Source organism: Camellia sinensis, chromosome 15 (assembly GCF_055761805.1).
Source record: "Camellia sinensis isolate YWXY chromosome 15, ASM5576180v1, whole genome shotgun sequence".
In the NCBI taxonomy this organism is placed as follows: Eukaryota; Viridiplantae; Streptophyta; class Magnoliopsida; order Ericales; family Theaceae; genus Camellia; species Camellia sinensis.
In genome coordinates, this window is record NC_138975.1 from 105298642 (window position 1) to 105586999 (window position 288358).

The window sequence follows — 288358 nt, forward strand, 5'->3', positions numbered from 1 at the left end:
CTCTCACATTCAAGGTATGAGACGAACCATACTACGAGAGACAAGTCGTGTCACTACCTTAGTTTAGAGTGAACGATTTGTACTACTTGACATGGTTCATGCTCGTACATTGAACGTGATGATTTTCTTGTTAAATGCTTTGAACTTGTAGTTGCGATGCATTATTCCATTTGAACCATAACATATTTGTTTTCAATTTGAAACCCTATTTACGTAACTAGTGGTGGACTCATTGCCCTAGGGTTTTCCCCAAATCAGTAAATCCAATTTTATTTATAATTGATAATTTAATTACTTAGTTTAATTTATTTGTTATTAAATTAGGTTATGAACAATCAATCTTTTCATCAAAATTAATTTAGAAATTTAACAATTAAATTAGTTTAATTTCACAATTGTCCCTATGGATCGATACATGGACTTGCCATTATTCTGAAAGAATTTGGTATGGTTTTGTATTTAATTTTGGTGTATTCAATGACCCATCAGTCATCTCCGTCCATACAAAGGGAGGTAATAAAAAATTAATTTATGATGTTGTTTATGTTTTGGAGCTAACCCAAAATCTATTAAGTGTGGGGCAATAAGTACAAAAAGGTTATGCAGTAAATTTTAATAATAATGGCTGCATAATCTTTGATAAAAAGAAAAATCATACAGTGGCAAAAGTCAAAATGACTCCAAACAAAGTTTTCCCTCTTGTAATGCCACTGAATGATAATTTTACCCTTAAAAGTGAAAACACCAATAATCCATAGCTATGGCATCTTAGATACGGGCATCTAAATTAAAATGGCATGAAATTATTAAAAGAAAAAGATATGGTTATAGGATTGCCTCACATTGGCAAAATCAATAAAATTTGTGAATGATGCATTTATGGAAAAATGCATAGATTGTCATTTCCAAAGACTTCTTGGAGAGCCAAAGCACCTTTAAAGTTGGTGCATGTAGATATTTGTGAGCCTTTCCATACACCATCTCTTGGTGACAAGAGATATTTTCTACTCTTTGTTGATGATTATACTCGAATGATGTGGATTTATTTTTAGAAAATCAAAAGCCTTCTCAGTATTTCTGCAGTTTAAAGCTTTGGTGGAAAAACAAAGTGACAAAGAAACCAAAATGTTGAGGACAGATCGTGGCGGATAATTCATTTATACTCCATTCATGAATTATTGTAAAGAAAATGGGATTAAAAAATAGCTCACAGTTCGACACTCTTCTCAACAAAATGGAGTTGCAGAATGGAAGAACCGGCAATTGTGGGGATGGCACGAAGCATGCTAAAAGGCAAAGGTCTTCCTAACAAAATTTTAGGCTGAAGCTGTCAATACTGCTATTTATATTCTAAACCGATCTCCCACGAAGGCTATCCAAAACAAAACACCATATGAGTCATGGCATAAACAGAAGCCCCAAGTAAATCTTTTCAAAGTATTCGGTTGTCTTGCTTATGCCTTAATTCCTTCCCAAAAAGGGAAAAAATTGATGAGAAAGGGGAGAAATATATATTCATTGGATATAGCGATGAATCAAAAGGATATCGTCTGTTCAATCCAATGAAAAATGAATTGGTAATCTCTAAAGATATCATAGTTAATGAAATGACAGCATGGAAGTGGGATGATAACTCCATCCTACAGCAGAAGGAATTTGAATTTAATGAAGCAATAGAAGGAGAAGGATCTTTAAGTTTGGAAGAAAGCCCAAACCAATGTCCACATAACACTCCAAGGCTAAGGCCAAGAAATGACTCTTTAAGAAGCTCTTCATCTGAAGAATCTGAAACAACACCAAGAAAGGTACGTTCCTCAAGAGAAATATATAAAACTTGTGATGTAGCATTTTTTGCTTGTGAGCCACAAATTTTTGAAGAAGCTGTGAAAGAAGAAATTTGGAGAAAGGCAATGCATGAAGACATTGAAACTATTGAAAAGAATTACACTTGGGATCTTGTTGACCTACCCAAAGACAAAGATGTGATCGAACCTAAATGGGTATACAAGACCAAATACAAAGAAAATGGCTCCATCCAGAAGCATAAGGCTCGTTTAGTTGCAAAAGGCTACTCAAAACAACCTAGAGTGAACTTCAATGAAACATTTGCTCCATTTGCTCGCATGGAGACAATAAGAACCATCCTTTCCTTGGCCGCACAAAATGAGCTACCAGTATATCAGCTAGATTTTAAATCAGCCTTTCTCAATGGAGAGCTTGAAGAAGAAGTTTATGTTGAACAACTGCAAGGGTACATAGTCAAAGGAAAAGAAGACAAGGTTTACTGACTTCGGAAGGCATTGTATGGTTTGAAGCAAGCACCCCGAGCCTGGAATAGCAACATTGACAAGTATTTTTGTCAAAATGGTTTTCAAAGAAGCCAAAGTGAACCATCACTATACATCAAGAAAGAAGATTTAAGCATAAGCCAAGCAAGCTACACTATACAGCAACAAAATGAATTCTTCGGTATCTTCAAGGGACCAAGAATCTCCATATCAGGTTATGTATTTTGTATTGGCTCAAAAATTATCTCTTGGAGTTCCAAGAAACAGAAGACTATAGCTTTATCATCAGTAGAAGCAGAATATATTGCGACTACAGATGCAACTTGTGAAGCAGTTTGGCTTAGAAGAATTCTCTCAGATATGGAGCACAAAATCAAGGTTCCAATACAATTTTTTGTGATAGCATGTCAACCATTACAATGAGCAAAAATCCAGTATTCCATGGCAGGACAAAGCACATTGAACTACGACATCATTTTATTCGAGACAGTGTATAGAAAGGTGAAATCCACTTGGAGTTTGTCAACACAAAAGAGCAATTAGCAGATATCATGACAAAAGTAGTGCCAATAGAAAATTCTTACAGTTTCAGGAATACATGAAGATTACAAATTAAGTGGGGGTGTTAAAATAGAATTTGTAATCTAGATAAATCTAGAATAATTAATTATCAAGAAAAATCTAGAGTAATTATTGAATAATTTATGAAGATATTTATCTAGAAATATCTAGTAGATTGAAATAATCTATCTAGATTTTTAATAATGATAGAAATATCTAGAGATGTATAATAATGATGTTGAAAAATATCAAACCTTTCTAGAACCTTTCTAGAAGAGGTTAAGATGGTGATGTTCTCTATATAAAGCCATGAGCTAATTGTAAATTGAGGTATACAAGAATCTTGACTTGTAATCAACATAATAAGAAGAAGTTTTCTTATATTTGTATTTCTACCTTATCTTTTTCCATGATTTTCTTCCTAGCTTGCCCAAGTTCTTATCAAATATACCTTGTCACCCCAACAGCACATTGGCTTGGCTGACTTGCAATCATTTATAATATGAACAATATCAAGAAAGATTGTTTCTTTAAACCTAATTATCCCTTATACCCATGCAGATTCCTAGCTTGCCCAAGTTCTTATCAAATATACCTTGTCACCCCAACAGCACATTGGCTTGGCTAACTTGCAATCATTTATAATATGAACAATATCAAGAAAGATTGTTTCTTTAAACCTAATTATCCCTTATACCCATGCAGAACAGCATTTCAAGTATGCTAATAATTCTGAACAAAATAATCATATTATAGCTTCAAAGAGTGGGGACTCACCTTGATTTTGTGGTGTTCAAAATGTTCTCCATTAGAGGAGATGAAGACGACTCTTATTGTTAAAAAAAAAAACAAGTGTACTTGTCTCAGCATAGAAGGCTTTGAGTTAGTAGCAGTCTTTGAGTAACGCATCATTTTCCTGTCTTTGTTGTCAGTTTTTGTGCAAGTATTTATTCTTTTCAATACCTTCTTGATTCTTTCTTGAATATGGTGTACTCTTAGAGACAGAAAGAGAGAGGGAGAGAGAATGAGGTGTTCTTCTCCAAGCTTAGAAGCCTCTGCACTAGTAGCAACAACTTTTTGAACATCCGAATAACGCAACATTTTCCCTTCTTTGTCTTCAGTCCTTGTACAGTTTCCTTTTTCTTGAATATATTATGTTCACAGAGAGAGAGGCTTTGTTGTCAAATATTTATAATTGTTGGAGAGAGAGAGAGAGAGAGAGGGCTTAGTTGTCAAATATTTATAGTTGCTGGTTCAAGTTATAGGTTAGGCTGCTGAAAAAGAGTTTCAAGTTGAAAAGGAATTTCACAACTACTTCATTCGTTTTTTATTCTGTCAAGTATACATACATACACATATATTATTATTTTTAATCTTCTCGGGTGCACACATACATTATGCAATAAGCTTTGGCTACATTTGGTTTAGTTTTGGAATCTTGATTTCAATTTTAAGTTTTGAGTTTTTGAAATAAGTTTTGAAAGAAAAAAAAAAAAATTGTTTGGTTACAAATTTGAAAATAGTTTTGAGTTTTGAAAAGTGTTTTTAGTTGTATTTTGAAATTTTTTGGGTTTATTTTTTTTTAATATTTAAAAAATTTCTTAATTTTATTTTTTTAAGGTAAATTTTTTTTTTAATGTGTGTTGTGTTTACTACATTTGTGTGTTGTATCTTTTTAAATATTTAAAATATTAAAAAAATTATTTTAAATATATAATTTTTATTTTAAATATTTTCTAAAATCTTTTTAATTTTTTTTTTACTTTTTTTTAAAATATTGACTTTTTTAAAAATTTGTTTTAAATATTTAAAAATTTTGGGTCGCTCATATAGATCTAAATCATAACAAATTATTTGGCCAATACTTACAAAAATAACAAAATATTTTTTTCGAAAAAATAAAAAATATTTTTCTTCAAAAATAAAAAAAAAATTCAAACAAAATAATTTTTTTTTTTGATTTTTTTTTTTAAAAAAAAAGAGTTTTGAAAAGAGTTTTTGAATTAAGTTTTGAGTTGTGTGTGTGGTTATGAGTTTTGAAAATAATTTTTGAATTGAGTTTTGAGTTATGTATTTGGTTATGAGTTTTGAAATTTTTTTTATCCAAATCACAATTCCAAAACAAAACCAAACGCCACCTTTATTAATCTAGGTATCTACAAATTGAAGGAAAAAAAATAAAAATAAAAATAAAAATGTGTCACAATAAACTTTTTTCATTGTGACTTTACTTACAATTCATTGTGACTATATTATCTCTCACACTCAATGACTCTACTAGCCGCTGTTAGGGAAAATATAATATTTCCTACAAGTAAATCAATCAATGGGAATAAAAACTAATGCGGAAAAATTAAATCAATAACAACACAAGAATTTTACGTGATTCCTTCAATGTGAGGTACGTGCACGGGATCGAAATCCGATTCCACTATCAACCAAAAAAAAGTTTTCAAACGATTACAAACGAGACACAAATGGTCTCACAAACCACCCTTAGGTGAATTCCAAATAATCACAAATAAATAACAGGAAAAACCTCACCAAATAGATAAACAAAAGTCTTCAAAATAGAATTGTAGAAGACCCAAAATAACAACCCAGATCAATCTCCACTGAAACAACCAAATATTCACCAACTTGATTCCACACAAAACCAGAACCCCTGAATATGCACCCAAGAATCAATGTTGGTTGCCGCTCCAGTCAACTTCGAGAAAAACAAATTAATTAGGGCAGCCTTTTTTGTCCATGGAGAAACAAACACAATACCAATATATGTTGTGAACTCTTGGGCTTTTTAACAAAACCCTAGCTACTATCATTGGGCTTTCAAAAATCAGATATAATATATTAAAAATATATTATAACCAACAACAAACCAAACTAAATATTTAATAAACCAATTGGGTCCCATACTCCAATAAGGAGGCATACCCAACAATTCTTCCCGTACCGACTTAGGTGGAGACATCAACCATACCGACCGAAGTTCGACACTTCAAATGTTTGTCCCTTGACGAAGTCTTAGTCAACATATCCGAAATATTAAACCTTTTCGAGTTGCAACAATTTCGAATCTAACACATCATGAATCCAATGGTATCTCATATCAATGTGTTTCAATCTCGAATGAAAAATGGAATTTTTACTCAAATGAATAGCACTTTGACTATCACAATAAAGCACATACCTTTCTTACTTTAAATCTAACTCTTGCAACAATTTCTTCAACCATAACTCTTCTTTGCAAGCTTTCATAATGACAATAAATTCAGCTTCAGTAGTTGAGAGAGCAACACATTTTTGTAATTTAGATTGCCATGCCACAGCTTCCCCTGCAAAAGTCATCAAATATCCCTAAGTAGATTTTCTAGAGTCAACATCACCAGCCATGTCAGAATCCATGAACCCATCAAGCATCAGCTTACCATCCCAAAACTCTAAGATATCTTAGAATCCATTTTACTGTTGCCCAATGTTCTTTACCCGGATTAGAGAGAAACTGACTCACCACACCAACGTTGTGAGCAATATCCAACTTTGTACAAACTATAGCGTACATCAAAGAACCAATCGCTGAAGCATAAGGAATTTTCAGGATCTCTTCCTTGTCTTCCTCACTTATAGGACATTGATTCGAACTAATTTTGAAGTGACCCGCAAGTAGACAATCAACCGACTTTTCTTTATCCATGTTGAACCTCTCAAGAACTTTTTCAATGTTGCTTTCTTGAGACAACCAAATCAACTCCCTTTTGTGATCACGAACAATTTTCATACCAAGTATTTGCTTTGCTGGCCCCAAATCTTTCATAGCAAAAAGCTTACACAACTCAAATTTCAACCTGTTAATCATAGTGTAATCTAGATCCACAATTAACATGTCATCAACATAAAGCGAAAGAATAATAAATTTACCATCCGGGAAATTTTTCACAAACACACAATGGTCCAAAGTGGTTTCAGAAAAACCATTATTTATCATGAAAGAGTCAAATTTTTTTTACCATTGCCGTGGGGCTTGCTTGAGGCCATACAAACTTTTCTTCAATTTGCAAACAAATTTCTTTTTCTCTTTCTCTACAAAACCTTCAGGTTACTCCATGTAAATTTCTTCTTCAAGATCACCATGAAGAAATGTGGTCTTCACATCAAGTTGTTCAACTTCAAGGTTCATACTTGTAGCCATGCCAAGTACAATCCAAATAGAAGACATCTTCACAACCGGCGAGAAAATCTCATCAAAGTCAGTACCTTTCCTTTGTCCAAAGCCTTTCACAACAAGACGTGCTTTGTACCTTAGATTCTTCCTATCATTCTTCAATTTGAAAATCCACTTATTTTTTTAGAATTTTCCTCTCTTTAGGCAACTTCACTAAATCATAAGTGTGATTTTCAAGTAAGGAATTCATCTTCTCTTCCATGGCCTTTTTCCAATCATCTTTCTTTGCATGCTCAATTGCTTCTTGGTAGCTCTCAGGCTCCCCTTGATTGGAAATCAATACAAATTCATTGGGAGGATACTTTCTTGAAGGTTGTCGGTCCCTTGTACATTTCCTCAACTTAAGTTGTGGTGGCGGTTCTTGAGTTGGATGCTCTTCCTCAATTTCTAGCTCAAGTTCATTAGGATTAGTATCATCATATGCATCTTCAATATGTGGTTGCACATCTCCCCCATTTTCATCATCCACCGAAGATGAAGGAGATGGATCTATGTCAATGAGATCACTACTTTTTGGTTCCGGTTGATCACATTTGCCAAAGTCTTCAATTGTTTGGTCTTCAAGAAACACAACATCACGGCTTCGAATGACTTTCTTGTCAACTGGATCCCACAATCTATTCTCAAATTTATCACGCCCATAGCCAAGAAAAATACATTGTCTTGACTTACTATAAAGCTTGGACCTCTCATCCTTTGGAATGTGAACAAAAGCTCGGTAACCAAACACTCTCAAGTGCTCATAAGACACATCTTTGTTGGTCCAAACTCTTTCTGGAACATCACCATTCAAAGGATAGGAAGAAGACAAATTGATCATGTCAACTGCTATCCTCATTTCCTCACACCCCAAAAGGATCTTGGCAATTTAGCATGTGAAAGCATATACCTTGTTCTTTTCACAATAGTGCGGTTCATCCTCTCGGCAACGCCATTTTGTTGAGGAGTCTTCTTAACTGTCTTTTGGTGCTGAATACCTTGACTGTGACAATTCTCATCAACTGGCCCAATGTATTCACCACCATTATCTGATTGGATGCACTTCAATTTTTGCTTTGTTTCTCTTTCAACCATGGCCTGAATGCTTAAATACTTCTAAAACTTGATCTTTAGTTTTTAGTAAAAAGCCCAAACTTTCCTTAAATAATCATCAATGAAAGTAACAAAATAAAGTGCACCACTATGTGTTCTAACTTTCAAAGGACCACAAACATTCAAATGAATCAACCCCAAAACATTTTCTTTTCTAGAAGCAACATTTTTATGAAAAGATACTCTATGTTGTTTACCTGCCAAACAATGAACACAAGTTTTGAAATATGTACCTTTCAAACCGGGTAGAAGCTCTTTCTTGAACAAAACTTGCAGCCCCTTTTCACTCATATGGCCAAGCCGTTTGTGGCACAATTTAGTAGAAGTATCATCTTCAAGTGCATTGACAACACATTTACAAATTTTTTCTTATATCGAATAAAGTGTATGAGTCTTCTTGCACTTAGCCATCACCAAAGAACCCTTTGTGAGCTTCCATATTCCATCACCAAATTTGTTGTTGTAGCCTTTATCATCTAGCTTTCCAGTAAAGATCAAATTGAGGCGAATGTCGGGAACATGCCTCACATCTTTAAGCAATAACTTGTAGCCCAAATTTGTTTCCAAGCAAACATCACCAATGCCAATAATCTTGGAAAAACCTTCATTACCCATTCGAATAGAACCATAATCTCCTTTGGTGTAGGTAATGAAAAAATAGACTCAAGAAGTCACATGAAAAAAATCACCGGAATCAATCACCCAATTGCTCTCTTGGCCTACAAAATTGATACAATCATCTTCACAAACAACTATGAGATCATCGGTAGTAACCGCCGTTGTGTCTTCTTGCTTCTTATCCATACTTTTGTCACGTCTTTTCTCCTTGTTCTTGAACTTTCGACATTCCCGCATCATGTGCCCTTTCTCATGGCAATAATAACACTCAATGTCTTTCTTTGAAAAAGAACCATCTCTTGATTTGTCACGGCTTTAATCCCGATCATGAGAAGTCTTACTCTTCCCCCTTGTTTTGCTTCGACTTCTCACAACAAATGCTTCTGAATGAGAAGAACCCGCTGCTTTTCTTCTAATTTCTTCATTCAACAAGCTACTAGTGACTTGGCTCATTGTCACAACTCTATTGGGCGTCGAATTACTAACTGTCACAACCAAAGTCCCCAAACTTTCGGGTAAAGAACTAAGTGGCATCAAAGCCTGCAACTTATCATCAAAAATAATTTTCATAGAAGCAAGTTGATTAACAATACTCTTTATTTCATTCAAATGTTCCGGAATAGGGTTGCTCTCTTTATATTATAAATTAACCAACTTACGAAATAGAAAAACTTTATTTGTGGCTGATTTCCTGTCATAAAGTCTTTCTAATTTTTTTTCATAAATCATGTGTTGAAGTTTCAGTAGCAACATAATGAAACACGTTGTCATCAATCCATTGACGGATAACACCAACGGCTTTTCGATTAAGCCTCTTCCATTCATAATCTTTCATACCCTCGGGTTTGCTACTATCACCCTCAATGGGTCCATACAAATCTTTACAAAATAATAGATCCTCCATTTTAGTTTTCCAAGTTACCCAATTACTTCTATTGAAGCTAGACTAGTATTCCAAGTTACCCAACTCTCAACCCCAACGACTTATATTCCCTTCTATTGATTTACACAAATAAATAAATCCAAATAAACCTAAGCTTTGATACCAGTTGTTAGGGAAAATATAAGATTTCCTACAAGTAAATCAATTAATGGGAATAAAAACTAATGGGGTAAAATTAAATCAATAGCAATACAAGAATTTTACACGGTTCCCTCAATGTGAGGTACGTCTACAGGATCAAAATCCGATTCCACTATCAACCAAAAAAAGTTTCTAAACGATTACAAACGAGACACGAATGGTCTCACAAACCACCCTTAGGTGAATTTCAAATAATCATAAATAAACAAGAGGAAATATCTCACCAAATAAATGAACAAAAGTTTTCAAAACAGAGTTGTAGAAGACCCAAAATAGCAACCCAAATCAATCTCCATTGAAACAACCAAATATTCACCAACTTGATTCTACACAAAACCAGTACCCTTGAATATGCACCCAAGAATCAATGTTGGATGCCGCTCCACTCAACTTCTGGAAAAATAAATTAATTAGGGCAGCCTTTTTTTTTTCCATGGAGAAACAAACACAATACCAATATATATTGTGAACTCTTAGGCTTTTTAACAAAACCCTAGCTACTACCATTAGGCTTTCAAAAATCAGATATAATATATTAAAAATATATTATAACTAACACCAAACAAAACTAAATATTTTAATAAATCAATTGGGTCCCATACTCCAATAAGGGGTATTCCCAACAATCGCACCATTTAAAAATGATTTTTTTTTGGAAGGGGGCGGTTTCAATCGAAAGTTTCATTAATAGAAGATAGGAAGGTTTGTACAACTAGTTATCCATCAAATTGCAAAGATTCAACAAGTTGGGTATCCGTCAAATTCCAAGATGAACTCTCAACCCCAACAACACACTACCTAACAAACCTGTAAGCCACACCATTACTTCCACACCTCACAAAACAAAATTGTGAACAATATATCTGTCGCCAGAACTGGCAGATATCCTTGACTAAAACCTCAACCTCTTAATGGGACACTATTTTACTGGAGAGCATAGAAATCACTCCTTGCACATCACCTTCAAACATCACAGATTGAAATCCCAGCTCCAACTCCAACTCTAACTCCAACGCCAAATATACAGCCTTGCTCGCAGAAAGACACTTCAAGACATGCATCGAGCTACAACTTATGGCTAGATCCACAATGTTAGCAGCTTGGAATAAGCCTGTTGAATCTCAAGCTACAATTCCTAAGCCACCTTTGGAGGATGGGCCTAGCCAATGGTTCCATCCTTATGTGAAATTTTCATTCCAATGCCGCTAGTATGGCTTGTGCTTGTGGAAACCGCAGTCTGCATCACCTGAAAAAGATTTCCAATAGAGTTCTGAAAAAGAGTGCCATTTCGGCACTTCCATATGTTCCATATGATATAAGCTGCAACTGCCACTCCTGTTCGCCCGTCTTCATTTGTATTCCTAGCATTCATGATATCGCTCCATCAGTAGAAGAATGATTGTTTATCAAAGAAGTCCACATTCAGCCAAGAAAGAGATGAACACCAGACTGCTTGAGCAAGAGGGCAATCTACCAACACGTGCAGGAGCGTTTCAGCCTCATGTTGACACAATGGACAACACATCCTCGACCAACCTTCGTTGCACATGCAGGGATTTAATAAGAACTATTTCTTTGCAACATCTCCATAGAAAGTGTAACTTTGCCTGGCACCAGAATAAGCCACAATCCGTGGCAGAGCCAGAAAAATAGTTTAGAAGGGACACTTGTTAATTAAAATTTTGAAATTTTTTTTCCATAATCAATAACAATAGATAATAATTTTTAAATTAATATTACGCCCAAAAAATATTAAATATTTAATATAAAATTTTTAAAATTTTTGTTTTTACAATTGACCTTGTGAAAAATCAAAATTGGAAATATATAGTGTTACTTGGAACTAGTATATTATAGGCAATGCAAAATAGACTTGTATGTCTTATAATAGATTATTTAATAATATATATATAATAGTGATACCACATTATCATCGATATATAATATCACTAATCAATAGTAAAATAACGCATGAAAGGTCAATCACACTTGTTAAATATAATTAACAATTCAATACTTTTTCATTTTTATAGTGGAGTTAACTATGTTTATATGTAAGTGATGATTTGATATCACTGTTGCACTAATTTTTTTTAATAATGTGGTTTGTTATAATTTTTTCATTTTCAATCAAAACAACTATAATTATTTTCGTAATTTGAAAAATGTCATTAAGAAATCATTCTAAATGTTATTTCTATATAAATTTTTTATTGGTTAATTATTTTCCTCATATGAAAAAAGAAATTTTTTTTGCAAAACTTGAGAGAGGGCACATACCCCCCTAGTCCCTTCATAGTTTCACCACTGGCCACAACGACTTCCAGGGTGTTTTGGAAATGTGGTTAAAAGTTATTTTTTGATTTTTTTTTAACTTTTTTGTGAGAGAATAAAGTAGATTAGGTATCATGAAAAACCTTTCATAAAAATAATCATGAAAGCTTTGTGACCCTTGAATTACACTTAAAATAAAGCACTACACACTAATCAAGGTAATCCAAAAATCATAAATCTTTTATGATCATTTTCATAAAAAAAATTTCATGGTCCCTAACTTTTTCCACTTTCCAAAATGGGCCTTCATAAGGACTTTAGCTCCTCCCCTGCCAATACTATCTCCCTCTCTCCATCTCCCAAGCAAGCCATTCCTCTTAAGCATCATTGCAGTTTCATAACCTGAACCAACTGCGTAATCCCCCGAATCAGTGTAATGCCAAACTAACTTGTCCACCACATCCGAAACAAGAAGTAGCGTATTCATAATTAAACTAGCATCCTCCTCCTGAAACCTTCTCACCACCTCCTCTTCTAACCAACAACAATTTACATGGCCACTTTAGAAATCTGGGAATCACGCTGTATAGCAGTATGGAAAAAGGTATCCAGTTTCTAGGCAGCCATCTCAGTCAGGTTTATTTTCTTGCCATCTCCCACCATCCATCAAACACTAGCTTCCAGTAGGCTTCACCAAATCCAAGATGGACCCCTAGTTTGGAGTCCAGAAAAGATCTGTCTTGGCTCCCAAAACGCGATACAAGAGTAGATCCCCCAGGCAGAATTTTCCAGCCTTGTTTTGCAAGCAAAGTTAGATTATGTGCTTCAAGGTCACAGAAACCCAATCCACTCCTAGTTTTCTTCTCAGCAAGCTTATCCCACTGCAGCTTGTGCATCCTCCGCTCATCTCCCTTTTGACCCCATCAGAAATTCACTATAATTACAGTCGCCGGCTTATATTAAATAACAGGAAGTTAAAGCAACTCATGGCATAGGAGAAATTTACGACGTGTATCTTTCGAGAGATGCACATTATAAAAAAGTTACAAGTTTTTTTTTTATGAACGTTATAATTGTTTATAATGCGTGTTATGATATTTTGTAATAAAGTTATAAATAGTGAATTTATGATGTGCACTCTAAAGTTAAGAATGATAATATTATGACATTTTGTGATTTTTGTTATGACATTTTGAGGTTTTGTTTTGGTTTCAATTTTTTGAATTCAGTTTTTTGAAAATTGAGTTTTTTATTTTTCGTATTTTTTTGTTTTTAGTTAATACTTTTAAAATCTTAAACATCTTTTTTATTTTTTTAGATGCACCTTACTTAGATGTATTTAAGAAGTGAAATATTTGTGAAAAATATTTTAAAAAATAAATAAATACACAAAAATAAAAAAAATATATTGAATTTTCGTATTTTTTTGTATTTTTGGTATTTAGTGAATTTTTCAAATATTTTTTTCATAAAAATTATACTTTTTAAATATATTTATATTAAGTGTGCCTAAAAATTTAAAAAATTGCTTAAAACATTAAAAAAAATTCAATAAAGAAAAAAAATACGAAAAATAAGAAAATAGAATTTTCTGAAAAGTGTCTTCAAAAAAACTGAAAATAATATATGACTTTCGTAATGAAAAAGTTCTAACATTTTGGGTTAAATTATGAAATTTGTAAAAAAATTATGAAAAGTATATTATATGCACTTTTTTAAGGGTGCATATTGTAATATCTCCCACGTAACATAAGATGGTAGCGCAAGGGCTATTATATGCACATTCTGTTAAATTGAAATTTTGTGTTTTAGTGGTTTGCAATGCATGTTCATACTTGAACATTTCATTTTATCTGTATAAATATTCAATAAAATATATAAGTGATATATGCTCTCTAGTGAACTACTTTAAAATTCCAGTTCAATTCATGAATTAACTCACTTTGAGTCTATTGCATCTGTAATTATATTATGTAAAGTGATATATGCTCTCTAGTGAACTACTTTAAAATTCCAGTTCAATTCATGAATTAACTCACTTTGAGTCTATTGCATCTGTAATTATATTATGTAATATATTAATTTAATAATACTATGATGTCATTCGTGCAACTCTGTTGCAATGGGAGTGCTTGACAAGTGTTTTTTTAACAATAATGTTTTAGAGCTCTAAATTGGGAGCACTAGAGCATCACTAATGATGTGGCACAGGGAGCCCCACCAAAGTGATGTGATATTTTGGCTTGAGTTTGTTTTTTTTTTTTTTTTTTTTAGTTCATTAGTGCTATTAGTGGTCAAAAAATTAGTGGGATGAATCACCACCCTTTTTTTAAAGTTTTTTTGAATTAAAATTTATAAAAATAAAAAAAAAATAATTAATAAAATAAAATATTACATTAAATTCATAATTATTTTATTTCTTTTTTAATCAACATTACATCTAATTAAAAAAAAAAAAAACTAAAATAGCGTTTCCAAACATCAAATGGTTGGAATATGAAGGGCATTTATGTGCCTGTGAATTTCTTGCACTAAATGGTTCACAAATTTACAGATTTTTTTTGTTCGTGGTTGGATTTGGGAGTTTTATTCTTAGTTCTCTACTGGGGGCTTTTCAGTTCCGATGTACAAACAGCTTCAAAGATTATTCTTTGTTGGGTTTTCAGTTCCGATTTGCAATTTTGGCTTCCAAGTACCAGTCAGAGCTGTTTATTTGTGCAGTCTTGGTGTTTTGTGTTGCTATTCTTCGGGTAAGAATCGAGGTTTTTTTGGGGGAGATGTGTTTCTTGTATTCTTCCACTTTTGTATTTTCTGATTTTATGATGTGATGAATTATTTTGCTCTGTTATTTAGTACATGGTTTGTCTATATACTTCGTTCTTGATTATGATCCTAATTTGCCTTTCTTTTTCTGTTGTATTGTTTTGGTTTTTATACATGTACATCAACATTGATATGGAGAAGTGAATAGAGAATACGAACTACAGCTTCGAGGTAATTTGCACTTCATTTCACTTTCTGATTTTTTTATTTTCTGATAGGATTTTCATTACAAATTATTTTGGTTTTAATTGCATGTATGCTTTGTTGTTCATTATGATCCTAATTTATTTTTTGTTTGTGTTGCTTGGGTTTTTGTATTCAGCATTGATATGGAGAGATGAGTTTTTCATTTATAGCTATTATTGGGTTTTCTTCTTCTTTTTCTTGTTTTGATCTAACTATATTGAACTTCTTTTTTGTTTGATTTCAACTTTGGGTTGCATTTGTTATTTGCTAATTTGATCTTTGTGTATTTATCATCTTTTTATTCTTCATTTTGATTATATGTTGCTTTGTTTCTGATCTTATAGGTATCTCTTGCTTATTTTTGTTTATTTATTTTAAAATAATGTTTTCATACTCTCTGGTTAGCTTGCCCTTCTTTGCCATTTGCATTTTCATGTTCTTTTTCTTCTATTGATCTAACTATTTTTTGAATTACTTTTTGATTTCAACTTTGGATGTGTTCTCTTCTTTTGTCAAATACTTCTATTTTCAAATAAGGTATTGTTTTGGTTAGGGTTGTGGGAATATTTATCTATTTATGTGGAAATATATATATATATATATATATTGCCAATGCCCTTTGGGAAGTTGTGCGAAATATAATGGCTGGTATGGGAGATTTCATCTTACTTATTTTAGCTCTTTTTTTTTTTGGATAAAAAATCAAACATTATAGAAAAGCATCAAGGCGATGCAAAGAATACAAAAAAGCAACCCACATAGGGCTGAACACCTGACTACTCAAATTCTCCATGAAATCTACAAAAGCCAATACATTAGGATCAATTGAACCAGTAACCCAACTATGCAAAATCAACAAAAGCCTACTCTCTAATGACACACATATTGGAAAACATGCCTATTCACTCCAACCAGACCAACCAAAGCAAGCAATGAGAAGCAAGAAGCCAAGCCTTCCGTCGCCTTTTAGCTCTTTTTAAGTTAAACACTATTGTGTTTGTTATTTGCTAATGCGGTCTTTAAATGTTGCTCTTCTTTTTATTTTGTATTTGGATTATGTTTTTCTTGGTTTGGTTCAGAGTTAATGGTTATCTCAATATCTATTGCTTGAGTTTTAACTTCAGATCCATCGAGTTCTTGTATGTAATATATCTTGTTTTTACTCAGGTATAAATTGAGGGCTTTGTTTTTTTGGATTCGATTTTATGTCGTATTTTTAAAAATAAATTAATCAAGGTTTTTGGTGTTCAGATGGTCATGCAGAAATTAATTGGTGACATGCGTGAAATGCCGATGACCTCTGGATTAATTGGTGACATGCATCATATTTTTTGTTTATTTCTATCAAAGCCATTATATAGTCTCATGTTCAAATTTATGGATGTGCTGTGAACAAGAATGTAGTTAGTTTTTTCTTTTTATTGTTGTCTATCTGTTTTATTTATTTATTTTCACGTCATAATCGTCTAAATGCTTTCTTCATACGTCATATTCAACTTTACAAAAAAATGGAACTGAAACTGAAATTACCTGTAATAAGCACTAGGGTGCATGTCTGCATGCTTCCATCTCACTAGCACTCTATTTAAAGCGTGGATGTAATTTCAGCCCCATGAAATGTCTTTTATGCCATTCTTCTTTGTTCTGTTTCTTTCTTATGCTTGGGGGCAATAACCAAAATCCTGGAAAAATATCTTCTCTCGTGGTTTAAAAACAAGAAATCTAGTCAATGTGGGATTTAGATAGAATGATTCAGATGAAAGATTTCTTATTTTCAAGGGACTTCTTGGTGCACACTATTGTGACCTAAGCTTAATCAGTGAATTAGTTTTTGGAGAGGGAAAACTTGGTACTAAAAGGATCAGCCCAATATTAATTTGGAGGTGGTTCTTCACAAGGCCCAATTGGTGGAACCGTTTGGTGACCCAAATCTGACTGCTGTTGTAGCCCAAAGGGCTATTGAGCTAGGAAGTGATCATGTGGTTACTAATGAGTCAAAAAGAAAGGGTACATATGGAAAAGATAAGGCAGTAGTAAAAGGGAAAGGAGACCAGCAGCAACGAAAGTGGTGAAGAAGAAAGGAATGCTTTTGGGTTCAGTTCCTGTAAGAAGCTTCTCGAGGGGGGCCATTTGTAGAGCTGCAGTGTCAGCTTTATCCCTCTCATTACCGCAGAAAAATGGGGCAAGTAGAAGGGAGCTGATTCGGAATGAAGCTCGGGCAATGGTGCATATTGGAAATCTGTTGGGTATGAATTGCAAAGGCAACGAGCTTGAGGTCATTAATCGAATTATGGAAATGGAAGTTAATGATCAAGGCAAGTTTGGGGATTGGGAGATGGTTGCTCCATCTTGAGTAATCGTTAAAAAGGGTTCCAGGTATAGATTGTTTGTTGATATGAAGATTATATCGTGGAATATTAGGGGGTTGGGTCGGAAACAAAAGAGGGGCAAAATTAAGAAGCTGGTCAGAAGTAGAAGTGTAGATGTGCTGTTATTACAAGAGACAAAAGGAAGTAATGTTGATGAAATGTTCGTGAAATCAGTGTGGCCTTTTGAATTGATGCAGTTTATGGCAGTGGATTCGGAAGGTAGTGCTGGAGGTTTGTTTTGTGTTTGGAACCCAGTTGCCTTCAAGTTGGTTGAGTGTTGTAGCTCAAGGAATTTCTTACTGCTATCAGGTACATTTAATCACTCTTTTGACTATGTAGTTGTTAATAATTATGCACTCAACGATGGGAGTAGTAGAGGCATGTTGTGGGACTCTCTGGTTAGGTCGAAGCCATCTTTTGGGAACCCTTGGTGTATTGGGGGGGATTATAATGAAATAAGATATTTGAGTGAAAGACGGGGTTGTTTGCGAAGAGACAAAGAAATGTTCAAATTTAATGAGTTTATTGAAAAGATAGAGTTGTCGGACTTGCCATTGCTTGGTAGGGAGTTCATTTGGCGTAATTTAGTGGATGGTGAGAGGTGGAGCAGGATAGATAGATTCTTACTGGAGTTTGAATGGTTGGAAGTATTTCGGTTGAAGCAATGGGGTCTTCCAAGGAGTGTCTCTGACCATTGCCCGTTGCTGCTCATGGAAGATGCTAGGAATTGGGGCCCTAGGCCATTCAGATTCATAAATGTTTGGCTTCTTCATTCAAATTTCAAGGTTATGGTCAATAAATCTTGGGAGGTGGCTGATGTATAAGGGTGGGCCGGGTATAGACTGAAGGGTAAATTATCGAAGCTCAAGATGGATCTCGGAAAATGGAATGTGGAGGTCTTTGGAAATGTTGAGAATCAATTAAAAGCTGCAGAGGAGGAGCTTCATGAAATTGACCTAAAAGCTGAAGGTGGGCCTCTTCAGACCTTGGGGACTACTAGAAGGAGAACTTTGAGAAGCTTAGTCTGGAAGTTCAGTAGGAGATTAGAATGGACGTGGCATCAAAAGTCTAGACTAAAGTGGGCTCAAGATGGGGATAAGAATACACGATATTTCCATGTGATGGTGAGTAGAAGGCAAAGTAAAAGTGTGCTGGATTCAGTCAAGGAGAATGGGGTGATCATTGAGGATCTAGTTAGGGTAAAACAAGTTGTGTTTAGACATTTCAGAAAAGTATACTCAGAGGGATGGAGAGGTAGACCAGAGTTGGAGGGGCTTTTTGTTACTACAGGAGTTGATGGGGCAGCAAGGGAGCTGGTAACTGATTTCTCGGAGGAGGAAGTGTGGGCTGCTATGAAAGATTGTGATGGGAATAAAGCTCCAGGGCCAGATGGGTTCAATCTAGCATGCGTTCAGAAGAATTGGAAAGTAATGAAGGGTGATATTCTTCAGTTTATGGATGAGTTCCATGAGAATGGGAGATTGGCTAAAGGGCTGAATAGCTCATTCATCACTCTTGTTCCCAAAAAAGACAACCTAGTGGATTTGGTGGATTACAGGCCAATTAGCTTGGTAAATTCGATGTACAAAATTATGGCAAAGGTTTTGTCTCAAAGATTGAAGAAGGTTATGCCTGGGTTAATAAGTGAGGTGCAGACTGCTTTTATAGGTGGAAGGTGTATTCTTGATGGTGTCATGATTGCAAATGAAGTTATAGAATGGTGGAAATCTACAAAACATAGAGGACTGATTTTGAAGCTTGATTTTGAGAAGGCCTATGACTTAATAAACTGGGATTTTTTTTTTCTCAATGTTGTCTAATTTTGGATTTGGGGAGAAATGGCTTGGCTGGATTAAGGAGTGTTTATCTTCAGCTAGGATTTCAGATCTGGTAAATGGATCACCCACTGATGAGTTTTCACCTCAAAAAGGGTTAAGGCAAGGGTACCCACTATCACCATTCTTGTTTAATCTAGTGGCTGAGGGCTTGAACTTGTTATTGAGAAGGGCTCAGCAATTGGGGCTATTCAAGGGAGCTACTGTGTGGTCTAATGGTATGAGTGTCTCCCATTTCCAGTTCGCCGATGACACAATCATTTTCTGTGAAGCTGATTCAGAGGAGATAGTTTCAATTAAAAGGGTGCTTAGATGCTTTGAAGTGATGTCTGGCCTAAAGATAAACTTCCATAAAAGTGTTGTGTGTGGGGTAGGTGTTTCAGATAGGGAAGTGTCAGATTTCGCAGCAGTTCTGAATTGTAGAATTCACAAGCTGCCTATTGTGTACTTGGGTATACCCTTGGAGGCTAATCCAAGAAGACAGTCAACTTGGCAACCAGTAATTGATAAAGTAAGGAAAAAGTTGTCTTTGTGGAAAAGGAAGTTGTCTTTCGCAGGTAGGCTAACACTGATAAAATCGGTGGTGTCTTGTTTACCTTCTTACTACATCTCTATTTTTAAGATGCCTAAGGGAGTGGTGAAAAAACAATTGAGAAGCTGCAGGCTCTGTTTCTGTTGGGGGGGGGGGGGGGGGGGGGGGGGGGGTGATTAGGGGGAAAGTGCATTTAGTAGAGTGGATGGAGGTTTTGAAGTCTAAGAGTCAAGGTGGTTTAGGGGTGAGAAGCATCGGTGATATGAATGCTAGTTTACTCTTGAAATGGTGGTGGAGATATGGTGTTGAGGATGATGCATTGTGGAAGACAGTAGTGTGCAGCATCTATGGAGAGGAGGGTGGCCTGTGACAAGGGTTGAGGGTAGAGTTTCTCCAATTTGACAAGGTATATTGAGTATTGCTAAAGATAACCCACTGCTGGTAGAGTTTTATTTGGAAAATGCAAGAGTGAGGATTAGGAATGGGGAAAGAACCAAATTTTGGTTTGATAAGTGGTGCAACAATAGAGTGCTAAGTGAGGAATTCCCAAGATTGTTCCAGTTATCAGAGGACAAGGAGGATTCCGTCATGCAGTATAGGCAGAGAAGAGCAGGGTCAGGACTGTGGATTTTGAGGTTCCGAAGACAATTAAGAGCCTGGGAAGAAGAAGAAGAAGAGGTAAGCAGATTGTGTGAATGGTTGAATGATGGCCCTTCTGAGAGAGGGAATTTGGTTGATTGTTTGCATTGGGAGGTGAATTCTTCAGGACAGTTCACAGTGGCATCTGTATGGAAATGGCTTCAAGCTGATAGGGGGCCTGATCTGTGTATTGCTAAAAGGTTGTGGAAGTCTGTGGCACCACCAAAAGTGCAGTTCTTCGGGTGGCTAGCCTGGAGGGGAAGAGTAATGACAGCTGAGTTTTTACATAGGATTGGTGTGTTGGATGATCAGTTGAATCTGTTAGTCATGTTTTACTTCATTGCCCACGGTTGTGGAGGGTTTGGTCTGCATTAGTAAGCTGGTGGGATATGTGTTGGGTGGTACCATGTTCAATTGAAGCTTTGTTACAATGGTGGGTTGGGGAGAAACTCAAGAAGAAGGAGAGGACAATCTGGAATTTGGTGCCACTAGTAATGCTGTGGTCAGTGTGGAAGTTGAGGAATGATAAGGTGTTCAATGGGGGACATCCTAATTTTGCTGATCTGGTGGATATAGTGAAGTCAAGGATAGCTTTTTGGGCAAAGAGCAACATTACAGGGGTGCAGTACCCAGTTCATGATCTAGTCATAAACTTGAATCAGGTTAGACAGCGTTTGGGGTGAGGGTGCTGTTGGGTCCTGTTGTGGGTGTGTTACTGGTGGGGCTTGTGTGCTGATTCTGGTTGAGCAGCAGGAGTAGCAGTGAGATTAGGAGCTCTGCTTCTGCTGTTGCTGAGGCTGTGATGCTGAGTTGCTGCTGTTTATGTTGCTGTTAGTGTTGTGGAGCAGCTGTTCCTGCTGTTTGTTCATGATTAGCAGTTGTTTGCATGGAATCGTTTGTTGGACTTTGCTGTTGTTGTTGAGTGCCTGCTGTTTGCTTGTTTGTTTTTGCTCTGTATGTTGGCTACTCACCAACTTGGAGCTTGGTGTTGGTGCTTGCAGATGATTGGGTGTGCATCTTGGTGCGAACCTGGTTGGGATCTTGATGTTTCACTGTAATGCTTTTTGCACCTTCCTCTTTATTGATGTATTTTATCATACATTGTATGTTTTTTTCCATCAATAAAGCTTTCTTTTTGCTGATCAAAAAATGTATGCATTCAGGTGGTACGTGATCAGCTGGTATATCTTTAGTTCTTGGACATTATGTGGTCGCAATACAATAAACTTATTAAATCCACCTTCATAAGGATTGTGTTGGTTCATCAAGAGATGCCAAACCCCAACCAGCCATTTTCCTTTAGTAATTAACACACAAGAGTAGCGTAGTTAAAGTTCTGCATGATGATTAAGATATACACATTTTGCTTTAGTAATTAACACATGCTATTTGCAGTTAAAATTCTACATGATTATTACTATCATGTTTCAATATGTACATGTTGCTTTAATAATAATGGCCCCATTTGGTAGAGCTGTGGGAAAGTGATTATAACTTATAGCTTATAACTGTGAACATAAGCTGATTTTTGACTTATAAATTAAGCTTCTCCTCCCCCACTCAAAGAATAAGTTGATTTTTGACTTATAAAAAGCTATAAGCTGTATTGTTAAGTCGAACCAAACATATCAAAATAGCTTAAATTAAGCTAAAAGCTGGAATAAGCTGGAAATAAGCCCTACCAAATAGGGCCAATACCTCCTCAAAAAAGTTGTAGTTAAAATTATGTTTGTGACAGTAACTATCCCTGTATGGTAATGTGGAATCTGAATCTTTCCTTTACGAAAGTTATTGTGCATATGGTTTATCAACAGATATGCATACATGAACACACTAGATATTGTTATTACCATTCTATTATTCTGTTTAAAAATTTGAAGAGAGAATGCTCCATAGACAAACTTTTTTTTGTCACACCATAAATGCCACAATGCCTTCAATATTGTCCTTAATTTGCAATTGTAACATTCTGCATCTTATAGTGATTGATGAATTTGTGTGTCTATGTTCACTGAGGCTTGTCATGTTGCAGGATTCACCAATGTATATATAAACTGTGCAGTTCCTTGCCTTGAGTGCCTTTGGTGCTCCACAACTTGTAATTGAACTTGTTGCACGAAGAACTTTTTGAGGACTTAAAGGTACAAAACCCCCCTGCATGTCATGGGCAAGTGTTACAGCATGTTAATAATCTACTTGTTAGTGTGCTTCTTAACCATTAGTTAGTTACATCAGAGGTTTTATATATCGGATATCCTAACCATTGCCATGTGAATCATGAATTGCGTATAATATCATCAGTTAGCAGTCAACCTTTACAAGTAAATTTATTTTAGATGTATTTCTCGTCACACGTATGCTTATTATCTTATGGAAAAACATGTACTTGATGTACGCTATTGATCTGCACTCAATTTATTTTTGAATAAGATGCATTGAATATGCTGTGTCACTTTGTTGCCAACGTAGTTTTTCTTTTACTTTATTTTATTTTTATTTTTATTTTTATTTTTATTTTATTTTTATTTTTATTTTTTAAATTAAAATTTTTAACTACTCTTTAATAGCACAAAAAATTGCGATCGAATCAATCATAACCATCATGTTCAATATGCTTCATATCATTTTGTTTTCAAAATTTTTTGAACAAATTCTTTAGTAGCACAGTTCACACTAATCGCTGGGATGGATTATAATTTGGATTAGTTATTGACTAAATTTAGGAGCCAGTCCTTAGAAATTATTAGTTTTGTTTACCACTAAACTTTTGCTTCCGTTATGCAGATAAAAGGTATAAATAATAGTTCAATGGGCAAGTGTCCTCCAGTTTGAATCTCATTGGTTGGTCTGGCTTTGAAGATAGTATCAGATGATGATCCAATGAGGAAAAATCTCCTTTTGGAAATGGGACTTTCTCGAGAGACTGAGAAATTAATTTTACACCTCTACTTATTAATAGGGAAATAATTTAAGTTGATTTTATTTTCCTGAATTCTAAAATGGATTTGATTTGATGAATTAGAAAACAACTTTATTAGGAATTGTTTGGGTCAGGCACTAGGTCGCGTGCAAGGCAGCCACCTCATTAGTATATATATAATAAGCATGGATTGCTGCTGAACAGTAAATTTTTGTCCCTTGTCAAATTATTTATTTGCCCTTTTTGCTTTTAGTCTCAAATGCTTTACACGGTATAAAAGGAATAATATGAGGATTGTAAGTGCAATTTCGTTGTGTGGGTGGGTTGAAAAGCAGGTATTTTTTAGGGGTGACCATTGGTTTAATGGTCAAGACTTGGCCTAATAACCTTGAGGTTATGGGTTCAAGTCTTTGGACCACCACTTTACGCTTTATGCTAAAGATTAGGTGTGTACTGAATCTTTCCCCTCCCAAACACACATTAATGTGTACTTATTGGGCGTTCTTACTTTCCTTCTTTCTTGTGTGCGTTTGCATATTGTCCACCTCGTGCAGGGTAGTTTCAGAAAATACAAAATCACAGGAGATCTCATCTTTAGGTGATTTTATTTGCACATCACATTTTGTCACAGTACATATTATGTGTGTAGTTTGAGTGTCGACTTCTGAACAAATATAAATGTTTGGATATCTACTTTCTAACAAAATATAATATTTAGATATCAATTATTGAATAAGATTTTTGTTTAAACAATTAATTTTTGTTCAAAAGTTGATATTCTAAGATTTTGTTTTTGATCGAAAATTGATATTCAAACCACACAAATGATGTTTACTAAGATAAAGCATGGTGTGTGAATAGAATTACCCCTCACCTTCATCTCAGAATCACAAACAGCTGGCCTTTCCTCCGTCTCTTCTTTTCTCTTTTCCTCTTCCCTCTCTTTCTTCCGTCTCTTCTTTCTCTTTTCCTCTTCCCTCACTCTCTTCTATAATCTAGGTTAAATCTTTTCCGGAAATTTTTTGGATCATTCAACTGGAACGACGGAAAAGATTCATTTTGGCTACCCACTCAGGTCGCTGGGTTTGAAACCAAGTCCCGATCATCAGCATCAGCTCCTCAACATCAGTTCTTGGGTTTCCCTCATCGCTCTTGATTGCTACTTAAATCGGTATCATTCTGATTGATGGTTGCTTTGCCAGGTAATGATGCCTATGTTGTTTTATTTGGTTTCTCTTTCTGGTATTATTCATTTGAGATAGGATTTCTTGGTAACCATGGCTTCATTGCAGATATCTGGTTTGTGATGTGCTCTTCTTGAATGCTTAACTTTTCCTTGTATTTTTTTCTCCTGCTTTAGACTTTCTGGTTAGACTATAGATCTACTGAAGTTAATTGTACTGTTGTTTATAAAGTCCAACCCTGATTGGTCTATGTAAATATACATTCAAGATATTTGCTTAATACAAAAAATGGTTTTCTATTTTATTTATACTGATAATGACTATTTATTATAATGATATTAAAATAAATCTTGTAAATTCTGTTCGATTCTATACCACATTTGTACATTTATTTTCATTCATTTTTTACTTTAATTATTTGGATTCCATAAACGCTGGTCTTCTGCTTGCAAAAATTGCATAGACAATGGTATGATTTTGTCGTTTCTCGCTATTTTTTATGACCTTGTCTCATTTTGATCTTTTCATCCTGCTGTGTTCAGTAGTGAGATCAGGATTACAGCTGGATATATTTGGTGTTTTCTGTAGTATCCAGTATACATTGATGCATATATTTATGTGCAGACCAGTTCAGTTATCGATCGTTTGCTTCTATAGCAGTATATGATTTTTTTTATTTTTTTATTTTTTTCAATTGGTTACATACTACCTCTGCTAGCTGATTACAAGTTTGGTCAAATATTATATTAAGGCCTCCTTTGAGAACAGGCTTTTTTAGTAACTTCGTTTGGGAACAGGCTTTTTTAGTAACTTTTTGGCTTTTTGCCTAAAATACGACGTAAAAAAAAAAAGGATGTTTGGGATGACTTTTTGGTTTTTTACAAAAAGATGTGCAAAAAGTAGAGAGAAAAGGGAATCTTTGACTTTTTAGTATAGATTGTTAGCTTTTTGATTTTTTTATTGATTTTTTGACTTTTTGGCTAAAATCACCACTTGCCAAACGAGGCCTTAGTTTTCTGGTGATTTATGTTAACTTGAGGTAATTTGAGAATTAAAAGCACTGTTCTTGCTTTGTTATGTGAAACATTGCTCTTGGATTCTTTTTTGATTACTTCTAAAGCAAGAGTAATTAGAGAGATCATGAAGAGCCTCGGTGGAGTTAGTAAGCAATGTTATGATGAAGGTAGGACAGAACCAGAGGCTGCTCAGTCTCTTTAAATGATTTTTACATTGTAAGTTTTTTATTGAAAATTGATTTTTCAGAAATTTCAAGAAGCAAAATTACTAACTAATTTTTTGGACTTGAGATTTCTAACATTATTTTTAATTGATATTAATACCTAATTCCCCCTTTTGTGTGTCTGTGTGTCTGTGTGTGTCTGTGTGTGTGATATAATCAATCTTAAGTTGGTTTTATCAATTTTAATTATATATATATATATATTTTGCAGAAGTTATTGTTATAACTATTGTCAATAAAATTCTAAGAATGAACAATACAAGAAACAAGTTTATCTTTTATATATGTCAATACATCAACTATATTATTTACTTCTGTTTGTAGTTCATTTACTCATTTATTTTTAAATTTCTAATTCTGACAAGATATCACGTCAACCAAGCAATTCCTCCCTTTTTATTTTCCTTCGACAAATCACTCCTTAAATCCTTAATCCAAACATAACTATAATATATTAAATTATTCATTGGCCTGTTCCTATGTTTGGGCCTTAGGCCAAAAACAGAGTCGGTTTTGGACAGAACGTGAACTAATCAATCATTTATTTTATATTCCATTGCATTTTTTGACTGGAAAAAAACTACACACATGCAATTCCAATTCTACAAAATTATACTTATTTGATCCATTTTCTCATTTTTGTGTTTCATCATTTTGCTCGTTTATTGATGGTTTACTTAGTTTTGGGCTATTACATTTTTCCTCCCACATTTATTGAAATACCTGTTCATAATTGTCTTTATGCATATGATTTTTTCTTCCCTGAGGTTTTAATGTGTTCATTTTTCCTATTCTAAATCCTATTTGTACATATTCTGTATAAATCAACTTACAACTCAATAAAATTCAAGATATCAAAATTGAATGAGCTCTTTTGCTTACCCCTATCTCTAACGCTGTGTTTGGTTAGGGTATTTGAGAAGAGATTTTGAAAGGAAAAGAAAAAAGGGATGTGAAATTAGGTGAAATGTATATATATTTTACTTATATTTCACCTACCTTTTTCCTTTTCCTTTCCAAATCCCTTCCCAAACGTAAAAGGGTGCAAGCACTTCACTTGCACTTCTCCTTATGTTTGAGTGTCTTAGATTGCACTATTTGTATCTCTAGAAACATTGTTATGTCACCACCTTCATATTCATAAATAAGCATTTTTACTCCCAAATAAACAAAGCAGTTTTATTTTATTTATTTAACTAAATGTTCTGTTTAAAAATTTAGAAATTTCCACAGATCTGTGAATGGTCTTGCTTTTTCATATACTAAGATCTTATAACAATGAATGAGTGTATTACGAGATTCAACAAATTCTCTTGGGTTGTGTTTGAATCATGGATTTGGGTAGAGATTTAAACAAACCATTCCTAAAATGCATGCATACTTAGCTTTTAAAGGTCATGATTGCTATCAATAGAAACAACCATGTCCGAAATTTTAGGAAAATGCTATCTACCCATAAATTTTACACCGAAAAGTATCCCAAAAGTGAGGTGTATGGTGCAGATTCAAAGTTAGTGTGATGTGAGTACACCCGGAATGAATGTGGTCTATCCTGCATATGTATTTTTTTGGTCAATCCTACATATGTATTTTTCTGGATGATTTTCCTAGGTATGTAGTATTGTTGAAAATTTTAACAAGTTTTGTTCTATGTTACAATAAATTTCTATAAATCTAACCATTCCTATAGGATTGGCTGGGACCTTTGTGGCTATTCTTCAACCTGATCTCAAATGAGTAACTTTATCTTAAAAAATTAGTTTCAAATTAATAATTAACAAACTGAGGGATGCATAGTTCATTATATCTGAAAGTGTGCGCAAGCTGTTGCAAGGAAACTCTAGGGTAGACTTGACAACACAATGTTGGTAGGTACATTTCCCACTTTCTACTTTGTGTTCCTAAAAGGCCATTCATTTGGCTTCTAAGGATTTCAAAATGTTCATTTTTGGGACTCAATACTTCTGTTGTGCTACTGTAACAGGTTGAAGGATTCAAAACGAACTTAATTTACTTTGATTCATACCAAGCCACCTGCCTCGGAAAGTTTGTCACAGGTATGTCTAGATCATTTCACTCTATGTTGATACTAACTTTCCTTGTTGCAGCTTATGTTGATTCTAATTTGCCTTTGTTTGCAGTTCATTCATATCACTTTCTCAAAATGTGAATTCTGATGTCAGGTTAGTCTTCAAAACTAATTTTTGTTTATATCTATCAAAGTTATTGAATGGTCTCATCATGTTCAAAATTTTGGATGCGTATGTTTTGTTGCCTAGAAATCTAGTGAACCATAATGTAGGTAATTTCTTTTTGGTTGTTGTCTATGTGTTTTATTAGTTTATTTTCATGTCATACTCATCTAAGTGCATTGTTGCATTGTTTATACTTCATATTCAACTTCACCAAAAATTGGAACTAAAACCAAAACTGAAATTACTTGTAATGGGCACTAGGTTAGCACTCTATATAATATAAAGTGTGGATATAATGTCAGCCCCCTGAAATGTCGTTTACCATTCTTCTATGTTCTGTTTTCTTATGCTAGGGCATAATAAAAAAAATCATTATGTATGTTTCTATTGTGGTTTTTAAGCAGGAAATCTGTGAAGTAGAGTTCTAGAATTGGGTTTTTCTCTTCAATGTGGGGTTTTTTTTTTTTTTTTTTTTTGGGGGGGGGGGGGGGTGTAAGTAAGTCATAAAATAAATGCGAAGAGTATACACATTTACGAGGGGCATACCCCAAGTAATACAACACATCTAACACAGCCCCCCAATGAGGGGGACACTAATAAAAAAACACAAACAACTCCTAGCTTAATCAGTGAAGTAGTTTTGGGAGAGAGAAAACTTGGTACTTATTTTGATCATAGCTTAACTTCTTATTAGACAAGGAAGATCCGAGAAATAATAGGGATATGAATGCATTTAGGTGGTAGGTGATGAGCTGGTATATTTTTATTTCTTGGACATTATGTGGTTGCAAATTGCAATACAGTAAAGTTATTAAATCTACCTTCATAGGAATTGTGTTGGTTCATCAAGAGATGCCAAACCCCAGCCAACCATTTTGATTTAGTAATGCAAGAGAATAGTAGGTGAAGTTCTGCATGATGATTAAGACATGCACATTTTGCTTTAGTAATTAACACATGAGATTTGCAATTAAAATTCTACATGGTTATTTCTATCGTTTTTCAATATGCACATTTTTCTTTAATAATAAATTTTAAAAAAAAAAAAAGAAAAAAAATTGTGATTAAATTTATGTTAGTTACATCAACTATTCCTGTAATGTAGAATCAGGCTGTGTTTGGTGGAGCTTTGAAAACGTGATTTCACACCTTGGTTTGAGTGCTGTGTTTGGTTAAAATTTTCAAAAATTGATAGCTAGTTGACCAGAATAGTATTTGTTTGTTTGTTTTTTTTTTTGGCAATTGGCACCTGTTATTTTTTATATTTTAAATAAAAAATATTTTCGAAAATTTTTAAAATTTTTTATGAGCTTTGAATAGAATTTTGAGTTGTGTGTTTGGTTATGAGTTGTAAGTTTTTGAATCAAACAACTTTTCTAATTTCAAAAATTCAAAACTCATAACCAAACAAATTTTCTTTGTTCAAATCATAATTCCAAAACTCACAAACTCAAAATACAACTCTATTTTCAAATCATAATTCTAAAATTCTACCAAACGATACCTAAATCTTCCCTTTACAGAAGTTATTGTGCATATGTTATATCAACAGATGCACACAAAATGCAAACATGAACACACTAGATATTTCCATTCATTATATTATTCTGTCTATAAATTTAAAGAGAGAACGCTCCAAGAGAAATTTTTTTTTGTCATACTGTGAATGCCACAATGCCTTCAATATTGTCCTTAATTTGCAATCGTACTATTCTACATCTTACAGAGATTGAAAAATCTGTGCGTCTATGTACACTCAGGCTTGTCGTGTTGTAGGATTCACCACAGTATATACAAACTGTGCGGTTCCTTACCTTGAGTGTCTTTTGTGCTCCACAACTTGTAATTGAAATTGCTGCACACAAAAGAACTTTTGGGGGATAAAAGGTACAAAAACACCTCTGCTTGTCATTGGCAAGTATTACCACATGTTAAAAGTGTAGAAGTTGTTTTGTATCCTAACCATTTTCATGTTGTTCATCAATCGTGTATAATATCATCAAGCTTCACGAGTAAATTTACATTTTAGACATATTTCTTGTCACGTGTATGCTTATTATCTCATGGAAAAGCAAGCGCTTGATGTACCCTGTCGATCTGAACTCATTGATTTATTTTGCATAAGATACATTCAAATTAGTCATAAGAATCATGATTAGAATCTGTGTACTGTTCTTATTTTAAAGAATGTTATTTTTATATTATCCATGAGATACAGTTCAATTTTAATGTCAACAAAATAAGCATTGTTATTATTTTTAATTTTGGTAATAAATAAAATAAAAATAATAATAATTGAAATAGATTTTCATTTATCATAAGGTGTGTGGGAAAAATTATTTTATTAATTTCATAAATGAGTATTGATGTTATGCATTTGTCTAATCTCGTTTATGTTGAAAAACACACTGATAAAGTTTTTAAAATTATTAATTGAAGATCGATATTATAGTGAACATGATAATTTTTGTTAATATGCATAACCTCTTATTAATTTTTTTTTATAAAATTGTGGAATCAATTTAAACATATCATGCTTGTAACTTCAAAAGAAAGTTGAGTACTTGCGTGTCGTAATTGGATTCCAATAAAATGATGAGGCGTATGTTAACATGTTTAAATTATACAAGTTTTTGTGATAAAATATTTTTAATTGCTATGTATACTTATGTATACTTTATATATGGTACTAAGTTAAAAATATTTTTTAAAACACTTTTGAATTACGAACTAATATAAAATTTAGTTAGAATAACTTTTGAGTTTGGGATTGTACAGAAGTAAAAAAATAAAATAAAATAAAATAAAATAAAATTATGATATATTTTTTAAATCAAAATGGGACCTATAGTTATTTGTTGTTACTTTTGTAAGTTGTCAATGGTTTTATTATCTTGGTTTTGACATAAAAAAATCTTTTAAGCTTAAAATGTGTAGTTTTTAGATTGATGAACAATTTAAAGCTCAAATATATAAATCTTCCTGTGTACTTGTGCCTATTGTAATAAATTGGTCCGTTCATTCTCATATAGAAAAAGTGAGAGTGTAAGTAGAACCTGAAGTGTCTATTCAATCTATTGACATAACTTGAACATGCATAACACGTACAACTCCTAAACATTCTCATAAAGTTAAAAGATCATTGTGATCATATTATTTTTCTAAATGAGCAATATCAAGAGATTGAAGAGATGATTGTTACGTATGATGAAGATATTGGCGATTTGTAATATGGTAAATGAATTGATACAAATTATTAATTAGATATGAGATCATGTTATACCTTTTTAAAAAAAAAAAAAAAGTTTGAAATCTAATAAGTAAAATTCCATCGCTATAAAGGATCAAGAAAAATAAATTACTCCCACTGACCTTGAGATGTATGCATAAATTAATAGTATTATCCATAAAGTCAAGTAATAATATTTGGTGAACCTTTAAATATCATTACTTAGAAATTCGTTTAAAACCATAGATAAATTTGTTTAACTTACAAATCAAATTTATTTTGTTTGGCGAAGCAAAAGATAAAAATGTCACAATACCACCATAATAATTATAAACCTATATTTATGACATTGGTAAGAACGATACTCTTTTCAAAACACAACCTCTTGCAATAGCATTGTATTTATTTATTTAAAAAATAAATAAGGAGATTCCGAAGGTGGGAAGAGCGTCATAGCTCACAAAAAATTCTAAAGAATTTTTCTTACTTGAGTTAATAATATATAAAGAGATTTGCGGAATATTCTGAAAAGAAAAACATAAAATACTGAAGAGAGATAACGATTTGTAAAAGTCGAAGGTATTATATAGAGTATTGTAGAGTATAATTTAGATTTTCTTATAAGAATCACCTAGTGAATATTTTAAAATTCCACTTTCTTAAATAGTTAACATTGAATATAATTTCAATCTTTCACACTATATTGAGGTCTTAATATAAATGGTTAAGAAGATACATTCTCGAGTATGTCAATGTCTAAATCAGTTAGTCTTAAAGCTAACTCAATATCTTTTATCCGATTCATAATCAAAACTTTAATGGAATAAATTTGATTTTCATAAAAATATCTCTCTTCATTGCTTTCAATTCAATATAATATCATTCAATTATATATAGACAATAATAATCTCATAATCACAATTAATATTCTCAAATATTTAAAATATATCACTCTTAAACTGAATATATAGAAAGCATGTTCACAACTCCAACTTTCAATTATACATAGGCAATTAGTATAATCTCACAAGAATATGCTGCGAATAAACTTTAGCAATATTCTCAGATGTGCCAAAATATATCACTATATAAACACCTTTGGGTTGAATATATAGAATACAATCAACATCTTTAAACTTTAATATAATCTTAATTAATTATACATGGGCAATAATTATAATCTCACAACAATGGGCTGCAAATAAACTTTAACAATCTTGTTAGATGTTTCAGAATGTATCATCATATAAATACCTTTGGGCTAAATATATAAGACACATTCTAACACCTATAAACAAGTCAACTAGCAAGAATGATTTATCAAGAAATTATCTCCTTTGGGTAGATAAATTCTTTCAAAATCAATAAAATTTCCCTTACTAGCGGCTCACACTACCTCTAAAATTAATACACTCAATTAACCCCCTTTGGGTAGGTAATTGAGTGATATAATATTAAAAGAGCTTCCCAGAATCCTTATTGGTAAATCACTTTAAATCTCAATAAGTTAACCACTTCGGCAGTAACACCCATATTGATTCAAAAAAAATCTTCCAACTGAGACTACAAAATAAATATTTGTCCACCTTTAAAACTTTATTTATTTATTAACAATAATGCAATCTGTAACCCATCAAAGCATATGTAATATCATATTACGAATCACTACTAAACAGTTACTCAAAAATAATAGCTCACGGCCAACCAAAATTCGCATATCAATTTACAAAAAATACACCAAAGTGATATACATGATATAGAACTCTTAAACAATCTTAATGTTTATGTAAAAGTCATAAAACGAATGTTTCATATGTTTTGCAAATATTTGATTAGGTAAGATTTGAAATATATATATATATATATATATATCAATACAGATTCAATATATACATGTCCATACTTCACAATTTTCGTAAAACTACCAGATCTAAATTACCTTTTTTTTTTATTTTATATAATACAATTGGAAGCAAACTATCAATACTCAAACAGTATGTACTCGTTACATTGAAAAAGTTTGCTTGAAATTACTAAAGCACAATTTTGAGATGCAAAAAACATCATTCAGTAAAAGAAATATTAATTTATTCCTTATCATTATATTAAATAATTTTACTGAAATAATCTGCCATGATTTTGATTCTAGTATAAACTTGCTCTGATACCACATGTAAGATTTTAGGATCTATATACTAGAAATCAAAACACTATGAATATAATTAACTACTAAAATATAAACTTGGATACATACCGTTTGATTATATTATTGTCTTGAGTTTTGCTTCTTTGAAAGATGATGGTATTCACAATCGGAAAACCTTAGCACCAGCTCTTCCCCTCCTTCTCCTAATCTTTTTGTTGTCTTTCAATGGGGCTGACAACCCTTTGATCTACATATATATAGATATATGTAAACCCTAATAAGGATAGGAGAGGGGACTGGGCCTAAATAAAACAATTACTGGGCCCTCCCATTAAGGAACCCAAATAACTTAAAACAGGCCTTACACCTCCATATCACATATCCACATATAAAATAATATATACACTAAGATGACCATGGCCCAAACTTTATGGAACACAATAATAATTTTGGGCTCATACCAGTCAATCTATCTGAATCACGTTCAACCCGTTTTTCACAAACCAAACAAAATGTAGTCAATGATAGCCTAATTAAGAATAAATTCTTACATCTGTTCCATATCACTTTGTTGCCAACACATATATGTGTATATATATTAACTACACTTTAATAGCACAAAAAATTGCATTCTAATCAACATATCACTTTGTCACCAACAATTACAGTTTAGACTAATCACTGGGATGGATTGTAAATTAGATTAATTATTGGCTAAATTTAGGAGCAAATCCTAAGAAATTAGTTTTGTTTCCCACTAAACGTTTGCTTTCGTTATGTAGATATTTCAATGTGCAACGGCCATCCAATTTGAATCTCATCGGTTGCTCAGCCTTTGAAGATGGTATCAGGTGGATGATTTTAATGAGAGAAAAGCTCCTTTCAGAAATGAGAATCTTCTCAAGAGAATGAGAAATTAATTTTTTATTTGGAGTTTATTTTTTATACAAACATATACAACTCAACTTACTTTATTTGGAACTATTTATACCGGTCTTTGTGGTAATATTTTTGCACACAAGATCTTGGTCAATTTTCTGTTAACCCTAAAATAAGTTCAATTTCATGGTGAAATTATTTAGAGTTGGTTACACTGATATCTCTTAACAATCTCTTAAATATCATTTTATTCTCTTTATCTTTAATTTTAAAACTGTACATTTAGAAACCAATCACTTAAAAAGAATGAGTTGATTGACGAGAGTTTGCTAATCTCTTAACTGTTTGACAATACATTTGTCATGATATTTATTAGTGCACAGCAAGGTAGTAACGTTAATTCTAATCTGAATAGTCTTCAAACATATCGTGTATGTTTTTATTTGAGAAGCAATCGCACATGGTTGAACTAAACATGAATCTTTAGGAGTCATTTTCTCCAATGTTTCAATGGATGATTTTGTGGTTGGCAGCAAAATGAAACGATTCTGTTCTCTCGTAATCCTGGCAACCGCTTCTTCCATGCTCTCGTCGGGTCTTTGCAATGTTCTAACCACAACATTTAGAACAATCGGCAATATTTTTGGGTTTCGGTCCAAATTCACCATTATACGAGCAATTCTGTGCACCTCATTTATTATTGACTCTTTAATACTCGAGGGTAAACTTTTACAACTTAAATGGCCAGACAAAATAACTTTCATGTTCTTGTTCTCTAGAAAATTGTTGCGACTTAAAAAAAAATACCCATCGATATGAGTCTAGCACTATAACATCACTATTGTGCTTCCTACCAATATTTTTGCTGCCACAAGTAGGTTTCTTGAGTTCATTTGAAAATCGTATTTGGACAAAAATGCCATCATCAATCTGCCTATGGGAGGTTGTGGTAAGAATTCTCTCGTCTTCCCAACAATTGTAGACATAGCTATGATCCGTGTCTATGGTATTGTATGATCTGATGATACCAAAATAAAAAATATCAAATATGAATATGATATGAAACAGACAAAAGAAAATATAATGTATATAAAAGGGGGAGATAGATACTAAAATTTGCTAAACAAAATCTAAAGGAAGCATATATTTAAAATAACATTCTGTACCCAATTTGATTTGGATATTTAATTTCCGAGTTTTGAGGAGATTTATAGTCTGATTGTTTCTTGTTTGGGATTTATTTATTCATTTAGTTTTATTTTTATTTTTTTTATGCTCAAGATTGTTGTGCAGATAGTATCTAGAACACCCAACTACATCAAAGTTGATGATAGTTATTAATAATTAGAATAAAAACTAGAATTAGAATTAAAACAAATGCAAATATAGAGAATAGAGAGAAAATTAAACACATACAACACTAAGATTTTATGTAGTTTAGCAAAACCTACCTCCATGAGCAGTAATTTTCACTAACCATGGGCAATCGTATAAATAATAATTTTTAATATCAAACAGGAATGATTGTGTACCTCTCAATCGCTCACAAAAACACAAAATATTTCAACATGAGAAATCACCCATATTTATATTTATAATAGAAAAATCTTAAGATTAAACCCAACCCCACAAAGAATAGAATTCTAGTTATTAAATAAATTTAGTTTCTTATAATCCAATCGAAAACTAATAAGAATACACTAAGAACCAAGTCTTACAAAAATTCTCTCCCACAATCCTAATCCATAAAATAAAAGAATAACAATAAATATAAATAATCATAATAATAATAATAAAAGGAAGAAGAAAGAAGTATAGTCAAATGCAAACTGATTTGAGAGTGGATAATGAGTAAAAAACAATCAATAAATAAGAGTTTTTCACACTCACTCGCCAAAACTTGGTTGTGGTGGATGCTGTGTTTGGGGTTTACTTACTGATCTGGCCCATCCAATTGCTCTCCCAATTGGGCTTGCCCAAGGTCGAAAATCTACAATACTTCGAAAATTAATTTACTTTTTAAAAAGGACGTGGAGCTCTTCCTGTTCTTAATTCGAATTGGAAGGCATTGTTTGGGCACGTGGAGTTCAATACGAGTTTTGTTTCGATAATTTAAGTTGTTCATTTTGTTGAACACTTCGTATATCAATCACAAAAAAAATTAGATCGATCCGATGATCGTAATCTTTCAATTTGTTGTGTTTGTCACTAAAAATATAGACGACAATTATATTTTTAAAAATATACCATTTATTTTTTATTTGACAAATGCGATAAATTGAATAGGTTGTGATTATCGGATCGATCTAATTTTTTTTGTGTGATTGATAGACATGAAGTGCTCGACAAAATGAACGATTCAGATTATTAAAACAGGACTTGTGGTAGAATCCATAAACCTTAATAGCGCCCTCCAATCTAGATTAAGGACGGAAGGGGATCCACCTTCTTTTTAAAAATAAAAAATAAATTACTCACATCTAGGAGTGTTCGCGGTTCAGTTACAATTAGGGAACCTCCAAATCCACCGGATTGGCAGATTAGAAAAAATCAATCCGCATCCGTCTGTCGGATTGACTGATGCGAATTGAACAAATTGGCAGATGGATTCGGATCGGTTTGGCAGTTTAAACTTTTACAAATTTTGAACATTATACAACTTGTCAATATTTTTTTTAAGATAACAATCTAACTCAACATAACCAAAAGATTATCAAATAATTATCAAATACCAATAATAAATACATATAACAAAACCATGCATTATCAAAACTATTTAATTACTTTTTTTTATTCAAAAACTATTTAATTTGATTTTTTTTAAAAAAAGACAAAATTAACCTTATATTTTCCACACAAAAATACCAAATATCAACACTTGCCATTTGATAAAAAGATTTTCAACTTGAAAACAAATTGAAAAGACAATTGAATATCTAAACTTTTTTTTCAATTGAAAATACAAACAGAATATCTAAACAAATTGAAAACATAAAGTCTTACTAAATTTTAGGGGTGCTCACGGTTTGGCGGTTCGGTTGCGGCCAAAAAAATCTCAAATCCACTATCCGTTCAAAATTGGGTGGATTAGAAAAAATCAATCCGCAACCATCCGCTCATCATCACACATCCATCCAAAATGCGGCGGGTTGGTTCGGTTTGGTTAGTTTGGATCGGAATATCCACTGCTCACCCTTACTCACACCCATCAATTATAGGATAAATTACACTAACCTCCCCTGATGTTTTGTATAATTATAAGGGCCTTCCCTGTAGTTTTAATAATAACACTAATCTCCCTTACTTTTGAAATTATTATAAAGATTCTCCCTTTTGCTAACTTTATTCCAAACAGTGTAAAAAATAACATTAAATGACTAAAATACCCCAACTACATCTTTCTCTCTCTATTAACCCAACTACTCCAACATTGCCGCATCTAACCCACCAAATCCTAGAGAAAGATAAATTAGTGACTTACTATCTAAGGCTATCGTCAACTTCTATCTCCAAGTGAGCTTACATTTAAATTTAAGGAAATATTACACATTCATAAAAAAATAAAAAAAATAAAAATTAATTTTTTAATTATTAATATTTATAAAATTTATTGTTTTTTAATAACTAATTTTCAAAATCACTCCTGAAATGAAATTTTTTCTAAATTTAAAGTAAGCATAACTAAACTTTTATATCCCACCATGCAAGGCTATTGAAAAAAAAAAAAAAAATCTCACTGAATTTGGGAATATAGTCACCATGACTAAACTTTTAAATCCTATTAGATTTTTTATTTTTATTTCTCTTTTGTTTCCTATTAGCATTCTTATTTTTATTTCTCTTTTTGTTTTTTATTTTATTTTTTGTTTGTTTGTTTTAATTTTTATATACTATCATAACCAACCTTTCTCGTACAAAGCAATTCAAAACATATAAACATATATACACACTATATTGGGAAAGCGAATCATAACACTTGTTGTTTAGTTTAATTTTCGTAATCAATTTTCCAAAAACATTATGAAAAAACTAAAGATTAATTTGGTGTAAAAAATTAAAATAAAAAAAAATGCTCATCATTTTCACATATTTTTTTCTATTTTGGGTGCAGAATTAATTTTAAAATAAGCAACATTCCTAGTACAAGGCAATTCAAAAAATATACATATATAAACACATATAGGGATGGTGTGAATCATAACACTCTTCGTTTGGTTTAATTTTCATAATTAATTTTCTAAAGAAGTTATGAAAAACTTAAAAATTAATTTGGTGTAAAAATACTCATCATTTTCACATTTTTTTGGGTGCATAATTAATTTTTAAATATTTAAAAATATTTTTTTGGTGTTTATTTTTTAAATTAATTTCTATTTTTCAAAAAAAAATTCATAAAATATAATTTGAAAATGTAACTTAAGAGATACATTTTGTTTTTGAAAAACAGCATTTGATTGACGTTTCTATATATTAAGGGAAATGCTAGAGAGCTCTAAATCTAGAGCTCTAATTTGAGCTCTAGTGATGTGTCAAAGCAAAAAAAAAAAAAAAAAACAAAACAAAACAAGGCACAAACATCACATCAGGATGGGTCCCACCTTCCCATTAGAGCTATTAGAGCTCTTATATTAGAGCTCTAAAGCATTTTTGATATATTAATGATGGTACTGTTTGGCTGGGGGTAGTGTTTTGTTGTAAGCTTGTTGGGTCTTTGGAGGTAGAAGACACTCAAGGGTATTACTTAATATGTTTGGTTTTAATTTTTTGGATTTAATTTTTTAAAAATTGAGTTTTTTTTATTTTTTTAAATTTTTTTGTTTTTAGTGAATATTTTTAAAATTCAAAGCAATTTTTTTTTTTTTTTTTAAGATACACCTTACTTAGATGTATCTAAAAGTAAAATAGTTATAAAAAAATATTTTAAAAAATTAATAAATATACAAGAATACGAAAATATACTAAATTCACATAATTTTTTTTTTTTGTATTTTTGATATTTTGTGAACTTTCTAAAAAAAAATTTCACAAATATTATATTTTTTAAGTATATTCATGTTAGGTGTATCTAAAAATTAAAAACAATTCTTAGAATATTAAAAAAAAAATTAGTGAAAGCAAAAAAATACAAAAAATAAAAAATTTCAATTTTCTAAGAAGTAAAATTTGAAAATCCAAACCAAACAAGTTGAATTGCATTTAAAGTCTTAAAACATGTGACATCAGCATATTTTGATAAGAGTTGATTGACGAGAATAGTAAAAATCAGTTTACAGTGAATTTGACATTAAAAAAAGAATCAAAACAAAACAAATTTAAAATGCAGTATATATATATATGGGGTGTAATATTATGCACACACATAATGGGTGCTACACTTCTAGTAACATAACAAATAACCAAAATACATACTAATAAATTAGAATGCCATGCGGCACACAGGACACGTCTTGCTAATCTTGAACCGTTTAACAATACACTTGTCATGATATTTATGAGAGCACGGTAACGTAGTAACGTTAATTCTAATTGGAAGAGTTTTCGAACATAACGCGCATGTTTTTTTTTGAGAAGCAATCGCACATGGTTGAACTAAACATGAATCTTTAGGAGTCCTTTTCTTCAATGCTTCAATGGATGATTTTGTGGTTGGCAACGAAATGAAATGATTGGGTTCTCTCATAATATCTCTCATAATCCTGGCAACTGCCTCTTCCACGGTCAAATCAGGTCTTTGAAATGTTCTAACCACAACATCTAGAACAATCGGCAATACTTTTGGCTTTGGGTACAAATTCACCATTACACGAGCAAATTTGCGCACCGCATTTATTATTGACTCTTCAATACTCGAGGGTAAATTCCTACAACGTAAATGACCAAACAAAAATACTTTCATGTTCTCGCTCTCTAGAAAATCGTTGCGACTGAAAAAAAATACCCAACGATATGAGTCTAGCAGTATAACATCACTATCGTGGTTCTTGCCAATACTATCGCTGCCACGAGTAGATTTCTTGAGTTCATTAGAAAATTGTAGTTGAACATAAATGCCATCATCAATCGGCCCACAAGAGGGTGTGGCAAGAATTTTCTCGTCCTCCCAACAACAGTAGGCATAGCTATGATCCATGTCTATGGTATTGTATGATCTGATGATACCAAAATAAAAAATATCAAATATGAAACAAACAAATATATATATACATATATAATGATATAAAAGGGAGATAGATCAAGAAGATGGGTACTAAAATTTGCTAAACAAAATCTAAAGGAAGCATACATTTATAATAACATTCTATATCCAGTTTGATTTGGATATTAAATTTCCAAGTAACACTATACAAACAGAATTTGTATTTAAAAAATTCATGGATAATAATGTGTTACATTTATAGTCATTCATCAATCTAATTCATAATTGCAAGACTATCATTACCACATTATTCGTGTCTTAAATTTTGTATGAAAATTATGTGTGCACGATTTTGCTAGTGATATGAAAGAGTGGTGACAAGAGTGGCCATGAAAATTGCAACCACAACATTTTTCTTTGAACAGTTACTCCAAAAAAAAAAAATTTGAGTATGATCTTTCTAATAAAATAAACTATGAGTTTTTAATTTTGTTAATTTAAATTTAAAATTTTTGATTTATTTTCAGTTTAAACTATTTACTTATTTTCAGTAAGTAGAACCAATGTAGGTGTATATAAAACATCTAAAATATTATTTTTTATTGAGTTTAATGACTAAAATATATATATATTTTTTCCAATGATTTTACTTATCAAATATAGACAAACAAAATCAAAAAATTAAAATACAATTTGATAAAAGAAAAAAATTATTTTCTTATAAGGATTAAACCCTGAAGTATTTTTTGTAATTTCTTTTTTTTTTTTAATAATTAAAATAATGGTGTACGTCCCACTGCTCTCTTGTATTCGTGAGCAATTTATTAGTCATTATTGTTTGTATCATTGCTCTAAATCCTGTGTGGATTTTTAGTTTGAGAAGTTTTATGGTCTGATTGTTTCTTGTTTGAGATTTATTTATTCATTTAGTTTAATTTTTTTTTATTTTTTTGTTATGCTTGAGATTGTTGTGCTTATCTAGAACACCCAACTACATCAAAGTTGATGATTATTATGAATAATTAGGATAAAAACTAGAATTAGAATTAAAACAAATACAAATATAGAGAATGGAAAGGAAACACACGGCACCAAGATTTTATGTGGTTCAGCAAAACCTACCTCCACGAGCAATAATTTTCACTAATCAAGAGCAATCGTACAAATAATAATTTTTAATATCAAACAAGAATGAATGCATACCTTGCAATCTCTCACAAAAACCTGAAATATTTCAACATGAGAAATCATCCATATTTATAATAAAAAAATTGTACCCAAGTATTAAACCCAAACCCACAAGGAATAGAATTCTAGTTATTAAATTAATTTAGTTTCTTATAATCCAATCGAAAACTAATAAGAAAACACTTACAACCAAGTCAAATAAGGATTCTCTCCCACAATCCTAATCCATAAAATAAAAGAATAACAATAAATAATAATAAAAAATGAAGAAGAAAGAAGTATATTCAAATACAAACTGATTTGAGAGTGGGTAATAATCACACGCAAGTTAAAATAAAAGAATAACAATAAATAATAATAAAAAAGGAAGAAGAAAGAAGTATATTCAAATACAAACTTATTTGAGAGTGGATAATAATCACACGCAAGTTAAAATAAAAGACTAACAATAAATAATAATAAAAAAGGAAGAAGAAAGAAGTATATTCAAATACAAACTGATTTGAGAGTGGATAACAATCACACGCAAGTTGTCTCCTTCCTTTGCTGTAGAACAACATTTAGGTTCATTTTGACTTTAGGAAAAGCTTAAAAAATAAATAAATAAATAAAAAGTCTGTGACCACGTTTTTCTATTTAGCATAAAATTATAATTTTAGATTTGGGGTTCACTTTAGGAAAAAAGAAGAACTTAACATCTATGAAGACGGTTTTTTTACCATTGTCACATTGATTCATCATCATCCTCTATCGTCAATCCTCACTCACAACACCATCTCGTGCTCAATCACTGGGCCGGCCCTGAGGTGAGGCAACTAAGGTGTTTGTCTCGGGCTCCCAATTTTGAACAAAATTTAGGGCCCCCAACTAGGGGAGTGTATCATGTCGTACTATTTCATAATTACTTCAATATTAGCTCAATTCATTTATTTTCATGTCATCATATAGCGTTATTTTGATTCGCGTCCGATTGATATTTAATGCGAAAACTTTCACTTTTAGTGTAAAATAACTTAGCAAGTGTATGGAGATTTTTCCCATAAGTTGAATTTTATAAAATTTATTTATACTAAATGAAATTATTCATAGAATGTTTGATTTTAATTCAATTGCATTTTTCTAATTAAGAAAATTGTACCTTATTACTACATATTTTTTACTAGATTGACTCTAAAATAGGTAACAAAAAAAATACATGTCTTAAACGAAAAAAAGATATTAGCCTTAATTATTATTTTACATACTTTTTTATTCAATTAGATAGAGTTAAATAAAAGATTAAAAAATGTCATGGCATCCCTTAGTGAACATTAAAATATATAATTAATAATTCACGTTATTGAGTCGTATCATACTTAGATTCATGTTGAAAAATAGTCAACCCTAACTTGCTAATTTTATATATTACCTGAGTTGTGTCAAAAATTATCATCCATATCCCCAATTAATTTTAGTTATTACAACATTGATAAGCTAAAACAACAGATTAGGTAGTGTGCCGCCGGTGATCTTAAGTCATTGAAGTGCCTACCATCTTCCCAGAGGTCAACGACCGATCATCTCTAATCTCTATTACCCACAAATGCCTTTGGTTCATTAACATTGAACATATGTTGTCACCCTTCAATTCATGCTTCTTCAATCTAGTGTTCTGTAATGTAAAGAATTTTTTTTTTTTTTTTTGTCATTTTGTTTTATTTTTCTTCATAGTAATTTTACTGATATCTAGTAAAAGTTGCTAAAAACACTTTTTAATATATATATATTAGAGTATACTTCGTTATCATAGCCCACCCTACTTGAGTGGGATATAAGGCTTAGTTTGGTTTGGTTTGAGCATGCTTTGTTATGAAAATTTCTTTGTCTATGAACTGCAATATTTTTTTTTTGGGTTGATAAATCTATGAACTGCAATATTATTTATCTCTCTCTCCCAACCCACCTGTAAGAAGGAGCAGTGCACTGGGAAAGATAGATTGGTTCTACTACCAAAACTACTCTATTTTTGAAAACTTGAACTTCCAATGAATTGCCTGGTTGTAAATGCTTGTAAAAACAAATTTTCTTTGAATATCAAGGAAAAGACTTGTCCACTCCCTATTTCCATAGCTTGTTTAACGTCTTCAAACTTGACTTTGAGAAAGAAGTTGCTTGATGTGAGTTGAATTGGGTAACAGAACTGTTTGGTTATTAATGACAACTTTTGTTGGTTTAATGGCCAAAATCATATGATGATGTTGTCCTTTTGTATAAATTATCAACATCAACAATTTGAAGGACAAACAAATAAGTTTATGGGAGTAGAATAATATCTTTTCAATTCATAAGCTCTATAATGTAACCCATTGTTGGTTTGGTATTCACAAACTGCTCTAAAAGCTTAACTTGTTACAAAGGGTGTAGCTTAAAGAATATATATTGTCAACATGCCCCCTCATGTGTGCCAAACTCCAGATAAGAACCAAATTCTCAAGGTTTTAAGCAATCGGAAAGGATTTGAAGTTTTTTTTTATATTGTCAACAGGCTGCCTCTGGTATGGCCAAATTTATTTTATTGAGTTGGCAAACTCATGCATACCTTAAATTTTATTAGGTGAGCTTGAGACTTGAATACAAGACCTTCCCATTTTGATGCCATGTTAACCAACAATGGCTCTTAAAAGATTTTAGAGGAGTTGAGCAAATGGTTTTTAACATGGCATTAAAGCAAACAAGTCTTGAGCTTGTATTGCACAGTTACCTTATAGATGTCATACACAATTGTCATTGGCTCGCTCATGGACGGGATTTTGGCCACACGAGGAAGTGCATTGATGATGTAAATACAATTACACTTTCTAATAGCTTCAATTTTTAGATGTTGGTTGTTAAGTTTATAGGATATAATATTTCATGTATTGTCAAATAGCTTGCATGAGTATATTGTACTCAATGTTTTAAATTCTTCTTAAAATTTTGAACTGTTAACTATATTTATGAATATTCTTTTGCAGGAAATTTCAAAATTAAGATATGAATTATGCCCGTGCGTGATGAAAGAAAGGAAGTTCTGGAAGATATACTTTATTCTAGTTAATAGTCATGTGGCTCCGTGAGTAACTTGTCCTGCGTAAATTCTTTTATTTTTGTGTACTGACTAAGGCTTACATTGCTTTCACAACCTAAATCAGTCTTTGACCCATCAGCAGATATTCTTGCATCATTTGCATTCATAGACAGTGCCATTTTCTTATAGGCTTAATATGACATATAATAAATATATAAAATTATATGTTTTGCAATTAGGTGGTGTGCTTTTCACCCAAGCTTGTTCCTCAAGTCGTGAGATATTAAGAGGTGTAAATTTTTCAATTTCTTTGCTGCAAATTACTCTCTAGTTTATCAAAAAAATTGTTCAATTTCTTACAATGAATGTTCGTTTGAGTGTTGTATCTTCTTTATTCTGCAGTTTGCATTGGGCTGAACTCTGTATGCATTTTTTTTTCACAAACCAGTTGCAAATCCAAACAATCTGGTATGTAATTGTTTGGTTTGCTGTTTCTTTGTCTTCTATGGAGATGTCATTACTTGATTTCTATGCTTCTATATTAGATTGATGCTTGTTATTGCCCCAATTCTATTTAATATTTGGCTCGGCCTATGTATTGTCTTTGTTTTGTTGTTTTGCTACAATTTTATCTTTTGCTCACCATGTGTTTGATAATATGCCCAAACCAATAATAACATACTTTCATTGATCACTTACTGTTGTTGATTAGGAAAAACAACTTAATTTTTATTAGTTTGTTTTCCTTGCCTGCAATATTTCGTACCACTCTTAATCAACAATATGATTTCATTGGATTTTCCCTTTTGGTTCAAAATAAACCTTTATTAATTACTTAATCTAATCAATACAATGGCCACGTTTAGTGTTTCTTGTAGAGATGGGCCTGCTTTAAATGCCTAGGCCAAGTCTAACAAAATTGTGCACGTACTCACTACTTTTGGCATGTAGTTTGACTATTTGCATAGGGCTCGCTTGTTACTTGATCTTGTGATATACAAGCACAATTCAGCTCCTATTGTTGGTGATATCGCGCAATATAAAGCTGGTGACGCTCTATTCTTTTTTATTTTTCATAATTTCGTACAATTGATGACATTATCGCATTTCTTAAACTGGTGAACTTTGAGTTTATAACTCAACCTTTGATATAAAATTATATTCTCAAGTGTGTTATCTTGTGCAGAACTTAAAGCTAGGGGTGAATTGAAACGGAAGTAGAGGCTATAGACTTTCGTCATCTTGAAAGAAGGAAAGATAGTGGATAAGGTTGTGGGAGAACAAAGACGAGTTGCTACCATTGCCAAGTGTGTCAATGCCGCCTGATTAATACTATTATGTTTCGATTTTTACTTTTCATGGTGTCTGTGGACCTTTGTCATATGATACATATTGATTTGGCTTTGCTTCATAATGGAAACACACTACTATTCATGTCTGGGAAACTTAGACAGAGCTTTATAATTAACAAGATTCTTTGCTACATTCTAGCTACGCATCATCGTTTATTTTCTTGGGATTTGTTTGATGTTGGCTTAAAATCTGTCTTTTGTTGGTTTTTTGGTCTATAGCGGCATTTTTTTCTCTTTTCTTTTTTTTTCTTTTTTTTAATAAAAAAAAGAAGATTTTCATCGACTCAGTATTAAAAAAAAAAACAGAACGTATATTATTGGTATCATGTTAAATGAAAAAACAGATTTTCTTTTTTTGTTGGTATCATTATTGATATTATTATCATTTGGTTTCAGAAATTGGTTTTCACTTTCCTTCCATCACACTTCATAAGTTCAATTTTCGATTTTTTTTCTCTTTCTTTTAACATTTGAATTCCTACTAGACCCCCTTCCAATTAAAAATAAAAACTAGAAAATGAAGAAATAGAAAAGTAGACTGCCCTGCTGGATATTGATAGTAACAAAGTTACCAACTTAGTTGATCAGTTCATGGCAAAATGAAAAGGGAACAATGAAAACAGAGAGAGGAACCATGCTTAAATGGATCGGTCAAGACCCTTGACAGATTCAAATGGGCTATAAAATAGGGAAACAAATGAGGAATCAAAGTGCCAATTGGATGACACCACCAGAACTGGACTACTATTGATTTTGTTCAATGGATTCCACAGTGGACAACCAGAGGAAATTTCATTAATTGCAATACAATCTTCATAAAAATAATTTGCAAAACCAGTTCCGAATACCTACTATTTAACTTCTCAAACAAAAACATTGGCTTTTGCATTGGTTGGTTCTAGGTTACATACAATTGAGCAGCGGATGATTTTAACAGTCCTCAAAAAATCAGTGTAATTGCATAGAACAAATGAATGGTGATTAAGGACCAATACCATGTACCAGCAAAATAATTGCCACCACTTATATCTGCACTAGCAGGGCCAAATCCCACTGTTGCTGATGACCCTGTAAAGCTTCCATTGTTTACTGCAAAACTGGATTGCCAATCACCACAAATTATACAAATATTTAAAACAATATGTTCAAAGGAAAGCAAAAAACATTGAAAAATAATCTGAATTCTTATATGGATATTGAATAGTCTGCATGATATAAAATGAATTAAACGTAAATTAAACTAACATATTTTTTTTCTAGAAGAACACATCGTGTCGCAATAGAGTGTGACCACTACACAAATTTTGTGGTCCAGCACCACCACACTAGCAAGAGATGTTGGAAAGCAAAAATATTAAAACACTTCTTGTTTAGCTATGTAGCAAAACCGACCAAACCAATAAAACCAACCAAGAAAAACCGCAAAACTGACCAAACTAAGAAAACCAACCAAGCTAGACCAAATTGACAGAAACCGATCAGTTTCCCCATAAGCTTCAGTCAGTTCAGTTTTGATACTTTCAGTTCAATCTCCATTTGTATTGTTTTGTAAACCAAAAGAACAACAATCGACCATTTAGCAACAGCAACCATATCACAGATCTGCACTCTAAAATTATTTGTTTATCAGACTATAATTGACATTAAGGATTAAATCGAAGCCAATTAAAATATCAAATAACACAACAACCAGACCCCAAATCTCATCTGATTCAAGCCACCATTAGCATTTACAAGAAGAAAGCCATTTGTCTTTGCATCCAGCTCTGTCAATAGCAGTAAAATCAAGTGAATAGAAATTGACATACGCCCACAAACACAAACAAATTAGAGAAAATTTGTTCAATTGTAAAGAATTCTTACTTTTTTTTATCAGAACCTAAACTAGTGAATGTTTTTGCAATATAAATTTGAAACTTACATCAACCATAAAATACAAAATACTATCAAATTTATACAAAATACTAACAAATTTAAGTCCTCAAAAAATATCCATCAACCATCGTTTAAGAGTATTTATACAAAATACTAACAAATTTAAGTCCTCAAAAATTTTTTTAAAAAAAAAATCTTAGTTTAGCTCCTAATATCATCCGCTCGATCATATCAACTATTAACCACAGCAACACCTGCAAAAACAAATTATATTGTCGTTAAGGTTTGTTCACTTGAAATCTATGGTTCAAATCATAACAAATTGAAATTTGATATATTGGTCATTACACACTCTTTTGTCATTTTGTGTTCGTAAATTATTTATTTTCATAATCAAGTTGTAAACATCATAATTAGTTATGACATCTAAATGTTCTAGCTAAAATCTATCTTGGCATATCAGGAAATTGGAATTAAGCAATCACACATAAAATTTGCAAAGCAAATGTAAGCAAAATGAACATAATTTGAACTGAAAAGATGCCATAAAAGTAATCACCTAGAGACGGGCCAAGTGTTGCTTTGCTCTTTGGCCTTGCCTTGAGCATACCCATTTTCCACTAAGAACCTCTGTTGCCTGCATTGTTCGCGTGTCTTTCCTAATGCTAAATCCCATAACTTTAGCATATTGATTATAGAAATCATTGGCATCCTCTTCTCAATTGAATTGCATTTCGAGAACATCATTCTTGGTTAAACTTTGAATAGGGTCATTTGCATGGGAATCTAACTCTTCTTTATCTTCAAGCTTACGCTCAAATTTAGCACATCCAAAAGGATCCATGATAACTACATCAAAAACAATATGAAAAGAATAAATTAATGACATAGTTATTGAAAATCAAAATAAATAGAGAATGACTTTGTAATCAACAATCAAAATATTGGTTGATCAATAGAAGCACAATAAAATAGAAACAGACAAGTTTGTAAGATTTGGTTCTTTGGTTTGCGTTCTTTGGGTTGTAATCAACAATCAAAATATTTTTAGGTATTTGGATTGATCTAAAACACACAAGTTTGTAAGATTTGGTTTAGTGATTCTTAACCAAGGAGAATCATTCCTTGATATGTGTATCTGTTTCCTAACCAATGCTCTGCTATCAATTATACGCAAATAATAAAAAAACACACTTGTACGTACCCTACTATCAATTAAAATAAAATAAATAAATAAACACACCCGCAAGTATAACTTTATACACGGAACGTCTTTTTTTCTTAAGACTTCAATAAAAGATTATTTTGGAAACAAGGAATAATTCATTATGAATTAAGACATAAGAAACTTCGGAATTCTGGACTAAATCAATGGAAAAACTGGTTAAGAGGTCATTATCAATACCATTTATCTCAGATTAGATGGTCTAGATTAATAGCAGCAAAATGGAAAAATAGAATCAATCAATGTCGTATAATTCAAAATCAAGATTTAAACAAAGAGAATTCATATGAAAAAGACCTATTAATTCATTACAAAAAACAAAACGATTACGAAGTATATTCATTACCAAATCAAAATGAGAATTTTCATAATACTATAGATATAATCTTTTATCTTATAGATCTATTAATTATGAAAATAAGAGGGACCCATATATTTATGGATCACCATTCCAAGTAAATAAGAATCTAGAGAGTTCTTATAATTACAACACACATAAACATAGGGGCAAATTTTTTGATATACTAGGGGATATCCCTATCAAAAATTATTCAGGAAAAAGTGATATTATGTATATGGAAATCCGGATCGAAAATATTTTGATTGGAAAATTCTCCATTTTTGTCTTAAAAATAAAATCAATATTGAGGCCTAGAAGCAATTATTATTTATGTAGAATCACTTGAAAATAAAATAAAATAAACACTCTAGAGGATTCATGCTTCATCTGTGATGGGTGGGTGAAGGCAAAAATCTCAGTATAGAATTTTCAAATGTTTATGTAATTTAATGAATTTACTTGAACCAGCCTCTCTTGTGATGTTTTTTTCCCTCTAGAGTTCTTTCTTTTCAAACATGTACATTTCTTCTCTACTCCCTCAAAATTATGTTTATTTTTCTCGTGGGTGTGAAGCAAAAGTATCAATTCAGAATTTCCAGACATTTACATGTCATTCAACAAATTTGACTTCAACCAAAAATGAATTCAATCTTTCTCTTGTGACGTCATCTCCCTCTTAAAAAAAGACAGTATACCGGCAAGTATCCTACTATCAATGAAAATAAACAAACAAAATAAAAGCACACCTGCCAGTGCCCTGCTATCAATTCAAAGCAAATAAATTCAAAAAAAATAGAAGCAAGGCTACTATCAATTAACATGAAACAAATAAATAAAATAACACACTCGCCAGCGCCCTGCTATTAATTGCAAACAAACAAACAAAAAAAGATAGCACACCTGCAAGTATCCTACTATCAATTAAAATAAACAAATAAATAAAAAAAACACACCCGCCAGTGCCCTGCTATCAATTCAAAGCAAATAAATTCAAAAACACAAAACCAATTACCCTACTATCAATTAACATGAAACAAATAAATAAAATAGCACACCCACCAGTGCCCTGCTATCAATTAAAATAAACAAATAAATAAAAAAAAAACACACCCACCAGTGCCCTGCTATTAATTGCAAAAAAAAAAAAAAAAAAAAAAAAGACAGCACACCCACAAGTATCCTACTATAAATTAAAATAAACAAATAAAAAAAAGCACACCCGCCAGTGCCCTACTATCAAAAGACAACACACCCGCAAGTAACAAGACAGCACACCCACACTCAACAATATGAGATCTTAGGAAGCTAAAACAATAGCATATAAATTTTACCAAATCATTGCCCCGGTCATTCCTCTTTTGGGAGCCTCATTATAGAGCCAATGTTTTTAATTATATCTGGACATGCTAATCTAAAGCAAGAATGAAGATGACAAGAATAAAGGAAGAAAACTTGAAAAATGATGGTATTGAATAAAAAACGTTAGTCTTGTTACTTACATAACTGAAAAGCTTCATAATTTTTTTTTTAAAAAAATTTTTATAATAAACAAACACTCGTGATTTCCTTTTCCTTTCCTCCTACAATCTCTCTTTTCCAGCTGGCAAAGCAAAAATAGGAGGGGGTTAACAAACCTCTACTTTGGAAGTCCTTTTCAATTGATTTTTCTATTAGATCACAAACCACATATTCAACAACAAATTTTATTCACTCTTGTTTTAAGATGACAATGGAATCCATCCAAGAAAATATTAAAATTTTTGCCCGTAAAAAGACAATTGAGTGACATGCGTAGATATTAGAATCATACACCAAGCAAATTAATTAGCTCAACAGTGTCCAATATGAGGGTCCACTTAGTGAGCTCAACAGCTTACTCCCTTCGCTAAGCTTCTCAAGGATCCTTTCAGATGAATTGATAATACGGGATACATATTTCCGACTTCATTCAGCCTTTTTCTTAACTTTCTTTGTTGGATAAGTAAATATTTTTTAAAACACATCCAAGGAGAAGGTACCCAAAAACATCCACAAGTACATCTAAGCAAAACATAAGTAGCTATACAATCTTTGAGTCCTCAAAATTATCTATGAAGTCTCACAGCATTGGCCAACATCTTGTAAAGAACATTTAATCAGTAATTTTTTCCATTTTCATAACCCCTCCGAACAAGAATATCAGCCACACCTTTATTAAGGTTATAAGACTAGGAGTTTAACGTTATTTTCTGCTGCTAATCAAGGATTCTCTTTTTATAGAATCCATGGAAGTTTTAATAAAAGTAACATAAATAAGGGGCACACACAGCTCTCACCTTCCCCTCTACCACCAAGTATGGAAAATGGAGTATAAGAGTGTACACGAGAAGTGTAGAAATGGAATCACACAACTGATTATATTTTAGCTATAGGTCTTACCTATTGAATTTTTTGAAAATTTCCTAGCATGTGGGAATCCTTGCACTTATCAGGATATCCTTCCACAACAGGGGAATGTCTACACCTTAATAATTGGGTTGTCCCAATGAGACATGCCTGATTTGATGACATTCCACATCATAGAGTTTCAGCTCTCTTAATGGAACAAACAAACAATGTATCATATAATTCAAGGACACTTGTAACACAAATTTATAGCCACGGTAATTGCAACAGAAGTTTGGTTACACAGTCAGTATGATTCCATAATTCACGTATCATATAATTCAAACACAATTCACAGGTATCATATAATTCAAACACACCCACCAATGATAGAATCAAGTTTTCAAAGTTGACTCTTGGTACTGTGGCTCCACAATTCACAGGTTTGCTTGATTTCTGTTGGATCTTTGATGAGACTAAAAAATCCCAAATCACCATTAATAATATGAAAACTTACTAATATAAATTTGACTTAATTTCAAATTTAGTAATTGTTAAAAGTAATTTATCATCTTTTAAGTTTCTAATTAAGTTGAAAGAAAGAATTCCATAAAATGTAAATAAGGAAGTTTAACTAATTTTTATCCCAATGCTTTCATAGATTTTGGAAAGAATTGTACTTCTCAATTTACAATTACATTCTTCTGAGAAAATCAAATGAGAAAAGAATGGCCTATCAGATTGGATTTCGGTGAAAGGGGCAGTTTCGAAGAAGGGGATTTCGGTCTAGGGTTTCATAGAATGGAGATGGAGAAAGGGAGACAAACAAGCTGCAGAGCGAGAGAGAGAGAGAGAGAGAGAGAGACATACATTGAGGCATCTAGCTTACTAAAACTAGGAGGAAAAGAAAAGGGCAGACTCACTCTTCGATGCTTGGCGAGGAGGAGCTCCGGCGAGATCCTATAGAGATCTTCGTCAACAGCTTTGGGAGCTTTTCTCCATGGTGGAGGATGCGGCGGCGAAAGCAAAACAGGTCTCGGCGGTGGCATGGGCAGTGGCAACGACTGAGAGAGAGAGAGAGAGAAAGAGAGAAATTTTTGAAGACGTTTGGGAGTTTGAGGGATTTGCCATGGAAGGATGGAATTTTGATTTTCACAAAATTTGGACGTTTGTTCCAAATTTTTGGAGGAAATTATTTGGGAAAAATTATGTAATAATCATAATAAAAAAATTTAAAACATTTAGAGTCTTATAATAAAATAAATTATTAATTTATAATTTTTATCAATTTACACTCAATTTTTTTTTTAATATAAATCTTCATCTATTTTTATTAAGTAAAATTAATATAAAAAAAATATTTTACTCATCAACTACAAAATGTATAATCACACCATTAATTGACGAAATAAAAATATTTAAAATTTTAGAAACTATAAATATCGTAATCAAGTCACAAAGTTTTGTGATATAAAATAGGAAATACATAACTGCATCACTAATTGACGTAACAAAATTGTTTAAAATTATAGAAACAATTATGCTAGATAGCTCGAAATTTTCAAGCTCGAATTTTGCCCGAATTCAAAATGACGCCGTTTCGTCATTTTGATTTTTTTTTTTTTCAATAACTACGAAGAAGAAAAATCAAAAAAAGAAGAAGAACAAAGAAGAACAAAGAAGAAGAAGAAGAAGAAGAAAGAAGAGGAGAGTAGCAGAGAGAGAGAGAGAGAGAGAGAATCATCATCATCAACCACCCAACATCTTCATCAACACAACAGAGAGAGAGACCAAAAAAAATCATCAACCACCCACCACATCTTCATCAACACAGCAGAGAGAGAGAAAAAAAATGTAAAAATCTGAAACCCAACACATCTTCATCAACGTAGCAATGAGAGAGAGAGACAAAAAAAAAATGTAAAAATCTGAAACCCAACACATCTTCATCAACGTAGCAGAGAGAGAGACCAAAAAAAATGTAAAAATCTGAAGAAAAAAAAAAATTTCAACACATCATCCTCATACACAGATCAGAGGAGGAGATCACAGATCGGAAGCGGAGGCGGAGGCGGCGGTGATCGACCCTCTCTCTCTTTCAATTCCCTCTTCCCCTCTCTTCTCTTCCTCTTTCTCTCTGTCTTTCTCTTCTTCTCTCTTCTTCCTGCTCTCTCTATTTCAGACCAATCGGGATCTCTAATGATACAGATAAACATAGAATGTAATGACAATAATTAAATAATTTAATCCACGACTTATAGCCATGGAACACAAAATGAGAGTTAGAGAAGATTAACCAATAGAGCAAAAGGAAAGGGAATATGAGAAAGAGAGACTGAACAGACTTATCGCCTGTGAAAATAATGTCAAAGATGTTGGTGTTTCCGATAAGGAATATCGGAGATATCTACAGCGACAGTAAGGAATGAGAGAGATGCTTGATGAATGAAGAGAGCTGAGATAGCAGAACAGTACAACAAAATGCGTAATATTCATTTTTCAACAATTCTATAACATATGTACAGGGTTGTTTTGGGAAGATGGTAAAAAGTGGCTTTTTGGCTTTTAACCAAGCTTTTGGCTTTTTTAGACAAATGATTTGGGAAGTTGGTAAAAAGTGATTTTTGACTTTTTTTATTAATATTTGTTTATGATGTCAAATCATAATAAAATGACTAAACTACCCCCATTTATTTAAGATATTTACAACTGAACCTATGTAACACATTGTGACCCATGAGGAGTAAAATTGTAATTTCACCGTTGGCTAAAAACCAACTTGCCAAATGAAAAAAAAGCCAAAAAAGCCAACTTTTGGCTTTTGCTACTAACCAAAAAAAGTGGCTTTTAGCCAAGTTCCCAAAATAGCCCAAATTGATAAAATCATAACTACGCCCAAAGGTTTGTATATGTATGACATATTAATGTGAAAGAGTTAGAGTTTCGAGATAAATGCATTTACTAGATAGAGAAATATCACCAGAATGAATAGTGTTGAAATAGACAAAGAGAATAGTGACGAGTTCAAGGATCTATTGCAGAGACACAAGAGTATAGAGAAGAAGAATCCAGTGAGGAAAAACTATCAATGATGGACGTTCGATGATTTGAGCGAAATAGAGAAGCCTGATTAAGAAATAGAGAGAGCTAAGGCACAACTAGGACAAATCAAGGGAAAGAAAATTGAGTGGAGAAAAAAATGAAGAAAAGTTAGGAAAAAATTTAGGAGAAAAATTACTTAGTACAACAAAATAAAATCACGTCATAGATAATTTTTTCAACATATTTTTTATTAAAATTTAGTTAAATTATATATATATATATATGTCTATAAGTGTATATAGATATTTTAAAAAGTATATCGTTTGTATATTATTATTTCTATTATCTTTAATGAAGATACTATGGCTAAAAATAAATTTAAAATAGAGATAGGTGATCAATTGCAATTGTCACTTAGGGATGATACTTCAAAATTAATTGAGAGAGTTGAGAGTTCAGAGAGAATGAGAGTTTGAGAGACAAATTTGTTTGTGAGAAATAAAATGTGAGAGGGGTGGTATTTATAGGACTTTCAAATTGAAAACAAATTGAAATGACAATTGAAAAGACAATTGAATATCTAAACTTTTTTTTCAATTGAAAATACAAACAGAATATCTAAACAAATTGAAAAAATAAAGTCTTACAAATTTTTAGGGGCACTCACGGTTTGGCGGTTCGGTTGCGGCCAAAGAAATCTCAAATCCACTATCCGTCCAAAATTGGGGGATTGGAAAAAATCAATCCGTAACCATCCGCTCATCATCACACATTCATCCAAAATGCGGCGGGTTGGTTCGGTTTGGTCAGTTTGGATCGGAATATCCACTGCTCACCCTTACTCACACCCATCAATTATAGGGTAAATTACACTAACCTCCCCTGATGTTTAGTATAATTATAAGGGCCTCCCCTGTAGTTTTAATAATAACACTAATCTCCCTTACATTTGAAATTATTATAAAGATTCTCCCTTTTGCTAACTTTATTCCAAACAGTGTAAAAAATAACATTAAATGACTAAAATACCCCAACTCCATCTTTCTCTCTCTATTAACCCAACTACTCCAACATTGCCGCATCTAACCCACCAAATCCTAGAGAAAGATAAATTAGTGACTTACTATCTAAAGCTATCGTCAGCTTCCATCTCCAAGTGAGCTTACATTTAAATTTAAGGAAATATTACACATTCATAAAAAAATAATAAAAAATAAAAATTAGGTTTTTAATTATTAATATTTATAAAATTTATCATTTTTTAATAACTAATTTTCAAAATCACTACTGAAATGAAATTTTTTCTAAATTTAAAGTAAGCATAACTAAACTTTTATATCCCACCATGCAAGGCTATTGAAAAAAAAAAAAAAAAAATCTCACTGAATTTGGGAATATAGTCACCATGACTAAACTTTTAAATCCTATTAGATTTTTTATTTTTATTTCTCTTTTGTTTCCCATTAGAATTTTTATTTTTATTTCTCTTTTTGTTTTTTATTTTATTTTTTGTTTGTTTGTTTTAATTTTTATTTAAAGGTCACAGTATTATGCTATCATAACCAACCTTTCTCGTACAAAGCAATTCAAAACATATAAAAATATATATATACACACTATATAGGGAAAGCGAATCATAACACTTTTTTGTTTAGTTTAATTTTCGTAATCAATTTTCCAAAAACATTATGAAAAAACTAAAGATTAATTTGGTGTAAAAAATTAAAATAAAAAAAAATGCTCATCATTTTCACATATTTTTTTCTATTTTGGGTGCAGAATTAATTTTAAAATAAGCAACATTCCTATTACATGGCAATTCAAAAAATATACATATATAAACAGATATAGGGATGGTGTGAATCATAACACTCTTTGTTTGGTTTAATTTTCATAATTAATTTTCTAAAGAAGTTATGAAAAACTTAAAAATTAATTTGGTGTAAAAATACTCATCATTTTCACATTTTTTTGGGTGCATAATTAATTTTTAAATATTTAAAAATATTTTTTTGGTGTTTATTTTTTAAATTAATTTCTATTTTTCAAAAAAAAAAATCATAAAATATAATTTGAAAATGTAACTTAAGAGATACATTTTGTTTTTGAAAAACAGCATTTGATTGACGTTTCTATATATTAATGATGGTACTGTTTGGCTGAGGGTAGTGTTTTGTTGTAAGCTTGTTGGGTCTTTGGAGGTAGAAGACACCCAAGGGTATTATTTAATATGTTTAGTTTTAATTTTTTGGATTTAATTTTTTAAAAATTGAGTTTTTTTTATTTTTTGTATTTTTTTGTTTTTAGTAAATATTTTTAAAATTCAAAGCAATTTTTTTTTTATTTTTTTTTAAGATGCACCTTACTTAGATGTATCTAAAAGTAAAATAGTTATAAAAAAATATTTAAAAAAATTAATAAATATACAAGAATACGAAAATATACTAAATTCACATAATTTTTTTGTTTGTATTTTTGATATTTTGTGAATTTTCTAAAAAAAAATTTCACAAATATTATATTTTTTTAAGTGTATTTATGTTAGGTGTATCTAAAAATTAAAAACAATTCTTAGAATATTAAAAAAAATTAGTGAAAGCAAAAAAATAAAAAAAAAATAAAAAATTTCAATTTTCTAAAAAGTAAAATTTGAAAATCCAAACCAAACAAGTTGAATGGCATTTAAAGTCTTAAAACATGTGACATCAGCATATTTTGATAAGAGTTGATTGACGAGAATAGTAAAACTCAGTTTACAGTGAATTTGACATTAAAAAAAGAATCAAAACAAAACAAATTTAAAATGCAGTATCTATATATTGGGGGTAATATTATGCACACACATAATGGGTGCTACAGTTCTAGTAACATAACAAATAACCAAAATATATACTAATAAATTAGAATGCCATGCGGCACACAGGACACGTTTGGCTAATCTTGAACCGTTTAAAAATACACTTGTCATGATATTTATGAGAGCACGGTAATGTAGTAACGTTAATTCTAATTGGAAGAGTTTTCGAACATAACGCGCATGTTTTTTTTTGAGAAGCAATCGCACATGGTTGAACTAAACATGAATCTTTAGGAGTCCTTTTCTCCAATGCTTCAATGGATGATTTTGTGGTTGGCAACGAAATGAAATGATTGGGTTCTCTCATAATTTCTCTCATAATCCTGGCAACTGCCTCTTCCACGCTCAAATCAGGTCTTTGAAATGTTCTAACCACAACATCTAGAACAATCGGCAATACTTTTGGCTTTGGGTACAAATTCACCATTACACGAGCAAATTTGCGCACCACATTTATTATTGACTCTTCAATACTCGAGAGTAAATTCCTACAACGTAAATGACCAAACAAAAATACTTTCATGTTCTCGCTCTCTAGAAAATCGTTGCGACTGAAAAAAAATACCCAACGATATGAGTCTAGCAGTATAACATCACTATCGTGGTTCTTGCCAATACTATCGCTGCCACGAGTAGATTTCTTGAGTTCATTAGAAAATTGTAGTTGAACATAAATGCCATCATCAATCGGCCCACAAGAGGGTGTGCCAAGAATTTTCTCGTCCTCCCAACAACAGTAGGCATAGCTATGATCCATGTCTATGGTATTGTATGATCTGATGATACCAAAATAAAAAATATCAAATATGAAACAAACAAATATATATATACATATATAATGATATAAAAGGGAGATAGATCAAGAAGATGGGTACTAAAATTTGCTAAACAAAATCTAAAGGAAGCATACATTTATAATAACATTCTATATCCAGTTTGATTTGGATATTAAATTTCCAAGTAATACTATACAAACAGAATTTGTATTTAAAAAATTCATGGATAATAATGTGTTACATTTATAGTCATTCATCAATCTAATTCATAATTGCAAGACTATCATTACCACATTATTCGTGTCTTAAATTTTGTATGAAAATTATGTGCGCATATCATTTTTCTAAATTTCCTTTCGATTTTGCTAGTGATATGAAAGAGTGGTGACAAGAGTGGCCATGAAAATTGCAACCACAACATTTTTCTTTGAACAGTTACTCCAAAAAAAAAATAATTGAGTATGATCTTTCTAATAAAATAAACTATGAGTTTTTAATTTTGTTAATTTAAATTTAAAATTTTTGATTTATTTTCAGTTTAAACTATTTACTTATTTTCAGTAAGTAGAACCAATGTAGGTGTATATAAAACATCTAAAATATTATTTTTTATTGAGTTTAATGACTAAAATATATATATATTTTTTCCAATGATTTTACTTATCAAATATAGACAAACAAAATCAAAAAATTAAAATACAATTTGATAAAAGAAAAAATTTATTTTCTTATAAGGATTAAACCCTGAAGTATTTTTTGTAATTTCTTTTTTTTTTTAATAATTAAAATAATGGTGTACGTCCCACTGCTCTCTTGTATTCGTGAGCAATTTATTAGTCATTATTGTTTGTACAATTGCTCTAAATCCTGTGTGTATTTTGAGTTTGAGAAGTTTTATGGTCTGATTGTTTCTTGTTTGAGATTTATTTATTCATTTAGTTTAATTTTTTTTTATTTTTTTGTTATGCTTGAGATTGTTGTGCTTATCTAGAACACCCAACTACATCAAAGTTGATGATTATTATGAATAATTAGGATAAAAACTAGAATTAGGATTAAAACAAATACAAATATAGAGAATGGAAAGGAAACACACGGCACCAAGATTTTATGTGGTTCAGCAAAACCTACCTCCACCAGCAATAATTTTCACTAATCAAGAGCAATCGTACAAATAATAATTTTTAATATCAAACAAGAATGAATGCGTACCTTGCAATCTCTCACAAAAACCTGAAATATTTCAACATGAGAAATCATCCATATTTATAATAGAAAAATCGTACCCAAGTATTAAACCCAAACCCACAAGGAATAGAATTCTAGTTATTAAATTAATTTAGTTTCTTATAATCCAATCGAAAACTAATAAGAAAACACTTACAACCAAGTCAAATAAGAATTCTCTCCCACAATCCTAATCCATAAAATAAAAGAATAACAATAAATAATAATAAAAAATGAAGAAGAAAGAAGTATATTCAAATACAAACTGATTTGAGAGTGGATAATAATCACACGCAAGTTAAAATAAAAGAATAACAATAAACAATAATAAAAAAGGAAGAAGAAAGAAGTATATTCAAATACAAACTGAATTCAGAGTGGATAATAATCACACGCAAGTTGTCTCCTTCCTTTGCTGTAGAACAACATTTAGGTTTATTTTGACTTTAGGAAAAGCATAAAAAATAAATAAATAAATAAAATGTCTGTGACCACGTTTTTCTATTTAGCATAAAATTATAATTTTAGATTTAGGGTTCACTTTAGGAAAAAAGAAGAACTTAACATCTATGAAGATGGTTTTTTTACCAATGTCACAGTGATTCATTATCATTCTCTATCGCCAATCCTCACTCACAACACCATCTCGTGCTCAATCACAAGGCCGGCCCTGAGGTGAGGCGACTAAAGCGTTTGCCTTGGACTCCCAATTTTGAACAAAATTTAGGGCCTCCAACTAGGGGAGTGTATCATGTCATACTATTTCATAATTACTTCAATATTAGTTCAATTTATTTATTTTCATGTCGTCATATGGCGTTATTTTGATTCGTGTCCGATTGATATTTAATGTGAAAATTTTCATTTTTAGTGTAAAATAACTTAGCAAGTGTATGGAGATTTTTCCCATAAGTTGAATTTTATAAAATTTATTTCTACTAAATGAAATTATTCATAGAATGTTTGATTTTAATTCAATTACATTTTTCTAATTAAGAAAATTGTACCTTATCACTATATATTTTTTACTAAATTGACTCTACAATAGGTAACAAAAAAATACAAGTCTTAAATGAAAAAAAGATATTAGCCTTAATTATTATTTTACATACTTTTTTATTCAATTAGATAGAGTTAAATAAAAGATTAAAAAAACAGCAGTGATTTAGACCCCCTCAAATTTCAACCCCCACCACCCCCACACACACGTGGCGGGTGGTGATTGGAGGAGGAGAAAAAAAAGAAAAAGAAAAAGAAAAAGTGACCAATCAGAAAAGAAAGGGGGTGGGGGAAAGGGGGTCCCAATCTTTATTCTTAAAAAAAATGCCATGGCATCCCTTAGTGAACATTAAAATATATAATTAGTAATTCATGTTATTGAGTCGTATCATACTTGGATTCATGTTGAAAAATAGTCAACCCTAACTTGCTAATTTAATATATTACTTGAGTTGTGTCGAAAATTATCATCTTTATCCCCAGTTAATTTTAGTTATTACAGCATTGATAAGCTAAAAAATAAAGATTCAATTTAACTAATTGAAGTTCAACTATTATATATATATATGTTATCTAAATTTTGTTAAATTGTAATGCAATAGAAATAAATTTTTGTCTTTTTTGTTTTATCCAAACAATTTTTTTTTTTTTTTTGGATAAATGAAATATGAAGGGTCCAATTTAAAAAATTTGCCTTAGGCCTCTAATAATTCAGGGTCGGCCCTGCTCAATCACTCTCTTATTTCAACTATTATAGACATGGTTATCAGAATCTCGATCCGGATCTTACGATCCATTTGAGTACAATCGATCCGGATCATGTAAAAAACTCTTTGTAGGTAGGATCTTTCAATCCTAGTAGTGGGATCTTATAGGATCGTGGAATCCCGATCCGAATCCGATCTTATCCGATCCAATTTCTAAGTCTTGTTTTGTATTGTATGACATATTTTGTTGTAAATTTTATGTTTGTTATCTAAATACCAATTTATGTCGTCAAAATAAATATTAAAAATTAAGTAGTATTGAATCAAATAAACTAAGAAAAACAAACTAGGAAACAAACATTCAAATATTGTGGTAATTTAAGAAAATTAAATAGTCGGAAAAACAAACTTATCTTTAGCGGAGTCTAAGAAGGGTAAGATGATTGCAACTTTATCTCAATTTCTGGAGAAATTATTTTTGTGACTCGAATCCGCTCCACTAGGGATGCTAACGACAAACCTTATCATTCGACTAAGCTACTCTTTTGAGTTCTTAATCTATTTTCATTTCCAATATTGTTAAATATTTTTTCTTCACTTTTTATGCATTATTGTGCATTGTAAAGTATTTTGTTATAGAATTCTTCTTCTTCTTCACCTTCTTTTTTGATAAAATACAGAACTTTTACCGTCGGATTTTCTATTGCATAATATTATATATACATTTTACATGGAGTATTATATTTTTCACAATATCTTCACTTCTTTTTAATAGAATATAAGTTCATTTTGTGTATACTTTATAAGAAATATTTATTTAAATTAAATTATTATGTAATTTGTCTTTTTCGGTAGGATCTTATGATTCTCGATCCGATTCTACGATCCGATCCTATGAACACCTCCAACGATCCAACATAGGATCCCGATTTTAACAACCTTGATTATAGATTATTTATGCATATATATATGTATGTGATGTAAAGCCCCCATTTCCTATGCCCAAATGATAACACAACTATCATGGCTCCTTAAAAGAAAACAGAAATAATTCTCCACACTTGCATTACATGATACAATTAGTTCCTCAATGCAATTATACGTTTAATCCAAAACCAAATAAATAAACAAATAAATACCCCCAAGGGTTTACAAGTTTCCATGGCTTAGGCATGGTTACACAAAATGGTTATTCAAACCCGCACAAATACAGCCCTTGGCTTACAAACAGAGTTATATCAAAATGAGAGCCTTATACTCTCAACACATATTTCTTCCCCTTTAGTTAGGTGGAATCACCACATCTTTTCCTGCACAAAAATCCCGTAGGATGAGCATAAAGCCTAGTAGGAAATCCTTAACAAAGTATATACATTTTATACAAGTCTCAAGAGATGAAATGCACATGTCACGCTATGCTCCTTTTTTGAAAGTAAATCACATTTTCATCTTTTGAAAACCTTCATGTTCAATGATGTCATGCAATTTCAATTGTTTAAAACTTAACAATTTATCTCAAGGGCGGTAAATATGACTCTGGTAATCTCTAGGCTGGTGTTTGCAAGTAGACTATACAAGTACTACCAATTTATCATTTTTACCAATATTAATTGGAAGGCTTGACACCTGTAATTTGTCATTTTTACCAATATTAATTGGAAGGCTCGACACCTATCATCTACACCACCGTTCAAGACTTACTACCGTATTTATCCCAAAATCATTCCATGAAAACTTATTTCTCAACATTATTTTCTCAATGCAAGTTTTCAAATCAACTTTCAAAGTTTAATATAATCAAATGAATTGATATGCCAATTTCACAAGATGAATATAAATACTTTTACTCCAATTCATCATCCAAGGAATAACACAATTCCTTCTTCTTAAGTATTCTCAACAATTAGTCATTTCAAGACTATTTCAATGTTTTGAACAATAATTTCCAAAATGAATAGCAATTCTCATATTCCAGGAAATTTATCATTTACATAAATATAAATAGGAAATTTTCTAAACATCCATTTGTTTTGACACACAAAATAAATATAACAATATCATTCATGGATTTTCAATCTCTTTTAAAAATCCCCAATTTCTAGGTTTTCTTACCAAAACTGCACAGTTCAAATCATTTGAAAGAAAACTTTCCAAAATCATATTTTCTTCAATCAATGAAGACCAAAACCCAAAAGATCATTTTAAAAGAATAAGAGGCAAACCCACTTTCAAAATTGCTCAACTTTTTGAATCAACAATCAATTTTCAAAGCTATCGAAGGAAGATTTTGAAAATCATCTAGATCTTGCAAAAATATATACACACACACATATATATATATATAACTCTAAGAAAATTCCTACCTCAAATTTTGAAGAAGAAATGAGATGAAACCCCCAAAATCAACGGTGTCGAAACTCGATCTTCACCGCACACAATGAAGCCCTTGAGAAGTTAACCAACTTTGATGAAGAAACTATGACAGAACTCTAATGGATCTTGAGGTTTTGATCCAATTTGGCATAGGGAAATGTAGAGAGAAGGGAGAGAAAAGGGTTTTTAGAGAGAGAGAGACCTAACAAGAGTGAGATACACTCAGCTTAAAGAGAAAAAAAGACTAAAATTTCGGACTCACCTACTACCATACATGCGGCGCTTCTCCCGCACTTGCATTCCCGCACCTGCATTTATTGCAGTGGCCAACACGCCCTCCCCTGTTTTCCTCATGTGTGGCTTAAGCAACTTCGAATGTATTTTGCATTTTTGCTTCGAGGGTGCTGCCTCTCGACCCTGCCAGGGCGCTACCCTCGAACCCGCCAAGGGGCGCTGCCCCGTGGACCCCCACGAATTGACCGGGCAGCTCGACCCCCGATGTACTCAGCGAAGTGGCAAAACGTGAAAGAATTAACTTCCAATACAACTCTGCAAGGCACAATTCGGGTTGGATTTGCATCTAAAGGTTTGGAGACATTACCTGTTCGAAACACACCACTTGTGATTACCCAAAAATGTAAAAAAAATAGAGAATATTTGGTAGGTGTTATGATTTGTTTTTTTTGGGTGGGGGAGATGGAATATAGATTATGATGATGTGTGTGAGTGGACAAATATATTTGGTTTTAGAGAAAAAAATGATTTTGAAAAGAGAGAGAGAGAGAAGTGGGATGTGAAGGTGGAATTTCTCATTGGACCATCCCATGTGTCCTTTACTTTCTATTTGGTTGGACTTAGCTAGCCATTATCTCTCTCTCTCGATAAAAGAAGAGGGAATGAGGGACAGAATTTGTTAAAACTAAAAAAAAGACACACATGGAATGGGCTATTAAAAACAACACTTATCTCTCTCTTCGGGGGTGGAGCATTTTCGAATAATAAAAAAAAGAAGATAAAGAGACACAACATCTCTCTCTCTGAGAAAATGTATTCGTTTCCTCGACCTGGTACGGTCACCATCTGTGAAATCAACAGAGACTTGATTACGGCCGAGAACCTCTCAGACGATCAAGCCAAGGAAACTTATGCCAAAGTTCTCGGAATTGTATTTAGTGCGGTTTCTTTTCGGACTGATCATCTATTACCATCACCGAATCCCGAATAGGGTTTGCAACAACTAGGAAGATTGATGAGAGTGTTTAGAGGAACAGTTGGTCAGCAGCACTGCAGGGTTTTTTTTTTAGCAATTCCCTTAAACGCCTTTTTCATCCGAATGATGTAAAATTGTTGCCAGAGGTTGATCTTCATGGAGTGAGTTAGCATCGACATAAGCATATTTTAGCATTCATTTCTGGGCCAAATCATGTTACAATTCGTGATTATGAGGATTCAGCAGAACGGAAGGAACCATGCAATTTGACCCATGAATCCCAAAGAGATGTTAAGCTCCTTGAGTGGAGGCCAAATGGTGGGATGACACTTTCTGTAGCATGCAAGGGTAGAATTTGTATATGGACTGCTTCTTATCTTTGCAATGCGGCATCTGTGAGATCTGGAGTTACCTCTGGCACTATTGCTAGGGGAACTTGATGGACTCTAGTGGATTTTCTTCGAAGTCACGATGACGAACAAATTAGTGCACTTTTTTGAAGACCAGATGGAAGATATTTGGCATCTGGCTCGTATGAGGGCTCGTCATTCACCATCTGGGATGTTGATCAAGGTCGAGGCACACCCATTCGACAGGGATTAGGCGGCATATCAATGCTAAAGTGGTCTTCCATTGGAGATTATTTTTTTCGCAGCAAAGTTGATGGGACATTTTATCTTTGGGAGACAAACACATGGACATCAGAACCTTGGTCCTCAACCAGTGGCTTGTCACGTTGAAGCTGAGAGGAATTTTGACATCAATGAGGATGAGTGGATTTGACTCACGGAATTTTGAAATGGCAAGAATAAAAGGAAATCTCAATGAGATTGCTAATGCTTGTCAAGAAGGTGGTGAAAGAAGGTGGCATCAAACTGAACTCAATTTTGAACCTAAGGTTTTAGACCATAGTTCTTAAGATCAAAATGAAGAGCTTGGTGAGAGCAACGTTTTGACCGATGGACATCGAAATCCAACAAAGTTGAAAATTGGGATTTTTGCTTGTTTCTCCTTCTAGCTTGAGGTAGGGATTTTTCCTACACTTCTTTATGCACTTTTACTTGATTATATGGAGTTTAGAGTTGCATATATATTGATTAGAATTTTTGGAAAATTTGTAATTTATTTGCTTAAAAGGGAAATTTTGAGAAAAATAAAAAGTTGATGCCCAAATTGCGAAAGTGTAAACTTGGAATATGTTTGTAAGGTTATGAAAGAGCTTTGTTTTAAATTTGAACAAAAACGAATTTCGATTCAATCGGTTTTGAAATTTTTACCGGTTTGTGACCAAAAGAGCATTTTTAAAGAAAACAAAGGAATTATGTTTAACTTTTGGGGCTTTTGATCAAAATAGGATGTCATAGTTGAATAATGCTTGGAGAACAAGTTTGGAAAGAAAATGATGTTTTCTTGGGCATTAACGGTATTATTTTGCTTAATGTATCTGTTGGAATAAAACCGATACGGTTAGAAATGGATCTTGAGAGGTTACCGGATGTGATTGTGATATGAAAACTAGTTTAGTTGTTCACATTTGATGAGATGTGGAATAGATTGTATTTATCAGAATTTTTATGGAATTTAATTGTTTAAATATCCGTTTAGAAATATCTGTTTGGGGCTATCGGTGGAGGATAGTTGTGATTGTTATAGAAATGCATGAGACTTAGGTAAATTGAATCACATTTCTCATTTGTTGCATTGGACATTGCATTACATTCATTTCATTGGAAACGTATCTGTTTTTGAGAAATGTTTGTAAAGATATCTGTTTGCGAAAAGATGAATACTTGGTGAATCTGGGTAAGGGGTGTGGAACCGTGCAGTTAGGTGTCGAGCCTTTCAGTTTGCTGGTAAAAATGATAGTGGTAGTGCATTAGGGCCTACTTGCAGACACTCACCTAGAGATTCACAGGGCCCGTATTCATGTAACAGATATGGTTTAAAATGGAAATGGTTTTATATTTGTTATGCACTTCAGCATTGTATGCTTCATAAAAAGAGAGATAAACTGTTTTATCATCAGCTTCCATCTCCAAGTAAGCTTACATTTAAATTTAAGGAATTATTACACATTCATAAAAAAATAAAAAATAAAAAATAAAAAGTGAAGTCTTTAATTATTAATATTTATAAAATTTATCGTTTTTTAATAATTTTTTTTCAAAATCACTCCTGAAATGATATTTTTTCTAAATTTAAAGTAAGCATATCTAAACTTTTATATCCCACTGTGCAAGGCTATTGAAAAAAAAGAAAAAAAAAATCTCACTGAATTTGGGAATATAGTCAACATGACTAAACTTTTAAATCCTATTAGATTTTTTATTTTTATTTTTCTTTTGTTTCCTATTAGAATTCTTATTTTTATTTCTCTTTTTGTTTTTTTATTTTATTTTTTGTTTGTTTGTCTTAATTGTTATTTAAAGGTCACAGTATTATGTTATCATAACCAACCTTTCTAGTACAAAGCAATTCAAAACATATAAATATATATACACATTATATAGGGAAAGCAAATCATAACACTTTTTGTTTTGTTTAATTTTCATAATCAATTTTCCAAAACATTATGAAAAAACTAAAAATTAATTTGGTGCAAAAAATTAAAAAAAAAAAATGCTCATCATTTTCACATATATATATTTTTTTGGGTGCAAAATTAATTTTAAAATAACCAACATTCCTAGTATAAGGCAATTCAAAAAATATACATATATATACACATATAGGGATAGTGTGAATCATAACACTCTTTGTTTGGTTTAATTTTCATAATTAATTTTCTAAAGAAGTTATGAAAAACTTAAAAATTAATTTGGTGTAAAAATACTCATCATTTTCACATTTTTGGGTGCATAATTAATTTTTAATTCTCTAAAAATATTTATTGGGTGTTTATTTTTGTTAAATTAATTTCTATCTTTCAAAAAAAAAATCAAAAAATATAATTTGAAAATGAAACTTAAGAGATACATTTTGTTTTTGAAAAACAGCATTTGATTGATGTTTCTATATATTAATGATGGTACTGTTTGGCTAAGGGTAGTGTTTTGTTGTAAGCTTGTTGGGTCTTTGGAGGTAGAAGACAACCAAGGGTATTATTTGGTATGTTTGGTTTTAATTTTTTAGATTTAATTTTTTAAAAATTGAGTTTTTTTATTTTTTTGCTTTTAGTGAATATTTTTAAAATTCTAAGCAAATTTTTTTTACCTTTTTTAGATGCATCTTACTTAGATATATCTTAAAAGTAAAATGTTTCTAAAAAAATATTTTTAAAAATTAATAAATATACAAGAATACGAAAAATATATAAATTCACATAATTTTTTTTTTTGCATTTTTGATATTTAGTGAATTTTCTAAAAAAAAAACATTTTACAAATATTATATTTTTTAAGTGTATTTATGTTAGGTGTATCTAAAAATTAAAAACAATTCTTAGAATATTAAAAAAAAATAGTGAAAACAAAAAAATACAAAAAAATAAAAAATTTCAATTTTCTAAAAAGTAAATTTTGAAAATCCAAAACCAAACAAGTTGATTGGCATTTAAAGTCTTAAAACATGTGACATTAGCATATTTTGATAAGAGTTGATTGACGAGAATAGTAAAAATCAGTTTATAGTGAATTTGACATTAAAAAAAGAATCAAGACAAAACAAATTTAAATGCAGTACACATATAGGGTGTAATATTATGCACACACAAAATGTGTGCTACAGTTCTAGTAACATAACAAATAACCAAAATATATACTAATAAATTAGAATGCCATGCGGCACACAGGACACATCTTGCTAATCTTGAACCGTTTAAAAATACACTTGTCATGATATTTATGAGAGCACAACAAGGTAGTAACGTCAATTCTAATTGGAAGAGTCTTCGAACATAACGCGCATGTTTTTTTTATAGAAGCAATCGCATGTGATTATGGAACATGAATCTTTAGGAGTCATTTTGTCCAATGCTTCAATGGATGATTTTGTGGTTGGCAGCGAAATGAAATGATTGGGTTCTTTCATAATTTCTCTCATAAATCCCGGCAGCTGCCTCTTCCATGCTCAAATCAGGTCTTTGAAATGTTCTAACCACAACATTTAGAACAATTGGCAATACTTTTGGGTTTGGGTACAAATTCACCATGACACGAGCAAATCTGCACATCTCATTTATTATTGACTCTTCAATACTCGAGGATAAATTCCTACAACGTAAATGACCAAACAAAATAACTTTCATGTTCTTGCTCTCTAGAAAATCGTTGCGACTGAAAAAAAATACCCAATGATATGAGTCTAGCAGTATAACATCACTATCGTGGTTCCTGCCAATACTATCGTTGCCACGAGTAGGTTTCTTGAGTTCATTAGAAAATTGTAGTTGAACATAAATGCCATCATCAATCGGGCCACAAGAGGGTGTGGTAAGAATTTTCTCGTCCTCCCAACAACTATAGGCATAGCTATGATCCATGTCTATGGTATTGTATGATCTGATGATACCAAAATAAAAAATATCAGCTATGAATATGATATGAAACAAACTAAAAATATATATAAAATGATAAAAAAAGGGAGAGATAGATCAAGAAGATGGGTACTAAAATTTGCTAAACAAAATCTAAAGGAAGCATATATTTATAATAACATTCTATATTCCGCGTATGCGTATTGCTGTGGATGGCTCTTGGGTTGCTGTAGGCGAGCGCACTGGTCTGGCGTGGGTTTGCTTTGATTTTGATGATCACCGAGTCTATGAGGAAGCTATTTTGGGACCTTCAATGTTATCTCCTCAACAAGCAGAAGCAGCTGCTGTTCTCCATGCTCTGCGTTGGGCAGTCCATTCCGGCATCAATCATCTGCTTCTTCAAACAGATTGCCTAGTCCTTCTTCTGCTGCTCCACCACAATGCTCAAGAATCCGATTGGTGTCTCCAACCCATTCTAGCTGACATTTTGTCTTTGTGTAAATCTTTTGATCATGTTGTCTTACAAAAAGTGGACCGTGATGTGGTTTACGCTGCTCACCAACTTGCTACTGATGTAAGACTTTTTGCTTAGTTAATGTTTATATTGCTTAGGGCTGGGCAACAAACCCACCCGCCCGCACAAACCGCCCGACCCTACCCTACCCGCAGTGCTTTGGGCGGTTTCGATGTAGGTAGGCGGGCGGGTGCGGGTCAAGAAATTGGCAAAAGATCGGGTTCGGGTCGAACCCGACCCGCCCGCAACCCGCATCTTTTTTTTTTTTTTTTCTTTTTTTTAAGAAAAAATAACTAGTTATTATTATTATTTTTTGCATTCTGGATGGATGGAGATAACTAGTTATTATTTTTATTTTTACATTTTGGATGAAAATAAAATTTATTATATGGGCACTTATATACATTATCATGATCTAATGATATTTAAATTAGTGTTACTAGTTTGACTTTTATTTATACATATAAAAAAAAAATCATTATATTCCATTAGTCTAGTAGACACAGTTAAATATGATATTTTGAATTGTCATTCTATTATCACATTATTGCATATTAAAAGCTAAACAGTGAAGATTAATCCACTATTAAAATTAGTGTTACTAGTTTGACTTTAAGGGTTTGTTTTTGCATATTTAAATTAGTATTACTAGTTTGACTTTTAAGGGTTTGTTTTTGCAAGCTAAGGAGGAAGATTAATTACTATCCTCAAGCATGGTTCCATATCATAACATGTGGACTATTTATTATGATCATGAATTGTATATCTTGTAATTTAATTTATAACTCTTCTAAAAAAAAAAAAAAAGTGTTTAGAAAGTAACAAAAAATGTCAAATTTGCTTAAGTTAAAAAAAAAAAAAAAAAAAAAAAAACTAAACCGCAAACCGAACCGCACCCGCCCGCACAAATCGCGAACCGCATCGCGGGCGGTTGCGGGTCCATTTTTCCCCAACCGCATAAGTGCGGGTCGGGTCGGTTTTGACCCGCACCCGGCCAAAACCGACCCGTGAGCAGCCCTAATATTGCTGTGTTATCCTCAAAAAAATAAAAATAAAAAATAACATTCTATATCCAATTTGATTTGGATATTAAATTTCCAAGTAATGCTATACAAACAGAATTTGTATTTAAAAAATTCATGGATAATAATGTAGTCATTCATCAATCTGATTTATAATTGCAAGAATAGCATTACCACATTATTCATGCCTTAAATTTTGTATGAAAATTATGTCCGCATATCATTTTTCTAAATTTCCTTTCAATTTTGCAAGTGATACAAAAGAGTGGTGACAAGAGTGGCCACGAAAATTGCAACCACAACATTTTTTTTTGAACAGTAACTCCAAAAAAAAGAAAAAAAAAAGAAAAAGAAAAAGAAAAACCGAGTATGATCTTTTTAATAAACTAAACTGTAAGTTTTTAATTTTGTTAATTTAAATTTAAAATTTTTGATTTATTTTCAATTTAAACTATTTACTTATTTTCAGTAAGTAGAACCAATATAGATGTACATAAAATGTTTACAATATTATTTTTTATTGAGTTTAACGACTAAAATATATATATATTTTTTTCCAATGATTTTACTTATCAAATATAGACAAATAGTATAGATTTAAAACAAAATAAAAAATTAGAATATAATTTGTTAAAAAAAAATTATTTTCTTATAAGGATTAAATCCTAAAGTATTTTTTGTAATTCTTTTTTTTTAATAATTAAAATAATGGTGTACGTTCCACTGCTCTCATATATTCGTGAGCAATTTATAAGTCATTATTGTTTGTACCATTGCTCTAAATCCTGTGTGGATTTTGAGTTTGAGGAGTTTCATGGTCGGATTGTTTCTTGTTTGAGATTTATTTATTCATTTAGTTTAAAATTTTATTTATTTATGCTTGAGATTGTTGTGCTTATAGTATCTACAACACCCAACTATATCAAAGTTGATGATTGTTATGAATAATTAGGATAAAAACTAGAATTAGAATTAAAACAAATACAAATATAGAGAATGAAGAAGAAAGATTTTATATGGTTTAACAAAACCTATCTCTACGAGCAATAATTCTCACTAATCACAAGCAATCGTACAAATAATAATTTTTAATATGAGACAAGAACGAATTCATATCTTTCAATTGCTCACAAAAACCCCAAAACGTTTCAACATGAGAAATCATTCATATTTAGGGGTTGTTTGGGATGATCTAAATAAGTGTACTTTTTATCTTTTTACAAAAAGATGTGTAAAAAAATAAAGAGATAATATAATAAAAAAAAGATAAAACGTGTAGTCAAACTTGACCTTATAATAGAAAAATCTTACCCAAGTATTAAACCCAAACCCACAAAGAATAGAATTCTAGTTATTTAGTTTCTTATAATCCAAACCAAAGCTATACGAAAACACAAACCAAGTCAAATAAGAATTCTCTCCTACAATCCTAATCCATATCCATAATTTCCTCCTAGAAATTTCCCAATCCGGTGCTCTGCTGCTTGAGTAAGGATCCTCTAGAGTTTTTTTTCCCTAAAGTTTCCTAGAGTAATGCATTATGTGGTTGAGATTTAATGACAAGTCACATCAATTTTTCAACATTAAATCTGAATCACACAATTCACTCCTTTAGGAAAAAAATACTTTTAGAGGATCCTTGGTGCTGCTGCTTGGCAATTTCCCAAAGCTTCTCCCTGCAAAATTTTCTTGCAGATTTTGGGTCACCCACGTGGGATTCAAATTTTCCACGCCGACAATGAAGAAGAAAACAAATTTTACCCCTTCGAAGAGCAGGCCTCACCGACCCACAGGTCCAACTCGCACTCATGATGATGGCTGGATTTTGTTTTTCATGCCATGTGTTTCTGCAGCAAACATGGAATTTCTCACACTGTCGGCGTTGTTGCTGCGGTAACGCTCGAAGTTGGGCATCCAAATCTCCGCTCCCGCCGTTGCAAATCCTGGTAACTACATCTGTAATTTGATGCCTACTATTTATATGTGTGTTGCACAATATTTACCTACACTGTTTTGATTCTTGGGTACATGTTAAATAGATGCACACCAGGTGTTTGTCAATATGTATCAATAAATAAAAAGTTTAACAGCCTCATTTTGCCGAAACAGATTACATATTTGTTGTATGCATTTGACCTGGAACCTACCACAAGAAACTTTGTCCAAAAAATATGGCAGTAGAGCAGCAGGGTCAGTGAAAACAAAACTGAAACATAAAAAAAAAAAAATATCGGATTGTTCTGATTAATATAAAAAAAAAAAACCGATTTATGCTTGACAACATGAGTGCACCTCAAAAATAAATTCCTCCAAACAAAAATAAGGCTAATTTGGGAATTGGGCCAATGGTTTGAATTCCAATTTTCTTTTAATCAATTAGTTTGTGTGTGATAATGTTGCTATTGTTGTCGTTGTGTTGCTGTTGTTTAATGTATGCTTTTTATTGTTGTTGCTTTCCACCCTCTTGCTCACCATGTGTTTGACAAAATGTTGAAACGAAATTGGAACAGGCTCACTATTTATTTACTTAGTTGTTTGTTGTTATTCTTTATGTTTTGTTTCGTTAATCCCACGAGATCAATTCTGTGACTTTTTTTTTTGGGTAAATATCAAAGCTGTGGCTTCTTGCATTCTCTCTCCATGTTATCCTATTCTTAGCTTTTTAATCATTTTGTTCGCATATAATCTTGAAAATTCCTTTTCCTAATTGTCAACCTATCATGTGGTCTTGCTTTAGAGTTTCAGCTTTTTAAGTAATTTCCTTCTCCACTCATAATCAAGATGATTTTCACCAAAGAAATTGTTGTTGGTGCATTATCTATGATTTTCCTTCACATAATACAACACAAACATCTTGCCCAAGTGCTGACGAACATCTTGCCCAAGTGCTGGACTAATGTTAGGAGTCTTAGTATGCTACCTTGTGAACTTAAACCAAATAATCTGACATAATGACAATGATACAGATGAAATAAAAAACCAGATATTCAGAAAGTATATGAGGTAAACGCCTAAGAGTCTAAGACAGACACAATTAGCCATATGGCAAGCACCACGTAGAACTCATAAAACTTCGGCTTTTACCAATCCATACCAAGAAAGATGAAACAAATTGGGATTTCTTAGAGAAGAAACCAAAGGAAAACAGAGAATGAAAAGATTCAATCGCTAAAAAAAGATGAGAAGATATCAATGTAGAAACCAAATATTGCATGCAGAACCCAAAAAAAAAAAAAAATAAATAAATAAAATTGTCTATGGTTCCTCAATTTTTATTACATTACATGAAAGTTGTGTGCAGGTTCGTAAAACAAAATCTCTTAAGAGTAACATTATTTTCAAGACCAACATAGAATTCACTAATGACATTCACACCATGTATTTGGGTGTCATAGAATTCACAGAATAACAATAACAACCCAAAGAAGATTTCACCAGGTGCACAAAGTTTGACATGCATTAGGATGCTTTTAATTCAAGTGGGAAAGCTTCTATTCACTATGTGGCCTTCAACTCTAGGAGTGAAAATTTTGTATTTCCATTGGCAATAGCAACAGTCCATGCCTCATTATCCCAAAATGTTTCAGTTTCTTTTCTTAGTACTGCCAAAGGAACTCTCTATGAATCAAAAAGTTTCAAACTTCAGTTATTCCACTTGTATATTCTTATGGTGTGTTTGGTCGAGGGATTTGAAAAGGGAAAGGGAAAGGGAAAAGGTGTATGAAACTAGGTGAAATGTAGGTATATTTTATTTACATTTCACCTACCTTTTCATTTTCCTTTTCCCTTTCCTTTTCCAAATTCCTTCCCGAATCTCCCAACCAAACACAATCTAAGTAAATTGTAATCTTTTTATTCCCAACTTACTAGAGATAAGGAAATTGCATTATAAACATAATGTATTTTCAATAGTTATCAATTGCTTTTTTAAGCGTTAGATGTTCCAGATTTGAAATATATTGTAGGTCCTTAACATACCAATTACCAAACAGTGGAAAAGTATCCACGGAATAGGATTTCATTTCCAGATTTGGTTCCATGCAAACCAACAAGGCTTTGAGGAGTGACTAAAGGAAACTCAAGTTTCAAGCACCACTCTATTGATTCTATTCCACTTCAAATAGTTTGCTGAAATTAAAATCATCTAGAAGCTGGAGCTTAGACATGTGCCTTATGAGATGTACAAGCTTGCAATGTTTGCATCAATTCGATGAACAGAGATGTTATTTAATTTTGATAGATGAGTTAAGGAGACACACACTTGAGTCTATCGGGGGAATACGGCTTAAATCGCTGGGGTGTTCCCTATGGCAATGGAGGTTTTTTTTTTTTTTTTCTTCCTAACTTGTAAAACACTCTAAAGTTATATTCAGGAAAAATACTCAATTTTTAGCCCAAGAATTAGAAACATAGAAAAAGTAAACAACATAGAGTACTTTAGAGTGAAGTTTCTTCAAAGTAAAAGGCTTTGGAAAAAGCATCCATGGAACTGCAATAATTGCCGAAAACAACAATTTGATCTGCAAAAAATCTATTATGAATCAACCAAAAATTTGGAAGTTAAATAATTTGAGCTCACACAAAATACAAGAAGAATGAGACGGCTGAGACAAAGACAATGGTTGTTTCTAAGGGTATGTTTGGTTTTGCAAATTTGGGTTTTCATGGGGGTTTGGTTTCTTCTTTGGCTCACAGCTCTCCCAAAGAGTTATTTACTAAACCAGAGATTTTTCAAAAATTATTTATCAAATGCAACTTGTTTTGAATTTGTAGGCTCTTTGTTCAATTATTTAAATTGTTCATTTAATATATCTCTCTATTTGTAGTTGTATATTTCACATATTTATTTTTAAAAAATAAACAATATATGAGTTTGGAAATAGACTTATTTTTTTGAAACAAATATAATGCAATCATATTAAAAAATTATTTATCAAATGCGAGTTTGGATTATAATTTGGATTAGTTATTGACTAAATTTAGGAGCAAGTCCTTAGATATTGTTAGTTTTGCTTACCACTAAACTTTTGCTTCCATTATGCAGATAAATGGGATAAATAGTAGTTCAATGGGCAAGTGTCCTCCAGTTTGAATCTCATTGGTTGGTTGGTCTGGCTTTGAAGATAGTATCAGATGATGATCCAATGAGGAAAAATCTCCTTTTGGAAATGAGACTTTCTCAAGAGACTGAGAAATTAATTTTATATCTTTACTTATTAATAGAGAAATAATTTAAGTTTATTTATTTTCCTGAATTCTAAAATGGGTTTGAATTGATGGATTTGAAAACAACTTTATTAGGAATTGTTTGGGTCGGGCACTAGGTTGCGTGCAAGGCAGCCACCTCACCAGTATATATGTATAAAGTGTGGATTGCTGATGAACAGTAAATTTTTGTCCCTTACCAAATTACTTATTTGCCCCTTTTGCTTTTAGTCTCAAATGCTTTACACGGTATAAAAGGAATAATATTAGGGTTGTAAGTGCAATTTCGCTGTGTGGGTGGGTTGAAAAGCAGGTATTTTTTTGACTTTTTTACCCTTTCTTTCCTTCGTTCTTGTGTGTGTGCACATTGTCCACATTGTGCAGCGTTTTGGAAAATATAAAATCACAGGAGATCTCATCTTCGGGTGATTTTATTTGCACACCACATTTTGTCTCAGTACACACCATTTGTGTCTTCTGGGTATCAACTTCTGAATAAATAGATATGTTTGGAAATCTACTTTCGAACAAAAATATAAATGTTCGGATATCAACTATTGAATGGGATTTTTGTTCTAACAATTAGTTTTTGTTTAGAAGTCGATATTCTAACATTTTATTTTTGTTCAGAAGTTGATATCCAATTGGCACAATGATGTGTACAAAGATAAAGTATGGTGTGCGAATAGAATTACCCTTCATTTTCATCTCAGAATCACAAAAAGCTGGCCTTTCTTCTGTCTCTTCTTTCTATTTTCCTCTTCCCTCTCTTTCTTCTATAATCTAGGTTAAATCTTCTCTGGAAATTCTTCGGATGATTCAACTGGAACGATGGAAATTCTTCATTTTGGCTACCCACTCAGGTTGCTGGGTTTGAAACCAAGTCCCGATCATCAACATCAGCGCCTCAACATCAGTTCTTGGTTTTCCCTCATCAGTCTCAATTGCTACTTAAATCAGTGTCATTCTGTTTGCTGGTTGCTTTGCCGGGTAATGATGCCTATGTTGTTTTATTTGGTTTATCTTTTTGGTATTATTCATTTGAGATAGGGTTTCTTGGTTACCGTGGCTTCGTTGCAGATATCTGGTTTGTGATGTGCTCTTCTTGAATGCTTAGCTTTTCCTTGCATTTTTTCCCCCTGCTTTAGATTTTCTGGTTAGGCTATAGATCTACTGAAGTTAATTATACTGTTGTTTATAAAGTCCAACTCTGATTGGTCTATGTAAATATACATTCAAGATATTTACTTAATACAAAAAATGGTTTTCTATTTTATTTATACGGATAATAACAATTTATTATAATGATATTAAAATTAATCTTGTAGTTTCTGTTCGATTCTATACCACATGTGTACATTTATTTTCATTCAGTTTTTACTATAATTATTTGGATTCCATAAACACTGGTCTTTTGCTTGCAAAAATTGCATAGACAATGGTATGATTTTGTTGTTTTTCGCTATTTTTTATGACCTTGTCTCATTTTGATCTTTTCATCCTGCTGTGTTCAGTAGTGAGATCAGGATTACAGCTGGATATATTTGGTGTTTTCTGTAGTATCCAGTATACATTGATGCATATATTTATGTGCAGACCAGTTCAGTTATCGATCGTTTGCTTCTATAGCAGTATATGATTTTTTTTTGTCAATTGGTTACATACTACCTCTGCGAGCTGATTACAAGTTTGGTCTAATATTATTTAAGTTTTCTGGTGATTTTTGTCAACTTGAGGTAATTTGAGAATTAAAAGCACTGTTCTTGCTTTGTTATGTGAAACATTGCTCTTGGATTCTTTTTTGACTACTTCTAAAGCAAGAGTAATTGGAGAGATCATGAAGAGCCTCAACGGAGTTAGTAAGCAATGTTATGATGAGGGTTGGACAGAACCAGAGGCCGCTCAATCTCTTTAAATCATTTTTACATTGTAAAATTTTTATTGAAAATTGATTTTTCAGACATTTCAAGAAGCAAAATTACTAATTAATTTTTTGTACTTGAGATTTCTAACATTATTTTTAATTGATATTAATACCTAATTTTCCCTTTTTTTTGGGTGTGTGTGTGTGTGTGAGATATAATCAATCTTAAGTTGGTTTTTATCAATTTTAATTACACATATTTATATTTTGCAGAAGTTATTGCTATAACTGTTGTCAATAAAATTCTAAGAATGAACAATACAAGAAAAAAGTTTTATCTTTTATATAGGTCAATACATCAACTATATTATTTACTTCTGTTTGTAGAGTTCATTTACTTTTTTATTTTTAAATTTCTAATTCTGACAAGATATCACGTCAATCAAGATTCCTCCCTTTTTATTTTCCTTCGACAAATCACTCCTTGAATCCTTAATCCAAACATAACTATAATATATTAAATTATTCATTGGCCTGTTCCTATGTTTGGGCCTTAGGCCAATAACAGAGTCGGTTTTGGACAGAACGTGAACTAATCAATCATTTATTTTATATTCCATTGCGTTTCTTGACTGGAAAAAAACTACACACATGCAATTCCAATTCTAGAAAATTATTCTTATTCGATCCATTTTCTCATTTTTGTGTTTACTCATTTTGCTCGTTTATTGATGGTTTACGAAGTTTTTGGCTATTATATTTTTCCACCCATCATTTATTGAAATACCTATTCATAATTGTCTTTATGCATATGATTTTTTCTTCCCCGAGGTTTTAATGTGTTTGTTTTTCCTATTGTTGGCTCAAATAATTTAAATTTCTTCTAAATCCTATTTGTACATATTCTGTATAAATCAACTTACAGCTCAATCAAATTCAAGATATCAAAATTGAATGAGCTCTTTTGCTTACCTCTATCTCTAACAGTGTGTGTGGTTAGGAGATTTGGGAAGGGATTTAGAAAGGGAAAGGGAAAAGGTGTGCGAAATTAAGTGAAATGTTTCCCAAATCTCCTAGCCAAACACAGTGTAAAGGGGTGCAAGCACTTCACTTGCACTTCTCCTTATGTTTGAGTGTCTTAGATTGCACTATTTGTATCTCTAGAAACATTGTTATGTCACCACCTTCATATTCATAAATAAGCATTTCTACTCACAAATAAACAAAGCAGTTTTATTTTATTTTTTTAAGTAAATGTTCTGTTTAAAAATTTAGAAATTTCCACAGATCTGTGAATGGTCTTGCCTTTTCATATACTAAAATCTTATAACAATGAATGAGTGTATTATGAGATTTACAAATTCTGTGTGTATGAATCATGAATTTGGGTAGAGATTTAAACAAACCATTCCTAAAATGCATGCATACTTAGCTTTTAAAGGTCATGATTGCTATCAATAGAAACAACCATGTCGGAAATTTTAGGAAAATGCTATCTACCCATAAATTTTACACCGAAAAGTATCCCAAAAGTGAGGTGTATGGTGCAGATTCAAAGTTGGTTTGATGTGAGTTCGCCCGGAATGAATGTGGTCTATCCTGCATATGTATTTTTTTGGTCTATCCTACATATGTATTTTTCTAGATGATTGTTCTAAGTATGTAGTATTGTTGAAAATTTTAACAAGTTGTGATCTATATTACAATAAATTTCTATAAATCTAAGCATTCCTATAGGATTGTGATGTAGTGTCATGTGCATAGCATGTGTTAGATAGAGTATCCTACAAATAGAGTACCACATCACTTGTAACGAACTTGGATATATTGAATTTGAATTGAATTGAGAATTTCTCTCTCTAATATCTCTCTAAGTTCCTCTCTCTCTCTAGTTCTTGATTGACATCATATTTTGGTATCAGAGCTTCAGGTTTATTGTTCCTAATTCATGTTCTAAATGCATGAATTGTGGGAGAGATACGTACCTGAAATTTGAAACCCTAATTACGAATCACAATCACGTTCATAGTTGTGTGAGAAGCCATCACGAAGCAGTAGTGGAAATTCCGTCGAACTCAAGACATAGAATCGAAGCTCGTGGTTCGCAAATCTGTCTCAAATCGTGAATCGCAACTTGGGGTTGAATTGATTTCGCGAGTTGTCCTTTGTGATTTATGGGAGCTCGATTGAAGATTTTTAGTACTTTTGTGATCAAGATTCGACTTGCGATTCTTCGAAGTTGGGCTTCTCACAGTCGAATTCAGAGCCAAGATCCGAACTCGAGTCCAAGCCCTAGTCAAGATCTGATTTCGATTTGTCACTGTCGTAAATCGAAGTTGCTGTTCACATTGCGATTTCAGAATCACAGAACACATCGATTCAAAGTTTGTTGGATTTTCGCAATTGCGAATCTGGGTTTTGTACACTTGCGATGAAATCATACTTGGGCTGTTCTTTGATGTTGTTCTGGACTCGATTGACTGAAATCAACATGTGGGTAAGTGATTTTTGGAGTTTTTAATCCATCTGTGTTGAATTTCCTATGTTATATGAAGTCTCGAATTCTTTAAATCTGCGTGCATCAATCTGAGTTCAATTCTTGTCTTCAACATTTTGGGTTTTGCCTCTATTGTGACATTATCTGTTCACTATGCCGAGATTGTATATTGGTTCACTGTTTTATCAATATTCAACTGGGTGAGATTACTGTGTCTCTGCATATTCTGGGGAATTGTTCAATGTCTCAATGAGGTCGAGGTCGAAGGGGTGGTCATGGTAGGGCTTATATCCCAGATTTGGGTGATCATGATGGGGGTAATGGAATTCCGTATCCAAGAGATGAGATGGCCGAGATGAGACGACAAATTGCCGCGTTAACCGAGACGGTGCAACATCTCCTACCTCCTACCGGGGGTAGTGATGGTTCCGATGATACCGAAGGTAATACTCATTATTCTTTTGATAATATCTTCTGGGCCCCACGATGGCGTCGAACGGATGTGGATAGGATGGAACACAAATGGGAGAACAATATCAAAATTGAACTTCCCGAATTTCATGGAAGCCTCAATCCTGATGAGTTCATCAATTGGCTCAACACCATTGAGCAGATTTTTGACTATGGAGAGGTCTCCATTGAAAAGAAAGTTAAGCTTGTGGCTATTCGGTTGAAGGGGAGAGCTTCCACTTGGTGGGAACAACTTCAACTCAACCGTTGCCGATGTGGAAAGGAGAAAATCCATGATTGGGAGAAAATGAAAAAGAAGCTAAAGGGCCATTTTCTACCATTCAACTACCTCCAAAGTGTTTATCTCAAGCAAGATGGTAGTGTGAATGAATACACGAAAGCCTTTTATCAATTCATTACACGGGCTGACTTAAGTGAAAGGGAGGAGCAACGGGTGGCCCGCTATGTGAGCGGCTTGAAATCTTCCATCCAAGATGTTCTTGCCTTGCACACATTACATTGTGTTTCCGAAGCTTCTAATCGGGCCTTAGCCATGGAGAAGCAACAAAGCCGCCATGCTTACCAAATGGGACAACACTCCCAAGGAGGGTTTCGAGATGGTTTTAGGCCGGGTCCTTCCACTCCTAGCTTTGCCAAATCTAATCCTCCTTCCAAGTTTGTGGATAAGGGTGCTTCCTTCTCTCAAGCTCCTCGTCCTAATGGTGCTTTCGGAAACCAAAATACACCACAAGGTGGAACATTCAAATGCTTTAGGTGTGATGAACCAGGGCATAGATCTTCCGATTGCCGCAAGAACATGGGTAATAATCGAAACAAGGCACTTCTCATTGAAGAAGTTGAGGAGCATGGTGACTTTGAAGATGCTCCAATCTTTGATCCTTCGGGTAAAGTGGCAATTGGTGGAGATAGTGATGAAGAAGAGAGTCTTGCTCTTTTGTTGAAGAAGACTCTTCTCCCACCAAAACTAGAAAGCCAAGAAGATTGGTTGCGTACCAATATCTTTTATTCCTCTTGCAACATTGGTGGCCGTGTTTTTAACATGTTCATTGATAGTGGAAGTTGTGAGAATGTAGTTTCTCAAGAAGTGGTGGACAAACTTTTTTGAAAATCAACAAGTTTTATTAAAGAAGAAAGTGTGGAGGACAAAAAGTCCTCGTACAATGAAAAAGAACCCAATCAAAATAAAAACAGCTATCAAAAAGAAAGAGAAAACAAGAAAATCCAATCACTTGGGGTTGCAAACAGCAAACCAATCCCTAGAAATCAAGAAAAGTGGAACTCCTTTAAACGGAGGAGACCCAAAAGCCCAAAATGAAGCCAAAAACCCAGCCCTATCCCACAAAGAGTCTACAGCAGCCCCATTTTCATCAAAGATCCGTGAATTCCTCTCCAGCCAAATAATCCGGAAAATAGCACAAACAATACAAGACCACAAGGTTTTGGCTCTCTTAGAGCCGCCGAACCCGTCAAGCTTAACAAGAAGCATATGTGTGCAATCCTGTGGAGCAGCCCATTTAACATCACACAAACCAAATAGATGCTGCCATAATTGAATAGCCATCGAACAATGAAGAAAGAGATGATCCGCCGATTCCGAACTCCTCTTGTACATCACGCACCATTGAGGGCAAAGATAGTGATTAGGCCTTCTCCTTTGGAATAGGTCATTGGTCATGACACCTCTATGAGCTAAGGACCATATGAAAAACTTCACTTTATGAGGGACACCCGCTTTCCAGATTTTCAAATGAAGAGGAAACAAACGGAGGACTTATCAATGAGATTGTCAAACAAAGATTACAAGAAAAGACCCCTGAAGAGCTGATATTCCACACCCTTTTATTGGGAGATAAAACTAAGGAAACCCCATTAATCAATGTCAATAAAGATGCTAACTCAAGAGACTCCCTATTACTTAGATTCCTACGGAAATTGAAATTCCAAGAGATTGGTGCCACATCAGAACATGCCACTGACGCAATGGACACATTTCGCGCATGAACCAATCGATATAAAAGTGGAAAAGCTTTGTCAAAAGATGTATCCCCCACCCAAACATCCTCCCAAAATCGAATACTAGCCCCATCACCCACTTTCATAGACACAAATCGAGACATAATGGGAAACAAACGAGAGATAGACTTCCACGGAGAACGACAATTGCCTCTGCTAACCACAATAGAATCTCTACCATTAGCCTGAATTCCGTACTTTCTTTTAATAATAGAACACCATAAGGACTCGCTTTCCTCGGGAAATCTCCACAACCATTTGCTCAAGAGGGCAATGTTTCTAGCAACAATGTTCCCAATAGCAAGACCCCCTTTATGCCAAGGAAGAGAGACAATCTCCCATCTGACTAGGTGATCCCTCTTACCCTCATCAAACCCCTCCCATAGAAAATCTCTCAATAATTTCTCAATTTGCCTTGCAAAACGAACTAGGTATCTTGAAAAGGGACAAAAAATAAATAGGAATATAACTCAACACTGATTGTACCAAAGTGTATCTCCCACCCCTAGACAACAATGCTCGCTTCCAACCCTCCAGTGGAGGAATATCCCCATCCTTATTCTCTATCTTGGTTCAAGAAAGGCAATGAGATCAAGGTTACGTAACGGTGCTTGTTTTCATTTTCTATCCGACAAGAATACTTTGATGAGGCATGGTGTGATATAGTGCCTACGGATGCTTGTCACATTCTACTTGGGCGACCTTGGCAATATGACCGGCAATCTTTGCATGATGGCAAACGGAACACCTACACCGTTGTCAAGAATGATATCCGGTTTACCTTGCTTCCAATGAAGGAAAAGGTTACTTCCAAGGATGTTTTCAAGTCATCTCCTAGTGCTACTACGTTGCTTGCTTCCAGGGAGTTTGTGGAAGAGAGTCGAAATTTTGGGATTGTATTGGTGTTGGTTCCGGTTGTACACACGGGTGCTTCTAAACAAAAGGTTGAGGTGGCTACTCTTTTGGAAGAGTATTCTGATGTCGTTCCCCAAGAACTTCCTTCCGATTTGCCTCCTATGCGTGACATTCAACATTGTATTGATTTGGTACCCGGGTCGGCGCTTTCAAACAAACCGGCCTATCACATGTCTCCAAAGGAGAAAGAGAAGTTGCAACAGCAAGTGGAAGAACTTTTGGCTAAAGGGTATATCCGGCCTAGCCGTAGCCCTTGTGGTGTTCCGGTGCTTTTGACACCTAAGAATGATGGCTCTTGGCATATGTGTGTGGATAGCCGTGCAATCAACAAGATTACAATCAAGTACCGCTTTCCAATTCCAGGATTGGATGATATGTTGGATTGCCTTGTCGGATCAAAGGTGTTTTCTAAGATTGATCTTAGAAGCGGGTATCATCAAATCCGCATCAAGCCCGATGATGAGTGGAAAACGGCTTTTAAAACATCTCATGGCCTATTTGAGTGGCATGTGATGCCATTTGGGCTTACCAATGCTCCGAGTACTTTTATGAGAGTGATGACACAAAGTTGCAACCATTTTTGGGGGTGTGTGTAGTGGTCTACTTCGATGATATTTTGAACTATAGTCAAAGTTTGGAAGAGCATTTGTGCCACCTTCGGCAAGTCTTTGAACTTTGGAGGCGAGACAAGTTCTATGGCAACACTAAGAAGTGCACCTTTGCTATGGACCAAGTCATCTTCTTGGGATAAGTTGTGTCTTCTCGTGGGGTGCTTATGGATGTGGAGAAGGTCAAAGCAATTGTGGAATGACCCACTCCTTCTAGTATCCAAGAAGTACGGAGTTTTCATGGTTTGGTTACTTTCTATAGGCGATTTATCCGAAACTTTAGTAGCGTCGCTGCCCTTTTGACCAACATTCTCAAGCTTAAAGTTTTTGAGTGGAGCAAGGAAGCCGCCGATAGCTTCCATCTTTTTAAGAAGTTGCTTACCGAGGCTCCAATTTTGGCATTACCGGATTTTGACAAGACCTTTGAACTTGATTGTGATGCATCGGGATTGGGTATTGGAGGCATCCTTAGCCAAGAAGGGCGGTCCATTGCTTTCTTTAGTGAAAAGTTGAATGGGGCAAAGCTCAAGTATTCCACTTATGACTTGGAATTTTATGCCATTATCCAAGCCATCAAGCATTGGAGCTACTATCTTGCATACAAGGAGTTTGTGCTCCACACCGATCATGAAGCTCTCAAGTACATCAATAGTCAATCCCATCTTAACAAGCGCCATGCCAAATGGGTGGCCTACTTGCAACAATTCATTCTCTTTGTGCCACAAATCGGGGGTTATTAATAAGGTGGCCGATGGGTTGAGTAGGCGAACGGCTCTCTTGATTGAAATGAAAAATGAAGTTGTGGGTTTTGATGAATTTCGCACATTCTATGCAAGTGATCCTTACTTTTCCAAGATCTTTGATGCTTTGCAAAGGGGGGATAGGACGGCTTGTCCAAGTTACATGATAAGGGATGGATTCCTCTTCCATGGCCTTAAGTTGTGTGTTCCTAGTTGTTCCTTGAGGGCACATTTGTTGGTTGAGCGTCATAAGATGGGGCATTTTGGTAAGGACAAGACCCTTGGGTTGCTTCAAGATGCTTATTATTGGCCGGGCATGACCAAGGATGTGCAACGTCATGTGAAGCGTTGTCAAATTTGTCAAAGGAGCAAGGGGACTGCCACTAATGCGGGGCTATATCCCCCTTTACTGGTGCCGAATGCTCCTTGGCAGTGCATTAGTATGGACTTTGTGTTGGGCCTCCCTCCTACTCAAAGGCGGAGTGATTCTATCATGGAAGTGGTGGACCGTTTCTCCAAGATGGCACATTTCATACCTTGCAAGAAGACCATGGATGCTACAAACATTGCTAATCTCTTCTTCAAGGAAGTCTACAAGTTGCATGGGGTGCCTACTTCTATTGTGTCCGATAGAGATGTTAAGTTTCTTGCTCACTTTTAGAGAACTTTGTGGAGGAAAATTGGCACGGACTTGAGTTTTAGTACTACATTCCATCCGCAGACCGATGGTCTAACGCAGGTAGTGAACCGTAGCCTTGGCAACTTCTTGTGGTGCCTTGTGAGGGATCACCCCAAGAGTTGGGATGGCATCCTTCCTTTGGCTAAATTTGCTTACAATTCATCTATCAACCGCACCATAAATACTTCTCCCTTCGAAGTAGTTTATGGAACAAGGCCTTCAAGTGTGGTGGATTTGGTGCTTTTGCCACTCTCAAGGAGAGGAAGCGTTAAGGCGGAGGAAATGGCCACGTTCATGAAGAGCATTCATTCTCAAGTGAGGGCCCAAATTGAAAAGTCTAATACGAAGTATAAGGCGGCCGGTGATGTGCATAGGCGAAGAGTCGTGTTTGAAGTAGGGGATCTTGTGTGGGTGGTATTGAGCAAAGAGAGGTATCCCGTGGCACCTACACTAAGGCCTCGTTTGGGAACAGGCTTTTTTAGTAATTTTTTGGTTTTTTGGCTAAAATATGATGTAAAAAAAGCTAGTATGTTTGGGATGACTTTTTGGTTTTTTATGAAAAGATGTGCAAAAAGTAGAGAGAAAATGGAATCTTTGACTTTTTGGTATAATTTATTGGCTTTTTGATTTTTTTAGTAACTTTTTGGCTTTTAGGCTAAAAGAGACAGTTCCCAAACGAGGCCTAAGTTGAGTGACAAGAAGGTGGGACCTTGTGAGGTGTTGCGCAAGATTAACGACAATGCTTATGAAGTCAAGCTACCGCTCATTTAGGCATATCCAATACCTTTAACGTGCAACACCTTGTACCGTACTTTCTGGATGCCTCTTCCATTGATGATACCTCTATCCTTGCAAAATAGTTCCTTGAAAAGTTGTCATCTTGTACTTTGGGTTTGTGTCTTTCATTTCTAGTATTGGTTATATTTTGTCGTCTTCACTTGAGGACAAGTCTTTTCTTAAGAGGGGGAGTATGATGTAGTGTCGTGTGCATACCATGTGTTAGATAGTGTATCCTATAAATAGAGGAGTACCACATCACTTGTAACTAACTTGGATACATTGAATTTGAATTGAATTGAGAATTTCTCTCTCTAATATCTATCTCTAAGTTCCTCTCTCTCTAGTTCTTGATTGACCCATCAGATTGGCTAGGACCTTTGTGGCTATTCTTCAACCTGATCTCAAATGAGTGACTATATCTTAAAAAATTAGTTTCAAATTAATAATTAACAAACTGAGAGATGCATAGTTCATTATATCTTAAAGTGTGTGCAAGCAGTTGCAAGGAAACTCTAGGTAGACTTGACAACTCAATGTTGGTAGGTACATTTCCCACTACTTTGTGTTCCTAAAAGGCCATTCATTTGGCTTCAAAGGATTTCAAAATGTGCATTTTTGGGACTCAATAATTCTGTTGTGCTACTGTAACAGGTTGAAGGATTCAAAACGAACTTAATTTACTTTGATTCAAACCAAGCCACCTGCCTCGGAAAGTTTGTCACGGGTATGTCTAGATCATTTCACTCTATGTTGATACTAACTTTCCTTGTTGCAGCTTATGTTGATTCTAATTTGCCTTTGTTTGCAGTTCATTCATATCACTTTCTCGAAATGTGAATTCTGATGTCAGGTTAGTCTTCAAAACTAATTTTTGTTTATATCTATCCAAGTTATTGAATGGCCCCATCATGTTCAAATTTTTGGATGCGTATGTTTTGTTGCCTAGAAATCTAGTGAACCATAAAGTAGTTAATTTCTTTTTGGTTGTTGTCTATGTGTTTTATTAGTTTATTTTCATGTCATACTCATCTAAGTGCATTGTTGCATTGTTTATACACCATATTCAACTCCACAAAAAATTGGAAGTAAAACTAAAACTGAAATTAATTGTATTGGGCACTAGGTTAGCACTCTATATAAAGCCTGGATGTAATTTCAGCCCCATGAAATGTCTTTTGCCATTCTTCTATGTTCTGTTTTCTTATGCTTGGGCATAATAACAAAAATCATTATGTATGTTTTCTATTATGGTTTTTAAACTGGAAATCTGTGAAGTAGAGTTCTAGAATTGGGTTTTTCTCTTCAATGTGGGATTTTTTATATTTTATTTTGGGTAAGTTATGAAATACATGCGAAGAATATACACATTATGAGGCGCATACCCCAAGTAATACAACACATCTAACACAGCCCCCCAATGAGGGGGACACTAATGAAAAAACACAAACAACTCCTAGCTTAATCAGTGAAGTAGTTTTGGGAGAGAGAAAACTTGGTACTTATGTTGATCATAGCTTAAGTTCTTATTAGATAAGGAATATCTAAGAAATAATAGGGATATGCATGCATTTAGGTGGTAGGTAATGAGCTGGTATATTTTTAGTTCTTGGATATTATGTGGTTGCAAATTGCAATACAGTAAAGTTATTAAATCAACCTTCATAAGAATTGTGTTGGTTCATCAAGAGATGCCAAACCCCAGCCAACCATTTTGATTTAGTAATGCAAGAGAATAGTAGGTGAAGTTCTGCATGATGATTAAGATATGCACATTTTGCTTTAGTAATTAACACATGAGATTTGAAATTAAAATTCTACATGATTATTTCTATCATTTTTCAATATGCACATTTTTCTTTAATAATAAATTAAAAAAAAGAAAAAAAAATTGTGATTAAATTTATGTTTGTCACAATAACTATTCCTGTAATGTAGAATCAAGCTGTGTTTGGTGGAGCTTTGGAAATGTAATTTCACACCTTGGTTTGAGTTCTGTATTTGGTTAGAATTTTCAAAAATTGATACTCGGACGTCCGGCCGATTGACCGGAATTGTATTTGTTTTTTTTTTTTTGGCAATTGGCACTTGTTATTTTTATATTTTAAATAAAAAATATTTTTGAAATTTTTTATGAGCTTTGAATAGAGTTTTGAGTTGTGTGTTTGGTTATGAGCTGCAAGTTTTTAAATCAAACAACTTTTCTAATTTCAAAAATTTAAAACTCATAACCAAACAAATTTTCTCTTTTCAAATCATAATTCCAAAACTCACAAACTCAAAATACAACTCTATTCTCAAATCTTAATTTTAAAACTCTACCAAACGCTTCCTAAATCTTCCCTTTAGGTCACAATTGCTTTTTTTGGTGGAAAAAAGGTAATAAAGAAAAATTGATGCGCTTGTTAATTATTAAAAAATATTTATTTATTTATTTTTTATGTAGAGAGAGAAAAAGAGTGAAAAAGATAAAGGGGGTAGTGATGGAGGTGCATATCTAGGGTTTTGTGGAAAGAAGAAGATAGAGGAGGAGGGCGGCGAGAAGGGAGGTGTTGTGGGTGACAACAGTTAGAGCTAAAGAAGCTTGTGGTTGGAAGTGGGATAGGGTTTAAGGTTTTGTTATTTTTGATAATTTAACTTAGGGTATAATGGTGTGATATGAAAAGAATTAAAGTTGGGTTGTCCAATAATAGTTGTGGGTGGCATTTAGAGGCTCCCCTTATTGTTAAGATCAAGCGCTTACCATCTCACAAAAACCCATAAGTAGTGGTGAAGGCACAACTTTATTTCTTTAGAAGGTATAATGCCAAGCGCCACAAGTCGATTGTGACTTGGCCTCACGCAGGACCTCCGCCACGGCAGGATGCTTGCCCCAACCCAGGCCAACAACGCCAACTCTTCAATTTCTTTGACGATAGTGAATGGATAATCTTGCCCCACGATTTGTGTTCAATTTCTAAAGGGCATTATCAATAAGACTAAATTGACACGATGTAAAAAGGGCTAAATAGATGCAACTTGAATTACAAGGAACAAATTGATATAAGAGACAAACTGACGAAGAACATAATAGAGGGAAGAGAGGTTGGGAAACACACACAGCCACAACATTTTACTCTCAATAATTATAATTCATAATCTGATCATTACGATGACCAAATCCTAAAGGACCAAACCCTAATCTAATTCGGAAACTTTTCTAATATTATTTGGGAAACAAACATAAAATCATATATTAGTATTAAGACATTAAATTTAACTAAATACTAATAATAATATTCTACCAATTACACTTATGAGACCAAAATGCCTTCGGGCCCATGGGCTTCGCCTGAGGTTTCCAAATCCAATAATGGGCTTCCAAATAGCCAAGAGTTGTTCCGTCAATTTTATTCCATTGAAAAGAACTAGACTCCAGCGAGCTAAGAGCATGACCAAGAATCCCATCGGAAGGAAGAAAACACTGAATCAATAAAGAGGCCTTCAATTTGACGGTGTGCGAGTTGGTGACACAAATGAAAGTGTACTTTGTCTTGCCATCAATGAAAAAGTCACGCCCAGTATGAATGACATTGTGATCCCATGGCTATGTACGACCCAGTAGAATATGACAAAGCTTAAGGGGAAGAACATCACGCATTATTGTCTCTTTGAGGTTGCCCATGCTAGAGGCACTGCTTATCAACCTTTAGTTCCGTGTTGGTTATCCATGCCACATGATAAGGCTTGGGATGTGGCTTAATCTTGTAACCTAGTTTCTTTATAGCTCTTTAGACAACATTAGTGCAACTTCGTATATCAATTACTAGAGAGCACATTTGATCATTACACTTTACACTTGTACGAAAGATTTGTGCTCGCTACAATCTTTTCGGGCAATTTCTTGTTTTCCTTAATAGTAAGCAAGTAATGGCTGAATAATTCCAATCACCCCTTCTTGAAATTCCTCATCATTGCGGTAGGGATCAAGGGGATCAATAACCTGTTTGTCAAGCTTTGCTTTCTTAAACTCTTATGCCTCCACAATGTCCTTATTCTCAATCACAACAACTGGCTTAATTGGTACATTCATCTTGGGAGAAGGGCAGTCTTTTGCTTGATGTCCAAAACCTTGACAATTAAACACTTAGGCTTACTATTACCTCCATACGAAGGCTGGTAAGTACCAGGAATAGAACGAGAAGGCTGATCAGAAAATGTTCTACAGATGGTTTCTACAAAAGTCTTCTCACTCCATGGAAGGGTGTCCACTGGGGAATGCATACGAGACTTCTTCTTCCGTACTTCTTCTTCCATATGAATTGCAACCTGCACAGCGTCTGCCATATGGTAAAGCCTGCTAGTAGTCAATCCACAAGAATTTGCAAATTTAATCCGTGACAGTATATAGAAATCATGACATCTTCATTCCATGGAAACTCAAACCTAGTAACGAAATTGTAGAACAATCAAGTGTATTCATCCAATGATTTTCTCCCTCGTGTTGAGTAAATTGCAAGTGAGCTTGTTGCTTGTAACTCGGTGGAACAAAGAAACAATTCGTTGCAAATTTTTATGTCCTCCTAACTAGGTATAGCTGCATGTGTCCCTGCTCATATTTAGACCACTAAATTTTGGCTGTTTCCTTTAATTTTGCTGAAACAAAAAGTGGTTTTCTTTCCTCTGTCAAGTGGTACCAGCAAAAAAAACTCTCTAAACTATGCAATCAATCAAAAAATACCTCTAGGTCATGGTTCTTATTAAAATTTAGAACTTTTAGCTTGGCACTCCTATTGACATCAGTCAAACAATGATCCTCTAGACTGTGGTGTCAGTACGCCAAAGCATGAGGTGGAGGTGCACGTAAAGGTCCAATAGCTGCAACCTGATCTTTTCCTTTGTCTTCTAAAAATGTGGTAGCTAACTTCTCTAAATTAGCCTGCATCTGGGCCATTGTTTTTGTGCCATCTGGTCTTGTTTCCTCTGCATATGTTGATGTGATTGCTTGAATTCTTGCTGATATTGGCTTAAGGTATCAACTTTGGAGCTTAACTTGGCATTAATCACAATAGCTAAAGGGAAGGATATATATTTTTTTTTGGACTAGGTATGCGCTGGTTCTAAAAACTGGTTAGTGTGCTGGTTAGGTTGGTGTTGTGGATAGGTTGGGGTACTGGATTGGCTAGATTAAAGGGCTGTTGGGCTAGATTTGTTAAGCATATTTGTATTTTGATATTATTATTTATTATTAAGGGTAGTTTAGTCTTTGGCCTTTTTAGGGTTTGGTTAGCTTAGTTATATATATCTCTTTCTATGTAACCTGGTTTTATTATGCTTAATAATACTATTGTTGTTTTCTTTTTATCTCAATTAGCGTGGTATCAGAGCGAGGGGTTAAGCTTCTACCTTAACTATTGATTCTTCATGCCTGACGGCTGTCGTTTTGCTGCTCAGGTTGCTGAAATCTTCCAGTGAAGTTGTCTATGAACTCGTTTGGTCCTGTTTCTCTCCTTCGTAACTTCATTGGTTACTGAAATCCCCGTTCCTCTCCTTCACAACTTCTTTGGTCGCTAACACCCCCCCCCCCCCCCCCCCCCCCCCCTAATGGTCTGATTTTTATATATGTATTTGGGGGTGGTTTGAGTTTTGGGTTGCACTGGCCCTTTGGGCTAGGAACGAAATGGGCTGGATTAGGTAAAAGGTCTAGGGTTTGGCTCGGTTGGCACTTGGGTTACGGTAAGTGGGCTGGCTTGGTATGTTGGTGGGCTATTATTGGACTATAGGGCTGGATTTAGTATTGGGTCTGGTAGGGTTTAATCTAGTCTGTTGGGTGAATTAATATGGGTTGGATGAATTAATGTGGTTGGGTTTAGGGTTATTAACTTTTTCTTTCTCAGTTGTATACTTTATGATGCGAGGAGGCGGAGACGACAGTGGTGGCAAGGTTGACCAGCAGCGAAGGTTGATAACTGGTCATGAGTGAAAGACATAAAGAATCGATGGTGGAGAGCTTCGGTCACAAATAGTGGAATCACAATTGGGTAGGGGTTGGTTTGAAAATATGATGACAGCTATGTTCTCGCAACTTGATTTTGGTAATAAAACGAGAGAGGGAGGAAGAGGAAGAAATAGGGATTTTTTTGCTCTGATACCAAAATGATGAACAAAATAGAGAGAAGAGAGGGAGGGAAACACACATGACTTCAACCTCTTGCTCAATAATTCTAATTCTTACATTGATCATTACAATGACAAAACCCTAAATATGTAGGACTAAACCCTATTCTGATAAGGAAACTTTCCTAATATTATTTGGGAAACAAAATTAAATCATATACTAATATTAAGACATTAAATTTACCTAAATACTAATAATAATACTCTACCAATCACACTTATGAGACCAAAATGCATTTGGGCCTGCGAGTTTCGCCCGAGGCTTCTAAATATAACTATGTGACATTGACAATCATAAGGGTAGTCATATTGGCTAAGCATGCCAAACAAAACCCTCCGGTAAGGGGTAATGTAGAAAGCCTTCTAAATAATAGATGGAATGAGTCCATATGTCACGCTAATAGTTCAGTTCCTTCATAATTATTATGAGAGATTTGAAATTTGTCCTCGTTGATTGTGACATATCTAGTTTGTTATTTTTTTTGTTGCTGTTGATAAGTATGGAGCAACCACATTTGTTGTTAATCAACTACATTTCTCTCCCTAATTCTGTCCCCCTATATATTTTTCTGTTTTTTGTGTGCGCTTATATTTGGGTGCAAGTAAATTGAAAAAAAAAAAGAGAATGCTAATCTGTTTACAAAATGAAATTGCTAAGCTTTGTCGTCAATACTTTCAAGTCTTCTAACAACATCCATGTCATATAATCGAACTAAAATTAAACAGTGATATATTTACATATTTGCACCATTTGAATCTCAGAAAAAATAGTGTCTTAATCTTCGTCATTATCGTCGTCATTGTCGTCATCATCATCATCTTCTTCTACCTGTTCTTGTTGTTGTTGTTGTTCTTCTTCTTCTTTCATCATCATCATCATCATCATCATCTTCTTCTTCTTCTTCTTCATCATCATCCATCATCATCATCATCACCATCATCATCATCATCACCACCACCATCACCCCCACCACCACCACCACCACCGCCATCATCATCATCATCATCATCATCATCATCTCTTCTTCTTCTTCATCGTCGTCACCATCATCATCTTCTTCTTCTTCTTCTACTTCTACTTCTATTCTTGTTATCATTAGTAAAATCTCAAATTTACTTAACTGCATTATATCTGCATCCACGAAAAATAGATTATTAGACAAAAATATAAATAATAGACCAAAAAAATTTTTAAAGAAATTTACATACTATGGATGCCCGCGTTCAACAAATCTGATCGCATCACATTGGAAGTTTCCAAATTATGCCCATGTATTCTAACTAGAAGTTCTGTAACCTGCATGACCACAACCACAAACACCTATATTTGTTGAGATTTTTTGACAGAACATAAACCATCCTCCGATTCTCACCCCTCCCTCTCATTGTCACCACATACTAGTTCTATATTATTGTTCTTACTGTTTCACCATCGTCTAGTAAAAAGAAGGTCCTCCAAAGAATATGATGATCATCATCATAACCTTCATCATCATCATCCTCCTCCTCCTCCTCCTCCTCCTCCCCATCCTTCTCTTCTTGATCTTCGTCTTCTTGGTCCTCCGCCTCCTCCTCCCCCTCCTCCTTTTCTTCTTGCTCCTCCTTCTCTTCCTCTTCTTGATCTGTTTCTGTAGTGATGACCTCCTCCTCCTCCTTTTCTTCTTGCTCCTCCTCCTCTTCCTCTTCTTGATCTGTTTTTGTAGTGATGATGCACATTGGCTTGGCTGACCTGCAGTCATTTATAATATGAACAATATCAAGAAAGATTGTTTCTTTAAACCTGATTATCCCTTATACCCATGCAGAACAGTATTGCAATTATGGTAATAATTCTGAACATAATTATCATATTATAGCTTCAAAGAGTGGGGACTCACCTTGATTCTGTGGTGTTCAGAATGTTCTCCATTGGAGAGAGAGTGAGGTGTTCTTCTCTGGGCTTAGAAGCCTCTGCACTAGTAGCAGTCTCTGCAACTTTTTGAACATCCAAATAACACAGCATTTTCCCTTCTCTGTCTTCAGTTCTTGTACAAGTTTCTTTTTTCTTGAATATAGTATGTTCAGAGAGAGAGAGAGAGAGTCTTTGTTATCAAATATTTATAATTGCTGGAGAGGGGGGGCTTAATAGCAAGTTATAGGTTAGACTCCTGAAAAAAAGTTTCAAGTTGAAAAAGAATTTTTTAACTACTTCATTCTTTTTTCATTCTGTCAAGTATACACACATACATCACACACGATGAACTGTCAGCAAAGGCTCTGTTTGTTTAGTTTTTGAATCATAATTTGAGTTTTAAGTTGTGTTTTGAAAAAAGAAAACTTGTTTGGTTATGAGTTTTAAAAAGAGTTTTGAGTTGTATTTTAAAATTGTTTTGGGTTTATTTTTTTTAAATATTTAAAAATTTTCTTTTTTATATTTTTTTAGGGTAAACGTTTTTTATTGTAAATATTTATTTATTTATTTTAATATGCACTATATTTACTGCATTCGTGCTTTGTATTTTTTTAAATATTTTAAATATTTATTATTTTTTAAATATTTTTATATTTTAAATATATTATTTTACTTTGTAAATATTTTTTTAAATTTTTTTTTAATTTAAAAAAATTTTGGATTGCCCATATATATCTAAATCATAACAAATTATTTGGCCAATATTTTAAAAAATAACAAAATGTTTTTCTTGAAAAAATAAAAAATATTTTTCTTTAAAAAAAATAAAAAAATTATTTTTTGAACGAAATATTTTTTCAAAAAAATAAAAATAAGAAAAAAATATTTAAAAAAACAAAATAAAAAAACCATTTTTTTTGAATTTTTTTCTTGATTAACAAATACGGTTTTGAATTGAGTTTTGAAAGTTTTGTTTGGTTATAAGTTTTGAAATTTTTTTATCCAAATCGTGATTATAAAACATAACCCAACGCGACCTTTATTATTTTTTATCTTGTCGGGTATGCACAGCACACATACATTACGCAATAAGCTTTATTAATCTAGGTATCTACATATTGAAGGGAAAAAAATAAAAATAAAAATCTGTCACAATAAAACTTTATTCATTGTGATTCTAACTCATTGTGACTTTACTTAAAAATTTCATTGTGACTATATTAGCTCTCATACTCAATGACTCTACTAACCGCACCATTTAAAAATGAGTAATTTTTTTTGGGGGGTGGTTTCAATCGAAAGTTTCATTAATAGAGGATAGCAAGGTCATACAATTGGGTATCCATCAAATTGCAAAGCTTCAATAACTAGGTATCTGTCAAATTCCAAGATGAACTCTCAACCCCAACAACACACTGCCTAGCAAACTTGTAAGCTGCACCATTCCTTCTACACCTCACAAAACAGAATTGTGAACAATACATCTGTTGCTAGAGCTAGCAGATATCCTAGACTAAAACCTCAACCTCTTGGTGGGACACTATATCACGGGATAGCATAGAAATCACTCTCTACACATCACCTTCAAACATCACAGATTGAAATCCCAACTCCAACTCCAACTCCAATGCCAACGCCAAACGTACTGCCTCTGTAGCGGCAAGACACTTCAGGACACGCACCGAGCTACGACTTGTGGCTAGATCCACAATGTTAGTAGCTAGGAATATGCCTATTGAATCTCAAGCTGCAATTCCTAAGCCACCTTTTGCCATCCCTTCGCGTAAGCTGTGTCAAGGTTGATTTTAACCTTACCCTTTGGAGGATGGGCCCATCCAATGGTTCCATCCTTATGTGAAATTTTCATTCCAATGCCGCTAGTATGGCTTGTGGTTTTGAAAACTTGTTGGCATACGTCATGGCAGTCTGCATCACTTGCAAAAGATTGCCAACAGAGTTCTAAAAGAGAGTGCCATGTTGGCAAGTCCATATGTTCCATATGGTTGCAACTGCCACTCCTGTCTGCTCGTCTACATCTGTATTCCCAGCGTGCGTGATATTGCTCCATCAGTGGAAGAATGATTGTTTATCAAAGGAGTCCACATTCAACCAAGGAGGAGATAAACACAAGACCGCTTGAGTGAAAGGGCAATCTACCAATACGTGCAGGAGCATTTCAGCCTCATGTTGAGACAATCAGTGTTTTAAAAGGCTCCAGGCGCACCGAGGCAATAAGGTCTCCTATAGCCTAAGCGCGAGGCGAGGCAGGGCAAGGCGCACGCTCGCCTCACCAAAGCGAGGCACACGTAGAAGAAAAGCAAAATTACAAAATAGACAAACTTTTTGACATAACAAATATATGTAGTATATTAAAAATACAATATTCACAAAAGGTATAAAGTATCACATTCACATCCGCCAAAAACCTACTAAGATCATCCACATAAAGTTCAAAACAATTAAGCTTTTAATTTGTGGTTCAAAAAAGAAATTAAAAAAAATTAAGTCCTATGCTTGCATTGTACTCAAAACTTAATAGACATCATCATCATCTTGAAGAACTACATCTCCATCATCATCACTGGATTTGTATCCATCCACATCCTCCTCTTCAGCCTCATCTGAATCTGCATCTTCCCATTCATCTTCCTCATCTACAAGTTGTTGGTGTGGAGCTGATAATCTTGAAGTTGAACTTGAACCCATTTGTGTTGTCTTAGTTGTGCTTGATCTAGTTCTTTGGTTACTCTCCTTAACTCCAGCAGCTACAGCAACATCATTCCACCCCAAAGAACCATCATTAAACACAAGCTCATTCTCCATCCTGCCAATCAACCATTAATTGCTCTCATCAATATCTTTCAACGAGATAGGATCAATATTGGTACGTTTCATGTATCGACGCTTCAATGCTCTGTTATACCTCACAAACACCAAGTCATTGAGACGTTTTTGAGCTAGTGTATTTCTTTTTTTGCTGTGAAGCTACAACAATAAATAAAAAAGCTTTTAAATTCATATATAATTGAATTTGTTTTTGGAATTCACTACTAGATTTGACAACGGGTACTCACATGTTCAAACACACTCCAATTTCTCTCACAGCCAGATGAACTACAAGTAAGACTAAGAACTTTGATGGCAAATTTTTTTCAAATCAGGAGTTTCGTGACCATAAGAACTCCACCAATCAGCTGTTCATGATAATTAGTTAGCACTCAGCATACATTTTGAGGTAGAAGGAATTGGCTATTAGAACAGAACATTGTAAATGATTACCTCGTACCCTTGTACTTATTTGTCTAATTGCCATAGGAATCTGGAAAAGTCCTTTAGCCTTTTCATACTTAGCCAATTCTACACAAATTTATCTTGGACCTCTAGTGTTGGGATCAATCTTGATATACATTGATATAGGCCTGCCATGATTTCTTTGTCCTTGGCAGCATTTGGATCTTTGTAAAACAAACTTGGATTTAAATAAAACCCAACTACATGCAAAGGGCGGTGCAATTGAATGTCCTACCTTTGGTCAATGATTTCAAAGATCTCTTTATACTTCTCTTCCTGTCCATCGAATGTATTTGTAATAGCTTCTTTGGCCCTATCCATAGCCTCGTAAATATATCCCGTTGGAGGCTTTTCTTCACCATCAACCATTCTTAGTACATGAACAAGAGGACAAGAAAATTGAAGGACAAGGTGAACATGATTCCAAAATGAAGGCATTGGCATTATTTGAACTGTCTTCTTACCCTATGGCTCCTTCACCCATTTGCTTTTGGTCGACTCCTTCGAAGTGAACGTCTTCCTCAAATTATCCCTTTGTTGATAAAGCCTTTGCAAAGTTAAGAAAGCTGTTGCAAACCGGGTTTTAGTAGGCTTGACTAACTCCTTCAATTGAGTGAAACTCCTCATCATATTCAACAAAGATGGACAATTATAAATAGAACAGTGAACCCCAATTGCCCTTTCAAATGTCTTCTTAAAATTGGGTAATTTGAAAATGTCTTCCAACATTAAATCCAAGCAATGAGCTGCACAGGGTGTCCAGCACAAATGGGGTCTCTTTGCCTCCAAAAAATTCCCTATAAGATTACAAGTTGCGAGTTTAGAACCATACAAGTTTAAACAATTAGAACCAAAACAAAAGCACACTATTTTTTCTAATCTAGAGGATTTTACCTGCCAATACATTTGCTGCAGCACTGTCACTGACAATTTGGACCACATTAGCTTCTCTAATTTTATCAACAAACTTGTCAAGCAAGTTAAAAATCTTGTTTGCATCCTTTGAGTAACTCGATGCATCAATAGACTCACAAAACATGGTTCCTCTAGGACAATTCACCAAGAAATTAATCAAAGTCTTGTGCTTCCTATCCGTCCGCCCATCACACATTATAGAACAAACTGTGCTCAATCCTCTTTGTGCTCCTTCATCAACTTACGAACATGATTCACTTCTTTCTTGAGATAAGGAATCTGTATCATGTGGTACTTGGTGGTTTCAAACGCGGACCAAATTGCCCTATGGCTTCAATCATTGGTGCAGAACTTTCATTATTGACTACATTAAAAGAAATTCCAGTATCATATATCCATTGTGCAATTCTGACATATGCCCGCTCCATTGTACAATCCATGGGCCCTATCTTCCTATACTTTTTAGGCTTCAATTGAGTAGAAACAGGACTAGTTTTTCGAGTAGAACCTTGAATAGAAACAGGCTGCGTACGATGTTGAGGGATTTCTACAACATCATCCTCATCCTCATCCTCAAATTCTTCTTCGTTGACCAGGTTTAGTTGATCCTTCAATTGCTTTTTTTTTTTTTCCATATAGCCAGCCACCTCATTTCTAACCTCAGTTGGGCATCTAGGACATTTAATTACATTCCTATACCCTCCAACAAGATGTTGTTTAACTCGGCAAACACCCCCATTCATCTTTTTTCACAAAAATTACACTTGAACTTGCTTAGATTTTCAGGATTTACCATCGTTACGTACTTCCATGCTGAATCTTTTTTTCCACCCTCAGGTGTTGTCATTTATTATGTATGTACCTATTAAGATAGTAAGCAATGATTCAGTGCATTCAATCCATCATCATTCAATGTTGATTTTATACTTTTTTTTGACAGGGAAAAAAAACAGAGAGAGAACAGAGGAGAAAAAATATAGAGGAGAATAAAGGAGGGAAAAAAAACAGAGAGAGAACAGAGAGAAATAGAGAAGAAGAATAGAGGAGAAAAAAAACAGAGAGCAGGAGAAGAAGACCAGAGAATAAGAGGAGAAGACAGAAACAGAGAAGAAGAACAGAGGAGAAAAAATAAAATAGAAGCAGAAAAAACGAAGAAAAAAATAGAGAGAAAAAGACTAGAGAAGAGAGACAAGAAGACAAGAGAAGAGAAGAAGACCAGAAAAATAAAGCAAAAAAAAAAATAGAGGCAAAGAAGAACCAGAGAAGAACCAAAGAAGAGGTGAAGAGAGAGAAGAGAAGAGGAGAACTAGAGAAGAACCAGAGAAGAAAAGAAGAGAAGAACCTGACATGCTGTGTGTCGAAAGCCAAAGAAATGTGTCGTTTTCTCTTCCTGTCATGTCGTCTTCTTCTTATCCACCCACTAGGGTTTTTTTTTAATCCCTTTTGCTCTTTTGGACCATGTTTTGGTCATTTTATAATGTAAGAGAGATTTTGTTCCATGTGGGTATCCACACAAAAAACCATATGAGCCTTTGGAGTGGAATACAAGTGAAGCGCAGAAGGTGCTCGCCTCGCGCCTCAGAATAAGGTGCTTGCCTCAGCGCTTCAATTGCACCTAACCCACATCGCCTCGCCTTGCTATGCATGAAGCGCAGCCCTGCACCTTGCCTCGCCTTGCGCTTTGGCGCGCTTTTCAAAGCACTGGACACAATGGACAACATATATCCTCGACCAACCTTCGTTGTACATGCGGGGATTTAATAAGAACTATTTCTTTGCAACATCTCCGTAGAAAGTGTAACTTTGCTTGGCACTGGAACATGCCACAACGACTTCCAGGACTTTAGCTCCTCCCCTGCCGCTACTATCTCCCTCTCCCCATCGCCCAAGCAAGCCATTCCTCTTAAGCATCATTGCAGTTTCATAACCTGAACCAACCGTGTAATCCCCCGAATCAGTGTAATGCCAAACTAACTTGTCCACCACATCTGAAACAGGAAGCAACATGTTCATGATTAAACTAGCAGCCTCCTCCTGAAACCTTCTTACCACCTCTTCTTCTAACCAACAACAATTTACGTGCTTAATTACATGGCCATTTTAGAAATCTAGGAATCACCCTATATAATATAGCTGCATGTGAAAAGGTATTCAGTCTATACGTAGCCAGCTCAGTCAAGTTTATTTTCTTGCCATCCCCCACCGTCCATCAAACACCAGCTTCAAGGACCTTCCTACCTTCCAGTAGGCTTAACCAAATCCAAGATGGGCCCCTAGTTTGGAGTCCAAAAAGGATCCGTCTCAAAAATGCTTGGCTCACAAAACGCCATACAAGAGACTAGAACCCCTAGGCAGAAATTGCCAGCCTTGTTTTGCTAGCAAAGCTAGATTATGTGCTTCAAGGTCTCGGAAACCCAATCCACCCCCAGTTTTCTTCTCAACAAGCTTATCCCACTGCAACTTGTGCATCCTCCGCTCATCTCCCTTTGGACCACAATACAAATTCGCTATAATTGCAGTCACCTGCTTACATTAATTAACAGGCAGTTAAAGCAATAAGATGGTAGCGCAAGGGCTATTATATGCACGTTCTATTAAATTGAAATTTTGTGTTTTAGTGGTTTGCATTCATATTTGAACAATTCATTTTATCTGTATAAATATTCCATAAAATATGTGAGTGATATATGCTCTCTAATGAACTAATTTAAAATTCCAGAGGGACTATTCTCATATGGTTTATTCAATTCATGAATTAACTCACTTTGAGTCTATTGCATTTGCAGATATATATCGTAATATATTAATTTAATAATAATATAATGTCATTTGTGCATCTCTATTACAATATAGAGAAACTAAATGGTTGGAATATGAAGGGCACTTGTTGTGCTTGTGAATTTCTTGCACTAAATGATTCGCAGATTTACAGATTTTTTTTGTTCGTGGTTGGATTTGGGAGTTTTATTCCTAGTTCTCTACTGGGGGCTTTTCAGTTTGGATGTGCAAATGGCTTCAAAGATTATTCTTTGTTGGGTTTTCAGTTCCGATTTGCAATTTTGGCTTCAAAGTACCAGTCAGAGCTGTTCATTTGTGCAATCTTGGTGTTTTGTGTTGCTCTTCTTCAGGTAAGAATGGAGGTTTTCTTGGGGGGGATGTGTTTCTTGTATTCTTTCACATTCTGATTTTCTGATGTGATGAATTATTTTGCTTTGTTATTTAGTATATGTTTGTCTATATACCTTGTCCTTGATTATGATCCTAGTTTGCCTTTCTTTTTCTGTTTTATTATTGGGGTTTTTATACAACATTGATATGGAGAAGTGAATGGAGAATACGAACAACAGCTTCGAGGTAATTTGCACTTTATTCCGCTTTCTGATTTTTTGATTTTCTGATATGATTTTTTCTTGCAAATTATTTTGGTTTTAATTGCATGTATGCTTTTTTGTTCATCATGATCCTAATTTTATTTTTCATTTGTGTTGCTTGGGTTTTTGTACATGAACATCGATATGGAGAGATGAGTTTTTCATTTATAGCTATTATTGGGTTTTCTTCTTCTTTTTCTTGTTTTGATCTAACTATATTGAACTTCTTTTTTGTTTGATTTCAACTTTGGATTGCATTTGTTATTTGCTAATTTGATCTTTGTATATTTATCATCTTTTTATTCTTCATTTTGATTATATGTGTTGCTTTGTTTCGGATCTCATAGGTATCTCTTGCTGATTTTTGTTCATTTATTTTTATATAATGTTTTTGTACTCTTTCGTTAGTTGCCCTTCTTTCCCATTTGCATTTTCATGTTCTTTTTCTTCTATTGATCTAACTATTTTTTGAATTACTTTTTGATTTCAACTTTGGATGTGTTCTGTTCTTCTGTTCGATACTTTATTTTCAAATAAGGTATTGTTTTGGTTAGGGTTATGGGAATATTTATCTATTTCTATGGATATATATATATATATATATATCTATTTTGTGATATAGGACGAGTAGGGGTTACTTTTCTATAAGTAGTGAGCCCAGTTTAAGTATACTAGCAGCAACAATAGTAGACTTGTAGGGCTGGATTTGGGGGGATTTTATGACTGTAGAAGTATTTTAAAAATAGGTGTTTTAAGGGTTTGTAAAAGGGTAGGGTTTTGGGAATGAAAGCACAAGTGTTTAGGAACCGTTGGGTGGTTGTTCTAAGCACTGTGAACAGTGGCGTGAATAGTAACCTTGCTGGATAGAAGGAGGAGGAGAGGGAGAGAGAGAGAGAGAGAGAGAGAGAGAGAGAGAGAGAAGTGCTTCACCCTCACAAGGGATAGGCCAATCATATACAATCTCAAATTTTCATAATATTAACTCAGCTATTGAATCATTGAGATTCCACATATTTATAGGCTAAAGACTCCTAATTCTATAAGGACTATAATTCTAAAAATGTTGCAACTACTAATATTCTAGACCAACTATGACTTCTAATTCTATTTTAATCATAATAGGAAACTTGGGACTTTTGACACTAAGATTATTCTAGATATAATAAAACCCATATATAATGACCCATTTAATAACTTGACCCAAAATAAAACCCATGGGTGACCCCTACAACCTATGTCTAACAATTATTGGAATAACCATTATACCCTTAATTACTAAAACCCTACTATAATGAGATGAAGACTCAAAATTATTACAAATCTTTAATTCTTGACGCCCAAAATGTGCTTGATGTGAAATTCCAGATTTGCTCTTTTTCTTCTTTCCATGATCTGCATCATTCTCCCCTTCATTCGAAAAAACTTGACTTCAAGTATAAGGATTATGGAATCTTGTACTTGCAGCCATTCAAATTGATTGTTTTGAATGAATGATGAGAAAATCAAAAAGTTCAATGTTGTCATCACTCCATTACCACATCGAATTCATCAGGAATAATAAACTCAATGTGAATTTCATTTTTCTTGTGAAGAGCAGAAAGTTCAGTTGCATTCTCATCATTCTCTTTGGCTTCCTTGGCTTCAGAACATTGATCATGATGATCTTTCATGCTTTCTTTACTAAGCAAATTAATTTTTGCCTTCCTTTCTTTAATATCCTCAATATTAGCAGCATGTACATCTTGCTCTTTCTTAGTTTCTTCAAAATCTTCAACACTATCATCCGTTTACTCCTGGATATTAGTCTTCTCTAAAGCAGTAGCCAACAATCCTTTCATGGAAGCTTTCAATCCATTCAAAGTTGTCTTGATAATAGTATGCATATCACTCTTTATTGTTGCAGCATCCTCCTTTAACATCGCAACATCTTTGTTAGTAGCTGTATAATTTGTTGACAAGGTTTCAAACTTCCAATTTAATTCAATGCTTGTCAACATTGTAATAAAGAAAGCAATTTCATCAAAAGATTGGTGAAAAACAAGGAAGGACCTTGAAGCTCTGAAACCAAACTGATGTAGGACGAGTAGGGCTTATTTTCCTACAAGTAGTGAGCGCGGTTTAAGTATACTGGCAGCAGCAATAGTAGACTTGTAGGGCTGGATTTGGTAGGATTTTATGACTGTAGAAGTATTTAAAAATTATGAGTTTTAAGGGTTCGTAAAAGGGTAGGGTTTTGGGAATGAAAACACAAGTGTTTAGGGGCAGTTGGGTGGTTGTTCTAAGCATTGTGAACAGTGACGTGAACAATAACCTTGTTGGATAGAAGAAGAAGAAGGAGAGAGAGAGAGAAGTGCTTCACCCTCACAAGGGATAGGCCAATCACACTAACACAATCTCAAATTTTCATAATATTAACTCTTGTTTTAAATCATTGAGATTACACATATATTTATAGGCTAAAGACTCTTAATTCTATAAGGACTGTAGTTCTAAAAATATTGCAACTACTAATATTCTAGACCAACTATGACTTCTAATTCTATTTTAATCATTATAGGAAACTTAAACTTTTGACCACTAAAATTATTCTAGATATAATAAAACCCATAAATAATGACCCATTTAATAACTTGACCCAAAATAAAACCCATGGGTGACCCTTACAACCCATGTCCAACCGTTGTTGGAATTACCATTATACCCTTAATTACCCATGTCCAACAATTGTTCGAAAATGATTTATTCGAAGTGCTTTTCTTGCGTATTCTTGATAAACCAGCCTTTATTTATAGATGTAGGAGGATCTGTTTGGGAAGTAAGAAGCCCCTTTGACATCTCTTCATCTGCAAATAATTCTCGATGTGAAAACACAGAGACAAAGGGCTGATCTTTGAATAGGAAAAAGAGTGGATCTGTAGGGTTCCAAATGAATTGGCTTATTCGAAAAAGGCCTTGTTCTTTGGAAGATCTATCTCGTGTCTGGTACTGCATAGTTCCACTCTGCAAGAACTCCGAATCATTCTCTTAAAGCTCATCCTCTTCATCATAAATGATCCACTTGCCTCGAAATGACCTGGACCAATAGGGAAATCCCAATTCATTGGGCTTTTCGATCCAATCAAATAGAAAGCCCCAAGGGCGCCAGATTCTAGGAGCCCAAACTATGTGATTGAATAAATCCTCTTCTATCTGTTGCGGGTTAAGGGCTCCTTCCCCTTCTTCAAACTCCAATTCGTATTTTTCATAGAGAAATCTCTGATAAAAGGTAGAATAAGATCCGTTTTGCATCATATCAAAGGGATTCCTTGGTTTGGGCCGACGAAGCAATATCACTCGATCATTATCAAATTGACTACAATCTTTTTCTATTTGTGAGGATCCCACCAGAGCACTTTCTACTTCTAATAGGCCATGACCTAGATCAGAATCATTCTCAACGAGTCCATAAGAAGTGATCCCATTTTTTCCATCGGGTTCGGGTAAAGACCAAAGATATTGAGTAACCGATCCGGCAGAACAACTCAAAAGATGAAGTATCGTTAATTTCTTCATGCTCGTTCCAAGTTCGAAGTACCATTTGTACAAATAAGAATCCCCTTGGTTACATGGTTTCTTCTTCATATAGATAGATAGAGGATCTATTGGGCAATTACTTAGAAGTACATTTTGGGCAACAGCCCTTCCTATTTGATAGAAAAGGATCCCATGATCCTGAACCGATCTTACCTAGGATCGAAAATCCCAAGTTTGTCAATGAAGAGAGGATCTAATTGTATTAGTATCTATAATTGATTTCTTTTGTGTAATACTAATCAATAGGGCCGCATTGGTAAGTGCTACAAGATCTCGTGCATTGGAACCAATGGTTATGGACCCGAATCCATTAGTATGGAACATTTTCTTTTCAAAGTGAAATCCCCTAGTATATGAAAGAGTGAAAAAGTGCTTTCGTTGTTGTGGAATAAGAAGCCTTCGCATCTTAATGCATGTATTTAATTTATTCGGAGTATTAGAGCAGGATCCACTTTTGGGGGAATGAGTTGAAGCAATAACAAGAATATTTCTAGTGGAACATCTTTCACAGTCCCTGGAGAGGTGGTTCACTAATAGACCGAGGGATAAGTAATTCGACTCATTCACGTCCAGATCATGAATGTTTGGAATCCATATTATGCAAGGAGACATTGCTTTTGCTAATTCGAATTGAAAGTTGATATAAAATCGGTATATTTCCGACATCATATCCATAGTTAGCACATTCATCATAGTCAGCAGCTTCGTATCAAGGTCACGATTGATATTGTCACTAGCATCAATGTCGTCACTATCATCAATGTCAATATCATCAATAAGAAAACCTTTAGGCTTGTTATCCAGGAACTTGTTCAGAAATACCGTAATGAAAGGAACATAGGAGTTTGTCGCCAGGTATTTGACCAAATAAGATCGTCCGGTTCTTATAGAACCTATCACTAAAATACCCCTAGAGGGGGAGCGAAAAGGGTTTTTCATGAGATGGGAAATGAAAACTATTAGCCCCACACGAGGTTTGTGAATGAGTGATTGTCTGATAATGAGCAAGGGATATCCTTCTTTCTGCTAAACAGGATGTATTGAACTCATAATTGATTAGATACTTTTTATGAATGTCAACTAAGTATCGTAAGTAAATTGCTCGCTGTTGTTCAATAATTTGTCCAGCAATTGTTGGAATTACCATTATACCCTTAATTACCAAAACCTTCTATAATGACATGAAGACTCGAAATTATTACAAATCTTTAATTCTTGATGCCCAAAATGGGCTTGATGCGAAATTCTAGATTTGCTCTTTCTTTTTTCCATGATCTTCATCATTTTGCCAATGCAGAGATCCATTGGGAAGTTGTGTGAAATATAATGGTTGGTATGGGAGCTTTCATCTTACTTATTTTAGCTCTCTTTTTTATCTTTTTGATAAATAATCAAACTTTATAGAAAAGCATCAAGGCGATGCAAAGAGTACAAAAAAGCAACCCACATAGGGCCCAACAACCTAACTAAAATTCTCCACGAAATCTACAAAAGCCAAAACATTAGAATCAACTGAACCTGTAACCCAACTACGCAAAATCAACAAAAGCCTACTCTCTAACCAAGGCACTGAATGACATACATCCTGGAAAACATGCCTATTACACTTCTACCAAACCAACCAAAGCAAGCAATGAGAAGCAAGAAGCCAAGCTTTCCGTCGCCTTTTAGCTCTTTTTAAGTTAAACACTATCATGTTTGCTATTTGCTAATGCGGTCTTTAAATATTGCTCTTCTTTTTATTTTGTATTTGGATTATGCTGTTCTTGGTTCGGTTCGGACATCATGGTTTTCTCAATATCTATTGCTTGAGTTTTAACTTTGGATCCATCGAGTTCTTGTATGTATTATATCTTGTTTTTACTCAGGTATAGATTGAGGGCTTTGTTTTTTTGGATTCGATTTTATGTCATATTTTTAAAAATAAATTAATCAAGGTTTTTGGTGTTCAGATGGTCATGCAGAAATTAATTGGTGACATGCGTAAAATGCCAATGGCCTCTGGCCTTGTTTAATTCTAGCCTAATTGATAGTACATCATATTTTTTGTTTATTTCTATCGAAGTCATTATATGGTCTCATGTTTCAAATTTATGGATGTGTAACAAACAGGAATGTAGTTAGTTTTTTTTTGGTTGTTGTCTATCTGTTTTATTTATTTATTTTCACATCGTAATCATCTAACTGCTTTTTTTATACATCATATTCAACTTTACAAAAAAATGGAATTGAAACTGAATTACTTGTAATGGACACTAGGTTGCATGTCTGCACACTTCCACCTCACTAGCACTCTGATTACAAGTCAAATAGTTTATTAAGTTTTCTAGTGATTTATGCTAACTTGGGGTAATTTGAGAATTAAAAGCACTGTTCTTGCTTTGTTATGTGAAACATTCCTCTTGGATTCTTTTTTGATTACTTCTAAAGCAAGAGTAATTAGAGAGATCATGAAGAGCCTCAATGGAGTTAGTAAGCAAAGTTATGATGAGGGTAGGACAGAACCAGAGGCTGCTCAATCTCTTTAAATCATTTTTACATGGTAAAATTTTTATTGAAAATTGATTTTTCAGACATTTCAAGAAGCAAAATTACTAACTAATTTTTTGTACTTGATATTTCTAACATTATGTTTAATTGATATTAATACCTAATTCCCCCTTTTTTTTTTGGGTGTGTGTGTGATATATAATCAATCTTAAGTTGGTTTTTATCAATTTTAATTATATATATATATATATATTTTGCAGAAGTTATTGTTATAACTGTTGTCAATAAAATTCTAAGAATGAACAATACAAGAAAAAAGTTTATCTTTTATATCGGTCAATACATCAACTATATTATTTACTTCTGTTTGTAGAGTTCATTTACTTATTTATTTTTAAATTTCTGATTCTGACAAGATATCACGTCAACCAAGCACTTCCTCCCTTTTTATTTTCCTTCGACAAATCACTCCTTAAATCCTTAATCCAAACATAACTATAATATATTAAATTATTCATTGGCCTGTTCCTATGTTTGGGCCTTTGGCCAATAACAGAGTCGGTTTTGGGCAGAACGTGAACTAATCAATCATTTATTTTATATTCCGTTGCATTTCTTGACTGGAAAAAAACTACACAAATGCAATTCCAATTCTAGAAAATTATATTTATTCAATCCATTTTCTCATTTTTGTGTTTACTCATTTTGCTCGTTTATTGATGGTTTACGTAGTTTTTGGCTATTATATTTTTCCTCCCATCATTTATTGAAATACCTATTCATAATTGTCTTTATGCATGTGAGTTTTTCTTCACCGAGGTTTTAATGTGTTTGTTTTTCCTGTTGTTGGCTCAAATAATTTAAATTTCTTTTAAATCCTATTGTACATATTCTGTATAAATCAACTTACAACTCAATAAAATTCAAGATATCAAAATTGAATGAGCTCTTTTGCTTACCCCTATCTCTAACGCTGTGTTTGGTGAGGGGACTTGGGAAGGGATTTGGAAAGGGAAAGGAAAAAGGTGTGTAAAATTAGGTGAAATGTATATATATTTTACTCGCATTTCACCTACCTTTTTCCTTTTCCTTTTCCTTTCCAAATCCCTTCCCAAATCTCCCAACCAGGCATAGCGTAAAGGGGTGCAAGCACTTCACTTGCACTTCTCCTTATGTTTGAGTGTCTTAGATTGCACTATTTGTATCTCTAGAAACATTGTTATGTCACCACCTTCATATTCATAAATAAGCATTCTTACTCACAAATAAACAAAGCAGTTTTATTTTATTTTTTTAAGTAAATGTTCTGTTTAAAAATTTAGAAATTTCCACAGATCTGTGAATGGTCTTGCTTTTTCATATACTAAAATCTTATAACAATGAATGAGTGTATTATGAGATTTAACAAATTCTCTTGGGTTGTGTTTGAATCATGGATTTGGGTAGAGATTTAAACAAACCATTCCTAAAATGCATGCATACTTAGCTTTTAAAGGTCACGATTGCTTATCAATAGAAACAACCATGTCCGAAATTTTAGGAAAATGCTATCTACCCATAAATTTTACACCGAAAAGTATCCCAAAAGTGAGGTGTATGGTGCAGATTCAAAGTTAGTGTGATGTGAGTACGCCGGGAATGAATGTGGTCTATCCTGCATATGTATTTTTTTGGTCTATCCTACGTATGTATTTTTCTGGATGATTTTTCTAGGTATGTAGTATTGTTGAAAATTTTAACAAGTTGTGTTCTATGTTACAATAAATTTCTATAAATCTAAGCATTCCTATAGGATTGACTGGGACCTTTGTGGCTATTCTTCAACCTGATCTCAAATGAGTAACTATATCTTAAAAAATTAGTTTCAAATTAATAATTAACAAACTGAGAGATGCATAGTTCATTATATCTAAAAGTGTGTGCAAGCTGTTGCAAGGAAACTCCAGGGTAGACTCGACAACTCAATGTTGGTAGGTACATTTCCCACTTTCTACTTTGTGTTCCTAAAAGGCCATTCCTTTGGCTTAAAGGATTTCAAAGTGCGCATTTTTGGGACTCAATACTTCTGTTGTGCTTCTGTAACAGGTTGAAGGATTCAAAACAAACTTAATTTACTTTGATTCATTCCAAGCCACCTGCCTTGGAAAGTTTGTCACGGGTATGTCTAGATCATTTCACTCTATGTTGATACTAACTTTCCTTGTTGCAGCTTATGTTGATTCTAATTTGCCTTTGTTTGCAGTTCATTCATATCACTTTCTCAAAATGTGAATTCCGATGTCAGGTTAGTCTTCAAAACTAATTTTTGTTTATATCTATCAAAGTTATTGAATGGTCTCATCATGTTCAAATTTTTGGATGCGTATTTTTTGCTGCCTAGAAATCTAGTGAACCATAATGTAGTTAATTTGTTGAAATATATGTATTATTGATTGCTTTGTTGATTTATTACAAGATTTATTACAACTCCTATATATAGAAGAGAAGGTGGTAGTAGGTGTAGTGTAGTGGAGGTGGTAGGTGAAGTGGGTGCTAGTGGAGATGGTAGGTAGAGGAGTAAATTGGGTGCTAGTGGAGATGGTAGGTGGAGGAGTAAATTGGTAAATTCTAACAGCCCCCCGCAAACTCAAGGAGGAGAGAAACTAACCAACTTGAGTTTGGAGAGAGTAACAAAACAAGAAAATACATAAAAATAAAAAAGGATAGGAGACACTGTATGGTCGTGTCAGACCGTTGGTGAAGACACTGTATGGGGTGTCATAACGTTGTAGAGGACACTGTATGGTGGTGTCAGACCGATGTAGAAGACAGTTTATGGGGTCATGTCGGACCGTTGTAGAAGACAGTTTATGGGGTCATGTCGGACCATTGTAGAAGACAGTTTATGGAGTCTTGCTGGACCCTTGTAGAAACTAACCGGAATCAATGTCGGGACAGTTTACAGAGTCTTGTCGGACCCTTGTAGAAACTAACCGGAATCTATGTCGGGACAGTTTACAGAGTCTTGTCGGACCCATAAAGGAGCTAACCGGAATTAATGTCGGGACAGTTTACAGAGTCTTGTCGGACCCTTAAAAAGTCGCACCCTCAAAAGGTGTGCCCAATTTATCAAAAGGCGTGCCATCAAAAGGCGTGCCCAATCCATAAAAAGTTGTGCCGGACATGATGGCGAGGCACGTGGGCTCCTTGGCTTGCGTGCCCGTTTGTCGGCTGGTGGTAAGAGGCGCGCGATGCGCGTGGCTGCCTCGGCTATAAGACAGAGGCTGAGGCTGAGGCAAAAAACCTGCGAGAGATATTCTGAGAGAAATTTCTGAGAGAGATTCTGTAACACTCTGTTTTCTGAGAGAGAATTCTGAGAGAGATACTGTGTAACACTCTGTTGCCCAGAAAATGGCCTCGTCCTCGTCTTCCCGTCCAGTGACCCAGAACCTGCTCACGCTCTTTCCAGAACTGAACGAGCCCACAAGAGAAATAACTGGTGCGGTGGCCAGTGAACCGCAACCAAACACCTCTGGTTTTGCTCCATTGAACTTTCCGATGCGGTCGGTGGAGCAAAAAATGGCGATGCAAACTGATATTGAGGCTAATCAGTATACGCTGAAGTCATGCGTGGAAACCATGACGGCGGTCACAAATTTGTCGAACCGGCTGCAGAGTAGGACAAATGAGGTGCAGCATTTAAACTCCCAGCTGGCTCTGCTCCAACGCATGTATAAGGATGCGCGAGCAGAGATAAGCGTGCTAAGGACAGAAAACAAGGAGCTGAAGCGGAAGGCCACCGTGATGTTCCGATTTGGAGGACCGCCATATGCGGCAGTGGAGGAGCAGGGAGTAAATGTGCTCGGTGGCGTGGGAAATCCGGAGGCAACACCGGCAAGGGCCGTCCAGGACGGAGGCAAGAAGAAGAGATCGGCGGCAGAGTAGGTCGGTGGGTGGCGGCCTGCAGAAAAGAAAACAAATCTGTTGTTGTTGTGATGGTGATCTTGTGTGGTCTTCTTTTTTTTTTTTTTTTTTTTTTTTTTTTTTGTGTTTGTTTTTGTGGTTGTGGTGGAAAATGTGAACCGGGGTAAATTCCTGAGATGAATAAAATATGATTTGTTGTGCAAATTGGTAAAGGTTTTTTTTTTTTTTTTTTTTTTTTTTTTTTTTTTTTTTGGTGAAATATAAAAAAAAAAATAATAAGATAATGGAAAAAGAAAGATAGAAAAAATAAAATAAATAAAATAAAATAAAAGTAGGGATATGAGAAATATATTATAAAAAATATATATAGAGATATATCTTAAAATAAAAGAAAAGTGTAAAATAAAAGAAGAGTGGTGTTTGGTCAGATATGGGGGTGAGCAAAGAGAATAAAAAAAGAAAGGTTTATATAATATGAGCAAACAGCTTTTGCAGGTGCATCCATTAGTGGTGTCTCCCAAGCCATCATGATAGCCTTGCTATTGGAGTCCATGAGCTTATCCTCACTAAAAAATAATTCTATCTGCCAAGTAGTCACCATCAGTTGTCTTTGGACATCCAATAACCCGAGTTTTCATATTTTTATTCCTAAAGTTTGCAGCAAGGAGGCAAGCATTTGTGGTTGAGTCATCTCCACCAATGACAACAAACCCATCCAAATCAAGCTTCAATGCTGTTTCTTGAGCTTGCTGAAACTGCTCTGGAGTTTCAATCTTGCCTCTGCCACTGCAGATCATATCAAAGCCGCCCTGATTTCTGTACGGGTAAATGAACTCTGGAGTCAACACCACATATTTGCACTTCATGATTCCAGCTGGTCCACCCCTGAAGCCGTACACCGTGCTTCCTTTGCAACGATCCTGAGGGAAACTCGGACGATTCGCCTGGCACCAACATTGCCGATGGCTGCCCAAATAGGCCAGGAAAGAGCTTCGCGATCTCATCTGGATTGCCGGCGGCGGAGCTAGGGGGGCCATGGACGACCTTGAAGGAACTTTTGAGAACAGAAGGTAGAGGAAGAGAGTGATCGAGACGGCTGTTCTGGCAACGCGAGGAAGGAGTGGGTGCCGACGAAGCCGGCGGCGCCTGTGACGAGGATGGAGAAGCCGGTCTGTTTGAGATTTGATTATGTAACAGGTTAGGGTCCGGCGGGCGGTGAAGGCAAGGTTGCCGCCCGCCGGAAGGTGAAGCTCACCAAGAGCTAACCTATTGCTCTGATACCATGTTGAAATATATGTATTATTGATTGCTTTGTTGATTTATTACAAGATTTATTACAACTCCTATATATAGAAGAGAAGGTGGTAGTAGGTGTAGTGTAGTGGAGGTGGTAGGTGAAGTGGGTGCTAGTGGAGATGGTAGGTAGAGGAGTAAATTGGGTGCTAGTGGAGATGGTAGGTGGAGGAGTAAATTGGTAAATTCTAACATAATTTCCTTTTGGTTGTTGTCTATGTGTTTTATTAGTTTATTTTCATGTCATACTCATCTGAGTGCATTGTTGCATTGTTTATACAACATATTCAATTTCACAAAAAAGTGGAACTAAAACTAAAACTGAAATTACTTGTAATGGGCACTAGGTTAGCACACTATATAAAGCGTGGATGTAATTTCAGCCCCATGAAATGTCTTTTACCATTCTTCTATGTTCTGTTTTCTTATGCTTGGGCATAATAACAAAAATCATTATGTATGTTTTCTATTGTGGTTTTTAAACGGGAAATCTGTGAAGTAGAGTTCTAGAATTGGGTTTTTCTCTTCAATATGGGATTTTGTTTTTTTTTTTTTTGTTTTTTGGGTAAGTCATAAAATAAATGCGAAGAATATACACATTTACGAGGGGCATACCCCAAGGAACACAACACATCTAACACAGCCCCCCAATGAGGGGGACACTAATAAAAAAACACAAACAAATCCTAGCTTAATCAGTGAAGTAGTTTTGGGAGAGAGAAAACTATGTATTTGTTTTGATCATAGCTTAACTTATTAGACAAGGAAGATCCAAGAAATAATAGGGATATGCATGCATTTAGGTGGTTGGTGATGGGCTGGTAGTATATTTTTAGTTCTTGGACATTATGTGGTTGCAAATTGCAATACAGTAAAGTTATTAAATCTACCTTTATAAGAATTCTGTTGGTCCATCAAGAGATGCCAAACCCCAGCCAACTATTTTGATTTAGTAATGCAACAGAATAGTAGGTGAAGTTCAGCATGATCATTAAGATGCACATTTTGCTTCAGTAATTAACACATGAGATTTGCAATTAAAATTCTACATGATTATTTCTATCATTTTTCAATATGCACATTTTTCTTTAATAATAAATTAAAAAAAAAAGAAATAAAAATTGTGATTAAATTTTTGTTTGTCAGAGTCTATGAAGCACGGGTACAGGTACGAGTACAGGTACTGGTACGATACGGGTACGTCAATACGGTAAAATCTAAAAAAAGTAGGGTACAGGTACTGTCACGCCCCCAAACCGCCCCTAGTAGTTTGGTGCCGTGATGGCCAGTAATCCGAGATTACCGAAGGCCGACTTACAAGAATCACACACAATCAGAGTATAAAATATGGGGCTTACAAGTGCGGAAGCAACATATATATATATATATATATACAGAGTCTAAATAGTCCATGAGAGCCGTGCTTAAGTCCAATGAAATGACATGCATTTTTACAAAGTCTTACAACTTAGATACAATAAGGAAATGAGATACAAAATACATCTTGACCAAAAGGCTTCTCAAGCCGACATATACAAGTGCACATGAAATATAAGCTAAGAAGCATAATCTTCAAGATGGTACAAAATGCCAATCCAAAACACATCGGCAATGCACCCAAAAACACATCGGCTACATGTCTAGGCCTCATTGCCTTCTTGCTCATCACCTACATATATATAGAGAGGGTGAGCTTGGATACTCAGTGAATGATATTAGAAATAAAGGTTTTGCATGATTGATATCCAAGATTTCTTTCAAAACAATACATAGCATACTTTACAATCAAGGGGGAAATCAAGTTCATTGCCGGCCTTTCAAGTTCCTTGGATGTTATTACATCTACATATTACAAGTGCGATGACATATCAAGACAAGAGTGCAGTTGCATTATAGTCTCCTGCAACTAAGGACTTTCAAGACAAGAGTGCAGTTGCATTATAGTCCCCTGCAGCTAAGGACTTTCAAGACAAGAGTGCAGTTACATTATAGTCCCCTGCAGCTAAGGACTTTCAAGACAAGAGTGCAGTTGCATTATAGTCCCCTGCAGCTAAGGACTTTCAAGAAATGTCATCAAAACAAGATAGTGTTTAATATACAAGTAGGGATAGCCATTCATGCTAGATCAAGTACTTTTCAAAATAAGGCAAGACGAGATTTATGAAAGCAAGTGTAACATAGCTTTATTAAAAATACCACTCACATAGTTTCTTCAAACGTCGGAGTCGAGACAAGCCCAAGTCCTACAAACACATGGCAAAGCCTATTGAATGCACCTTCAACAAGTTTCGTATGTACACAATTGATTTCGGAAAACATGCTGGGCACCAACCAGGTCTAGGCCGAGGTTCCACACCTCCTCGCCGAGGTGTGTTCCCGAGGGCCACATGCAAGGGAAAGAGGTCGGGAAACTCTGGGTTTCCCTCTGCTGATGAACATGAAGAACATGAGTGTGAAAACATGAAAAATATGAATGTTCAATCATAATTTGTCATCACAAATCTGGGATTTTCATGCTATGAGTTTGAAAACATGGACCTGGGTACCCGTACTTGGAATTCTTGCGGAAATAAACACAAAAACATGATTCTTTATGCAAGTTTTCGGATCAAAACAAGACTTTCTTGAAGAACACATGAATGTCATTTTCTCTTTCTAAAATCGAACTTCAAAACAATGCATGGCTTACAAATCATATCCGATCATGCAATGCAATAACAGGAACATAAAGAACGTCATGAGCAGATCAAAAATCTAACCTTAGAACACGGGTCTAACGGTTCGATCTCTAGGAATCAAGCTTGAAGATCTACTTCCTCACTCTAAAACTCCTTCCTCCTCCTAGAGCTTCTCTCTCTACAAGGCAAGGTTATGATACCAAATGATAGTTTTCTTTACCCGGTTCTGGGGTTAACCCTCTGCTGAGACACGTGGCGGCGACTGGTTGGGTTTCCCTGAAAAGGTGACTGACAGACCAGACAAGGCGTGGTGGAAGGGTGTTCAACAAGTAAAGCGGTATGGGCTCTCTGACGAGGCAATGACATCGGCTAATAACAAGGCGTATTCAACAAGCTACACGGAATGGCACTCCGGCAATGGGTGACATCGGCTAACAAAAGGACTTCGGCAACTAAGGTGACAATGACCCCGGCTAGGAAGGACAACACTTGACTAAGCTGTGCCACATCTTGGCCTAGATGCGCCACACCTCAGCCTAGGTCATACCACTCCAGGACGAGATCACTTGGGTGCAAGGTAACATCTCGGCTAATGTGTCAAGGCAAGGACGGAGGTCAACAAGGGGTTCCAAGATACTTCTAGACTGAGGATGACCTCGGCTTGGAATAACATCGGCTAGCATAACTCAGGCAAGGCGTGACCTAAGTTTCACATCAAGGAAGGAACAAGACAAGCATACTACACTTAGACAAATCACAAGGCTTCAAAACAAGGCATGGATCACATCCGCTCAAGCGAAACAAGTCACAAACATACACATGCAAGCTTAACAAGTCATAATCATACCGATGCTCATGAACATGATGAGGACATAAAATGTGGGTTCCTACAGGTACGGCTTGGTACGCTTGTAAAGAAATATTTATTTTTAATTTAGAGTAATGCAAAAATTAATTAAATGGTTTAATTTGTTAAAATTCAACCTATAATTAACATTTAATGTCAGAAGTAAAGGTATAAATCAAAATTAAATGTCAATATATCAAATAACTTACAAACCATAATTTAATTTTAAAATCATGCTAAGCATAAAATTAAAAATAAAAAAGAAGTCTAGTGAAAGGAGTTTTATCTCTGTAGTAGAAGAAAATATTGTTTCAACTGAGGCACAGTACGGCTTGAGTGTATACTAGGTACGTTTCGGTATGCTAAAAATTAAGAAGAAATAATTTAGGTACATGTTTCGTGTAACCGGTACGTATGCAGAAGTACCATACGAGGTACCATACGCCGGTAAATACCCGGTACGGGTATGGCATGATTTTCAAAGTACCCATGCTTCATAGGTCACAGTAACTATTCCTATAATGTAGAATCAGGCTGTGTTTGGTGGAGCTTTGGAAACGTGATTTCACACCTTGGTTTGAGTGTTGTATTTGGTTAGAATTTTCAAAAATTGATACCCGGGCGTCCGACCGGTTGACCGGAATTGTATTTTTTTTTTTTTTTTGTGTGTGGCAATTGGCACCTGTTATTTTTTATATTTTAAATAAAAAAAAATTTTACAATTTTTTATGAGCTTTGAATAGAATTTTGAGTTGTGTGTTTGGTTATGAGTTGTAAGTTTTTGAATCAAACAACTTTTCTAATTTCAAAAATTCAAAACTCATAACCAAACAATTTTTTTTTTTTCAAATCATAATTCCAAAACTCACAAACTCAAAATATAACTCTATTCTCAAATCATAATTCTAAAACTCTAAAGTATTTGAGGCTGGTATATTTTTAGTTCTTTTGCATGCATTTAGGTGGTTGGTGATGAGCTGGTATATTTTTAGTTCTTGGACATTATGTGGTTGCAAATTGCAATACAGTAAAGTTATTAAGTTATACAGTAAAGTTATTGATTCAAGTTTGATTCAAAGAGTGGCTGAGTTACTTGGGTGTGGTATGGAGACATTTCCGATGAAGTATTTGGGGCTTCCGCTGGGAGGTAACCCAAGGGGTGAAGTGTTTTGGAATCCGGTTGTGGAAAAGATAGGCAAAAGGTTAGAAGGATGGAGTAGGGCTTTACTATCCCGTGGGGGTAGGTACACTCTGGTTAAGACAGTGCTAAGTGGAATTCCAATTTATTTCATGTCTGTGTTTAAGATTCCAGTCAAGGTAGCAAAATCTATTGAGAAATTAATGAGGGATTTTCTATGGGAAGGGAAAGATGAGGGTAGGAGGGATCATTTGGTGAATTGGGAAACGGTGTCCTTATCTAAGGAGAAAGGGGGTTTGGCCATTGGTAATATAGTGGCTAGAAACATGGCTCTGCTAGGCAAGTGGTTATGGCGATTTCCCAATGAGTGTGGTTCATTATGGCATGATGTTATTAAAAGTAAATATGGGATTCAAGTTAATGGTAGGGGCTTGCAGGTGGTCTCGAGGGGTAGCGGTCGAGCTCCTTGGAAGTCCATTTCTCAGATTTATCTAGTTTGGTCCCGATTCATTTTTATGAGGGTGGCTAATGGGGAAATGGTCAAATTTTGGGAGGATGTTTGGGTGGGTTCGATGTCCTTGGCTGAGTTATATCCACTTCTATATGGTGTTTCTCAATCTCATAATTGTTCTGTTGCATCTGTGGCGGGTTCTTTGGTGGTTCCTTTATCTTGGAATTTTAATTTCCGCCGAAAATGTTTCTTTTTCTCCAATGTTGAAGGATAGGTTGGTTTGGAATATTCATTCGTCGGAGTCTCTCACTTGTAAGTCCTTTCTTGATAAAATCATTGATAATTCTCATGTTCCATTTCATAACAAGATTTGGAAGGCGTGTGCTCCTTTCAAGGTGAAAGTGTTCATGTGGATTTTGGTTCATGGGGGCACTCTGACCAATGATTCATTTGCAAAAGAGGAGACGCGGTATCTTAATCCGCAATGGTGCATCATGTGTTGTAGAAGTGGAGAATCTTTGGATCATCTCTTTTTGCATTGCTCGGTGGCTAGGTGTTTATGGCTTAGGGTGTGTGGTTTGGGTACTGTGATGTGGGTGGCCCCAAGAGGATGTGCTCAAATGTTATTATTTGATTTTCAAGTTTTTGGAAGATCAAAGAGAGCTAAAGTATTGTGGAGTGGTGTAGTCTTTGCAATTTTCTAGGTTGTTTGGTTGGAAAGAAATGCTCGGATTTTCGATGGAGTGGCCCGGGATATAGATTACTTATGGGATAGGGTGAGATACTTGGCATCTTCTTGGGCCTCGACGAGCTCAGTATTCCGGGAGATTAAGCTTTTTTTGTTTGCTTCGGATTGGGTGTCAGTTTGTTCTATGTAGAAGTTTTTGAATTTGGTATTTTTGTTTTTTTGTATTTTCTTTTCCTATTTTTGGTTTTTCCATTTCTGCTGTAAGTGGATATCTTATTCTTTTTTTTTCTTGGCCTTGAGCCTTAATAAATCTTTGTTTGTTGCTGATCAAAAAAAAAAAAAGGAAAAAAGTTATTAAATCTACCTTCATAAGAATTGTGTTGGTTCATCAAGAGATGCCAAACCCCAACCAACCATTTTGATTTAGTAATGCAAGAGAATAGTAGGTGAAGTTTTGCATGATAATTAAGATATGCACATTTTGCTTTAGTAATTAACACATGAGATTTGCAATTAAAATTATACATGATTATTTCTATCATTTTTCAATATGCACATTTTTCTTTAATAATAAATTAAAAAAATAAATAAATAAAAATTATTATTAAATTTTTCTTTGTCACAGTAACTATTCCTATAATGTAGAATCAGGCTGTGTTTAGTGGAGCTTTGGAAATGTGATTCCACACCTTGGTTTGAGTGCTGTATTCGGTTAGAATTTTCAAAAATTGATACCCGGGCGTCTGGGCAGTTGACCGGAATTGTATTTGTTTTTTTGTTTTGGCAATTGGCACCTGTTGTTTTTTACATTTTAAATAAAAAAAAATTTGAAATTTTTTATGAGTTTTGAATAGAATTTTGAGTTGTGTGTTTGGTTATGAGTTGTAAGTTTTTGAATCAAACAACTTTTCTAATTTCAAAAATTCGAAACTCATAACCAAATAAATTTTCTCTTTTCAAATCATAATTCCAAAACTCACAAACTCAAAATACAATTCTATTATCAAATCATAATTCTAAAACTCTACCAAACGCTACCTAAATCTTCCCTTTACAGAAGTTATTGTGCATATGTTTTATCAACAGACGTACACAAAATGCAAACATGAACACACTAGATATTTCCATTCATTATATTATTCTGTCTATAAATTTAAAGAGAGAACACTCCAAAAGAGAAATTTTTTTGTCATACTGTGAGTGCCACAATGCCTTCAATATTGTCCTTAATTTGCAATCGTACTATTCTACATCTTATAGAGATTGAAGAATCTGTGTGTCTATGTACACTCAGGCTTGCCGTGTTGTAGGATTCACCAAAGTATATGCAAACTGTGCGGTTCCTTACCTTGAGTGTCTTTTGCGCTCCACAACTTGTAATTGAAATTGCTGCACAGAAAACTTTTGGGGGATAAAAAGGTACAAAAACGCCTCTGCTTGTCATTGGCAAGTATTACAACATGTTAAAGGGTAGATGTTTTTTATATTCTAACCATTTTCATGTTGTTCATCAATTGTGTATAATATCATCAAGCTTCACGAGTAAATTTACATTTTAGACATTTCTTGTCACGTGTGTGCTTATTATCTCATGGAAAAGCAAGCGCTTGATGTACGCTGATGATCTGAACTCATTAATTTATTTTGCATAAGATGCATTCGAATTAGTCATACGCATTATGATTAGAATCTGTTCCATATCACTTTGTTGCCAACATATATATGTGTATATATATATATATTAACTACACTTTAATAGCACAAAAAATTGCGTTCTATTCAACATATCACTTTGTCACCAACACTTACAGTTTAGACTAATCACTGGGATGGATTGTAAATTAGATTAATTATTGGCTAAATTTAGGAGCAAATCCTTAGAAATTTGTTTTGTTTCCCACTGAACTTTTGCTTTCGTTGTGTAGATATTTCAATGTGCAAGTGTCATCCAATTTGAATATCATTGGTTGCTCAATCTTTGAAGATGGTATCAGGTGGATGATTTAATGAGAGAAAAACTCCTTTCAGAAATGAGAATCTTCTCAAGAGAATGGGAAATTAATTTTTTATTTGGAGTTTATTTTTTATACAAACATATACAACTCAACTTTCTTTATTGGGAACTATTTATACCTGTCTTTGTGGTAATATTTTTGCACACAAGATCTTGGTCAATTTTCTGTTAACCCTAAAATAAGTTCAATTTCATGGTGACATTATTTAGAGTTGGTTACACTGATATCTCTTAACAATCTCTTAAATATCATTTTATTCTCTTTATCTTTAATTTTAAAACTGTACATTTAGAAACCAATCACTTAAAAAGAATGAGTTGATTGACGAGAGTTTGCTAATCTCTTAACTGTTTGACAATACATTTGTCATGATATTTATTAGTGCACAGCAAGGTTATACGTTAATTCTAATCTGAATGGTCTTCAAACATATTGTGTATGTTTTTATTTGAGAAGCAATCGCACATGGTTGAACTAAACATGAATCTTTAGGAGTCATTTTCTCCAATGTTTCAATGGATGATTTTGTGGTTGGCAGCAAAATGAAACGATTCCGTTCTCTCGTAATCCTGGCAACCGCTTCTTCCATGCTCTCGTCGGGTCTTTGCAATGTTCTAACCACAACATTTAGAACAATCGGCAATATTTTTGGGTTTCGGTCCAAATTCACCATTATACGAGCAATTCTGTGCACCTCATTTATTATTGACTTTTTAATACTCGAGGGTAAACTTTTACAACTTAAATGGCCAGACAAAATAACTTTCATGTTCTTGTTCTCTAGAAAATTGTTGCGACTTAAAAAAATATACCCATCGATATGAGTCTAGCACTATAACATCACTATTGTGCTTCCTACCAATATTGTTGCTGCCACAAGTAGGTTTCTTGAGTTCATTTGAAAATCGTATTTGGACAAAAATGCCTTCATCAATCTGCCTACGGGAGGTTGTGGTAAGAATTCTCTCGTCTTCCCAACAATTGTAGACATAGCTATGATCCGTGTCTATGGTATTGTATGATCTGATGATACCAAAATAAAAAATATCAAATATGAATATGATATGAAACAGACAAAAGAAAATATAATGTATATAAAAGGGAGAGATAGATACTAAAATTTGCTAAACAAAATCTAAAGGAAGCATATATTTAAAATAACATTTTGTACCCAATTTGATTTGGATATTTAATTTCCGAGTTTTGAGGAGATTTATAGTCTGATTGTTTCTTGTTTGGGATTTATTTATTCATTTAGTTTTATTTTTATTTTTTTAATGCTCAAGATTGTTGTGCAGATAAGTATCTAGAACACCCAACTACATCAAAGTTGATGATAGTTATTAATAATTAGAATAAAAACTAGAATTAGAATTAAAACAAATGCAAATATAGAGAATAGAGAGAAAATTAAACACATACAACACTAAGATTTTATGTAGTTTAGCAAAACCTACCTCCATGAGCAGTAATTTTCACTAACCATGGGCAATCGTATAAATAATAATTTTTAATATCAAACAGGAATGATTGTGTACCTCTCAATCGCTCACAAAAATACAAAATATTTCAACATGAGAAATCACCCATATTTATATTTATAATAGAAAAATCTTAAGATTAAACCCAACCCCACAAAGAATAGAATTCTAGTTATTAAATAAATTTAGTTTCTTATAATCCAATCGAAAACTAATAAGAATACACTAAGAACCAAGTCTTACAAAAATTCTCTCCCACAATCCTAATCCATAAAATAAAAGAATAACAATAAATATAAATAATCATAATAATAATAATAAAAGGAAGAAGAAAGAAGTATAGTCAAATGCAAATTGATTTGAGAGTGGATAATGAGTAAAAAACAATCAATAAATAAGAGTTTTTCACACTCACTCGCCAAAACTTGGTTGTGGTGGATGCTGTGTTTGGGGTTTACTTACTGATCTGGCCCATCCAATTGCTCTCCCAATTGGGCTTGCCCAAGGTTGAAAATCTACAATACTTCGAAAATTAATTTACTTTTTAAAAAGGACGTGGAGCTCTTCATGTTCTTAATTCGAATTGGAGGGCATTGTTTGGGCACGTGGAGTTCAATACGAGTTTCGTTTCGATAATTTAAGTCGTTCATTTTGTTGAGCACTTCGTATATCAATCACAAAAAAAATTAGATCGATCCGATGATCGTAATCTATTCAATTTGTTGTGTTTGTCACTAATAATATAGACGACAATTATATTTTTAAAAATATACCATTTATTTTTTATTTGACAAATGCGATAAATTGAATAGGTTGCGATTATCGGATCGATCTAATTTTTTTTGTGTGATTGATATACATGAAGTGCTCGACAAAATGAACGATTCAGATTATTAAAACGGGACTTGTGGTAGAACCCATAAACCTTAATAGCGCCCTCCAATCTAGATTAAGGACGGGAGGGGATCCACCCTCTTTTTAAAAATAAAAAATAAATTACTCACATCTAGGAGTGTTCGCGGTTCAGTTACAATTAGGGAACCTCCAAATCCACCGGATTGGCATATTAGAAAAAATCAATCCGCATCCGTCTGTCGGATTGACTGATGCGAATTGAACAAATTGGCAGATGGATTCGGATCGGTTTGGCAGTTTAAACTTTTACAAATTTTGAACATTATACAACTTGTCAATATTTTTTTTAAGATAACAATCTAACTCAACATAACCAAAAGATTATCAAATAATTATCAAATACCAATAATAAATACATATAACAAAACCATGCATTATCAAAACTATTTAATTACTTTTTTTTATTCAAAAACTATTTAATTTGATTTTTTTTTAAAAAAAGACAAAATTAACCTTATATTTTCCACACAAAAATACCAAATATCAACACTTGCCATTTGATAAAAAGATTTTCAACTTGAAAACAAATTGAAAAGACAATTGAATATCTAAACTTTTTTTTCAATTGAAAATACAAACAGAATATCTAAACAAATTGAAAACATAAAGTCTTACTAATTTTTAGGGGTGCTCACGGTTTGGCGGTTCGGTTGCGGCCAAAAAAATCTCAAATCCACTATCCGTTCAAAATTGGGTGGATTAGAAAAAATCAATCCGCAACCATCCGCTCATCATCACACATCCATCCAAAATGCGGCGGGTTGGTTCGGTTTGGTCAGTTTGGATCGGAATATCCACTGCTCACCCTTACTCACACCCATCAATTATAGGGTAAATTACACTAACCTCCCCTGATGTTTTGTATAATTATAAGGGCCTTCCCTGTAGTTTTAATAATAACACTAATCTCCCTTACTTTTGAAATTATTATATTCTCCCTTTTGCTAACTTTATTCCAAACAGTGTAAAAAATAACATTAAATGACTAAAATACCCCAACTCCATCTTTCTCTCTCTATTAACCCAACTACTCCAACATTGCCGCATCTAACCCACCAAATCCTAGAGAAAGATAAATTAGTGACTTACTATCTAAGGCTATCGTCAACTTCTATCTCCAAGTGAGCTTACATTTAAATTTAAGGAAATATTACACATTCATAAAAAAATAAAAAAAATAAAAATTAATTTTTTAATTATTAATATTTATAAAATTTATTGTTTTTTAATAACTAATTTTCAAAATCACTCCTGAAATGAAATTTTTTCTAAATTTAAAGTAAGCATAACTAAACTTTTATATCCCACCATGCAAGGCTATTGAAAAAAAAAAAAAATCTCACTGAATTTGGGAATATAGTCACCATGACTAAACTTTTAAATCCTATTAGATTTTTTATTTTTATTTCTCTTTTGTTTCCTATTAGCATTCTTATTTTTATTTCTCTTTTTGTTTTTTATTTTATTTTTTGTTTGTTTGTTTTAATTTTTATATACTATCATAACCAACCTTTCTCGTACAAAGCAATTCAAAACATATAAATATATATACACACTATATTGGGAAAGCGAATCATAACACTTGTTGTTTAGTTTAATTTTCGTAATCAATTTTCCAAAAACATTATGAAAAAACTAAAGATTAATTTGGTGTAAAAAATTAAAATAAAAAAAAAATGCTCATCATTTTCACATATTTTTTTTCTATTTTGGGTGCAGAATTAATTTTAAAATAAGCAACATTCCTAGTACAAGGCAATTCAAAAAATATACATATATAAACACATATAGGGATGGTGTGAATCATAACACTCTTCGTTTGGTTTAATTTTCATAATTAATTTTCTAAAGAAGTTATGAAAAACTTAAAAATTAATTTGGTGTAAAAATACTCATCATTTTCACATTTTTTTGGGTGCATAATTAATTTTTAAATATTTAAAAATATTTTTTTGGTGTTTATTTTTTAAATTAATTTCTATTTTTCAAAAAAAAAAATTCATAAAATATAATTTGAAAATGTAACTTAAGAGATACATTTTGTTTTTGAAAAACAGCATTTGATTGACGTTTCTATATATTAATGATGGTACTGTTTGGCTGAGGGTAGTGTTTTGTTGTAAGCTTGTTGGGTCTTTGGAGGTAGAAGACACCCAAGGGTATTATTTAATATGTTTGGTTTTAATTTTTTGGATTTAATTTTTTAAAAATTGAGTTTTTTTTATTTTTTTAAATTTTTTTGTTTTTAGTGAATATTTTTAAAATTCAAAGCAATTTTTTTTTTTTTTTTTTTTTTTTAAGATACACCTTACTTAGATGTATCTAAAAGTAAAATAGTTATAAAAAAATATTTTAAAAAATTAATAAATATACAAGAATACGAAAATATACTAAATTCACATAATTTTTTTTTTTTGTATTTTTGATATTTTGTGAACTTTCTAAAAAAAAATTTCACAAATATTATATTTTTTAAGTATATTCATGTTAGGTGTATCTAAAAATTAAAAACAATTCTTAGAATATTAAAAAAAAAATTAGTGAAAGCAAAAAAATACAAAAAATAAAAAATTTCAATTTTCTAAGAAGTAAAATTTGAAAATCCAAACCAAACAAGTTGAATTGCATTTAAAGTCTTAAAACATGTGACATCAGCATATTTTGATAAGAGTTGATTGACGAGAATAGTTTTACAGTGAATTTGACATTAAAAAAAGAATCAAAACAAAACAAATTTAAAATGCAGTATATATATATATGGGGTGTAATATTATGCACACACATAATGGGTGCTACACTTCTAGTAACATAACAAATAACCAAAATACATACTAATAAATTAGAATGCCATGCGGCACACAGGACACGTCAGGCTAATCTTGAACCATTTAACAATACACTTGTCATGATATTTATGAGAGCACGGTAACGTAGTAACGTTAATTCTAATTGGAAGAGTTTTCGAACATAACGCGCATGTTTTTTTTTGAGAAGCAATCGCACATGGTTGAACTAAACATGAATCTTTAGGAGTCCTTTTCTTCAATGCTTCAATGGATGATTTTGTGGTTGGCAACGAAACGAAATGATTGGGTTCTCTCATAATATCTCTCATAATCCTGGCAACTGCCTCTTCCACGCTCAAATCAGGTCTTTGAAATGTTCTAACCACAACATCTAGAACAATCGGCAATACTTTTGGCTTTGGGTACAAATTCACCATTACACGAGCAAATTTGCGCACCGTATTTATTATTGACTCTTCAATACTCGAGGGTAAATTCCTACAACGTAAATGACCAAACAAAAATACTTTCATGTTCTCGCTCTCTAGAAAATCGTTGCGACTGAAAAAAAATACCCAACGATATGAGTCTAGCAGTATAACATCACTATCGTGGTTCTTGCCAATACTATCGCTGCCACGAGTAGATTTCTTGAGTTCATTAGAAAATTGTAGTTGAACATAAATGCCATCATCAATCGGCCCACAAGAGGGTGTGGCAAGAATTTTCTCGTCCTCCCAACAACAGTAGGCATAGCTATGATCCATGTCTATGGTATTGTATGATCTGATGATACCAAAATAAAAAATATCAAATATGAAACAAACAAATATATATATACATATATAATGATATAAAAGGGAGATAGATCAAGAAGATGGGTACTAAAATTTGCTAAACAAAATCTAAAGGAAGCATACATTTATAATAACATTCTATATCCAGTTTGATTTGGATATTAAATTTCCAAGTAATACTATACAAACAGAATTTGTATTTAAAAAATTCATGGATAATAATGTGTTACATTTATAGTCATTCATCAATCTAATTCATAATTGCAAGACTAGCATTACCACATTATTCGTGTCTTAAATTTTGTATGAAAATTATGTGCGCATATCATTTTTCTAAATTTCCTTTCGATTTTGCTAGTGATATGAAAGAGTGGTGACAAGAGTGGCCATGAAAATTGCAACCACAACATTTTTCTTTGAACAGTTACTCCAAAAAAAAAAAAAAAAAAAATTGAGTATGATCTTTCTAATAAAATAAACTATGAGTTTTTAATTTTGTTAATTTAAATTTAAAATTTTTGATTTATTTTCAGTTTAAACTATTTACTTATTTTCAGTAAGTAGAACCAATGTAGGTGTATATAAAACATCTAAAATATTATTTTTTATTGAGTTTAATGACTAAAATATATATATATTTTTTCCAATGATTTTACTTATCAAATATAGACAAACAAAATCAAAAAATTAAAATACAATTTGATAAAAGAAAAAATTTATTTTCTTATAAGGATTAAACCCTGAAGTATTTTTTGTAATTTCTTTTTTTTTTTTAATAATTAAAATAATGGTGTACGTCCCACTGCTCTCTTGTATTCGTGAGCAATTTATTAGTCATTATTGTTTGTACCATTGCTCTAAATCCTGTGTGGATTTTGAGTTTGAGAAGTTTTATGGTCTGATTGTTTCTTGTTTGAGATTTATTTATTCATTTAGTTTAATTTTTTTTTATTTTTTTGTTATGCTTGAGATTGTTGTGCTTATCTAGAACACCCAACTACATCAAAGTTGATGATTATTATGAATAATTAGGATAAAAACTAGAATTAGAATTAAAACAAATACAAATATAGAGAATGGAAAGGAAACACACGGCACCAAGATTTTATGTGGTTCAGCAAAACCTACCTCCACCAGCAATAATTTTCACTAATCAAGAGCAATCGTACAAATAATAATTTTTAATATCAAACAAGAATGAATGCGTACCTTGCAATCTCTCACAAAAACCTGAAATATTTCAACATGAGAAATCATCCATATTTATAATAGAAAAATTGTACCCAAGTATTAAACCCAAACCCACAAGGAATAGAATTCTAGTTATTAAATTAATTTAGTTTCTTATAATCCAATCGAAAACTAGTAAGAAAACACTTACAACCAAGTCAAATAAGGATTCTCTCCCACAATCCTAATCCATAAAATAAAAGAATAACAATAAATAATAATAAATAATAATAAAAAATGAAGAAGAAAGAAGTATATTCAAATACAAACTGATTTGAGAGTGGGTAATAATCACACGCAAGTTAAAATAAAAGAATAACAATAAATAATAATACAAAAGGAAGAAGAAAGAAGTATATTCAAATACAAACTGATTTGAGAGTGGATAATAATCACACGCAAGTTAAAATAAAAGACTAACAATAAATAATAATAAAAAAGGAAGAAGAAAGAAGTATATTCAAATACAAACTGATTTGAGAGTGGATAACAATCACACGCAAGTTGTCTCCTTCCTTTGCTGTAGAACAACATTTAGGTTCATTTTGACTTTAGGAAAAGCTTAAAAAATAAATAAATAAATAAAAAGTCTGTGACCACGTTTTTCTATTTAGCATAAAATTATAATTTTAGATTTGGGGTTCACTTTAGGAAAAAAGAAGAACTTAAAATCTATGAAGACGGTTTTTTTACCATTGTCACATTGATTCATTATCATCCTCTATCGTCAATCCTCACTCACAACACCATCTCGTGCTCAATCACAGGGCCGGCCCTGAGGTGAGGCGACTAAGGCGTTTGTCTCGGGCTCCCAATTTTGAACAAAATTTAGGGCCCCCAACTAGGGGAGTGTATCATGTCGTACTATTTCATAATTACTTCAATATTAGCTCAATTCATTTATTTTCATGTCATCATATAGCGTTATTTTGATTCGCGTCCGATTGATATTTAATGCGAAAACTTTCACTTTTAGTGTAAAATAACTTAGCAAGTGTATGGAGATTTTTCCCATAAGTTGAATTTTATAAAATTTATTTATACTAAATGAAATTATTCATAGAATGTTTGATTTTAATTCAATTGCATTTTTCTAATTAAGAAAATTGTACCTTATTACTACATATTTTTTACTAGATTGACTCTAAAATAGGTAACAAAAAAAATACATGTCTTAAACGAAAAAAAGATATTAGCCTTAATTATTATTTTACATACTTTTTTATTCAATTAGATAGAGTTAAATAAAAGATTAAAAAATGTCATGGCATCCCTTAGTGAACATTAAAATATATAATTAATAATTCACGTTATTGAGTCGTATCATACTTAGATTCATGTTGAAAAATAGTCAACCCTAACTTGCTAATTTTATATATTACCTGAGTTGTGTCAAAAATTATCATCCATATCCCCAATTAATTTTAGTTATTACAACATTGATAAGCTAAAACAACAGATTAGGTAGTGTGCCGCCGGTGATCTTAAGTCATTGAAGTGCCTACCATCTTCCCAGAGGTCAACGACCGATCATCTCTAATCTCTATTACCCACAAATGCCTTTGGTTCATTAACATTGAACATATGTTGTCACCCTTCAATTCATGCTTCTTCAATCTAGTGTTCTGTAATGTAAAGAATTTTTTTTTTTTTTTTGTCATTTTGTTTTATTTTTCTTCATAGTAATTTTACTGATATCTAGTAAAAGTTGCTAAAAACACTTTTTAATATATATATATTAGAGTATACTTCGTTATCATAGCCCACCCTACTTGAGTGGGATATAAGGCTTAGTTTGGTTTGGTTTGAGCATGCTTTGTTATGAAAATTTCTTTGTCTATGAACTGCAATATTTTTTTTTTGGGTTGATAAATCTATGAACTGCAATATTATTTATCTCTCTCTCCCAACCCACCTGTAAGAAGGAGCAGTGCACTGGGAAAGATAGATTGGTTCTACTACCAAAACTACTCTATTTTTGAAAACTTGAACTTCCAATGAATTGCCTGGTTGTAAATGCTTGTAAAAACAAATTTTCTTTGAATATCAAGGAAAAGACTTGTCCACTCCCTATTTCCATAGCTTGTTTAACGTCTTCAAACTTGACTTTGAGAAAGAAGTTGCTTGATGTGAGTTGAATTGGGTAACAGAACTGTTTGGTTATTAATGACAACTTTTGTTGGTTTAATGGCCAAAATCATATGATGATGTTGTCCTTTTGTATAAATTATCAACATCAACAATTTGAAGGACAAACAAATAAGTTTATGGGAGTAGAATAATATCTTTTCAATTCATAAGCTCTATAATGTAACCCATTGTTGGTTTGGTATTCACAAACTGCTCTAAAAGCTTAACTTGTTACAAAGGGTGTAGCTTAAAGAATATATATTGTCAACATGCCCCCTCATGTGTGCCAAACTCCAGATAAGAACCAAATTCTCAAGGTTTTAAGCAATCGGAAAGGATTTGAAGTTTTTTTTTATATTGTCAACAGGCTGCCTCTGGTATGGCCAAATTTATTTTATTGAGTTGGCAAACTCATGCATACCTTAAATTTTATTAGGTGAGCTTGAGACTTGAATACAAGACCTTCCCATTTTGATGCCATGTTAACCAACAATGGCTCTTAAAAGATTTTAGAGGAGTTGAGCAAATGGTTTTTAACATGGCATTAAAGCAAACAAGTCTTGAGCTTGTATTGCACAGTTACCTTATAGATGTCATACACAATTGTCATTGGCTCGCTCATGGACGGGATTTTGGCCACACGAGGAAGTGCATTGATGATGTAAATACAATTACACTTTCTAATAGCTTCAATTTTTAGATGTTGGTTGTTAAGTTTATAGGATATAATATTTCATGTATTGTCAAATAGCTTGCATGAGTATATTGTACTCAATGTTTTAAATTCTTCTTAAAATTTTGAACTGTTAACTATATTTATGAATATTCTTTTGCAGGAAATTTCAAAATTAAGATATGAATTATGCCCGTGCGTGATGAAAGAAAGGAAGTTCTGGAAGATATACTTTATTCTAGTTAATAGTCATGTGGCTCCGTGAGTAACTTGTCCTGCGTAAATTCTTTTATTTTTGTGTACTGACTAAGGCTTACATTGCTTTCACAACCTAAATCAGTCTTTGACCCATCAGCAGATATTCTTGCATCATTTGCATTCATAGACAGTGCCATTTTCTTATAGGCTTAATATGACATATAATAAATATATAAAATTATATGTTTTGCAATTAGGTGGTGTGCTTTTCACCCAAGCTTGTTCCTCAAGTCGTGAGATATTAAGAGGTGTAAATTTTTCAATTTCTTTGCTGCAAATTACTCTCTAGTTTATCAAAAAAATTGTTCAATTTCTTACAATGAATGTTCGTTTGAGTGTTGTATCTTCTTTATTCTGCAGTTTGCATTGGGCTGAACTCTGTATGCATTTTTTTTTCACAAACCAGTTGCAAATCCAAACAATCTGGTATGTAATTGTTTGGTTTGCTGTTTCTTTGTCTTCTATGGAGATGTCATTACTTGATTTCTATGCTTCTATATTAGATTGATGCTTGTTATTGCCCCAATTCTATTTAATATTTGGCTCGGCCTATGTATTGTCTTTGTTTTGTTGTTTTGCTACAATTTTATCTTTTGCTCACCATGTGTTTGATAATATGCCCAAACCAATAATAACATACTTTCATTGATCACTTACTGTTGTTGATTAGGAAAAACAACTTAATTTTTATTAGTTTGTTTTCCTTGCCTGCAATATTTCGTACCACTCTTAATCAACAATATGATTTCATTGGATTTTCCCTTTTGGTTCAAAATAAACCTTTATTAATTACTTAATCTAATCAATACAATGGCCACGTTTAGTGTTTCTTGTAGAGATGGGCCTGCTTTAAATGCCTAGGCCAAGTCTAACAAAATTGTGCACGTACTCACTACTTTTGGCATGTAGTTTGACTATTTGCATAGGGCTCGCTTGTTACTTGATCTTGTGATATACAAGCACAATTCAGCTCCTATTGTTGGTGATATCGCGCAATATAAAGCTGGTGACGCTCTATTCTTTTTTATTTTTCATAATTTCGTACAATTGATGACATTATCGCATTTCTTAAACTGGTGAACTTTAAGTTTATAACTCAACCTTTGATATAAAATTATATTCTCAAGTGTGTTATCTTGTGCAGAACTTAAAGCTAGGGGTGAATTGAAACGGAAGTAGAGGCTATAGACTTTCGTCATCTTGAAAGAAGGAAAGATAGTGGATAAGGTTGTGGGAGAACAAAGACGAGTTGCTACCATTGCCAAGTGTGTCAATGCCGCCTGATTAATACTATTATGTTTCGATTTTTACTTTTCATGGTGTCTGTGGACCTTTGTCATATGATACATATTGATTTGGCTTTGCTTCATAATGGAAACACACTACTATTCATGTCTGGGAAACTTAGACAGAGCTTTATAATTAACAAGATTCTTTGCTACATTCTAGCTACGCATCATCGTTTATTTTCTTGGGATTTGTTTGATGTTGGCTTAAAATCTGTCTTTTGTTGGTTTTTTGGTCTATAGCGGCATTTTTTTCTCTTTTCTTTTTTTTTCTTTTTTTTAATAAAAAAAAGAAGATTTTCATCGACTCAGTATTAAAAAAAAAAACAGAACGTATATTATTGGTATCATGTTAAATGAAAAAACAGATTTTCTTTTTTTGTTGGTATCATTATTGATATTATTATCATTTGGTTTCAGAAATTGGTTTTCACTTTCCTTCCATCACACTTCATAAGTTCAATTTTCGATTTTTTTTCTCTTTCTTTTAACATTTGAATTCCTACTAGACCCCCTTCCAATTAAAAATAAAAACTAGAAAATGAAGAAATAGAAAAGTAGACTGCCCTGCTGGATATTGATAGTAACAAAGTTACCAACTTAGTTGATCAGTTCATGGCAAAATGAAAAGGGAACAATGAAAACAGAGAGAGGAACCATGCTTAAATGGATCGGTCAAGACCCTTGACAGATTCAAATGGGCTATAAAATAGGGAAACAAATGAGAAATCAAAGTGCCAATTGGATGACACCACCAGAACTGGACTACTATTGATTTTGTTCAATGGATTCCACAGTGGACAACCAGAGGAAATTTCATTAATTGCAATACAATCTTCATAAAAATAATTTGCAAAACCAGTTCCGAATACCTACTATTTAACTTCTCAAACAAAAACATTGGCTTTTGCATCGGTTGGTTCTAGGTTACATACAATTGAGCAGCGGATGATTTTAACAGTCCTCAAAAAATCAGTGTAATTGCATAGAACAAATGAATGGTGATTAAGGACCAATACCATGTACCAGCAAAATAATTGCCACCACTTATATCTGCACTAGCAGGGCCAAATCCCACTGTTGCTGATGACCCTGTAAAGCTTCCATTGTTTACTGCAAAGCTGGATTGCCAATCACCACAAATTATATAAATATTTAAAACAATATGTTCAAAGGAAAGCAAAAAACATTGAAAAATAATCTGAATTCTTATATGGATATTGAATAGTCTGCATGATATAAAATGAATTAAACGTAAATTAAACTAACATATTTTTTTTCTAGAAGAACACATGGTGTCGCAATAGAGTGTGACCACTACACAAATTTTGTGGTCCAGCACCACCACACTAGCAAGAGATGTTGGAAAGCAAAAATATTAAAACACTTCTTGTTTAGCTATGTAGCAAAACCGACCAAACCAATAAAACCAACCAAGAAAAACCTCAAAACTGACCAAACTAAGAAAACCAACCAAGCTAGACCAAATTGACAGAAACCGATCAGTTTCCCCACAAGCTTCAGTCAGTTCAGTTTTGATATTTTCAGTTCAATCTCCATTTGTATTGTTTTATAAACCAAAAGAACAACAATCGACCATTTAGCAACAGCAACCATATCACAGATCTGCACTCTAAAATTATTTGTTTATCAGACTATAATTGACATTAAGGATTAAATCGAAGCCAATTAAAATATCAAATAACACAACAACCAGACCCCAAATCTCATCTGATTCAAGCCACCATTAGCATTTACAAGAAGAAAGCCATTTGTCTTTGCATCCAGCTCTGTCAATAGCAGTAAAATCAAGTGAATAGAAATTGACATACGCCCACAAACACAAACAAATTAGAGAAAATTTGTTCAATTGTAAAGAATTCTTACTTTTTTTTATCAGAACCTAAACTAGTGAATGTTTTTGCAATATAAATTTGAAACTTACATCAACCATAAAATACAAAATACTATCAAATTTATACAAAATACTAACAAATTTAAGTCCTCAAAAAATATCCATCAACCATCGTTTAAGAGTATTTATACAAAATACTAACAAATTTAAGTCCTCAAAAATTTTTTTAAAAAAAAAATCTTAGTTTAGCTCCTAATATCATCCGCTTGATCATATCAACTATTAACCACAGCAACACCTGCAAAAACAAATTATATTGTCGTTAAGGTTTGTTCACTTGAAATCTATGGTTCAAATCATAACAAATTGAAATTTGATATATTGGTCATTACACACTCTTTTGTCATTTTGTGTTCGTAAATTATTTATTTTCATAATCAAGTTGTAAACATCATAATTAGTTATGACATCTAAATGTTCTAGCTAAAATCTATCTTGGCATATCAGGAAATTGGAATTAAGCAATCACAAAGCAAATGTAAGCAAAATGAACATAATTTGAACTGAAAAGATGCCATAAAAGTAATCACCTAGAGACGGGCCAAGTGTTGCTTTGCTCTTTGGCCTTGCCTTGAGCATACCCATTTTCTACTAAGAACCTTTGTTGCCTGCATTGTTCGCGTGTCTTTCCTAATGCTAAATCCCATAACTTTAGCATATTGATTATAGAAATCATTGGCATCCTCTTCTCAATTGAATTGCATTTCGAGAACATCATTCTTGGTTAAACTTTGAATGGGGTCATTTGCATGGGAATCTAACTCTTCTTTATCTTCAAGCTTACGCTCAAATTTAGCACATCCAAAAGGATCCATGATAACTACATCAAAAACAATATGAAAAGAATAAATTAATGACATAGTTATTGAAAATCAAAATAAATAGAGAATGACTTTGTAATCAACAATCAAAATATTGGTTGATCAATAGAAGCACAATAAAATAGAAACAGACAAGTTTGTAAGATTTGGTTCTTTGGTTTGGGTTCTTTGGGTTGTAATCAACAATCAAAATATTTTTAGGTATTTGGATTGATCTAAAACACACAAGTTTGTAAGATTTGGTTTAGTGATTCGTAACCAAGGAGAATCATTCCTTGATATGTGTATCTGTTTCCTAACCAATGCTCTGCTATCAATTATACGCAAATAATAAAAAAACACACTTGTACGTACCCTACTATCAATTAAAATAAAATAAATAAATAAACACACCCGCAAGTATAACTTTATACACGGAACGTCTTTTTTTCTTAAGACTTCAATAAAAGATTATTTTGGAAACAAGGAATAATTCATTATGAATTAAGACATAAGAAACTTCGGAATTCTAGACTAAATCAATGGAAAAACTGGTTAAGAGGTCATTATCAATACCATTTATCTCAGATTAGATGGTCTAGATTAATACCAGCAAAATGGAAAAATAGAATCAGTCAATGTCGTATAATTCAAAATCAAGATTTAAACAAAGAGAATTCATATGAAAAAGACCTATTAATTCATTACAAAAAACAAAACGATTACGAAGTATATTCATCACCAAATCAAAATGAGAATTTTCATAATACTATAGATATAATCTTTTATCTTATAGATCTATTAATTATGAAAATAAGAGGGACCCATATATTTATGGATCAACATTCCAAGTAAATAAGAATCTAGAGAGTTCTTATAATTACAACACACATAAACATAGGGGCAAATTTTTTGATATACTAGGGGATATCCCTATCAAAAATTATTCAGGAAAAAGTGATATTATGTATATGGAAATCCGGATCGAAAATATTTTGATTGGAAAATTCTCCATTTTTGTCTTAAAAATAAAATCAATATTGAGGCCTGGAAGCAATTATTATTTGTTAAAACCTATCACCTACTTCACCCACTTAAACCTACTCCACTAAACCTAACCCACTACACCACTACCACCTCACCTACTCCACTAAACCTAACCCACTACACCACTACCACCTCCACTTCACCTACTCCTTACCTACTACACTCACCCTCTTCTATATATAGGAATCATGAATCATTGTAAAAGATATAACATATCACAACACATCAATCAATAATACATATATTTTTACATGGTATCAGAGCAAGGTTAAGAGTTTAGTATTTTTTTCGCGTCACCGGCGGGCGGCAACCTCGCCTTGGCCGCCCGCCGGACCTCAACCTAGTCCGCCGGACCTCTACACATACCTTGATCACTCTATAAAACCCCTCCGTCTCCGACTGGTGGCGCACCGTCTCCTTCTACACTGCCCAGACCGGCTCTAATATCTCCCGCTCCGTTCCAACAAGAATCAGGAAGAGAGACAATAAATAAATAAAATATGAATCTCGGTGGCGGTTCCGGCGATGATCCGTCGTCGTCGTCGGTGTCGCAGTGGAGCTACGCCGTGTCACGGTGGTACCAACACCTCCTGGACAAGTCGACGCCTCTCGTCTACCACCGTTGGATCGGCTTCGTCTTGGTGGCGTTGATCTACTCTATCCGCGTCTTCCTCCTTCAAGGCTACTACATAATCACCTATGGCCACGGCATCTACATCCTCCAGCTCTTCATCCTCTTCCTCTCCCCTCAGGTCGATCCCGCATCTCTCCGATGGCCCCTCCCCACTCGCGGATCTGACGAGTTTCGTCCCTTCGTTTGCCGCCTTCCTGAGTTCAAGTTCTGGTATTCTGTAACAAAAGCCTTCTGCTTTGCCTTCGTGCTCACATTCTTCAGTGCATTTGATGTGCCTGTATTTTGGCCAATTCTATTGTTCTATTGGGTGGTGCTGTTTGTTTCAACAAAGAAGTGGCAGATAATGCACATGGTCAAATACAAATATGTCCCCTTCTCCTTTGGCAAGCAGCGGTACGTTGGAAAGAAAGTAGCTTCAACTGATGATACTGACAATGTTGCAGCATAAGGCTTCAGAGAATGCGCCTGCAATTATTTTCATTGACGCGGTGATGCTGTTCAGGTGGGGCCCTCCATTAAAGATGAATACACGGGCTGAGAAACAAACTCAAGGACAAAGTTTTCACTTTTTTTGCATACAGCCACAGCATTCCACAAAACCAATTTTTTATTCATTTTATCATCATCTTCATCATCATGTACACCTCATGTACCCCACTCTCTCTCTCTCCCTTTCCAACCCACCAGCGCACATGATTTCTTCATTAATATATTATTTTTATTGTTATTATTATTAAAAAAAAAAAAAAAAAAAAAAAAAAATTAAACAACCAAATCCATTCACACCTATATCAGAATCACATGGGCTCTTTCTCTCTCCACTTTATCACATGGATTGTCCCCTCTCTCTCTCCTTCATTTGATTTCAAAATTTATTATTTTTATTTATTTTCTCCAATTCATTTTTAATCTTTTTTTAAATATTATTATTTTAATCTTATTATTATTATTATTATTTTAAATATTTTTTTTTTTTTTTTTTTGCCACAAAAAAAAAACAAAAAAAACAAAAAAAAACAGGAAGAAGATGAACTGCACACCCAACTCATTTTATTTATGTCGGGGCTCACCCCGATCACCATTTTCCACCACACAACAAAAAAAAAAAAAAAAAAAAAAAAACAACACAAATCGGAACAGTGGTATTTTTCTTCTCTACTCTGCTGCAGGTCTCTTCTTCTTGCCTACGTCCTGGGCGGCCCTTGACGGTGTTGCCTCCATGTTTCCCACTCCACTGGGCACGATCACTCCACCTTGCTCCTCCACTGCAGCATATGGCGGGCCTCCAAATCGGAACATAACGGTGGCCTTCCGCTTCAGCTCCTTATTTTCTGCCTTTAGCACACTTATCTCTGCTCGCGCATCCTTATACATGCGTTGGAGCAGAGCCAACTGGGAGTTTAACTGTTGCACCTTATTTGTCCTGCTCTGCAGCCGGTGCGACAAGTTTGTGACCGCAGTCATGGTTTCCACACATGACTTCAGAGTATACTGATTGGCCTCAATATCAGTTTGCACCGCCATTTTTTGCTCCACCGACCGCATCGGAAAGTTCAACGGAGCAAACACAGAGGTGTTTGGTTGAGGTTCACTGGCCACCGCACCAGTTCTCTCTCTTGTTGACTCATTGAGGTCGGGAAAGAGAGTGAGCAGACCACGGGACGAAGAGGCCATATTCTGGGTAGCTGAACGGGAAGACGAGGCCATGTTATGGGTTGCTGAGTGTTTCAGAGAACGGTTGGTTACAGAATGGCAACAGAGTGTTCCAGAATCTCTTTCTCAGAAACGGAAGAGTTTTTTTCAAAGGAATTTCGGCGGTTTCAGACTGGTTTGCACAGCCTCCGCCTCAACCTTGGTTAAATAGCCGAGGCCGACACGCCACTCTGTCGCTCACGTGCCTCGCCGCGTCTCAGGCTCACCTTTTGATGGCTCGACGCTTTCTGTCAGGCACGCCTTTTGAGGAAGTGGGCGCGCCTTTTGAGGGCGCGACTTTTGAGGGCTCACTATATATATCCCTATATATATATATTTGGGCAGCCTATATACACCATCATACAGTGTATTTTTTAAGGGTCCGACAAAACTCTGTAAACTGTCCCGACATTGATTCCGGTTAGCTCCTTCAAGGGTCCGACAAGACTTTGTCAACTGTCCCGACATTGATTCCGGTTAGCTCCTTCAAGGGTCCGACAAGACTCTGTAAACTGTCCCGACATTGATTCCGGTTAGCTCCTTCAAGGGTCCGACAAGACTCTGTAAACTGTCCCGACATTGATTCCGGTTAGCTCCTTCATGGGTCCGACAAGACTCTGTAAACTGTCCCGACATTGATTTCGGTTAGTTTCTACAAGGGTCCAGCAAGACTCCGTAAACTGTCACAACAACTATCACAACATTGTCTGCTACAACGGTCCGACATGACCCCATAAACTGTCTTCTACATCAGTCTGACACAACCATCCAGTGTCCTCTACAACGTTATGACACCACCATACAGTGTCTTCACCATCGGTCTGACACGACCATACAGTGTCTCCTATCCTTTTTTCTTTTCTGTATTCGTCTATTTTCTTGTTTTGTTACTCTCTCCAAACTCAAGTTGGCTAGTTCCTATCCCCCTTGAGTTTGCAGGGGGCTGTTAAAACCTATCACCTACTTCACCCACTTAAACCTACTCCACTAAACCTAACCCACTACACCACTACCACCTCACCTACTCCACTAAACCTAACCCACTACACCACTACCACCTCCACTTCACCTACTCCTTACCTACTACACACTCACCCTCTTCTATATATAGGAATCATGAATCATTGTAAAAGATATAACATATCACAACACATCAATCAATAATACATATATTTTTACATTATTTATGTAGAATCACTTGAAAATAAAATAAAATAAACACTCTAGAGGATTCATGCTTCATCTGTGATGGGTGGGTGAAGGCAAAAATCTCAGTATAGAATTTTCAAATGTTTATGTAATTTAATGAATTTACTTGAACCAACCTCTCTTGTGATGTTTTTTCCCTCTAGAGTTCTTTCTTTTCAAACATGTACATTTCTTCTCTACTCCCTCAAAATTATGTTTATTTTTCTCGTGGGTGGGAAGCAAAAGTATCAATTCAGAATTTCCAGACATTTACATGTCATTCAACAAATTTGACTTCAACCAAAAATGAATTCCATCTTTCTCTTGTGACGTCATCTCCCTCTTAAAAAAAGACAGTACACCGGCAAGTATCCTACTATCAATTAAAATAAACAAACAAAATAAAAGCACACCTGCCAGTGCCCTGCTATCAATTCAAAGCAAATAAATTCAAAAAAAATAGAAGCAAGTAGCCTACTATCAATTAACATGAAACAAATAAATAAAATAGCACACCCGCCAGTGCCCTGCTATTAATTGCAAACAAACAAACAAAAAAAGACAGCACACCCGCAAGTATCCTACTATCAATTAAAATAAACAAATAAATAAAAAAAACACACCCGCCAGTGTCCTGCTATCAATTCAAAGCAAATAAATTCAAAAACACAAAACCAATTACCCTACTATCAATTAACACGAAACAAATAAATAAAATAGCACACCCACCAGTGCCCTGCTATCAATTAAAATAAACAAATAAATAAAAAAAAAAACACACCCACCAGTGCCCTACTATTAATTGCAAAAAAAAAAAAAAAAAAGACAGCACACCCACAAGTATCCTACTATAAATTAAAATAAACAAATAAAAAAAAACACACCCGCCAGTGCCCTACTATCAAAAGACAACACACCCGCAAGTAACAAGACAGCACACCCACACTCAACAATATGAGATCTTAGGAAGCTAAAACAATAGCATATAAATTTTACCAAATCATTGCCCCGGTCATTCCTCTTTTGGGAGCCTCATTATAGAGCCAATGTTTTTAATTCTATCTGGACATGCTAATCTAAAGCAAGAATGAAGATGACAAGAATAAAGGAAGAAAACTTGAAAAATGATGGTATTGAATAAAAAACGTTAGTCTTGTTACTTACATAACTGAAAAGCTTCATAATTTTTTTTTTTTAAATTTTTTATAATAAACAAACACTCGTGATTTCCTTTTCCTTTCCTCCTGCAATCTCTCTTTTCCAGCTGGCAAAGCAAAAATAGGACGGGGTTAACAAACCTCTACTTTGGAAGTCCTTTTCAATTGATTTTTCTATTAGATCACAAACCACATATTCAACAACAAATTTTATTCACTCTTGTTTTAAGATGACAATGGAATCCATCCAAGAAAATATTAAAATTTTTGCCCGTAAAAAGACAATTGAGTGACATGCGTAGATATTAGAATCATACACCAAGCAAATTAATTAGCTCAACAGTGTCCAATATGAGGGTCCACTTAGTGAGCTCAATAGCTTACTCCCTTCGCTAAGCTTCTCAAGGATCCTTTCAGATGAATTGATAATACGGGATACATATTTCCGACTTCATTCAGCCTTTTTCTTAACTTTCTTTGTTGGATAAGTAAATATTTTTTAAAACGCATCCAAGGAGAAGGTACCCAAAAACATCCACAAGTACATCTAAGCAAAACATAAGTAGCTATACAATCTTTGAGTCCTCAAAATTATCTATGAAGTCCCACAGCATTGGCCAACATCTTGTAAAGAACATTTAATCAATAATTTTTTCCATTTTCATAACCCCTCCGAACAAGAATATCAGCCACACCTTTATTAAGGTTATAAGACTAGGAGTTTAACGTTATTTTCTGCTGCTAATCAAGGATTCTCTTTTTATAGAATCCATGGAAGTTTTAATAAAAGTAACATAAATAAGGGGCACACACAGCTCTCACCTTCCCCTCTACCACCAAGTATGGAAAATGGAGTATAAGAGTGTACACGAGAAGTGTAGAAATGGAATCACACAACTGATTATATTTTAGCTATAGGTCTTGCCTATTGAATTTTTTGAAAATTTCCTAGCATGTGGGAATCCTTGCACTTATCAGGATATCCTTCCACAACAGGGGAATGTCTACACCTTAATAATTGGGTTGTCCCAATGAGACATGCTTGATTTGATGACATTCCACATCATAGAGTTTCAGCTCTCTTAATGGAACAAACAAACAATGTATCATATAATTCAAGGACACTTGTAACACAAATTTATAGCCACGGTAATTGCAACAGAAGTTTGGTTACACAGTCAGTATGATTCCATAATTCACGTATCATATAATTCAAACACAATTCACAGGTATCATATAATTCAAACACACCCGCCAATGACAGAATCAAGTTTTCAAAGTTGACTCTTGGTACTGTGGCTCCACAATTCACAGGTTTGCTTGATTTCTGTTGGATCTTTGATGAGACTAAAAAATCCCAAATCACCATTAATAATATGAAAACTTACTAATATAAATTTGACTAAATTTCAAATTTAGTAATTGTTAAAAGTAATTTATCATCTTTTAAGTTTCTAATTAAGTTGAAAGAAAGAATTCCATAAAATGTAAATAAGGAAGTTTAACTAATTTTTATCCCAATGCTTTCATAGATTTTGGAAAGAATTGTACTTCTCAATTTACAATTACATTCTTCTGAGAAAATCAAATGAGAAAAGAATGGCCTATCAGATTGGATTTCGGTGAAAGGGACAGTTTCGAAGAAGGGGATTTCGGTCTAGGGTTTCATAGAATGGAGATGGAGAAAGGGAGACAAACAAGCTGCAGAGAGAGAGAGAGAGAGAGAGACATACATTGAGGCATGTAGCTTGCTAAAACTAGGAGGAAAAGAAAAGGGCAGACTCACTCTTCGATGCTTGGCGAGGAGGAGCTCCGGCGAGATCCTATAGAGATCTTCGTCAACAGCTTTGGGAGCTTTTCTCCATGGTGGAGGATGCGGCGGCGAAAGCAAAACAGGTCTCGGCGGTGGCATGGGCAGTGGCAACGACTGAGAGAGAGAGAGAGAGAGAGAGAGAGAGAAATTTTTGAAGACGTTTGGGAGTTTTGAGGGATTTGTCATGGAAGGATGGAATTTTGATTTTCACAAAATTTGGACGTTTGTTCCAAATTTTTGGAGGAAATTATTTGGGGAAAATTATGTAATAATCATAATAAAAAAATTTAAAACATTTAGAGTCTTATAATAAAATAAATTATTAATTTATAATTTTTATCAATTTATACTCAATTTTTTTTTAATATAAATCTTCGTCTATTTTTATTAAGTAAAATTAATATAAAAAAAATATTTTACTCATCAACTACAAAATGTATAATCACACCATTAATTGACGTAATAAAAATATTTAAAATTTTAGAAACTATAAATATCGTAATCAAGTCACAAAGTTTTGTGATATAAAATAGGAAATACATAACTGCATCACTAATTGACGTAACAAAATTGTTTAAAATTATAGAAACAATTATGCTAGGTAGCTCGAAATTTTCAAGCTCGAATTCTCCCCGAATTCAAAATGACGCCGTTTCGTCATTTTGAATTTTTTTTTTCAATAACTACGAAGAAGAAAAATCAAAAAAAGAAGAAGAACAAAGAAGAAGAAGAAGAAGAAAGAAGAGAAGAGAAGAGAAGAGGAGAGTAGCAGGGAGAGAGAGAGAGAGAATCATCATCATCAACCACCCAACATCTTCATCAACACAACAGAGAGAGAGACCAAAAAAAATCATCAACCACCCAACACATCTTCATCAACACAGCAGAGAGAGAGAAAAAAAATGTAAAAATCTGAAACCCAACACATCTTCATCAACACAGTAGAGAGAGAGGAAAAAAAATGTAAAAATCTAAAACCCAACACATCTTCATCAACGCAGCAGTGAGAGAGAGAGACAAAAAAAAAATGTAAAAATCTGAAACCCAACACATCTTCATCAACGTAGCAGAGAGAGAGACCAAAAAAAATGTAAAAATCTGAAGAAAAAAAAAAAAAAAAACTTCAACACATCATCCTCATACACAGATCAGAGGAGGAGATCAGAGATCGGAAGCGGAGGCGGAGGCAGCGGTGATCGACCCTCTCTCTCTCTTAATTCCCTCTTTCCCTCTCTTCTCTTCCTCTTTCTCTCTGTCTTTCTCTTCTTCTCTCTTCTCTCTACTCTCTCTATTTCAGACCAAATCAGGATCTCTAATGATACAGATAAACATAGAATGTAATGACAATAATTAAATAATTTAATCCACGACTTATAGCCATGGAACACAAAATGAGAGTTAGAGAAAATTAACCAATAGAGCAAAAGGAAAGGGAATATGAGAAAGAGAGACTGAACAGACTTATCGCCTGTGAAAATAATGTCAAAGATGGTGGTGTTTCCGATAAGGAATATCGGAGATATCTACAGCGACAGTAAGGAATGAGAGAGATGCTTGACGAATGAAGAGAGCTGAGATAGCAGAACAGTACAACAAAATGCGTAATATTCATTTTTCAACAATTCTATAACATATGTACAAATTGATAAAATCATAACTACGGCCAAAGGTTTGTACATGTATGACATATTAATGTGAAAGAGCTAGAGTTTCGAGATAAATGCATTTACTAGATAGAGAAATATCACCAGAATGAATGGTGTTGAAATAGACAAAGAGAATAGTGACGAGTTCAAGGATCTATTGCAGAGACACAAGAGTATAGAGAAGAAGAATCCAGTGAGGAAGAACTATCAATGATGGACGTTCGATGATTTGAGCGAAATAGAGAAGCCTGATTAAGAAATAGAGAGAGCTAAGGCACAACTAGGACAAATCAAGGGAAAGAAAATTGAGTGGAGAAAAAAATGAAGAAAAGTTGGGAAAAAATTTAGGAGAAAAATTACTTAGTACAACAAAATAAAATCACGTCATAGATAATTTTTTCAACATATTTTTTATTAAAATTTAGTTAAATTATATATATATATATATATATATATATATGTCTATAAGTGTATATAGATATTTTAAAAAGTATATCGTTTGTATATTATTATTTCTATTATCTTTAATGAAGATACTATGGCTAAAAATAAATCTAAAATAGAGATAGGTGATCAATTGCAATTGTCACTTAGAGATGACACTTCAAAATTAATTGAGAGAGTTGAGAGTTTGAGAGACAAATTTGTTTGTGAGAAATAAAATGTGAGAGGGGTGGTATTTATAGGACTTTCAAATTGAAATGACAATTGAAAAGACAATTGAATATCTAAACTTTTTTTTCAATTGAAAATACAAACAGAATATCTAAACAAATTGAAAAAATAAAGTCTTACAAATTTTTAGGGGCACTCACGGTTTGGCGGTTCGGTTGCGACCAAAGAAATCTCAAATCCACTATCCGTCCAAAATTGGGCAGATTGGAAAAAATCAATCTGTAACCATCCGCTCATCATCACACATTCATCCAAAATGCGACGGGTTGGTTCGGTTTGGTCAGTTTGGATCGGAATATCCACTGCTCACCCTTACTCACACCCATCAATTATAAGGCAAATTACACTAACCTCCCCTGATGTTTAGTATAATTATAAGGGCCTCCCCTGTAGCTTTAATAATAACACTAATCTCCCTTACTTTTGAAATTATTATAAAGATTCTCCCTTTTGCTAACTTTATTCCAAACAGTGTAAAAAATAACATTAAATGACTAAAATACCCCAACTCCATCTTTCTCTCTCTATTAACCCAACTACTCCAACATTGCCGCATCTAACCCACCAAATCCTAGAGAAAGATAAATTAGTGACTTACTATTTAAGGCTATCGTCAGCTTCCATCTCCAAGTGAGCTTACATTTAAATTTAAGGAAATATTACACATTCATAAAAAAATAAAAAATAAATAAAAATTAGGTTTTTAATTATTAATATTTATAAAATTTATCATTTTTTAATAACTAATTTTCAAAATCACTACTGAAATGAAATTTTTTCTAAATTTAAAGTGAGCATAACTAAACTTTTATATCCCACCATGCAAGGCTATTGAAAAAAAAAAAATCTCACTGAATTTGGGAATATAGTCACCATGACTAAACTTTTAAATCCTATTAGATTTTTTTTTTATTTCTCTTTTGTTTCCCATTAGAATTCTTATTTTTATTTCTCTTTTTGTTTTTTGTTTTATTTTTTGTTTGTTTGTTTTAATTTTTATTTAAAGGTCACAGTATTATGCTATCATAACCAACCTTTCTCGTACAAAGCAATTCAAAACATATAAAAATATATATATACACACTATATAGGGAAAGCGAATCATAACACTTTTTTGTTTAGTTTAATTTTCGCAATCAATTTTCCAAAAACATTATGAAAAAACTAAAGATTAATTTGGTGTAAAAAATTAAAATAAAAAAAAATGCTCATCATTTTCACATATTTTTTTCTATTTTGGGTGCAGAATTAATTTTAAAATAAGCAACATTCCTAGTACATGGCAATTCAAAAAATATACATATATAAACAGATATAGGGATGGTGTGAATCATAACACTCTTTGTTTGGTTTAATTTTCATAATTAATTTTCTAAAGAAGTTATGAAAAACTTAAAAATTAATTTGGTGTAAAAATACTCATCATTTTCACATTTTTTTGGGTGCATAATTAATTTTTAAATATTTAAAAATATTTTTTTGGTGTTTATTTTTTAAATTAATTTCTATTTTTCAAAAAAAAAATCATAAAATATAATTTGAAAATGTAACTTAAGAGATACATTTTGTTTTTGAAAAACAGCATTTGATTGACGTTTCTATATATTAATGATGGTACTGTTTGGCTGAGGGTAGTGTTTTGTTGTAAGCTTGTTGGGTCTTTGGAGGTAGAAGACACCCAAGGGTAATATTTAATATGTTTGGTTTTAATTTTTTGGATTTAATTTTTTAAAAATTGAGTTTTTTTTATTTTTTGTATTTTTTTGTTTTTAGTGAATATTTTTAAAATTCAAAGCAAATTTTTTTTTTTTTTTTAACATTTTTAAGATGCACCTTACTTAGATGTATTTAAAAGTAAAATAGTTATAAAAAAATATTTTAAAAAATTAATAAATATACAAAATACGAAAATATACTAAATTCACATAATTTTTTTTTTGTATTTTTGATATTTTTTGAATTTTCTAAAAAACAATTTCACAAATATTATATTTTTTAAGTGTATTTATGTTAGGTGTATCTAAAAATTAAAAACAATTCTTAGAATATTAAAAAAAAATTAGTGAAAGCAAAAAAATAAAAAAATAAAAAAAAATTTCAATTTTCTAAAAAGTAAAATTTGAAAATCCAAACCAAACAAGTTGAATGGCATTTAAAGTCTTAAAACATGTGACATCAGCATATTTTGATAAGAGTTGATTGACGAGAATAGTAAAACTCAGTTTACAGTGAATTTGACATTAAAAAAAGAATCAAAACAAAACAAATTTAAAATGCAGTATATATATATGGGGGGTAATATTATGCACACACATAATGGGTGCTACAATTCTAGTAACATAACAAATAACCAAAATATATACTAATAAATTAGAATGCCATGCGGCACACAGGACACGTTTGGCTAATCTTGAACCGTTTAAAAATACACTTGTCATGATATTTATGAGAGCACGGTAACGTAGTAACGTTAATTCTAATTAGAAGAGTTTTCGAACATAACGCGCATGTTTTTTTTTGAGAAGCAATCGCACATGGTTGAACTAAACATGAATCTTTAGGAGTCCTTTTCTCCAATGCTTCAATGGATGATTTTGTGGTTGGCAACGAAATGAAATGATTGGGTTCTCTCATAATTTCTCTCATAATCCTGGCAACCGCCTCTTCCACGCTCAAATCAGGTCTTTGAAATGTTCTAACCACAACATCTAGAACAATCGGCAATACTTTTGGGTTTGGGTACAAATTCACCATTACACGAGCAAATCTGCGCACCTCATTTATTATTGACTCTTCAATACTCGAGGGTAAATTCCTACAACGTAAATGACCAAACAAAAATACTTTCATGTTCTCGCTCTCTAGAAAATCGTTGCGACTGAAAAAAAATACCCAACTATATGAGTCTAGCAGTATAACATCACTATCGTGGTTCTTGCCAATACTATCGCTGCCACGAGTAGGTTTCTTGAGTTCATTAGAAAATTGTAGTTGAACATAAATGCCATCATCAATCGGCCCACAAGAGGGTGTGGCAAAAATTTTCTCGTCCTCCCAACAACAGTAGGCATAGCTATGATCCATGTCTATGGTATTGTATGATCTGATGATACCAAAATAAAAAATATCAAATATGAAACAAACAAATATATATATATATATATATACATATATAATGATATAAAAGGGAGATAGATCAAGAAGATGGGTACTAAAATTTGCTAAACAAAATCTAAAGGAAGCATACATTTATAATAACATTCTATATCCAGTTTGATTTGGATATTAAATTTCCAAGTAATACTATACAAACAAAATTTGTATTTAAAAAATTCATGGATAATAATGTGTTACATTTATAGTCATTCATCAATCTAATTCATAATTGCAAGACTAGCATTACCACATTATTCGTGTCTTAAATTTTGTATGAAAATTATGTGTGCATATCATTTTTCTAAATTTCCTTTCGATTTTGCTAGTGATATGAAAGAGTGGTGACAAAAGTGGCCATGAAAATTGCAACCACAACATTTTTCTTTGAACAGTTACTCCAAAAAAAAAAAATTGAGTATGATCTTTCTAATAAAATAAACTATGAGTTTTTAATTTTGTTAATTTAAATTTAAAATTTTTGATTTATTTTCAGTTTAAACTATTTACTTATTTTCAGTAAGTAGAACCAATGTAGGTGTATATAAAACATCTAAAATATTATTTTTTATTGAGTTTAATGACTAAAATATATATATATATATTTTTTCCAATGATTTTACTTATCAAATATAGACAAACAAAATCAAAAAATTAAAATACAATTTGATAAAAGAAAAAATTTATTTTCTTATAAGGATTAAACCCTGAAGTATTTTTTGTAATTTCTTTTTTTTTTTTAATAATTAAAATAATGGTGTACGTCCCACTGCTCTCATGTATTCGTGAGCAATTTATTAGTCATTTTTGTTTGTACCATTGCTCTAAATCCTGTGTGGATTTTGAGTTTGAGAAGTTTTATGGTCTGATTGTTTCTTGTTTGAGATTTATTTATTCATTTAGTTTAATTTTTTTTTATTTTTTTGTTATGCTTGAGATTGTTGTGCTTATCTAGAACACCCAACTACATCAAAGTTGATGATTATTATGAATAATTAGGATAAAAACTAGAATTAGAATTAAAACAAATACAAATATAGAGAATGGAAAGGAAACACACGGCAACAAGATTTTATGTGGTTCAGCAAAACCTACCTCCACCAGCAATAATTTTCACTAATCAAGAGCAATCGTACAAATAATAATTTTTAATATCAAACAAGAACGAATGCGTACCTTGCAATCTCTCACAAAAACATGAAATATTTCAACATGAGAAATCATCCATATTTATAATAGAAAAATCGTACCCAAGTATTAAACCCAAACCCACAAGGAATAGAATTCTAGTTATTAAATTAATTTAGTTTCTTATAATCCAATCGAAAACTAATAAGAAAACACTTACAACCAAGTCAAATAAGAATTCTCTCCCACAATCCTAATCCATAAAATAAAAGAATAACAATAAATAATAATAAAAAATGAAGAAGAAAGAAGTATATTCAAATACAAACTGATTTGAGAGTGGATAATAATCACACGCAAGTTAAAATAAAAGAATAACAATAAACAATAATAAAAAAGGAAGAAGAAAGAAGTATATTCAAATACAAACTGATTTCAGAGTGGATAATAATCACACGCAAGTTGTCTCCTTCCTTTGCTGTAGAACAACATTTAGGTTTATTTTGACTTTAGGAAAAGCATAAAAAAAAAATAAATAAATAAAATGTCTGTGACCACGTTTTTCTATTTAGCATAAAATTATAATTTTAGATTTAGGGTTCACTTTAGGAAAAAAGAAGAACTTAACATCTATGAAGAAGGTTTTTTTACCAATGTCACAGTGATTCATTATCATTCTCTATCGCCAATCCTCACTCACAACACCATCTCGTGCTCAATCACAAGGCCGGCCCTGAGGTGAGGCGACTAAAGCGTTTGCCTTGGACTCCCAATTTTGAACAAAATTTAGGGCCTCCAACTAGGGGAGTGTATCATGTCATACTATTTCATAATTACTTCAATATTAGTTCAATTTATTTATTTTCATGTCGTCATATGGTGTTATTTTGATTCGTGTCCGATTGATATTTAATGTGAAAATTTTCATTTTTAGTGTAAAATAACTTAGCAAGTGTATGGAGATTTTTCCCATAAGTTGAATTTTATAAAATTTATTTCTACTAAATGAAATTATTCATAGAATGTTTGATTTTAATTCAATTACATTTTTCTAATTAAGAAAATTGTACCTTATCACTATATATTTTTTACTAAATTGACTCTACAATAGGTAACAAAAAAATACAAGTCTTAAATGAAAAAAAGATATTAGCCTTAATTATTATTTTACATACTTTTTTATTCAATTAGATAGAGTTAAATAAAAGATTAAAAAAACAGCAGTGATTTAGACCCCCTCAAATTTCAACCCCCACCACCCCCACACACACGTGGCGGGTGGTGATTGGAGGAGGAGAAAAAAAAGAAAAAGAAAAAGAAAAAGTGACCAATCAAAAAAGAAAGGGGGTGGAGGAAAGGGGGTCCCAATCTTTATTCTTAAAAAAATGCCATGGCATCCCTTAGTGAACATTAAAATATATAATTAGTAATTCATGTTATTGAGTCGTATCATACTTGGATTCATGTTGAAAAATAGTCAACCCTAACTTGCTAATTTTATATTTTACTTGAGTTGTGTCGAAAATTATCATCTTTATCCCCAGTTAATTTTAGTTATTACAGCATTGATAAGCTAAAAAATAAAGATTCAATTTAACTAATTGAAGTTCAACTATTATATATATATATATATATATGTTATCTAAATTTTGTTAAATTGTAATGCAATAGAAATAAATTTTTGTCTTTTTTGTTTTATCCAAACAATTTTTTTTTTTTTTTTGGATAAATGAAATATGAAGGGTCCAATTTAAAAAATTTGCCTTAGGCCTCTAATAATTCAGGGTCGGCCCTGCTCAATCACTCTCTTATTTCAACTATTATAGACATGGTTATCAGAATCTCGATCCAGATCTTACGATCCATTTGAGTACAATCGATCCGGATCATGTAAAAAACTCTTTGTAGGTAGGATCTTTCAATCCTAGTAGTGGGATCTTATAGGATCGTGGAATCCCGATCCGAATCCGATCTTATCCGATCCAATTTATAAGTCTTGTTTTGTATTGTATGACATATTTTGTTGTAAATTTTATGTTTGTTATCTAAATACCAATTTATGTCGTCAAAATAAATATTAAAAATTAAGTAGTATTGAATCAAATAAACTAAGAAAAACAAACTAGGAAACAAACATTCAAATATTGCGGTAATTTAAGAAAATTAAATAGTCGGAAAAACAAACTTATCTTTAGCGGAGTCTAAGAAGGGTAAGATAATTGCAACTTTATCTCAATTTCTGGAGAAATTATTTTTGTGACTCGAATCCGCTCCACTAGGGATGCTAACGACAAACCTTATCATTCGACTTAGTTACTCTTTTGAGTTCTTAATCTATTTTCATTTCCAATATTGTTAAATATTTTTTCTTCACTTTTTATGCATTATTGTGCATTGTAAAGTATTTTGTTATAGAATTCTTCTTCTTCTTCACCTTCTTTTTTGATAAAATACAGAACTTTTACCGTCGGATTTTCTATTGCATAATATTATATATACATTTTACATGGAGTATTATATTTTTCACAATATCTTCACTTCTTTTTAATAAAATATAAGTTCATTTTGTGTATACTTTATAAGAAATATTTATTTAAATTAAATTATTATGTAATTTGTCTTTTTCGGTAGGATCTTATGATTCTCGATCCGATTCTACGATCCGATCCTATAAACACCTCTAACGATCCAACATAGGATCCCGATTTTAACAACCTTGATTATAGATTATTTATGCATATATATATGTATGTGTATGTAACGCCCCCATTTCCTATGCCCAAATGATAACACAACTATCATGGCTCCTTAAAAGAAAACAGAAATAATTCTCCACACTTGCATTACATGATACAATTAGTTCCTCAATGCGATTATACGTTTAATCCAAAACCAAATAAATAAACAAATAAATACCCCCAAGGGTTTACAAGTTTCCATGGCTTAGGCATGGTTACACAAAATGGTTATTCAAACCCGCACAAATGCAGCCCTTGGCTTACAAACAGAGTTATATCAAAATGAGAGCCTTATACTCTCAACACATATTTCTTCGCCTTTAGTTAGGTGGAATCACCACATCTTTTCCTGCACAAAAATCCCGTAGGATGAGCATAAAGCCTAGTAGGAAATCCTTAACAAAGTATATACATTTTATACAAGTCTCAAGAGATGAAATGCACATGTCACGCTATGCTCCTTTTTTGAAAGTAAATCACATTTTCATCTTTTGAAAACCATCATGTTCAATGATGTCATGCAATTTCAATTGTTTAAAACTTAACAATTTATCTCAAGGGCGGTAAATATGACTCTGGTAATCTCTAGGCTGGTGTTTGCAAGTAGACTATACAAGTACTACCAATTTATCATTTTTACCAATATTAATTGGAAGGCTTGACACCTGTAATTTGTCATTTTTACCAATATTAATTGGAAGGCTTGACACCTGTAATTTGTCATTTTTACCAATATTAATTGGAAGGCTCGACACCTATCATCTACACCACCTTTCAAGACTTACTACCGTATTTACCCCAAAATCATTCCATGAAAACTTATTTCTCAACATTCTTTTCTCAATGCAAGTTTTCAAATCAACTTTCAAAGTTTAATATAATCAAATGAATTGATACGCCAATTTCACAAGATGAATATAAATACTTTTATTCCAATTCATCATCCAAGGAATAACACAATTCCTTCTTCTTAAGTATTCTCAACAATTAGTCATTTCAAGACTATTTCAATGTTTTGAACAATAATTTCCAAAATGAACAGCAATTCTCATATTCCAGGAAATTTATCATTTACATAAATATAAATAGGAAATTTTCTAAACATCCATTTGTTTTGACACACAAAATAAATATAACAATATCATTCATGGATTTTCAATCTCTTTTAAAAATCCCCAATTTCTAGGTTTTCTTACAAAAACTGCACAGCTCAAATCATTTGAAAGAAAACTTTCCAAAATCATCTTTTCTTCAATCAATGAAGATCAAAACCCAAAAGATCATTTTAAAAGAACAAGAGGCAAACCCACTTTCAAAATTGCTCAACTTTTTGAATCAACAATCAATTTTCAAAGCTATCGAAGGAAGATTTTGAAAATCATCTAGATCTTGCAAAAATATATACACACATATATATATATATAACTCTAAGAAAATTCCTACCTCAAATTTTGAAGAAGAAATGAGATGAAACCCCCAAAATCAACGGTGTCGAAACTCGATCTTCACCGCACACAACAAAGCCCTTGAGAAGTTAACCAACTTTGATGAAGAAACTATGACAGAACTCTAATGGATCTTGAGGTTTTGATCCAATTTGGCATAGGGAAATGTAGAGAGAAGGGAGAGAAAAGGATTTTTAGAGAGAGAGAGACCTAACAAGAGTGAGATACACTCAGCCTAAAGAGAAAAAAAGACTAAAATTTCGGACTCACCTACTACCATACATGCGGCGCTTCTCCCGCACTTGCATTCCCGCACCTGCATTTATTGCAGTAGCCAACACGCCCTCCCTTGTTTTCCTCATGTGTGGCTCAAGCAACTTCGAATGTATTTTGCATTTTTGCTTCGAGGGTGCTGCCCCTCGACCCTGCCAGGGCGCTACCCTCGAACCCGCTAAGGGGCGCTGCCCCGTGGACCCCCACGAGTTGACCGGGCAGCTCGACCCCCGATGTACTCAGCGAAGTGGCAAAACATGAAAGAATTAACTTCCAATACAACTCTGCAAGGTACAATTCGGGTTGGATTTGCATCTAAAGGTTTGGAGACATTACCTGTTCGAAACACACCACTTGTGATTACCCAAAAATGTAAAAAAAATAAAAAAATAAAAAAATAGAGAATATTTGGTAGGTGTTATGATTTGTTTTTTTTGGGTGGGAGAGATGGAATATAGATTATGATGATGTGTGTGAGTGGACAAATATATTTGGTTTTAGAGAAAAAAATGATTTTGAAAAGAGAGAGAGAGAGAAGTGGGATGTGAAGGTGGAATTTCTCATTGGACCATCCCATGTGTCCTTTACTTTCTATTTGGTTGGACTTAGCTAGCCATTATCTCTCTCTCTCGATAAAAGAAGAGGGAATGAGGGACAGAATTTGTTAAAGCTAAAAAAAAGACACACATGGAATGGGCTATTAAAAACAACACTTATCTCTCTCTTCGGGGGTGGAGCATTTTCGAATAATAAAAAAAAGAAGATAAAGAGACACAACATCTCTCTCTCTGAGAAAATGTATTCGTTTCCTCGACCTGGTACGGTCACTGTTAAAATTTACCTACACCTACCACCACCTACTACCACACCTACTACACCTACCACCAATTTACCCTCACCTACTACCCAAATCCTCTTCTATATAATAGGAATCCTTGTAATATCAATAACACAACAACTTACATCAATTAATAATACATCATTTTTAACATGGTATCAGAGCTATAAGATTTAGGCTTGTATTTTTTTCTCACCGGCGGGCAGCCGGCCGGCAACCTTGCCTTCGCTGCCCGCTGGAATTTTTTTTACACATACCTTGCTTGATCACAAGCCTCTCTCACCTTCGGCCACATTTCCGACTGCAACTCCGACAACTCCTGCTCCGACCACCAGCCCCACGGCGGCACCACCTCCTGTGGTGTCCGCTCCACCGGCAACTCCACCACCATCTCCTACGCCTCCCGCCCCGTCGCTTACGCCAGCTGTTCCACCTGCTCTGGTTCCGGCGCCGGCTCCAAGCAAGACGCCGACATCTCCGGCGCTGTCTCCGCTACTGAGTCCTCCGACGCCGCCTACTGGAGCTCCGGCGCCATCTCTCCCGACTACATCGACCTCTGTTCCTATGCTCCTTGGATTCTTTGCTTATTTGGCCATTGCTGGCTCCATTATACCCGGCAAGCTTGTTCCAGGCGTAATTTTCTCTGACGGCACTCGTCTCCATTCCCGCTGCAACGGTTTAGAGAGAGAGAGAGTGAACACACAGACTGGATCTGACCTCTACTCTCTCTCTTTATCGCTCACTCTCTCTCTGCAGTCTGTTCCCTCTTCTCCCTTAAGATCATGGGCCAGATCCCGATCGGCATCAATGGCTTTGGAAGGATTGGCCGGTTGGTGGCCAGATTGGCTCTGCAACGAGACGATGTTGAGCTCGTCGCTGTCCACGATCCCTTCATCCCCACATGTTCCCCATTTCTTTTCTTTTCTTTATTTTCCACTTTCAAACCCTTTATTTATTTTTATTTTTTTATTTTTTTTTCTTCTCTTTGAATTCCGTAATGCATTCTCAGCCGATCTACTTTTTCTTTTTTTTTTATTTATTTTTTTTCTTTTTCTCCCTTTACACCCTTTCTTTTCCTTTCTTTTTCTCCACTAGCCGACATACACCTGCATAAAGAGCCCCTTTTCTTTTTTTTTTATTTAATCAACCCCACTCCACTTTCTCTTATTTTAATCTATCTCTATATCTATATATCTATGTTTCTTTTAATCTATTGCACAGACCATTCTTATTAGTATTATTCTTATTATTATTATTATTCTTTTTATTTTTTTGTTTCTTTTTTTTTTATTTTTGCACAACCACAACAAAAAAAAAAAAAACACAACCAGACAGAAGACGAACTTGCACACCACACTCCTTTTATTCATGTCGGGGCTCCCCCCGTTCACCATTTTACATCCAAAAAAAAAAAAAAAAAAAAAAAAACACACAAACAAAACCACCACACCCACAGTGGGATTTTCCCTTCTCTACTCTGCCGCCGGTCTCTTCTTTTTACCTCCGTCCTGGGCAGTCCTTGACGGTGCTGCCTCTGTGTTTTCCACGCCGCCCAGCACGTTCACTCCCCCATACTCTTCCACTGCAGCATATGGCGGCCCTCCAAATCGGAACATCACGGTGGCCTTCCGCTTCAGCTCCTTATTTTCCGCCTTCAGCACACTTATCTCTGCTCGCGCATCCTTATACATGCGTTGGAGCAGAGCCAGCTGGGAGTTTAACTGTTGCACCTCATTTGTCCTGCTCTGCAGCCGGTGCGACAAGTTTGTGACCGCAGTCATGGTTTCCACACATGACTTCAGAGTATACTGATTGGCCTCAATATCAGTTTGCACCGCCATTTTTTGCTCCACCGACCGCATCGGAAAGTTCAATGGAGCAAAACCAGAGGTGTTTGGTTGAGGTTCACTGGCCACCGCACCAGTTATTTCTCTTGTGGACTCGTTCAGTTCTGGAAAGAGCGTGAGCAGACCACGGGAAGAGGAGGCCATGTTCTGGGTAGCTGGACGGGAAGAAGAGGCCATGTTGCTGAGTGTTTCAGAGACGGGTTGGTTACCGAGTATTACAGAGTTTCTCTCTCAGCAAAGGAAGAGTTTTTTCAGAGGATTTTCAGAAGTTTTTTGTCTGCCTCAGCCTCTGCCTCAACCTTGGTTTAAATAGCCAGGGCCGATCCGCGCATCGCGCGCCACTTGCCGACAGACGACAAAACGAGCGCGCAAGCCAAGGGGCCCACGTGCCTCGCCATCATGTTCGGCACACCTTTTTATGGATTGGGCACGCCTTTTGATGGCACGCCTTTTGAAAAATTGGGCACACCTTTTGAGGGTGCAACTTTTACAACGGTCCGACATGACCCCATAAACTGTCCCGACATTTGATTCCGGTTAGCTTCACCAACGGTCCGACATGACCCCATAAACTGTCCCGACATTTGATTCCGGTTAGCATCTACAACGGTCCGACAAGACCCCATAAACTGTCCCGACATTAATTCCGGTCACCATACAGTGTCCTCTACCACGTTATGACACCACCATCCAGTGTCCTCTACCACGTTATGACACCACCATACAGTGTCCTCTACACCGTTATGACACCACCATCCAGTGTCCTCTACACCGTTATGACACAACCATTCAGTGTCTTCACCAACGGTCTGACACGACCGTACAGTGTCTCCTATCCTTTTTTATTTTTATGTATTTTCTTGTTTTGTTCCTCTCTTCAAACTCAAGTTGGTTAGTTTCTATCCTCCTTGAGTTTGCGGGGGGCTGTTAAAATTTACCTACACCTACCACCACCTACTACCACACCTATTACACCTACCACCAATTTACCCTCACCTACTCCTCACCTACTACCCAAATCCTCTTCTATATAATAGGAATCCTTGTAATATCAATAACACAACAACTTACATCAATTAATAATACATCATTTTTAACAGTCACCATCTGTGAAATCAACAGAGACTTGATTACGGCCGAGAACCTCTCAGACGATCAAGCCAAGGAAACTTATGCCAAAGTTCTCGGAATTGTATTTAGTGCGGTTTCTTTTCGGACTGATCATCTATTACCATCACCGAATCCCGAACAGGGTTTGCAACAACTAGGAAGATTGATGAGAGTGTTTAGAGGAACAGTTGGTCAGCAGCACTGCAAGGTTTTTTTTTTAGCAATTCCCTTAAACGCCTTTTTCATCCGAATGATGTAAAATTGTTGCCAGAGGTTGATCTTCATGGAGTGAGTTGGCATCGACATAAGCATATTTTAGCATTCATTTCTGGGCCAAATCATGTTACAATTCGTGATTATGAGGATTCAGCAGAACGGAAGGAACCATGCAATTTGACCCATGAATCCCAAAGAGATATTAAGCTCCTTGAGTGGAGGCCAAATGGTGGGATGACACTTTCTGTAGCATGCAAGGGTAGAATTTGTATATGGACTGCTTCTTATCTTTGCAATGCGGCATCTGTGAGATCTGGAGTTACCTCTGGCACTATTGCTAGGGGCACCGGAACTCGATGGACTCTAGTGGATTTTCTTCGAAGTCACGATGACGAACAAATTAGTGCACTTTCTTGGAGTCCAGATGGAAGATATTTGGCATCTGGCTCGTATGAGGGCTCGTCATTCACCATCTGGGATGTTGATCAAGGTCGAGGCACACCCATTCGACAGGGATTAGGCGGCATATCAATGCTAAAGTGGTCTTCCATTGGAGATTATTTTTTTCGCAGCAAAGTTGATGGGACATTTTATCTTTGGGATCACATTGTAGACACCCCATTTTTGACCGACCGTAAGACTCAGACGTCACCGATTGAGCGCTTGGTGATGTTGCATAATGTGCTCGTTCAGAAGTTTCAGAGTCGCGGCCGTGAGCCCTGCCTCCGGACTTCCGAACCCTTTTCTGTGCCTTGTCTCGGTTTGCGAACCAGACTCGGTTTTCTCCGTTTCTTTTCCTGAGGGGAGGGAGAGGTCCCGTAGACCATCTCTCAATGTCCGTGGGCTACATTTGGTGGCCGTAGGCCATTTTTCCCATTTCGGAGTCCGGTTCCCGGTTTTCGGAGCCGTCAGGCCGTGTGCCTCGGTTCGGGACCGCTTAACCATCTCCTATTGCTCTGATTTTTGGCATACATCTTATTTTCTCCCTTTTGAGGGACACCGGGGTCTGAGAAACCCACTTCGAGGTCGAATACCATTTTCGGTGCTTAACAGCCCATTTTCGGGACCCCGAACTGCGTGCTTTGGCCCCGGAACGTTCGTTTTGCAACGGTTTTCGCTCATTTTTGGCAGGTACCTCTGTTTTATCCCGAGGAAGGTCACTGAAGGGTGGGAGGCCAGCAATTGTTGCAGCAACCAGTTATCTCTCCTCCGGAGCCTCCCGGCGCCCGTTTTTCGCACTTCCGGGCTAATGTTGAATACCTTAGAGCTAGTGTTGCCAACTTTCAACCACATATCTGTGATCTACACATCTGGGAGGCCACTAAAAGTTGGTGGCCGGCCATTAAGGTCACCTGACCCTTTTGACCCCTTTCTTCCGAGCTAATGTTGAACCCCTTGGACATTTTTTCTTGAACTTTGAACCACATATCTGTGATCTACACATCTGGGAGGCCACTAAAAGTTGGTGGCCGGCCATTAAGGTCACTTGACCCTTTTGACCCCCTCTTTCTGAGCCATTGTTGAACCCCTTGGGCCTACTTTCTTGGAATTTCAATTACATGGTTGTGTTGTACACACATAGGGCTACCTCCCCAATACCTGGCCGGCCAGAGAATATGGTTGACCCTTTTGACCCCTAGCCGGCCGGCTAGGGGGTATGGCCGACCGGCCACCTCCAGCAAAAGTATGAGGCTGGCCAGTTTCCTTGCACTGTACCCTTTCCAGCTGTGGGGCAATATCCCCCAGATATTTTCTGTATCCGGGGGATATTTTGGGAGAGAGTTATGCTCTCCAATTCACCCCCCTTTTACACCCCTTTCTTGACCTTATAGCCAGCTGAGGGTCTTCTTCTTGAGGGTTAGAAAAATTCCTCTCCAAGCACAAACCCTAAACTCCATTGTCATCCTTCTCAATTCTCCAAAAAACCCTAACTTCTTAACCTTCATTCCTTCTACACCACCAAGCTCTACCACCATCATCTCATTTCCAGCAGCAAGGGAGGATTCTTGAAGGCTAAAGAAGCTGCAAATCAACCCAAGAAGCAACAAAATTTCGGATCTTCAAGGGTAAGTTACACTTTTACCCTTTTGACCCTTTTTCTTGATCCATTTCTAAGCCTCACTTCCTTTTGGTTTCAAGCTCCGGCCCTAACTGAAAAGGGCCATATTTTGAGCTCATCTTCACTTCTCATTAAGGGCTCAACCCTGTTTGAGCCCTCCATAATACACTTGCTTCATTGACCATCTTGTATGTCATAGTTTTGCATGCTATTTTTGACCCATGAGCAATTTATTTTCGAGCATGTTGTAAACTGATATAGGGCTTATTTTGAGCCCCTCTTCAACATTGGAGAAGGGCTCAACATTGTTTGGTGTCTCCATGTGTCACTTGTAGTTCAATCCCTTATTTGGCCCCATTTTTGCATAAGTTGATAGCCCTCTTGGCTTCTGTTTTTGGACCTTGGTCTGAACTGAAAGTGGCCTTGTTTTGGCCTATACTTCATGTTTCATTCACACTTTTTTTCTGTTTGGTGATTATTTTATATACTTCATGTTTTAGCACCTTTTGAGCCCTATTTTGCATCATAGTTTTAGCATGTTTGTATATTTATTTTGAGGTTTCCATATACTGTAAAAGTTCATATTTTTGGTCCATCTTCAGTGTTGTAGAAGGAAATTTTTCAGTTTGGGTTTAGCTTATACCACTTGCTTCATTACCCCTATCTTGGCCCCTATTCTTGTATGCTATTTTTGCCATACCTATATTTGCTGTTTGGCCATGTTTATAACTGGAAAAGTGCTTATTTTGGGACTGTCTAGCTTCTGTCTTTGCATTGCATGTCCATGTTGTGCATGTTTGGCATGGCTATAGGCCATTTCGGGTGCCTAATGTTGCATTTCGGGACATTTTCTTACATTTCACATCATTTCGCTTCATTTCGGGACTGTTTTCCCCATATTTTGTTGCTGAAATTCCATTAGCATGCTTGCATATCATTTTTGTCATTGCCATGACCATTTTAGCATCGCCTCGGTTTGCGTGCCCGTGTGCATGCATTTCGAGGCACTCCATTTTTATCCGACGGCATCCGATGTGAGTGTGGCTGAGGCTCACTCATGTTGGTATAAGCCCATTTGTCATTGCCATGTCATTTTAGCATCGCCTCGGTTTGCGTGCCCGTGTGCACGCATTTCGAGGCACTCCATTTTTATCCGACGGCATCCGATGTGAGTGTGGCTGAGGCTCACTCATGTTGGTATAAGCCCATTTGTCATTGCCATGTCATTTTAGCATCGCCTCGGTTTGCGTGCCCGTGTGCACGTACTTCGAGGCATCTCATTTTCATTGTATCTGTCATCGCCTCGGTTTGCGTGCCCGTGTGCACGTACTTCGAGGCATCTCATTTTTATTGTATCTGTCATCGCCTCGGTTTGCGTGCCCGTGTGCACGTACTTCGAGGCACCTCATTTTCATTGTATCTGTCATCGCCTCGGTTTGCGTGCCCGTGTGCACGTACTTCGAGGCATCTCATTTTCATTGTATCTGTCATCGCTTCGGTTTGCGTGCCCGTGTGCACGTACTTCGAGACATCTCATTTTCATTGTATCTGTCATCGCTTCGGTTTGCATGCCCGTGTGCACGTACTTCGAGGCATCTCATTTTCATTGTATCTATCATCGCCTCGGTTTGCGTGCCCGTGTGCACGCATTTCGAGGCATCTCATTTTCAGCATTCCGTCATTTTCTCGGTTCGCGTGCCCGTGTGCACGCATTTCGAGGCATGTCATTCCATAGCATTGTGTATGTTAGGATTGTATATTAGTTGCATTTCATGCATATCATGCATATCGCATCGTGTTCGGAATAGGAGTTAGCCCGGGCACGGGAAACGAGGTACATTTCGTACTCCGAGTGACGGAATGTGTCTCAATTCCCCAGTCACCGACACTCTGGATTGTCCATGATGGAGTTAGGTTTTAGCTTTAGTTTCATGTGCATTCATCCTATATTGAGTTGTGCATTTCGACTCCTCGGCCATCATGCCTCGGTATGCGTGATTGGTGGCACGAGGATCGAGACATGCATATATCTGTGCAAATACATTGCTGTGCCCCTTTCCTGCTCTCTGTTGCAGCAAAATCAGGAATCAGCAATTTTTCGGGATTCGGCACGCATTTCAAGGATAACTGCTAAACAGAGGCTAATTGGGGCATTCCGGTGGATTTCCGCGCAAGACAACCCGGACATGCATCATCCATCAGAAGCGAGACAGTCCCTGGCTTGCATGCCAGTTTTATTTGCTTTCTAGTTAATTCATTAATTAATTAGAAATCTGTAATATTCTTTTATTTCGGGACTGTAATATTTGGACTGTATATTTATTCGGACCCTCCGAGTGGGGGCACAACTGTAATAAGTGTGGGTGAGTGTGATGTATGTCTTCCAACCCCACGTCTTTCTCCCTTTTATTTATCCGCTTTTGATGGTTAGATTAGGGCATATTTAAATTAGCATACAGTATGATAGCATGTTTGCATTCATTCATCTGTTTTGCATGCACCGGGCTCGGCGCATCATACTAACTGCATTTGTATTTCAATTCCAAATTGAATACATGATAGTTGTAGCATTTCACATGTCATCTTAGAATAGCCGAGCCTACCATAATTGCATTTTGCATTAGGCATTTCTGTATATTTAGGATCATGCATGATTTCTAACATAATTTCTATTTTGGCTTGGAGTACTCGGTGAGTTTTTATGCTTTAGCATCCTTGCATGCGTGTGAGTGAATGCCATGATAGCATGCTTACCATGAGGCTATTTGCTTATCTGACATAACTGCCTGAATGCCTGTGGGTGAAGGTTGGGTTGTTTAAATTGGAATAAATCATCAAATGTTTCAAAGCCTACCTGCGGGTAGTAAACCCTTTTCAAAAACTAACAAGAAGTGTTTTGTTCCAATCTAGGCGACCTGGTCTATACTTATATGCTGTATGCATCACATAGTAACCTAGGCTAATAAACCGGAATAAGAACTCGCAATGTTTTCAAAAATCGATATCATGGTTAGTAGAGGCCGGTCTATGACCGGGCGAGCGGGGGTGCTCACGAAGTGACCTTCCCCAATCGTACCCAAGTTCCCGAGCCGAAGCAGCTTTGGTGATGACGGACACGTGGCCTTTTGGCACCGAGTCAAGGTTTCCTAAATTTCCCAAAATAAAATATTTAGGTGGCGACTCTGTATCTGGCAAAGCAGTCCATGTTTGGCACTATTTTTTAAAATCAGTTTTCTCAAAACGATTTGCCAGATTTGGACTCTTTAGTTCAGATTAAGAACCGTGACGAACATTGAGAGTCCGAGCTGTAGCGAGGCCCCCCCGCGGGCTGGTTACACACATGGACATCAAAACCTTGGTCCTCAACCAGTGGCTTGTCACGTTGAAGCTGAGAGGAATTTTGACATCAATGAGGATGTGTGGATTTGACTGACGGAATTTTGAAATGGCAAGAATAAAAGGAAATCTCAATGAGATTGCTAATGCTTGTCAAGAAGGTGGTGAAAGAAGGTGGCATCAAACTGAACTCAATTTTGAACCTAAGGTTTTAGACCATAGTTCTTAAGATCAAAATGAAGAGCTTGGTGAGAGCAACGTTTTGACCGATGGACATCGAAATCCAACAAAGTTGAAAATTGGGGTTTTTGCTTGTTTCTCCTTCTAGCTTGAGGTAGGGATTTTTCCTACACTTTTTTATGCACTTTTACTTGATTATATGGAGTTTAGAGTTGCATATATATTGATTAGAATTTTTGGAAAATTTGTAATTTATTTGCTTAAAAGGGAAATTTTGAGAAAAATAAAAAGTTGATGCCCAAATTGCGAAAGTGTAAACTTGGAATATGTTTGTAAGGTTATGAAAGAGCTTTGTTTTAAATTTGAACAAAAACGAATTTCGATTCAATTGGTTTTGAAATTTTTACCGGTTTGTGACCAAAAGAGCATTTTTAAAGAAAACAAAGGAATTATGTTTAACTTTTGGGGCTTTTGATCAAAATAGGATGTCATAGTTGAATAATGCTTGGAGAACAAGTTTGGAAAGAAAATGATGTTTTCTTGGGCATTAACGGTATTATTTTGCTTAATGTATCTGTTGGAATAAAACCGATACGGTTAGAAATGGATCTTGACAGGTTACCGGATGTGATTGTGATATGAAAACTAGTTTAGTTGTTCACATTTGATGAGATGTGGAATAGATTGTATTTATCAGAATTTTTATGGAATTTAATTGTTTAAATATCCGTTTAGAAATATCTGTTTGGGGCTATCGGTGGAGGATAGTTGTGATTGTTATAGAAATGCATGAGACTTAGGTAAATTGAATCACATTTCTCATTTGTTGCATTGGACATTGCATTACATTCATTTCATTAGAAACGTATCTGTTTTTGAGAAATGTTTGTAAAGATATCTGTTTGCGAAAAGATGAATACTTGGTGAATCTGGGTAAGGGGTGTGGAACCGTGCAGTTAGGTGTCGAGCCTTTCAGTTTGCTGGTAAAAATGATAGTGGTAGTGCATTAGGGCCTACTTGCAGACACTCACCTAGAGATTCACAAGGCCCGTATTCATGTAACAGATATGGTTTAAAATGGAAATGGTTTTATATTTGTTATGCACCTCAGCATTGTATGCTTCATAAAAAGAGAGATAAACTGTTTTATCATCAGCTTCCATCTCCAAGTAAGCTTACATTTAAATTTAAGGAATTATTACACATTCATAAAAAAATAAAAAATAAAAAATAAAAAGTTAAGTCTTTAATTATTAATATTTATAAAATTTATCGTTTTTTAATAATTTTTTTTTCAAAATCACTCCTGAAATGATATTTTTTCTAAATTTAAAGTAAGCATATCTAAACTTTTATATCCCACTGTGCAAGGCTATTGAAAAAAAAGAAAAAAAAAATCTCACTGAATTTGGGAATATAGTCAACATGACTAAACTTTTAAATCCTATTAGATTTTTTATTTTTATTTTTCTTTTGTTTCCTATTAGAATTCTTATTTTTATTTCTCTTTTTGTTTTTTTATTTTATTTTTTGTTTGTTTGTCTTAATTTTTATTTAAAGGTCACAGTATTATGTTATCATAACCAACCTTTCTAGTACAAAGCAATTCAAAACATATAAATATATATACACATTATATAGGGAAAGCAAATCATAACACTTTTTGTTTTGTTTAATTTTCATAATCAATTTTCCAAAAACATTATGAAAAAACTAAAAATTAATTTGGTGCAAAAAATTTAAAAAAAAAAAAAATGCTCATCATTTTCACATATATATTTTTTTTTGGGTGCAAAATTAATTTTAAAATAACCAACATTCCTAGTATAAGGCAATTCAAAAAATATACATATATATACACATATAGGGATAGTGTGAATCATAACACTCTTTGTTTGGTTTAATTTTCATAATTAATTTTCTAAAGAAGTTATGAAAAAATTAAAAATTAATTTGGTGTAAAAATACTCATCATTTTCACATTTTTGGGTGCATAATTAATTTTTAATTCTCTAAAAATATTTATTGGGTGTTTATTTTTGTTAAATTAATTTCTATCTTTCAAAAAAAAAATCAAAAAATATAATTTGAAAATGAAACTTAGGCCTCGTTTGGGAACAGGCTAATTTAGTAACTTTTTGGCTATTTGACTAAAATATGAGCTAAAAAAAACTAGTATGTTTGGGATGACTTTTTGATTTTTTACGAAAAGATGTGCAAAAAGTAGAGAAAAAAGAGAATCTTTGACTTTTTGGTATGGATTGTTGGCTTTTTGGCTAATTTAGTAACTTTTTGGCTAAAATGAAGGCTTCCCAAACGAGGCCTTAAGAGATACATTTTGTTTTTGAAAAACAGCATTTGATTGATGTTTCTATATATTAATGATGGTACTGTTTGGCTGAGGGTAGTGTTTTGTTGTAAGCTTGTTGGGTCTTTGGAGGTAGAAGACGACCAAGGGTATTATTCAGTATGTTTGGTTTTAATTTTTTAGATTTAATTTTTTAAAAATTGAGTTTTTTTATTTTTAGTGAATATTTTTAAAATTCTAAGCAATTTTTTTTTTACCTTTTTTAGATGCATCTTACTTAGATATATCTTAAAAGTAAAATGTTTCTAAAAAAATATTTTTAAAAATTAATAAATATACAAGAATACGAAAAATATACTAAATTCACATAATTTTTTTTTTTTTGCATTTTTGATATTTAGTGAATTTTCTAAAAAAAAAACATTTTACAAATATTATATTTTTTAAGTGTATTTATGTTAGGTGTATCTAAAAATTAAAAACAATTCTTAGAATATTAAAAAAAAAAATAGTGAAAACAAAAAAATACAAAAAAATAAAAAATTTCAATTTTCTAAAAAGTAAATTTTGAAAATCCAAAACCAAACAAGTTGATTGGCATTTAAAGTCTTAAAACATGTGACATTAGCATATTTTGATAAGAGTTGATTGACGAGAATAGTAAAAATCAGTTTATAGTGAATTTGACATTAAAAAAAGAATCAAGACAAAACAAATTTAAATGCAGTACACATATAGGGTGTAATATTATGCACACACAAAATGTGTGCTACAGTTCTAGTAACATAACAAATAACCAAAATATATACTAATAAATTAGAATGCCATGCGGCACACAGGACACATCTTGCTAATCTTGAACCGTTTAAAAATACACTTGTCATGATATTTATGAGAGCACAACAAGGTAGTAACGTCAATTCTAATTGGAAGAGTCTTCGAACATAACGCGCATGTTTTTTTTATAGAAGCAATCGCATGTGATTATGGAACATGAATCTTTAGGAGTCATTTTGTCCAATGCTTCAATGGATGATTTTGTGGTTGGCAGCGAAATGAAATGATTGGGTTCTTTCATAATTTCTCTCATAATCCTGGCAGCTGCCTCTTCCATGCTCAAATCAGGTCTTTGAAATGTTCTAACCACAACATTTAGAACAATTGGCAATACTTTTGGGTTTGGGTACAAATTCACCATGACACGAGCAAATCTGCACATCTCATTTATTATTGACTCTTCAATACTCGAGGATAAATTCCTACAACGTAAATGACCAAACAAAATAACTTTCATGTTCTTGCTCTCTAGAAAATCGTTGCGACTGAAAAAAAATACCCAACGATATGAGTCTAGCAGTATAACATCACTATCGTGGTTCCTGCCAATACTATCGTTGCCACGAGTAGGTTTCTTGAGTTCATTAGAAAATTGTAGTTGAACATAAATGCCATCATCAATCGGGCCACAAGAGGGTGTGGTAAGAATTTTCTCGTCCTCCCAACAACTATAGGCATAGCTATGATCCATGTCTATGGTATTGTATGATCTGATGATACCAAAATAAAAAATATCAGCTATGAATATGATATGAAACAAACTAAAAATATATATAAAATGATAAAAAAAAGGAGAGATAGATCAAGAAGATGGGTACTAAAATTTGCTAAACAAAATCTAAAGGAAGCATATATTTATAATAACATTCTATATTCCGCGTATGCGTATTGCTGTGGATGGCTCTTGGGTTGCTGTAGGTGAGCGCACTGGTCTGGCGTGGGTTTGCTTTGATTTTGATGATCACCGAGTCTATGAGGAAGCTATTTTGGGACCTTCAATGTTATCTCCTCAACAAGCAGAAGCAGCTGCTGTTCTCCATGCTCTGCGTTGGGCAGTCCATTCCGGCATCAATCATCTGCTTCTTCAAACAGATTGCCTAGTCCTTCTTCTGCTGCTCCACCACAATGCTCAAGAATCCGATTGGTGTCTCCAATCCATTCTAGCTGACATTTTGTCTTTGTGTAAATCTTTTGATCATGTTGTCTTACAAAAAGTGGACCGTGATGTGGTTTACGCTGCTCACCAACTTGCTACTGATGTAAGACTTTTTGCTTAGTTAATGTTTATATTGCTGTGTTATCCTCAAAAAAATAAAAATAAAAAATAACATTCTATATCCAATTTGATTTGGATATTAAATTTCCAAGTAATGCTATACAAACAGAATTTGTATTTAAAAAATTCATGGATAATAATGTAGTCATTCATCAATCTGATTTATAATTGCAAGAATAGCATTACCACATTATTCATGCCTTAAATTTTGTATGAAAATTATGTCCGCATATCATTTTTCTAAATTTCCTTTCAATTTTGCAAGTGATACAAAAAGAGTGGTGACAAGAGTGGCCACGAAAATTGCAACCACAACATTTTTTTTTGAACAGTAACTCCAAAAAAAAGAAAAAGAAAAGAAAAAGAAAAAGAAAAACTGAGTATGATCTTTTTAATAAACTAAACTGTAAGTTTTTAATTTTGTTAATTTAAATTTAAAATTTTTGATTTATTTTCAATTTAAACTATTTACTTATTTTCAGTAAGTAGAACCAATATAGATGTACATAAAATGTTTAAAATATTATTTTTTATTGAGTTTAACGACTAAAATATATATATATTTTTTTCCAATGATTTTACTTATCAAATATAGACAAATAGTATAGATTTAAAACAAAATAAAAAATTAGAATATAATTTGTTAAAAAAAAATTATTTTCTTATAAGGATTAAATCCTAAAGTATTTTTTGTAATTCTTTTTTTTTTTAATAATTAAAATAATGGTGTACGTTCCACTGCTCTCATATATTCGTGAGCAATTTATAAGTCATTATTGTTTGTACCATTGCTCTAAATCCTGTGTGGATTTTGAGTTTGAGGAGTTTCATGGTCGGATTGTTTCTTGTTTGAGATTTATTTATTCATTTAGTTTAAAATTTTATTTATTTATGCTTGAGATTGTTGTGCTTATAGTATCTACAACACCCAACTATATCAAAGTTGATGATTGTTATGAATAATTAGGATAAAAACTAGAATTAGAATTAAAACAAATACAAATATAGAGAATGAAGAGGAAAGATTTTATATGGTTCAACAAAACCTATCTCTACGAGCAATAATTCTCACTAATCACAAGCAATCGTACAAATAATAATTTTTAATATGAGACAAGAACGAATGCATACCTTTCAATTGCTCACAAAAAACCCAAAACGTTTCAACATGAGAAATCATCCATATTTAGGGGTTGTTTGAGATGACCTAAATAAGTGTATTTTTTGTCTTTTTACAAAAAAATGTACAAAAAAATAAAGAGATAATATAATAAAAAAAAGATAAAAAGATAAAACGTGTTTACTTCTTTAAGATAGTCAAACTTGACCTTATAATAGAAAAATCTTACCCAAGTATTAAACCCAAACCCACAAAGAATAGAATTCTAGTTATTTAGTTTCTTATAATCCAAACCAAAGCTATACGAAAACACAAACCAAGTCAAATAAGAATTCTCTCCTACAATCCTAATCCATATCCATAATTTCCTCCTAGAAATTTCCCAAACCGGTGCTCTGCTGCTTGGCTATTTCCCAAAGCTTCTCCCTGCAAAATTTTCTTGCAGATTTTGGGTCACCCACGTGGGATTCAAATTTTCCACGCCGACAATGAAGAAGAAAACAAATTTTACCCCTTCGAAGAGCAGGCCTCACCGACCCACAGGTCCAACTCGCACTCATGATGATGGCTGGATTTTGTTTTTCATGCCATGTGTTTCTGCAGCAAACATGGAATTTCTCACACTGTCGGCGTTGTTGCTGCGGTAACGCTCGAAGTTGGGCATCCAAATCTCCGCTCCCGCCGTTGCAAATCCTGGTAACTACATCTGTAATTTGATGCCTACTATTTATATGTGTGTTGCACAATATTTACCTACACTGTTTTGATTCTTGGGTACATGTTAAATAGATGCACACCAGGTGTTTGTCAATATGTATCAATAAATAAAAAGTTTAACAGCCTCATTTTGCCGAAACAGATTACATATTTGTTGTATGCATTTGACCTGGAACCTACCACAAGAAACTTTGTCCAAAAAATATGGCAGGAGAGCAGCAGGGTCAGTGAAAACAAAACTGAAACATAAAAAAAAAAAAATATCGGATTGTTCTGATTAATATAAAAAAAAAAAAAACCGATTTATGCTTGACAACATGAGTGCACCTCAAAAATAAACAGTGAAAACAAAACTGAAACATAAAAAAAAAAAAATATCGTATTGTTCTGATTAATATAAAAAAAAAAAAAACCGATTTATGCTTGACAACATGAGTGCACCTCAAAAATAAACTCCTCCAAACAAAAATAAGGCTAATTTGGGAATTGGGCCAATGGTTTGAATTCCAATTTTCTTTTAATCAATTAGTTTGTGTGTGATAATGTTGCTATTGTTGTCGTTGTGTTGCTGTTGTTTAATGTATGCTTTTTATTGTTGTTGCTTTCCACCCTCTTGCTCACCATGTGTTTGACAAAATGTTGAAACGAAATTGGAACAGGCTCACTATTTATTTACTTAGTTGTTTGTTGTTATTCTTTATGTTTTGTTTCGTTAATCCCATGAGATCAATGCTGTGACTTTTTTTTTTGGGTGAATATCAAAGCTGTGGCTTCTTGCATTCTCTCTCCATGTTATCCTATTCTTAGCTTTTTAATCATTTTGTTCGCATATAATCTTGAAAATTCCTTTTCCTAATTGTCAACCTATCATGTGGTCTTGCTTTAGAGTTTCAGCTTTTTAAGTAATTTCCTTCTCCACTCATAATCAAGATGATTTTCACCAAAGAAATTGTTGTTGGTGCATTATCTATGATTTTCCTTCACATAATACAACATAAACATCCTGCCCAAGTGCTGACGAACATCTTGCCCAAGTGCTGGACTAATGTTAGGAGTCTTAGTATGCTACCTTGTGAACTTAAACCAAATAATCTGACATAATGACAATGATACAGATGAAATAAAAAACCAGATATTCAGAAAGTATATGAGGTAAACGCCTAAGAGTCTAAGACAGACACAATTAGCCATATGGCAAGCACCACGTAGAACTCATAAAACTTCGGCTTTTACCAATCCATACCAAGAAAGATGAAACAAATTGGGATTTCTTAGAGAAGAAACCAAGGGAAAACAGAGAATGAAAAGATTCAATCGCTAAAAAAAGATGAGAAGATATCAATGTAGAAACCAAATATTGCATGCAGAACCCAAAAAAAAAAATAAATAAATAAATAAAATTGTCTATGGTTCCTCAATTTTTATTACATTACATGAAAGTTGTGTGCAGGTTCGTAAAACAAAATCTCTTAAGAGTAACATTATTTTCAAGACCAACATAGAATTCACTAATGACATTCACACCATGTATTTGGGTGTCATAGAATTCATAGAATAACAATAACAACCCAAAGAAGATTTCACCAGGTGCACAAAGTTTGACATGCATTAGGATGCTTTTAATTCAAGTGGGAAAGCTTCTATTCACTATGTGGCCTTCAACTCTAGGAGTGAAAATTTTGTATTTCCATTGGCAATAGCAACAGTCCATGCCTCATTATCCCAAAATGTTTCAGTTTCTTTTCTTAGTACTGCCAAAGGAACTCTCTATGAATCAAAAAGTTTCAAACTTCAGTTATTCCACTTGTATATTCTTATGGTGTGTTTGGTCGAGGGATTTGAAAAGGGAAAGGGAAAGGGAAAAGGTGTATGAAACTAGGTGAAATGTAGGTATATTTTATTTACATTTCACCTACCTTTTCATTTTCCTTTTCCCTTTCCTTTTCCAAATTCCTTCCCGAATCTCCCAACCAAACACAATCTAAGTAAATTGTAATCTTTTTATTCCCAACTTACTAGAGATAAGGAAATTGCATTATAAACATAATGTATTTTCAATAGTTATCAATTGCTTTTTTAAGCGTTAGATGTTCCAGATTTGAAATATATTGTAGGTCCTTAACATACCAATTACCAAACACTGGAAAAGTATCCACGGAATAGGATTTCATTTCCAGATTTGGTTCCATGCAAACCAACAAGGCTTTGAGGAGTGACTAAAGGAAACTCAAGTTTCAAGCACCACTCTATTGATTCTATTCCACTTCAAATAGTTTGCTGAAATTAAAATCATCTAGAAGCTGGAGCTTAGACATGTCCCTTATGAGATGTACAAGCTTGCAGTGTTTGCATCAATTCGATGAACAGAGATGTTATTTAATTTTGATAGATGAGTTAAGGAGACACGCACTTGAGTCTATCGGGGGAATACGGCTTAAATCGCTGGGGTGTTCCCTATGGCAATGGAGGTTTTTTTTTTTTTTTCTTCCTAACTTGTAAAACACTCTAAAGTTATATTCAGGAAAAATACTCAATTTTTAGCCCAAGAATTAGAAACATAGAAAAAGTAAACAACATAGAGTACTTTAGAGTGAAGTTTCTTCAAAGTAAAAGGCTTTGGAAAAAGCATCCATGGAACTGCAATAATTGCCGAAAACAACAATTTGATCTGCAAAAAATCTATTATGAATCAACCAAAAATTTGGAAGTTAAATAATTTGAGCTCACACAAAATACAAGAAGAATGAGACGGCTGAGACAAAGACAATGGTTGTTTCTAAGGGTATGTTTGGTTTTGCAAATTTGGGTTTTCATGGGGGTTTGGTTTCTTCTTTGGCTCACCGCTCTCCCAAAGAGTTATTTACTAAACCAGAGATTTTTCAAAAATTATTTATCAAATGCAACTTGTTTTGAATTTGTAGGCTCTTTGTTCAATTATTTAAATTGTTCATTTAATATATCTCTCTATTTGTAGTTGTATATTTCACATATTTATTTTTAAAAAATAAACAATATATGAGTTTGGAAATAGACTTATTTTTTTGAAACAAATATAATGCAATCATATTCAAAAATTATTTATCAAATGCGAGTTTGGATTATAATTTGGATTAGTTATTGACTAAATTTAGGAGCAAGTCCTTAGATATTGTTAGTTTTGCTTACCACTAAACTTTTGCTTCCATTATGCAGATAAAAGGGATAAATAGTAGTTCAATGGGCAAGTGTCCTCCAGTTTGAATCTCATTGGTTGGTTGGTCTGGCTTTGAAGATAGTATCAGATGATGATCCAATGAGGAAAAATCTCCTTTTGGAAATGAGACTTTCTCAAGAGACTGAGAAATTAATTTTATATCTTTACTTATTAATAGAGAAATAATTTAAGTTTATTTATTTTCCTGAATTCTAAAATGGGTTTGAATTGATGGATTTGAAAACAACTTTATTAGGAATTGTTTGGGTCGGGCACTAGGTTGCGTGCAAGGCAGCCACCTCACCAGTATATATGTATAAAGTGTGGATTGCTGATGAACAGTAAATTTTTGTCCCTTACCAAATTACTTATTTGCCCCTTTTGCTTTTAGTCTCAAATGCTTTACACGGTATAAAAGGAATAATATTAGGGTTGTAAGTGCAATTTCGCTGTGTGGGTGGGTTGAAAAGCGGGTATTTTTTTGACTTTTTTACCCTTTCTTTCCTTCGTTCTTGTGTGTGTGCACATTGTCCACATTGTGCAGCGTTTTGGAAAATATAAAATCACAGGAGATCTCATCTTCGGGTGATTTTATTTGCACACCACATTTTGTCTCAGTACACACCATTTGTGTCTTCTGGGTATCAACTTCTGAATAAATAGATATGTTTGGAAATCTACTTTCGAACAAAAATATAAATGTTCGGATATCAACTATTGAATGGGATTTTTGTTCTAACAATTAGTTTTTGTTTAGAAGTCGATATTCTAACATTTTATTTTTGTTCAGAAGTTGATATCCAATTGGCACAATGATGTGTACAAAGATAAAGTATGGTGTGCGAATAGAATTACCCTTCATTTTCATCTCAGAATCACAAAAAGCTGGCCTTTCTTCTGTCTCTTCTTTCTATTTTCCTCTTCCCTCTCTTTCTTCTATAATCTAGGTTAAATCTTCTCTGGAAATTCTTCGGATGATTCAACTGGAACGATGGAAATTCTTCATTTTGGCTACCCACTCAGGTTGCTGGGTTTGAAACCAAGTCCCGATCATCAACATCAGCGCCTCAACATCAGTTCTTGGTTTTCCCTCATCAGTCTCAATTGCTACTTAAATCAGTGTCATTCTGTTTGCTGGTTGCTTTGCCGGGTAATGATGCCTATGTTGTTTTATTTGGTTTATCTTTTTGGTATTATTCATTTGAGATAGGGTTTCTTGGTTACCGTGGCTTCGTTGCAGATATCTGGTTTGTGATGTGCTCTTCTTGAATGCTTAGCTTTTCCTTGCATTTTTTCCCCCTGCTTTAGATTTTCTGGTTAGGCTATAGATCTACTGAAGTTAATTATACTGTTGTTTATAAAGTCCAACTCTGATTGGTCTATGTAAATTTACATTCAAGATATTTGCTTAATACAAAAAATGGTTTTCTATTTTATTTATACGGATAATAACAATTTATTATAATGATATTAAAATTAATCTTGTAGTTTCTGTTCGATTCTATACCACATGTGTACATTTATTTTCATTCAGTTTTTACTATAATTATTTGGATTCCATAAACACTGGTCTTTTGCTTGCAAAAATTGCATAGACAATGGTATGATTTTGTTGTTTCTCGCTATTTTTTATGACCTTGTCTCATTTTGATCTTTTCATCCTGCTGTGTTCAGTAGTGAGATCAGGATTACAGCTGGATATATTTGGTGTTTTCTGTAGTATCCAGTATACATTGATGCATATATTTATGTGCAGACTAGTTCAGTTACCGATCGTTTGCTTCTATAGCAGTATATGATTTTTTTTTGTCAATTGGTTACATACTACCTCTGCGAGCTGATTACAAGTTTGGTCTAATATTATATTAAGTTTTCTGGTGATTTTTGTCAACTTGAGGTTATTTGAGAATTAAAAGCACTGTTCTTGCTTTGTTATGTGAAACATTGCTCTTGGATTCTTTTTTGACTACTTCTAAAGCAAGAGTAATTGGAGAGATCATGAAGAGCCTCAACGGAGTTAGTAAGCAATGTTATGATGAGGGTTGGACAGAACCAGAGGCCGCTCAATCTCTTTAAATCATTTTTACATTGTAAAATTTTTATTGAAAATTGATTTTTCAGACATTTCAAGAAGCAAAATTACTAATTAATTTTTTGTACTTGAGATTTCTAACATTATTTTTAATTGATATTAATACCTAATTTTCCCTTTTTTTTGGGTGTGTGTGTGTGTGTGAGATATAATCAATCTTAAGTTGGTTTTTATCAATTTTAATTACACATATTTATATTTTGCAGAAGTTATTGCTATAACTGTTGTCAATAAAATTCTAAGAATGAACAATACAAGAAAAAAGTTTTATCTTTTATATAGGTCAATACATCAACTATATTATTTACTTCTGTTTGTAGAGTTCATTTACTTTTTTATTTTTAAATTTCTAATTCTGACAAGATATCACGTCAATCAAGATTCCTCCCTTTTTATTTTCCTTCGACAAATCACTCCTTAAATCCTTAATCCAAACATAACTATAATATATTAAATTATTCATTGGCCTGTTCCTATGTTTGGGCCTTAGGCCAATAACAGAGTCGGTTTTGGACAGAACGTGAACTAATCAATCATTTATTTTATATTCCATTGCGTTTCTTGACTGGAAAAAAACTACACACATGCAATTCCAATTCTAGAAAATTATTCTTATTCGATCCATTTTCTCATTTTTGTGTTTACTCATTTTGCTCGTTTATTGATGGTTTACGAAGTTTTTGGCTATTATATTTTTCCACCCATCATTTATTGAAATACCTATTCATAATTGTCTTTATGCATATGATTTTTTCTTCCCCGAGGTTTTAATGTGTTTGTTTTTCCTATTGTTGGCTCAAATAATTTAAATTTCTTCTAAATCCTATTTGTACATATTCTGTATAAATCAACTTACAGCTCAATCAAATTCAAGATATCAAAATTGAATGAGCTCTTTTGCTTACCTCTATCTCTAACAGTGTGTGTGGTTAGGAGATTTGGGAAGGGATTTAGAAAGGGAAAGGGAAAAGGTGTGCGAAATTAAGTGAAATGTTTCCCAAATCTCCCAGCCAAACACAGTGTAAAGGGGTGCAAGCACTTCACTTGCACTTCTCCTTATGTTTGAGTGTCTTAGATTGCACTATTTGTATCTCTAGAAACATTGTTATGTCACCACCTTCATATTCATAAATAAGCATTTCTACTCACAAATAAACAAAGCAGTTTTATTTTATTTTTTTAACTAAATGTTCTGTTTAAAAATTTAGAAATTTCCACAGATCTGTGAATGGTCTTGCCTTTTCATATACTAAAATCTTATAACAATGAATGAGTGTATTATGAGATTTACAAATTCTCTGTGTATGAATCATGAATTTGGGTAGAGATTTAAACAAACCATTCCTAAAATGCATGCATACTTAGCTTTTAAAGGTCATGATTGCTATCAATAGAAACAACCATGTCGGAAATTTTAGGAAAATGCTATCTACCCATAAATTTTACACCGAAAAGTATCCCAAAAGTGAGGTGTATGGTGCAGATTCAAAGTTGGTTTGATGTGAGTTCGCCCGGAATGAATGTGGTCTATCCTGCATATGTATTTTTTTGGTCTATCCTACATATGTATTTTTCTAGATGATTGTTCTAGGTATGTAGTATTGTTGAAAATTTTAACAAGTTGTGTTCTATATTACAATAAATTTCTATAAATCTAAGCATTCCTATAGGATTGTGATGTAGTGTCATGTGCATAGCATGTGTTAGATAGAGTATCCTACAAATAGAGTACCACATCACTTGTAACGAACTTGGATATATTGAATTTGAATTGAATTGAGAATTTCTCTCTCTAATATCTCTCTAAGTTCCTCTCTCTCTCTAGTTCTTGATTGACATCATATTTTGGTATCAGAGCTTCAGGTTTATTGTTCCTAATTCATGTTCTAAATGCATGAATTGTGGGAGAGATACGTACCTGAAATTTGAAACCCTAATTACGAATCACAATCACGTTCATAGTTGTGTGAGAAGCCATCACGAAGCAGTAGTGGAAATTCCGTCGAACTCAAGACATAGAATCGAAGCTCGTGGTTCGCAAATCTGTCTCAAATCGTGAATCGCAACTTGGGGTTGAATTGATTTCGCGAGTTGTCCTTTGTGATTTATGGGAGCTCGATTGAAGATTTTTAGTACTTTTGTGATCAAGATTCGACTTGCGATTCTTCGAAGTTGGGCTTCTCACAGTCGAATTCAGAGCCAAGATCCGAACTCGAGTCCAAGCCCTAGTCAAGATCTGATTTCGATTTGTCACTGTCGTAAATCGAAGTTGCTGTTCACATTGCGATTTCAGAATCACAGAACACATCGATTCAAAGTTTGTTGGATTTTCGCAATTGCGAATCTGGGTTTTGTACTCTTGCGATGAAATCATACCTGGGCTGTTCTTTGATGTTGTTCTGGACTCGATTGACTGAAATCAACATGTGGGTAAGTGATTTTTGGAGTTTTTAATCCATCTGTGTTGAATTTCCTATGTTATATGAAGTCTCGAATTCTTTAAATCTGCGTGCATCAATCTGAGTTCAATTCTTGTCTTCAACATTTTGGGTTTTGCCTCTATTGTGACATTATCTGTTCACTATGCCGAGATTGTATATTGGTTCACTGTTTTATCAATATTCAACTGGGTGAGATTACTGTGTCTCTGCATATTCTGGGGAATTGTTCAATGTCTCAATGAGGTCGAGGTCGAAGGGGTGGTCGTGGTAGGGCTTATATCCCAGATTTGGGTGATCATGATGGGGGTAATGGAATTCCGTATCCAAGAGATGAGATGGCCGAGATGAGACGACAAATTGCCGCGTTAACCGAGACGGTGCAACATCTCCTACTTCCTACCGGGGGTAGTGATGGTTCCGATGATACCGAAGGTAATACTCATCATTCTTTTGATAATATCTTCTGGGCCCCACGATGGCGTCGAACGGATGTGGATAGGATGGAACACAAATGGGAGAACAATATCAAAATTGAACTTCTCGAATTTCATGGAAGCCTCAATCCTGATGAGTTCATCAATTGGCTCAACACCATTGAGCAGATTTTTGACTATGGAGAGGTCTCCATTGAAAAGAAAGTTAAGCTTGTGGCTATTCGGTTGAAGGGGAGAGCTTCCACTTGGTGGGAACAACTTTAACTCAACCGTTGCCGATGTGGAAAGGAGAAAATCCATGATTGGGAGAAAATGAAAAAGAAGCTAAAGGGCCATTTTCTACCATTCAACTACCTCCAAAGTGTTTATCTCAAGCAAGATGGTAGTGTGAATGAATACACGAAAGCCTTTTATCAATTCATTACACGGGCTGACTTAAGTGAAAGGGAGGAGCAACGGGTGGCCCGCTATGTGAGCGGCTTGAAATCTTCCATCCAAGATGTTCTTGCCTTGCACACATTACATTGTGTTTCCGAAGCTTCTAATCGGGCCTTAGCCGTGGAGAAGCAACAAAGCCGCCATGCTTACCAAATGGGACAACACTCCCAAGGAGGGTTTCGAGATGGTTTTAGGCCGGGTCCTTCCACTCCTAGCTTTGCCAAATCTAATCCTCCTTCCAAGTTTGTGGATAAGGGTGCTTCCTTCTCTCAAGCTCCTCGTCCTAATGGTGCTTTCGGAAACCAAAATACACCACAAGGTGGAACATTCAAATGCTTTAGGTGTGATGAACCAGGGCATAGATCTTCCGATTGCCGCAAGAACATGGGTAATAACCGAAACAAGGCACTTCTCATTGAAGAAGTTGAGGAGCATGGTGACTTTGAAGATGCTCCAATCTTTGATCCTTCGGGTAAAGTGGCAATTGGTGGAGATAGTGATGAAGAAGAGAGTCTTGCTCTTTTGTTGAAGAAGACTCTTCTCCCACCAAAACTAGAAAGCCAAGAAGATTGGTTGCGTACCAATATCTTTTATTCCTCTTGCAACATTGGTGGCCGTGTTTTTAACATGTTCATTGATAGTGGAAGTTGTGAGAATGTAGTTTCTCAAGAAGTGGTGGACAAACTTTTTTGAAAATCAACAAGTTTTATTAAAGAAGAAAGTGTGGAGGACAAAAAGTCCTCGTACAATGAAAAAGAACCCAATCAAAATAAAAACAGCTATCAAAAAGAAAGAGAAAACAAGAAAATCCAATCACTTGGGGTTGCAAACAGCAAACCAATCCCTAGAAATCAAGAAAAGTGGAACTCCTTTAAACGGAGGAGACCCAAAAGCCCAAAATGAAGCCAAAAACCCAGCCCTATCCCACAAAGAGTCTACAGCAGCCCCCTTTCCATCAAAGATCCGTGAATTCCTCTCCAGCCAAATAATCCGGAAAATAGCACAAACAATACAAGACCACAAGGTTTTGGCTCTCTTAGAGCCGCCGAACCCGTCAAGCTTAACAAGAAGCATATGTGTGCAATCCTGTGGAGCAGCCCATTTAACATCACACAAACCAAATAGATGCTGCCATAATTGAATAGCCATCGAACAATGAAGAAAGAGATGATCTGCCGATTCCGAACTCCTCTTGTACATCACGCACCATTGAGGGCAAAGATAGTGATTAGGCCTTCTCCTTTGGAATAGGTCATTGGTCATGACACCTCTATGAGCTAAGGACCATATGAAAAACTTCACTTTATGAGGGACACCCGCTTTCCAGATTTTCAAATGAAGAGGAAACAAACGGAGGACTTATCAATGAGATTGTCAAACAAAGATTACAAGAAAAGACCCCTGAAGAGCTGATATTCCACACCCTTTTATTGGGAGATAAAACTAAGGAAACCCCATTAATCAATGTCAATAAAGATGCTAACTCAAGAGACTCCCTATTACTTAGATTCCTACGGAAATTGAAATTCCAAGAGATTGGTGCCACATCAGAACATGCCACTGACGCAATGGACACATTTCGCGCATGATCCAATCGATATAAAAGTGGAAAAGCTTTGTCAAAAGATGTATCCCCCACCCAAACATCCTCCCAAAATCGAATACTAGCCCCATCACCCACTTTCATAGACACAAATCGAGACATAATGGGAAACAAACGAGAGATAGACTTCCACGGAGAACGACAATTGCCTCTGCTAACCACAATAGAATCTCTACCATTAGCCTGAATTCCGTACTTTCTTTTAATAATAGAACACCATAAGGACTCGCTTTCCTCGGGAAATCTCCACAACCATTTGCTCAAGAGGGCAATGTTTCTAGCAACAATGTTCCCAATAGCAAGACCCCCTTTATGCCAAGGAAGAGAGACAATCTCCCATCTGACTAGGTGATCCCTCTTACCCTCATCAAACCCCTCCCATAGAAAATCTCTCAATAATTTCTCAATTTGCCTTGCAAAACGAACTAGGTATCTTGAAAAGGGACAAAAAATAAATAGGAATATAACTCAACACTGATTGTACCAAAGTGTATCTCCCACCCCTAGACAACAATGCTCGCTTCCAACCCTCCAGTGGAGGAACATCCCCATCCTTATTCTCTATCTTGGTTCAAGAAAGGCAATGAGATCAAGGTTACATAATGGTGCTTGTTTTCATTTTCTATCCGACAAGAATACTTTGATGAGGCATGGTGTGATATAGTGCCTACGGATGCTTGTCACATTCTACTTGGGCGACCTTGGCAATATGACCGGCAATCTTTGCATGATGGCAAACGGAACACCTACACCGTTGTCAAGAATGATATCCGGTTTACCTTGCTTCCAATGAAGGAAAAGGTTACTTCCAAGGATGTTTTCAAGTCATCTCCTAGTGCTGCTACGTTGCTTGCTTCTAGGGAGTTTGTGGAAGAGAGTCGAAATTTTGGGATTGTATTGGTGTTGGTTCCGGTTGTACACACGGGTGCTTCTAAACAAAAGGTTGAGGTGGCTACTCTTTTGGAAGAGTATTCTGATGTCGTTCCCCAAGAACTTCCTTCCGATTTGCCTCCTATGCGTGACATTCAACATTGTATTGATTTGGTACCCGGGTCGGCGCTTTCAAACAAACCGGCCTATCACATGTCTCCAAAGGAGAAAGAGGAGTTGCAACAGCAAGTGGAAGAAATTTTGGCTAAAGGGTATATCCGGCCTAGCCGTAGCCCTTGTGGTGTTCCGGTGCTTTTGACACCTAAGAATGATGGCTCTTGGCGTATGTGTGTGGATAGCCGTGCAATCAACAAGATTACAATCAAGTACCGCTTTCCAATTCCAAGATTGGATGATATGTTGGATTGCCTTGTCGGATCAAAGGTGTTTTCTAAGATTGATCTTAGAAGCGGGTATCATCAAATCCGCATCAAGCCCGATGATGAGTGGAAAACGGCTTTTAAAACGCCTCATGGCCTATTTGAGTGGCATGTGATGCCATTTGGGCTTACCAATGCTCCGAGTACTTTTATGAGAGTGATGACACAAAGTTGCAACCATTTTTGGGGGTGTGTGTAGTGGTCTACTTCGATGATATTTTGAACTATAGTCAAAGTTTGGAAGAGCATTTGTGCCACCTTCGGCAAGTCTTTGAACTTTGGAGGCGAGACAAGTTCTATGGCAACACTAAGAAGTGCACCTTTGCTATGGACCAAGTCATCTTCTTGGGATAAGTTGTGTCTTCTCGTGGGGTGCTTATGGATGTGGAGAAGGTCAAAGCAATTGTGGAATGGCCCACTCCTCCTAGTATCCAAGAAGTACGGAGTTTTCATGGTTTGGTTACTTTCTATAGGCGATTTATCCGAAACTTTAGTAGCGTCGCTGCCCTTTTGACCAACATTCTCAAGCTTAAAGTTTTTGAGTGGAGCAAGGAAGTCGCCGATAGCTTCCATCTTTTTAAGAAGTTGCTTACCGAGGCTCCAATTTTGGCATTACCGGATTTTGACAAGACCTTTGAACTTGATTGTGATGCATCGGGATTGGGTATTGGAGGCATCCTTAGCCAAGAAGGGCGGTCCATTGCTTTCTTTAGTGAAAAGTTGAATGGGGCAAAGCTCAAGTATTCCACTTATGACTTGGAATTTTATGCCATTATCCAAGCCATCAAGCATTGGAGCTACTATCTTGCATACAAGGAGTTTGTGCTCCACACCGATCATGAAGCTCTCAAGTACATCAATAGTCAATCCCATCTTAACAAGCGCCATGCCAAATGGGTGGCCTACTTGCAACAATTCACATTCTCTTTGTGCCACAAATCGGGGGTTATTAATAAGGTGGCCGATGGGTTGAGTAGGCGAACGGCTCTCTTGATTGAAATGAAAAATGAAGTTGTGGGTTTTGATGAATTTCGCACATTCTATGCAAGTGATCCTTACTTTTCCAAGATCTTTGATGCTTTGCAAAGGGGGGATAGGACGGCTTGTCCAAGTTACATGATAAGGGATGGATTCCTCTTCCATGGCCTTAAGTTGTGTGTTCCTAGTTGTTCCTTGAGGGCACATTTGTTGGTTGAGCGTCATAAGATGGGGCATTTTGGTAAGGACAAGACCCTTGGGTTGCTTCAAGATGCTTATTATTGGCCGGGCATGACCAAGGATGTGCAACGTCATGTGAAGCGTTGTCAAATTTGTCAAAGGAGCAAGGGGACTGCCACTAATGCGGGGCTATATCCCCCTTTACTGGTGCCGGATGCTCCTTGGCGGTGCATTAGTATGGACTTTGTGTTGGGCCTCCCTCCTACTCAAAGGCGGAGTGATTCTATCATGGAAGTGGTGGATCGTTTCTCCAAGATGGCACATTTCATACCTTGCAAGAAGACCATGGATGCTACAAACATTGCTAATCTCTTCTTCAAGGAAGTCTACAAGTTGCATGGGGTGCCTACTTCTATTGTGTCCGATAGAGATGTTAAGTTTCTTGCTCACTTTTAGAGAACTTTGTGGAGGAAAATTGGCACGGACTTGAGTTTTAGTACTACATTCCATCCGCAGACCGATGGTCTAACGCAGGTAGTGAACCGTAGCCTTGGCAACTTCTTGTGGTGCCTTGTGAGGGATCACCCCAAGAGTTGGGATGGCATCCTTCCTTTGGCTAAATTTGCTTACAATTCATCTATCAACCGCACCATAAATACTTCTCCCTTCGAAGTAGTTTATGGAACAAGGCCTTCAAGTGTGGTGGATTTGGTGCTTTTGCCACTCTCAAGGAGAGGAAGCGTTAAGGCGGAGGAAATGGCCACGTTCATGAAGAGCATTCATTCTCAAGTGAGGGCCCAAATTGAAAAGTCTAATACGAAGTATAAGGCGGCCGGTGATGTGCATAGGCGAAGAGTGGTGTTTGAAGTAGGGGATCTTGTGTGGGTGGTGTTGAGCAAAGAGAGGTATCCCGTGGCACCTACACTAAGGCCTCGTTTGGGAACAGGCTTTTTTAGTAATTTTTTGGTTTTTTGGCTAAAATATGATGTAAAAAAAGCTAGTATGTTTGGGATGACTTTTTGGTTTTTTATGAAAAGATGTGCAAAAAGTAGAGAGAAAATGGAATCTTTGACTTTTTGGTATAATTTATTGGCTTTTTGATTTTTTTAGTAACTTTTTGGCTTTTAGGCTAAAAGAGACAGTTCCCAAACGAGGCCTAAGTTGAGTGACAAGAAGGTGGGACCTTGTGAGGTGTTGCGCAAGATTAACGACAATGCTTATGAAGTCAAGCTACCGCTCATTTAGGCATATCCAATACCTTTAACGTGCAACACCTTGTACCGTACTTTCTGGATGCCTCTTCCATTGATGATACCTCTATCCTTGCAGAATAGTTCCTTGAAAAGTTGTCATCTTGTACTTTAGGTTTGTGTCTTTCATTTCTAGTATTGGTTATATTTTGTCGTCTTCACTTGAGGACAAGTCTTTTCTTAAGAGGGGGAGTATGATGTAGTGTCATGTGCATACCATGTGTTAGATAGTGTATCCTATAAATAGAGGAGTACCACATCACTTGTAACTAACTTGGATACATTGAATTTGAATTGAATTGAGAATTTCTCTCTCTAATATCTATCTCTAAGTTCCTCTCTCTCTAGTTCTTGATTGACCCATCAGATTGGCTAGGACCTTTGTGGCTATTCTTCAACCTGATCTCAAATGAGTGACTATATCTTAAAAAATTAGTTTCAAATTAATAATTAACAAACTGAGAGATGCATAGTTCATTATATCTTAAAGTGTGTGCAAGCAGTTGCAAGGAAACTCTAGGTAGACTTGACAACTCAATGTTGGTAGGTACATTTCCCACTACTTTGTGTTCCTAAAAGGCCATTCATTTGGCTTCAAAGGATTTCAAAATGTGCATTTTTGGGACTCAATAATTCTGTTGTGCTACTGTAACAGGTTGAAGGATTCAAAACGAACTTAATTTACTTTGATTCAAACCAAGCCACCTGCCTCGGAAAGTTTGTCACGGGTATGTCTAGATCATTTCACTCTATGTTGATACTAACTTTCCTTGTTGCAGCTTATGTTGATTCTAATTTGCCTTTGTTTGCAGTTCATTCATATCACTTTCTCGAAATGTGAATTCTGATGTCAGGTTAGTCTTCAAAACTAATTTTTGTTTATATCTATCCAAGTTATTGAATGGCCCCATCATGTTCAAATTTTTGGATGCGTATGTTTTGTTGCCTAGAAATCTAGTGAACCATAAAGTAGTTAATTTCTTTTTGGTTGTTGTCTATGTGTTTTATTAGTTTATTTTCATGTCATACTCATCTAAGTGCATTGTTGCATTGTTTATACACCATATTCAACTCCACAAAAAATTGGAAGTAAAACTAAAACTGAAATTAATTGTATTGGGCACTAGGTTAGCACTCTATATAAAGCCTGGATGTAATTTCAGCCCCATGAAATGTCTTTTGCCATTCTTCTATGTTCTGTTTTCTTATGCTTGGGCATAATAACAAAAATCATTATGTATGTTTTCTATTATGGTTTTTAAACTGGAAATCTGTGAAGTAGAGTTCTAGAATTGGGTTTTTCTCTTCAATGTGGGATTTTTTATATTTTATTTTGGGTAAGTTATGAAATACATGCGAAGAATATACACATTATGAGGCGCATACCCCAAGTAATACAACACATCTAACACAGCCCCCCAATGAGGGGGACACTAATGAAAAAACACAAACAACTCCTAGCTTAATCAGTGAAGTAGTTTTGGGAGAGAGAAAACTTGGTACTTATGTTGATCATAGCTTAAGTTCTTATTAGATAAGGAATATCTAAGAAATAATAGGGATATGCATGCATTTAGGTGGTAGGTAATGAGCTGGTATATTTTTAGTTCTTGGATATTATGTGGTTGCAAATTGCAATACAGTAAAGTTATTAAATCAACCTTCATAAGAATTGTGTTGGTTTATCAAGAGATGCCAAACCCCAGCCAACCATTTTGATTTAGTAATGCAAGAGAATAGTAGGTGAAGTTCTGCATGATGATTAAGATATGCACATTTTGCTTTAGTAATTAACACATGAGATTTGAAATTAAAATTCTACATGATTATTTCTATCATTTTTCAATATGCACATTTTTCTTTAATAATAAATTAAAAAAAAGAAAAAAAATTGTGATTAAATTTATGTTTGTCACAATAACTATTCCTGTAATGTAGAATCAAGCTGTGTTTGGTGGAGCTTTGGAAATGTAATTTCACACCTTGGTTTGAGTTCTGTATTTGGTTAGAATTTTCAAAAATTGATACTCGGACGTCCGGCCGATTGACCGGAATTGTATTTGTTTTTTTTTTTTGGCAATTGGCACTTGTTATTTTTATATTTTAAATAAAAAATATTTTTGAAATTTTTTATGAGCTTTGAATAGAGTTTTGAGTTGTGTGTTTGGTTATGAGCTGCAAGTTTTTCAATCAAACAACTTTTCTAATTTCAAAAATTCAAAACTCATAACCAAACAAATTTTCTCTTTTCAAATCATAATTCCAAAACTCACAAACTCAAAATACAACTCTATTCTCAAATCTTAATTTTAAAACTCTACCAAACGCTTCCTAAATCTTCCCTTTAGGTCACAATTGCTTTTTTTGGTGGAAAAAAGGTAATAAAGAAAAGTTGATGCGCTTGTTAATTATTAAAAAATATTTATTTATTTATTTTTTATGTAGAGAGAGAAAAAGAGTGAAAAAGATAAGGGGGTAGTGATGGAGGTGCATATCTAGGGTTTTGTGGAAAGAAGAAGATAGAGGAGGAGGGCGGCGATAAGGGAGGTGTTGTGGTTGACAACAGTTAGAGCTAAAGAAGCTTGTGGTTGGAAGTGGGATAGGGTTTAAGGTTTTGTTATTTTTGATAATTTAACTTAGGGTATAATGGTGTGATATGAAAAGAATTAAAGTTGGGTTGTCCAATAATAGTTGTGGGTGGCATTTAGAGGCTCCCCTTATTGTTAAGATCAAGCGCTTACCATCTCACAAAAACCCATAAGTAGTGGTGAAGGCACAACTTTATTTCTTTAGAAGGTATAATGCCAAGCGCCACAAGTCGATTGTGACTTGGCCTCACGCAGGACCTCCGCCACGGCAGGATGCTTGCCCCAACCCAGGCCAACAACGCCAACTCTTCAATTTCTTTGACGATAGTGAATGGATAATCTTGCCCCACGATTTGTGTTCAATTTCTAAAGGGCATTATCACTAAGACTAAATTGACACGATGTAAAAAGGGCTAAATAGATGCAACTTGAATTACAAGGAACAAATTGATATAAGAGACAAACTGACGAAGAACATAATAGAGGGAAGAGAGGTTGGGAAACACACACAGCCACAACATTTTACTCTCAATAATTATAATTCATAATCTGATCATTACGATGACCAAATCCTAAAGGACCAAACCCTAATCTAATTCGGAAACTTTTCTAATATTATTTGGGAAACAAACATAAAATCATATATTAGTATTAAGACATTAAATTTAACTAAATACTAATAATAATATTCTACCAATTACACTTATGAGACCAAAATGCCTTCGGGCCCATGGGCTTCGCCTGAGGTTTCCAAATCCAATAATGGGCTTCCAAATAGCCAAGAGTTGTTCCGTCAATTTTATTCCATTGAAAAGAACTAGACTCCAGCGAGCTAAGAGCATGACCAAGAATCCCATCGGAAGGAAGAAAACACTGAATCAATAAAGAGGCCTTCAATTTGACGGTGTGCGAGTTGGTGACATAAATGAAAGTGTACTTTGTCTTGCCATCAATGAAAAAGTCACGCCCAGTATGAATGACATTGTGATCCCATGGCTATGTACGACCCAGTAGAATATGACAAAGCTTAAGGGGAAGAACATCACGCATTATTGTCTCTTTGAGGTTGCCCATGCTAGAGGCACTGCTTATCAACCTTTAGTTCCGTGTTGGTTATCCATGCCACATGATAAGGCTTGGGATGTGGCTTAATCTTGTAACCTAGTTTCTTTATAGCTCTTTAGACAACATTAGTGCAACTTCGTATATCAATTACTAGAGAGCACATTTGATCATTACACTTTACACTTGTACGAAAGATTTGTGCTCGCTACAATCTTTTCGGGCAATTTCTTGTTTTCCTTAATAGTAAGCAAGTAATGGCTGAATAATTCCAATCACCCCATCTTGAAATTCCTCATCATTGCGGTAGGGATCAAGGGGATCAATAACCTGTTTGTCAAGCTTTGCTTTCTTAAACTCTTATGCCTCCACAATGTCCTTATTCTCAATCACAACAACTGGCTTAATTGGTACATTCATCTTGGGAGAAGGGCAGTCTTTTGCTTGATGTCCAAAACCTTGACAATTAAACACTTAGGCTTACTATTACCTCCATACGAAGGCTGGTAAGTACCAGGAATAGAACGAGAAGGCTGATCAGAAAATGTTCTACAGATGGTTTCTACAAAAGTCTTCTCACTCCATGGAAGGGTGTCCACTGGGGAATGCATACGAGACTTCTTCTTCCGTACTTCTTCTTCCATATGAATTGCAACCTGCACAGCGTCTGCCATATGGTAAAGCCTGCTAGTAGTCAATCCACAAGAATTTGCAAATTTAATCCGTGACAGTATATAGAAATCATGACATCTTCATTCCATGGAAACTCAAACCTAGTAACGAAATTGTAGAACAATCAAGTGTATTCATCCAATGACTTTCTCCCTCGTGTTGAGTAAATTGCAAGTGAGCTTGTTGCTTGTAACTCGGTGGAACAAAGAAACAATTCGTTGCAAATTTTTATGTCCTCCTAACTAGGTATAGCTGCATGTGTCCCTGCTCATATTTAGACCACTAAATTTTGGCTGTTTCCTTTAATTTTGCTGAAACAAAAAGTGGTTTTCTTTCCTCTGTCAAGTGGTACCAGCAAAAAAAACTCTCTAAACTATGCAATCAATCAAAAAATACCTCTAGGTCATGGTTCTTATTAAAATTTAGAACTTTTAGCTTGGCACTCCTATTGACATCAGTCAAACAATGATCCTCTAGACTGTGGTGTCAGTACGCCAAAGCATGAGGTGGAGGTGCACGTAAAGGTCCAATAGCTGCAACCTGATCTTTTCCTTTGTCTTCTAAAAATGTGGTAGCTAACGTCTCTAAATTAGCCTGCATCTGGGCCATTGTTTTTGTGCCATCTGGTCTTGTTTCCTCTGCATATGTTGATGTGATTGCTTGAATTCTTGCTGATATTGGCTTAAGGTATCAACTTTGGAGCTTAACTCGGCGTTAATCACAATAGCTAAAGGGAAGGATATATATATTTTTTTTGACTAGGTATGCGCTGGTTCTAAAAACTGGTTAGTGTGCTGGTTAGGTTGGTGTTGTGGATAGGTTGGGGTACTGGATTGGCTAGATTAAAGGGCTGTTGGGCTAGATTTGTTAAGCATATTTGTATTTTGATATTATTATTTATTATTAAGGGTAGTTTAGTCTTTGGCCTTTTTAGGGTTTGGTTAGCTTAGTTATATATATCTCTTTCTATGTAACCTGGTTTTATTATGCTTAATAATACTATTGTTGTTTTCTTTTTATCTCAATTAGCGTGGTATCAGAGCGAGGGGTTAAGCTTCTACCTTAACTATTGATTCTTCATGCCTGACGGCTGTCGTTTTGCTGCTCAGGTTGCTGAAATCTTCCAGTGAAGTTGTCTATGAACTTGTTTAGTCCTGTTTCTCTCCTTCGTAACTTCATTGGTTACTGAAATCCCCGTTCCTCTCCTTCACAACTTCTTTGGTCGCTAACACCCCCCCCCCCCCCCCCTCTAATGGTCTGATTTTTATATATGTATTTGGGGGTGGTTTGAGTTTTGGGTTGCACTGGCCCTTTGGGCTAGGAACGAAATGGGCTGGATTAGGTAAAAGGTCTAGGGTTTGGCTCGGTTGGCACTTGGGTTACGGTAAGTGGGCTGGCTTGGTATGTTGGTGGGCTATTATTGGACTATAGGGCTGGATTTAGTATTGGGTCTGGTAGGGTTTAATCTAGTCTGTTGGGTGAATTAATATGGGTTGGATGAATTAATGTGGTTGGGTTTAGGGTTATTAACTTTTTCTTTCTCAGTTGTATACTTTATGATGCGAGGAGGCGGAGACGACAGTGGTGGCAAGGTTGACCAGCAGCGAAGGTTGATAACTGGTCATGAGTGAAAGACATAAAGAATCGATGGTGGAGAGCTTCGGTCACAAATAGTGGAATCACAATTGGGTAGGGGTTGGTTTGAAAATATGATGACAGCTATGTTCTCGCAACTTGATTTTGGTAATAAAACGAGAGAGGGAGGAAGAGGAAGAAATAGGGATTTTTTTGCTCTGATACCAAAATGATGAACAAAATAGAGAGAAGAGAGGGAGGGAAACACACATGACTTCAACCTCTTGCTCAATAATTCTAATTCTTACATTGATCATTACAATGATAAAACCCTAAATATGTAGGACTAAACCCTATTCTGATAAGGAAACTTTCCTAATATTATTTGGGAAACAAAATTAAATCATATACTAATATTAAGACATTAAATTTACCTAAATACTAATAATAATACTCTACCAATCACACTTATGAGACCAAAATGCATTTGGGCCTGCGAGTTTCGCCCGAGGCTTCTAAATATAACTATGTGACATTGACAATCATAAGGGTAGTCATATTGGCTAAGCATGCCAAACAAAACCCTTCGGTAAGGGGTAATGTAGAAAGCCTTCTAAATAATAGATGGAATGAGTCCATATGTCACGCTAATAGTTCAGTTCCTTCATAATTATTATGAGAGATTTGAAATTTGTCCTCGTTGATTGTGACATATCTAGTTTGTTATTTTTTTTGTTGCTGTTGATAAGTATGGAGCAACCACATTTGTTGTTAATCAACTACATTTCTCTCCCTAATTCTGTCCCCCTATATATTTTTCTGTTTTTTGTGTGCGCTTATATTTGGGTGCAAGTAAATTGAAAAAAAAAAAGAATGCTAATCTGTTTACAAAATGAAATTGCTAAGCTTTGTCGTCAATACTTTCAAGTCTTCTAACAACATCCATGTCATATAATCGAACTAAAATTAAACAGTGATATATTTACATATTTGCACCATTTGAATCTCAGAAAAAATAGTGTCTTAATCTTCATCATTATCGTCGTCATTGTCGTCATCATCATCATCTTCTTCTACCTGTTCTTGTTGTTCTTCTTCTTCTTCTTCTTCTTTCATCATCATCATCATCGTCATCATCATCATCTTCTTCTTCTTCTTCATCATCATCCATCATCATCGTCATCACCATCATCATCATCATCACCACCACCATCACCCCCACCACCACCACCACCACCGCCATCATCATCATCATCATCATCTCTTCTTCTTCTTCATCGTCGTCACCATCATCATCTTCTTCTTCTTCTTCTTCTTCTACTTCTACTTCTATTCTTGTTATCATTAGTAAAATCTCAAATTTACTTAACTGCATTATATCTGCATCCACGAAAAATAGATTATTAGACAAAAATATAAATAATAGACCAAAAAATTTTTTAAAGAAATTTACATACTATGGATGCCCGCGTTCAACAAATCTGACCGCATCACATTGGAAGTTTCCAAATTATGCCCATGTATTCTAACTAGAAGTTCTGTAACCTGCATGACCACAACCACAAACACCTATATTTGTTGAGATTTTTTGACAGAACATAAACCATCCTCCGATTCTCACCCCTCCCTCTCATTGTCACCACATACTAGTTCTATATTATTGTTCTTACTGTTTCACCATCGTCTAGTAAAAAGAAGGTCCTCCAAAGAATATGATGATCATCATCATAACCTTCATCATCATCATCATCCTCCTCCTCCTCCTCCTCCTCCTCCTCCCCATCCTTCTCTTCTTGATCTTCGTCTTCTTGGTCCTCCGCCTCCTCCTCCCCCTCCTCCTTTTCTTCTTGCTCCTCCTTCTCTTCCTCTTCTTGATCTGTTTCTGTAGTGATGACCTCCTCCTCCTCCTTTTCTTCTTGCTCCTCCTCCTCTTCCTCTTCTTGATCTGTTTTTGTAGTGATGATGCACATTGGCTTGGCTGACCTGCAGTCATTTATAATATGAACAATATCAAGAAAGATTGTTTCTTTAAACCTGATTATCCCTTATACCCATGCAGAACAGTATTGCAATTATGCTAATAATTCTGAACATAATTATCATATTATAGCTTCAAAGAGTGGGGACTCACCTTGATTCTGTGGTGTTCAGAATGTTCTCCATTGGAGAGACAGTGAGGTGTTCTTCTCTGGGCTTAGAAGCCTCTGCACTAGTAGCAGTCTCTGCAACTTTTTGAACATCCAAATAACACAGCATTTTCCCTTCTCTGTCTTCAGTTCTTGTACAAGTTTCTTTTTTCTTGAATATAGTATGTTCAGAGAGAGAGAGAGAGTCTTTGTTATCAAATATTTATAATTGCTGGAGAGGGGGGGCTTAATAGCAAGTTATAGGTTAGACTCCTGAAAAAAAGTTTCAAGTTGAAAAAGAATTTTTTAACTACTTCATTCTTTTTTCATTCTGTCAAGTATACACACATACATCACACACAATGAACTGTCAGCAAAGGCTCTGTTTGTTTAGTTTTTGAATCATAATTTGAGTTTTAAGTTGTGTTTTGAAAAAAGAAAACTTGTTTGGTTATGAGTTTTAAAAAGAGTTTTGAGTTGTATTTTAAAATTGTTTTGGGTTTATTTTTTTAAAATATTTAAAAATTTTCTTTTTTATATTTTTTTAGGGTAAACGTTTTTTATTGTAAATATTTATTTATTTATTTTAATATGCACTATATTTACTGCATTCGTGCTTTGTATTTTTTTAAATATTTTAAATATTTATTATTTTTTTAAATATTTTTATATTTTAAATATATTATTTTACTTTGTAAATATTTTTTTAAATTTTTTTTTAATTTAAAAAAATTTTGGATTGCCCATATATATCTAAATCATAACAAATTATTTGGCCAATATTTTAAAAAATAACAAAATGTTTTTCTTGAAAAAATAAAAAATATTTTTCTTTAAAAAATATAAAAAAATTATTTTTTGAACGAAATATTTTTTCAAAAAAATAAAAATAAGAAAAAAATATTTAAAAAAACAAAATAAAAAAACCATTTTTTTTGAATTTTTTTCTTGAATAACAAATAGGGTTTTGAATTGAGTTTTGAAAGTTTTGTTTGGTTATAAGTTTTGAAATTTTTTTATCCAAATCGTGATTATAAAACATAACCCAACGCGACCTTTATTATTTTTTATCTTGTCGGGTATGCACAGCACACATACATTACGCAATAAGCTTTATTAATCTAGGTATCTACATATTGAAGGGAAAAAAATAAAAATAAAAATCTGTCACAATAAAACTTTATTCATTGTGATTCTAACTCATTGTGACTTTACTTAAAAATTTCATTGTGACTATATTAGCTCTCATACTCAATGACTCTACTAACCGCACCATTTAAAAATGAGTAATTTTTTTTGGGGGGTGGTTTCAATCGAAAGTTTCATTAATAGAGGATAGCAAGGTCATACAATTGGGTATCCATCAAATTGCAAAGCTTCAATAACTAGGTATCTGTCAAATTCCAAGATGAACTCTCAACCCCAACAACACATTGCCTAGCAAACTTGTAAGCTGCACCATTCCTTCTACACCTCACAAAACAGAATTGTGAACAATACATCTGTTGCTAGAGCTAGCAGATATCCTAGACTAAAACCTCAACCTCTTGGTGGGACACTATATCACGGGATAGCATAGAAATCACTCTCTACACATCACCTTCAAACATCACAGATTGAAATCCCAACACCAACTCCAACTCCAATGCCAACGCCAAACGTACTGCCTCTGTAGCGGCAAGACACTTCAGGACACGCACCGAGCTACGACTTGTGGCTAGATCCACAATGTTAGTAGCTAGGAATATGCCTATTGAATCTCAAGCTGCAATTCCTAAGCCACCTTTTGCCATCCCTTCGCGTAAGCTGTGTCAAGGTTGATTTTAACCTTACCCTTTGGAGGATGGGCCCATCCAATGGTTCCATCCTTATGTGAAATTTTCATTCCAATGCCGCTAGTATGGCTTGTGGTTTTGAAAACTTGTTGGCATACGTCATGGCAGTCTGCATCACTTGCAAAAGATTGCCAACAGAGTTCTAAAAGAGAGTGCCATGTTGGCAAGTCCATATGTTCCATATGGTTGCAACTGCCACTCCTGTCCGCTCGTCTACATCTGTATTCCCAGCGTGCGTGATATTGCTCCATCAGTGGAATAATGATTGTTTATCAAAGGAGTCCACATTCAACCAAGGAGGAGATAAACACAAGACCGCTTGAGTGAAAGGGCAATCTACCAATACGTGCAGGAGCATTTCAGCCTCATGTTGAGACAATCAGTGTATTAAAAGGCTCCAGGCGCACCGAGGCAATAAGGTCTCCTATAGCCTAAGCGCGAGGCGAGGCAGGGCAAGGCGCACGCTCGCCTCACCAAAGCGAGGCACACGTAGAAGAAAAGCAAAATTACAAAATAGACAAACTTTTTAACATAACAAATATATGTAGTATATTAAAAATACAATATTCACAAAAGGTATAAAGTATCACATTCACATCCGCCAAAAACCTACTAAGATCATCCACATAAAGTTCAAAACAATTAAGCTTTTAGTTTGTGGTTCAAAAAAGAAATTAAAAAAAATTAAGTCCTATGCTTGCATTGTACTCAAAACTTAATAGACATCATCATCATCTTGAAGAACTACATCTCCATCATCATCACTGGATTTGTATCCATCCACATCCTCCTCTTCAGCCTCATCTGAATCTGCATCTTCCCATTCATCTTCCTCATCTACAAGTTGTTGGTGTGGAGCTGATAATCTTGAAGTTGAACTTGAACCCATTTGTGTTGTCCTAGTTGTGCTTGATCTAGTTCTTTGGTTACTCTCCTTAACTCCAGCAGCTACAGCAACATCATTCCACCCCAAAGAACCATCATTAAACACAAGCTCATTCTCCATCCTGCCAATCAACCATTAATTGCTCTCATCAATATCTTTCAACGAGATAGGATCAATATTGGTACGTTTCATGTATCGACGCTTCAATGCTCTGTTATACTTCACAAACACCAAATCATTGAGACGTTTTTGAGCTAGTGTATTTCTTTTTTTGCTGTGAAGCTACAACAATAAATAAAAAAGCTTTTAAATTCATATATAATTGAATTTGTTTTTGGAATTCACTACTAGATTTGACAACGGGTACTCACATGTTCAAACACACTCCAATTTCTCTCACAGCCAGATGAACTACAAGTAAGACTAAGAACTTTGATGGCAAATTTTTTCAAATCAGGAGTTTCGTGACCATAAGAACTCCACCAATCAGCTGTTCATGATAATTAGTTAGCACTCAGCATACATTTTGAGGTAGAAGGAATTGGCTATTAGAACAGAACATTGTAAATGATTACCTCGTACCCTTGTACTTATTTGTCTAATTGCCATAGGAATCTGGAAAAGTCCTTTAGCCTTTTCATACTTAGCCAATTCTACACAAATTTATCTTGGACCTCTAGTGTTGGGATCAATCTTGATATACATTGATATAGGCCTGCCATGATTTCTTTGTCCTTGGCAGCATTTGGATCTTTGTAAAACAAACTTGGATTTAAATAAAACCCAACTACATGCAAAGGGCGGTGCAATTGAATGTCCTACCTTTGGTCAATGATTTCAAAGATCTCTTTATACTTCTCTTCCTGTCCATCGAATGTATTTGTAATAGCTTCTTTGGCCCTATCCATAGCCTCGTAAATATATCCCGTTGGAGGCTTTTCTTCACCATCAACCATTCTTAGTACATGAACAAGAGGACAAGAAAATTGAAGGACAAGGTGAACATGATTCCAAAATGAAGGCATTGGCATTATTTGAACTGTCTTCTTACCCTATGGCTCCTTCACCCATTTGCTTTTGGTCGACTCCTTCGAAGTGAACGTCTTCCTCAAATTATCCCTTTGTTGATAAAGCCTTTGCAAAGTTAAGAAAGCTGTTGCAAACCGGGTTTTAGTAGGCTTGACTAACTCCTTCAATTGAGTGAAACTCCTCATCATATTCAACAAAGATGGACAATTATAAATAGAACAGTGAACCCCAATTGCCCTTTCAAATGTCTTCTTAAAATTGGGTAATTTGAAAATGTCTTCCAACATTAAATCCAAGCAATGAGCTGCACAGGGTGTCCAGCACAAATGGGGTCTCTTTGCCTCCAAAAAATTCCCTATAAGATTACAAGTTGCGAGTTTAGAACCATACAAGTTTAAACAATTAGAACCAAAACAAAAGCACACTATTTTTTTCTAATCTAGAGGATTTTACCTGCCAATACATTTGCTGCAGCACTGTCACTGACAATTTGGACCACATTAGCTTCTCTAATTTTATCAACAAACTTGTCAAGCAAGTTAAAAATCTTGTTTGCATCCTTTGAGTAACTCGATGCATCAATAGACTCACAAAACATGGTTCCTCTAGGACAATTCACCAAGAAATTAATCAAAGTCTTGTGCTTCCTATCCGTCCGCCCATCACACATTATAGAACAAACTGTGCTCAATCCTCTTTGTGCTCCTTCATCAACTTACGAACATGATTCACTTCTTTCTTGAGATAAGGAATCTGTATCATGTGGTACTTGGTGGTTTCAAACGCGGACCAAATTGCCCTATGGCTTCAATCATTGGTGCAGAACTTTCATTATTGACTACATTAAAAGAAATTCCAGTATCATATATCCATTGTGCAATTCTGACATATGCCCGCTCCATTGTACAATCCATGGGCCCTATCTTCCTATACTTTTTAGGCTTCAATTGAGTAGAAACAGGACTAGTTTTTCGAGTAGAACCTTGAATAGAAACAGGCTGTGTACGATGTTGAGGGATTTCTACAACATCATCCTCATCCTCATCCTCAAATTCTTCTTCGTTGACCAGGTTTAGTTGATCCTTCAATTGCTTTTTTTTTTTTGCCATATAGCCAGCCACCTCATTTCTAACCTCAGTTGGGCATCTAGGACATTTAATTACATTCCTATACCCTCCAACAAGATGTTGTTTAACTCGGCAAACACCCCCATTCATCTTTTTTCACAAAAATTACACTTGAACTTGCTTAGATTTTCAGGATTTACCATCGTTACGTACTTCCATGCTGAATCTTTTTTTCCACCCTCAGGTGTTGTCATTTATTATGTATGTACCTATTAAGATAGTAAGCAATGATTCAGTGCATTCAATCCATCATCATTCAATGTTGATTTTATACTTTTTTTTGACAGGGAAAAAAAACAGAGAGAGAACAGAGGAGAAAAAATATAGAGGAGAATAAAGGAGGGAAAAAAAACAGAGAGAGAACAGAGAGAAATAGAGAAGAAGAATAGAGGAGAAAAAAAACAGAGAGCAGGAGAAGAAGACCAGAGAATAAGAGGAGAAGACAGAAACAGAGAAGAAGAACAGAGGAGAAAAAATAAAATAGAAGCAGAAAAAACGAAGAAAAAAATAGAGAGAAAAAGACTAGAGAAGAGAGACAAGAAGACAAGAGAAGAGAAGAAGACCAGAAAAATAAAGCAAAAAAAAAAATAGAGGCAAAGAAGAACCAGAGAAGAACCAAAGAAGAGGTGAAGAGAGAGGAGAAGAGGAGAACTAGAGAAGAACCAGAGAAGAAAAGAAGAGAAGAACCTGACATGCTGTGTGTCGAAAGCCAAAGAAATGTGTCGTTTTCTCTTCCTGTCATGTTGTCTTCTTCTTATCCACCCACTAGGGTTTTTTTTTAATCCCTTTTGCTCTTTTGGACCATGTTTTGGTCATTTTATAATGTAAGAGAGATTTTGTTCCATGTGGGTATCCACACAAAAAACCATATGAGCCTTTGGAGTGGAATACAAGTGAAGCGCAGAAGGTGCTCGCCTCGCGCCTCAGAATAAGGTGCTTGCCTCAGCGCTTCAATTGCACCTAACCCACATCGCCTCGCCTTGCTATGCATGAAGCGCAGCCCTGCACCTTGCCTCGCCTTGCGCTTTGGCGCGCTTTTCAAAGCACTGGACACAATGGAAAACATATATCCTCGACCAACCTTCGTTGTACATGCGGGGATTTAATAAGAACTATTTCTTTGCAACATCTCCGTAGAAAGTGTAACTTTGCTTGGCACTGGAACATGCCACAACGACTTCCAGGACTTTAGCTCCTCCCCTGCCGCTACTATCTCCCTCTCCCCATCGCCCAAGCAAGCCATTCCTCTTAAGCATCATTGCAGTTTCATAACCTGAACCAACCGTGTAATCCCCCGAATCAGTGTAATGCCAAACTAACTTGTCCACCACATCTGAAACAGGAAGCAACATGTTCATGATTAAACTAGCAGCCTCCTCCTGAAACCTTCTTACCACCTCTTCTTCTAACCAACAACAATTTACGTGCTTAATTACATGGCCATTTTAGAAATCTAGGAATCACCCTATATAATATAGCTGCATGTGAAAAGGTATTCAGTCTATACGTAGCCAGCTCAGTCAAGTTTATTTTCTTGCCATCCCCCACCGTCCATCAAACACCAGCTTCAAGGACCTTCCTACCTTCCAGTAGGCTTAACCAAATCCAAGATGGGCCCCTAGTTTGGAGTCCAAAAAGGATCCGTCTCAAAAATGCTTGGCTCACAAAACGCTATACAAGAGACTAGAACCCCTAGGCAGAAATTGCCAGCCTTGTTTTGCTAGCAAAGCTAGATTATGTGCTTCAAGGTCTCGGAAACCCAATCCACCCCCAGTTTTCTTCTCAACAAGCTTATCCCACTGCAACTTGTGCATCCTCCGCTCATCTCCCTTTTGACCACACTACAAATTCGCTATAATTGCAGTCACCTGCTTACATTAATTAACAGGCAGTTAAAGCAATAAGATGGTAGTGCAAGGGCTATTATATGCACGTTCTATTAAATTGAAATTTTGTGTTTTAGTGGTTTGCATTCATATTTGAACAATTCATTTTATCTGTATAAATATTCCATAAAATATGTGAGTGATATATGCTCTCTAATGAACTAATTTAAAATTCCAGAGGGACTATTCTCATATGGTTTATTCAATTCATGAATTAACTCACTTTGAGTCTATTGCATTTGCAGATATATATCGTAATATATTAATTTAATAATAATATAATGTCATTTGTGCATCTCTATTACAATATAGAGAAACTAAATGGTTGGAATATGAAGGGCACTTGTTGTGCTTGTGAATTTCTTGCACTAAATGATTCGCAGATTTACAGATTTTTTTTGTTCGTGGTTGGATTTGGGAGTTTTATTCCTAGTTCTCTACTGGGGGCTTTTCAGTTTGGATGTGCAAATGGCTTCAAAGATTATTCTTTGTTGGGTTTTCAGTTCCGATTTGCAATTTTGGCTTCAAAGTACCAGTCAGAGCTGTTCATTTGTGCAATCTTGGTGTTTTGTGTTGCTCTTCTTCAGGTAAGAATGGAGGTTTTCTTGGGGGGGATGTGTTTCTTGTATTCTTTCACATTCTGATTTTCTGATGTGATGAATTATTTTGCTTTGTTATTTAGTATATGTTTGTCTATATACCTTGTCCTTGATTATGATCCTAGTTTGCCTTTCTTTTTCTGTTTTATTATTGGGGTTTTTATACAACATTGATATGGAGAAGTGAATGGAGAATACGAACAACAGCTTCGAGGTAATTTGCACTTTATTCCGCTTTCTGATTTTTTGATTTTCTGATATGATTTTTTCTTGCAAATTATTTTGGTTTTAATTGCATGTATGCTTTTTTGTTCATCATGATCCTAATTTTATTTTTCATTTGTGTTGCTTGGGTTTTTGTACATGAACATCGATATGGAGAGATGAGTTTTTCATTTATAGCTATTATTGGGTTTTCTTCTTCTTTTTCTTGTTTTGATCTAACTATATTGAACTTCTTTTTTGTTTGATTTCAACTTTGGATTGCATTTGTTATTTGCTAATTTGATCTTTGTATATTTATCATCTTTTTATTCTTCATTTTGATTATATGTGTTGCTTTGTTTCGGATCTCATAGGTATCTCTTGCTGATTTTTGTTCATTTATTTTTATATAATGTTTTTGTACTCTTTCGTTAGTTGCCCTTCTTTCCCATTTGCATTTTCATGTTCTTTTTCTTCTATTGATCTAACTATTTTTTGAATTACTTTTTGATTTCAACTTTGGATGTGTTCTGTTCTTCTGTTCGATACTTTATTTTCAAATAAGGTATTGTTTTGGTTAGGGTTATGGGAATATTTATCTATTTCTATGGATATATATATATATATATATCTATTTTGTGATATAGGACGAGTAGGGGTTACTTTTCTACAAGTAGTGAGCCCAGTTTAAGTATACTAGCAGCAACAATAGTAGGCTTGTAGGGCTGGATTTGGGGGGATTTTATGACTGTAGAAGTATTTTAAAAATAGGTGTTTTAAGGGTTTGTAAAAGGGTAGGGTTTTGGGAATGAAAGCACAAGTGTTTAGGAACCGTTGGGTGGTTGTTCTAAGCACTGTGAACAGTGACGTGAATAGTAACCTTGCTGGATAGAAGGAGGAGAGGGAGAGAGAGAGAGAGAGAGAGAAGTGCTTCACCCTCACAAGGGATAGGCCAATCATACACAATCTCAAATTTTCATAATATTAACTCAGCTATTGAATCATTGAGATTCCACATATTTATAGGCTAAAGACTCCTAATTCTATAAGGACTATAATTCTAAAAATGTTGCAACTACTAATATTCTAGACCAACTATGACTTCTAATTCTATTTTAATCATAATAGGAAACTTGGGACTTTTGACACTAAGATTATTCTAGATATAATAAAACCCATATATAATGACCCATTTAATAACTTGACCCAAAATAAAACCCATGGGTGACACCTACAACCTATGTCTAACAATTATTGGAATAACCATTATACCCTTAATTACTAAAACCCTACTATAATGAGATGAAGACTCAAAATTATTACAAATCTTTAATTCTTGACGCCCAAAATGTGCTTGATGTGAAATTCCAGATTTGCTCTTTTTCTTCTTTCCATGATCTGCATCATTCTCCCCTTCATTCGAAAAAACTTGACTTCAAGTATAAGGATTATGGAATCTTGTACTTGCAGCCATTCAAATTGATTGTTTTGAATGAATGATGAGAAAATCAAAAAGTTCAATGTTGTCATCACTCCATTACCACATCGAATTCATCAAGAATAATAAACTCAATGTGAATTTCATTTTTCTTGTGAAGAGCAGAAAGTTCAGTTGCATTCTCATCATTCTCTTTGGCTTCCTTGGCTTCAGAACATTGATCATGATGATCTTTCATGCTTTCTTTACTAAGCAAATTAATTTTTGCCTTCCTTTCTTTAATATCCTCAATATTAGCAGCATGTACATCTTGCTCTTTCTTAGTTTCTTCAAAATCTTCAACACTATCATCCGTTTACTCCTGGATATTAGTCTTCTCTAAAGCAGTAGCCAACAATCCTTTCATGGAAGCTTTCAATCCATTCAAAGTTGTCTTGATAGTATGCATATCGCTCTTTATTGTTGCAGCATCCTCCTTTAACATCGCAACATCTTTGTTAGTAGCTGTATAATTTGTTGACAAGGTTTCAAACTTCCAATTTAATTCAATGCTTGTCAACATTGTAATAAAGAAAGCAATTTCATCAAAAGATTGGTGAAAAACAAGCAAGGACCTTGAAGCTCTGAAACCAAACTGATGTAGGACGAGTAGGGCTTATTTTCCTACAAGTAGTGAGCGCGGTTTAAGTATACTGGCAGCAGCAATAGTAGACTTGTAGGGCTGGATTTGGTAGGATTTTATGACTGTAGAAGTATTTAAAAATTATGAGTTTTAAGGGTTCGTAAAAGGGTAGGGTTTTGGGAATGAAAACACAAGTGTTTAGGGGCAGTTGGGTGGTTGTTCTAAGCATTGTGAACAGTGACGTGAACAATAACCTTGTTGGATAGAAGAAGAAGAAGGAGAGAGAGAGAGAAGTGCTTCACCCTCACAAGGGATAGGCCAATCACACTAACACAATCTCAAATTTTCATAATATTAACTCTTGTTTTAAATCATTGAGATTACACATATATTTATAGGCTAAAGACTCTTAATTCTATAAGGACTGTAGTTCTAAAAATATTGCAACTACTAATATTCTAGACCAACTATGACTTCTAATTCTATTTTAATCATTATAGGAAACTTAAACTTTTGACCACTAAAATTATTCTAGATATAATAAAACCCATAAATAATGACCCATTTAATAACTTGACCCAAAATAAAACCCATGGGTGACCCTTACAACCCATGTCCAACCGTTGTTGGAATTACCATTATACCCTTAATTACCCATGTCCAACAATTGTTCGAAAATGATTTATTCGAAGTGCTTTTCTTGCGTATTCTTGATAAACCAGCCTTTATTTATAGATGTAGGAGGATCTGTTTGGGAAGTAAGAAGCCCCTTTGACATCTCTTCATCTGCAAATAATTCTCGATGTGAAAACACAGAGACAAAGGGCTGATCTTTGAATAGGACAAAGAGTGGATCTGTAGGGTCCCAAATGAATTGGCTTATTCGAAAAAGGCCTTGTTCTTTGGAAGATCTATCTCGTGTCTGGTACTGCATAGTTCCACTCTGCAAGAACTCCGAATCATTCTCTTAAAGCTCATCCTCTTCATCATAAATGATCCACTTGCCTCGAAATGACCTGGACCAATAGGGAAATCCCAATTCATTGGGCTTTTCGATCCAATCAAATAGAAAGCCCCAAGGGCGCCAGATTCTAGGAGCCCAAACTATGTGATTGAATAAATCCTTTTCTATCTGTTGCGGGTTAAGGGCTCCTTCCCCTTCTTCAAACTCCAATTCGTATTTTTCATAGAGAAATCTCTGATAAAAGGTAGAATAAGATCCGTTTTGCATCATATCAAAGGGATTCCTTGGTTTGGGCCGACGAAGCAATATCACTCGATCATTATCAAATTGACTACAATCTTTTTCTATTTGTGAGGATCCCACCAGAGCACTTTCTACTTCTAATAGGCCATGACCTAGATCAGAATCATTCTCAACGAGTCCATAAGAAGTGATCCCATTTTTTTCATCAGGTTCGGGTAAAGACCAAAGATATTGAGTAACCGATCCGGCAGAACAACTCAAAAGATGAAGTATCGTTAATTTCTTCATGCTCGTTCCAAGTTCGAAGTACCATTTGTACAAATAAGAATCCCCTTGGTTACATGGTTTCTTCTTCATATAGATAGATAGAGGATCTATTGGGCAATTACTTAGAAGTACATTTTGGGCAACAACCCTTCCTATTTGATAGAAAAGGATCCCATGATCCTGAACCGATCTTACCTAGGATCGAAAATCCCAAGTTTGTCAATGAAGAGAGGATCTAATTGTATTAGTATCTATAATTGATTTCTTTTGTGTAATACTAATCAATAGGGCCTCATTGGTAAGTGCTACAAGATCTCGTGCATTGGAACCAATGGTTATGGACCCGAATCCATTAGTATGGAACATTTTCTTTTCAAAGTGAAATCCCCTAGTATATGAAAGAGTGAAAAAGTGCTTTCGTTGTTGTGGAATAAGAAGCCTTCGCATCTTAATGCATGTATTTAATTTATTCGGAGTATTAGAGCAGGATCCACTTTTGGGGGAATGAGTTGAAGCAATAACAAGAATATTTCTAGTGGAACATCTTTCACAGTCCCTGGAGAGGTGGTTCACTAATAGACCGAGGGATAAGTAATTCGACTCATTCACGTCCAGATCATGAATGTTTGGAATCCATATTATGCAAGGAGACATTGCTTTTGCTAATTCGAATTGAAAGTTGATATAAAATCGGTATATTTCCGACATCATATCCATAGTTAGCACATTCATCATAGTCAGCAGCTTCGTATCAAGGTCACGATTGATATTGTCACTAGCATCAATGTCGTCACTATCATCAATGTCAATATCATCAATAAGAAAACCTTTAGGCTTGTTATCCAGGAACTTGTTCAGAAATACCGTAATGAAAGGAACATAGGAGTTTGTCGCCAGGTATTTGACCAAATAAGATCGTCCGGTTCTTATAGAACCTATCACTAAAATACCCCTAGAGGGGGAGCGAAAAGGGTTTTTCATGAGATGGGAAATGAAAACTATTAGCCCCACACGAGGTTTGTGAATGAGTGATTGTCTGATAATGAGCAAGGGATATCCTTCTTTCTGCTAAACAGGATGTATTGAACTCATAATTGATTAGATACTTTTTATGAATGTCAACTAAGTATCGTAAGTAAATTGCTCCCTGTTGTTCAATAATTTGTCCAGCAATTGTTGGAATTACCATTATACCCTTAATTACCAAAACCTTCTATAATGACATGAAGACTCGAAATTATTACAAATCTTTAATTCTTGATGCCCAAAATGGGCTTGATGTGAAATTCTAGATTTGCTCTTTCTTTTTTCCATGATCTTCATCATTTTGCCAATGCAGAGATCCATTGGGAAGTTGTGTGAAATATAATGGTTGGTATGGGAGCTTTCATCTTACTTATTTTAGCTCTCTTTTTTATCTTTTTGATAAATAATCAAACTTTATAGAAAAGCATCAAGGCGATGCAAAGAGTACAAAAAAGCAACCCACATAGGGCCCAACAACCTAACTAAAATTCTCCACGAAATCTACAAAAGCCAAAACATTAGAATCAACTGAACCTGTAACCCAACTACGCAAAATCAACAAAAGCCTACTCTCTAACCAAGGCACTGAATGACATACATCCTGGAAAACATGCCTATTACACTTCTACCAAACCAACCAAAGCAAGCAATGAGAAGCAAGAAGCCAAGCTTTCCGTCGCCTTTTAGCTCTTATTAAGTTAAACACTATCATGTTTGCTATTTGCTAATGCGGTCTTTAAATATTGCTCTTCTTTTTATTTTGTATTTGGATTATGCTGTTCTTGGTTCGGTTCGGACATCATGGTTATCTCAATATCTATTGCTTGAGTTTTAACTTTGGATCCATCGAGTTCTTGTATGTATTATATCTTGTTTTTACTCAGGTATAGATTGAGGGCTTTGTTTTTTTGGATTCGATTTTATGTCATATTTTTAAAAATAAATTAATCAAGGTTTTTGGTGTTCAGATGGTCATGCAGAAATTAATTGGTGACATGCGTAAAATGCCAATGGCCTCTGGCCTTGTTTAATTCTAGCCTAATTGATAGTACATCATATTTTTTGTTTATTTCTATCGAAGTCATTATATGGTCTCATGTTTCAAATTTATGGATGTGTAACGAACAGGAATGTAGTTAGTTTTTTTTTGGTTGTTGTCTATCTGTTTTATTTATTTATTTTCACATCGTAATCATCTAACTGCTTTTTTTATACATCATATTCAACTTTACAAAAAAATGGAATTGAAACTGAATTACTTGTAATGGACACTAGGTTGCATGTCTGCACACTTCCACCTCACTAGCACTCTGATTACAAGTCAAATAGTTTATTAAGTTTTCTAGTGATTTATGTTAACTTGGGGGGGTAATTTGAGAATTAAAAGCACTGTTCTTGCTTTGTTATGTGAAACATTCCTCTTGGATTCTTTTTTGATTACTTCTAAAGCAAGAGTAATTAGAGAGATCATGAAGAGCCTCAATGGAGTTAGTAAGCAAAGTTATGATGAGGGTAGGACAGAACCAGAGGCTGCTCAATCTCTTTAAATCATTTTTACATGGTAAAATTTTTATTGAAAATTGATTTTTCAGACATTTCAAGAAGCAAAATTACTAACTAATTTTTTGTACTTGATATTTCTAACATTATGTTTAATTGATATTAATACCTAATTCCCCCCTTTTTTTTTTGGGTGTGTGTGTGATATATAATCAATCTTAAGTTGGTTTTTATCAATTTTAATTATATATATATATATATTTTGCAGAAGTTATTGTTATAACTGTTGTCAATAAAATTCTAAGAATGAACAATACAAGAAAAAAGTTTATCTTTTATATCGGTCAATACATCAACTATATTATTTACTTCTGTTTGTAGAGTTCATTTACTTATTTATTTTTAAATTTCTGATTCTGACAAGATATCACGTCAACCAAGCACTTCCTCCCTTTTTATTTTCCTTCGACAAATCACTCCTTAAATCCTTAATCCAAACATAACTATAATATATTAAATTATTCATTGGCCTGTTCCTATGTTTGGGCCTTTGGCCAATAACAGAGTCGGTTTTGGGCAGAACGTGAACTAATCAATCATTTATTTTATATTCCGTTGCATTTCTTGACTGGAAAAAAACTACACAAATGCAATTCCAATTCTAGAAAATTATATTTATTCAATCCATTTTCTCATTTTTGTGTTTACTCATTTTGCTCGTTTATTGATGGTTTACGTAGTTTTTGGCTATTATATTTTTCCTCCCATCATTTATTGAAATACCTATTCATAATTGTCTTTATGCATGTGAGTTTTTCTTCACCGAGGTTTTAATGTGTTTGTTTTTCCTGTTGTTGGCTCAAATAATTTAAATTTCTTTTAAATCCTATTGTACATATTCTGTATAAATCAACTTACAACTCAATAAAATTCAAGATATCAAAATTGAATGAGCTCTTTTGCTTACCCCTATCTCTAACGCTGTGTTTGGTGAGGGGATTTGGGAAGGGATTTGGAAAGGGAAAGGAAAAAGGTGTGTAAAATTAGGTGAAATGTATATATATTTTACTTGCATTTCACCTACCTTTTTCCTTTTCCTTTTCCTTTCCAAATCCCTTCCCAAATCTCCAACCAGGCATAGCGTAAAGGGGTGCAAGCACTTCACTTGCACTTCTCCTTATGTTTGAGTGTCTTAGATTGCACTATTTGTATCTCTAGAAACATTGTTATGTCACCACCTTCATATTCATAAATAAGCATTCTTACTCACAAATAAACAAAGCAGTTTTATTTTATTTTTTTAAGTAAATGTTCTGTTTAAAAATTTAGAAATTTCCACAGATCTGTGAATGGTCTTGCTTTTTCATATACTAAAATCTTATAACAATGAATGAGTGTATTATGAGATTTAACAAATTCTCTTGGGTTGTGTTTGAATCATGGATTTGGGTAGAGATTTAAACAAACCATTCCTAAAATGCAAGCATACTTAGCTTTTAAAGGTCACGATTGCTTATCAATAGAAACAACCATGTCCGAAATTTTAGGAAAATGCTATCTACCCATAAATTTTACACCGAAAAGTATCCCAAAAGTGAGGTGTATGGTGCAGATTCAAAGTTAGTGTGATGTGAGTACGCCCGGAATGAATGTGGTCTATCCTGCATATGTATTTTTTTGGTCTATCCTACGTATGTATTTTTCTGGATGATTTTTCTAGGTATGTAGTATTGTTGAAAATTTTAACAAGTTGTGTTCTATGTTACAATAAATTTCTATAAATCTAAGCATTCCTATAGGATTGACTGGGACCTTTGTGGCTATTCTTCAACCTGATCTCAAATGAGTAACTATATCTTAAAAAATTAGTTTCAAATTAATAATTAACAAACTGAGAGATGCATAGTTCATTATATCTAAAAGTGTGTGCAAGCTGTTGCAAGGAAACTCCAGGGTAGACTCGACAACTCAATGTTGGTAGGTACATTTCCCACTTTCTACTTTGTGTTCCTAAAAGGCCATTCCTTTGGCTTAAAGGATTTCAAAGTGCGCATTTTTGGGACTCAATACTTCTGTTGTGCTTCTGTAACAGGTTGAAGGATTCAAAACAAACTTAATTTACTTTGATTCATACCAAGCCACCTGCCTTGGAAAGTTTGTCACGGGTATGTCTAGATCATTTGACTCTATGTTGATACTAACTTTCCTTGTTGCAGCTTATGTTGATTCTAATTTGCCTTTGTTTGCAGTTCATTCATATCACTTTCTCAAAATGTGAATTCCGATGTCAGGTTAGTCTTCAAAACTAATTTTTGTTTATATCTATCAAAGTTATTGAATGGTCTCATCATGTTCAAATTTTTGGATGCGTATTTTTTGCTGCCTAGAAATCTAGTGAACCATAATGTAGTTAATTTCCTTTTGGTTGTTTTCTATGTGTTTTATTAGTTTATTTTCATGTCATACTCATCTGAGTGCATTGTTGCATTGTTTATACAACATATTCAATTTCACAAAAAAGTGGAACTAAAACTAAAACTGAAATTACTTGTAATGGGCACTAGGTTAGCACACTATATAAAGCGTGGATGTAATTTCAGCCCCATGAAATGTCTTTTACCATTCTTCTATGTTCTGTTTTCTTATGCTTGGGCATAATAACAAAAATCATTATGTATGTTTTCTATTGTGGTTTTTAAACGGGAAATCTGTGAAGTAGAGTTCTAGAATTGGGTTTTTCTCTTCAATATGGGATTTTGTTTTTTTTTTTTGTTTTTTGGGTAAGTCATAAAATAAATGCGAAGAATATACACATTTACGAGGGGCATACCCCAAGGAACACAACACATCTAACACAGCCCCCCAATGAGGGGGACACTAATAAAAAAACACAAACAAATCCTAGCTTAATCAGTGAAGTAGTTTTGGGAGAGAGAAAACTATGTACTTGTTTTGATCATAGCTTAACTTATTAGACAAGGAAGATCCAAGAAATAATAGGGATATGCATGCATTTAGGTGGTTGGTGATGGGCTGGTAGTATATTTTTAGTTCTTGGACATTATGTGGTTGCAAATTGCAATACAGTAAAGTTATTAAATCTACCTTTATAAGAATTCTGTTGGTCCATCAAGAGATGCCAAACCCCAGCCAACTATTTTGATTTAGTAATGCAACAGAATAGTAGGTGAAGTTCAGCATGATCATTAAGATGCACATTTTGCTTCAGTAATTAACACATGAGATTTGCAATTAAAATTCTACATGATTATTTCTATCATTTTTCAATATGCACATTTTTCTTTAATAATAAATTAAAAAAAAAGAATTAAAAATTGTGATTAAATTTTTGTTTGTCACAGTCTATGAAGCACGGGTACAGGTACTGGCACGATACGGGTACGTCAACACGGTAAAATCTAAAAAAAGTAGGGTACAGGTACGGCTTGGTACACTTGTAAAGAAATATTTATTTTTAATTTAGAGTAATGCAAAAATTAATTAAATGGTTTAATTTGTTAAAATTCAACCTATAATTAACATTTAATGTCAGAAGTAAAGGTATAAATCAAAATTAAATGTCAATATATCAAATAACTTACAAACCATAATTTAATTTTAAAATCATGCTAAGTATAAAATTAAAAATAAAAAAGAAGTCTAGTGAAAGGAGTTTTATCTCTGTAGTAGAAGAAAATATTGTTTCAACTGAGGCACAGTACGGCTTGAGTGTATACTAGGTACGTTTCGGTATGCTAAAAATTAAGAAGAAATAATTTAGGTACATGTTTCGTGTAACCGGTACGTATGCAGAAGTACCATACGAGGTACCATACGCCGGTAAATACCCGGTACGGGTATGGCATGATTTTCAAAGTACCCATGCTTCATAGGTCACAGTAACTATTCCTATAATGTAGAATCAGGCTGTGTTTGGTGGAGCTTTGGAAACGTGATTTCACACCTTGGTTTGAGTGTTGTATTTGGTTAGAATTTTCAAAAATTGATACCCGGGCGTCCGACCGGTTGACCGGAATTGTATTTTTTTTTTTTTTTTTGTGTGTGGCAATTGGCACTTGTTATTTTTTATATTTTAAATAAAAAAAAATTTTACAATTTTTTATGAGCTTTGAATAGAATTTTGAGTTGTGTGTTTGGTTATGAGTTGTAAGTTTTTGAATCAAACAACTTTTCTGATTTCAAAAATTCAAAACTCATAACCAAACAAATTTTTTTTTTTCAAATCATAATTCCAAAACTCACAAACTCAAAATATAACTCTATTCTCAAATCATAATTCTAAAACTCTAAAGTATTTGAGGCTGGTATATTTTTAGTTCTTTTGCATGCATTTAGGTGGTTGGTGATGAGCTGGTATATTTTTAGTTCTTGGACATTATGTGGTTGCAAATTGCAATACAGTAAAGTTATTAAGTTATACAGTAAAGTTATTGATTCAAGTTTGATTCAGAGAGTGGCTGAGTTACTTGGGTGTGGTATGGAGACATTTCCGATGAAGTATTTGGGGCTTCCGCTGGGAGGTAACCCAAGGGGTGAAGTGTTTTGGAATCCGGTTGTGGAAAAGATAGGCAAAAGGTTAGAAGGATGGAGTAGGGCTTTACTATCCCGTGGGGGTAGGTACACTCTGGTTAAGACAGTGCTAAGTGGAATTCCAATTTATTTCATGTCTGTGTTTAAGATTCCAGTCAAGGTAGCAAAATCTATTGAGAAATTAATGAGGGATTTTCTATGGGAAGGGAAAGATGAGGGTAGGAGGGATCATTTGGTGAATTGGGAAACGGTGTCCTTATCTAAGGAGAAAGGGGGTTTGGCCATTGGTAATATAGTGGCTAGAAACATGGCTCTGCTAGGCAAGTGGTTATGGCGATTTCCCAATGAGTGTGGTTCATTATGGCATGATGTTATTAAAAGTAAATATGGGATTCAAGTTAATGGTAGGGGCTTGCAGGTGGTCTCGAGGGGTAGCGGTCGAGCTCCTTGGAAGTCCATTTCTCAGATTTATCTAGTTTGGTCCCGATTCATTTTTATGAGGGTGGGTAATGGGGAAATGGTCAAATTTTGGAAGGATGTTTGGGTGGGTTCGATGTCCTTGGCTGAGTTATATCCACTTCTATATGGTGTTTCTCAATCTCATAATTGTTCTGTTGCATCTGTGGCGGGTTCTTTGGTGGTTCCTTTATCTTGGAATTTTAATTTCCGCCGAAAATGTTTCTTTTTCTCCAATGTTGAAGGATAGGTTGGTTTGGAATATTCATTCGTCGGAGTCTCTCACTTGTAAGTCCTTTCTTGATAAAATCATTGATAATTCTCATGTTCCATTTCATAACAAGATTTGGAAGGCGTGTGCTCCTTTCAAGGTGAAAGTGTTCATGTGGATTTTGGTTCATGGGGGCACTCTGACCAATGATTCATTTGCAAAAGAGGAGACCTTCGCGGTATCTTAATCCGCAATGGTGCATCATGTGTTGTAGAAGTGGAGAATCTTTGGATCATCTCTTTTTGCATTGCTCGGTGGCTAGGTGTTTATGGCTTAGGGTGTGTGGTTTGGGTACTGTGATGTGGGTGGCCCCAAGAGGATGTGCTCAAATGTTATTATTTGATTTTCAAGTTTTTGGAAGATCAAAGAGAGCTAAAGTATTGTGGAGTGGTGTAGTCTTTGCAATTTTCTAGGTTGTTTGGTTGGAAAGAAATGCTCGGATTTTCGATGGAGTGGCCCGGGATATAGATTACTTATGGGATAGGGTGAGATACTTGGCATCTTCTTGGGCCTCGACGAGCTCAGTATTCCGGGAGATTAAGCTTTTTTTGCTTGCTTCGGATTGGGTGTCAGTTTGTTCTATGTAGAAGTTTTTGAATTTGGTATTTTTGTTTTTTTGTATTTTCTTTTCCTATTTTTGGTTTTTCCATTTCTGCTGTAAGTGGATATCTTATTCTTTTTTTTTCTTGGCCTTGAGCTTTAATAAATCTTTGTTTGTTGCTGATCAAAAAAAAAAAAAAAGGAAAAAAGTTATTAAATCTACCTTCATAAGAATTGTGTTGGTTCATCAAGAGATGCCAAACCCCAACCAACCATTTTGATTTAGTAATGCAAGAGAATAGTAGGTGAAGTTTTGCATGATAATTAAGATATGCACATTTTGCTTTAGTAATTAACACATGAGATTTGCAATTAAAATTATACATGATTATTTCTATCATTTTTCAATATGCACATTTTTCTTTAATAATAAATTAAATAAATAAATAAATAAAAATTATTATTAAATTTTTCTTTATCACAGTAACTATTCCTATAATGTAGAATCAGGCTGTGTTTAGTGGAGCTTTGGAAATGTGATTCCACACCTTGGTTTGAGTGCTGTATTCGGTTAGAATTTTCAAAAATTGATACCCGGGCGTCTGGGCAGTTGACCGGAATTGTATTTGTTTTTTTGTTTTGGCAATTGGCACCTGTTGTTTTTTATATTTTAAATAAAAAAAAATTTGAAATTTTTTATGAGTTTTGAATAGAATTTTGAGTTGTGTGTTTGGTTATGAGTTGTAAGTTTTTGAATCAAACAACTTTTCTAATTTCAAAAATTCGAAACTCATAACCAAATAAATTTTCTCTTTTCAAATCATAATTCCAAAACTCACAAACTCAAAATACAATTCTATTATCAAATCATAATTCTAAAACTCTACCAAACGCTACCTAAATCTTCCCTTTACAGAAGTTATTGTGCATATGTTTTATCAACAGACGTACACAAAATGCAAACATGAACACATTAGATATTTCCATTCATTATATTATTCTGTCTATAAATTTAAAGAGAGAACACTCCAAAAGAGAAATTTTTTTGTCATACTGTGAGTGCCACAATGCCTTCAATATTGTCCTTAATTTGCAATCGTACTATTCTACATCTTATAGAGATTGAAGAATCTGTGTGTCTATGTACACTCAGGCTTGCCGTGTTGTAGGATTCACCAAAGTATATGCAAACTGTGCGGTTCCTTACCTTGAGTGTCTTTTGCGCTCCACAACTTGTAATTGAAATTGCTGCACACAAAAAACTTTTGGGGGATAAAAAGGTACAAAAACGCCTCTGCTTGTCATTGGCAAGTATTACAACATGTTAAAGTGTAGATGTTTTTTATATTCTAACCATTTTCATGTTGTTCATCAATTGTGTATAATATCATCAAGCTTCACGAGTAAATTTACATTTTAGACATTTCTTGTCACGTGTGTGCTTATTATCTCATCTCATGGAAAAGCAAGCGCTTGATGTACGCTGATGATCTGAACTCATTAATTTATTTTGCATAAGATGCATTCGAATTAGTCATACGCATTATGATTAGAATCTGTTCCATATCACTTTGTTGCCAACATATATATGTGTATATATATATATATATTAACTACACTTTAATAGCACAAAAAATTGCGTTCTATTCAACATATCACTTTGTCACCAACACTTACAGTTTAGACTAATCACTGGGATGGATTGTAAATTAGATTAATTATTGGCTAAATTTAGGAGCAAATCCTTAGAAATTTGTTTTGTTTCCCACTGAACTTTTGCTTTCGTTGTGTAGATATTTCAATGTGCAAGTGTCATCCAATTTGAATATCATCGGTTGCTCAACCTTTGAAGATGGTATCAGGTGGATGATTTAATGAGAGAAAAACTCCTTTCAGAAATGAGAATCTTCTCAAGAGAATGGGAAATTAATTTTTTATTTGGAGTTTATTTTTTATACAAACATATACAACTCAATTTACTTTATTGGGAACTATTTATACCTGTCTTTGTGGTAATATTTTTGCACACAAGATCTTGGTCAATTTTCTGTTAACCCTAAAATAAGTTCAATTTCATGGTGACATTATTTAGAGTTGGTTACACTGATATCTCTTAACAATCTCTTAAATATCATTTTATTCTCTTTATCTTTAATTTTAAAACTGTACATTTAGAAACCAATCACTTAAAAAGAATGAGTTGATTGACGAGAGTTTGTTAATCTCTTAACTGTTTGACAATACATTTGTCATGATATTTATTAGTGCACAGCAAGGTAGTAACGTTAATTCTAATCTGAATAGTCTTCAAACATATTGTGTATGTTTTTATTTGAGAAGCAATCGCACATGGTTGAACTAAACATGAATCTTTAGGAGTCATTTTCTCCAATGTTTCAATGGATGATTTTGTGGTTGGCAGCAAAATGAAACGATTCCGTTCTCTCGTAATCCTGGCAACCGCTTCTTCCATGCTCTCGTCGGGTCTTTGCAATGTTCTAACCACAACATTTAGAACAATCGGCAATATTTTTGGGTTTCGGTCCAAATTCACCATTATACGAGCAATTCTGTGCACCTCATTTATTATTGACTCTTTAATACTCGAGGGTAAACTTTTACGACTTAAATGGCCAGACAAAATAACTTTCATGTTCTTGTTCTCTAGAAAATTGTTGCGACTTAAAAAAAAATACCCATCGATATGAGTCTAGCACTATAACATCACTATTGTGCTTCCTACCAATATTGTTGCTGCCACAAGTAGGTTTCTTGAGTTCATTTGAAAATCGTATTTGGACAAAAATGCCATCATCAATCTGCCTACGGGAGGTTGTGGTAAGAATTCTCTCGTCCTCCCAACAATTGTAGACATAGCTATGATCCGTGTCTATGGTATTGTATGATCTGATGATACCAAAATAAAAAATATCAAATATGAATATGATATGAAACAGACAAAAGAAAATATAATGTATATAAAAGGGAGAGATAGATACTAAAATTTGCTAAACAAAATCTAAAGGAAGCATATATTTAAAATAACATTCTGTACCCAATTTGATTTGGATATTTAATTTCCGAGTTTTGAGGAGATTTATAGTCTGATTGTTTCTTGTTTGGGATTTATTTATTCATTTAGTTTTATTTTTATTTTTTTTATGCTCAAGATTGTTGTGCAGATAGTATCTAGAACACCCAACTACATCAAAGTTGATGATAGTTATTAATAATTAGAATAAAAACTAGAATTAGAATTAAAACAAATGCAAATATAGAGAATAGAGAGAAAATTAAACACATACAACACTAAAGATTTTATGTAGTTTAGCAAAACCTACCTCCATGAGCAGTAATTTTCACTAACCATGGGCAATCGTATAAATAATAATTTTTAATATCAAACAGGAATGATTGTGTACCTCTCAATCGCTCACAAAAACCCAAAATATTTCAACATGAGAAATCACCCATATTTATATTTATAATAGAAAAATCTTAAGATTAAACCCAACCCCACAAAGAATAGAATTCTAGTTATTAAATAAATTTAGTTTCTTATAATCCAATCGAAAACTAATAAGAATACACTAAGAACCAAGTCTTACAAAAATTCTCTCCCACAATCCTAATCCATAAAATAAAAGAATAACAATAAATATAAATAATCATAATAATAATAATAAAAGGAAGAAGAAAGAAGTATAGTCAAATGCAAACTGATTTGAGAGTGGATAATGAGTCAAAAACAATCAATAAATAAGAGTTTTTCACACTCACTCGCCAAAACTTGGTTGTGGTGGATGCTGTGTTTGGGGTTTACTTACTGATCTGGCCCATCCAATTGCTCTCCCAATTGGGCTTGCCCAAGGTCGAAAATCTACAATACTTCGAAAATTCATTTACTTTTTAAAAAGGACGTGGAGCTCTTCCTGTTCTTAATTCGAATTGGAGGGCATTGTTTGGGCACGTGGAGTTCAATACGAGTTTTGTTTCGATAATTTAAGTCGTTCATTTTGTTGAGCACTTCGTATATCAATCACAAAAAAAATTAGATCGATCCGATGATCGTAATCTATTCAATTTGTTGTGTTTGTCACTAAAAATATAGACGACAATTATATTTTTAAAAATATACCATTTATTTTTTATTTGACAAATGCGATAAATTGAATAGGTTGTGATTATCGGATCGATCTAATTTTTTTTGTGTGATTGATATACATGAAGTGCTCGACAAAATGAACGATTCAGATTATTAAAACGGGACTTGTGGTAGAATCCATAAACCTTAATAGCGCCCTCCAATCTAGATTAAGGACGGAAGGGGATCCACCTTCTTTTTAAAAATAAAAAATAAATTACTCACATCTAGGAGTGTTCGCGGTTCAGTTACAATTAGGGAACCTCCAAATCCACCGGATTGGCAGATTAGAAAAAATCAATCCGCATCCGTCTGTCGGATTGACTGATGCGAATTGAACAAATTGGCAGATGGATTCGGATCGGTTTGGCAGTTTAAACTTTTACAAATTTTGAACATTATACAACTTGTCAATATTTTTTTTAAGATAACAATCTAACTCAACATAACCAAAAGATTATCAAATAATTATCAAATACCAATAATAAATACATATAACAAAACCATGCATTATCAAAACTATTTAATTACTTTTTTTTATTCAAAAACTATTTAATTTGATTTTTTTAAAAAAAATGACAAAATTAACCTTATATTTTCCACACAAAAATACCAAATATCAACACTTGCCATTTGATAAAAAGATTTTCAACTTGAAAACAAATTGAAAAGACAATTGAATATCTAAACTTTTTTTTCAATTGAAAATACAAACAGAATATCTAAACAAATTGAAAACATAAAGTCTTACTAATTTTTAGGGGTGCTCATGGTTTGGCGGTTCGGTTGCGGCAAAAAAAATCTCAAATCCACTATCCGTTCAAAATTGGGTAGATTAGAAAAAATCAATCCGCAACCATCCGCTCATCATCACACATCCATCCAAAATGCGGCGGGTTGGTTCGGTTTGGTCAGTTTGGATCGGAATATCCACTGCTCACCCTTACTCACACCCATCAATTATAGGGTAAATTACACTAACCTCCCCTGATGTTTTGTATAATTATAAGTGCCTTCCCTGTAGTTTTAATAATAACACTAATCTCCCTTACTTTTGAAATTATTATAAAGATTCTCCCTTTTGCTAACTTTATTCCAAACAGTGTAAAAAATAACATTAAATGACTAAAATACCCCAACTCCATCTTTCTCTCTCTATTAACCCAACTACTCCAACATTGCCGCATCTAACCCACCAAATCCTAGAGAAAGATAAATTAGTGACTTACTATCTAAGGCTATCGTCAACTTCTATCTCCAAGTGAGCTTACATTTAAATTTAAGGAAATATTACACATTCATAAAAAAATAAAAAAAATAAAAATTAAATTTTTAATTATTAATATTTATAAAATTTATTGTTTTTTAATAACTAATTTTCAAAATCACTCCTGAAATGAAATTTTTTCTAAATTTAAAGTAAGCATAACTAAACTTTTATATCCCACCATGCAAGGCTATTGAAAAAAAAAAAAAAATCTCACTGAATTTGGGAATATAGTCACCATGACTAAACTTTTAAATCCTATTAGATTTTTTATTTTTATTTCTCTTTTGTTTCCTATTAGCATTCTTATTTTTATTTCTCTTTTTGTTTTTTATTTTATTTTTTGTTTGTTTGTTTTAATTTTTATATACTATCATAACCAACCTTTCTCGTACAAAGCAATTCAAAACATATAAAAATATATATATACACACTATATAGGGAAAGCGAATCGTAACACTTTTTTGTTTAGTTTAATTTTCGCAATCAATTTTCCAAAAACATTATGAAAAAACTAAAGATTAATTTGGTGTAAAAAATTAAAATAAAAAAAAAATGCTCATCATTTTCACATATTTTTTTCTATTTTGGGTGCAGAATTAATTTTAAAATAAGCAACATTCCTAGTACATGGCAATTCAAAAAATATACATATATAAACAGATATAGGGATGGTGTGAATCATAACACTCTTTGTTTGGTTTAATTTTCATAATTAATTTTCTAAAGAAGTTATGAAAAACTTAAAAATTAATTTGGTGTAAAAATACTCATCATTTTCACATTTTTTTGGGTGCATAATTAATTTTTAAATATTTAAAAATATTTTTTTGGTGTTTATTTTTTAAATTAATTTCTATTTTTCAAAAAAAAAATCATAAAATATAATTTGAAAATGTAACTTAAGAGATACATTTTGTTTTTGAAAAACAGCATTTGATTGACGTTTCTATATATTAATGATGGTACTGTTTGGCTGAGGGTAGTGTTTTGTTGTAAGCTTGTTGGGTCTTTGGAGGTAGAAGACACTCAAGGGTATTACTTAATATGTTTGGTTTTAATTTTTTGGATTTAATTTTTAAAAATTGAGTTTTTTTTTATTTTTTGTATTTTTTTTGTTTTTAGTGAATATTTTTAAAATTCAAAGCAAATTTTTTTTTTTTTTTTTTAAGATACACCTTACTTAGATGTATCTAAAAGTAAAATAGTTATAAAAAAATATTTTAAAAAATTAATAAATATACAAGAATACGAAAATATACTAAATTCACATAATTTTTTTTTTTTTTTGTATTTTTGATATTTTGTGAACTTTCTAAAAAAAAATTTCACAAATATTATATTTTTTTAAGTATATTCATGTTAGGTGTATCTAAAAATTAAAAACAATTCTTAGAATATTAAAAAAAAAATTAGTGAAAGCAAAAAAATACAAAAAATAAAAAATTTCAATTTTCTAAGAAGTAAAATTTGAAAATCCAAACCAAACAAGTTGAATTGCATTTAAAGTCTTAAAACATGTGACATCAGCATATTTTGATAAGAGTTGATTGACGAGAATAGTAAAAATCAGTTTACAGTGAATTTGACATTAAAAAAAGAATCAAAACAAAACAAATTTAAAATGCAGTATATATATATATGGGGTGTAATATTATGCACACACATAATGGGTGCTACACTTCTAGTAACATAACAAATAACCAAAATACATACTAATAAATTAGAATGCCATGCGGCACACAGGACACGTCAGGCTAATCTTGAACCATTTAACAATACACTTGTCATGATATTTATGAGAGCACGGTAACGTAGTAACGTTAATTCTAATTGGAAGAGTTTTCGAACATAACGCGCATGTTTTTTTTTGAGAAGCAATCGCACATGGTTGAACTAAACATGAATCTTTAGGAGTCCTTTTCTTCAATGCTTCAATGGATGATTTTGTGGTTGGCAACGAAATGAAATGATTGGGTTCTCTCATAATATCTCTCATAATCCTGGCAACTGCCTCTTCCACGCTCAAATCAGGTCTTTGAAATGTTCTAACCACAACATCTAGAACAATCGGCAATACTTTTGGCTTTGGGTACAAATTCACCATTACACGAGCAAATTTGCGCACCGCATTTATTATTGACTCTTCAATACTCGAGGGTAAATTCCTACAACGTAAATGACCAAACAAAAATACTTTCATGTTCTCGCTCTCTAGAAAATCGTTGCGACTGAAAAAAAATACCCAACGATATGAGTCTAGCAGTATAACATCACTATCGTGGTTCTTGCCAATACTATCGCTGCCACGAGTAGATTTCTTGAGTTCATTAGAAAATTGTAGTTGAACATAAATGCCATCATCAATCGGCCCACAAGAGGGTGTGGCAATAATTTTCTCGTCCTCCCAACAACAGTAGGCATAGCTATGATCCATGTCTATGGTATTGTATGATCTGATGATACCAAAATAAAAAATATCAAATATGAAACAAACAAATATATATATACATATATAATGATATAAAAGGGAGATAGATCAAGAAGATGGGTACTAAAATTTGCTAAACAAAATCTAAAGGAAGCATACATTTATAATAACATTCTATATCCAGTTTGATTTGGATATTAAATTTCCAAGTAATACTATACAAACAGAATTTGTATTTAAAAAATTCATGGATAATAATGTGTTACATTTATAGTCATTCATCAATCTAATTCATAATTGCAAGACTAGCATTACCACATTATTCGTGTCTTAAATTTTGTATGAAAATTATGTGCGCATATCATTTTTCTAAATTTCCTTTCGATTTTGCTAGTGATATGAAAGAGTGGTGACAAGAGTGGCCATGAAAATTGCAACCACAACATTTTTCTTTGAACAGTTACTCCAAAAAAAAAAAAAAAAAAATTGAGTATGATCTTTCTAATAAAATAAACTATGAGTTTTTAATTTTGTTAATTTAAATTTAAAATTTTTGATTTATTTTCAGTTTAAACTATTTACTTATTTTCAGTAAGTAGAACCAATGTAGGTGTATATAAAACATCTAAAATATTATTTTTTATTGAGTTTAATGACTAAAATATATATATATTTTTTCCAATGATTTTACTTATCAAATATAGACAAACAAAATCAAAAAATTAAAATACAATTTGATAAAAGAAAAAATTTATTTTCTTATAAGGATTAAACCCTGAAGTATTTTTTGTAATTTCTTTTTTTTTTTTTAATAATTAAAATAATGGTGTACGTCCCACTGCTCTCTTGTATTCGTGAGCAATTTATTGGTCATTATTGTTTGTACCATTGCTCTAGATCCTGTGTGGATTTTGAGTTTGAGAAGTTTTATGGTCTGATTGTTTCTTGTTTGAGATTTATTTATTCATTTAGTTTAATTTTTTTTTTATTTTTTTGTTATGCTTGAGATTGTTGTGCTTATCTAGAACACCCAACTACATCAAAGTTGATGATTATTATGAATAATTAGGATAAAAACTAGAATTAGAATTAAAACAAATACAAATATAGAGAATGGAAAGGAAACACACGGCACCAAGATTTTATGTGGTTCAGCAAAACCTACCTCCACGAGCAATAATTTTCACTAATCAAGAGCAATCGTACAAATAATAATTTTTAATATCAAACAAGAATGAATGCGTACCTTGCAATCTCTCACAAAAACTTGAAATATTTCAACATGAGAAATCATCCATATTTATAATAGAAAAATCGTACCCAAGTATTAAACCCAAACCCACAAGGAATAGAATTCTAGTTATAAAATTAATTTAGTTTCTTATAATCCAATCGAAAACTAATAAGAAAACACTTACAACCAAGTCAAATAAGGATTCTCTCCCACAATCCTAATCCATAAAATAAAAGAATAACAATAAATAATAATAAAAAATGAAGAAGAAAGAAGTATATTCAAATACAAACTGATTTGAGAGTGGGTAATAATCACACGCAAGTTAAAATAAAAGAATAACAATAAACAATAATAAAAAAGGAAGAAGAAAGAAGTATATTCAAATACAAACTGATTTGAGAGTGGATAATAATCACACGCAAGTTAAAATAAAAGACTAACAATAAATAATAATAAAAAAGGAAGAAGAAAGAAGTATATTCAAATACAAACTGATTTGAGAGTGGATAACAATCACACGCAAGTTGTCTCCTTCCTTTGCTGTAGAACAACATTTAGGTTCATTTTGACTTTAGGAAAAGCTTAAAAAATAAATAAATAAATAAAAAGTCTGTGACCACGTTTTTCTATTTAGCATAAAATTATAATTTTAGATTTGGGGTTCACTTTAGGAAAAAAGAAGAACTTAACATCTATGAAGACGGTTTTTTTACCATTGTCACATTGATTCATCATCATCCTCTATCGTCAATCCTCACTCAACACCATCTCGTGCTCAATCACAGGGCCGGCCCTGAGGTGAGGCGACTAAGGCGTTTGTCTCGGGCTCCCAATTTTGAACAAAATTTAGGGCCCCCAACTAGGGGAGTGTATCATGTCGTACTATTTCATAATTACTTCAATATTAGCTCAATTCATTTATTTTCATGTCATCATATAGCGCTATTTTGATTCGCGTCCGATTGATATTTAATGCGAAAACTTTCACTTTTAGTGTAAAATAACTTAGCAAGTGTATGGAGATTTTTCCCATAAGTTGAATTTTATAAAATTTATTTATACTAAATGAAATTATTCATAGAATGTTTGATTTTAATTCAATTGCATTTTTCTAATTAAGAAAATTGTACCTTATTACTACATATTTTTTACTAGATTGACTCTAAAATAGGTAACAAAAAAAATACATGTCTTAAACGAAAAAAAGATATTAGCCTTAATTATTATTTTACATACTTTTTTATTCAATTAGATAGAGTTAAATAAAAGATTAAAAAATGTCATGGCATCCCTTAGTGAACATTAAAATATATAATTAATAATTCACGTTATTGAGTCGTATCATACTTAGATTCATGTTGAAAAATAGTCAACCCTAACTTGCTAATTTTATATATTACCTGAGTTGTGTCAAAAATTATCATCCATATCCCCAATTAATTTTAGTTATTACAACATTGATAAGCTAAAACAACAGATTAGGTAGTGTGCCGCCGGTGATCTTAAGTCATTGAAGTGCCTACCATCTTCCCAGAGGTCAACGACCGATCATCTCTAATCTCTATTACCCACAAATGCCTTTGGTTCATTAACATTGAACATATGTTGTCACCCTTCAATTCATGCTTCTTCAATCTAGTGTTCTGTAATGTAAAGAAATTTTTTTTTTTTTTTGTCATTTTGTTTTATTTTTCTTCATAGTAATTTTACTGATATCTAGTAAAAGTTGCTAAAAACACTTTTTAATATATATATATTAGAGTATACTTCGTTATCATAGCCCACCCTACTTGAGTGGGATATAAGGCTTAGTTTGGTTTGGTTTGAGCATGCTTTGTTATGAAAATTTCTTTGTCTATGAACTGCAATATTTTTTTTTTGGGTTGATAAATCTATGAACTGCAATATTATTTATCTCTCTCTCCCAACCCACCTGTAAGAAGGAGCAGTGCACTGGGAAAGATAGATTGGTTCTACTACCAAAACTACTCTATTTTTGAAAACTTGAACTTCCAATGAATTGCCTGGTTGTAAATGCTTGTAAAAACAAATTTTCTTTGAATATCAAGGAAAAGACTTGTCCACTCCCTATTTCCATAGCTTGTTTAACGTCTTCAAACTTGACTTTGAGAAAGAAGATGCTTGATGTGAGTTGAATTGGGTAACAGAACTGTTTGGTTATTAATGACAACTTTGTTGGTTTAATGGCCAAAATCATATGATGATGTTGTCCTTTTGTATAAATTATCAACATCAACAATTTGAAGGACAAACAAATAAGTTTATGGGAGTAGAATAATATCTTTTCAATTCATAAACTCTATAATGTAACCCATTGTAGGTTTGGTATTCACAAACTGCTCTAAAAGCTTAACTTGTTACAAAGGGTGTAGCTTAAAGAATATATATTGTCAACATGCCCCCTCATGTGTGCCAAACTCTCAAGGTTTTAAGCAATCGGAAAGGATTTGAAGTTTTTTTTTATATTGTCAATAGGCTGCCTCTGGTATGGCCAAATTTATTTTATTGAGTTGGCAAACTCATGCATACCTTAAATTTTATTAGGTGAGCTTGAGACTTGAATACAAGACCTTCCCATTTTGATGCCGTGTTAACCAACAATGGCTCTTAAAAGATTTTAGAGGAGTTGAGCAAATGGTTTTTAACATGGCATTAAAGCAAACAAGTCTTGAGCTTGTATTGCACAGTTACCTTATAGATGTCATACACAATTGTCATTGGCTCGCTCATGGACGGGATTTTGGCCACACGAGGAAGTGCATTGATGATGTAAATACAATTACACTTTCTAATAGCTTCAATTTTTAGATGTTGGTTGTTAAGTTTATAGGATATAATATTTCATGTATTGTCAAATAGCTTGCATGAGTATATTGTACTCAATGTTTTAAATTCTTCTTAAAATTTTGAACTGTTAACTATATTTATGAATATTCTTTTGCAGGAAATTTCAAAATTAAGATACGAATTATGCCCGCGTGTGATGAAAGAAAGGAAGTTCTGGAAGATATACTTTATTCTAGTTAATAGTCATGTGGCTCCGTGAGTAACTTGTCCTGCGTAAATTCTTTTATTTTTGTGTACTGACTAAGGCTTACATTGCTTTCACAACCTAAATCAGTCTTTGACCCATCAGCAGATATTCTTGCATCATTTGCATTCATAGACAGTGCCATTTTCTTATAGGCTTAATATGACATATAATAAATATATAAAATTATATGTTTTGCAATTAGGTGGTGTGCTTTTCACCCAAGCTTGTTCCTCAAGTCGTGAGATATTAAGAGGTGTAAATTTTTCAATTTCTTTGCTGCAAATTACTCTCTAGTTTATCAAAAAAATTGTTCAATTTCTTACAATGAATGTTCGTTTGAGTGTTGTATCTTCTTTATTTTGCAGTTTGCATTGGGCTGAACTCTGTATGCATTTTTTTTTCACAAACCAGTTGCAAATCCAAACAATCTGGTATGTAATTGTTTGGTTTGCTGTTTCTTTGTCTTCTATGGAGATGTCATTACTTGATTTCTATGCTTCTATATTAGATTGATGCTTGTTATTGCCCCAATTCTATTTAATATTTGGCTCGGCCTATGTATTGTCTTTGTTTTGTTGTTTTGCTACAATTTTATCTTTTGCTCACCATGTGTTTGATAATATGCCCAAACCAATAATAACATACTTTCATTGATCACTTACTGTTGTTGATTAGGAAAAACAACTTAATTTTTATTAGTTTGTTTTCCTTGCCTGCAATATTTCGTACCACTCTTAATCAACAATATGATTTCATTGGATTTTCCCTTTTGGTTCAAAATAAACCTTTATTAATTACTTAATCTAATCAATACAATGGCCACGTTTAGTGTTTCTTGTAGAGATGGGCCTGCTTTAAATGCCTAGGCCAAGTCTAACAAAATTGTGCACGTACTCACTACTTTTGGCATGTAGTTTGACTATTTGCATAGGGCTCGCTTGTTACTTGATCTTGTGATATACAAGCACAATTCAGCTCCTATTGTTGGTGATATCGCGCAATATAAAGCTGGTGACGCTCTATTCTTTTTTATTTTTCATAATTTCGTACAATCGATGACATTATCGCATTTCTTAAACTGGTGAACTTTGAGTTTATAACTCAACCTTTGATATAAAATTATATTCTCAAGTGTGTTATCTTGTGCAGAACTTAAAGCTAGGGGTGAATTGAAACGGAAGTAGAGGCTATAGACTTTCGTCATCCTGAAAGAAGGAAAGATAGTGGATAAGGTTGTGGGAGAACAAAGACGAGTTGCTACCATTGCCATGTGTGTCAATGCCGCCTGATTAATACTATTATGTTTCGATTTTTACTTTTCATGGTGTCTGTGGACCTTTGTCATATGATACATATTGATTTGGCTTTGCTTCATAATGGAAACACACTACTATTCATGTCTGGGAAACTTAGACAGAGCTTTATAATTAACAAGATTCTTTGCTACATTCTAGCTACGCATCATCGTTTATTTTCTTGGGATTTGTTTGATGTTGGCTTAAAATCTGTCTTTTGTTGGTTTTTTGGTCTATAGCGGCATTTTTTTCTCTTTTCTTTTTTTTTTTTCTTTTTTTTAATAAAAAAAAGAAGATTTTCATCGACTCAGTATTAAAAAAAAAAACAAAACGTATATTATTGGTATCATGTTAAATGAAAAAACAGATTTTCTTTTTTTGTTGGTATCATTATTGATATTATTATCATTTGGTTTCAGAAATTGGTTTTCACTTTCCTTCCATCACACTTCATAAGTTCAATTTTCGATTTTTTTTCTCTTTCTTTTAACATTTGAATTCCTACTAGACCCCCTTCCAATTAAAAATAAAAACTAGAAAATGAAGAAATAGAAAAGTAGACTGCCCTGCTGGATATTGATAGTAACAAAGTTACCAACTTAGTTGATCAGTTCATGGCAAAATGAAAAGGGAACAATGAAAACAAAGAGAGGAACCATGCTTAAATGGATCGGTCAAGACCCTTGACAGATTCAAATGGGCTATAAAATAGGGAAACAAATGAGGAATCAAAGTGCCAATTGGATGACACCACCAGAACTGGACTACTATTGATTTTGTTCAATGGATTCCACAGTGGACAACCAGAGGAAATTTCATTAATTGCAATACAATCTTCATAAAAATAATTTGCAAAACCAGTTCCGAATACCTACTATTTAACTTCTCAAACAAAAACATTGGCTTTTGCATCGGTTGGTTTTAGGTTACATACAATTGAGCAGCGGATGATTTTAACAGTCCTCAAAAAATCAGTGTAATTGCATAGAACAAATGAATGGTGATTAAGGACCAATACCATGTACCAGCAAAATAATTGCCACCACTTATATCTGCACTAGCAGGGCCAAATCCCACTGTTGCTGATGACCCTGTAAAGCTTCCATTGTTTACTGCAAAGCTGGATTGCCAATCACCACAAATTATATAAATATTTAAAACAATATGTTCAAAGGAAAGCAAAAAACATTGAAAAATAATCTGAATTCTTATATGGATATTGAATAGTCTGCATGATATAAAATGAATTAAACGTAAATTAAACTAACATATTTTTTTTCTAGAAGAACACATCGTGTCGCAATAGAGTGTGACCACTACACAAATTTTGTGGTCCAGCACCACCACACTAGCAAGAGATGTTGGAAAGCAAAAATATTAGAACACTTCTTGTTTAGCTATGTAGCAAAACCGACCAAACCAATAAAACCAACCAAGAAAAACCGCAAAACTGACCAAACTAAGAAAACCAACCAAGCTAGACCAAATTGACAGAAACCGATCAGTTTCCCCATAAGCTTCAGTCAGTTCAGTTTTGATATTTTCAGTTCAATCTCCATTTGTATTGTTTTATAAACCAAAAGAACAACAATCGACCATTTAGCAACAGCAATCATATCACAGATCTGCACTCTAAAATTATTTGTTTATCAGACTATAATTGACATTAAGGATTAAATCGAAGCCAATTAAAATATCAAATAACACAACAACCAGACCCCAAATCTCATCTGATTCAAGCCACCATTAGCATTTACAAGAAGAAAGCCATTTGTCTTTGCATCCAGCTCTGTCAATAGCAGTAAAATCACGTGAATAGAAATTGACATACGCCCACAAACACAAACAAATTAGAGAAAATTTGTTCAATTGTAAAGAATTCTTACTTTTTTTTATCAGAACCTAAACTAGTGAATGTTTTTGCAATATAAATTTGAAACTTACATCAACCATAAAATACAAAATACTATCAAATTTATACAAAATACTAACAAATTTAAGTCCTCAAAAAATATCCATCAACCATCGTTTAAGAGTATTTATACAAAATACTAACAAATTTAAGTCCTCAAAATTTTTTTTTAAAAAAAAATCTTAGTTTAGCTCCTAATATCATCCGCTCGATCATATCAACTATTAACCACAGCAACACCTGCAAAAACAAATTATATTGTCGTTAAGGTTTGTTCACTTGAAATCTATGGTTCAAATCATAACAAATTGAAATTTGATATATTGGTCATTACACACTCTTTTGTCATTTTGTGTTCGTAAATTATTTATTTTCATAATCAAGTTGTAAACATCATAATTAGTTATGACATCTAAATGTTCTAGCTAAAATCTATCTTGGCATATCAGGAAATTGGAATTAAGCAATCACACATAAAATTTGCAAAGCAAATGTAAGCAAAATGAACATAATTTGAACTGAAAAGATGCCATAAAAGTAATCACCTAGAGACGGGCCAAGTGTTGCTTTGCTCTTTGGCCTTGCCTTGAGCATACCCATTTTCTACTAAGAACCTTTGTTGCCTGCATTGTTCGCGTGTCTTTCCTAATGCTAAATACCATAACTTTAGCATATTGATTATAGAAATCACTGGCATCCTCTTCTCAATTGAATTGCATTTCGAGAACATCATTCTTGGTTAAACTTTGAATAGGGTCATTTGCATGGGAATCTAACTCTTCTTTATCTTCAAGCTTACGCTCAAATTTAGCACATCCAAAAGGATCCATGATAACTACATCAAAAACAATATGAAAAGAATAAATTAATGACATAGTTATTGAAAATCAAAATAAATAGAGAATGACTTTGTAATCAACAATCAAAATATTGGTTGATCAATAGAAGCACAATAAAATAGAAACAGACAAGTTTGTAAGATTTGGTTCTTTGGGTTGTAATCAACAATCAAAATATTTTTAGGTATTTGGATTGATCTAAAACACACAAGTTTGTAAGATTTGGTTTAGTGATTCGTAACCAAGGAGAATCATTCCTTGATATGTGTATCTGTTTCCTAACCAATGCTCTGCTATCAATTATACGCAAATAATAAAAAAACACACTTGTACGTACCCTACTATCAATTAAAATAAAATAAATAAATAAACACACCCGCAAGTATAACTTTATACACGGAACGTCTTTTTTTCTTAAGACTTCAATAAAAGATTATTTTGGAAACAAGGAATAATTCATTATGAATTAAGACATAAGAAACTTCGGAATTCTGGACTAAATCAATGGAAAAATTGGTTAAGAGGTCATTATCAATACCATTTATCTCAGATTAGATGGTCTAGATTAATAGCAGCAAAATGGAAAAATAGAATCAATCAATGTCGTATAATTCAAAATCAAGATTTAAACAAAGAGAATTCATATGAAAAAGACCTATTAATTCATTACAAAAAACAAAACGATTACGAAGTATATTCATTACCAAATCAAAATGAGAATTTTCATAATACTATAGATATAATCTTTTATCTTATAGATCTATTAATTATGAAAATAAGAGGGACCCATATATTTATGGATCACCATTCCAAGTAAATAAGAATCTAGAGAGTTCTTATAATTACAACACACATAAACATAGGGGCAAATTTTTTGATATACTAGGGGATATCCCTATCAAAAATTATTCAGGAAAAAGTGATATTATGTATATGGAAATCCGGATCGAAAATATTTTGATTGGAAAATTCTCCATTTTTGTCTTAAAAATAAAATCAATATTGAGGCCTGGAAGCAATTATTTTTATGTAGAATCACTTGAAAATAAAATAAAATAAACACTCTAGAGGATTCATGCTTCATCTGTGATGGGTGGGTGAAGGCAAAAATCTCAGTATAGAATTTTCAAATGTTTATGTAATTTAATGAATTTACTTGAACCAGCCTCTCTTGTGATGTTTTTTCCCTCTAGAGTTCTTTCTTTTCAAACATGTACATTTCTTCTCTACTCCCTCAAAATTATGTTTATTTTTCTCGTGGGTGGGAAGCAAAAGTATCAATTCAGAATTTCCAGACATTTACATGTCATTCAACAAATTTGACTTCAACCAAAAATGAATTCAATCTTTCTCTTGTGACGTCATCTCCCTCTTAAAAAAAGACAGTACACCGGCAAGTATCCTACTATCAATTAAAATAAACAAACAAAATAAAAGCACACTTGCCAGTGCCCTGCTATCAATTCAAAGCAAATAAATTCAAAAAAAATAGAAGCAAGTAGCCTACTATCAATTAACATGAAACAAATAAATAAAATAGCACACCCGCCAGTGCCCTGCTATTAATTGCAAACAAACAAACAAAAAAAGACAGCACACCGCAAGTATCCTACTATCAATTAAAATAAACAAATAAATAAAAAAAACACACCCGCCAGTGCCCTGCTATCAATTCAAAGCAAATAAATTCAAAAACACAAAACCAATTACCCTACTATCAATTAACATGAAACAAATAAATAAAATAGCACACCCACCAGTGCCCTGCTATCAATTAAAATAAACAAATAAATAAAAAAAAAACACACCCACCAGTGCCCTACTATTAATTGCAAAAAAAAAAAAAAAAAAAAAAAAGACAGCACACCCACAAGTATCCTACTATAAATTAAAATAAACAAATAAAAAAAAGCACACCCGCCAGTGCCCTACTATCAAAAGACAACACACCCGCAAGTAACAAGACAGCACACCCACACTCAACAATATGAGATCTTAGGAAGCTAAAACAATAGCATATAAATTTTACCAAATCATTGCCCCGGTCATTCCTCTTTTGGGAGCCTCATTATAGAGCCAATGTTTTTAATTCTATCTGGACATGCTAATCTAAAGCAAGAATGAAGATGACAAGAATAAAGGAAGAAAACTTGAAAAATGATGGTATTGAATAAAAAACGTTAGTCTTGTTACTTACATAACTGAAAAGCTTCATAATTTTTTTTTTAAAATTTTTTTATAATAAACAAACACTCGTGATTTCCTTTTCCTTTCCTCCTACAATCTCTCTTTTCCAGCTGGCAAAGCAAAAATAGGAGGGGGTTAACAAACCTCTACTTTGGAAGTCCTTTTCAATTGATTTTTCTATTAGATCACAAACCACATATTCAACAACAAATTTTATTCACTCTTGTTTTAAGATGACAATGGAATCCATCCAAGAAAATATTAAAATTTTTGCCCGTAAAAAGACAATTGAGTGACATGCGTAGATATTAGAATCATACACCAAGCAAATTAATTAGCTCAACAGTGTCCAATATGAGGGTCCACTTAGTGAGCTCAATAGCTTACTCCCTTCGCTAAGCTTCTCAAGGATCCTTTCAGATGAATTGATAATACGGGATACATATTTCCGACTTCATTCAGCCTTTTTCTTAACTTTCTTTGTTGGATAAGTAAATATTTTTTAAAACGCATCCAAGGAGAAGGTACCCAAAAACATCCACAAGTACATCTAAGCAAAACATAAGTAGCTATACAATCTTTGAGTCCTCAAAATTATCTATAAAGTCCCACAGCATTGGCCAGCATCTTGTAAAGAACATTTAATCAATAAATTTTTCCATTTTCATAACCCCTCCGAACAAGAATATCAGCCACACCTTTATTAAGGTTATAAGACTAGGAGTTTAACGTTATTTTCTGCTGCTAATCAAGGATTCTCTTTTTATAGAATCCATGGAAGTTTTAATAAAAGTAACATAAATAAGGGGCACACACAGCTCTCACCTTCCCCTCTACCACCAAGTATGGAAAATGGAGTATAAGAGTGTACACGAGAAGTGTATGGAATCACACAACTGATTATATTTTAGCTATAGGTCTTGCCTATTGAATTTTTTGAAAATTTCCTAGCATGTGGGAATCCTTGCACTTATCAGGATATCCTTCCACAACAGGGGAATGTCTACACCTTAATAATTGGGTTGTCCCAATGAGACATGCTTGATTTGATGACATTCCACATCATAGAGTTTCAGCTCTCTTAATGGAACAAACAAACAATGTATCATATAATTCAAGGACACTTGTAACACAAATTTATAGCCACGGTAATTGCAACAGAAGTTTGGTTACACAGTCAGTATGATTCCATAATTCACGTATCATATAATTCAAACACAATTCACAGGTATCATATAATTCAAACACACCCGCCAATGACAGAATCAAGTTTTCAAAGTTGACTCTTGGTACTGTGGCTCCACAATTCACAGGTTTGCTTGATTTCTGTTGGATCTTTGATGAGACTAAAAAATCCCAAATCACCATTAATAATATGAAAACTTACTAATATAAATTTGACTTAATTTCAAATTTAGTAATTGTTAAAAGTAATTTATCATCTTTTAAGTTTCTAATTAAGTTGAAAGAAAGAATTCCATAAAATGTAAATAAGGAAGTTTAACTAATTTTTATCCCAATGCTTTCATAGATTTTGGAAAGAATTGTACTTCTCAATTTACAATTACATTCTTCTGAGAAAATCAAATGAGAAAAGAATGGCCTATCAGATTGGATTTCGGTGAAAGGGGCAGTTTCGAAGAAGGGGATTTCGGTCTAGGGTTTCATAGAATGGAGATGGAGAAAGGGAGACAAACAAGCTGCAGAGAGAGAGAGAGAGAGAGACATACATTGAGGCATGTAGCTTGCTAAAACTAGGAGGAAAAGAAAAGGGCAGACTCACTCTTCGATGCTTGGCGAGGAGGAGCTCCGGCGAGATCCTATAGAGATCTTCGTCAACAGCTTTGGGAGCTTTTCTCCATGGTGGAGGATGCGGCGGCGAAAGCAAAACAGGTCTCGGCGGTGGCATGGGCAGTGGCAACGACTGAGAGAGAGAGAGAGAGAGAGAGAGAGAGAAATTTTTGAAGACGTTTGGGAGTTTTGAGGGATTTGTCATGGAAGGATGGAATTTTGATTTTCACAAAATTTGGACGTTTGTTCCAAATTTTTGGAGGAAATTATTTGGGGAAAATTATGTAATAATCATAATAAAAAAATTTAAAACATTTAGAGTCTTATAATAAAATAAATTATTAATTTATAATTTTTATCAATTTACACTCAATTTTTTTTTTAATATAAATCTTCGTCTATTTTTATTAAGTAAAATTAATATAAAAAAAATATTTTACTCATCAACTACAAAATGTATAATCACACCATTAATTGACGTAATAAAAATATTTAAAATTTTAGAAACTATAAATATCGTAATCAAGTCACAAAGTTTTGTGATATAAAATAGGAAATACATAACTGCATCACTAATTGACGTAACAAAATTGTTTAAAATTATAGAAACAATTATGCTAGGTAGCTCGAAATTTTTAAGCTCGAATTCTGCTCGAATTCAAAATGACGCCGTTTCGTCATTTTGATTTTTTTTTTCAATAACTACGAAGAAGAAAAAAAAAAAAAAAAAAAAGAAGAACAAAGAAGAAGAAGAAAGAAGAGAAGAGAAGAGGAGAGTAGCAGAGAGAGAGAGAGAGAGAGAGAGAATCATCATCATCAACCACCCAACATCTTCATCAACACAACAGAGAGAGAGACCAAAAAAAATCATCAACCACCCAACACATCTTCATCAACACAGCAGAGAGAGAAAAAAAATGTAAAAATCTGAAACCCAACACATGTTCATCAACACAGTAGAGAGAGAGGAAAAAAAATGTAAAAATCTAAAACCCAACACATCTTCATCAACGCAGCAGTGAGAGAGAGAGACTAAAAAAAATGTAAAAATCTGAAACCCAACACATCTTCATCAACGTAGCAGAGAGAGACCAAAAAAAATGTAAAAATCTGAAGAAAAAAAAAAAAAAACTTCAACACATCATCCTCATACACAGATCAGAGGAGGAGATCAGAGATCGGAAGTGGAGGCGGAGGCGGCGGTGATCGACCCTCTCTCTCTTTCAATTCCCTCTTCCCCTCTCTTCTCTTCCTCTTTCTCTCTGTCTTTCTCTTGTTCTCTCTTCTCTCTGCTCTCTCTATTTCAGACCAATCGGGATCTCTAATGATACAGATAAACATAGAATGTAATGACAATAATTAAATAATTTAATCCACGACTTATAGCCATGGAACACAAAATGAGAGTTAGAGAAGATTAACCAATAGAGCAAAAGGAAAGGGAATATGAGAAAGAGAGACTGAACAAACTTATCGCCTGTGAAAATAATGTCAAAGATGGTGGTGTTTCCGATAAGGAATATCGGAGATATCTACAGCGACAGTAAGGAATGAGAGAGATGCTTGACGAATGAAGAGAGCTGAGATAGCAGAACAGTACAACAAAATGCGTAATATTCATTTTTCAACAATTCTATAACATATGTACAAATTGATAAAATCATAACTACGGCCAAAGGTTTGTATATGTATGACATATTAATGTGAAAGAGCTAGCCTGCGTTTGGTTGTGTTTTGTAAATGTGATTTGAGAGTATGAATTGTATTTTGAGTTTATGGGTTGTAGAATTATGATTTGAGTGTAGAAAATTTGTTTGGTTATGATTTTTAAATAGAGTTTTGAATTGTGTTTTGAAGATGTATTTTGAATTATGTTTTGGAAGTTTGATGTGACATGTGAAAGGTGAAAATTTGTTTGGTGATGTGTTTTGAAAGTAATTTTCAAAACTTAATTCAATCAATAATTCATCATCAAACACACAACTCATATATCGATATCGATATCTATATTTTTTATCAACAATAATAACCAAACTATTTTTAAAATACTGAAATTAAACATTGATTTTTTTTGTCAATTATTTTTTTTTAGTAATTTTTTTGAATAATTGTGATTCCGAAATAATTTTTTCATTTTAAAATAAACCGATGTCAATTTTTTCTGCCAATTAATTTTTCTATCAATTCATTTATAAAATACGTTTTTAATTTTTTTCTAACATTTTGTTAAAGTCAACAACTTTTGAAAATACATATTAATAAATAAGGGATAAATATACTAACTTTCATATTTTAAAATACAAATCATAATATAAATCTTACAAAATATTATCAATTTATTTTTCATTTATTACATTTTTTGTAATTTAGTACAGATGTGTAACAGAGATACACTCTATTATTGTCCACGAAGAGCTCATATAATTGTAGGAATTGACATGTGAAATGACCATTATGCCCCTCTGAACTTAAATGAGAAGTGATGATATAAAACAAAATACAAAGGGTAAGATCGTAATTTCACTTACTTAATATATACTCCCTATTATATAATAGCTGTGTTCTAGCTGTGTTCTAACACTGATGGAAAGAAAAAGCAGAGGACGCATGTGATGAAGATTTGAAAAAAGTAATAATATTATATTTAACAAATAAAAAAAAAAAAAAAAAAATATTCCTACAATTATATGAACCTGACCCTTCTGAACCTCACCCTTCCTATTAAATCTGAACCTCCTTCTATTTAACGCACCAACTTCACCTTCTCGGAAGCACTTTCTCCAGTTACATCACAGAATTAATTTAGACAAATAGAAGATATCCACCATCTGGTTAGGTCCTCCTTCTCCACTTCCATAATTTACAGGTGAGATTTTCATGCCAGTTCATCTTCATATTTGGTTCAAACATGAGCTTCAGAAATTAGCTTCACTGAAGGGGGAGGGGAGGACGATCGGCCGGTCATCCCGTGGGACTTCCGGCCGGTCATCCCGGCCCAGTCACTTTTCATTTCTGTTCCATTTTCATAAATCTATTCCATTTTCATTTGTTATATTTTTTGATATCTGTTTTAAATTTTTCGCACTATCATTTATTTTTCTAAGTATCAGTTTCTAAGTTCTAATAAACTCTATGAATCAAACCCCAATGACAAATATTATTCATTATGATTTTTTTTTTTATACAAATCTGTTTCTTTGGAATCTGCCTAATTAAATTTTGTCACCAAATTTTTTTATATTTATTTTTTTCATAAAAAAAAGTTTGTATGCATAAAAAGATACTAATGTTTGATATATTTTTCATTCATTTTTCTTACCTCTCGTATATTTTAATATACATTTTTCTTTCACTTTTACAGTCATCATGCCAAGAACAATCATGCCAAGAACAAAACGAACCAGACCCGAAGTTGGTGAATCGTCAAACCCTGTACCACCACCACAGCAACAAGATGATGGCTATCCAACTAATGATTTTTATTCATATCATTATGAACAAGCCAATGAACATTTCATTCGTCGACCAATTGTTACGGGGAGAAACGTAAAACTACCTTCTCAATATGATTCACTCTTAATTGGCAAATTAGATACAATGGGATGGTTACCATTAAATAATTTACCAAGTAAGATATATCCCCGTCTTGTACAATTATTTTATGTTCACTTGACAGCGGGTGACCAACAAAATGAACCGTGGAGTCTTACCTCTTATGTTAAAGGGAAAAGAATCACACTCTCTCTGCGTCGTTTTGCACAAATTATTGGAGTCGAAACAGGAGATTTACAATGTTATTTTCAAAATGAGTCTGCCTTAGAAAAAATTGTTGATGATGTCACTCAGATTTATACCACAATTTGTGACAATCGATTTAGCGGCACTAATTTAAAAGTCAGCCATTTAAAACCTCACCTTCGTATTCTCCATCGATGGATAGTTGAAAATGTCACCCCCAAAAAAGGACATTATAATATTGTTGCATGTTTTCAAGTTTACTTGTTATATTGTTTTGAAATTGGACAAAAATTAGATTTATGCTTTATATTACTAAAAGAAATGATGGTTGCAAAATTGGATACTCTGAGTGGCCGGTCCCTACCTTTTGGAGCTTTACTAACCATAATTTTCAAAGCCCATGATGTGAACCTTGAAGATGAAGCATGGATCAGAATCACTTCACCAATTTCTGAATATACACTGACCCGAGCTGGTGGTTCTGACACGTTGATGGGCTCTCTTAATCTTCAAAATGAACCAATACCTGATGAGGAAGAACCCCATGACAGTGCCATGCCACCAAATGAACAACCCCGTTACTGGACAGATTATTTAGCCTTGGAACAAGAACGGTACAATCAGCGCCTACAATGGGAACAACAAATGGCTAATCAGCTCAATACACTGGGTACTCGGTTTGATGAATTTGGTACTCGATTCGATGAAATTGCCACCGCTCAGAACTCACTAATTCATCAATTTGGTGAGTTCCGCGTAGACTCCGAGAGACGTGCTGAACTGACAAGGAACCGCATTGATCTGATTGACCATCGAGTCACTCAGCTGTACCATCAGCATTTCCCTCCACCTCCAACACCACCTGATAAGGATGCTTAACTTGTTTAAAAATCATACGGTTGTTATATTTTTTTCCCTTATTTTTGTTTTGCTTATTTATTTGGTGAGTTTTGTTGTGATTGTTTTACTTTTGTTATTTTGTTATAAACTTTCCTATTCACGTAATGAATAAGAACGAGGGGTTTTTTTTGGAAGCATTTAATTACACAGTTATAATGTTAATAAATAGTATGTCATACATGTCTATGAAAACCTTCATTTCAATAAAAAAAAATAAAAATTACACAATTATTAAATAATTTGTGTGCATCAATTAATAGAAAAAATGAAATTAATGTTCTGAAATTAAATACAACAACTTATAATTTAATAATAAACATGTGTACTAAAAAAACAAATATTTAATAATAAACATTCTTTTTTTTAATGAAAAGGGGAAAAAAAAATTCAGATAAGCAAAAAAAAAAATATTTAATAATAAACACTCGGGGGATATAAAAAAGTAAAATATAATAATTATTTTATGTTATTTAATTTATTATTATTATTATTCTTATTATTATTCGTTATTTGTTACACTTTTAAATGGTGAACTTATCACCACCACCACCTACCACCACTAACCATCCACCTGCCACCACCACCCATCACCACCCACCACCCACCTACCACCACCACCCACCACCCACCTACCACCACCACCCACCACCCACTTGCCACCACCACCCACCTGCCGCCACCACCCACCTGCCACCACCAGCCACCGCCACCCACCACCCATCTGCCACCACCAGCCACCAGCCACCAGCCACCACCAGCCACCAGCCACCTACCACCACTACCCACCACCACCACCCACCTACCACCACCACCCACATGCCACCACCACCCACCGCCACCCACCACCCATCTGCCACCACCACCCACCACCCACCACCACCCACCACCACCCACCACCCACCTGCCACCACCACCCACCACCCACCACCCACCTGCCACCACCACCCACCACCCACCGCCACCCACCACCCATCTGCCACCACCACCCACCACCCACGTACCACCACCACCCACCACCACCCACAACCTACCTACCACCACCACCCATCACCCACCTACCACCACCACCCACCTGCCACCACCACCCACCACCCACCGCCACCCACCACCCATCTGCCACCACCACCCACCACCCACCTACCACCACCACCACCCACAACCTACCTACCACCACCACTCGTCACCCACCTACCACCACCACCCACCACCCACCACCCACCTGCCACCCACCACCCACCGCCACCCACCACCCACCTGCCACCACCACCCATCACCACCCACCACCTATCTGCCACCACCACCACCACCCACTACCCACCACCCACCACCACATTTAATTTAATGACAACATATTTATTTCTAAAAGTTATTAAGAAACACATTGCATATTAATAACATATTTAATTGTCTTTGGTAGACTATACATAAATTTGCATATTACACATTGCATGAACAACATATTTAACTACACATGTACTAAGAAAACCATTATCTTCAGTGCCCATGGTGAACATGATTTTGCCACATAGCAGTAGCAATTGCATCCCTAACGTTCGATTGGGATGTTAACCCATGTTGTGACATGTCAACGTAGTCAGGTTGGTCTCCAGGAAGCCCGTCTGCTTCTGCTTCTGCGGCCATTTCATTATCAGCTTCCATAAATAATGGATCCATAACTGCATGCAAACGGATCCAATTGTGCACGACACAACATGCAATCACGAGAGGCCCTTGTCGTGTAGACTTGTAATTTGGCATGGACCGCAATATTGGGAAGCGCTTCTTCAAAACACCAAATGTTCTTTCTATGACGTTGCGTAATGACGAATGTCGATGGTTAAACAATTCCTTAGGTCCTGCATAACGATGGCCATGAAACTCTTGCAAGTGATATCGTTGAGACCGAAATGGAGCAAGAAATCCAGGCATGTTCGTGAAACCAGCATCAACTAAATAGTACTTGCCTACATGTAAATAATGAATACACAGTTCTGTCAATTAATATATATAAAAACAGCCAAGGAAAAAAATATACAGTATGTTGTTCAGGGACAGTCACCATTGGGTGGGTGTGGGAACTGTAGATCAGCTCGTGTAATAGAGTCAACCAGAATAGCGTTGTCGTGAGCGCTACCTTCCCATCCAGAATTAATAAATGTGAACAACATATCGAAGTTGCAAGCTGCGAGTACATTTTGCGATACCGTTGCTTTTCGACCGCGGAATGTATGTTGTCTTGAAGCAGGGACCCATGCATCCACCAATGTGCCATCGATAGCACCGACACAATCCTAATTGACAGATATCAGCCTTTGATATTAAAAGCGAAACAAACTGATTGATTTTACTTTCATAATTAAAAAATAATAATATTTATTAACCCTTATGGATATGAACAAATTTACAGGACAGTCACACTGTTCGTACCTTGAACCAGGGAAAAAACCGCCTGTCATTTAAAATTTTTCCTGGGATGTCCTCTAGGTTACGTGGTTTGATAACCGATGATGAAAGCTTGCACAATGCCCGCATAACAATTTTTATGTGCCGACAAATTGTTTCCGTTGAGTGTTGAAATCTATCTGCCATTATTCGATGGCGATCATTTTGTGCAAAAGTGTATAAAAAATTCCAAGCGATTCCTCCACACTTATATGCATATGTTCAGTATCCATAAAGCCATTATGGAGTAAAGTGTCTTTCAATAAAATGAATGTTTGTGCATCCATTCGCATAACGTTCATCATTGTTTCTGGATGGCCATTTAATAGGCCGAAGATATAATCATCACCTCTGAATGGACACGTTCGCTGCGGTCGGCGACTACTTGACGCGTTGATATGGTCATGCATTACAGCAATCATCAAGAAATCCATAAAATCATCAACAACCTCATCCTCCTCTGATGAGAGCTCCATTGTATTGTTTTCTCTGTCGGATGACATATGCCTTTGTCTACATCACAGTAAAAGCATACTTATAAAATATGTTATTCATACAGTAACAGTTAGCGTTATTCGTGCAACAGTAAAATTCAGAGGATAAGAAAATTTATTTAACACATGGTCATATTATAATAACTTCCATAGTTTTAATATAACAGAAAACACTTAAAAGTTAAAAAAAAAAAAAACATACGAACATAGAAAAGGAAAGAGGATATGATGGAATGAAAAAAATAAGAATTAAAACCAAATCAGGGATAATGAAATGATCAAACAGTTCAGCCAAGAAGATTTGCTAACACAAGCAAAACAGGGATAATCTCAGTTCACTGCAAAACGAGGATCATGGCTAGGCGCAAATGGGTAGGAGTGCGCATGAAAAACCTTCGCCATTCCTTATCCTTGAACAGTGTCAGTGCCCTAACGTACTGCAACGGTGGTATGTCCCCAAGCTCAAGCAATGCATCTTGACATGCATCAAGGGAATAATCATCACCACCTGCACTTACAGCCTCAGTCTCATGTTCTCGTGCACGTGAATGTCCTGTTTTGGCTTGTACATAGGATGTGAAAGCAGCACACACATCATCAAACCCACTTGACCGTGACTTTTTGGAACGGCCACTGTCCGTCTGGCTGGTTGCAGGGCCTCTCTTGTGACTTTTGCCCTTTGCTGGATCTATATACTCATCCCCGAATAAGTCAACAGGAATGGCCTCAGCAGCATTACTCCCACCAGCATTACTCCCACCAACGTTACTCCCACCAGCATCAACGTTCCAAAATTTATTTAACATGTCGTCTTCTTCTTCTGAGTCAAGGGGTCCTTGTGTGGATGCACGAGACAGGGCCCCTGTAGCACAACAATTTTCAACAATTTCTGCCATTTCCTGAAAATATTCAAACCCTTTTGTCCTAAACTTCTTCACATTTCTGCTAGCCTACAACAAGTACAAAACAAGAATTAAGCATTGTGTATATCATGAAACGTTTAAAATAAAATTAGAAAATAGTACAGATTAATGGAAAACCTTATCCCAAAATTCATCGGGTGCAACAACAGTGCCTATAATAGGATCCCATCCCAGACCAGTTTGTGCCTGGAGTCGCTTGAATGTCTGGTAATCAGCTTTCAAGCGCTGATATTTTTGGCGCACCTTAACACCTGTATACCGAAATCCATATATGTTGTGCAACTGATTTGCATAATGATTCCAATGCCTAATTGTCCATGAAGTAGTACGGCCCGTTGTTTGATTGTTTCTAACCTCATCTCTCAACATATTTATTAATTTCGTTTCAATTCTGGGCGTCCACATTTTGGTGTTCTCATTGTCATCGGAATTATTTCCATCCATCTATAAATATACAAATTATATTTAAACTAGTTCGGGATGAATATACAAGCAGAACAAAGTAATTTAAAAAACACTGCGATGGATATACAACAATAACAGTGCAAAATGATTTGAAGGAGAACACAGATAAAGGAAAAAGTACAGATTATTTTATTTCAAGGAAAAAAGTACGTAGCAGATTAATTGAATTTAAATAGCTGAAATATAATCACAAAAAAAAAAAAAAAAGTTCAGATAGCAGAAATATAACCACAAATAATAAATAAAAAAAAATCGACTTTTATAAACCCAAAACCAACTTTTTTTCCTGTGTCCCAAACGACCCCTTGCAAGTAGTCATGGAAAATACATTTTTTTGTTTTATCAAAAAAAATTTTGCATAAAAGAAATTTCGCTAAACCGTTTTTTTTTAATTCTATAAAATGTAATTTCAACCACTAGAAAGAAAAGGAGGGTAAAGTATGGTATGAACTCGATCAAAACAAAAGTATGGTATGAACATTTTATTTATTTATTTCTATAAATTAAAATATGACTCAAAATAATAAAAAATTAAAATACATACATAAATATTCTAATATGTTGAAAAATTATGAAAAAATATAATTAATTTTAACATAAGTATATTGACTTATCTTTTCATAACATCAAAATAAAAAATATTTTAATGTAAAAAAGATAACATTATTATTTTTTCGTTTTTAATTCATATTCATATGAATGATAAATTATTAATAAAAAATGAAATGCTATAAAAATTAAAAACTTTACTATATTTTGTATAAATCTTATTTACCATATAAATAAATAAATATAGACATATATATGTCTAAATGGTAATGTAACAGTAGCTATCCCTGGTTTTAACCGTGTGTGCCAGCGCTAGGGGTGTCTTTGCTCTCAAAGCCTCAAAATTCAGTTAACATTGGGGTGTCTTTGCTCTCAAAGCCTCAAAATTCAGTTAACATTGTGTTTAAATAGTAGGAAAGAAATCAGTAATTTTTTTTTAATTAACAATCAGATAAAAAAAAATTTAATATTGGTTGTTAACAATGTAAAAAAAAAAAGCTTAATTAAAAAAAACACAATGTTAACAATGTTTTACAAAAAAAATTAGTTAACATTCAATGTTTAATAATGTGTTTAACATTGTGTTATATTGATTTGAATTCAAAACAAATCAGTATTGGTTGTTAATTGAAATTAAGAAAAAAAAATAGTAAAAAAGCCGGTGGGTTCAAACAGTTCAGTGAGGAATGGTGGTTCAAACCATTCAGGAATGGAAGGTGGAAGACAAAGCGGCAGAGAGGTGGGAAGACCGCGTGGTCGACCGGCCGGTCGACCGGCCGGATGACCCGGGGGACGACCGGCCGGGTGTGTATGTTCACTGCCACTATACATTTGATAGAAGAAAGGTTCAAACCGTTCATAATTTCAAATAACAACCGATCTGAAATGGAAAATACGACATACCAAATTCTGATAAACCATTTACGAACTGATTTCAACTTCTCCAAAATCATTTATACATAACAGATGAATGATTTACACTATTTTTGAAGAACAAAAAGTTGAAACAGTTGATCGACTCGTTTGAAATTATTTTCAGATAACAGATGAAGGATGAAGGATGAAGGATGAAGGATTTATTTACCAGATTAGTGGGAGTTGAATAATTATCGTCGGTGATGGAATGTGTATACTGATTGAACGAGCCACTGTTTGCTCGTCGAATTCGACAATAAATTTGATAAATTTGACCTGAAAAAAAAAATTAGAATGAATTTTTCAAATAATTTCCCTATAACAAAATATGTGAATAATTTTGTGAATAATTTCACCTCGCAGTCGTCGTTGATTGGTTGCCCGTAATAAGAATCGTCCGCAACGCACAAATCGTAACTCAGTTGATTTGTGAAATATGATACGAGTATGAAGCGGGTTGGATAGATTCATTATTTATAAAATGAGTCTGACCTCTGAAACTCTCTGAAACTCATCCGTGATGAATCTGAACACTGACAAGTCGCCCGTGATAAATCTGAAGGACAGGTGTAGATGAGGTTCACGTGAAAGTTGGGAGATGATGAACAAGGCAGAAACGTTGAAAAGGAGATATTTGCTACCAAACAGATTTTGAAAATGTAATTTGAATTAACACGCGGAATCAATTTTTGAACATCGTATCCAAACGTCATACGCGAGCCCACATGTTGAAAATTGATTTCAGTTAACAACCAAACAGAGCCCTAGAGTTTCGAGATAAATGCATTTACTAGATAGAGAAATATCACCAGAATGAATGGTGTTGAAATAGACAAAGAGAATAGTGACGAGTTCAAGGATCTATTGCAGAGACACAAGAGTATAGAGAAGAAGAATCCAGTGAGGAAGAACTATCAATGATGGACGTTCGATGATTTGAGCGAAATAGAGAAGCCTGATTAAGAAATAGAGAGAGCTAAGGCACAACTAGGACAAATCAAGGGAAAGAAAATTGAGTGGAGAAAAAAATGAAGAAAAGTTGGGAAAAAATTTAGGAGAAAAATTACTTAGTACAACAAAATAAAATCACGTCATAGATAATTTTTTCAACATATTTTTTATTAAAATTTAGTTAAATTATATATATATATATATATATGTCTATAAGTGTATATAGATATTTTAAAAAGTATATCGTTTGTATATTATTATTTCTATTATCTTTAATGAAGATACTATGGCTAAAAATAAATCTAAAATAGAGATAGGTGATCAATTGCAATTGTCACTTAGGGATGACACTTCAAAATTAATTGAGAGAGTTGAGAGTTCAGAGAGAATGAGAGTTTGAGAGACAAATTTGTTTGTGAGAAATAAAATGTGAGAGGGGTGGTATTTATAGGACTTTCAAATTGAAAACAAATTGAAATGACAATTGAAAAGACAATTGAATATCTAAACTTTTTTTTCAATTGAAAATACAAACAGAATATCTAAACAAATTGAAAAAATAAAGTTTTACAAATTTTTAGGGGCACTCACGGTTTGGTGGTTCGGTTGCAGCCAAAGAAATCTCAAATCCACTATCCGTCCAAAATTGGGCGGATTGGAAAAAATCAATCCGTAACCATCCGCTCATCATCACACATTCATCCAAAATGCGGCGGGTTGGTTCGGTTTAGTCAGTTTGGATCGGAATATCCACTGCTCACCCTTACTCACACCCATCAATTATAGGGCAAATTACACTAACCTCCCCTGATGTTTAGTATAATTATAAGGGCCTCCCCTGTAGTTTTAATAATAACACTAATCTCCCTTACTTTTGAAATTATTATAAAGATTCTCCCTTTTGCTAACTTTATTCCAAACAGTGTAAAAAATAACATTAAATGACTAAAATACCCCAACTCCATCTTTCTCTCTCTATTAACCCAACTACTCCAACATTGCCGCATCTAACCCACCAAATCCTAGAGAAAGATAAATTAGTGACTTACTATCTAAGGCTATCGTCAGCTTCCATCTCCAAGTGAGCTTACATTTAAATTTAAGGAAATATTACACATTCATAAAAAAATAAAAAAAAATAAAAATTAGGTTTTTAATTATTAATATTTATAAAATTTATCATTTTTTAATAACTAATTTTCAAAATCACTACTGAAATGAAATTTTTTCTAAATTTAAAGTAAGCATAACTAAACTTTTATATCCCACCATGCAAGGCTATTGAAAAAAAAAAAATCTCACTGAATTTGGGAATATAGTCACCATGACTAAACTTTTAAATCCTATTAGATTTTTTATTTTTATTTCTCTTTTGTTTCCCATTAGAATTCTTATTTTTATTTCTCTTTTTGTTTTTTATTTTATTTTTTGTTTGTTTGTTTGTTTTAATTTTTATTTAAAGGTCACACTATTATGCTATCATAACCAACCTTTCTCGTACAAAGCAATTCAAAACATATAAAAATATATATATACACACTATATAGGGAAAGCGAATCGTAACACTTTTTTGTTTAGTTTAATTTTCGCAATCAATTTTCCAAAAACATTATGAAAAAACTAAAGATTAATTTGGTGTAAAAAATTAAAATAAAAAAAAATGCTCATCATTTTCACATATTTTTTTCTATTTTGGGTGCAGAATTAATTTTAAAATAAGCAACATTCCTAGTACATGGCAATTCAAAAAATATACATATATAAACAGATATAGGGATGGTGTGAATCATAACACTCTTTGTTTGGTTTAATTTTCATAATTAATTTTCTAAAGAAGTTATGAAAAACTTAAAAATTAATTTGGTGTAAAAATACTCATCATTTTCACATTTTTTTGGGTGCATAATTAATTTTTAAATATTTAAAAATATTTTTTTGGTGTTTATTTTTTAAATTAATTTCTATTTTTCAAAAAAAAAATCATAAAATATAATTTGAAAATGTAACTTAAGAGATACATTTTGTTTTTGAAAAACAGCATTTGATTGACGTTTCTATATATTAATGATGGTACTGTTTGGCTGAGGGTAGTGTTTTGTTGTAAGCTTGTTGGGTCTTTGGAGGTAGAAGACACCCAAGGGTATTATTTAATATGTTTGGTTTTAATTTTTTAGATTTAATTTTTTAAAAATTGAGTTTTTTTTATTTTTTTAAATTTTTTTGTTTTTAGTGAATATTTTTAAAATTCAAAGCAATTTTTTTTTTTTTTTTTTTTTTTTTTTTTTTTTTTTTACATTTTTAAGATGCACCTTACTTAGATGTATCTAAAAGTAAAATAGTTATAAACAAATATTTTAAAAAATTAATAAATATACAAAATACGAAAATATACTAAATTCACATAATTTTTTTTTTGTATTTTTGATATTTTTTTAATTTTCTAAAAAATAATTTCACAAATATTATATTTTTTAAGTGTATTTATGTTAGGTGTATCTAAAAATTAAAAACAATTCTTAGAATATTAAAAAAAATTAGTGAAAGCAAAAAAATAAAAAAAAATAAAAAATTTCAATTTTCTAAAAAGTAAAATTTGAAAATCCAAACCAAACAAGTTGAATTGCATTTAAAGTCTTAAAACATGTGACATCAGCATATTTTGATAAGAGTTTATTGACGAGAATAGTAAAACTCAGTTTACAGTGAATTTGACATTAAAAAAAGAATCAAAACAAAACAAATTTAAAATGCAGTATATATATATGGGGGGTAATATTATGCACACACATAATGGGTGCTACAATTCTAGTAACATAACAAATAACCAAAATATATACTAATAAATTAGAATGCCATGCGGCACACAGGACACGTTTGGCTAATCTTGAACCGTTTAAAAATACACTTGTCATGATATTTATGAGAGCACGGTAACATAGTAACGTTAATTCTAATTAGAAGAGTTTTCGAACATAACGCGCATGTTTTTTTTTTGAGAAGCAATCGCACATGGTTGAACTAAACATGAATCTTTAGGAGTCCTTTTCTCCAATGCTTCAATGGATGATTTTGTGGTTGGCAACGAAATGAAATGATTGGGTTCTCTCATAATTTCTCTCATAATCCTGGCAACTGCCTCTTCCACGCTCAAATCAGGTCTTTGAAATGTTCTAACCACAACATCTAGAACAATCGGCAATACTTTTGGGTTTGGGTACAAATTCACCATTACACGAGCAAATCTGCGCACCTCATTTATTATTGACTCTTCAATACTCGAGGGTAAATTCCTACAACGTAAGTGACCAAACAAAAATACTTTCATGTTCTCGCTCTCTAGAAAATCGTTGTGACTGAAAAAAAATACCCAACGATATGAGTCTAGCAGTATAACATCACTATCGTGGTTCTTGCCAATACTATCGCTGCTACGAGTAGGTTTCTTGAGTCCATTAGAAAATTGTAGTTGAACATAAATGCCATCATCAATCGGCCCACAAGAGGGTGTGGCAAGAATTTTCTCGTCCTCCCAACAACAGTAGGCATAGCTATGATCCATGTCTATGGTATTGTATGATCTGATGATACCAAAATAAAAAATATCAAATATGAAACAAACAAATATATATATACATATATAATGATATAAAAGGGAGATAGATCAAGAAGATGGGTACTAAAATTTGCTAAACAAAATCTAAAGGAAGCATACATTTATAATAACATTCTATATCCAGTTTGATTTGGATATTAAATTTCCAAGTAATACTATACAAACAGAATTTGTATTTAAAAAATTCATGGATAATAATGTGTTTCATTTATAGTCATTCATCAATCTAATTCATAATTGCAAGACTAGCATTACCACATTATTCGTGTCTTAAATTTTGTATGAAAATTATGTGTGCATATCATTTTTCTAAATTTCCTTTCGATTTTGCTAGTGATATGAAAGAGTGGTGACAAGAGTGGCCATGAAAATTGCAACCACAACATTTTTCTTTGAACAGTTACTCCAAAAAAAAAAAAAAATTGAGTATGATCTTTCTAATAAAATAAACTATGAGTTTTTAATTTTGTTAATTTAAATTTAAAATTTTTGATTTATTTTCAGTTTAAACTATTTACTTATTTTCAGTAAGTAGAACCAATGTAGGTGTATATAAAACATCTAAAATATTATTTTTTATTGAGTTTAATGACTAAAATATATATATATTTTTTCCAATGATTTTACTTATCAAATATAGACAAACAAAATCAAAAAATTAAAATACAATTTGATAAAAGAAAAAATTTATTTTCTTATAAGGATTAAACCCTGAAATATTTTTTGTAATTTCTTTTTTTTTTAATAATTAAAATAATGGTGTACGTCCCACTGCTCTCATGTATTCGTGAGCAATTTATTAGTCATTTTTTTTTGTACCATTGCTCTAAATCCTGTGTGGATTTTGAGTTTGAGAAGTTTTATGGTCTGATTGTTTCTTGTTTGAGATTTATTTATTCATTTAGTTTAATTTTTTTTTTATTTTTTTGTTATGCTTGAGATTGTTGTGCTTATCTAGAACACCCAACTACATCAAAGTTGATGATTATTATGAATAATTAGGATAAAAACTAGAATTAGAATTAAAACAAATACAAATATAGAGAATGGAAAGGAAACACACGGCACCAAGATTTTATGTGGTTCAGCAAAACCTACCTCCACGAGCAATAATTTTCACTAATCAAGAGCAATCGTACAAATAATAATTTTTAATATCAAACAAGAACGAATGCGTACCTTGCAATCTCTCACAAAAACCTGAAATATTTCAACATGAGAAATCATCCATATTTATAATAGAAAAATCGTACCCAAGTATTAAACCCAAACCCACAAGGAATAGAATTCTAGTTATTAAATTAATTTAGTTTCTTATAATCCAATCGAAAACTAATAAGAAAACACTTACAACCAAGTCAAATAAGAATTCTCTCCCACAATCCTAATCCATAAAATAAAAGAATAACAATAAATAATAATAAAAAATGAAGAAGAAAGAAGTATATTCAAATACAAACTGATTTCAGAGTGGATAATAATCACACGCAAGTTGTCTCCTTCCTTTGCTGTAGAACAACATTTAGGTTTATTTTGACTTTAGGAAAAGCATAAAAAATAAATAAATAAATAAAATGTCTGTGACCACGTTTTTCTATTTAGCATAAAATTATAATTTTAGATTTAGGGTTCACTTTAGGAAAAAAGAAGAACTTAACATCTATGAAGAAGGTTTTTTTACCAATGTCACAGTGATTCATTATCATTCTCTATCGCCAATCCTCGCTCACAACACCATCTCGTGCTCAATCACAAGGCCGGCCCTGAGGTGAGGCGACTAAAGCGTTTGCCTTGGACTCCCAATTTTGAACAAAATTTAGGGCCTCCAACTAGGGGAGTGTATCATGTCGTACTATTTCATAATTACTTCAATATTAGTTCAATTTATTTATTTTCATGTCGTCATATGGCGTTATTTTGATTCGTGTCCGATTGATATTTAATGTGAAAATTTTCATTTTTAGTGTAAAATAACTTAGCAAGTGTATGGAGATTTTTCCCATAAGTTGAATTTTATAAAATTTATTTCTACTAAATGAAATTATTCATAGAATGTTTGATTTTAATTCAACTACATTTTTCTAATTAAGAAAATTGTACCTTATCACTATATATTTTTTACTAAATTGACTCTACAATAGGTAACAAAAAAATATAAGTCTTAAATGAAAAAAAGATATTAGCCTTAATTATTATTTTACATACTTTTTTATTCAATTAGATAGAGTTAAATAAAAGATTAAAAAAACAGCAGTGATTTAGACCCCCTCAAATTTCAACCCCCACCACCCCCACACACACGTGGCGGGTGGTGATTGGAGGAGGAGAAAAAAAAGAAAAAGAAAAAGAAAAAGTGACCAATCAAAAAAGAAAGGGGGTGGGGGAAAGGGGGTCCCAATCTTTATTCTTAAAAAAATGCCATGACATTCCTTAGTGAACATTAAAATATATAATTAGTAATTCATGTTATTGCGTCGTATCATACTTGGATTCATGTTGAAAAATAATCAACCCTAACTTGCTAATTTTATATATTACTTGAGTTGTGTCGAAAATTATCATCTTTATCCCCAGTTAATTTTAGTTATTACAGCATTGATAAGCTAAAAAATAAAGATTCAATTTAACTAATTGAAGTTCAACTATTATATATATATATATGTTATCTAAATTTTGTTAAATTGTAATGCAATAGAAATAAATTTTTGTCTTTTTTGTTTTATCCAAACAAATTTTTTTTTTTTTTTGGATAAATGAAATATGAAGGGTCCAATTTAAAAAATTTGCCTTAGGCCTCTAATAATTCAGGGTCGGCCCTGCTCAATCACTCTCTTATTTCAACTATTATAGACATGGTTATCAGAATCTCGATCCGGATCTTACGATCCATTTGAGTACAATCGATCCGGATCATGTAAAAAACTCTTTGTAGGTAGGATCTTTCGATCCTAGTAGTGGGATCTTATAGGATCGTGGAATCCCGATCCGAATCCGATCTTATCCGATCCAATTTATAAGTCTTGTTTTGTATTGTATGACATATTTTGTTGTAAATTTTATGTTTGTTATCTAAATACCAATTTATGTCGTCAAAATAAATATTAAAAATTAAGTAGTATTGAATCAAATAAACTAAGAAAAACAAATTAGGAAACAAACATTCAAATATTGCGGTAATTTAAGAAAATTAAATAGTCGGAAAAACAAACTTAGCTTTAGCGGAGTCTAAGAAGGGTAAGATGATTGCAACTTTATCTCAATTTCTGGAGAAATTATTTTTGTGACTCGAATCCGCTCCACTAGGGATGCTAACGACAAACCTTATCATTCGACTAAGCTACTCTTTTGAGTTCTTAATCTATTTTCATTTCCAATATTGTTAAATATTTTTTCTTCACTTTTTATGCATTATTGTGCATTGTAAAGTATTTTGTTATAGAATTCTTCTTCTTCTTCACCTTCTTTTTTGATAAAATACAGAACTTTTACCGTCGGATTTTCTATTGCATAATATTATATATACATTTTACATGGAGTATTATATTTTTCACAATATCTTCACTTCTTTTTAATAGAATATAAGTTCATTTTGTGTATACTTTATAAGAAATATTTATTTAAATTAAATTATTATGTAATTTGTCTTTATCGGTAGGATCTTATGATTCTCGATCCGATTCTACGATCCGATCCTATGAACACCTCCAACGATCCAACATAGGATCCCGATTTTAACAACCTTGATTATAGATTATTTATGCATATATATATGTATGTGTATGTAACGCCCCCATTTCCTATGCCCAAATGATAACACAACTATCATGGCTCCTTAAAAGAAAACAGAAATAATTCTCCACACTTGCATTACATGATACAATTAGTTCCTCAATGCGATTATACGTTTAATCCAAAACCAAATAAATAAACAAATAAATACCCCCAAGGGTTTACAAGTTTCCATGGCTTAGGCATGGTTACACAAAATGGTTATTCAAACCCGCACAAATACAGCCCTTGGCTTACAAACAGAGTTATATCAAAATGAGAGCCTTATACTCTCAACACATATTTCTTCCCCTTTAGTTAGGTAGAATCACCACATCTTTTCCTGCACAAAAATCCCGTAGGATGAGCATAAAGCCTAGTAGGAAATCCTTAACAAAGTATATACATTTTATACAAGTCTCAAGAGATGAAATGCACATGTCACGCTATGCTCCTTTTTTGAAAGTAAATCACATTTTCATCTTTTGAAAACCATCATGTTCAATGATGTCATGCAATTTCAATAGTTTAAAACTTAACAATTTATCTCAAGGGCGGTAAATATGACTTTGGTAATCTCTAGGCTGGTGTTTGCAAGTAGACTATACAAGGACTACCAATTTGTCATTTTTACCAATATTAATTGGAAGGCTTGACACCTGTAATTTGTCATTTTTACCAATATTAATTGGAAGGCTCGACACCTATCATCTACACCACCTTTCAAGACTTACTACCGTCTTTACCCCAAAACCATTCCATGAAAACTTATTTCTCAACATTCTTTTCTCAATGCAAGTTTTCAAATCAACTTTCAAAGTGTAATATAATCAAATGAATTGATATGCCAATTTCACAAGATGAATATAAATACTTTTATTCCAATTCATCATCCAAGGAATAACACAATTCCTTCTTCTTAAGTATCCTCAACAATTAGTCATTTCAAGACTATTTCAATGTTTTGAACAATAATTTCCAAAATGAACAGCAATTCTCATATTCCAGGAAATTTATCATTTACATAAATATAAATAGGAAATTTTCTAAACATTCATTTGTTTTGACACACAAAATAAATATAACAATATCATTCATGGATTTTCAATCTCTTTTAAAAATCCCCAATTTCTAGGTTTTCTTACCAAAACTGCACAGCTCAAATCTTTTGAAAGAAAACTTTCCAAAATCATCTTTTCTTCAATCAATGAAGATCAAAACCCAAAAGATCATTTTAAAAGAACAAGAGGCAAACCCACTTTCAAAATTGCTCAACTTTTTGAATCAACAATCAATTTTCAAAGCTATCGAAGGAAGATTTTGAAAATCATCTAGATCTTGCAAAAATATATATACACATATATATATATATATATATATATATAACTCTAAGAAAATTCCTACCTCAAATTTTGAAGAAGAAATGAGATGAAACCCCCAAAATCAACGGTGTCGAAACTCGATCTTCACCGCACACAATGAAGCCCTTGAGAAGTTAACCAACTTTGATGAAGAAACTATGACAGAACTCTAATGGATCTTGAGGTTTTGATCCAATTTGGCGTAGGAAAATGTAGAGAGAAGGGAGAGAAAAGGGTTTTTAGAGAGAGAGAGACCTAACAAGAGTGAGATACACTCAGCCTAAAGAGAAAAAAAGACTAAAATTTCGGACTCACCTACTACCATACATGCGGCGCTTCTCCCGCACTTGCATTCCCGCACCTGCATTTATTGCAGTAGCCAACACGCCCTCCCCTGTTTTCCTCATGTGTGGCTCAAGCAAATTTGAATGTATTTTGCATTTTTGCTTCGAGGGTGCTGCCCCTTGACCCTGCCAGGGCGCTACCCTCGAACCCGCCAAGGGGCGCTGCCCTGTGGACCCCCACGAGTTGACCGAGTAGCTCGACCCCCGATGTACTCAGCGAAGTGGCAAAACATGAAAGAATTAACTTCCAATACAACTCTGCAAGGCACAATTCGGGTTGGACTTGCATCTAAAGGTTTGGAGACATTACCTGTTCGAAACACACCACTTGTGATTACCCAAAAATGTAAAAAAAATAAAAAAATAGAGAATATTTGGTAGGTGTTATGATTTGTTTTTTTTGGGTGGGGGAGATGGAATATAGATTATGATGATGTGTGTGAGTGGACAAATATATTTGGTTTTAGAGAAAAAAATGATTTTGAAAAGAGAGAGAGAGAGAAGTGGGATGTGAAGGTGGAATTTCTCATTGGACCATCCCATGTGTCCTTTACTTTCTATTTGGTTGGACTTAGCTAGCCATTATCTCTCTCTCTCGATAAAAGAAGAGGGAATGAGGGACAGAATTTGTTAAAGCTAAAAAAAAGACACACATGGAATGGGGCTATTAAAAACAACACTTATCTCTCTCTTCGGGGGTGGAGCATTTTCGAATAATAAAAAAAAGAAGATAAAGAGACACAACATCTCTCTCTCTGAGAAAATGTATTCGTTTCCTCGACTTGGTACGATCACCATCTGTGAAATCAACAGAGACTTGATTACGGCCGAGAACCTCTCAGACGATCAAGCCAAGGAAACTTATGCCAAAGTTCTCGGAATTGTATTTAGTGCGGTTTCTTTTCGGACTGATCATCTATTACCATCACCGAATCCCGAACAGGGTTTGCAACAACTAGGAAGATTGATGAGAGTGTTTAGAGGAACAGTTGGTCAGCAGCACTGCAGGTTTTTTTTTTAGCAATTCCCTTAAACGCCTTTTTCATCCGAATGATGTAAAATTGTTGCCAGAGGTTGATCTTCATGGAGTGAGTTGGCATCGACATAAGCATATTTTAGCATTCATTTCTAGGCCAAATCATGTTACAATTCGTGATTATGAGGATTCAGCAGAACGGAAGGAACCATGCAATTTGACCCATGAATCCCAAAGAGATGTTAAGCTCCTTGAGTGGAGGCCAAATGGTGGGATGACACTTTCTGTAGCATGCAAGGGTAGAATTTGTATATGGACTGCTTCTTATCTTTGCAATGCGGCATCTGTGAGATCTGGAGTTACCTCTGGCACTATTGCTAGGGGCACCGGAACTCGATGGACTCTAGTGGATTTTCTTCGAAGTCACGATGACGAACAAATTAGTGCACTTTCTTGGAGTCCAGATGGAAGATATTTGGCATCTGAGAGGAATTTTGACATCAAATCACGAAATTTTGAAATGGCAAGAATAAAAGGAAATCTCAATGAGATTGCTAATGCTTGTCAAGAAGGTGGTGAAAGAAGGTGGCATCAAATTGAACTCAATTTTGAACCTAAGGTTTTAGACCATAGTTCTTAAGATCAAAATGAAGAGCTTGGTGAGAGCAACGTTTTGACCGGTGGACATTGAAATCCAACAAAGTTGGAAATTGGGGTTTTTGCTTGTTTCTCCTTCTAGCTTGAGGTAGGGATTTTTCCTACACTTCTTTATGCACTTTTACTTGATTATATGGAGTTTAGAGTTGCATATATATTGATTAGAATTTTTGGAAAATTTGTAATTTATTTGCTTAAAAGGAAAATTTTGAGAAAAATAAAAAGTTGATGCCCAAATTGCGAAAGTGTAAACTTGGAATATGTTTGTAAGGTTATGAAAGAGCTTTGTTTTAAATTTGAACAAAAACGAATTTCGATTCAATCGGTTTTGAAATTTTTACCGGTTTGTGACCAAAAGAGCATTTTTAAATAAAACAAAGGAATTATGTTTAACTTTTGGGGCTTTTGATCAAAATAGGATGTCATAGTTGAATAATGCTTGGAGAACAAGTTTGGAAAGAAAATGATGTTTTCTTGGGCATTAACGGTATTATTTTGCTTAATGTATCTGTTGGAATAAAACCGATACGGTTAGAAATGGATCTTGAGAGGTTACCGGATGATATTGTGATATGAAAACTAGTTTAGTTGTTCACATTTGATGAGATGTGGAATAGATTGTATTTATCATAATTTTTATGGAATTTAATTGTTTAAATATCCGTTTAGAAATATTTGTTTGGGGCTATCGGTGGAGGATAGCCGTGATTGTTGTAGAAATGCATGAGACTTAGGTAAATTGAATCACATTTCTCATTTGTTGCATTGGACATTGCATTACATTCATTTCATTGGAAATGTATCTTTTTTTGAGAAATGTTTGTAAAGATATATGTTTGCGAAAAGATGAATACTTGGTGAATCTGGGTAAGGGGTGTGGAACCGCGCAGTTAGGTGTCGAGCCTTTCAGTTTGCTGGTAAAAATGATAGTGGTAGTGCATTAGGGCCTACTTGCAGACACTCACCTAGAGATTCACAGGGCCCGTATTCATGTAACAGATATGGTTTAAAATGGAAATGGTTTTATATTTGTTGTGCACCTCAGCATTGTATGCTTTATAAAAAGAGAGATAAACTGTTTTATCATGAGCATGGCATGAGCATACTCCTCTTTAGTCTTGTCATTGTTCATATGTTGTGTAGTATATCTCTACTAGGCTGTGGCTCACCCTATAAGGGAAACCATTTCAGGTACAGGTGCTATGTCTCCGCCAAGGCATTGACTTGGGAGGACTCGGAGCTGAGGCTTCATTTTTGTTTTATTGTTATTTGTTGAATATAAGCCCAGGGCTGTATTTACGTTGAGTTAAACTACCATTTTGTGTAATCAAGAATGTTCTTGGATAAATTTGTAAGCCTATAGGGCACTTATTATCTATTTGGCTTTCATTTCATACTTATTGTAAAATGCATGCTTGGGATTGGAACTGGAACATTGAGATGTGAATATCATGTATTTAGCGTTTGGGATTTAATGGAAATGGATGTATGGAATAGATAGCTATACATATGTGTTTGTCTATCAGGTGAGTTTTGTAGCATAAATAGATATGCCCTGCCGCAAGTTTTGGGGCATTACACCACTATAACCTGATAACCAAAAATAAGGGGAATACAAGGGAAACTAAGATATGTAACACTGTTCAAGACCATATCAACTCGAGCCCGGAACACCACAAGAGACGGGTCAAAACCAGGATTGCTACGACCTCCCTCCCTTAAAGAATTTCGTCCCTGAAATTTCAAATCAAACTACCCAAACAAAGGGGGTTTCTAGAGATCAAAACCACGCTATTTCATTTGAAAATCACAATATTAACTATCAACCAATTTTTTTTGCCATTTCTACCATGGTTATCTCATCAACAACAACCGTCCACATTAACCTAAACATGAAGCAAAGAAATGACAATCCGTAACTACTTCACGCTTAACATAAAAACATACATAACAACATGTGGTCAACAATTTTAACACATTTCCCTCAAACACTAGGGAATATTACAAGGAAAAACAACTTAAGCATTTTCAAACAAATCCGGATACTTAGAGCAGATTTCCGCCTCCCATTTCCACGTCACTTCTTCAACCCCATGGTATCTCTACAACACCTTTACCAACGGTATAGTTTTGCCCTGTAGCACTTGCTCGTGGGTATCTAATATTTGAACTGGTCGTTCTTCGTAAGAGGCATCCTCATCTACCTCCAAGTCAACCCAATCAAGCACATGAGAAGGGTTGGGTTCATACTTCCTAAGCATAGATACATGAAATATATTGTGAATTCCCGAAAGTTGTGGCGATAAAGCTAACCGGTATGTCATTTCCCCAATTCTCTCTAAGATCTCAAAAGGCCCAATGAACCTTGGAGATAATTTACCACTCTTAGCAAATCTCATCAAACCCCGCCTTGGTGAGTTTTTTAGAAACACATGGTCACCAACTTCAAAAGATAAAGGTCGTCTCTTCTTATCGGCATAACTCTTTTGTCGGCTTTGGGCCGTAGCTAACCTTTTTCGAATGAGAACAATTTTCTTGGTTGTCTCTTTAACAATTTTCAGACCCAATAACAGTGCATCACCCACTTCGGCCCAACAAACCGATGATCTACAAGGTCGGTCATACAAGGGCTCAAATGGTGCCATCCCAATACTAGCTTGGTAACTATTGTTGTAAGCAAACTCAATCAATGGTAAGTGTCTTTCACAAGGCCCTTTAAAATCAAGGACACAAGCTCTAAGCATGTCCTCCAAAATCTAAATGGTATGTTCCGACTGTCCATTGGTTTGAGGATGATAAGCAGTGCTAAGAGTCAACTTAGTTCCCAACGTCTCTTGAAGGCTTTGCCATAACCGGGCAGTAAAACGAGGATCTCTATCCGACACAATAGTCACAAGGACTCCATGAAGTTGAACTATCTCTCTAATGTACAACTCTGCCAAGCGTTCAACTGAGTTACTAGTGTATATCGGAATGAAATGGGTAGACTTAGTCAACCTATCAACAATCACCCAAACGGCGTCATTGCCTTGTTGTGTTCTAGGAAGCCCAACTACAAAATCCATGGTAACACCCTTTCATTTCCATTCGGTTATCGGTAAAGGTTGTAACAAACCTGCTGGTTTTTAGTGTTCGACCTTCACTTGTTGACAAGTAAGGCACTTCGATGCAAATAAAATGACATCTCGCTTCATACCCCTCCACCAAAACTGACGACTAAGATCATGGTACATTACCGCAAGGCGTGAGTGATGAAATTCCCGAAGTACTTCCTCTCTACAAGATTCCGGTACAAACAAACGGTCTAGGTAACGTACACTCAGATCGGAGTGAACGTTCAAACCTTTCTCTTCCTTCCCATTGGAAATTTTAACCCAGATAGACTCTACTTCATGATCCCCTTGTTGTGCCTCTATGACCTTACTAATCAAAGTAGGTTGAGTAGTCAAAGTAAATAAGGTAGCACTTTCGCTGGACTCACCCAAGTGCAAATCAAACTTGCCAATTTCACCTAGCATAACCCATTCCTGAATGGCCATACTTGCCAAACTACTCACAGATTTCTAACTCAAAGCATCGGCCACCACATTGGCCTTCCCCGGATGATAGTGTAATTCAAAGTCATAATCCTCCAAAAATTTCATCCACCTTCGTTGGCGTAAATTCAAGTCTTTTTGAGAAAACAAATATTTTAGACTCTTATGATCAGAGAAGACTTCAAACTTCTCACCATACAAGTAATGCCTCCAAATTTGCAAGGCAAAAATTACCGCCGCTAATTCTAAATCATGGGTGGGGTAATTCTTCGGGTGAGTTTTCAATTGTCATGATCCATAGGCCACAACTTTTCCCTCTTACATCAAGACACAACCAAGTCCATTCCCGGACGCATCACAATAGATGGTGTAATCTAAACCCCTTTCCAGAATTATCAAGACTGGTGCTGTAGTCAATCTAGTCTTAAGTTCTTGGAAAGACTTTTCACAAGCCTCATTCCACACAACTTGACACCCTTCCCAGTCAACTTAGTCAAAGGTGCAGTTAGTCTGGAGAAATCCCTTACAAAGCGTCGATAGTACCCTGCTAACCCCAAGAAACTTTGAATCTCAAAAACATTCTTGGATTGTTCCTAATCCTGTACCGCGTCTATCTTTGAGGAGTCTACAGTCACTTCTTCACTCGACACTACGTGCCGCAAAAATTTCACCTCGGTGAGCCAAAACTCGCACTTATCAAATTTGGAATACAAACGGTGCTCCTTAAGCAATTCAAGCACTACCCGTAAGTGAGCCTCATGTTCTTCCTCGGAGGTTGAATAAATTAAGATGTCGTCTACAAAGACGACCACAAAAAGGTCCAAGTATTCTTGGAAGATTCAGTTCATCAAATCCATAAAGGAAGCCGATGCATTAGTCAACCCAAAAGGCATTACAAGGAATTCATAGTGGCCATAATGCTACGGAAGGCCGTTTTTTGGATGTCCTCCTCCTGAATTCTCAACTGATGATACTCCGACCTCAAATCTATCTTTGAGAAGAAATGAGACCCTCTAAGTTGGTCAAACAAATCATCTATTCTAGATAGAGGATACTTGTTCTTAATGGGAACTCGATTCAATTTGTAGTAATCAATACACAATCGCAACAATCCATCATTCTTCTTCGTAAAGAGAGCTGGTGCTCCCTAAGGTGATGTACTCAGTGAATGAAGCCATTATCTAAAAGCTCTTGGAGTTGAATCTTTAACTCATGTAATTCGGTGGGTGCAAATCTATACAGTGACATGGAAATCGATGCCGTGCCAGGCACTAATTCAATGGGGAACTTGATCTCTTGGTGTGGTGGCAAACTAGTAAGATCCTCAGGAAAGACATCCGAGTATTCATAAACTACCCTTGGTAACTTAGCACAGGCCTCGTCACGTTCACTATCCAAGAGTGTTGTAAGAAGGCCACTAAGCTTGCTCCTACTACGAGGGTCAAAAACTGGCGACAAGATCCTATCAACTCTGTTCCCCAGAAAATAGAAACAATCACCACCCAAGGTATATACAGTAACTCTCTAACGGTAACAATCAATCATCGCTCGGTATGAAAATAACCAATCCATGCCTAAAATGACATCAAAACTCGACATGTCTAGCAATACAAAAGCAAACGGGAGTCGACGTCCGGCAACTTCTATTTCACCACCACGACAACCCTGGTCTAACTCAACTGTACCCCCAATAGGTGACTCTACTCTAAGCAGAGACGCTAGCCGTGCCACCTCTAACCCTAATGTAGAAACAAATGCAGTAGACATAAATGAATGAGATGGCTCGTGTCTATTAACACATTAGCCAAAGTATTGCACACAACAAAAATACCTCTCACAACTGAGGATCTTGGTGACTGTTCTGGCGTGGCAACAACATACACGCGTCCCTGGTTAACCTGCTCATTTCTCGGAGCATAGGCATATTGCATTGACTGAGCTGAAACGGCTCCTTGATTTGCTCGTGAAGCCTGAGCTGAATGAGCCGGCTGGTGGATCTGAGTCTGCTTCAACTCTGATGCGCCAGATGCACCTCCCAACTGTGGGCAAGTTCTCTTCACATGCCACGGCTGACCACACTGATAACATTTAAACCCTTGGCCTCTATTCTGAGACTAAGACTGACTTTGAGATCGGTTAGGTGGTGGTAACATCAATTGTCCTCCACCCTTTTGTGGACACGAATGGGCTTTATGGCTCGGTTGGCTACACTTGAAACACGAGAAGCTACTCGATGCACTTTTTCCCGGACCTGCACTAGGCAAAGGAAAAGTGGATCTGGATTGTTGTGGTTGGGACTGGGATGGATAGACGTTCTTGCTCTTCTTGTTCTGCCTATAGTCTCCTTGAGATTCTTGGCCCCTAGGCCTCGAACCCCGAAGCCTCTCCTCCTCGGCTTGTATAGAAATCTCTATATGTGCCGTCGTCTCCACAAGACGGTCATATTCCCGAATCATATTGTAACGCCCCAAATTTCTAGCCCAAATGATAATGCAATAATAGTGGCCCCTTTAAAAGAAAAACCAATTATACAATCCTGCATTTGCATTCCATAATGTAAATAGTTTTCTCATGTGATAATACTTTAATTCGACATTAAGTAAAGAAACAAATAAATGCCCCCAAGGGTTACAAGTTTCCAAGGCTTAAGCCCGGTTACACAAAAATGATTATTCAAACCCACACATACAAAGCCCTTGGCTTACAAATAGAATCGCAGCAAATGAGAACCTTATGCTCTTAGCACACACATTTCCACGCCCTTAGTTAGGGGGATTCACCACATTTTTTCCTGCACAAAAATCCCGTAGGGTGAGCATAAAGCTCAGTAGGAAATCCTTCACAAAGTATATACAATTTATACAAGTCTCAAGAGATGAATGCACATGCCATGCCATGCCTTTTTGAAAATAAAACACATTTTCATCTTTTGAAAACCATCATGCTCAATGATGTTATGCAACTTCAACTGTTCAAAATTTATCAATTTAATTCAAGGGGCGGTAAATACAACTCTGGTAATCCCTAGGTCGGTGTCTGCAAGTAGACTATACGAGTACTACCAATTGTCATTTTTACCGGTATTAGCCGGAAGGCTCAACACCTATCCGCGCGACTTTCTGGTCTTTCACCAAGGACACTCAGGCCAACTTAAACAATTTCATCTACACCACCTATCAAGACTTACCACCGTATTTACCCCAAAACCATTTCATGAAAACCCATTTCCTAACATTCTTTTCTCAACGCAAATTTCCGAAGCTTAACATAGTCCAATGAATTGAAATGCCAATGTATGATTAATAATGCAATGCAATATTACTTCCATATTCAATTGTTCCACACAATATACCATTGTGATCAAAATTCCCAATCCTCTTTTCCATACAATTCCACAAGATAAATATATATATACTTTTATATTCAGTTCATTCAAGAGAATAATGTAATTCTCACATTTTGAGCTATCTCAACAATTTAGTCAATTCAAGACTAAATCAACATTTTGACAACAATTTCCAAAATAAATAATATTTCTCTTTTTTTTTCACAAAATTCGCCATTTATATATAAATAAACAATTTCCAAAACATTCATTTATTTTGGTACAATTTTCAACATCTTTGAAAAAAGACCCAATTTCTATGTTTTCTCACCAAAACCATTCATCTCCAAAATATTTAGAAGAATCTCCCCAAAGTCATCTTTCTTCAATCAATATGGTTCAAAACCCTAAATTTCTATTTTAAAAGGAAAAGAAAATAAATCCACTTTCAAAATCACTCATCTTCTTGAAATCAACAATCAATTTCTTAAAGCTAATCAAAGGATGATTTCGAAAATTATTTAGATCTTGTAAAAACATATATATAACTCAAAGGAAATCCTTACCTCAAGTTTGAAGAAGAAACAAGTTAAAAACCCCAAAATCAACGACGATGAAATTCGATCTCTGGCGCAAACAACGTAGCCCTCACCTAGATAACTGACTTTGGTGAAGAACTTAGGTCTAAATCCCAATGGATTTGGAGAAATCAAAGAGAGAAGATGACTTCTAGAGAGAGAAGCTCCCGATCTGGAATTCTGGAGAGTTTAGAGAGAGAGAGAGGATTGAAAAAGTGATATGAAATATGTAGACGCGCCCTAGGGCTTCATGCTACAATTCGGACTCAAATGTCACGGTTCTTAATCTGATCTCACAATGTGCGATGTGAGATTGATAAATCACCAAAGAGTCCAAATCCGGCAAATCGTTTTGGAAAAGTGTTTTTTGTAAAGAAGTGCCAAACATGGATTGCTTTGCCAGATACAGAGTCGCCACTTAAATATTTATTTTGGGGGAATTTAGGAAACCCTGACTCGTGCCTAAGGCCACGTATCCGTCATCACCAAAGTTGCCTCGGCTCGGGAACTTGGGTACGATTGGGGAAGGTCATCTATGAGCACCCTCACTCGCCCGATCGAAGATCGGCCACTACTAAACATGATATCTTCTTTTTAAAAACACATGCGTTCTTATTCCGGTTGTTAGCTAGAATTACTATGTGATGCACACAACACACAAGTATAGACTAGATCGCCTAATTTGGAACAAAGCATTGCATATCCGTTTGCTTGGAAATGGTTTGAAGTTTGCTACTCGCAAGTAGGCTAAAACACGGACTTTAATGAATCGTTCCAATTCAAGTAATCCAACCTTCACCCACAGGCATTCAGGCAGTTATATCATATAAGCAATTAGCCTCATGGCAAGCATGCTGTCATGGCAATCAATAACACACATGCAGGGATGCTAAAGCATAAACACTTATAGTGTACTCCGAGCCAAAACAACAACTAGTTAGTAATCAATGCATGATCCTAATTTATGTTAAGATGGCTAATGCAACACATGCAAAATGCAACTAGAAATAGGCTCGACTATTCTAAGATGTCATGTGAAATGTAACTTGATAATCATGTATTCAACTTGGTATTGAAATACAATGCAGTTAGTATGATGCGCCGAGCCCGGTGCATGCAATACAGATGAATGGATGCAAACATGCGAGCATAGGAATGCTAATTGAAATATGCCCTAGAACTAACCATCACAAGCAGGTAAGTAAAAGGGAGAAAGACGCAGGGTTGGAAGATATTCACACACTCATGCACACTTATTACAAAATTCGCCCTCTCGACGGAGGGTCCGAAAGAATAATACAAATTAACTAATTAATTAACTATCCTAGCTAATTAATTAATTACACAACCAAATTGCAATAAATAACTATTCTAAGTTATTAAAACATTGAAATGGCCTCGAGACGAGGAATGAATGCATGCTCGGATGGCTTCGCTCGGAAATCCATCGCCATGCCTCATGTTGCCTCTGTTTGCACTGCTTTGTACCTCTGAAAATTGTGCCAACTTCTAAGACACTTCTGAACTACCTTGGGGACATGCTGAGAGTCCATCGGCCAAGAGATAGGGCCATCGACCAAGGAAAACTGGTCATCGACCAAAACAAAAGGCTCTCGGCCAAGTGTTTGTTGCCAACCAGCACTGAAGATGGTCGATCGACCATCCCTTCCTGCAGGCTACTTCTTTTGCTGCAACAGAGGACAGACAGAGCATGACAATACATTTGCAAGACAATGTGTGCACAACCACCCTTCCTATCATGTCATGAGCTCAAGGGAGTATGGTTCTCGACCCTCGAACCATCAATCGCGCATTTCAATGCATGACGGCCAAAGAAGCCCAATGTGCAATTAATATAAAATGAAATGCACACCAAAACACATAAGGGCCCCCAACCTCTATCATGCTTGATCAAGAGGCAAGGGATGCACATACAATGCTATGCAACCTAAGCATGCAAGCAACTCAAGCATGATGTGAATCCAATGCAACATAAGCATGTTAATGACAATGCCATACAAGGTTAATGGTGACAAGCATGCCAAATGCAATGTAACCTAAACAAGTATGCAAGATCCAACATGAACATTCAAGCATGCAAGGCATGCAAAGGTGGGCAAGTATGCAACAACATACAAAATGAGACAAGCATGTGACAACATGATAAAGGGATAAGCATGCAACAACATGCAAGGTACTAAATATGCAACAAGCATGCGACAACATGCAAGGCAAACATGCAACAACATGCAAAGGATGGGCTTAAACCAAAGTGGACAGCTCTCAAGCATGTCCAAATCAGTGGCCAAAATTGTCACGACCCGAACCCGCCCCTATGGGTTAAGGACGTAACTGGCCAGTAATCTTGAGATTACCTACGGCCTCAAACCAAAATAGAGATAACTCAACAGAGTAAAGGGGCCAAACGGAAGCAATAATCAAAGACTTTGTCCATAGAGCCGTGCTTATATGCACTTCAAAACAAACCACACTCATATACGTTAATAACCCACGCCAAAAGCACAATACCATAAAATTCTTTACAGACAGGATCATCCAACTAAGTCAACCCATGACAGACTATTTACAAATATACATAAAGTCCTTGCCAGCAAGACAAAATATAGTTACATAACAAAATGGGAAGGATAGGTCTCGTACGTGAGACACAAGGCTGACTTTCTCAAAACTCATGTTGTTCCTGGCAGACTTCACTGGGGCTGGGTTTGGACTTCCCTCGGCTTACCTACAAACACATGAATGAGCATGAGCGATAGCCCAGTGAATAATATCAAATACAGAAGTCATATAAACAATATGTAAGACAACATACTCCAAACGGCCTTGGGCCCAATTCATATTCCTACTTAACATATGTACATTTATGCAAGGTTTAGATCGAGTGACTGCAGTTCCAAACATACTGGCCTTTGGCCCATTCATTTATGTCAAAACGACCTCCGGCCCATCCATTTATGTCATAACGGCCTTCGGCCCATATATTTGTGGCAAAACGGCCTTCGGCCCACTCATTCGTGTCAAAACGACCTTCTGTCCATCCATATATGTTAAAACGACCTTCGGTCCGTTCATGTACATCAAAACGACCTTTGGTCCAGTCATTTCTACCAAAACGACCTTCGGTCTATTCATTTCTATCAAAACGACCTCCAGTCCATTCATTACTATCAAAACGACCTTTGGTCCATTCATCTTTATCAAAACGACCTCTGGTCCATTCATTTCTATCAAAACGACCTTAGGTCCAATTATTTTCATGTCAGACTTTTGTCCACAATCCCAATAAGCAATTCATAAAGCTTATAAGGAAATAAACAATTGGACATTCACAATTATTCGAATATCGATATTACTCACAGTGATCGGCTTGTGGATTTGCCTTGGAGCTTGACCCTACACATTTCACGAACACAAAAGGGTCACTAACAATTCAATCCGTTCCTTAATTCACATATTCCTCTTTAGGCTTTATTCTTATCTTACTAACTCATTTACAATGCTTAACATATGCCTAAGAGTGATTACAAGTGAAAGAGAACAGAAAATGAAACACAAAACGCATGAACAAAATTTCAGAAAACAGGGTCCCCGCTCGAGCGTGGACTTCCTCGCTCGAGCGGACCCAAGAGGCCTGCAAAAGTACTGGTTACCTCAAAATTACGCTCGAGCGTGAGTTAGGGCGCTTGAGCGGAAGGCCTGTCTACAAAAGCTCCCTGCTCGAGCGTGAAATATCCCGCTCGAGCGGACATCCAACTCTGTAAAAAGTGCTGAGAGCATGAAATTTATGCTCGAGCGGCGGTTTCCCCGCTCGAGCGGACACCAAAATTCTGGAAAACCCAGAATTGTTCTTGGGCTTCAATTTCGATGTTCAAAGGCTTCAACTCATGATTTTGGTCCCAAAAACATATAAACACATTATATTGTATGAGAGTGTAAGGATATTACATCAATTTGTTCAAAATCATCATCTAATTCTCAAACAACTCTCATTTCTTAAGTATGAACAAAACTCCTATATTACAAACTCCATATAACCTCCATTCCTCCAAAAATCAAACATGCATGTATGTTTTGGCTCCCAATTTGAGTTCAAATGGTACAAATGGTGATTATAACATGAGCTTTAACCAAAACTCTACATGAATCATGTGTTTCAAGCTCAAACATGCAAATTCAAAGTAATTTCTTATATGCATGAGTTCTAAGACCTCAAACTCAACAAACATCAACTCATTACATGCTCTTGATCACAAACAACCCTTGAACTTATAAGATCAAAATTCCAAACTTATGAATTCAAGACCAAATGCTTACCTAGAGGCTAATTCTTCCAACTATAGTAATTTCTTGAGTTTAATTCTTCAATTCTTCACAATTTGAGCCAAACACCCAACTCTCCTCTTTTCCTTCTCTCTAACCGACTCCCTTCTCTATCTCTTGAGTTTAGTTCAGCCAAGAAGAATAACAAAGAGGGTATTGAGTGTATAGTGCCCCATTAAGTCATAATATAATAATGTAGAGTGATTGGGCACTAATTCGTTAATTTAATCAACTTAATCTGGTCCGAATCAAATTTTCAATTAAACTTCACCGTAGGCTCTAAAAATTACGCTAATCACAATGGCGTAATCAATTTCGGGTTCTGTGGCCGATAAGGCCCTCAATTTAATTTCCAAAGCAGATTATTCAAACAGATATTCCTACGGTGAACAGATAAAACTTCAAAATCACATATGTCCATATAATGGCACATAAAGTCATTCTAAACACATAATCATACTCAAATTAAGGACCAATTAGCATACTACGGGACAGGGGTATCACAGTCTTCCCCCCTTTAGGAAGTTTGGTCCTTCAAACTTAATTTACCTTCGTCGGGAAATAAATGTGGATAGCGTAGACGCATTTCCTCTTCTTTTTCCCATGTAGCATCTGTCCCATAGTGTTCCTTCCATTCTACTTTCACCATTGGGATGGATTTGTTTCTCAATTCTTTCACTTGTCGGTCAACAATCCTTTCCGACCATTCAGCATATTCCATATTTTCATCAATAGCAACCCGGTGATAATCAATCACATGCAACGGGTCTCGAAGGTAACCCCTCAACATCGACACGTGAAACACATTATGGATTTGCTCGAATCCCGGTGGTAAGGCAACTCTATAAGCAACTGGACCAAGCCTTTCCAAAATCTGAAACGGCCCAATGTAGCGGGGCGACAACTTGCCCTTTTTCCCGAATCTGACTTGGCCCTTCATCGGGGAAACACGAATGAACACATGGTCACCAACCTCATACTCAAGAGGTCTTCTCTGAATGTCTGCATAATTCTTTTGTCGGTCCTGAGCTGTTTTGAGCCTTTGATGAATAGTCTTGATTTTCTCAGATGTGTCTTGCACAATTTCTGGCCCAAGCAAAGCTCTATCCCCGACCTCTGTCCAATAGATAGGTGATCTACACCTCCTACCATACAAAGCCTCGTATGGTGCCATACCGATGCTGGAGTGGAAGCTGTTATTATAAGCAAATTCTGCAAGTGGCAAATAATCTTCCCAACTCCCCTGAAAATCCAAAGCACACATGCGAAGCATATCTTCCAATGTCTGTATCGTTCGTTCTGACTGCCCATTTGTTTATGGGTGGAATGCAGTATTGAACCTTAGTTCTGTTCCCATAGCTTCCTGCAAACTCTTCCACAATCTAGATACAAATTTCGGATCTCTATCCGATACAATAGATACCGGAACTCCGTGTGAACGGACAATTTCATCAACATAATAATGGGAGGTATGTACTTATCTTAGAAAGCAGCCACAAAAACTTCCCATGATAGCTCCACCTGCTCTTGGCATACTTCCACCATTGACCCGCATCTCCTTTAAGGTAGTAACTTGCTAGAGTCATTCTCAAATCGCTATCATCAATGTGAAGCATCTCAAACGTCTTCACTGTTTGTTAAAGCCATTCATCCACTTTCTTAGGCTCGGGGCCACCATGGAGTTCATCTGGTTTGGCCCGTAAAAACTGTCTAATGAGAAAACTCACCCTTGACTCCGTGGTGTTCTCTCTGGCTTAATTCTCCGCCCTCAACAAGTTCATAGACTCCCTCAAAGCCCCCGCCATTTCTCGGGCTAGGGCCCCCATTGCGGTTTGACCCGCTTGTCCCACCTGCACGGCCACATTAGCTTGGCCAGCTTGCTCGGCCATATTAGCTTGGTCGAACCCTTCTTCTTGCACCAGAACCCTATGGACCGGTACCTCATGCACACCTCGGCGAACACTACCACACCTCCCGCCTCTACCACCACGGACTTGACCCCTTCTTGACATCCTAATAAAGGACACAAGATAAATAATTTAGCACATTAACTCATATGTGCTCGTAACTTGACTCACGCGTTTGATTATAACAATTCCATATATTTCTCTACCATATACACAATTCAATTTCATTCCACATAAGCACTTAGTCATGTAAACACATACGGGCTGCTATTTTACGATGAAATCCGTCCCACGAAAAACCAAGAATTCTTAGTAGAACGAGTATTGATCAAGTACCCTTCTAATAAGACCTTCAGGAATTTAACAGGCGCAAACAATATCCTAAAAGTCCAATCCCATACCCATTTAGTCACATAAGCATGTTATCACATAGTCACAAAATGCATAACACTTCCTAAGTATGCTAAATGAACCCATTGTGGTTAAACAACCACTTCCCACGAGCTCCAAGTATTCAAACCTGGTAACTCTGATACCAAGTTGTAACGCCCCAATTTCCTATGCCCAAATGATAACACAACCATCATGGCCCCTTAAAGGAAAACAAAAATAATTCTTCACACTTGCATTACATGATACAATTAGTTCCTCAATGCGATTATACGTTTAATCCAAAACCAAATAAATAAACAAATAGATACCCCCAAGGGTTTACAAGTTTCCAAGGCTTAGGCCTGGTTACACAAAATGGTAATTCAAACCCACACAAATACAGCCCTTGGCTTACAAACAGAGTTACATCAAAATGAGAGCCATGTACTCTCAATACATATTTCTTCGCTTTTAGTTAGGCAGAATCACCACATCTTTTCCTACCCAAAAATTCCGCAGGGTGAGCATAAAGCCCAGTAGGAAATCCTTAACAAAGTATATACATTTTACACAAGTCTCAAGAGATGAAATGCACATGTCACGCTGTGCTCCTTTTTTAAAGTAAATCACATTTTCATCTTTTGAAAACCATCATGCTCAATGATGTCATGCAATTTCAATTGTTTAAAACTTAACAATTTATTTCACGTGTGGTAAATACGACTCTGGTAATCCCTAGGCTGGTGTTTGCAAGTAGACTATACAAGTACTACCAATTTGTCATTTTTACCAGTATTAACTGGAAGGCTCGACACTTGTAATTTGTCATTTTTACCAGTATTAACTGGAAGGCTCAACACCTATCATCTACACCACCTTTCAAGACTTACCACCGTATTTACCCCAAAACCATTCCATGAAAACTTGTTTCTCAACATTCTTTTCTCAATGCAAGTTTTCAAATCAACTTTCAAAGTTTAATATAATCAAATGAATTGATATGCCAATTTCACAAGATGAATATAAATACTTTTATTCCAATTCATTATCCAAGGAATAACACAATTCCCTCTTCTCAACTATCCTCAACAATTAGTCATTTCAAGACTATTTCAATGTTTTGAACAATAATTTCCAAAATGAACAGCAATTCTCATATTCCAAGAAATTCATCATTTATATAAATATAAATAAGAAATTTTCCAAACATCCATTTATTTTGACATAAAATAAATATAACAATATCATTCATGGATTTTCAATCTCTTTTAAAAATTTCCAATTTCTAGGTTTTCTCATCAAAACTGTATAGCTCAAATCTTTTGAAAGAAAACTTTCCAAAATCATCTTTTCTTCAATCAACGAAGATCAAAACCCAAAAGATCATTTTAAAAGAACAAGAGACAAACCCACTTTCAAAATCGCTCAACTTCTTGAATCAACAATCAATTTTCAAAGCTATTGAAGGAAGATTTTGAAAATCATCTAGATATTACAAATATATATATATATATATATATAACTCTAAGAAAATCCCTACCTCAAGCTTTGAAGAAGAAATGAGATGAAATCCCCAAAATCAACAGTGTCGAAACTCGATCTTCACCACACACAACGAAGCCCTCGAGAAGTTAACCAACTTTGATGAAGAAACTATGGTAGAACTCTAATGGATCTTCAGAAATCAAGGTTTTGATCCAATTTGGCGTAGGGAAATGCAGAGAGAGGGAGAGGAAAGGGTTTTTAGAGAGAAAGAGAGACCTAACAAGAGTGAGATACACTCAGCCTAAAGAGAAAAAAAGACTAAAATTTCAGACTCACGTACCACCGCATATGCGGCGCTTCTCCCGCACTTGCACTCCTGTACCTACATTTATTGCAGTAGCCAAACACGCTCTCCCCTGTTTTTCGCATGTGCGGCTCAAGCAACTTCGAATGTATTTTACATTTTTGCATCGGAGGCGCTGCCCCTCGACCTCGCCAGGGCACTGCCCTTGTGTAGACCGCCCGGAGAACTCCCGAGAAAATCTCGTTTTATTCTCTAGCTACTATAGTTCGGACTCAATGTCACAGTTCTGAATCTAATCTCGCAAAGTGCGATGCAAGACCGATAAATCACCAAAGAGTCCAAATCCGACAAATCATTTTGGAAAACTGATTTTTAAAAAAGAAGTGCCAAACATGGATTGCTTTGCTAGATATAGAGTCACCACCTAAATATTTTATTTTGGGAGAATTTAGGAAATCGTAACTCGTGCCTAAGGCCACGTGTTCGTCATCACCAAAGTTGCCTCGGCTCGGGAACTTGGGTACGAGAGGGGAAGGTCATGCAATGAGCACCCCCGCTCGCCTGATCAAAGATCGGCCTGTACTAAGCATGATATCTTGTTTTTGAAAACACATGCGTTCTTATTCTGGTTAATTAGCTAGAATTACTATGTGATGCGCACAACGCACAAGTATAGACTAGATCGCCTAATTTGGAATAAAGCATCGCATATTCGTTTGTTTGGAAATGGTTTAAAGTTTGCTACTCGCAAGTAGGCTAAAACATAGATTTCAATGAATCGTTCCAATTCAAGTAATCAAACATTCTCCCATAGGCATTCAGGCAGTTATATCACATAAGCAATTAGCCTCATGGCAAGCATACTGTCATGTTAACACTTACACACATGCAAGATGCTAAAGCATAAACACTCATAGTGTACTCCGAGCCAAAACAAAGAACTAGTTAGTAATCAATGTGTGATCCTAGTTTCATGTTAAGATGGCTAATGCAACACATGCAAAATGCAACTAGAAATAGGCTCGACTATTCTAAGATGCCATGTGAAATGTAACTTGATAATCATGTATTCAAATAGGAATTGAAACACAATGCAGTTTGTATGATGCGTCAAGCCCGGTGCATGCAAGACATATGAATGGATGCAAACATGCTAGCATAAGATATGATAATTGAAATATGCCCTAAGACTAACCATCGTAAGCAGTTAAGTAAAAGGGAGAAAGAGATGGAGGTTGGAAGACATGCATCACACACACGCACACTTATTACAACAATTGGCCCTCTTGACGGAGGGTCCAAAAAAATAATACAAAGCACCTAATTAACTAACTAACAAGCTAATTAATTATTACATAACTCTTAACTAATTAAACAAATCAATTAAGCTACAAAAACAGTAAAGCGGCCTCGCAAAGAGTAGAAATGGCAACGGGCCGGGGCAGGGCCGGGGATCACCCTCCCCGTCCCCGATCCCCGTTGGTAGAAATTCCCCCGCCCCGGCCCCGATCCCCGACGGGGAGCCTATCACCACCACCGTCCCTACCCTTAACGGGGATCGGGTTTCCCCAACCCTGAAAATTCCCCGGCCAAAATAATAATAAAAGAAAAAACAACAAAAGAGAGCAATGAGCATGTATATTCATCATCAACAACATTATCACCAAATAAAAAATAAAAAATAAATATTCTTCAACACATCTGAGGAGATCAGCAGTGATGGAGAGGAGCTCGGCGGTGACGGAGAGGAGAGGAGCAACAAAACTCTGATGATGGCGAAGAGCGACAGAACTCTAACGATTGGCGGTGATGCAGAGTAGATCGGTGGTGATAGGAGGAGAGAGATCGGCCGAAGACAACGGAGGAGGAGGGAGATTGGCCGAGATAGTAGAGGAGGAGGAGGAGGAGGAGGGAGATTGGACGGAGGAGGAGGTTGATCGGTCGACGCTATGAGAAGTAGCAGTTGCACAGAAAGAAAGAGAGAGGAAGAGAGGCTGAGATTAGAGAGAATACTGTGAGTGAGTGAGAGAGGCAGCAGACCCAACTCAAACATAACATATATATAAGGGGAATATTCGGGGATTTTTTCGGGGATAATTCGGGCCGGGGATCGGAGCGGGGCCGGGGCCGAGAAATCTATCCCCGTCCCCGGCCCGAAAACTATCGGAGATTTAATTTTTAATACCATCCCCGGCCCTATGGGGATAATTTTCGGGGAAAACCCGTTCTAATCAGGGTCGGGGGATCGGGTCCCCGTCGGGCCGGGTTTAAATTGCCATCCCTAGCAAAGAGGGACAAATGCATGCTTGATCGGCTTCGCTCGGAAATCCGTTGCCTTGCCGCATGTTGCCTCTGTTTACACTGTTTTACACTTCTAAAAACTGCACAAGTCTCTGTGATGCTTCTGAACCACTTCATGTACATACTGAGAGACCATCGGCCAAATGGTGAAGCCATTGGATAAGAAATGAGGGCCATCGACCAAAAATATGTCTATCGGCCAGACACTTCTAGCCGATCGGCACACCAGATAGCCAATCGACCATCTTTTCCTATAAAATGCTCTTTTGTTGCAGTAGAGGACAAATAGAGCATGGCAATACATTTGCAAGACAATGTTTGCAACTACACCCCTTATCATGTTTAAGCCTCAAAGGTGTGTAGTTCTTGACCCTCGGGCCACCAATCACGCATTTCAATGCATGATGGCCAAAGGAGCCAAGTGTGCAATTCAATATCAAATGAAATGCACAAAAACACATAAGGAGGCCTCAACCTCTACCATGTTTGATCAAGAGGCAAGTCATGCACACACAATGCTATGCAAACATGCAAGCATGATGCGATGAAATTAGCATGCAACAACATGTAATGGGATTAGCATGTACCAACATGCAATGTACCAAGTATGCAACAAGCATGCAACAATATGCAAGGCAAGCATGCGACAACATGTAAAGATGGGCTTAAACTAAAATGGACAGCTCTCAAACATGCCCAAATCAGTGGCCAAAAGTGCTAAAATGATAGTGTCAAAATGCAAAACAAATATGCATGCCAATTGGCCCATAAGCAAGGCAACAAGACCCAACTCTCAAACATGAGCATGGTGTTACAAATATAAGAATGTGGCAATGCGATAAGCTCTGAAAATATGTGAGGAATGATGCCAAATCAACCAAACAAAGCAAGTATAGCATGCAAGAAAGCCTAAAGCTTAAGGCTAGCCAAGGGACTCAAACCATGGCCACACAAAGCAAGCCCCAAAGGGCTAAGGGCTATCAAAACAGTCCCAAGGCAGGTCAAGATAGGGCCAAAAACAAGCCTAAACCTAGCCAACACAAGCTAGAACAAAGGTCCAAAAGCATGAGGCATGCAAGGCTTCAAAAGAGGTGTTATACTACACCTATCAAAACCAAACAAGGCATGACTTAACCAATGAAAAACAGAGTTATGGCAAGGTAAAAAAAGATAAAAAACCCACTTAGATGGCATCCCAAAGACCTAAGCATGGAGGCATGCATAATGATCCATTCATGAGGCATAAAACATCAACTCTTTAAAGCATTAAAGGAGTGACAAGTGCAAGCATTTGAGCATAAAATATGGACTGAAAACACAGATGAAATGATGCCAAATCATGAAAATGGTCCAAGTAATGCATGCTAGAGGACTCAATACTCAAAGCTAACAAGCTAGATTGAACCGAGGCTATACAAAGCAAGTCAAGCATGACCAAAACAACACCAAACAGACCTTAAGCATGGTAAAATAAGGCTAAAAGCTTCTTTGGGTCAAGCCGAAATCATGATAAAAACATGGCTTAAAGCACAAAGCATGTTAAGGCAATTTCATGAAAATGCACTACAAGTGCATGAGGCATGCAAAGGCTAACCAAACCCAACCTAAACAGAGGTATGACATGGTAAGACAACACCAAATACATGCTGAAGTGGACACAACATAGGCTAGAATGACATGTTACTTCATGAAGCATACAAGACTATTGTGTGTGATTTACACTACAAGTGTATAAACCATGCATGAAGTGATCAATCCAAGCAAAAACAGTGGTAAGCCTCAGCAAAATAACCACAAATACATGCTAATATTCAAGCTAAAACAAGCCTAACAAACATGATCACACATGAGGCATTCAAGGCAAGTATTGAAGACACAAGGAGAGGGGATGACCCTCTCCTTTTTGGAACCTTAAAACACCATCCCCACCCCTGAAATCCCTCTGGTTTTCAGTGGTGAGAAGGTCAAAACAAGGTGATCCCAAAGCTCATAAAAAAGGCACAAAAGCAAGGCCTAACAAGGCCTAAGGGGGGGTAAACAACCCCAAACTAAAAAGTGACCCTGAACAAAGGTCTCAAGCATGAAAAATCAGAACTTATTGCAGTAGGAAGTTAAGCTTAAAACAATAAGCAAGTAGGTCAAAAAGCTTAAGCCAAAATGGGATATTAAAAGGTAGTTTGCTCACCCTTGAAGAACACCTTCAAGAACTCAACTCCAGCAGCCTTCTCTAATCAAAACCAGCCCAAGAACCTTAAAATCAACCTCAAGATGCCTCAGCACACAAGGATGGTGTTCTAGTAGGTGTTTGTGTGCAATAGTATGAAGAAATCACACTTTTGAGCACAAATACACACACAAATGTAGAGAGAGGAAATATAGAGAGAGATAGATATAGAACTTCTATCTCCAAAATTTCAGAACCTCTGAGAAGGGAGGAGGAGCTCCCTTCTTATAGAATTCCAATTCCAAGGCTTCTTGGAGAAGCTAGCACAAGGTGCAAATCCCTCCATACACGTGTATAGAGGATGTGAATTGTGCATGCTAGCTATGACAGCTGTCATAAAAATATCTACATAAAGCAGATGAACAAGGCTCGGCCAGAAAATATGGCCGATCGACCAACATAAGTGCCGACCGATCAAAAAAGGTGCCGATCGGCCAACACTTTTGGCCGATGGCAAGAAAACAAGGCCGATGGCTTCATGCCTTGGCCGATGGGTTGAGGGGATGGTCAACAAGCCACCATCTTCCCTCAGAAGCAAAAACACAAGTGCTTGGTGCACAACCAAGCACAAAACAAGCAAGTTGAGAGATCTTGAGGCAAGGCGCGCGACTGAGACCCCTGAAAACTCAAAACGAACACGAGCATGGATGATCATCGAGTGTTCAAATGATAACGTCCAAGTCGTGAGGACGGTCAAAAAATGGGGTGTTTACACCTCAAACCCGCCAAGGGGCGCTGCCCTGTGGACCCCCGCGAGCTGACTAGGTAGCTCGACCCCCGACATACTCAGCGAAGTGGCAAAACATGAAATAATTAACTTCCGATACAACTCTGCAAGGCACAATTCGGGTTGAATTTGCATCTAAAGGTTTGGACACATTACCTGTTCCAAATACACCACTATAACCCGATAATCAAAAATAAGGGGAATACAAGGGAAACTAAGATACGTAACACCATTCAAGACCATACCAACCCGAGCTCGGAACACCACAAGAGACGGGTCAAAACCGGGATCGCTACAGTGTATGCATAATATGTGTGTGTGTGTGCGTGTGTGTTATTATAGAATCCACGCCCTATATGCAAATATGAATGTCATAACTAAAAATAATAATTATTAGTCATAATCAAAGATCACATAGAGAATAATCTAAGACCTTTTCAATTATAATTAAAATAATAATCAAAATAAGTCACAATTAATATCACAATGAGTGATAATTAGGGACAGAACGAAGATTTCATTATCAGAGGGGCCAAAAGATAAATAATTTTTTTTCACCATATACACAAACACACATATATATAGAATATGATATATAAATTATATATATACATAGAAAAAAATTAAATACCAAAAAAGCAATCTCTAATTGGATGAATAAGTTTTTTTGGTGCAAAATAGAAAGATAATACAAGTTGGGAGAAAAATGAGATATATATTTTTTATATTGGGGATCATTTTATGTATAAATTGATATATATAATTTTGAAGTGTTATGACAAGCAATATTTTTCATAGAAATAGGGAGCCATAACCCTCCATGGCCTTCTCCTAGTTCCGTCATTGATCATAACCAAGTTGTAATTAATACTATAATAAGTTATAACCCAAAAGTGAGGTGCCTTATAAAATTTTCCTATATATCTTACTTGTTTATATTGTAATAGTGATGCTTGTATTCAAAAGAAAAAAAAAAAAAAAAGAATAGATGTGAAATTGTTTGTTTAAAGGCAAATCTTGATTTTATTTATTTATTTTTTTGTGTGAAATTGAGCTTATTTTTGCTAGGATTGAAATTCATGAAATTTGTTAATTACTTCTTCCCCCCCCCCGACGCAAAAAATATATATATATATATATATATATTGTTAATTACTTACATAGAAAGTAATGAATCAACTTGTGCATATATTTATATTATTATAAGGAACGGCTAAAAATTAGTGAATAGTTAAAGGGACAATTAATTGTAGAGCTTATTTTAATTAATTATGAAAAATAATAGCAATTAATTCATTATGTTGTTAGCTTCATTTGTACAACTTTTTAACACTTATCTTGCTTTTGAAGTAAAAAATCAAATTAATTTTTGTATATACTCATTTGTAGCACTTTTTAACACTTCTCTTTTTATTTTATTATCAGATTATTGTTATTAATGGACATTGATGGACTTGAGAGGAGTATAGAAGATAATACCAGATTGTTAAAAGAGCACACACCAAGTCTTGGAACTGAGTTTGAGTAAAAGGAAATTGCATATCAATTCTACAATGAATATGGAAGAATTATGAGATTTAGTATTAGAAGAGATTACCATACGAAAAGCAAGAAAGATGGTATAATGGTTACTGGAAAGTTTGTTTGCTATAAAGAGGGAGAAAAGGATAAACAAAGTGAAATGGTAAAACAACCTCAACAAGACACAAGAACTAATTGTAAAGCATTCTTGTATGTCTCTTTAGATTGGGAATTATCAAAATGGGTTATTACAAAGTTTGATGATACCCATAACCATATTATGCATCTTCCTCAATGTGCTCATACGATGCCATCTCAAAGAAAGGTCTCTGAAGCTCAAGCTATAAATATGGAATTAGCTGATGCTATTGGTTTATTACTCAAGGCATCACATGATTTCATTAGTACCCAAGTAGGCGGGAGGGAATTTGTAGGATTCATGCGAGAAGACCAAAAGAGTTACTTGCGTGTAAAATGACAGAGAGACTTGCAATATGGTGAAACAAGTACTTTGTTGAGATATTTTCAGAAGCAAGCTACCAATAATCCATTTTTTTACTATGCAGTTCACTTGGATATTGATGAAATGATAACCAATATTTTTTTGAGCTGACCATCAGATGATTATAGATTATGAAAATTTTGGGAATGCTGCTTTATTCGACACAACATTTCGAACAAACAAAGAGTATCAACCATGTGCTCTTTTTACTGGCTTTAACCATTTTAGAATGATAGTGATTTTTGGTGTCGCATTACTATATTATGAAACCACAAGATCATTTGAGTGGTTATTTGAAAATTTCTTGCATGCCATGTCGGGAAAAAAGCCTAGTACTATTTTTACATACCAAGATCAAGCAATGGCTAAGGGAATTTCTTATATCATGTCTGATGTTACTCATGGATTGTGTACTTTTCCCCTAATGCAAAATGTCTTGAAGCATTTGGGCTATTTGTACAAGGGGAGCTCAACATTTGGAAGTGACTTTAAAGCTTGCATTTTTGGATATGAAGATGAAAATGAGTTAGTTGAAGCTTGGAAATATTTGATTATTAAATACAACTTGGAGGAGAATACATGGATGAAGAAAACTTGGGAACTTAGACAGAAGTGGGCACACATGTACATGAAATGGTCATTTAATGCAGGTATGTGAAGCACCCAACTCAGTGAGAGCTTGAATGCAAAAAAAAAAAAAGCACTTAAAATCTCACCATAATATTGTTCAATTCTTTACCCATTTCGATCAAGTTGTTTTAGGCAAGCAGTATAATGAAAGTTATGCTATTTATCAATCTAGACAAAACTTGCCAAGAATAAAAATCTAGAGTTGTCCTATGTTAGTTCAAACTGTGAAACTATATACCCCTCCTATCTTTGACTTATTCCATGGCGAGTGTGACAAGTCTCTTTCTTGTCAAGTAAGGAAATGCTGTTAGTTAGAAGAAGAAATTAAATATGTGATTGGTTTGTATGGAGAAGATAGAGTATATTGTGGTGGTGCAATGGAATTTGGTAATTTAGGAGGCAAAACTCTACAAAATGTTTGTTGTACTTGTCAAAAATTTGAGAGTTTTGGAATTTTTTGTGGTCATGCGATTAAAGTGCTCCATTAGATGAATGTTATGGAAATTCCCGATAGATATATACTAGTGCGATGGAGGCTAGATGCAAAGGATTGTTCATCTAAAGACAAAAAAGTTATAGTGAATGAGGTTGATCCCAAGTTGGTGATATTAGCGTGTTATAGACATCTTTGTCCTAGAATGATAAAATTAGCAGCTCGATCATCTGAATATGATACTGTATATGAGTTTGTGGACAATAGTATTTCTAATTTGTGTGTAACAGTGGACAATATGATCGTTTCACTAAATAGCTCAAATGCTTCAAGCAGTGGAGGCCCCATTGACATGGGATTAAATGATATTGATCCAAATTTTGAAAGAGTTAAGGGTTTGAAAAAGAAAGACAATATAGAAAAGAGTGGTGGTAGATTAAAGCCATGGCATGAGAAGATTGGAAAGAGGGCAAAAGTTGTTCACAACCTTGCATCACTTAGGTATTAATCTTATTTAGCTATGTAATTTTTATATTTTATATCTTTATTTATGCAATGTACTTATAAATGCTTCAAAACATCTGTAGAATATTGACCAATAAAACAACAATATAGATGTCCAAATTCATCTTCAAACCAACCACATGCGAGTTTTTCTTTTATTTTTATTTACAATATATGGTGCAAATGTAATGATAATGACACATTGTATTCACTTATAATAATTTAGGATGTTCATACACCTTATTGGTCACAAATGAAAAATTATGGATATAATCTTTTCACGCATGACGTTAACTGTCCACCATCACACCCATAGTCGGTTCTTTTGTCTTCCCAAGTATCATATAGTCCACCAATTTCTCAGGTATTTAATATACTTACATTTGAAAATAAAAAATAGTCAATAAATTTTATTCTAAATACATTATCTTATACACTTTTTTCTTCCAGGAAATTTTAGTTGATCCAACAGTGCAAACTCCTATGGAGGCTTCGTCATGTTTGGACAAGGATGAATCTGTTAATTTCTCTAGCAATTCACAACCACCCCCACAAAATTGAAAGAGATGACATTTGATTAACATGTAAATATTGCCTTATTATTACTGTAATTTCCAAAAATATTGGGCTCGATCATATTATTGTTTATTCATTTTAATGATTTTGAAATTTGAATTTTGGATGATTTGGTATGTGAAGGAATTAGATTTACAATGATATTGAATATTGAATTTGTTAGTTGGTTCAGAATTTAAATTCAACTTTATTTTTTTTTATTTTTGATTTAATTTAGTTGTTACAATTATATATATATATATATATATAGTAGCTACATGTACTTTTTGTATTATATGGTTGTTAAAGATTGTATAATTGAAATACCATTTGTTTTAAGTGCTTATATTTCAACGTTGGTTTTCTTTTAAAATTTAAAGTAAATTACATCGGCAGTTCCTAAATTTTGTCAGTTGTGTTGTACTGGTCCTTGCACTTTCAATTAGCTCAATTTTGATCCTTAATTTTTTAGATTTTTGTGTCAATTTCATTTAATTGATAATGACGTTAGGATTTTTGACAAAAAATAATTACTGAGTTGGTTGATGTTAATTTAGTAAATTAATAAAATTTGTCCTTACGTGATACATGTCGCTCATATGGATATTTTTCATAAATAAAAAAATAACAATTATAATGAACTGAATTAAATTGAGACAAAATAAAAAAGATATAGTTAAAATCGAATTAATTAAAATTACATAAATTAAAATGACATAAAAATAAAATATAAAAATATCGGTACAATTTATTGTAGACACCTCATATTTGACCGCCCATAAGACTTGGACACCTCAGGTTGAACATTCGATGATAAAATATTATGCTGTACAACTGCTCAAGTTTTTTAACAAAAGGCTTCGATTTTTAGGCTTCTAATCCCAACCTTACACCCCATTTTGACCAAAACCATTTCAGACCTTAAAACCCACTTTTTCAAAATATTTTTCCAAATGTTTCTACGATATTCCAAGAATCGCATTTTGTTTAAACTATTTCACTTTTTGGTAAACTGAGTGTGGACAAAGTGGAAATAAATGGAAGGGAGGTGAACTCTTTGAAAATATTTAAAAACATCTTATTTATCTGTTTGGAGTTGGACAAAATATGATGGGAGGGAAGAAAACTAGTTGGGAAATAGGTTGAGCATCAAACCATTAAGAAAGAAATGAACAACCTTCACTAAATTAAGAATATTTCTTTGTACACTTAGAATTTAGATGTGAGACCATCACCATTGGAAATTAGACTTCTGGGGCTTCAATTTAGACTCTAGAATCACCAATAACTGAGTTTGGCTGAAGGAGATATGCTCGTTTGAAGTCAGGCTTGAAAACAGATTTTGTTTACAAGTAACGGGCCGGCCACTTAAGGTGGCTGGCCTGCCAGTTGATGAGAAATTCGGCTATTTCAAGTGGCCGAACGACCATGTGTCCTGGCATGCCAATTTTAGTGGCCAACCGTTCCCCTATATGGCAGGCTGGCCAGGTTTCTCGACTGGAAGATATTTTCTTGCCAGCTGTCCCCCCATGTGCATGTACTGCACCAGCTGGCTCAATACAGATATTTTCGACTGATGCACCTATTTTTCTATATATACTTGACCATACCTTATGTTTTTAGGTTAGAAAAAATTCCTAAGTGCCCAAACCTTGTAAAACACTCTCCCTCTCTATCTTGCAATATACATGCACTCTCTATACACTTCCTAAAGTAAAAATTTGAGTCTCCTTGCTGAGGTTCTTAAGTTAAAATTTCATCCCTTGAGGGTGATCGCTTGTTGGTTTATGAATCAAAGAGTAACTCCTCTTCAAGAGGTATAACCTTGGCCATCCTTAAACTACTTCTTCCTTCTCTTTTCTTGCTTTTTTCATTCTATTTTTGGATTGTTTTTATGGGCTGAAACTCGTGACTTAAAGCTACCAAAGGTGGAGGGGTTAACCACCCTTCTTTGAACCTTATTCCATAAGCTTTTGTCCTTGTGTTTCCCACTTCTTTCTCAACTTTTGATCACTGTGTTTTTAGAGTTTTAAGAGACTAAATTATATGTTTTTGAGGTCTAAAAAGTAGAGGGATTAGCCACCCCTCTTTAGACTTGCTTACTAGCTTCAATTCTCTTCCATTTTGTTTACTTTTTCTTGGTTTTTTCAAAGTATTTCCAGCACTGTTTTATTGTTTTTAGGACTACTTTAATGTGTTTATTTCATTTTTGCCTTGCATAATATGCTTGTGGTGTTGTAGTCATCATAGGCTTGGTGGTTTAAGCCTTAGATACCAACCTATTTGAATTGATAGCCTTTATTTCTTAGTTTTCATATTTGTAGTCACACTTGCAAGAATCATCTCTGCAACCTCCCCCTTTTCTTGGTTTTCTCTCTTCTTTTGTTTGTTTGTTTGTTTGTTAAGAGTTGTTTCAAACAATTGAGGTTTCTTAAGGAATGCGAAAGAGACCTTCCATGCTTACTGGTTTAATCTCTTCGGAGGTTCATTACCGGGCATTGCATCTCTCTCATGCCAAAAACAATTTCTTGTTTGACATTTCTCTTTATTAGTGGGCATAATTATTACTTTTGGGACAAAATGATTAAAGAATGGTAAGGTAATTAAAAAAGGCTAATAAAATTGGACTAAAAGTGGTAGCAAGATAATAAAATCAATTCAGGTTCAATCAGACATTAATTGAACCTATTGAGCCTTAGATCATTACATACTCCTAGTGATGTTAATGGTTCAAGGAGCAATGTCCACTCATTTCCTTGAGGTGACTCCATGATAGGAAATGGGTGTTGTTGGTCTTTCATTTCATGTCATTGATCTTTTTGTCCAATTAGTTCACAAATCATCATGCAATAACCTTGCAATCATTAATGATTTGTAGACAGATTCTACTTCTCCCTTGATCAATTCCATGATAGGGAGAGGCAGAAAGGACAAACACCTCTTGAAAAAACTTTGGTTGTGCTCTGTTTCTATTCTGTTGCAGCAGGGCAGAGCACAAAAATAGTTGCCGGCCGGCCACCCTACCATCCGGCCGATCACTTTTAATGGCCGGCCAGCCACTTCATTTTACACAGGTAGTGCCATTTTCATGGTAGAACAGAGCAAAGGCTGAGGTGAAAACAGATTAATTTTCTGACTACGAGACAGACCAGAAACTAATAGTAAACAGAGAGTTTCCAGGAGGATATTATTGTTCATATGCATGCGACTCCACGTCTTCCATTCCTTAATTTAGTCCATAATTTAATGCTTTAATAGTAGTGTGTTGTAATTAATTACTTAGAATTATTTGAATTTGTAATAATTAGTTAAGTTAGCTCATTCATTTTTTCATTCATTAGGTGCTGTAATAGTTAGTTAATACGGACACTCATTCGGACCCTCTTGCATGAGGGCAAAATTGTAATATTGTGTATATCTTCCAACCCCCATTTCTTTCTCCCTTTTATTTACCTGCTTATAATGGTAGCATCATATTTTACATTCTCATGTCATTGCCATGACTTGTATCCACTTTTGCATACATTTAGGTTCGATTCATCATTTTAACCTTGTTATCATTTCTTACTTAACTGAATACGTGCACTATTGCATGCTTTGCGTTGAGTCATATGCCATGTTAACAGACCGAACCTAGTAGTTGCATTTTGTATGTGTTGCATTAGTCACTTGCATATTAGAGCATGCATTTTTCTAACTATTTTCTTCTATTTTGGCTTGCCTCGATTGAGTACTAGGTGAGCATTTCTTTCTTTAGCATATTGCATGTGTGTTAGTGTTGTCATACCAAGCATATTTACCATGAGGCTAAAGGCTTAGTTGATATATCTCTTGAATGCCTGTGGATGAAGGCTAAATTGCTTAAATTAGGATGATTTGATCAATGTACATGTGAGCTCACTTTTTCAAGTGGTACATATTCAAAACAATTTTCAAACAAAACATGAAATCAAAGCATTCCAAAGTGGGAAAATTAGTCTATACTTGTGTGCATCACATAGTAAAGATAGCATAATAATTGGAACAAGAGCATATACTGTACATAAAAATCACATTATGATTAGTAGAGGCCGATCTTTGATCGGGTGAGTGGGGTGCTCAATTCATTACTTTTCTCTCTCATACCTAAGTTCTTGAGCTGAGACACTTTGTTAATAACAGACATGTGGAATTTGGCATGAGTCACGGGTTTCCAAAATTTTTCAAAAATATTTAGGTGGCGACTCTGAAATCTGGCAATGCAGTCCATTTTTGACATTTTTGATTAAAAATTGATTTTCCAAACATTTGCCAGATTTGGACTCATTTGTGTTTATCTATTTCACATTGCGTTTGTGAAACTAGATTCAAAACCATGGGAGTCCGAACGGTAGGGCTATCGTATCCGAGGAGACTAAACCCCTCCGAGGAGCACGAAAAGCTAGCTACAGTTTCTAGCGACTCTGCTGGAGACTTAGAGAACTTGACTCGAACTTCACGATGTGAAATTTTATTTATAGATATATATGTTCTTTGCATTTGCATCTGCATCGTTACTGTAACATTCCTAGATGGCTTGCCGCAGGCTTGCCTAAAAAGCTTGCCAAAAGGCTGGCCAGTCGTGGGCTCTGCCATGTTGGAAACACAACCCTCAAATCTGGATTATCGCCGTACCGCCGTACCGCTTGATCCTATTTTCACTTCTCAGTGTTAGGTATGAGAGGTATATTAGGTAATCTTGCTGAGGTACCCCTTTTGACCAATCGGCCTAGCTCCATATAGTAAAGCCATATTGACTGTTCCAACATAGGACAAAATGCTCACTCGTATGCAGGATTTTGTGAAACTGCTTGCTTGAAATAGTAAAACCCTAAATCATGTCAAAACTAGGACAAGGAAACCTTATCCTCTCATAGGGGTTTTTTGAATGCTTTTGTGCAAAATGTGAAATCTTTCGTAATGTGTGATGCAATCCTTGGAGAGTCTTAATCTTGAGGCGATTCCTTTCAAACTTGAGGGTCATATCAGAAGCATAATTTGGGTCAAAATCTAGGGGTTTGTATTTAATATGGTAGAAAAATATCAGAACCAGAAGGAGGGGAAAAAATTGTATCTTGCTTTGTTTGGACTAGCATACCCGGTATCCTGATCTGATGGGGCATTCATTTGTTTTTAATGCTAGGTTTGTCTGAACTAAAGAAAAAACAATACCCTACTCGGCAAAGGCCCAACCCAATCTAACCTGGAAAGCCTTAACCCATCACAGTCCATCCAATCCTAGAAAAAACCCACTCAACAAAGGTCTAGTCCATCTGATCCCCAAAGGCTAACTCAGAAAAGATCCATCCAATCCCATTCTAAAAAGCCTAATCTAGTCAAACCTGTCTAGACTAATCCAATTCAGATACATCAAGTATAACCAGGTCAAACTCTTTGTTAGTTAACTCATAGGTTACCTCCATCCAACTTAGCAAACCCATGATGACACAGAGTCTAGAAGAAGTTGTGGCCATGATAACGGCCTTAAACTAGGGAATTGCCATGCAGGATGAGACCATTGTTGAAATGCAATGCCTATCTGGGACATCTACTACACATCCAGTCCCAGGCCTCTACCTGAACTTTGACCCACCTCCGCCAGCTGAAGATTTGCAAGGTCCAGATCCTCAAGAAGGGATGGCTCAAGCTCGAGTTTTCAAACCCCTAGTGCAGCTTAAAGAGGGGCTTTTTTCCCTTGATATTAATGAGCTCGACCCGACTTTGTTCAAAATTGCTAACCTTGAGAAGAAATTAAAAAAGGCACAGGGAATTAACTCCATTCCCGACATTGAGGATGGGTATACCGAGGCTGTCGTAAGGCTCCCAAACAGATTCAAAATGCCACACATTGACCGTTTTGATGGCTCTGGAGATCCTATGGTACCTATCTGGCTTTTCTTGGACATCCTGAAACCAATGGGCCTGACTAAGCCTCAAAAACTCTCTCTGTATGAAAGAACCCTGTCGGGTATAGCAGCCACTTAGTATGCCAAGTTGGAAGATAAAGTGAAGCAAAACCTGGAAGATTTGACTGAGGCGTTTGTTAATCAATATTCTTACAATACCCAAATTGAAATGACCACCTAAGAGCTTGAAGCAACCCACCAGAATCCTAAAGAACCTTTTATGGAATTTATTACAAGGTGGAGAGCAAAGGCAGCACAAATGATAGATCGACTTTCTAAGAGAGACCAAGTGCGGATAGTGGTGCAGAACCTTGAGCCTGACATGTTACAAAAGCTAATAGTCGCTCCACTATTCACTTTCAAAAATTTGCATGAATTAGGGGTTCAGATTGAGAGTGCCTTTAACAGAGGGACTATTCCTAGAACAAGCGAACCAACAAAAAAGGTGTTTTCCAAGAGTACCAATGCTAGCAGTAGCATTATTCCCAAACCCATTAAGATCAATACCGTCGCCACTAATCTCAAAATTGCTTTGCCAATATCAACCCACAAATAGCCGGCCCAACCCGAGCTCAAGGCAGAACTTTCACCCCCCCTCCATATAAGCCTAACCAGTGCACTAAAAGTCTGGATGGAAAAAGGGTATCTCAAATTCCTTTATCCCCAACCTCTTCCTGACCCACTCCCTACTAGACATAACCCCCCCAAATACTGTGGATACCATGAACAGCACGGCCATGGCATCAATCGTTGCTATCGCTTTTGTCATGAGGTTCAAAATCTTATCAACAACCAGAAGACATCTCCACCTCAAGAACCCAATGCTACCACTAACCCATTTCTCATCCATGACCAAATACCTCATATTTACCTTAACCTCATCCATATACTACCTATTTCCTTCGATCCCAGTATATATATCACGCTATCTCATCTGCCCAAGCCAGAGGTGTTCATTGTTGAAAGTATCAATTTGTGCATGATGGATACACCCACTCCAGTTCAGACACAACAAGAACACCAAATGGCCGAACCCACTGTTGTTGAGATGTTGAGAATGATTGAAGACCTTCAAGGAATGGTGGCAAATTTAACCTTTAGGGTTTAGACCCCGTCAAAGGATTCTCCAATCTTGGGACAAGCTAAAAGTGGAATGGGCTAATCAAAAGCGAACAGGCCTTGCCCAGATATAGTTGTCTGACTCTTTGACAGAGTTGAAACAAGTGGTAAGAACAAAGTCGGGGCAAGTGTTAATCCTTATGTACATCTCTGGTGGGCTATTGAGACTTTGAAGGTCAAAGGGTTGAATAAGCAACAAGTGCTCGCAGTTGTTGCAAAGATTGTGGATGACACTTTTATCGTTCAAGGATCATTTTAAATCAGGGGGCAAACAATGAGGAGAGATGCTTTACCAAAAGCACCTATCCTGAGTCCAGTCCCAAGCTCATAAATATCCAGCCAACACCTACCAAACCATTTGCCAATGTTTCTAAACCTGATTCTTTTTCTTCCCAAGAACGAGCCTCTGCTCATCTTCATACGAGCTCAACCCTCGCCTTGAAGGTACTAATGGAGAAAGGGTATCTCAAATCGCTCAATCCTCGACCTCTCCGTAACCCTCTCCCACCTAGATTTGACCCTACCCAATATTGCACATTCCATCAGTAGTATGGTCATCATACTGACCGTTGCTTTCGTCTTTGCCATGAAATTCAAGATTTGATTGACAATAATGTCATCACCCCACCAAATCCCAAAGCTGTCAATAAATCTCTCCCTGATCGCAATAGATTGCCACCCTATAACATAAATCCCATCCAAGGCTTGCCAACTACCAACCTTGACCCTAGCCAGCATGGTCAAAGAGATATGTGGAGGCAATAGGGGTAATTGTGGGGCTCAATCTGTGAGACCTGATTTGAAAGTCTGAAATCAATCCTACTGAGTGTGAATGTTAGTATTATTGAATTGATGGTAGGTCTGGACCCTGCTATAGGCTACTTGAAGTTTTTTTTTCGTGAATTCGACCGATGGACTTGGAAAATGAAAACCCCTTTTATTTCACGGGTACTGATTTTGTTTTAAGTCGTGTCCTATGAATAGCTGAGTTGTGAGTTTTATTTTCGTTATCTTTTCGTGCGTTATTACGTTATTTGAGTCTTTTCCCTTAAGTCGCTCTCGTGTATCCTTAGGTCTTCATTTTCCTAAATAAGAAAGTGAGAGTCAAATGTCTGATCATTTTATTGTGCCTATAGTAATTCATGTGTGTCCTTTTAAAAATGGAAAAAATTTGAAATTATTTTTTGAATAAGATTCTGTTAATAAGCTCGAGTGTTGAGAAGGATCCTCCAAATGGTTTGAGTGGGTTTTGACTTATCGGTGCAAAGTCCTTCATGGTTTGAAGAATTTTAAGTTGTTTCTTTTGCAAACTTGTAAAGATAGGTTCAAAATTGTGCGCGGTATTTTACATTGTCCTAGGGATTCTCTTCACCATTAGGCGATCATTTTGGCAAGCACAAGACGACTTTCAAACCTCAAAATCATAGAATTTCTCCCCTTGGTGAGAAATGGATAAAAGAAGATAAAAGAAACCAAAAAGAAGAATAGAAAAAAAAAAAGAAAAGAAAAAGGAAAAAGGAAAAAGGAAAGGAAAAAAGAGAAGAAACAAAGAAAGAAGTCAACCATCAAGCCAGGGGCATTCATTGGAATGAAATCCAATCAACTGTGCAGAAGGGAACTTTTGTCTGAATCAGGGAAAGCCAATGCGAGGAAGTACCACATTGCAAGAAGAACCAACTCTGAAAATAAAGCGAAAGAAATGAAGAAGACATGCATAAGAGAATGGAGAACCAAGCTCAAATCAAGGTGAAGCTAGTTCCAGTATTAGGGCAAGGATTACTATTGATCAACTTCATCGCAAATGCTGTAACGCTATCCTTGAGAGGCTCGCTAGGCCAAAAACCCTAAAGGCCGACCTAGGCAAAAGTTAGAGTATAAAAAATGAGAAATCAAACAAATAAAGCTCGCAAGGTTGAAAATCCAGAAGGGGCGACTTTGGCAAAAGTTAGAGTGCACAAGGGGAGTGTCAAAACTCAAGCGAACCTTAGCCATGAACTACGTTGACCTAATTCCCATTCTTGGGATACGTAGGCAACTTCATCTTGAAGTTCGGTCTCAACCATATCTATTTCATCCATCTTAACCCAATCATCTTGCCCTTAGCTTCGTATCATTCCATAAGCTACACCGACTACTGTGCATATCACATACTTGTGTTCGGTAAGAAAGAACTAGCTTGAATCAACAAGTAGAGAAATTTTCAATACTTGA

The 288358-nt window shown here is 34.5% G+C and overlaps 5 protein-coding genes, 8 long non-coding RNA genes and 5 pseudogenes across 75 annotated transcripts; 9 read left to right on the forward strand and 9 right to left on the reverse strand.

Moving 5' to 3' along the window:
- The first annotated feature begins 14597 nt into the window (after positions 1–14597).
- Positions 14598–34531, forward strand: LOC114259808 (uncharacterized). Of its 4 annotated transcripts, none has more exons than XR_014356944.1 (7): positions 14598–14892; positions 15107–15136; positions 22559–22667; positions 23311–24648; positions 27855–27927; positions 28012–28053; positions 34223–34531. It is a non-coding gene; the product is annotated as an uncharacterized LOC114259808 (long non-coding RNA). The 4 variants fall into 4 exon arrangements; XR_014356947.1 differs by having other exon boundaries at positions 14614–14892; positions 24522–24648; XR_014356946.1 differs by having other exon boundaries at positions 14633–14892; positions 24446–24648.
- Positions 34532–39622: 5091 nt separating this feature from the next.
- Positions 39623–41859, reverse strand: LOC145813715 (uncharacterized). The gene is made up of 2 exons (XR_014356951.1): positions 41659–41859; positions 39623–40468 (listed from the first exon to the last, which is right to left on the reverse strand). It is a non-coding gene; the product is annotated as an uncharacterized LOC145813715 (long non-coding RNA).
- A 366-nt stretch (positions 41860–42225) lies between these two features.
- On the forward strand, positions 42226–46172 carry LOC145813709 (uncharacterized). 9 transcript variants are annotated; one of them, XR_014356935.1, is made up of 6 exons: positions 42226–42449; positions 44637–44734; positions 44929–44979; positions 45092–45157; positions 45641–45737; positions 45876–46172. XR_014356935.1 is itself a non-coding variant. In XM_082909608.1 (5 exons), exons 1-4 carry the CDS (start codon positions 44327–44329, stop codon positions 45681–45683), a joined length of 342 nt encoding a protein of 113 aa, XP_082765734.1. In that variant the 5' UTR covers positions 42278–44326; the 3' UTR covers positions 45684–45737; positions 45876–46172. The 9 variants fall into 9 exon arrangements, 1 of the variants encoding a protein (XP_082765734.1); XR_014356939.1 differs by having other exon boundaries at positions 42278–44461; XR_014356940.1 differs by lacking the exon at positions 42226–42449 and adding an exon at positions 43074–43301.
- Positions 46173–47887: 1715 nt separating this feature from the next.
- Positions 47888–53029, reverse strand: LOC145813713 (uncharacterized). The gene is made up of 3 exons (XR_014356949.1): positions 52769–53029; positions 48476–48765; positions 47888–48170 (listed from the first exon to the last, which is right to left on the reverse strand). It is a non-coding gene; the product is annotated as an uncharacterized LOC145813713 (long non-coding RNA).
- Positions 53030–57810: 4781 nt separating this feature from the next.
- Positions 57811–59871, reverse strand: LOC145813718 (uncharacterized). The gene is made up of 2 exons (XR_014356954.1): positions 59733–59871; positions 57811–58520 (listed from the first exon to the last, which is right to left on the reverse strand). It is a non-coding gene; the product is annotated as an uncharacterized LOC145813718 (long non-coding RNA).
- A 5000-nt stretch (positions 59872–64871) lies between these two features.
- Positions 64872–65776, forward strand: LOC114318780 (aladin pseudogene; annotated as a pseudogene).
- A 6902-nt stretch (positions 65777–72678) lies between these two features.
- LOC145813707 (uncharacterized) lies at positions 72679–121733 on the forward strand. Of its 10 annotated transcripts, none has more exons than XM_082909602.1 (11): positions 72679–72992; positions 76091–77241; positions 87470–87542; positions 87627–87668; positions 102001–102196; positions 102393–102422; positions 110588–110660; positions 110745–110786; positions 114847–114935; positions 117270–120919; positions 121426–121733. In XM_082909602.1, exons 4-7 carry the CDS (start codon positions 87662–87664, stop codon positions 110610–110612), a joined length of 258 nt encoding a protein of 85 aa, XP_082765728.1. In that variant the 5' UTR covers positions 72679–72992; positions 76091–77241; positions 87470–87542; positions 87627–87661; the 3' UTR covers positions 110613–110660; positions 110745–110786; positions 114847–114935; positions 117270–120919; positions 121426–121733. The 10 variants fall into 10 exon arrangements, with proteins under 10 accessions (XP_082765728.1, XP_082765729.1, XP_082765725.1 ...); XM_082909603.1 differs by having other exon boundaries at positions 120795–120919; XM_082909599.1 differs by lacking the exon at positions 114847–114935 and having other exon boundaries at positions 100009–102196; positions 102334–102422; positions 120795–120919.
- LOC114279355 (uncharacterized) lies at positions 110347–225185 on the forward strand. 41 transcript variants are annotated; one of them, XM_082909595.1, is made up of 15 exons: positions 169747–170198; positions 173412–174562; positions 184794–184866; positions 184951–184992; positions 199316–199511; positions 199708–199737; positions 207880–207952; positions 208037–208078; positions 209150–209226; positions 212775–212885; positions 223650–223747; positions 223942–223992; positions 224105–224170; positions 224654–224750; positions 224889–225185. In XM_082909595.1, exons 8-12 carry the CDS (start codon positions 208072–208074, stop codon positions 223979–223981), a joined length of 333 nt encoding a protein of 110 aa, XP_082765721.1. In that variant the 5' UTR covers positions 169747–170198; positions 173412–174562; positions 184794–184866; positions 184951–184992; positions 199316–199511; positions 199708–199737; positions 207880–207952; positions 208037–208071; the 3' UTR covers positions 223982–223992; positions 224105–224170; positions 224654–224750; positions 224889–225185. The 41 variants fall into 41 exon arrangements, 32 of the variants coding, with proteins under 32 accessions (XP_082765717.1, XP_082765721.1, XP_082765722.1 ...); XR_014356933.1 differs by lacking the exon at positions 209150–209226 and having other exon boundaries at positions 199380–199511; positions 212759–212885; XM_082909596.1 differs by lacking the exon at positions 224654–224750.
- On the reverse strand, positions 112746–117714 carry LOC145813184 (pyrophosphate--fructose 6-phosphate 1-phosphotransferase subunit beta pseudogene; annotated as a pseudogene). The gene is made up of 2 exons (XR_014356338.1): positions 117711–117714; positions 112746–113655 (listed from the first exon to the last, which is right to left on the reverse strand). The product of XR_014356338.1 is annotated as a pyrophosphate--fructose 6-phosphate 1-phosphotransferase subunit beta pseudogene (transcript).
- On the reverse strand, positions 126646–128832 carry LOC145813717 (uncharacterized). The gene is made up of 2 exons (XR_014356953.1): positions 128704–128832; positions 126646–127483 (listed from the first exon to the last, which is right to left on the reverse strand). It is a non-coding gene; the product is annotated as an uncharacterized LOC145813717 (long non-coding RNA).
- Positions 129430–133226, forward strand: LOC145788851 (uncharacterized). 2 transcript variants are annotated; one of them, XM_082909609.1, is made up of 5 exons: positions 129430–131515; positions 131691–131788; positions 132146–132211; positions 132695–132791; positions 132930–133226. In XM_082909609.1, exons 1-4 carry the CDS (start codon positions 131381–131383, stop codon positions 132735–132737), a joined length of 342 nt encoding a protein of 113 aa, XP_082765735.1. In that variant the 5' UTR covers positions 129430–131380; the 3' UTR covers positions 132738–132791; positions 132930–133226. The 2 variants fall into 2 exon arrangements, 1 of the variants encoding a protein (XP_082765735.1); XR_014356943.1 differs by lacking the exons at positions 129430–131515; positions 131691–131788 and adding an exon at positions 131800–132033.
- LOC145813714 (uncharacterized) lies at positions 134933–143596 on the reverse strand. Its single transcript, XR_014356950.1, has 3 exons — positions 143291–143596; positions 135517–135806; positions 134933–135224 (listed from the first exon to the last, which is right to left on the reverse strand). It is a non-coding gene; the product is annotated as an uncharacterized LOC145813714 (long non-coding RNA).
- On the forward strand, positions 137231–138046 carry LOC145813705 (protein RER1A pseudogene; annotated as a pseudogene).
- Positions 155996–168383, forward strand: LOC114268430 (aladin pseudogene; annotated as a pseudogene).
- On the reverse strand, positions 218635–220900 carry LOC145813716 (uncharacterized). The gene is made up of 2 exons (XR_014356952.1): positions 220694–220900; positions 218635–219472 (listed from the first exon to the last, which is right to left on the reverse strand). It is a non-coding gene; the product is annotated as an uncharacterized LOC145813716 (long non-coding RNA).
- Positions 225186–226884: 1699 nt separating the features above from the next.
- On the reverse strand, positions 226885–233475 carry LOC145813712 (uncharacterized). Its single transcript, XR_014356948.1, has 3 exons — positions 231756–233475; positions 227492–227781; positions 226885–227186 (listed from the first exon to the last, which is right to left on the reverse strand). It is a non-coding gene; the product is annotated as an uncharacterized LOC145813712 (long non-coding RNA).
- A 5972-nt stretch (positions 233476–239447) lies between these two features.
- On the reverse strand, positions 239448–242927 carry LOC145813719 (uncharacterized). Its single transcript, XM_082909611.1, has 4 exons — positions 242546–242927; positions 242359–242465; positions 240378–240704; positions 239448–240287 (listed from the first exon to the last, which is right to left on the reverse strand). Exons 1-4 carry the CDS (start codon positions 242658–242660, stop codon positions 239673–239675), a joined length of 1164 nt encoding a protein of 387 aa, XP_082765737.1. The 5' UTR covers positions 242661–242927; the 3' UTR covers positions 239448–239672.
- A 10062-nt stretch (positions 242928–252989) lies between these two features.
- LOC114267105 (aladin pseudogene) lies at positions 252990–253842 on the forward strand (annotated as a pseudogene).
- Positions 253843–288358: the final 34516 nt, after the last annotated feature.

Coding starts and splice junctions, on each gene's coding strand:
- LOC145813709 (XM_082909608.1), top strand. CDS start 44,327: ATGGTTTTTAACATGGCATTAAAGCAAACAAGTCTTGAGCTTGTATTG. Junction 44,735..45,091: donor GTTAATAGTCATGTGGCTCC/GTGAGTAACTTG, acceptor TTTATTCTGCAG/TTTGCATTGGGCTGAACTCT. Junction 45,158..45,640: donor TTGCAAATCCAAACAATCTG/GTATGTAATTGT, acceptor TTTGGCATGTAG/TTTGACTATTTGCATAGGGC.
- LOC145813707 (XM_082909599.1), top strand. CDS start 101,891: ATGTCATTTGTGCATCTCTATTACAATATAGAGAAACTAAATGGTTGG. Junction 102,197..102,333: donor TTTGTGTTGCTCTTCTTCAG/GTAAGAATGGAG, acceptor TTATGATCCTAG/TTTGCCTTTCTTTTTCTGTT. Junction 102,423..110,587: donor ATACGAACAACAGCTTCGAG/GTAATTTGCACT, acceptor CTTCTGTAACAG/GTTGAAGGATTCAAAACAAA.
- LOC145788851 (XM_082909609.1), top strand. CDS start 131,381: ATGGTTTTTAACATGGCATTAAAGCAAACAAGTCTTGAGCTTGTATTG. Junction 131,516..131,690: donor CGAGGAAGTGCATTGATGAT/GTAAATACAATT, acceptor ATTCTTTTGCAG/GAAATTTCAAAATTAAGATA. Junction 132,212..132,694: donor TTGCAAATCCAAACAATCTG/GTATGTAATTGT, acceptor TTTGGCATGTAG/TTTGACTATTTGCATAGGGC.
- LOC114279355 (XM_082909570.1), top strand. Junction 209,227..212,774: donor CTAAAAAAAGTAGGGTACAG/GTACGGCTTGGT, acceptor GCCGTGTTGTAG/GATTCACCAAAGTATATGCA. Junction 212,886..223,649: donor AACTTTTGGGGGATAAAAAG/GTACAAAAACGC, acceptor ATTCTTTTGCAG/GAAATTTCAAAATTAAGATA.
- LOC145813719 (XM_082909611.1), bottom strand. CDS start 242,660: ATGAATCTATCCAACCCGCTTCATACTCGTATCATATTTCACAAATCA. Junction 242,466..242,545: donor CAATCAACGACGACTGCGAG/GTGAAATTATTC, acceptor TTTTTTTTTCAG/GTCAAATTTATCAAATTTAT. Junction 240,705..242,358: donor ATTCAACTCCCACTAATCTG/GTAAATAAATCC, acceptor GTATATTTATAG/ATGGATGGAAATAATTCCGA.